At 47.2% G+C, this 288,358-nt stretch overlaps 1 protein-coding gene across 1 annotated transcript; it reads left to right on the top strand.

Annotated features, from left to right (window-relative positions):
• The first annotated feature begins 7,643 nt into the window (after positions 1-7,643).
• LOC109740739 (E3 ubiquitin-protein ligase RHA2A) lies at positions 7,644-8,861 on the top strand. Its single transcript, XM_020299791.4, has one exon. It carries the CDS (start codon positions 7,975-7,977, stop codon positions 8,437-8,439), a length of 465 nt encoding a protein of 154 aa, XP_020155380.1. The 5' UTR covers positions 7,644-7,974; the 3' UTR covers positions 8,440-8,861.
• Positions 8,862-288,358: the final 279,497 nt, after the last annotated feature.

Here is a 288,358-nt window from a genome sequence, read left to right as displayed (position 1 = left end):
GGAGGAACACTTTGTGTGCTACCAAACGTCACAACATAACTGGGTGATTATAAAGGTGCTCTACAGGTGTCTCCGAAGGTACTTGTTGAGTTGGCGTATTTTGAGATTAGGATTTGTCACTCCGATTGTCGGAGAGGTATCTCTGGGCCCACTCGGTAATGCACATCATTATAAGCCTTGCAAGCATTACAACTAATGAGTTAGTTGCGGGATGATGCATTACAGAACGAGTAAAGAGACTTGCCGGTAACGAGATTGAACTAGGTATTGAGATACTGACGATCGAATCTCGGGTAAGTAACATACCGATGACAAAGGGAACAACGTATGTTGTTATGCGGTTTGACCGATAAAGATCTTCGTAGAATATGTGGGATCCAATATGAGCATCCAGGTTCCGCTATTGGTTATTGACCAGAGACGTGTCTCGGTCATGTCTACATAGTTCTCGAACCCGTAGGGTCCGCACGCTTAAAGTTCGATGACGGTTATATTATGAGTTTATGTGTTTTGATGTACCGAAGGTAGTTCGGAGTCCCGGATGTGATCACAGACATAACGAGGAGTCTTGAAATGGTCGAGACATGAAGATTGATATATTGGACGACTATATTCAGATATCGGAATGGTTCTGGGGGTTATCGGATATATATCGGAGTACCGGGGGGTTACCGGAACCCCCCGGAGGTTATTGGGCCTCATGGGCCCAAGTGGTGGAATTGGAGAGGCGGCCAAGGGGCAGCCGCGCGCCCCTCCCCCCAAGTCCGAATTGGACAAGGAGGGGGGGCGGCGCCCCCCTTTCCTTTCCCCCTCTCTCTCCTTCCCTCTCCTCTCCTACTCCAACATGGAAGGGGGGAGTCCTACTCCCGGTGGGAGTAGGACTCCTCATGGGGCGTGCCAAGGGTGGCCGGCCCCCTCCCCCTCCTCCACTCCTTTATATACGGGGAGGGAGGCACCCCCTAGAGACACAACAATTGATCCCTTGGATCTCTTAGCCGTGTGCGGTGCCCCCCTCCACCATAATCCACCTCGGTCATATCGTAGCGGTGCTTAGGCGAAGCCCTGCGTCGGTAGAACATCATCATCGTCACCACGCCGTCATGCTGACGGAACTCTCCCTCAAAGCTCGGCTGGATCGGAGTTCAAGGGACGTCATCGAGTTGAACCTGTGCTGAACTCGGAGGTGCCGTGCATTCGGTACTTGATCGGTCGGATCGTGAAGACGTATGACTACATCAACCGCGTTGTGCTAACGCTTCCGCTTTCGGTCTACGAGGGTACGTGTACACACTCTCCCCTCTCGTTACTATGCATCACCATGATCCTGCATGTGCGTAGGAAGTTTTTTTTAAATTACTACGTTCCTCAACACTAAAAATCTGGTAGACCCTTTTACGAAAGGGCTATCACGAATTGTGATAGAAAATGCATCGAGGTAGATGGGCATGAGACCCATGTAAGTGGCCATGGGGTAACCCAACCTATATGCTTGGAGATCCCATGAATTAGGAACTGGGAAAACAATCCAGCGGTCAATTGAGGAGAGTATCCTTAATTAACCCATTCCGTTCGAGATGCATAATACTCTCGTAATCTGTAAGGTAGGCCAACTTTTGTCTCCAAAGCTTGTGTAAGCAAGATGCTAACCTACATATAACTATACTATCTTGGACATCTTCTAAGATTGTGAGCCCCATTAATTATTTTCAAACTTGAGCAAATTAGTTGAAGTTGGACAAGGAAGACAACATAATGAGTTATGCTTGGGTATATTTGTATAGAAGTTATATTGTTATAGATCCTGCAACATGTGGTACTTGATTTTTAGAATCTTTTGCTAGCCAAAATTTCTGTACTAAACGGGAATATTGCTTGTGCATCCAAAATCCTTGAACCAAGTTTCTTCCATGAGTGTCCACCATATCTACCTATATACGGTATTTACCTGCCGTTCCAAGTAAATTTGCATGTGCCAAACTCTAAACCTTCAAATAATAATCTGTTTTGTATGCCCGAATCGCTCATGTGGCGACTAGGGGCTGTCAGTATCTTCCATGCTAGGTGGGTTATTCTCACGATGAGTGGACTCCGCTCATCATTCACGGGAAAATGGCTGGTAATTGGGATGCCTAGTCCTATGATCAAAAGATCAAAAACAAAATCGCAAATAAATTAAACAAAACTCCCCTAGGATTGTTGATAGTTGGAAGGTACCCGTTGTTTTGGACCAGCCGTGGAATGTGATTGTTGGTGGAGGGGGAGTAAAATCTTTACCTTTCCGTTTGGGAACCGCCTATAATGTATCTAGTATGGAAGATATTGGGAACTCTTGGTTGTTATGTTGACAATGAAAGCATACCTCTCAAAATTATTTTCATCTCTGTTTCAAAAGCTTCGAGCTCTGGCACCTCTACAAATCCCTGCTTCCCTCTGCGAAGGGCCTATCTTTTACTTTTATGCAAAAGTCAGTAGTAATCCTTCTCATTCCAACCCACTCTTTAGTTGGCAAGCGTCATGTGATGGGGAAAGATCTAAGCATATATGGCCATTCAAATATATTTGATCATGAATTATTATAGTTGACAATTATCTATATGATAAGTAAGTTGGGAGGCGAAACATTAAGCCCCTATCTTTCTCTGTGTTCAATGAATGCTATTTGTTCTAAAAATATGGTTTGAGTGGTAGCAATCATGGAAGACTATATGATAGTTGAGTATGTGGGATTTGCTAAATCAAAGCTCTTACATAGACCCTTCCTGAAAAGTTTGATGACCGAGAACATAGTTTGTTAGTTTTCAAGAAAGTTTATGGTCTATGCTTTAACATGTGAATAGTTTGTTACTTGATCATGAGAAGCTTTATGATATGAGCTACTGTTATGATATATAATGATGCTAGAAAAAGTGATTGAAATGATCATTGATCAAACTTGTGCACTTGCTAGCATTCCACATCAAAAATTCTGTTTTTATCATTTACCTACTCGAGGACGAGCAGGAATTAAGCTTGGGATGCTTGATACGTCTCCAACGTATCTATAATTTTTGATTGTTCCATGCTATTATATTATCTACCTTGGATGTTTTATATGCATTTATGCTATTTTATATGAATTTTGGAACTAACCTATTAACCTAGAGCCCAGTGACAGTTTCTGTTTTTTCCTTGTTTTTGAGTTTCGCAGAAAAGGAATATCAAACGGAGTCCAAATGAGCTGAAAATTTACGGTGACTTTTTATGGACCAGAAGAAGCCCCCGAAGCAAAAGAGTTGGGCCAGAAGAGCCAGGAGGCCTCCACAAGGGTGGAGGGTGCGCCCTACCCCCCTGGGCACGCCCTCCGTCCTTGTGGGCTCCTCGTGTACCCCCCTGACTTGTTCTTGACGCCAAAAATTCCTATAAATACATAAACCCCCAGAAATAAACCTAGATCAGGAGTTCCGCCGCAAGCCTCTGTAGCCACAGAAAACTAATCGGGAGCCCGTTTCGGCACTCTGCCGGAGGGGGAAACCATCACCGGTGGCCATCTTCATCATCCCGGCGCTCTCCATGATGAGAAGGGAGTAGTTCACCCTCGGGGCTGAGGGTATGTACCAGTAGCAATGTGTTTGATCTCTCTCTCTCTCTCTCGTGTTCTTGATTTGGCACGATCTTGATGTACCGCGAGCTTTGCTATTATAGTTGGATCTTATGATGTTTCTCCCCCTCTACCTTCTTGTAATGGATTGAGTTTTCACTTTGAAGTTATCTTATCGGATTGAGTCTTTAAGGATTTGAGAACACTTGATGTATGTCTTCCATGTGCTTATCTGTGGTGACAATGGGATATTCACGTGATCCACTTGATGTATATTTTGGTGATCAACTTGCGGGTTCTGTGACCTTGTGAACTTATGCATAGGGGTTGGCACACGTTTTCGTCTTGACTCTCCGGTAGAAACTTTGGGGCACTCTTTGAAGTTCTTTGTGTTGGTTTGAATAGATGAATCTGAGATTGTGTGATGCATATCGTATAATCAAACCCGCGGATACTTGTGGTGACATTGGAGTATCTAGGTGACATTAGGGTTTTGGTTGATGTGTCTTAAGGTGTTATTTTAGTACGGACTCTAGGGCTGTTTGTGACACTCACTACTGGAATCTGCTACTTTGCCATCTGCCAGCTCTTTGCCGTCTGCTAGCTGATGGCAAAGAGGCTCTTTGCCGTCTGCCTTGGGATAGCGGACGGCAAAGAGCTGGCAGATGGCAAAGAGACTGTTTGCCATCAGCTGGCTCTTTGCCGTCTGCTGGCTGACAACAAAGAGGGAAAAGGCAGACGGCAAAGAGCCTAGTGGGCCCCATGGGGCACGGCGTGGCTAGGTCAACTTCTTTGCCGTCTGCCTGCAGAAGGCAAAGAGGTTAACTTTTTTGCCGTCTGCTAGCGGATGGCAATGTCCAACTTTTGCCGTCTGCTAGCGGACGGCAAAGATCAAATAGCAGATGGCAAAGCCGGGGCGGACGGCAAAGAAGAAGCACAACACCTGGATCGATCATGCGGATCGATGACATGGCATCCCCACCCACACCCCATCGGACGCACACCCACGCACGCACCCACGACGCACACCCACGCACGCACCCACCACGTCCCACCTCACCCCACCACGTCTCTCTCTCTCTGTCCCTTATCCCCACCTCACCCCACCACATCTCTCTCTCCTTTCTCTCCCTCTCGATCCAAATCGGCACACCGGCCGGCCGGCGCCCGCCACCGCCTTGACCCCCGGCCTTGCCGGCGAACACCTCGCCCGCCGGATCCAGCCTCGCCGGCCACCACCTCTTCCGCCGACCGCGTCCACTTCCCCCTTCACCGCCGGCCCCGGCCACTTCACCCGTCGCCCCCGCCGGCCTCCATCGGCCCGCCGGCGCCCTCCACCACCTCGTTGGCCACCATCTCGCCGGCCCCGACCTCACTGGCCGCCTTCTCGTCCGCCGGCCCCGGCCCCGTCGCCCCCGCGTGCCTCCGCGTCTCATCGCTCGTCGACCGCGGCGGCCTCCGCGCCCCGTCTCCCCTGCCGGCCTCCATTGGCCCCGGCTCCGTCGGCCCTGGCTCCGTCGGCCCTGGCTCCGTCAGCCCCGCCGGCCTCCGCCGGCCTCGAACCTCGGCCCCGGCCTCGAGGAGAAGTGAGAGGGCGCGGCTGCTATTTTCTCCGGCGACCACGGGCACAGAGGAGTCCGTTCGTTCTTGGAACAAAGTGTGGATGGATAATGTCGTGTTCGTATTGTGAAATTTGTGAAATTTGTCCGTTCGTGGATGATGTATTCTTGGAACAAAGTGTGGATGATGTATTCTGTGTAAATATTGTAATTTTGTATTGTGAAATTTGTCCGTTCGTCTTCGATTCTTGGAACAAAGTGCGGATGGATAATGTTGTGTTTATTTATAGCCTCTGCACTTGGACTGTTTATTTATTTTAATAAACAGACAAACTTCTTTGCCGTCTGTGATTGTAGGAGGCTGACGGCAAAGCCTCCCGTTAGCGGCTAACGGAGCTAACCCTATCCAGTTGCTTTGCCGTCTGCTGCTGAGGGCAAAGGTCCCTTTGCCGTCAGCCGCCGAAAGCAGACGGCAAAGTAGCTCTTTACCGTAGCCTACTTTGCCGGAGCTTTTTGCCGTCCGCGGCTGACGGCAAAGGCCTTTGCCGTCCGCCGTTCATGCCTTTGCCGTCCGCCGTGGCAGACGGCAAAATAGCTGATTCCTGTAGTGACTTATAGGAATAGCCCAATAGATCGATCAGAAAGAATAACTTTGAGGTGGTTTCGTACCCTACAATAATCTCTTCGTTTGTTCTCCGCTATTAGTGACTTTGAAGTGACTCTTTGTTGCATGTTGAGGGATTGGTGTATGATCTAATTGTGTTATCATTGTTGAGAGAATTTGCATTAGCGAAAGTATGAACCCTAGGCCTTGTTTCCGAGCATTGCAATACCGTTTTCGCTCACTTTTACCACTTGCTACCTTGCTGCTTTTATAATTTCAAATTACAAAAACCTATATCTATCATCCATATTGCACTTGTAACACCATCTCTTCGCCGAATTAGTGCACCTATACAAATTACCATTGTATTGGGTGTGTTGGGGACACAAGAGACTCTTTGTTATTTGGTTGCATGGTTGTTTGAGAGAGACTATCTTCATCCTACGCCTCCCATGGATTGATAAATCTTAGGTCATCCACTTGATGGAAATTTGCTATTGTCCTACAAAGCTCTGCGCTTGGAGGCCCAACACGAGTCTACAAGAAGAAGATTGCGTAGTAGACATCAGGAGCCGTGGGGTTTAGCCTTCGACAGCCACGTCTTAGCTGACAATAGACGAAACTTCTTCACACCAAACTGACAATTCAAGGCATAGTCTATTATTCAGTTGTGAAGAAGTCTAATTCTGTTGCTCTAGGTGGAAATTCAACTTAACAATCTTCATTGAAAATTCGGGTATATCAAACATTGTTTGGAACAGTTGAGAAACTTATGTTCCTCGAGGTCTGGTGGGCGATTGTTGGATTATAGATGGGTTTAGGCCCATATAAGATAATAATCCCTGGTTAATCTCTAAGGCGTGCAGAGCAAGTGGTGGGAAGTTTAGTACCATACTGTTAGTGAAGTGAGAGTGCGACCCCTTTATAAGGACTGCTCTATCACATGCTACTGGGAGCTTGGGAAAAGGAGCCATACATGTGCGGTCCTCCTCCTCCTCCGCCGCCTCGCCTCGTCACGACGCGGGCGCGCGCCGCGGGTTTCGGGAATGAGCCGAGCCGAAGCTTATTTTTGCCGGTCAGAAATTGTTAATTAATCTCGGATTAATTGACGAGTCGCTACACCCGACGGTCTATATCAGTTCAATCACTCCCTCTTTCACAACTCTAGCCATCATCTACTGCTTTCCGCGATCCCATCCCGATGACCGCGTGCATAGTTGGTCGAGAGAGCAGATGCCTCCGGAACCCTGTCGTTCGAGATATTGCGCGGGAGAACGGCAATAAGGTTTTTGGGGAGCCTCTCGACGCGACTGCTCTCGATCCGTCCCTCTCTACGTCCGTCTCTGCTTTCACTTCTTCCTCCGCGTCGACTTGGCTGACAACGAAGCCGCCAAGAAGAAGGCCTCGGCCGATGCCAAGGCTGCCGCTGCCGATGCCCGTCGCGTTGGCCTGGCCAACCGGAGGATATGACTCGTCCATCTCTTAGCTGCTCATTCATGTGCTGGCCATATATATGTTGTTCATAGATATTTCGGTTTGTACATGCTCACATGCTCAGGTATCGGTACGAGGTGTATACCGTGTTTGTCATGTTTACTGTTTTCTCGTGGATTAGATTAGTTCTAATATTCCCAACACAAACATATACGGTGGGAAAATCTCGTTACAAGCGGCACCAATCAGCCTCCGGTCTAAAGATTAGCATATAGGCGAAGCCCGCGTCAACGTCCCAGGCTTTCCCCCTCGCCTAAATCGCTCGTGTTGTCCCATGCGTGCCAAGTCCATGCTAGTGCACTACCCAAGGATGGACCGCACGTCCCTGCCACCACGCGGGCGTTCTTACCATCGCGTCACTCGTCCCCCGCGTTTTAACGACCTGGGCACTGGGCAGCTTCCGCGCACGAGCCGAGCACGCACGCACGCACGCACGCCGGCCATTTCCCATGCCGAGAGACGTACGGCGAGCTCGTCCCGTGTCCCCTCCGTCCACCCCTCCCCAACTCTTTCCGGTCCGCGTTATCCTCCACCAAAACCACGTGAAACTCTCCAACTCTGCTTCCTTCGCCATCTCTGCCGCTCTATATAACCAGCGAGCGCCCGCGCTTTCCTCCTGACTTTAGCTTAGATCAAGTACATATATCCTCTGTTCCTCCCCCGCAAACGATAGACAGGCCTGGCCGGCGCAGCCTGCGACGTTCGAGCTCCCGCCGCGCGTCCACGCGTCGTCTCCGGCCATGGGGTTCCCCCTGGTGTGCTACTGCGTTGCCATCCCCAAGCCGGTCATCGCCTTCTGCAAGCTCGTCGCCGCCGTCAGGGACGCCTTCCTCCTGCTGCTCTCCCTCGTCGGCCTCTGCCGCTCCCCGCGCCGCTCCGTGGACGACGCCCCGCTGCCCGAGGAGGTCAAGGAGCGCCTCCCGGCCGTCGAGTTCTCCTTGCTGGCGCGTCCGGCAAAGCAGGGGTGCCACGACGGGGACGACGACGTCGCCGCCGCGGCGGCCACGTGCATCGTGTGCCTGGAGAGGCTGCGGGCGGCGGACGAGGTGCGGCGGCTGGGCAACTGCGCGCACGCCTTCCACCGCGGCTGCATCGACGGGTGGATCGACCTCGGCCGGACCACCTGCCCGCTGTGCCGCTCCCACCTACTGCCCCGCGCGCGGAGGGACGGCCCGCTCGCCAGCCTCCTCACGCGCGTTTGGTGACGACCAACCGCGCCACTCGTTAGCTCGGAGGCCACGTCTTTCGTTGTCCCAGCGCGGTGGCGGCCGACACAGAGATTCGCGATCTCGACCGGCTGCATGTATATTTAAAGATTGTGGGTTTACATCGTCTCAAAATCGGGATTTTATTTAGTTTAGGGCGCCACTTTGTATAGCCATCCAATCAAGAGGTCACCAATAGGTGCACAAGCATAGTTTTTTTTTCGTAGAGAAGGATTAGTTGGTCCAATATATGCCTGGTCGTGTTTGGCTAGTGGATCTCGAAATGTCAACAGCTCCAAAACGCATGTCGCTGTTCGACTTGTACAATCCCAGTCGTGGGACTACGACGTACAGTTGTATAACTCATACACTTATGCTTCATTAAAAAAAAACTTGATGATTGTTTGCTGACCGAGTTTTAATTTTTTGGTTCCGTCTAGTACCTCAATTTGCAGTGGCCAATAGTGCGTGGGGAAGATTCTGGACACGAACATGTGCACATTCAGTTCGGAAAAGACAGAAGTCACCTTAATTGATTGATTTTTAGCCCTATTAACGAGTTATATCCATTTCCCCTGTTTCTCTGCTCCAATAATAGTCACCACACAACAGGAACAGGACCCTATATATAGCGCGTAACCTCCAAATAATTCAATCTCATGGACTGCTGGTTTACATGGGAAGACCAACGGACGAAATCACTTCCTTTAGTGTAATATCACCAAACTTTGTTTAGTAGTTACTACTAGCACATATGCCAGTGCGTTATAACGGGACAAAAAATAACGTGCATTAAAATTTAGTGAGAATATATGTGCAAACAAAACCTTATGTGCACGCAGGAAGGAACATTTAGATTCTGGGTTTCGCCGCGTGTGAAGTAATCAATCCGCTAACTTTCCATTCATTGATCGAGGGAATTTAAGGGGGTTGATTGTTTTTTTTTTTGAGAAACACATGTAATTTTATTTATACTCATAACAATTACCGATACACTGATTTGGATCTAAGCTCAAAGAAAGTACAAAGTAACTCTTAACTAAGAATTATAATGAAATTTCTTGGGAACACCTTCTTCGTAGTATCAATCTTTGCTAGAAGAAATACTTCAAAGATTTCGGTAAAGATGTTGCAATTGGACGGAAGCAACAATGTTGTCACTCTTTCACCCGCACGAACATTACCAATAATGATTTTTGAAAGCGCCTTGAGTCGGTCATCCAAAAAGATGGGAAGTCTTGATCGATGAACGTGCTTGAGCCGGGGATGATCCCCTAGAAGTGCAGGCCGTCGGATCACGATATCTTCACCATGGTGTCGATGAAAGATTTCAACTCCACAAAGAATCAAACTAACAAAAAAAGTTTGATAGACTAACGTAAACTCACCAGACCCGAATAATCGGATCAACGAGGACAAAACACTCTCTAACCTCATGGCACCGCCAAAAGAACAAAAGTAAATTTATTCTTACAAAATATGATGATCAGTAGACGATGACGATGACGAAGAACGTAAACCTCTTGAAGATGCGAGCCCCCCCACCTCTCTGTGCCAAGATGGCAGCCGGAGGCGAGGGGACCAAAAGTTCCCTTGCGACGACGACGGCGACAGCTGCAACCCTAGGGTTTTGTTAGGTCATCGCACGCCAGAGAAGGGCCCCGAACTATTCAATCCATTTTTCCATTCATTCAAGGGGATTTAAGGTATGAAGTTTCATAATATGGAAGCGAGGCGGGTCTTCTCTTTTCCATGTACAAGCCACCAATATAGTACAAGCGGAGTTAATTTGACTCCGCAGTTTTTTCGTTAATTGATCCACGGGATTTAAGGTGTGAAGTTTCATAATATTGGAGTGAGCCGGGTCTTCTCTTTTACATGCATCTAGCTCATGTATTCGGGTCTTCTCTTCTCTTTTCTTCATAGCAATCGTCAAGAAAATCAGGGTCCTTTTGTAGCTAGTTCACATAGCAATCCATCCATCTAGCTCACCTGCTAACCCTGGAACACAAGAGAACCCTTCTTATCGAAGAGAATTGCTGGAGTTAATTCCTTTTTTAAGAAATCTAGGATCCTTTTTCAGCTAGCTCACGTATCAATCCATCCATCCTTCATCCAGCTTAATTCATCCATCCTTCATCTAGCTTACTACATGTAGTTTCACACACGTACATAAATTGGTATGACTATCTGTAAAGAAGAAATGTGGGGCTACTTAAATATTTTTGCCATATTTCCCAGGTAGTGGGGCTAGCTAAGTTGCATGGGCTGTGAAAGGCCGAGGCATCGAAACGACCTTTGTCTGTAAGGCGCGCGTAAAAGTAAAAAAGACAACGTTGAACGATCGAACTCACGACCTCAAAGACACGACCAAGTGATGCCAACCACTCGAACGAACACGCCCCGCTAACAAATAGCGAGCACGAATATTAAAGAACATACCGAAGCATCAGATTCGGAACATTTTTTTGATTTTTTTGATTTTTTGAACTTTTCAAATATAATAATAATTATGAATTACCAAATATTCTTGGAAACATGAACACTTTTTGAAATACTTAACATTTTTCAAAATTACGAAAAGTTGTATGAAAATCCATACATTTTTAAAACACATGAAGAAATTTGAACAGGAACATTTTTTGGAATTCACAAACATACTTTTGAAAACATGAACCTTTTATAAAACATGAATATTTTTTGAATTTGTGAACAATTTTTAGAAACGATGACAGTTTTGGAAATTCAGATCAAAATTTTAAAATGTATATATTTTAAACACGAGTATTATTTTGAATTTGTGAATATTTCACTAAAAAAATAATATGTTTTCAATTTGGAGAATTTTTTTAAATTTAATTTTTCAAAAATCTCAAACAATTTTGGAAAACATAAACATTTTTTTAAAAAAAGTGGGTACATTTTTTTAATTTTAAGAAATCCAGGGCCCTTTTCGAGTAAGCACACATACCAATGCATCCTTCGTCCAGCTTAATCCATCCATCCTTCATCCAACTTATTAATGCATGTAGTTTCACATAGCTATATAAATTTGTATGACTGTATCCAAAGGAGCAATGTGATACTATTTAAAATATTTTTTCCTTCAATTTGTGAACATTTCACTAAAACAAGAATATTTTTTGATTTCAAAACATTTTCTAAAATGCATTTGTTAGAAAATCTCGTATAATTTTGGACAACACAAATATATTTAAAAAAGGGAACATTTGAATTTTGAAAAAAATTCAGAACGAGAAAAAAGTTTAAAGTTCTGAACACTTTTCTAAACCGGATTTTTTTTGGAATTCTTAACATTTTTTGTGAATTTGAACAAAATTGAAATTTTGAATGTGTTTTGAAATTTTTTGATTTATGAAAAAAGTAAAAAAAGAAAATAAACTTGGAAAGAAAAATGGAAAATGAAATAGGAAAGAAACAGAAAAAGAAAAATAGAAACATAACAAATTGTTGGTGTGTGTGTGTGTGTGTGTGGAGGGGGCTCTTTAGGGCAGCCATCCGGCACTATAAATTGAGGAGGAGGGCAGCCACCACACTCACTCCAACTTGAGCCTTTGAGCTCCCACCAAATGACATGCAATGGCCCGCCTTCTCTCTCTAGCTACTGCATGAAATAGTGTCGTTGTGCCGAAAGACTGCATGGTCTTCGGTAGCGATTAGTTCTTGACCGCAGAGCGCTACTGGATAGGTGACACTGTATGTGTGCAACCCGGTAGAGAGATCGTAAGTTTGATCTTTTGTTCGAGGCATTGTTCGAGAGAGAAAATCCTCGCGGTTCGAAGGTTGTAAATTCCAAGCCACATGGATCTACAACAAGAATCTTCACCAACTCTACTTCTGCTGCGCTACGAGTTGCTAACGATCAGATCAAACCTTGTATGCATCTTCATAGTGGTCTTGAGATGGTGCGTACGACGGATTTTTGTTTGTTTTCCTAAGTTACCCTAAAAAAGTCCATACTAGTCACTACAAAAAAATACTTCCGTGATGATACGCGATTGTCATAGTAGGTCATGTTTTCTATCATGCATGTATATTCGTGACGATTTTATGATAGAATCAAGATAGTCATACCAGTGCTATCATGGAAGTGTTCCATCACAATAATCCATTTTATCATCACAAAAGTGTTCACTTCTGTGACGATAAATTACACGTCATGGAAGTGATTTCATCAAGGGTAACCGACACGTGGCATCCATCGTAATGGGTCGCCGTTAAGCTATCGGGTGCCAGTTTTGGATCTGATATCCGTTAACAGCCCCGACCAAAGGCTATTTTTCACGTGCCAGTTTCTCATTCGCCAAGGAACCACGCGCCAGTTTTGTGTTGCGACAAATGTCATCCATTCAATGGACGAGAGGCGCCTATGAAATGTTAACACGTGGCAGGGCTCAATGGGCCCATTTAGGTTAAAAAGGTCGACCCAATAACAGCCTACTTGCATATGGCCCATGTACATCCATGACCCATAAGGAGGGTATCAATTCGGCCCATCAGCGGCCCGTTGTCCATTGGACATCATTGTGGCTCATCGGGAGTTTCGATGCATTAATAGTCTGCTACGTAAATGAGACCAATTACGACCTAGTGTGTTTTCGGCCTGTTAGCAGCCCCTGCTAGAATTGGGCCATTGTCTGTGAGGTCTATCTTTCAGCCTTTTAGCAACCTGTCAAAGAGTTGGGCCATTGAGGGAGTCCTGGATTATGGGCTCCTCGGGCGTCCGGGCTATGCAACATGGGCCGGACTGATGGGACGTGAAGATGCAAGATAGAAGGCCTTCCCCCGTGTCCGGATGGGACCCTCCTTTGCGTGAATGGCAAGCTTGGCATCTAGATGTGTAGTTTCCTTTCTCTGTAAACCAATTCTGTACAACCCTAGGCCCCTCCGGTGTCTATATAAACTGGAGGGTTTAGTTCGCAGAGGCTATCACAAATCATATAGGCTAGACATCTAGGGTTTAGCCATTACAATCTCAAGGTAGATCAACTTTTGTAACCCCTATACCCATCAAAGTCAATCAAGCAGGAAGTAGGGTATTACCTCCATCAAGAGGGCCCGAACCTGGGTAAACATCGTGCCCCCTTTGTCTCCTGTTACCTTCGATCCTCAGGCGCACAGTTTGGGACCCCCTACACGAGATCGGCCGGTTTTGACACCGACATTGGTGCTTTCATTGAGAGTTCCACTGTGCCGTTGACAAAAGGTTCGATGGCTCGTTCGATCATCTACAACGATGCTGTTTCGGGGGAGGCTTTTCTCCCCGGTCAAATTTTTGTGTTTGGCGGCTTCGCGCTGCGTGGCAACTCGATTGGCCACCTTGAACAGATCGACAGCTACACCCCTGGCCATCGGATTAGTTTTGGAAATCTGAATTATGTCGTTGATATCCGAGGAGACTTGATCTTCGAAGGGTTCGCGGCCTCGACCTCCGCTCTTGTTGGAAATATGCCCTAGAGGCAATAATAAAATGGTTATTATTATATTTCCTTGTTCATGATAATTTTCTATTGTTCATGCTATAATTGTATTAACCGGAAACCATAATACATGTGTGAATACATAGATCGTAATATGTCCCTAGTAAGCCTCTAGTTGACTAGCTCGTTGATCAATAGATGGTCATGGTTTCATGACCATGGACACTGGATGTCGTTGATAACGGGATCACATCATTAGGAGAATGATGTGATGGACAAGACCCAATCCTAAGCATAGCACAAGATCGTGTAGTTCGTTTGCTAGAGCTTTTCTAATGTCAAGTATCATTTCCTTAGACCATGAGATTGTGCAACTCCTGGATACCGTAGGAGTGCTTTGGGTGTCTCAAATGTCACAATGTAACTGGGTGGCTATAAAGGTGCACTACAGGTATCTCCGAAAGTGTCTGTTGGGTTGGCACGAATCGAGACTGGGATTTGTCACTCCGTATGACGGAGAGGTATCTCTGGGCCCACTCGGTAATGCATCATCATAGTGAGCTCAATGTGACTAAGGAGTTAGCCACGGGATCATGCATTACGGAACGAGTAAAGAGAGTTGCCGGTAACGAGATTGAACGAGGTATGGGGATACCGACGATCGAATCTCGGGCAAGTAACATACCGATGGACAAAGGGGATTGTATACAGGATTGATTGCATCCCCGACATCGTGGTTCATGCGATGAGATCATCGTGGAACATGTGGGAGCCAATATGGGTATCCAGATCCCGCTATTAGTTATTGACCGGAGAGGTGTCTCGGTCATGTCTACATGGTTCCCGAACCCGTAGGGTCTACACACTTAAGGTTCGGCGACGCTAGAGTTGTAATGGGAATAGTATGTGGTTATCGAAGGTTGTTCGGAGTCCCGGATGAGATCCCGGACGTGACGAGGAACTCCGGAATGGTCCGGAGCTGAAGATCGATATATTGGACGAAGGGTATTGGAGTCCGAAATTGTTCTGGGAGTACCGGGTGACGACCAGCGTGACCGAAAGGAGTTTCGGAGGCCCCGACAAGCGTTGGGGGGCATTATGGGCCAAGGGGAGGGGGCACACCAGCCCCCTAAGGGGCTATGCGCCCCTCCCACCCCATCTCAGGTAACCTGGAGAGGTGGGGGCGCCTCCCCTAGGGCAGCCGCCCCTCCCAGCTTGGGGGGCAAGTTTCCTAGGGGTGGGGGCGCCCAAACCCATCTAGGGTTTCTCCTGTGGCCGCCGCCCTTCCCCTAGGGATACCCTAGGGCGCCTCCTCCTCCCCCTTACCCCTATATATAGTGAGGGAGAGAGAGGGCAGACGCAGCCCTTCCCCTGGCGTAGCCCATCGCTCCTCCTACACCTCCTCCTCCTCCGTAGTGCTTGGCGAAGCCCTGCAGGAGAACCGCAAGCTCCACCACCACGCTGTCATGCTGCCGGAGTTCTCCCTCAACTTCTCCTCTCCCCTTGCTGGATCAAGAAGGAGGAGACGTCCCCGGGCTGTACGTGTGTTGAACACGGTTCGGCGCTTAGATCGGATCTTCCGTGATTTGAATCGCCGCGAGTACGACTCCATCAACCGCGTTCTTGTAACGCTTCCACTTAGCGATCTTCAAGGGTATGAAGATGCACTCCCTCTCTCTCGTTGCTAGCATCTCCTAGATTGATCTTGGTGACACGTAGGAAAATTTTGAATTATTACTACGTTCCCCAACAGTGGCATCATGAGCTAGGTCTATGCGTATATTCTATGCACGAGTAGAACACAAAGTAGTTGTGGGCGATGATTTGGTCAATTTGCTTACCGTTACTAGTATTATCTTGATTCGGGCATTCTGGGATGAAGCGGCCCGGACTGACCTTACACGTACGCTTACGTGAGACTGGTTCCACTGACTGACATGCGCTTGATGCATAAGGTGGCTAGCGGGTGTTTGTCTCTCCCACTTTAGTCGGATCGGATTCGATGAAGAGGGTCCTTATGAAGGGTAAATAGCAATTGGCATATCACCGTTGTGGCTTTTGCGTAGGTAAGAAACGTTCTTGCTAGAAACCCATAGCAGCCATGTAAAACATGCAACAACAATTAGAGGACGTCTAACTTGTTTTTGCAGGGTATGCTATGTGATGTGATATGGCCAAAAGGATGTGATGAATGATATATGTGATGTATGAGATTGATCATGTTCTTGTAATAGGAATCACGACTTGCATGTCGTTGAGTATGACAACCGGCAGGAGCCATAGGAGTTGTCTTAATTTATTGTATGACCTGCGAGTCAATATAAACGCCATGTAATTACTTTACTTTGTTGCTAACCGTAAGCCATAGTAGTAGAAGTAATAGTTGGCGAGACAACTTCATGAAGACACGATGATGGAGATCATGGTGTCATGCCGGTGACGAAGGTGATCATGCCGTGCCTCGAAGATGGAGATCAAAGGCGCAAGATGATATTGGCCATATCATGTCACTTTATGATTTGCATGTGATGTTTGTCATGTTTACATCTTATTTGCTTAGAATGACGGTAGCATAAATAAGACGATCCCTCATTAAAATTTCAAGAGATGTGTCCCCCTAACTATGCACTGTTGCGAAGGTTCGTTGTTTCGAAGCACCACGTGATGATTGGGTGTGATAGATTCTAACATTTTCATACAACGGGTGTAAGCCAGATTTACACATGCGAAACACTTAGGTTGACTTGACGAGCCTAGCATGTACAGACATGGCCTCGGAACACAAGAGACCGAAAGGTCAAACATGAGTCGTATAGTAGATGCGATCAACATGGAGATGTTCACCGTCGATGACTAGTCCGTCTCACGCGATGATCGGACACGGCCTAGTCGATTCGGATCATGTATCACTTAGATGACTAGAGGGATGTCTATCTGAGTGGGAGTTCATTAAATAATTTGATTAGATGAACTTAATTATCATGAACATAGTCTAAATTGTCTTTGCAAATTATGTTGTGGATTAATAGCTCGCGCTTTAGCTCCTTGTTTTAATATGTTCCTAGAGAAAGACTAAGTTGAAAGATATTGTAAGCAATTGTGCGGACTAGGGCCGTAGTTTGAGGATTGTCCTCACTACTACACAGAAGGCTTCTGTCCTTGATGCACCGCTCGGTGTGCCAACCCCTCTGGCGTCGTCTGTGGATGTTGTGAACATCTAGAAGACACGTTCTGATGACTACCTGATAGTTTAGTGCGCCATGCTTTACGGCTTAGAGTGGGGGCTCCAAAAGCGTTTCGAACGCCATGGAACATATGAGATGTTCCAAGAGCTGAAATTGGTATTTCAGGCTCTTGCCCATGTTGAGAGGTTTGAGACCTCTGACAAGATCTTTGCCTACAAAATGGAGGAGAATAGCTCAGCCAGTGAGCATGTGCTCAGAATGTCTGGATGCTTCAATCACTTGAATCAAGTGGGAGTTAATCTTCCAGATAAGAGAGTGATTGACAAAAGTTCTCCAGTCACTATCACCAAGCTGCTAGAGTTTCGTGATGAACTATAACATGCAAGGGAAGATGATCCCGGAGTTGTTCGTCGTGCTTAAGGCCATGAAGGTAGAAATCAAGAAGGAGCATCAAGTGTTGATGGTTAACAAGACCACTAGTTTCAAGAAGGGCAAGGGCAAGAGGGGAAACTTCATGAATGGCAAGCCAGTTGCCGCTCCAGTGAAGAAGCCCAAGAACCCAAACCCGAGACGAAGTGCTTCTATTAGGGGAACGGTCACTGGTAGCGGAACTGCCTCAAATACTTGGTAGATAAGAAGGCTGGCAACTTCAACAAAAGTATATTTGATATATGTGTTATTGATGTGTACCTTACAAGTACTCCTAGTAGCACATGGGTATTAGATACCGGTTCAGTTGCTAATATTGGTAACTCAAAACAAAAGCTACGGAATAAACAGAGACTAGCTAAGGGCGAGGTGACGATGTGTGTTGGAAGTGTTTCCAAGGTTGATGTGATCATCATCGCACGCTCCCTCTACCTTCGGGATTAGTGTTGAACCAAGATAAATGTTGTTTGCATTGGTGTCTACGTTGAGCATGAACATGATTAGATCATGTTTATTGCAATACGGTTATTCATTTAAGTAAGAGAATAATGGTTATTTTGTTTACATGAATAATACCTTCTATGGTCATGCACCCAATGTGAATGGTTTATTGAATCTCGGTCGTAGTGATACACATGTTCATAACATTGATGCCAAAAGATGTAGAGTTGATAATGATAGTACCACTTTCTTGTGGCACTGTCGCTGAGGTCATATTGGTGTAAAACGCATGAAGAACCTCCATGCTAACGGACTTTTGGAGCCACTTGATTTTGAATCACCTGACACATGCGAACCATGCCTCATAGGCAAGATGACTAAAACCCCATTTTCTGGAACAATGGAACGGGCAAGTGACTTGTTGGAAATCACACATGTTGATGTGTGCGGTCCGATGAGTGTTGACGCACGCAGTGGATATCATTGTTTTCTCACCTTCACCGATGAATTGAGTAGATATGGGTATATTTACTTAATGAAGCATAAGTCGGAAATGTTCGAAAAGTTCAAGCAATTTCAGAGTGAAGTTGAGAATCATCATAACAAGAAGATCAAGTTCCTACGATCTGATCAAGGGGAGAGTATCTGAGTTATGAGTTTGGAAATCACTAAAGACAAGGTGGAATTGTTTCACAGTTGACGCCACCTGGAACACCATAGCGTAATGGTGTGTCCGAACGTCGTAATCGCACCCTATTGGATATGGTGCTATCTATGATGTCTCTTACCGATCTACCGCTATCATTTTGGGGTTATGCATTAGAGACAATTACATTCACTTTAAATAGGGCACCATCTAAGTCCGTGGAGACGACACTGTATGAACTATGGTTTGGCAAGAAACCTAAGTTGTTGTTTCTTAAGGTTTGGGGCTACGATGCTTATGTCGATAGGCTTCGGCCAGAAAAGCTTGAACCCAAAGAGGAAAATTGTGTCTTCATAGAATACCCAAACAAGATGATTGGGTGTACCTTCTATCTCAGATCTGAGGGCAAAGTATTTGTCGCTAGGAACAGGTCCTTTCTCGAGAAAGAGTTTCTCTCGAAAGAATTGAGTGGGAGGAAGATAGAACCTTATGAGGTTGTTGAACCTTTACTTCAACCAGAGAGTTGCGCAGCACAGAAAGATGTTTCTGTGGCACCTACCTCAGTTGAAGAGAAAGCTAATGATGATGATCATGGAGCTTCATATCAAGTTACTATCGAACCTCGTAGGTCGACAAGGCGGTGTACAACTTCTGAGTGGTAACCCTGTCTTAAAGGTCATGTTGTTGGACAAACGATGAACCTATGAGCTATGGAGAAGCGATGGTGGGCCCGGATTCCAACAAATGGCTGGAAGCCATGAAATCCGAGATAGGATCTATGTATGAGAACAAAGTATGGACTTTAGTGGACTTGCCCGATGATCGGCAAGCCATTGAGAATAAATGGATCTTTAAGAAGAAGACAGACGCTGATGGTAATGTCACCATTTATGAAGCTCGACTTGTCTCAAAGAAGTTTTCGACAAGTTCAAGGAGTTGACTACGATGAGACTTTCTCAATCATAGCGATGCTACAGTCTGTTAGAATTATGTTAGCAGTTGCTGCATTTTCATTTACGAAATCGGGCAGATGGATGTCAAAACAAAGTTTCCTTGACAGTTTCCGTGAGGAAAGGATGTATGTGATACAACCAGAAGGTTTTGTCGATCCTAAGGATGCTAGAAGGTATGCAAACTCCAGCGATCCTTCTATGGACTGGAGCAGCATCTTGGAGTTGGAACATACGCTTTGATGAGGTGATCAAAGCATTTGGGTTTATACAAAGTTTGCAAGAAACTTGTATTTGCAAGAAAGTGAGTGGGAGCACTACCACATTTTGATAAGTATATGTGGATGACATATTGTTAATCAGAAATGATGTAGAATTTTTGGAAAGCATAAAGGGTTGTTTGAATGGAGTTTTTTCAAAGGAAGACCTAAAGCTGCTTACATGTTGGGTATATATCAAGATCTATAGAGATAAATCAAGATGCCTGATAAGACTTTCACAGAGCACATACCTTGACATGATCTTGAAGGAGTTCAAGATGGATCAGTCAAAGAAGGAGTTCTTGCATGAGTTGTAAGGTGTGAAGTTAAGACTTGAAGCTCGACCATGGCAGAAGAAAGAGAAAGGACGAAAGTCGTCCCCTATGCCTTAGCCATAGGCTCTATACGATATGCCATGCTGTGTACCGCGATGTGCCTTGCCACGTGTCTGGCAAGGGGGTATAAGAGTGATCCAAGATTGGATCATTGGAAAACGGTCAAAATTGTCCTTAGGAATAAGGAAATGTTTCTTGATTATGGAGGTGATGAAGAGTTCGGCGTAAAAGGTTACGCCGATGCAAGCTTTAACACCTATCCGGATGACTCTGAGTAGCAAACCGGATACGTATAGTGGAGCAACCATTTGAAATAGCTCCAAGTGGAGCATAGTATCAACATCTACAATATGAAATAGAGCTTTGCGAAGAACACACAGATCTGAATGTTGCAGACCCGTTGACTAAAACCTCTCTTGTAAGCATAACATGATCAAACCCTAGAACTCATTGAGTGTTAATCACATGGTGATGTGAACTAGATTATTGACTCTAGTAAACTCTTGGGTGTTAATCACATGGCGATGTGAACTAGATTATTGACTCTAGTAAACTCTTTGGGTGTTAGTCACATGGTGATGTGAACTATGAGTGTTAATCACATGGCGATGTGAACTAGATTATTGACTCTAGTGCAAGTGGGAGACTGTTGGAAATATGCCCTAGAGGCAATAATAAAATGGTTATTATTATATTTCCTTGTTCATGATAATTGTCTATTGTTCATGCTATAATTGTATTAACCGGAAACTGTAATACATGTGTGAATACATAGATCGTAATATGTCCCTAGTAAGCCTCTAGTTGACTAGCTCGTTGATCAATAGATGGTCATGGTTTCCTGACCATGGACATTGGATGTCGTTGATAACGGTATCACATCATTAGGAGAATGATGTCATGGACAAGACCCAATCCTAAGCATAGCACAAGATCGTGTAGTTCGTTTGCTAGAGCTTTTCTAATGTCAAGTGTCATTTCCTTAGACCATGAGATTGTGCAACTCCCGGATACTGTAGGAGTGCTTTGGGTGTATCAAACGTCACAACGTAACTGGGTGGCTATAAAGGTGCACTACAGGTATCTCCGGAAGTGTCTGTTGGGTTGGCACGAATCGAGACTGGGATTTGTCACTCCGTATGACGGAGAGGTATCTTTGGGCCCACTCGGTAATGCATCATCATAATGAGCTCAATGTGACTAAGGAGTTAGCCACGAGATCATGCATTACAGAACGAGTAAAGAGAGTTGCCGGTAACGAGATTGAACGAGGTATGGGGATACCGACGATCGAATCTCGGGCAAGTAAAATACCGATGGACAAAGGGGATTGTATACGGGATTGATTGAATCCCCGACATTGTGGTTCATCCGATGAGATCATCGTGGAACATGTGGGAGCCAATATGGGTATCCAGATCCCGCTATTGGTTATTGACCGTAGAGGTGTCTCGGTCATGTCTGCATGGTTCCCGAACCCGTAGGGTCTACACTCTTAAGGTTCGGTGACGCTAGAGTTGTAATGGGAATAGTATGTGGTTACCGAAGGTTGTTCGGAGTCCCGGATGAGATCCCGGACGTGACGAGAAACTCTGGAATGGTCCGGAGGTGAAGATCGATATATTGGACGAAGGGTATTGGAGTCCGGAATTGTTTTGGGAGTACCGGGTGACGACCAACGTGACCGAAAGGAGTTTCGGAGGCCCCGACAAGCGTTGGGGGGCCTTATGGGCCAAGGGGAGGGGGCACACCAGCCCACTAAGGGGCTGTGCGCCCTTCCCACCCCATCTCACGTAACCAGGAGAGGTGGGGGCGCCTCCCCTAGGGCAGCCGCCCCTCCCGGATTGGGGGAGCATGTTTCCTAGGGGTGGGGGCGCCCAAACCCATCTAGGGTTTCCCCTGTGGCCGCCGCCCCTCCCCTAGGGATACCCTAGGGCGCCTCCTCCCCCCCTTACCCCTATATATAGTGAGGGAGAGTTAGGGCAGACGCACCCCTTCCCCTGGCGCAGCCCCTCCCTCCTCCTACACCTCCTCCTCCTCAGTAGTGCTTGGCGAAGCCCTGCAGGAGAACGGCAAGCTCCACCACCACGCCGTCGTGCTGCCGGAGTTCTCCCTCAAATTCTCCTCTCCCCTTGCTGGATCAAGAAGGAGGAGACGTCCCCGGGCTGTATGTGTGTTGAATGCGGAGGCACCGTCCGTTCGGCGCTTAGATCGGATCTTTCGCGATTTGAATCGCCGCGAGTACGACTCCATCTACCGCGTTGTTATAACGCTTCCGCTTAGCGATCTTCAAGGGTGTGAAGATGCACTCCTTCTCTCTCATTGCTAGCATCTTCTAGATTGATCTTGGTGACACGTAGGAAGATTTTGAATTATTATCACATTCCCCAACAGCTCTGGCCTTAGATCCGGAGCAAACTACCCGGTCCGAAGATGGGAATTTTGAGCCCACCGGACTCCCTACAATTACGAAGCTCGCTACCGGAGATCCGGAGGGGACGGCGTCATCGGCAAGCCCGGAGTCAAACTGGGCTCCTCCATACCTCGAGGGTCGCCTCCGAGTCGCGCTCCTCGTCTTCCTCCTCCTTGCGGGAGTCGCCAGAAGACGCGTCCACCGGCGCCATCGCCTCCGGGACTGCAAGGGGCGCCGGCGGCACCAGGCCGCGCTTGTCAAAGGTGGGCATGGCGGCCGCAACCTGCGCCCCGTCCTTGCGAGTGAACAGGGGAACGATGGTGCTCGGCGGATACTCTTGGTCGTCCCCGACCAAGAGGCGGAGAGCTACAGCCAGCTCCTCGTCAGACAAGGCTCCCGGACTCAGGCGAAGCTTGTCTTCTTCACCCCCAAGCATCCACAAGGGGCGCAAGCGCGCCTGAAGCGGAGCCACCCGTAGCATCAGGCACTCCCTCAGGAGCATGGCCCCATCAGCTTCGCCGCCTTCGCATTGCCCGGCTTCAGGTCGGCGTTCATCTTCTCCAGCACCGACGTTGCCCAGTCATCAGTGAGCTTCGCGCGAGACCACCCCTCGTCAGACTGGGGCATCTCCGTCGGCAGCCTCAAGCGTGGGTGGACGCACTTGGCGTCCATCATGACCCACTTGCTCCTGAAGCTGTCGGCCTTTTACCCAGCCTTCGAAATTGCGTTGGCCTTGCCGGCCGCGATGAAATTGGCGCACCCGGAGGTACGACCATCGTTGATGCGGAGGAAGAAGAAGTGGCGTAGCAGAGCCACGGACGACATCACGCCGACATATGCCTCACAGTAGAAAGCGAAGATCGACAAGAGAAGGATGGAGTTGGGATGGAGGTGAAGGGCCCGTAACCCATAATGGCGGAGGATGGCGTAGAAGAAGTCGAAGAAAGGGGGAACCATGCCCGCGATGATGCTGCTCATAAAGAAGGGGTAGAAGGTTCTATTCGAAGCCTCCGGCTCGGCGAATCCAGCCCGGAGCTCGGTCTCCCCCCTCTCGTTGCTCTCCCCCGCCGTCAGCAGGCGCGTGGCGGCGAGGTTCTTATCCGAGACGTTGGGCGTGTCTAGAGCCGGCTCGTACCAAGCAGGCGGCGCAGCAACCTTGGCCTTTTGGGGCGCCATTGGTCGGAAGCTCGGAAGGGGATTGAAGCAGATCTAGAGATCTCGGAGGCGAGGAGCGAGAAAGGGGATCTGGAGCAAGGCGAAGGAAAGCAATGAAGGCAAGCGTAGCCCGCGCCAGCCTTTTGTCAGGCGGGCAGTTGCCGAGGCAACGTGGGGAAGCGGAGATGCCCACATCCAATCAATCGCCACGCGTCGACCAAGGCCACAGGCTGTTGGGGCCCGCGGTGCTTGGCACTTGCCCTTTGGCTTCGCCTCGAAGCCAAGTCCGAGCACGCCTTGGGCCCGGGGGCTACTGTCGGCGTCCTGGGAACGGGGGTCCCCAGACTTGCCTGCCTGCGGCCCACGGGGTGGCTCCGCCAACGGCCCTGTACGACCCATCTTCACCAGCAAACATTCAAGACCCTCGCGAGGGGCCAAGCCTCGTGAGGCAGACAACACAAGACCTCCTCGGGAGAGGCCTCACCAGGCTGGCTCACGAGGGGCGGAGAGATCAAGGCAAGGGAACCTCGCGAGGTTCCTACGACGTCAGCCGTGACGACCAAGGCCAGGCGGGCGCCAGCGCGCATAGTGTCCCCGTTTCCTCTTTGGTGCTAAAGGGGCAAGCGCAGGCGAGGAGTCCCGAGGCATGAGGCAAATGTTTCCATATCGGTGCAACGAGACCAAGACCAGCAGGACGGCAGGACGAAGGTCACCGTGGAGCCCAAGAAGGCGTCACCACCAGAGCCTTTGGCAGGCGAAGGCCACCTTTAGTCAGGATAACTTGTACTAGTTGTCTTCCTTCGAATTTGGCCGTTGTTGGCTCCCTTCCCGCTCAATATTTGGGGAGAGGACCAGGGCCTCTATAAATATGACTAGCCACCACCATAGGGATCATCTCATCTTGGACTAAATCATCCTCACCCACACAAGTTCACCAAGCACAAGAACACCTCTCCTCAGGAGGCTGTTCTTCCCCTTGTACTGTTCATCCTCAGCCCAAGAGGCAATCCACCACACCACACTGGAGTAGGGTATTACACCACAACGGTGGCCTGAACCAGTATAAATCTCGTGTCTCTTGTGTTGTGGGTTCGTCGAGCTAGGCTTTGAGATCGCGGTGAGGCCAAGGGCGTGATTAGGTAGGGGGAGATCTTCGTGCGCACCCCAGTGTTCGAACCTCGCGGATTTTGCCGGAACCCGAAATCCGACATTTGGCGCGCCAGGTAGGGGTGCGCCGAAGCTTTCCTTCCGTCGATCCGCGTCCTATCGCTTCGTCGTCTCCATGGCGGACGCTCGTCGAGCCCGCGCTGAGCGTCGGGCCGCCCTCGCCGTCCGCGTCGCTCAGACCACTCCTGTCGGCGGGCCTCCCCGCCGTTCCCCGTCGCCTGCCGCCAATGCCGCCACCGGCCCAGTGGAAAATGAGCAGCAAGCATCCTCACTACACCCCTCGGTGCGGCGGGACGCTCGCACTGCCACTCCGTCGCTGACCCCGGCCGGCTCGTCGTCTCACGCTCATCGCGCTCCCACGAACGCGCCGGCCGCGCTGCTAATGGCACACGAGGTCCTGCGATACCGCCCCGTCGACGACCTCTACGAGGACTGGCTGGACCGCATCGCCGAGCTCATCAGCGCCGCAGGGGGCTCCCCTGCGCCATCTCTCTCACTGCCTCGCCCTCCGCCAACTTCGGGCGGCGTGGCGCACAGAGCGCCTCCACCGCCTCTGCACCAAGACGGCGTCCTGGCGCCAAGGCGTGCGGCCCCCCGGCATGACCCACCGCGCCGGGCGCCTGCGCGAGCAGAAGGAAGCTACCAAGAAGTTCCTCGTCCGCAAGAAAACGCTCCCGCGCTCCCAGCACCACTACGACAAGACCGTGCGCTGCCTGCGGTGGCGGTGCGCGGACATCAAGGGCAGGCTCCACATGAGCAAAGGGTCCCAGTGGCCACCGCAGGCTGCCGCGCCTTCACCCCTGAGCTGCGTAGCATCGCGTGGCCGGGCAAGTTCAAGCCAGACCTGCCTCCTTGCTACGACGGCACCCCCAACCCCACGGAGTTCTTGTAGCTCTACGAGCTGAGCATCGAGGCGGCCAATGGCGACGAAAAGGTCATGGCGAACTGGTTCCCCGTGGCTCTCATGGATGGCGCTCGTTCGTGGCTCCTAAACCTGCCCCCGGGTTCGATCTCCTCCTGGAACGAGATGCGCGACCGCTTTGTCGCCAACTTCCAGGGCACTCGCGACCGCCCTCCGGCCGCGGGTGACCTGCGCTGCATCAAGCAGCAGCCAGGAGAGACCCTCCAGAAGTACATGCAGCGCTTCAACAACGTTCACCTCAAGATCCCCAAGGTGACGGACGAGGCCATCATCTCCGCGTTTTCTGATGGCGTCCGCGACGTCAAGATGAAGGAGGAGCTCGCCATCCACGAGGAGCTGTGCACGACCTTGGAGCTATTCAACCTGGCGACCAAGTGCGCAAGAGATGAGGAAGGGCGCCTTTCCCTCCTCGAGCTCCCGGCTGCTGACCCTGAGGAGAAGAAGGCCAAGGCCAAGGATGTGAAGCGCAAGGGGGTGGCCGTGCTTGCAGCGGAGCCGGAGACGAAGCGCGGCCAGGACGTTCCCGAGTCGTCTAAGAGCAGCCGTCCGTTCTGCGCCTTCCACAACGTCTACAGCCACAACACTAATGACTGTCAAGAGCTCAGGGCCATTCGGGACGGACGCCTCGGTAGACGCCCCGAGCGCAACTGTCACGCCCAATATGCGACCCTATCCGAGAGGAACTCGAAGGTCCCACCAAGGATAGACCCGCATATTGAAACGCTTTTGCAAGGTGGATATCATTACATCAACATTACATAATAGATGGGGATACATACAGGCATACAAATGTCGCAAGAATACATCAATACATCATACACATGATCAACATCCGACTACGGATGAAACACCAACAGAAACTCAAACGACATCCACCCTGCTAGCCCAAGCTGCCGACCTGGAACCTATCCCCTGAACGAAGAAGAAGCAGAAGAAGAACTTCAAAACAAGTAAACATCGCTCTCGCATCATGATCATCGCAAAACGTGTACCTGCAACTGTTGTTGTAGTAATCTGTGAGCCACGAGGACTAAGCAATCCCATTACCATGGGTGTCAAGACTAGCAAAGCTTAAAGGGTAAGGAAGGGGTAAAGTGGTGAGGTTGCAGCAGCGTCTAAGCATGTATGGTGGCTAGCTTACGCAAATAAGAGCGAGAAGAGAAGCAAAGGAACGGTCGTGAAACTAGAAATGATCAAGAAGTGATCCTGAACTCCTACTTACGTCAAACATAACCCAGAAACCGTGTTCACTTCCCGGACTCCGCCGAGAAGAGACCATCACGGCTACACACGCGGTTGATGCGTTTTAATTAAGTCAAGTGTCAAGTTCTCTACAACCGGACGTTAAAATTCCCATCTGCCACATAACCGCGGGCACGGCTTTCGAAAGATAATACCCTGCAGGGGTGTCCCAACTTAGCCCATTATAAGCTCTCACGGTCAACGAAGGATAATCCTTCTCCCGGGAAGACCCGATCAGTCTCGGAATCCCGGTTACAAGACATTTCAACAATGGTAAAACAAGACCAGCAAAGCCGCCCGATGTGTCGACAATCCCGATAGGAGTCGCACGTACCTCGTTCTCAGGACACACCGGATGAACACTACGTACAACTAAAACCAGCCCTCAAGTTTCCCCGAGGTGGCGCTGCAAGTGGCTCTAGTTTGGACCAACACTCCGAGGAGCACTGGCCCGGGGGGTAAAATAAGATGACCCTCGGGAGCGCGACTCCCAAGGGAAAAAGTCTAGGTGAGGCAAATGTAAAACCAAGGTTGGGCCTTGTTGGAGGAGTTTTATTCAAAGCGAACTGTCAAGGGGGTCCCATAAATCACCCAACCGCGTAAGGGACGCAAAATCAAGGAACATAACACCGGTAAGACGGAAACTAGGGCGGCAAGAGTGGAACAAAACAGCAGGCATAAGGCCGAGCCTTTCACCCTTTACCAAGTATATAGATGTATTAATAATATAAGAGATATTGTGATATCCCAACATAAACATAATCCAACAAGGAGAAATCTTCATCTTCACCTTCAACTAGCAACGCTATAAGAGGGGCTGAGCACAAGTGATAACCTAGCCAAACAACGGTTTGCTAGGAAGGGTGACGAAGGTTAGAGGTTCATGGCAATTTGGGAGGCTTGAAGAGCAAGTGATAGGTGGCGCAGCATAGCGATAGAACGAAGCAACTAGCATAGCAATGATAGTAATGAGATCCAAGGTGACGGTCATCTTGCCTGAAATCCCTCTAGGAAGAAGAACGAGTCCGTGAAGAAGATGAAGCCACGAAAACGAACGAATCCTCACGATCGCAACGACACGGGAACTATCGAGAAGAAGCACACAACATGGTAAACACACCACACATGAACAAGGCATGATGCTCAACCAAGTATGATGCATGACAAAGCTATATGAAGCTACTCATGGCAAGAGATGAGGCATACAAGAGCAGCACATCAAAGCAAGTTTAAATGAGGCCGGAAACAAGATATAGCAAATCCGGTAAGTCCTCATATGCAAATTTCGAAATTGGTCCAGATCTGAACAAACATTAAGTTGAAGTTGTTAAACAGCAAGTTAAAGAGCACCATGATGATCTACACGAAATTCTAGTCAAGTTTCATATAAAGTTCATTATATTCGGAGCTACGGTCTAGAAGGTATGAGCAAAACAAGTTAAACATGGCATTGATGCAAAATGCATTTAAACATCAAGAAAACACCTCAACACAAGGATGCAACAAGATAATATGGAACTACATGCAATTCTAAGCAAGTTACATATAGAGCACACCCCAAACGGAGCAACGGTGCAACACATACACTCCAAACAAGATATAACAACAATATGTCCAAAACAGCAACTAGGCATCTAGCAAGCATCAAAACAATATGCTACAGCAACTCACATGAAAACAAAATGCATGGACATGATATACAGGTAAAGCATTACAAAACATGAACAATGAGATATTCCTAGAAATCACTAGAACATGCTCAAAAGGACATGGAAAGATTGCAAATAATAACAGATTCACAAACTTAGCAGAAAATCACTGGACATGGCAGAAATAACATCAGGTTGCAAAGTTTAGAGCAAGAAAACAACATACTACAGGAATATATAATAGCAAACAAAGGCATGGCATGAATCTACTAATTGCATAGAACAAAAGTCCCTTACTGATCACGAGCCAAAAAAGCACAGAAGATATGATGACACCCATGTAAACATTGCAAGTAATATGACAGATTCAGACTTGGTGAAAATAACAGGACATGGCAGAAACAACGATAAGTAGGCATGTTGGTGAGCTTGAACCACTCACCACAGAGCAATACATGGCACGACAAGGTAACCAACAGTAAGATGGCATGAATACTAAACATGGCAATAGCATAGTCATAGGGTGCATGGATCACTAGCAACAACCATGGAAAAATTGATTAACATGTAAACAATCTGCCAGGAACTTTTATAGCAAAAGTAGAGCAAGATTAAGACATGCTAGACCACCCCATAAATGCAACTATGGGCATGGATGGGTAGAGCATAACATGTGTAACAAAATATTCTTAGTGAACATCTCCAGATTATGCATAGAACTCATGGAGACAGCAGGTTTACATGGCAACAAAATATAACAGACTCAGACTTGGCAGAAATCACGAAGTCACAGAAATCAGCAACATCACGGAGGCTACTTTGCATGCTTGTGCTAGTCACCAAATAGATCACAAAAATACAAGACAAGCACCATTGTAAATATGGCATGATGTAGTTCAAAACACATGTAGAGCTCATGCTCATAGGATGCACACACAAAATGCAATGAAAAAGACAAATCACCAAGTTCTGTAAACAGACAGCAGTTAACAGCATATAGCACTCTTGAAACGATGATTAGGGCATCAACATGACCTCAAACAAGCATGGCACAATGGAACAAAATGGAGAGCATCTCATGACGAACATTTCGATATAATATATGCATGAATCGGTGCACCGAGCATGAAGTTATGGCATGATGAACAGGGCAACATAATGCAACAATTTCGGGACTTGGCAGAAATTTACCACTCCGAAAACTGGACGGAACCAAGCGGGACGGGGAGATCCGGGATCGGGGCGCCGTTTGGTTCGGGGAGTGGGTGGATCTGGTCCCACTCCCGGATCTGACCGGAGTTCTCGCCGGAGACGGCGACGGCGACCGGAGGCGACGGCGGCGGAGGCCGGCGACGAGGGGGAGGACGCGGACCCGGGGCGGGGCCGGTGAAGGGGAGGCCGGAGCGAGCTCAGGGACGAGCGGCGGCGAGCTCGCCGGAGTGGAGGCGGCGGGCGACGGCGGGATCTGGCGCGGCCGGCTGGAGGTCGACGACGGCGGGGCACGCTCCTGCGAGGAACGGCGGGGGTGCGGCGGCGACCCAGGCCGGCCCGGGCGGCGAGGCACAACGGCGGCGGGGCGACCCGTGGAGGCGGCCGGCGGCGGCGAAGGCGGGGCGGCGATCGGGCGGCGGAGCGGCGGGGCGCGAGAGCGGGGGCGCGGCCGGACGGGCCTGCGCGGGCGGCGGCGCGGACGGGATGGGCCGCGCGGGCCCGATTCGGGCCGCGCGGGCTGCGGTGGACGGGGGCGGCGCGGGGGTGAGGTGGCGGCGGTGGATTGGGCACGGGACGGCGGTGGACATGTCCGGTGGTGGGGAAAGGAGTCCGGCGGCGCGGAGGGAAGAAGGTTAGGGTTTCATCCGCAATTTCGGGGGAGAATGGCATATTTATAGGTAGAGGGAGCTAGGAGTGTCCAAAAGAGGTGCGGTTTTCGCCCACACGATCATGATCGAACACCCGAGAGCATGGAGGGGTTTTTGCTGGGTTAGTGGGCTGATTTGGAGGGGTGTTGGGCTCCACAAAAGAAGGTGTCGTGGAATTGTCACGTCAGATGTCCTCGTGCAAGGACTTAGTCGTGGAGCCATCGCAGCTAGGAAGCTTAAAGGGGTTAAACGGGACAAGGAACACGAGGGTTATACTGGTTCGGCCCCTTGCGGTGAAGGTAAAAGCCTACGTCCAGTTGAGGTGGTATTGATTAGGGTTTCGACGACCAGGAGCTAAACCGTCCTACCTGGTTATCGATTTGGTCTTGCTTGTCCCTAAACCGCCGCCGGGTCGTCCCTTTATATAGAGAGGTTGACGCCCAGCGGCTCTCAGAGTCCCGGCCGGCTCATAACAGTTTCCGGCTCGGACTCTTAACTATTCTTGCCTTACACTACAAGTTTCACCATAACGGCGGTTATCACTACGGGCCTTAAGCCATCTCCGGGTCTTAAGCCCATTATTGACCCGCCGTCTTCTAGTTTGGTATTGGGCTTCGCGTGATGACCATTATGACGTAACCCGGCCCCTCCTGGGCGGGTGACTCTAATGGTTATATCCTCAACTTTAGGCCTCAGATTGATTTGAACCGGTTCATGTCAATCTTCAATCCCTTTGAGAGAAAATCTTCCGGCTTATATTTGTGCGAAGGTTATAACCCGCCGTGGCGTCATCTTCTGGATTCCTGGTAACCTGCCATGACGTTATCTTCCATTAAGTTCATTTTTTTATTCTGTCATATTCCAACGGATCTTATCTTTAATGGCCATCCCGAAAATCGAGGCGCTTCTGTAGCGAGATAATCACGCCTTGGCCTCCTCGTTTCTCGCGCCCACTTATTAGCCGCACCTTATAAATAGGCCCGGCCCGTAAGCCTTCATTTACTTATCTCCTCCATCGTCTTCCTCCTATGACACCCGAGAGCTCGAGCTCCGCCGCCGCCGCCGCTCTCCTGGTCTTCGTCAACCTCGGCCCTGCATCACCCTGACCGGTCCAGAGAAACGGCAGCAACCTCCGCATCTCTTTCCGCACCAGTAAGTTCTTGCCACTCCATAGAGTAGATCCGCATTAGGGTTCTTGTTGTTCTCCCCTGTTCTTCGCAGTCCGTCGCCATTTCTTCACAGTTTTTTCTACACGGCCCCCTTGGATCCAGAAACCATATAGAACTCGTGCGGCTGTGGTTTTGCACCCATTTTCAATAGTAGCATGTCCCCTTTACTTGCAAAGAGATCTCCTTAGAGCTCATGAACTTCTCTGTATCAGCTTTCTAGGTCTAGAATTTTTTTCTTTCTAGTCGATCGTTTGATCCAAAATAATTACTGCGATCTGTGAAACTTGTTTGTGCCACACTTAGTCAAAAATTGCATCTGTTAGCTATGGCGGCTCATATCTCCGGCTTAAAAGAGGCCATGCGCTGTGAAATTTCCGGCTTATTTATGATAGAGTTTTAAACAACTTGAATTACTCACGATGCCCACAGCGGCTTAGATAACCCGACACAATTAGCAATATGTCATTAGGCCCCTTCATAAGCCGCCATCTTGAAAACTGAACTGTAAACTTCCTCCGGCTTATAGTTAAACCGGACATTTCCTTTTGTCATAGGCTTCGTCTTTCACAATGCCGCCCAAGGCTCCCAAGGCACCCATCACGTGCAACTGGATGAGATCCAATGTTACTGATGATACTTTAGCTGATTTCGTGAAGACGGGTTACCTGCCAAAAAAGGAGGTCATGTTCTATCGGGCCCCTGACCCGTCCGAAGAAAGACCTCAACCAAGAGATGGAGAGGTTGTGATATTTGCTGATCACATGAGCCGGGGTTTTGCTCCTCCCGGCTCAAAATTCTTCAGAGACGTTCTGAACTTTTTTGATCTGCGACCTCAAGACATTGGACCCAATTCCGTGTCGAACATTTGCAATTTTCAAGTGTTTTGTGAGGTATACCTTGGAGAGGAACCCAGCCTGCTACTCTTTAGGGAGTTATTTTACTTGAACCGCCAGAATGAATGCGCCAACGGGCCTAGCTTGGAACTTGGCGGAATTTCAATCCAACGACGGAGAGATTGCCTCTTTCCCTATGCTGAACCGCCAAGCCACCCGAAGGACTGGAACCAGACATGGTTCTACTGCCAGGATACTTCTCCGGCTGATGAGAACCCTCTGCCCGGCTTTCGCGCCCTGCGTCTGGAGCCAAATCACCCCTGCCAGACAAACTATCTCAAGCTGAGCGTCAACCACTGATCCCCACCATCAACAAGATTAAGGCTCTCCTGGGAAATGGCCTCAACGGCATTGATCTGGTCCGGGTCTGGATTTCTTGGTGGGTGATTCCCTTCAGCCGCCGCCCCGGCTTAATGTGTGATTATACGGGCCGGAAGGATGACCCTCTGCGGCACAGGCCCAACGGCTTACTTGAGGACGTCGTTGACGACATGACCAAATCCCTCCTGAACGAGAGCTTGGTAGACTGCGGGAGGACAGGCTTAAACCCCTTCTGCAAAGCTAACCCGGCTCCGACGGTAAGCCACTGTCCTGAGCACCTTGCTTTCCCTTTTAATAGTTTTCATCTGAACCTTAAGAAATCTTTGTTGTATTTTTCAGGCTAATGATAAGTTCTGGAAGGTCAAGTATGATCATGAGGCGGCTAAAAAAGCCAGAAAGGATAAGAAAGCCGCTAGGAGAGCCGCTCCCCGCAAGAAGGGGAGTAAACCTAGTGCTTCAGACCTGCTTCATCTGGAGGACACCTCCGAGTCAGAGGTAACCCTTCATTCTTATGCTCTTCTCTTGTTATTTTGTTGTTCTTAACCACCTTATCGACACTGATTATCAGCAGGAGGACACCGGAGCGAGTAACCCGGTGATTGAAGAGGTAACTATACTTTCCTCCGACTCGGAGCCCTTGCCAAGGCTGAAAGTCCGAAGAGTAACCCGGAAAGTAAGATTTTCCCATCCTTTAGCTTATCAAGATCCTCAATTTCTTTTGAAGCAGCAGATTCATGAGAGCCGGAGACAAACCCGGGCCCTCAAGGATGCAGACCTCTCCTCCGGCTTACCTGAAGCATCAAGGAAGTGCCGGACCGAGGTTCTCTCCAACTTATATCCTCTTCATCCTTTGGCGGGCATCACACGTCAACCACTCAACTCTTCTGATTCAAATTACCAGGAAACTTCACCTTCCTCCGGTGACTCCATGCAATCTAACTTGCCGGCTTTCAAGACTGCACCCGGGTAATGACGATCATCTTATTTTGTGCTTTATCTTTCTCATGTTTTTGCACTAACCTTTTGACTTTCAGCGCACAAGCAAAGCTCAGCAAGAGGGCAAAGAAGAGTCACCCGGTCGAAGAGCCGGTCTTGACTGAATCGGAGGTTTCTGCTCATGAGCCGCCGTCTGCCTCGGCCCCTGAAACCACCGCTCCAACTGACGAGCAAGTCATAGAGGGTTCTAATAACCCGGAGATCCCCAGCCCAGCTCAACCGGTCGATGACCCGGACGTTGTAATCACCCGGACAGAGTTTGTCGAGCCGGGGAGACCCACTGTGCTGGCTAGATGCTCTGCCAAGGAAGAGCTGCTAGAGCGCCGCAGGGCCAAGCTGGATATCACCAACTATGCCAACTTGAGCATTGGAAATATCGTCTCCGGCTATGTTAATCAGGTGCACAACAGCCGGGACCTGGAAATTGACATGGTAAAGCAGATACAGCAAAAATCTGAGGTACAACTCTCTTGCTTACTCCATAGTCATCCTTACCATGCTAGCCCCCAAGTCTATTACTTATGATAGAATACGTTGTAGACTTAACTTCCGGCTTACCTTCATGAACCGACAATTATAAATAGAATCTTTCAGCATACATTAGCCCCCAAGTGCCAAATGTCTTTGCTTGCAAAGTGCTTGGGACTTTAATGTTGCATGATAACTACTCAAACTGTAACCTGGAATTTATACAGGCTGCCTGCAAGACATTGGAATCTGAAATCTCTGAGCTGAAGAACCGCCTGAAGACTCAGGAAACTGAGACCCGGAAGGCCAATGCCAAATTTGAGTTCAGTGTTGCTGCATAGGAAAAGCTGAAGAAGAAATTTGAAACAGAAAGAAAAACTTGGGCCGAGGAGAGAACTGCCTTGCTCAGCCGGGCCGAACAAGCAGAGGCTGCTCTGACTGAGAGAACCGCCGAACTCTCCGGCTTAAAACGCCATCTGTCACAGATGGTCTCCACAATCTTCGGTGAGTCATTTTGCCAGCCTTTAACAAGCTTACATTTTTTATGTCTTATAAGTCCCACCATTGCCATTCAGCTCACCTAACTTTGTTAAACAGGCCCCAGAAACTCCAACCTTAATCAGAATGTTCTGACCAAGCTGAAGGCCGTATACACCTTGGTGGAGCAACTCTACACCGGGTCACAGCGTGCGTTAGCCGTTGTGGCTCTGTCCAACGAGGTTCCGACTCACCTGGCGGACGTACTCAGGCGGGTTGCCGTTCTTCCTCAGCGCTTCCAAGAGCTAAGACGGGCCTTTACAAGAGCCGGAGCTATAGCTGCGCTGAGCCGGGCCAAGGCTTTTCTCCCGGAGCTAGACCCGGCCGACATCGCTCTTGGATACCCCAGCCTGAAGGAAGACGGCACCCCCTTTGACCAGAAAGATTTCGCTGCCTGTGTAAAGAGCGTGTGCCCGGTGGCCACCCTGATTGGGAATGACACCAACCTTACCAAGTATCAGCTGGGCTATGACGCGGAAAATCAGAGTATCCCCACTCCACGCTATGAAGCAATCAGCTTGATCCCTCCGACTCGTAAGCATACCTTCGCCCCAGAAGTTGACCCGGCCGGGTTAATTGATGACGAGGCTCAATTTGAAGCTTTGAGCGGCATTGACTGGAAATCATCAACCTTCCAGGTCATGGAATCAGCCGGAGGAGCGGAGAGGGATGAGCCGGAAGCTTCGACCCAACAAGCACCTTGACTTTTAGGCGGCTCATGGTTACACCTTAAAACAATGCCTCACCTTTTGGACTCGGGGAGTCTTGTAATAGAGTAGGACAAACACTTAATTTTGTCGTGCCATCGTGCACGTGTTGAATGCTTAACTCCATTTAAGCTGCTTCTTCATATTCCTCCGGGTTATAATTGATTATTTATTTTCCTTAAGTCTGAAGAACTGTCTTTAACCATCCTGCATAGAAAACAAATCACAAGTCTCTGGGCGGCTTACCGCACTGAGAATCATAGACTTTATGTATAACCCGGAATATGAACCAGTCACCAAAGACTGGCCCTCAATGATATCCTTGATGTAACCATAATAGCGTACTTACAAGACTTCAAGTATACTTCCGGTTTATGTAACCCAAATAATGAGGTTGAGATCTCAACTCCGGTTCACCAGCATCAATAATGCTTATTATGTGCTATCAACGTTGTGAATCAAAGTTAAGTCGGCGAAGTAAGAACCGCCCTTGCACACTGTTGATACGACCGGAAGAACTTGTTGCAAATCAGAAGATCAAAACTTAGGGGCTTCCGGTTCGAATACGACCAGAGAACCGTCCCAAAGCGGTTAAGCTAAGATTCAAATGCGATCATATAGCCCCCAGTGGCTTTGGCGTTGCCGATCAAGAGGGTACCGACAGCTATGTTCTCTTTGGTTCGAATACGACCCATGTTTGAACAGGAAGCCCCCAAATGACCTTGAGAGTTGTTTAACGACGCTGATTCGAATACGATCCACGTCGGTTCCCAAAGGGGGTTGAGCTATGATTCAAATATGATCAAGAAAAACTCCCCAATGAGCTCGGCAATTTGCCAATCAAATGGGTATCGACAGCTATGTTCTCTTTGGTTCGAATACGACCTATGTTTGAACAGGAAGCCCCCAGGTGATTATATTGTTAACGGCTAGATTCTAATACGATCGTAAGCCGGATCCACCTCCTAGTGACCATGTGATGTTGTAATGGAAATAACACGTTTACCTTTGGAGGAGAAAATGACAGAGGTCCTGCTTTATTATTTATCATAATATATACATGGCTACAGAAATATGTACATTATGAGAGCCGGTGGCTCAAGTGTAATAAGGCCGAAGCTGAGCTATGTTCCACGGCCGACGGGTCTCTTCCTCCGACTTACGTGAATCTTTGTGCTCCCGAACATCGATAAGGTAGTATGACCCGTTGTGCAAGTTCTTGCTGACCACAAAGGGCCCTTCCCAACGCGGGGATAACTTGTGTGCATCTGTTTGATCTTGGATAAGCCGGAGCACCAGGTCACCTTCCTGGAAGACCCGGGACTTAACCCGGCGGCTGTGATAACGACGCAGGTCTTGTTGGTAAATCGCCGAGCGAGCTGCTGCCACATCACGCTGTTCGTCCAACAAGTCAAGAGCATCTTGGCGCGCCCGCTCATTATCCGCCTCAACATAAGCCGCCACTCGAGGCGAGTCATGACGTATGTCGCTAGGGAGGACCGCTTCCGCCCCATAAACCATGAAAAAAGGCGTGTAGCCCGTAGACCTGTTAGGAGTAGTATTGATGCTCCATAACACGGAGGGTAACTCCTCCACCCAACAACCCGGTGTCCGTTGCAAAGGAACCAAAAGCCGGGGCTTGATGCCCTTCAAAATCTCCTGATTAGCTCTCTCAGCTTGACCATTGGATTGAGGGTGAGCCACTGATGAAACATCAAGTCGAATATGCTCTCGTTGACAAAACTCCTCCATGGCGCCCTTAGACAGATTGGTACCATTGTCAGTTATAATGCTGTGTGGAAAACCAAAGCGAAATATCACCCTTTTCATGAACTGAACTGCTGTGGCCGCGTCACACTTGCTAACTGGCTCCGCCTCCACCCACTTTGTGAACTTGTCAACTGCTACCAAAAGGTGGGTCTTCTTATCCTTGGACCTTTTAAAAGGCCCAACCATATCAAGCCCCCAGACCGCAAATGGCCAAGTAATTGGAATCATCCTCAGCTCCTGAGCCGGCACATGAGCCCGTCGCGAGAACCTCTGACAACCGTCACATCTACTGACCAAGTCCTCCACATCAGCATGAGCTATCAGCCAATAAAAGCCATGACGAAAAGCCTTGGCCACAAGAGATTTTGAGCCGGCATGATGGCCATAATCCCCCTCGTGAATCTCACGCAAAATTTCTTGGCCTTCCTCAGGGGAAACACAATGCTGGAAAGTTCCAGTGACGCTGCGACGATTTAGCCCACCATTGATAATTATCATTGACTTAGACCGCCGGGTTATTTGTCTGGCCAAAGTTTCATCCTCAGGCAACTCTCCCCGGGTCATGTAAGCCAAATATGGTACTGTCCAGTCTGGGGTGATGTGGAGAGCCGCCACCAACTGTGCCTCCGGGTCAGGGATAGCCAAGTCTTCCTCTGTAGGCAACTTAACAGAAGGGTTATGCAAGATGTCCAAGAATGTATTAGGCGGCACCGGCTTTCGCTGAGAGCCCAGCCGGCTTAATGCATCAGCCGCCTCGTTCTTCCTGCGATCGATGTGCTCTACTTGGTAACCCTGAAAGTGTCCAGCAATGGCATCAACTTCACGACGATAAGCCGCCATGAGAGGGTCCTTGGAATCCCACTTGCCTGACACTTGTTGAGCCACTAAATCTGAGTCGCCAAAGCACCTTACCCGGCTCGAGCTCATCTCCTTAGCCATCCGAAGACCATGGAGCAAGGCCTCATACTCAGTCGCGTTGTTAGTACAGGGAAACATCAACCGTAGCACATAACGAAACTTGTCACCTCGAGGGGAAGTTAATACAACTCCAGGCCCTGAGCCCTCCAATTGCCTAGACCCGTCGAAGTGAATAGTCCAGTATGTATTATCCGGTTTCTCTTCAGGCACCTGCAGCTCTGTCCAATCGTTGATGAAATCCACCAATGCTTGAGATTTGACAGCAGTGCGTGGCACATATTTCAGGCCATGAGGCCCAAGCTCTATAGCCCACTTAGCCACTCTTCCTGTGGCTTCTCTGTTTTGGATGATATCTCCTAGGGGAGCAGAACTAACCACAGTGATGGGGTGACCCTGAAAATAATGCTTAAGCTTCCGACTTGCCATGAACACACCATAAACAAGCTTCTGCCAATGTGGATACCGCTGTTTGGACTCAATGAGTACCTCACTGACATAGTAAACCGGCCGCTGAACCGGATACTCCTTACCCTCTTCCTTGCGCTCCACCACCACAGCCACACTGACGGCTCGTGTGTTAGCGGCTACATACAGTAATAAGGGCTCCTTGTCAACCGGAGCAGCAAGAACTGGGGGCTCAACCAGCTGTCTCTTCAAATCCTCAAAGGCAGTATTAGCAGCATCATTCCAGATAAAGTCATCGGTTTTCTTCATCAACTGGTACAGTGGCATGGCCTTTTCGCCCAAACGGCTTATAAACCAGCTCAAAGCAGCGATGCGGCCCGCCAGACGCTGGACGTCGTTTATGCACGCCGGCTTAGCCACAGAGGTGATTGCCTTGATCTTTTCCGGGTTAGCCTCAATGCCCCTTTGAGAAACCAGGAAACCCAAGAGCTTGCCTGCGGGAACACCAAAAATACACTTGGCCGGGTTAAGCATCATCTTGTAAACCCGGAGATTATCAAAGGTTTCTCTAAGATCATCTAACAGGGTCTCCTTCTCCCTGGACTTAACCACGATATCATCCACATAGGCATGAACATTGCGCCCAATCTGGTTATGAAGACAATTCTGCACGCAACGCTGATAAGTCGCCTGTGCACTCTTGAGTCCAAAAGGCATAGACACATAACAGAAGGCTCCAAAGGGAGTGATGAACGCCGTCTTCTCCTGGTCCTTAACTGCCATTTTAATCTGATGATATCCAGAATAAGCATCCAAAAAACATAAGCGCTCACAACCCGCCGTAGCATCAATGATTTGATCAATACGGGGGAGAGCAAAAGGATCAGCCGGACAAGCCTTGTTTAAGCCGTGTAGTCCACACACATCCGCCAGGTGCCATTCTTCTTGAGCACGAGTACCGGGTTAGCTAACCATTCTGGATGAAAGACTTCAACAATAAACCCGGCCGCCAAGAGCCGGGCCACCTCCTCACCAATGGCTTTCCGCCTTTCCTCATTAAACCGCCGAAGGAATTGCCTGACCGGCTTAAATTTCGGATCAATATTGAGAGTGTGCTCAGCGAGTTCTCTAGGTACACCTGGCATGTCAGAAGGTTTCCATGCAAAAATGTCCCTGTTCTCATGGATGAACTCGATGAGCGCGCTTTCCTATTTCGGATCCAGATTGGCACTGATGCTAAACTGCTGAGATGAGTCACCTGGAACGAAGTCAACAAGTTTAGTCTCATCAGCTGACTTAAATTTCATTGCCGGCTCATGCTCCGTGGTCGGCTTTTTCAGAGATGTCATATCTGCCGGGTCAACATTGTCCTTGTAAAACTTCAACTCCTCTGTTGCACAAACAGATTCAGCGTAAGCCGCATCACCTTCCTCACACTCCAAGGCTATCTTTCGGCTGCCATGAACCGTAATGGTATGATTGTGACCCGGCATCTTGAGCTACAAATATACGTAACACGGCCGTGCCATGCACTTGGCGTAAGCCGGCCGCCCAAATAAGGCATGATACGGGCTTCTTATCTTAACCACCTCAAAGGTTAATTTTTCCGCCCTGTAGTTGTACTCATCTCCAAAAGCCACTTCCAACTCGATCTTACCAACTGGATATGCCGACTTACCGTGCTCTGTCTTGGTCTACCGCGTGAAAGGCTCCGTTATGAGCCGGGCCGTGGCCAGGAGGCAAGTCATGGCGTCGGACATTACTTGAGCCGGTCGCTGAGACCATGTGTCTACTATAACTCGGGCTCCGGCCTGGACGAGGGGTTGAATGAATCCTGTCCCGGCTATAAGAATATGCCTCTTGCTGCGCCAGAGCCGTCTGAAGGAGTTCTCTGACCCGGCGGGTTTCAACTGCCGTTGGAGAGTCACCATCAATTGGGAGAGCCGCCAGCCGCGCCGCCGCGGCGACCATGTTTTCCAACGGGTTGGCATAATGACCCGGTGGTATTGGCACGTACTGAGGCGGGGCAGGGTTCACCCGGGGAGGTCCCATCACTTGGGGCTGAATTGGCGTTCCAGCCCCGGGCACTATGATCTCTGGCGGGTTACTAGGCCCTGCCCCAGGCAATTTGAAGAGGTTTCGAGGATCGTAAACCGGAGGGAGTCGAGATTGGGCCTTTTGATGCCTCCTTCTCATGACCTCATTGGACGCGTTTTGATCCATCGTGAGCCGGAAGGACTGTGCCTGGATCAGCCGAGTCTGGGCGTCGAGAGCCGCCCTCTCTGCAGCCATCCTGATCCCTTCCGCCGCCAGATCCTCCTTGGCTTTTGCTAGATCCAACTTTAACTGTGCCACCTCCGCGTCATGCTGAACTTGATCCGCCTGGGCAACCGTAGCGGTCAACAGGACCGTCATCTTGTCTGTGAGATCCATCAGCACCTGAGCCGGCGAGGGCACAGGGCTTCCTGACCCGGCGGCGGGGTTTTGAACAGGTTGTGCGCCAGCCATGAAGATTCCAACCCGGCTCGGCGGCTCAAAGGGGTCCGGAATGCTGTCGCCATCGGAACAACCCCTGAGCCTGCCATCTTGAAGTTGATACAACGAGTTTGACTCATCCGTAGACGACTCGCCGTCAGAGCCGGCGGCCGTCTCATCACCAGATCCAGATCCTTCAGAGAGTCCTCCATGGACACATCCCACAAAAGCATGCTTCAAGGCAGGTAGAGCCCGGGCGGGTCGTAAACGCTGAGCCGTCTCGATGAGATCGGCGCAGAGATCCGGCTCACCAATCTTGCCAATGAAGACATGGATTCTGCCGAAGGGGACCCGGTACCCGTACTTGATTGAGCCGGCGTCGGGGCCCCATTTTGCATCGTCGATGTAGAGCTTGCCGCGACGACTCTTGGTCATCCGGCCCACAGCGTATCCCTTGAGCCCTTCGAAGCTGCCCTTCAAGAACTAAAATCCACCATGCGCTGGCCCTACGGTGGGCGCCAACTGTCGTCGAATTGTCACGTCAGATGTCCTCGTGCAAGGACTTAGTCATGGAGCCATCGCAGCTAGGAAGCTTAAAGGGGTTAAACGGGACAAGGAACACGAGGGTTATACTGGTTCGGCCCCTTGCGGTGAAGGTAAAAGCCTACGTCCAGTTGAGGTGGTATTGATTAGGGTTTCGACGACCAGGAGCTAAACCGTCCTACCTGGTTATCGATTTGGTCTTGCTTGTCCCTAAACCGCCGCCGGGTCGTCCCTTTATATAGAGAGGTTGACGCCCAGCGGCTCTCAGAGTCCCGGCCGGCTCATAACAGTGTCCGGCTCGGACTCTTAACTATTCTTGCCTTACACTACAAGTTTCACCATAACGGCGGTTATCACTACGGGCCTTAAGCCATCTCCGGGTCTTAAGCCCATTATTGACCCACCGTCTTCTAGTTTGGTATTGGGCTTCGCGTGATGACCATTATGACGTAACCCGGCCCCTCCTGGGCGGGTGACTCTAATGGTTATATCCTCAACAGAAGGGGTTTCGGGCTACGCGGTCAACCGTTGGGGCATCAAACGACCTCCAAATGGAACGAAATTTGACGGGCGGTCTGTCGGTGCTATACCAAGGCCACTCGGCAAATCTCGGCCCATTCCGAGAACGTTTTTCTCCCGCTCACGAAACAAGGACTGAGAGGGGCGATGGGCGCGTGCGAGAGTGTTGGATCGCGAAACGGACAACGGGGAAAAGGACCGGATGCAAGTTTTGAAAAACATGATGATGCAATGCAGATGATGACATGGCAAAATGCAACACGCAAGCAGCTGACAAGGCAAGGATGGCGAATAACTGGCAGACACCTGGCGCATCGGATCCGGGGCGTTACAGCAACGACCGGGGCTATGGCCGAGGAGGAGGACGTGGCGGAGGACGCAGGGACGATCATGGCCCTCGCCAGGAGTGGCGCGACCGGCCTCGCGAAGACGCTGGCAGGTCCAGCCTCGTGAGGGCGCATGGAGGGATCAGCCTCGCGAGGACCGCCCTCAGGGCAATGCTGGACTTCCTCCACTGCCGCCACCGCCAAGAAGGAACGATGACCACCATCAGGACGAGGGGGCTGGGGGCTTCCAGGAGCCGCGGGCTATCGCCTGCATCTTGGGCGGAGCTCAGGCCCCAGCCTCTCAGTGTATCTTCAAACAATTTGCTCGCGAGGTGAACGCAGTCCTCCCCAGGCTCGAGGCCACACGCCCACTTAGGTGGTCCAAGTGCGCCATCACCTTCAGTTCGGCAGATCAGCTCAAGTGCGCGGCCTCTGCTGGCGCCCTCCCGATGCTTTGCTCACCCGTCATCAGCAACGTGCAAGTCACCAAGACCCTCATCGACGGCGGCGCAGGGCTTAACGACCTGTCCGTCGAGACGTTCGATAGCCTCCAAGTGCCATACGATCAGCTTCAGCCTACCAAGCCTTTCTCAGGAGTAACCGACGGCTCCACCACCCCAATAGGGCAGGTCCGCCTCCCTGTCACCTTCGGACAGCGCGACAACTACCGCACCGAGCTCATCGACTTTGACGTAGCCCACATCCGTTTGCCGTACAACGCCATCCTCGGTTATCCGGCCCTGGCCAATTTCATGGCAGTGACACACCACGGCTACAACGTCCTCAAGATGCTAGGGAGCGGCGGAATCATCACAGTCCCCTGCGAAGAAAGAGATGCGGTGTGCTCCCTCGAGCGCGCCTTCCAAGCAGCATCAATCGAAGACCCGGACAGCAATGCAACACAGTACCCTCCTGAGGTCGTCCCCATGAAGAAGAAGCAGCTATTCCGCACAGGGCCTCAGGAGAGCGGCACCGCAAGTGGAGCCATGCCAGGATCGGCGCCCGCGCCTGGGGCGCCTCCCTCCCTCGCATAGGAAGGCGCGCCCGGCGCCCTCCTCGGGCAGGGCTTGGGGGCTCTCTTCTGGAGGGCCTCCGACCTTGCCAACATCATGAGGGAGGCGCTCGGGCACCACGTGAAGGCGTGCTTCGCAGCACGTTTTCCTCAGGAGGACACCAGACGAGGAGCGCCCGACGCTCAGGAGTTCATTGCCAAGACCACTCAGGAACTACAGGATGCGAGAGCCATGCGCGGCGACCGCCGCTCACCTGGCGCGGCTCCCCATCCAGGCGAGGATGGCGGGCTGCGCGTCTGCATCGACGTCCCAGGGCTCAACAGGGCCGCATCTTAGGAGCTCTTCTGGCCTTCGCGCGTGGGATGCTGCGAGGGCCCACCTCACAGCTACGCTCGCATGCCTTTTGGCCTGCCAAGCATGGCGTCCGCCTTCCAGCGCAACCTACAGAGCATCCTGGTGGCTCAGGAGGCCAAGCATCACGCAGTCCTGGCGGAGATGGAGACGGTCCTCAAGGAACCGCCTGGACCCCCAGAGCCTCACGAGGCTCAGGGTCCCGGTGTCTCATGAGGAGCAACCCCTTCACCACGCGTCTTCAGCTACCCCAACATTCCTTCAACGACAGAACCAGGTGACATTTTCCAAGTTTATTTAGCTGGGAGCGCCCCTCAGGCTGCATCATTCCCAGGCCGCGTGTGTCCGTCCCTGTGGCATGTATCCTTTTACATCTTTGGCTTACTTGGCTGGGGGCGCCCCTCGGGCTGCACCATCCCCAATCCGCTCGGGTCCGGCCCAGTGGCGTGTATCGTTCTTGTGTTTACCTAATCCCATTCACTTTCCATGCATAGTACATCTATGGTTATCACCTGCTTGATTGTCACCCACCATGGGAACCGCGCGCCGAGCATCTTTCTTCATGATCCTTCGCATAAGGAGGCTAGGCACGGCGTCTGTGCTCGGGCCCGTCCCTGCAGCGTCGATAAATCCAACGGCTGAGCTCTGTCTGGCGGCCTGGCCCCGTTCACGTCACCTCCTGGGGTCATTGGTGCTTAGCCTTCTCTTGCGATAGCCTCAGGAGATTCGTTCGGCGCAGGTTTTCTAACCATCTCGCAGGACCACCACAGCCATCAAGAGCCAAGACCAGGCGCAACCCGCCTTGAGGTAGGGCCTCGTGAGTCCCACGCTGGCTCACGAGTGCCCAGGCACACCTCGTCTAGTCCTGCCGTGCAAGCCACGTGTCAGGGCGGGGCTGTACATGCCCCGGGGGCTCTCCGCAGTAGGGAGCCCCCCATGCACCAGTGGAAGCACCATGCTCCGTGCTGGCCGTCGACACTGCCGAGGAGCGGCTATGCCCGTGCAAGTGCGGAAGCGCCATGCTCCGTGCTGGTGATAAACAACTGAGGGCGGCCTCACGGCCATATCAACCTTAGGGAGCCCTTGAGCTCAGTGTCTGGCCTCATCGCAACACCTCCCCTCGAGAGAGTCGCGCGAGGGGGCTGGGCATGGGGGCTGCGCTCGGGTCACGACCAAGCGTACGCCACCCAGCCAGGTCCCTCGGACCTGGTTGTCGCGCCCTCTCCTGAGCTGAGCCTCGGCGAGGGTAAAGGTTGGAAGGTCATTTGAGCGTCAAGGGGGACTCCTGGCGACTCAGGAGCCTAACTGGCCACGTAGCCCCTCACTCCTTGGCCTCGTCCTGGTGATCCGGACGACCCAATGGCGGTTGAGGTATGCGCGGGGTCAGGCCCTGCCGACGTAGAACACTAGACCTACCCCTGCATCTCCTTTCCGTAAGCTGTTTGCACGTCAAGGGGGACTCCTGAGCATCGCGACTCAGGAGCCTAACTGGCCACGTAGCCCCTCACTCCTTGATCTCGTCCTGGTGATCCAGACGACCCAACGGCGGCTGAGGTATGCGCGGGGTCGGGCTCTGCCGACATAGAACGTAAAGCAAATGGGAAGGAAATCGCAAAATCTCAAAGCAAATATTACAAAACATATTGTTCTCCAATACCAAACGCAAGTTTAAACGCCTCCACGAGGGACGGTACATGGTGCAGGAGTTCAAACAGGAAAAGAGCCGCAAGCAAGTCATCCCTGGACACCGCCGTTGCCCGCAAGGGATGCTCCTTCCTTGGTGGCGTCGCCTTCACTTGCACCACCTGCCGGAGTGGCGGGATCAGTAGCACCACCTGTCGAAGGCGCGGGAGCGAAGGCGCGAAACTTCTCCAGCAGGTCCTCCACCTGGCCCTTCACAGCTGCGGCGGTGGCTGCGCAGTGCTCGTCGTCCACAGGCTCCAGCAGCTCGTCAAGGCAGGCGGCGGGGTCGCGAAGATGGAGGTGGCTAAGGATGCGCGTCAACGCGGCCGAGGAAAGAACGCGGGCTTCCCCCTCTGCCATGGGACCGATACCGCTCACGACATCCTCAAGCGCATCAACCAGATAAGGAAACAGCTAGGCGGGGCCCTTGTTGCTGGTGGCCAGCGGCTCCTCCAAGCCCTTCTCGTAGAACGACTGCAGCGCCTTCCGAGCCCTCACCTCGAGGAGCTTGAAGGCCTCGCGGTCCTCAGCCAGGACCTTCGCCTTGGCGTTAAGATCAGCCTTCTCTGCCTCCACCTTCTGCTCCAGCTTCTTCAGCCAGCTGCATTCTGCGGCTTGCGCTTTCGCCAACTCCTCCAGCTCGGCGTCGCGACCCTTGATGGCGTCCTCCCGGGCCTTCATCTTCTCCTCCTCCGCCTTGCAGCTGCGGGCTTATTCTGCACGCTCGGTGCACAGGGTCTTCAGCTCGGCCTCCAGCACCTGGCAGGGATTCTGGGCGGCCTCGACATCCTTCAGGGCCGCCTCGCGAGCGGCCGCTGCCTGGGTGGTGGCCTGCTTCTCCTTCTCGGAGGTCGCCACGGCCTGGCTCACCGCCGCCCGAATGGACACGTTAGAATGAAGCCAGCCAGAGACCAGCTCCAGGCGCCCAGCTACCAGGTGGGGGTCGGCGCCCTGAAGGTCTTCTCACAACCAGGTCATCTCAGAAAGAGCGTGCTCCAAGACGTCAGGGGAGGCAGAAGGACCTGGAGCCAACGGTGCAGCAGGAGGGGGAGTAGGCGGCATCGTTACCCTAGCCTGGGAGACTGGGGGCTCCTGAGCTTTGGAGACCTCAGGAGCCGAGCCGAACATCGGTGCCTCTGGAGCCAGCGGGGCATGGGGGCTGACTCCTCCCGAGGATTCTCCCCCAGGCCTCGCGAGGACGACCGAGCCAGAGAGACATGAGCGCCAATGCTTCCCTTCTCCACGGAGGGAGACGCAGCCGCGGCAAGCAGGTTGGTCCCGAGCAGCACCACCGCTTCCTCCTTCCTCTTCTTCGCCGCATGCGTCAACCTAATCGCATAATGGAGAAGCGTCAAGGTCAAGCAGCAGAAGCAAGAACAAAACAAGGCAAGAGCACTTACAGGTCTATCGCAGCGTAATCCCTCCGCTTCGTGAGCTTGAAGCCGGAGAGCCTCGCAGCCTGAGGCGCAGACGCGCGGGCGCCAAGAGTAGGAGGAGGGGCAGCAGATGGACCAGAAGCAGCCCCAGGTAGAGTCAGAGTAGGGGCGTCATCTCGGGAGACCAACGCCGACCTGCCCCTCATCGGGATCACGGGCGGCTCCCCCTCTGGAGGATACCAGCCTCGTCGTCGTTGACGGTGTCCTGCACTAGGGGGTACTCACCACGTCATCTCCCGATCTGTTAGATTGGGCCGAGGATCCCCATGGCCATATACTCATGGGCCAGTTCGGACAGCTGCCGCCTACAAGGAAGATTCCACAAGACTTGGCTATCAAGAGAATGACTCCTCCCCACCGGTGTATTCGGCTAAGACTCTTGTTATCCTAGGCCTCTGGTGCATTATATAAACCGAGGCCAGGCTAGTCGATATACATAACAACAATCATAATCATAGGCTAGCTTCTAGGGTTTAGCCTCTACGATCTCGTGGTAGATCAACTCTTGTAATACTCATATCATCAAGATCAATCAAGCAGGAAGTAGGGTATTACCTCCATCGAGAGGGCCCGAACCTGGGTAAACATTGTGTCCCCCGCCTCCTGTTACCATCCGCCTTAGACGCATAGTTTGGGACCCCCTACCCGAGATCCGCCAGTTTTGACACCGACATTGGTGCTTTCATTGAGAGTTCCACTGTGTGATCGGCAAAAGGATCAATGGCTCGACTGTAGATCGACTGCGACGTCGGCTTTTTCGTCACCGGCTCGGCTGGTCACCTTGGCTGGACCGAGGACTGCGCCCTACCTCCGATCGTCATGTTCGGATGAGGGCCTTCATCAACATCAACTCCGATCTCTATCAAGATCATGGAGGAATGATCCAGAGGGTCCGGGGGCTCAATGTCAACATTGCCCTTGGGCGACCGTGCTGTTTTTCTGGACAGCGAACTTGTATCCGCCGCCGCCGCCTCCTAAAGTGTCGTTTTAATGATTTCTTTGGTGGAATTATGCAGAATTGAGTCTACAACAACCCTGGAAAATTTCGTCGAGTTCCGATGGAGGAATCTCTGGCAATCCGCGATATACCGGAGCCCTGTCAAATCTGGACGGGAATCTGGACGAGTTTAGGGCGTGGTGTCCAGATTCTAGCTCGGACGTCCTTTGGAAGATCCAACCGTTGGTCGGCTGCGGAATTCCTATATCTACCTCCCCTCAAAATTTCAGCTCGATCCGACCGTCCAAACTTCGGGAACCTTCCAATTAGTGCATCACTTTTCGGATCTGTTTTCTGCGCGAAAACGAATCCGACCCGAGTTCGTCTTTTTTATGAACGGGATTTCGGACATCCTTTTTGAAGGAAGTTTTGTATGGGGTATTGTGTTTTGTTCCCGAACACATCCCACTAACTTTAAAATCCTTTGAACATGATCTTCACCATCATGCTGGTGTCAAACCAGTCCGGCAATATTGCTTCAAGGCTGCCGACCTGCGCTAGACACGTCGTCGCTTTGCTGAGCCAAGCTCAACTTCTTCGGATCATCATCTCGGCAAGCCGAACAAGAGTTCGGCATCGCGAAGGATAAATCATCACCAACATCGCCACCCCATGGATTACACGGAGCGGCACACCGGCATCGCCGCATGGTCACTTCATCAAGCCGGCATTGACCACGTCGCGACCTGCATCGGCAGGGCCGCACTGTTGCTCCTTCAAGCCGGTGTCCATCACGCCGACCTACATCGACTCATCGGCTGACATCGAGGCTTCGACATCTTGGCTGGACTGGGGGCCTCGCCATCTCTTCATCAACCTACTCCGGAGACTTCGGCGTCACTAGCCGAGCAGCTCCGTCACGTTAGCTGGACCGAGGGCTTTGCCTCGGCGAGCCAACCTTTGCGAGCAACGCCATGCCGTCGCTTTATCGCCCATCAGGCAATCGGTGTGCGGATCGAGTCCCAATTTTGGGAATCACCTTTCTTCGGATTGCTATAACAAATAAACCAGGTGCTATTAATCCTAGTATTTTTTGCTTGTTTGGGTTCATTTTTCCCAAGGAATTATTACTCTGGTTTGTCCATCATATCTACGCAGGTCTATCAAATGGTGGTCGCATTAACGACGGTCGCATGGTGATTCGGTCAGTTTCCGTACATAGTCCGGCGAACGCCGCATCCGGAACTCGGACCGACCTGTGAATTCAGGCTTTGCCACGCCTGTACCGCATCACGCCGATGCCCTACATCGACATTGACTTCGGCGCTAGGCCATATTTCTTTTATTACTCACTTTGCATAAATTGTTTATTATGCAATGATTTTTTTATTATTACTATTATCTCCGGTTTGCACTATTTTTTGTCCACAGGAAAATGATCCGGGTTGGGCAGTATCGTCAACTCGGCGTACTGACATCACCTCGGCTGGACGGGGGGCTTCGTCAACACTTCATTACCCCATGCCGGGGACTTCGGCATCACTCTGCCGGCCTGCATTGACCATGCTATGTCACCACTTCGGAGTGCCGAGCTCTTCGCTCCGCCACCTCGGGACCGGCTTGGGGGATGGAACCTTGTCCCGCATCAAGCTCGGACCGCGTCATCAATACCGAACACATTAACCAGCTAAGTTGCCTTCATGCTCAAAGTTTTAAATTTTTAACTTGTGTTCGGTTCGACCAAGCATTATACTTTTTTGGAAAAAAGTTGCTTGTAAAAAATCTCCTTGTCAAAACTTTGTTTGTGACACACAAATTCAAATACCCCGTTTACTTGGGGGCTTCCTTTATGAAGCCTTTCCTCTTGCAAATGATTACACTTGTACGGCTTCGTTCCTTGTTCGTGTATTACGCCACAATATGCACCATGTTGACTTAAGCGATTTGCAAGCTGGGTTGCCTCGCTCCTGTGTTTACCCCTACGTTCCCGATTGTTCGGCTAGGGAGTAAAGGGAGCACCTCTGCGATTGTCACGATCGGGTCATCCGAGCCGGACCTCAGACTGGGTGAAGCCGAAAGCTAGCGCTCTTATTGTTTTCAGTTATGGCCGGCACACAACGGAACTCATGAGTACAAAAAATCTATTGCACAAGTCTCATAGTAGCAATGAGCAACCGAAGAAAGGTATCGGTGGGGGTACTATTTTCTTCGAAGATGCTTCTTACATTTCGTCAGTAATATAGCATAAGTTCCCTGAGCGCGCTTTGTCTGTTACAGCCTTATGGCCTGATTGCCTGGTTATCGGAAACACCGTTGATATTCTCGACAGGTGGAGTACATAACACTTTTCGGCTCTTGACCGAATAGGGAGAAGCCGACGGTCGGTTAAGACGCGTTTAAAGTTCGGGTGAACACATATATGATATAAGTACTTCGGTACATAGAATCATTATACATAAAATTCTTTTACCCAAGTCACTTGGGGGCTCTTAAATTTATATGAGCCATTTTATAATAAGTGTTCTTCTTCTTAGTCATTGCAAAGTTATTATTATTATTATTATTATTATTATTATTATTATTTATCACTCCTTTTTTCGACACGAGTGTGTGGTCACTAGCCGGGGAGCCTAATTTCCCTCTCAAAACCGATAGAGTTTAGTTTGCTAAACTGGCCTAATGAGAAGTACTCCGCCTTCGGGATAGGAGGTTGAAGTCGTAGGCTAACCCGCTTGAAGTCTTTAGATAGGATGTGTCATGTTAAAGCACGACATAAGCACTTTTTTTTTCTAAAGTCCAATTTTCAAATTGGCACCGAACACTTGATCTTGTTCGGATGTCAGGTTTTCACTGACGTTTTTTGGTTTTCCAAGCCTGTGGCACTTTTAAACTATTTGTGTGTTTCCAGCATTAGTCTCGTAGTGCAACGCCGGAAACCTTTAGAGATTCGCCAAAAACATTCTCGGATATTGCCATATATGCATCGATTTCGAATTGTGTCTTCGGTCAATAGTTGGGTTGCCCGGCTCCTATGCTTGCCTCCTACGTTCCGCTTTGTTCTGCTAGGTGTGCAAAGTGAGAACCACTGCGATTGTGCTTCCAGCTCGCATGGTTAAGCACCTCAGTGGAGAAAGCCGAAAACTGACTGTCACAATAGGCGTAAACTGGTCAGTGATCCGATGACTATGTTAAATGACGGGCCGTTCATAACATTGGCTGAAGTGTTTACGGCTTGACCTCGGCTGTCGCCGAACACTAACCGGGGGCTCATAGCTAGCTTCCCCAGTATAAAGCTCCTATGACTAAGCGAAAGTTATAAAGCCCGCATATCTGATTGCCTCGTTTCCGCTAACACAACCGCCTTCGGGCACCGTGACGTCGGCTAAGGGTTGTTTTGTTATTGCGGAAACACCCTGCGTAGTATCTACCAAGGGGTAGAAGCCGACAATGGGCCACTTTCAACTGATAAACGGCCGCAATGGAGTCAAAACAATGATGTAAAGTACTTGGATACATAGAATCATTACACATAATCTGTGATTTTACTCTGTATATCGATCCTTAATTCGGCCACCCATGCCCACATTAAGGCTCGGGGGCTACAGGGCTCTGCGCTCATTATTTACAAATATTAAAGGGGCACATCGATCCCCTGATCTGGTGTTGCCACCCGACCAGTGTCTCGGGGGCTACTACATTGCCTATTCAATGTAGAAAATTCAAAGGGCTCAGTGTTCGGCTTGATCGAACTATGGGAAAGCGCGTCTTCGGACAACAATAAGTACCATCTGGACCTATCTGGCATCAAGCTAATATATCACGGCGACTTCTCACGACCCTCTCTCAGGGGCCCATCCACTGATCATTATTGTTTCTAATATATTACACTACGTTTTTATTCCTATGTATGCTGCCGAGCTAGGAGTTGATCCTCAGGCCGATTTCGCGCATCGGCCTGAGTCTCAGGGGCTACTGGGAGCAGCGGTTTCATGTTTTCCTTCAGGTGCATCTCGGGTTTTAGACTGATACACACCTTGAGGGCTATTGGATATACATATACTGGCTATATACCTCGGCAGAGAATAAACTGCACCAGTCAAAAATATTCACAAAAAATCAGCCCGCTATCGGGTGGTGCACCACCTCGGAAGCAGTCCGGCATAAAGCTCGGGCGCCAGTGGCTGGCTCCATAGAGGGCATTTCCGACATTAAGCTCGGCTAAACTCCTTCAACTTTTTTGAACCAAGGTGATCTATGACACCTCGAATATAGTCCGACATTGGAGCTTGGACACAGTCCGGCGTTGGTGCTTGGCTGCAAAGGATATCTTGAATGCAGTCCGGTGTTGGGGCTCGGATGCAAGAGGACACCGCCGCACGGGAACAACTTCAAACCCGAGGCGTGGCATAAAAATAACAAGGCATCGATAAAGGCCGAAGACTTAAAGGGCTCCTCGGATACCTGACGTATAAACTTGTCAGATTTAGCTCGGCAATCCTCAAGCCAGTTGATGGGAAAATTTGTTGAACCAGTTTTCAAGACTAACGACCGAAGATGAAGAACAGTTCAGAAGAATCGAGGAGCGTCCCTGACTTGAAGACCGGTTCAGGGGGCTACTGACGGTGTCCTGGACTAGGGGGTACTCACCACGTCATCTCCCGATCTGTTAGATTGGGCCGAGGACCCCCATGGCCGTATACTCATGGGCCAGTTCGGACAGCTGCCGCATACAAGGAAGATTCCACAAGACTTGGCGATCAAGACAAGGACTCCTCCCCACCGGCGTATTCGGCTAGGACTCTTGTTATCCTAGGCCTCTGGTGCATTATATAAACCGAGGCTAGGCTAGTTGATAGACATAACAACAATCATAATCATGGGCTAGCTTCTAGGGTTTAGCCTCTACGATCTCGTGGTAGATCAACTCTTGTAATACTCATATCATCAAGATCAATCAAGCAGGAAGTAGGGTATTACCTCCATCGAGAGGGCCCAAACCTGGGTAAGCATTGTGTCCCCGCCTCCTATTACCATCCACCTTAGACGCACAGTTTGGGACCCCCTACCCGAGATCCGCCGGTTTTGACACCGACAGTCGTCGTCAGGCATGGTGCGGAGGAGGTCAGCCTTGCGCAAGGGGGAGGTCTCCCCCATCCCCTCGAGGGCCGCCTCTGAGTCGCGCTCCTCGTCTTCCTCCTCCTTGCGGGAGTCGCCAGAAGACACGTCCACCGGCACCGTCGCCTCCGGGACCGCAAGGGGCGCCGGCGGCACCAGGCCGCGCTCGTCGAAGGTGGGCATGGCGGCCGCAACCTGCGCCCCGTCCTCGCGACGGAACAGGGGAACGATGGCGCTCGGCGGATACTCTTGGTCGTCCCCGACCAAGAGGCGGAGAGCTACAGCCAGCTCCTCGTCAGACAAGGCTCCCGGACTCAGGCGAAGCTTGTCTTCTTCACCCCCAAGCGTCCACAAGGGGCGTGAGCGCGCCTGAAGCGGAGTCACCCGCAGCATCAGGAACTCCCTCAGGAGCATGGCCCCCGCCAGCTTCGCCGCCTTCGCGTTGCCCGGCTTCAGGTCGGTGTTCATCTTCTCCAGCACCGACGTCGCCCGGTCATCAGTGAGCTTCGCGCGAGACCACCCCTCGTAAGACTGGGGCATCTCCGTCGGTAGCCTCAAGCGTGGGTGGACACACTTGGCGTCCATCATGACCCACTTGCTCCTGAAGCTGTCGGCCTTCTTCCCAGCCTTCGAAATCGTGTTGGCCTTTCCAACCGCGATGAAGTTGGCGCACCCGGAGGTACGACCATCATTGATGCGGAGGAAGAAGAAGTGGCGTAGCAGAGCCACAGACGGCATCATGCCGACATACGCCTCATAGTAGAAAGCGAAGATCGACAAGAGAAGGATGGAGTTCGGATGGAGGTGAAGGGCCTGTAACCCGTAATGGCGGAGGATGGCGTAGAAGAAGTCGGAGAAAGGGGGAACTAGGCCCGCGACGATGCTGCTCATAAAGAAGGGGTAGAAGGTGCTATTCGAAGCCTCCGGCTCGGCGGAGCCAGCCCGGAGCTCGGTCTTCCCCCTCTCGTTGCTCTCCCTCGCCGTCAGTAGGCGCTTGGCGGCGAGGTTCTTCTCCGAGATGTTGGGCGTGTCCAGAGCCGGCTCGTACCAAGCAGGCGGCGCAACAACCTTGGCCTTTCGGGGCGCCATTGGTCGGAAGCTCGGAAGGGGATTGAAGCAGATCTGGAGATCTCGGAGGTGAGGAGCGAGAAAGGGGATCTAGAGCAAGGCGAAGGCAAGCAATGAAGGCAAGCGTAGCCCGCGCCAGCCTTTTGTCAGGCGGGCAGTTGCCGAGGCAGCATGGGGAAGCGGAGATGCCCACGTCCAATCAATCGCCATGCATCGACCAAGGCCGCAGGCTGTTGGGGCCCGCGGTGCTCCGCACTTGCCCTTTGGCTTCGCCTCGAAGCCAAGTCTGAGCGCGCCTTGGGCCCGGGGGCTACTGTCGGCGTCCTGGGAATGGGGGTCCCCAGACTTGCCTGCCTGCAGCTCACGGTGTGGCTCCGCCAGCGGCCCTGTACGACCCATCTTCACCAGCAAACATTCAAGACCCTTGCGAGGGGCGAAGCCTCGTGAGACGGACGACACAAGACCTCCTCGGGAGCGGCCTCACCAGGCTGGCTCGCGAGGGGCGGAGAGATCAAGGAAAGGGAACCTTGCGAGGTTCCTACGACGTCAGCCGTGACGACCTAGGCCAGACGGGCACCAACGCGCACAGTGTCCCCGTTTCCTCTTTGGTGATAAAGGGGCAAGTGCAGGCGAGGAGTCCCGAGGCATCTGGCAAAGGTTTCCATATCAGTGCAACGAGACCAAGACCAGCAGGACGGCAGGACGAAGGTCACCGTGGAGCCCAAGACGGCATCACCACCAGAGCCTTTGGCAGGCGAAGACCACCTTTAGTTAGGATAACTTTTACTAGTTGTCTCCCTTCGAATTTGGCCGTTGTTGGCTCCCTTCCCGCTCAATATCTGGGGAGAGGACCAGGGCCTCTATAAATAGGACTAGCCACCACCATAGGGATCATCTCATCTGGGACTAGATCCATCCTCACCCACACAAGTTCACCAAGCACAAGAACACCTCTCCACAGGAGGCTGTTCTTCCCCTTGTACTGTTCATCCTCAGCCCAAGAGGCAATCCACCACACCACACTGGAGTAGGGTATTAGACCACAACGGTGGCCCGAACCAGTATAAATCTCGTGTCTCTTGTGTTGCGGGTTCGTCGAGCTAGGCTTTGAGATCGCGGTGAGGCTAAGGGCGTGATTAGGTAGGGGGAGATCTTCGTGCGCACCGCAGTGTTCGAACCTCGAGGGTTTTGCCGGAACACGAAATCTGACATACGCCAAACACCAACCCGCACCACCTCGCCATAAAGGCAGAGAGACAGCGGCTCCAGGATACACCTATGACCTACGATAGGACCTGAACAATAGAGCAAGCCAAGCCAGATCAATCTATTGATCAAGGGGGCGTGCCCTAATGCGAGAAGATGGCCATCAGGCCTGACGCGATAGGCACAACCTCACCCGGGCCAGAAACCGCATATGGACATCATCCGAACTGCATCGTGACGTCGCCCGATACAAAGGCGCCGCACACCCCTTATGCTTCACCAATGAGGTAATGGAGCACCAATTCCCAGAAGGGTTTAAACCCGTGAAAATTGAATCGTACGATGGAACGATAGATCCCACAGTATGGATCGAAGATTTTCTTCTCCACATCCACATGGCTCACGGTGACAATCTCCATGCCATCAAGTACCTACCCCTAAAACTCACGGGACCAGCACGACACTGGTTAAATAGTCTCCCAGAAAACTCTATTGGTAGCTGGGAAGATTTGGAAGATGCCTTTAGAGACAACTTCCAAGGTACCTATGTCCGGCCTCCAGACGCCGATGACCTTAGTCACATAGTCCAGCAACCCGGAGAGTCAGCCCGGAAGCTCTGGACCAGGTTCTTAATTAAAATGAATCAAATTGTCGATTTTCTGGACACAGAAGCCCTCGCGGCCTTCAAATACAATGTCCGGGACGAGTGGCTCGCCCGACACCTCAGCCAAGAAAAACCGAAGTCCATGGCAGCTCTTACTGCACTCATGACCCGCTTTTGCGCAGGAGAAGATAGCTGGCTAGCCCGCGGAAGCAACATCACCAGCGACCCTGGCACCTCCGAAGCCAGAGATGGCAATGGTAGGCCACAACGCAACAAACACAAGCGTCGAAGCAATAATGAAGATACCGAAGACACGACTGTCAATGCCGGATTCAGTGTCTCTAAACCCGGTCAGCGAAAGAAGCCATTCAAAGGAAACAAAGATGGTCCATCCAGTTTGGATAGAATACTCGATCGACCTTGCCAGATCCATGGCACCCCTGACAAGCCTGTCAATCATACCAATAGAAATTGTTGGGTCTTTAAACAGGCCGGAAAGCTAAACACTGAATACAAGGGGAAAGGGCCGCATAGCGAGGACGACGACGAGCCTCGCCCAACGAACACAGGGGGGGCAAAAGAAATCCCCCCAAGGTAAAAATAGTAAATATGATCTACGTTACTCATATCCCTAAGCGGGAGCGCAAGAGCGCACTAAGCATAGAGCCCGTCGTCCCAAAATTCAACGCATGGTCAGCCTGTCCAATCACTTTTGATCGCAGAGACCATCCGACCAGTATCCGTCATGGAGGTTCGGCAGCATTGGTCCTCGATCCAATTATCAACGGATTTCATCTCACGCGAGTCCTTATGGACGGCGGTAGCAGTCTTAACCTGCTTTATCAGGACACCGTCCGCAAAATGGGCATTGATCCGTCAAGAATCAAGCCCACTAAAACCACCTTCAAAGGAGTGATACCCGACATAGAGGCCTGCTGCACACGGTCCATAACACTGGAAGTAGTCTTCGGCTCACCGGATAATTTCTGAAGCGAAGACTTGATCTTCGACATCATCCCTTTCCGTAGTGGCTATCATGCACTGCTCGGACGAACCTCGTTCGCCCGTTTCAATGCGGTCCCACACTATGCTTATCTAAAGCTCAAGATGCTCGGACCACGTCGCGTCCTAACAGTCAATGGAAACATGGAGCGCTGCCTCCGCACTAAGGAGCATACCGCTGCCCTCGCAGCCAAGGTATAGGGTGGCCTTATCAAGCCGAATACTCCATCGGCCAGCAAAACCCCCCAGATACTATCAAACGAGTCCGGTCTACCCTGCAGAACGATAGTTCGGTTCATCCTGAACTTGATTAGCAATTCTGCCTCCGTCAAAACCCCCACCTAATCGCGGCATATGTACCGCGCGTACCTAACTACACACTAAGAATACCATGGGCAGGGATGGAGGCACATTAAGGAGAAAGTCCACAATACGGCTCGACCCTATTCGGACCTTAGTAATCTTCCTTTTTCTTCTTTTTTTTTATTTTTTTTAGGTTCTTTAAAACCCAACTCACTTTTAGGTGGTACAAAGGGCCCTTTCCCAGGTCCCTTCTATATACTCGATCAATTGATCCTCTCAAAGGATCCCACACCAAAGGTGAAAAACGGCGCAGACGTGTGGTAGGGTGTCCAAAGGATCTTCAAGACCACCTTTTTTAGGACCTGTATACAGCTTTCCCTTGTTCTCAAATTCTTGGCATGTAAAATAGCCTTGATGATCGTGGCATTCTCTATAAGAACACATTTGACTTATCAACCAGACTATAGCAGAAACACTGGTGCCCAACCTTATTCGGTATTGGCTTATTTCATAATCTGTATTCCGTCTTCACGACAGATTGGCATATACACCTCGACACAAATTGCCAGGGGCACTATACGGCCACATATATACTTTTTTTTTCAAAAACAAAAAGTCTGAACACTTTTATAGTATACTTCGGCGTCCCGAACACCGCATTATATGCATCGGCGCCGAATCATGTCTTTGGTCAATAGTTGAGTTGCCCGGCTCCTGTGGTTACCACCTTACGTTCCGCTTGTTCGGCTAAGGTAGTAAAGGGAGAACTACTACGATTGTGTTTCTGGCTCATCCGGTCAAATACCTCAGTAGAGAAAGCCAAAAACTGACTGTCGTGATATATCGAGAGCTGGTCAGCGGTTCGGTGACTTACTAAATCTTTTGTGATTTTTCCCGTATTATACGAAGGACTGGCCTCGACCTGGTCACGCGCCTAAAGCATCCGAGTTCGAAGAGCTGCATGCGCACCATTGGCTAGATCATAGTCCCCTTGTAAAACTCCTGGGCCCAAGTGAGAGTGATAAAGCCGCATAGTCTGATTGCCTAGTTCACTGCACGATCACCTCCTTCATGGACCAAGGCACTGGGTCAAGTGTGGTCATGTGCTATTCCGAACACCCCCGTAGTACCTACGTGGGGGCTGAAGCCGACGACTGGCAAAATTTTAGAAATAAATATGGCCGCACAGGAGGAAAATATTTCAGATAAAAGCACAAGTACATTACAAAGGCCTTGTTTCATAACACAAAGTTTAGGCAACCCAGATACATTCATTCAAACATAATGTCCTTCGAGCATTGACCCTCTATCAAACGGGCACCCTCCAGGACGTCCTCGAAGTATTGCTCCAGCTTGCGATAGTCCTAGCCTTCGGGCGGACCCTCGACTGCCACGACGGCGGCCTTCATCTTCGCCCAGTGCATCTTGACACGGGCAAAGGCCATCCGCGCGCTCTCTATGCACGCCGAGTGTTCACAACCTCAACTCGGGGCAAGGCATCATCGATCCACTTGACCAGGCCGAAGTAGCTGCTAGGAATGGGTCCGGCTAGCCATAGCCGGACTATGATGTCCTTCATGGCTAACCCGGACATCCTATGAAGCTCCGCCAGCTGCATCATCTGGTTGTTTAGCAACGCTGGCCGCTCCGGCCCCAGGTACTGCGACCAGAAGAGCTTCTCCGTCGTGTTCCCGTCTTGGGCCTGGAAATACTATGCGGCGTCGGCAGTAGTCCTCGGGAGATCTGCAAAGGCGTCTAGAGCACTCCATAGTCGATTTAGCAAAGCATATCTCTGACCGCCAAATATACTCTGTAAAAGAAAAGGCCTACCAGCCGCTATCTGTTCGGCTTGCTTGATATCCTCGCGAGCCGCCCGGGACTCGGTCCGTGCCTCCTTGGCCTCTTGTAGAGCCTTGGTGAGACTGGCCGCTTGGGCCTTATTCTTCTCCTCCAAGGACTCGCACTTGCCGGCGGCATCCTTGAGCTCCTGTTCCACTTCGGTCACCCGCTCCTCATATTTGCAGCGGGTGACTTGCTCGGCCTTTAAATCCGCAGCCGCTTTGTCAGCGGCCGCTTGGCTCACCCGTGCCCGCTCCTTGGCTTCGGCGAGGGCGCTCTTTAGGGCCTCGACCTCGCCCGCGCTACCTGCAAATATGATCAGGATAACAAAGGAGATTAGACTCCACATTGGCATATTACTTCAGGTGTGTAAACACTTTTTGTTCTCAAACATACCTTGCGCCTCATCAAACCGCTTGTTAATGCGGACAAGATCCTCATCGGCCAGCTCCAGCTTCCGCTTGAGCTCGGATACTTCGGCGGCCTGGGCGGTCGCCGCTAACAGTGAAGCCTGTTTACAAAAATAGAAAAGTATGTTATCTCCGGCGAATATTTGATCCTCTATTCGGCCTTTTTTCAAAAGCCGAACAGAGTCTCAGGGGCTACTATCTATACACAGGCATATTTTTTGCACATGCAAAGCGGCTAAGAATATTACATCGCATACCTCGAAGCCTGTTAATAGTCTGGTGAAGGCTTCGTTCAGCCCGCTCTTGACGGACTAAACCTTCTCAACCACCGCACCCATCAGGGTAAGGTGCTCCTCCACGACGAAAGCACGTTAAAGTGCTTCCATCAAAGTGTCCGGCGCCTCCGAATTGATGGAGGTCGCCGGTGGAGCCGGTGCTCCCCCTCCTTCAAAGGGGGCTGCTCGCTCGATTCCGGAGCCACGAGGGTCTCTGATATGTCTCCAACGTATCTATAATTTTTGATTGTTCCATGCTATATTATATTCTGTTTTGGACGTTAATGGGCTTTATTATACACTTTTATATTATTTTTGGGACTAACCTATTAACCGGAGGCCCATCCCAGATTTGTTGTGTTTTTTGCCTATTTCAGAGTTTCGCAAAAAAAAAATCAAACAGAGTCCAAACGGAATGAAACCTTCAGTAACGTGATTTTCGGAACGAACGTGATCCAGAGGACTTGGACCCTACGTCAAGACATCAACCAAGAAGGCACGACGTAGGGGGCGCACCTACCCCCCCAGGCGCGCCCTCCACCCTCGCGGGCCCCACGTTGCTCCACCGACGTACTTCTTCCTCCTATATATACCTACGTACCCCCAAACTACCAGATACGGAGCCAAAAACCTAATTCCACCGCCGCAACCTTCTGTATCCGTGAGATCCCATCTTGGGGCCTTTTCCGGAGCTCCGTCGGAGGGGGCATCGATCACGGAGGGCTTCTACATCGACACCATAGCCTCTCCGATGATGTGTGACAAGTTTACCTCAGACCTTCGGGTCCATAGTTATTAGCTAGATGGCTTCTTCTCTCTCTTTGGATCTCAATACAAAGTTCTCCACGATTCTCGTGGAGATCTATTCGATGTAATCTTCTTTTGCGGTGTGTTTGTTGAGACCGATGAATTGTGGGTTTATGATCAAGTTTATCTATGAACAATATTTGAATCTTCTCTGAATTCTTTTATGTATGATTGGTTATCTTTGCAAGTCTCTTTGAATTATCAGTTTGGTTTGGCCTACTAGATTGATCTTTCTTGCAATGGGAGAAGTGCTTAGCTTTGGGTTCAATCTTGCGGTGTCCTTTCCCAGTGACAGTATGTGACACCCAAGTTTTTATTTGGATTTTTCAAAAGATTTTATTGACTTGAAGGGAGTGATTTAAAAAAAAAATTTCTTCAAGAGAACTCTCACTCTCAATTTTTTTTTCTTTATGGCAAAAGTTTTGTTTGGATCCACCCAAGATCTTCCTTTGGTCTTGGAGGTTCTTGCTTTTCATTGGACTCAAGACAAAATGTTTTTCATTTGAGAAAATAACCTTTGAAATATTTTTGAGAATGCACTATGGCTTTTGGAAAGTCCTTTGCCACTTTCAACTATTCCTTCTTGCCATGGCATAAGTGCAAATCCTCTCTCCTAACCTTTCCCTCACCTCTGGATCATGATTTGCATCAAATCCAGCAAGTTGAACCCCCCCCCCATGTATTTATTTTCCATTCAAATTCTATTCAAATATTTTCTGTCTTCTATTCTACCACTTGGAGATTTACAAAGGAACCCCATTGTCTGTTTTGATTTTTGGCCCCAAACTTCTTTCCCCTCCTAGTACTTTGAACCCTCAACCTAGAACCATGAAGATCCACTGGTCTCCAGTTCAAAATTTTCAAACTACATCAGCTGCAAGTTTGGACCAGATTTGGCAAATTTGGTGAAATTCATCCAAAACCTTCTCCAAAAATTCCAAGTAAATTCAGGCAGCCCCTGGGTGCTTTGAGTGATCGTCTCACCAAGTTACAGCTCCAGAAAAATTTATCTCTTTACCAAAACCTACTGTCGAACACCTGCAGTGCATGGTCATGTCAAGTTTCAGTTAAGTTCAGACAACACTGCAGTGGCTGCTGTCGTTTTCTTCAGAAACGGGCGTCGATCTCGCCAGTACCCTTGCGTCGCCTTGCTCCTCGTCCTCGCCCACTTGTTCCTGCACCGCACGAGTGCCTGGCATCTTGCGGGCGTCGGCAACGAGCAGCAGAAGGTGCGCCGCCCCGTGACCGACGCCGGCGGCGGCTTCGCGGGCGCCAGCGGGAGACACGGCGCCGCCGACTCCACCCAGCACCGCCCAAACCACCGGAGACCGCCGCGTGGCCGTCCACTCCCCCGAATGCGCTGTCGCTCTCGTCGTGAACCGCAGGGCGCGGAGCACGCTCTCTGCCGCCGTTGAGCCCGTGCGGTCACCTCACCATGGGCAGACGCCATTACGCCAGGGCCAGCTCCGTTTAGCTGCAAAACGAGTCCCGTAACATCCACTGATGCTGCCCGACCGCTCAAACCCTCTGCCAACCCACTGCTCCGCCGTAATCGCTCGCCGGAGATTCTCCGCTCACGGCCACCCCGTCGATCTGCCTATAAATAGAGGTCCCGAGCTTCAACTCGAGCACCCACCAGCCCTACACTTCCCCTAGAGCATGCCCAGCCACTGGAAGAGCCGCGAGGGGGTCTCCTTCCTCGACTCCGGCCGCCGCGACCCGCCATGGGATCCAGCCCGATTCGCCCCCGTGTGTGCTCCGCAGCCCCCATTCTCTTGCCAGTAGCTTCTCCTTGTATCACCCGTTCTGACCCGCGCCTCAATTCGTACTTTGCAGCCCTCCACCGGAGTTCCCCAACCTCACCCGAACCGCCGTCCGCCGGAGATAGTGTCGCTGTCGACGTGGTGCTCCCCGTTGGACGAGTCCACCACCCACCGACGCGGAAGAAGACACTGAAGCTCTTGGTACCCTCCGTTTCTCCTAACTCGCCGTGGTTCGACGCCGGCGTCCACCGCCGTCTTCGGGCGCCGGCGAGCTTTCAAACCTGACATGCGGGCCCCGCGTGTCAGCCTCTGTTTTAGTTCCCCGAACCGTTTTCTGTTGGCGCCTTCGGGCAAAATACGTTTTCTCCTTGCGCTTGCGCATTCCCAGCCGAAGCGTTTTCTGTTTTCTCAGTTAAAACCCTGAAACTTTTCTGTTTCATTACAGAAAGGTCCCTGGACAGAAACCTTTATAACTTTTTAATGAAAAGGTATTTTTGAGTGATTCTTTTTCTGTCAATCTCCAAATTTTGTCTAGTTTTTTATGGGATTTATTTGAAAAATATTTGGAAAAGTTTCTGTGCATGTGTTGGTTTTCACGTTAGTACCCCGTTTCGTGATTGCCGTAGGTTCCGGGAGAGGGGACGGAGCCGCGAACTTCGCCGAGCTAGACTCCGACTTCTCCGAACCAGGCAAGCATGTTTGAACATTTGATATGGCAGATGTTTTGCATGTTCATGTGAAAGTTTGTGTGTGGCATATGAGTGTCGGTAAATATCTCGTTGCTTGTAAGGCAACGACCCGGTTGTTCCGAAGTTGCGATGACCTCTGATGAGAGGTGGCCTAATCATGTAGTGACATGAAGGGCAGCAAGGTGGTACTGTTGTAGCATGCCAGCCTTGCGTCATCCGACTTTCTTCGACGTTAACGTGGTTGGAGCCACGTTATCGATCTTTTCCTGCATGTTCCAAAGTTGCGATGACCTCTGATGAGAGGTGGCCTAATCATGTGGTGACATGAAGGGCAGCAGGGTGGTACTGTTGTAGCATGCCAGCCTTGTGTCATCCGACTTTTCCGACGTTAACATGGTTGGAGCCGTGTTATCGTCCCTTCCCCTTTCCGTGCTACCACATGTCTCATTGCCAGGATACGGTTTAGTAAGTTGGTAACCTCTTTCCGTGTACACACCAAACAGAGAGGCCGGGATGATGGTACCTTGGCCCAGGATTAAAGCCAGTCATTCGGTCAGGGGGCATGGGTGTTTCCGGTTGGGACCGAGAGGGGGGGCACCCCCTTATAGCGCGCGTATAGAAATTTGATCCCATGCTACGCGAGGTTGTAGCCTCCCCGACTCAAGGTTTTTCTTGAATGTTGCCGAGGGTGATCCCTGGCTTCGGATGGTTGAATTGGGTGTGTACTGGTTAGACGTGTTCCTTCCAGAATACCGTAGACGGAACTAGTCCCCGTGACTACTGAAATCCGTTGGCTGTGGTTAAGTACAAACTCTGCAGAGTCAATTCTTTCCAAATCATCGTATCCATGATCAGTAATGTAGACTTTACATCCAAATCTACCCGTGTGAAAATCTTGCCCCCGGTGAACAAGCTCAAGCGGTAAAATCTTAGATTTATTGTTATTCCAGTTGATGGACTAACTTTATTTTGTGTCTCATGCTTGTGATAATTTATGTGTCCGAGCTATTGTATTAATGAGTTGTGATATAAGCCCTTTATGTGACGTCGCGCAGACGTCCGACTGTGGCGTGTACTCGTTTCTCACTTTCGATATAAGCCCTTTATGTGACGTCGCTCAGACGTCCGACTGCGGCATGCACTGTCTTTACTTTCTGTTATAAGCCCTTTATGTGGTGTCGCCCCGACGCCCGACTGTGGCATTATTATTCTGCATTTTCCTCTCGAGGAGTCTTTCAGACACTCGTTTGGCACCTGTATTTTTATTCCGCATTTTCCTCTCGAGGAGTCTTTCAGACACTCGTTTGGCACCTGTATTATTATTCCGCATTTTCCTCTCGAGGAGTCTTTCAGACACTCGCTTGGCACCAGTATTACTATTCTGCAGTTTCCGCTCGAGGCGTCATTCAGACCCTCGCTTGGCACCCAGTATTTATTATCTCTGTGTCTGATCGCACTGGTTAACTTATTCATGTGCTTCATGTTTGCATTTGTTATACCTTATGTCCGAACTGTCTTGCGAGTACTTTCATAGTACTCACCTGGCTTGTTGATTTGGCCAGATGTTGACGAAGGCGATCTCTTGGATGAAGAGTTTGATAGCGCGTCCGACGCCTAGAGGAGTCCCAGTCAGTCCTGCGCGATCCCGGATATTGGTCACTTGTATCGTTTACGCTTCCGCCACCCGCAATAAGTCTTCTCGAGCCTCACTCCGACGCTCGAAGAGTTGTAGTATTCTGGAATCATGTCACTCGCTTCGCGATGATATTTCCACCACCGTTTTTATCGTGAGTTAGTAGTTTGCCACCCTATCCGCCGTATTGTTTTATCGGCGTGCATGTAATAAATTGTTGGGCAGTCTCTGCTCAACCTTGTATTATATTTAGTACTCCTGGTATTTTTCTTCTGTGACAAATATATTGTCTATCAGTGAGAAGGAATTCTTCCTCGCTGGTCCGTAACAGGGATTGGTTTCTCAATAATTATTTTATTGAAAAACCGGTTGTGACACAGTAGGGGCAGCAAGGCACGTATTGTATTGTTGCTATCGAGGATAACAAGATGGGGTTTATATCATATTCCATGAGTTTATCCCTCTACATCATGTCATCTTACTTAAAGCGTTCCTCTGTTCTTATGAACTTAATACTCTAGATGCATGCTGGATAGTGGTCGATGTGTGAAGTAATAGTAGTAGATGCAGGCAGGAGTCGGTCAACTTGTCGCAGACGTGATGCCTATATACATGATCATACATAAATATTCTCATAACTATGCTCAATTCTGTCAATTGCTCAACAGTAATTTGTTCACCCACTGTAATACTTATGCTCTCGAGAGAAGCTACTAGTGAAACCTATGGCCCCCGGGTCTATCTTCCATCATATTAATCTTCCAACACTTAGATATTTTTATTGCCTTTTATTTTAGTTTGCATCTTTATCATAAAAATACCAAAAATATTATCTTATCATATCTATCAGATCTCACTCTCGTAAGTGACCGTGAAGGGATTGACAACCCCTTTATTGCATTGGTTGCAAGGATTTATTTGTTTGTGTAGGTGCGAGGGACTCGTGCGTGGCCTCCTAATAGATTGATACCTTGGTTCTCAAAAACTGAGGGAAATACTTACGCTGCTTTACTGCATCACCCTTTCCTCTTCAAGGGAAAACCAACGCAGTGCTCAAGAGGTAGCAAGAAGGATTTCTGGCGCCGTTGCCGGGAGTCTACGCAAAAGTCAACATACCAAGTACCCATCACAAACCCTTATCTCCCGCATTACATTATTTGCCATTTCCCTCTCATTTTCCTCTCCCCTACTTCACCCTTGCCGTTTTATTCGCCCTCTCTTTTCCGTTCGCCTCTTTTTCGCCTGCTTCTTGTTTGCTCGTGTGTTGGATTGCTTTTTTGTCACGATGGCTCAAGATAATACTAAATTGTGTGACTTTAGCAATACCAACAATAATGATTTTCTTAGCACTCCGATTGCTCCTCTTACCGATACTGAATCTTGTGAAATCAATACTGCTTTACTGAATCTTGTCATGAAAGATCAATTCGCCGGCCTTCCTAGTGAAGATGCCGCTACCCATCTAAATAGCTTCGTTGATTTGTGTGATATGAAAGAAGAAAGATGTGGACAACGATATTGTTAAATTGAAGCTATTTCCTTTTTGCTTAGAGATCATGCTAAAGCTTGGTTTTCGTCTTTGCCTAAAAATAGTATTGATTCTTGGAATAAGTGCAAAGTTGCTTTTATCTCTAAATATTTTCCTCCCGCTAAGATCATCTCTCTTAGAAGCGAGATTATGAATTTTAAGCAACTTGATCATGAACATGTTGCACAAGCTTGGGAGAGGATGAAATTAATGATACGTAATTGCCCTACACATGGTTTGAATTTGTGGATGATTATACAATTTTTTTATGCCGGATTGAATTTTGCTTCTAGAAATCTTTTAGATTCGGCCGCGGGAGGCACTTTTATGGAAATCACTTTAGGAGAAGCTACTAAACTCCTAGATAATATTATGGTTAATTATTCTCAATGGCACACCGAAAGATCTACTAATAAAATGGATGGAATGATGGATGAACTTATGAAATTATTTGCTACTAAAAGTGTTTCTTCTGATCCTAATGATATGCCTTTGTCTACTTTGATTGAGAATAATAATGAATCTATGGATGTGAATTTTGTTGGTAGGAATAATTTGGTAACAGCGCGTATAGAGGAAACTTTAATCCTAGGCCGTACCCTAGTAATTCCTCTAATAATTATGGTAATTCCTACAACAATTCTTATGGAAATTTTAACAAGATGCCTTCTGAATTTGAGACTAGTGTTAAAGAATTTCAATGCTTTGCTTGAAGAAAAATTGCTTAAAGTTGATGAATTGGCTAGGAACGTTGATAGAATTTCTCTTGATGTTGATTCCTTGAAACTTAGATCTATTCCACCTAAGCATGATATCAATGAGTCTCTCAAAGCCATGAGAATTTCCATTGATGAGTGCAAAGAAAGAACCGCTAGGATGCGTGCTAAGAAAGATTGCTTTGTGAAAACGTGTTCTTCTAATTTGTATGAAAATAAAGATGAAGATCTAAAAGTTATTGATGTGTCCCCTATTAAATCTTTGTTTTGCAATATTAATCTTGATAATGATGGGACTGAATATGATCCACCTTTACCTAGAAGGCGTTCCAAAAATTCGGAGTTTTTAGATCTTGATGCAAAAATTGGTAAAAGTGGGATTGAAGAGATCAAAACTCTAGATATTAATGAACCCAATATTTTGGATTTCAAGGAATTTAATTATGATAATTGCTCTTTGATAGATTGTATTTCCTTGTTGCAATCCGTGCTAAATTCTCCACATGCTTATAGTCAACATAAAGCTTTTACTAAACATATCGTTGATGCTTTGATGCAATCTTATGAAGAAAAAATTGAGTTGGAAGTTTCTATCCCTAAAAACTTTATGATGACGGGGAACCTATTATTAAAATTAAAATTAAATATCATGAATGCTATGCTTTGTGTGATTTGGGTTCTAGTGTTTCCATGATTCCAAAAACTTTGTGTGATTTGCTAGGTTTTCGTGATTTTGATGATTGCTCTCTAAACTTGCACCTTGTGGATTCCACCATTAAGAAACCTATCGGAAGAATTAATGATGTTCTTATTATTGGAAATAGGAATTATGTGCCCGTAGATTTTATTGTTCTTGATATAGATTGCAATCCTTCATGTCCTATTATTCTTGGTAGACCTTTCCTTAGAACAATTGGTGCAATTATTGATATGAAGGAAGGGAATATTATATTCCAATTTCCGTTAAGGAAAGGCATGGAACACTTCCCTATAAAGAAAATAAAATTACCTTATGAATCTATGATGAGAGCCACTTATGGATTGCCTACCAAAGATGGCAATACCTAGATATATCCTTGCTTTTATGCCTAGCTAGGGGCGTTAAACGATAGTACTTGTTGGGAGGCAACCCAATTTTATTTTTAGTTTTTTGCTTTTTACTTCTGTTTAGGAATAAATATTTGATCTAGCCTCTGGTTAGATGTGTTTTTATATTTTAATTAGTGTTTGTGCCAAGTTTAACCTATAGGATCTTCTTTGATGATAGTTATTTGATCTTGCTGAAAATTCCAGAAACTTTCTGTTCACGAAAATAATTGTTAAAAATCACCAGAACGTGATAAAATATTGATTCCAATTGCTTCTGATAAATAAACAAATTATCTAGGACTTCATATTTTTTCTGAATTTTTGGAGGTCCAGAAGTTTGCGTTAGTTACAGATTACTACAGACTGTTCTGTTTTTGACGGATTCTGTTTTTCGTGTGTTGTTTGCTTATTTTGATGAATCTATGGCTAGTAAAATAGTTTATAAACCATAGGGAAGTTGGAATATAGTAGGTTTAACACCAATAAAAATAAATAATGAGTTCATTACAGTACCTTGAAGTGGTGTTTTGTTTTCTTTCGCTAACGGAGCTCATGAGATTTTCTGCTGAGTTTTGTGTTGTGAAGTTTTCAAGTTTTGGGTAAAAGATTTGATGGATTACGGAACAAGGAGTGGCAAGAGCCTAAGCTTGGGGATGCCCATGGCACCCCAAGATAATCTAAGGACACCAAAAAGCCAAAGCTTGGGGATGCCCCGGAAGGCATCCCCACTTTTGTCTACTTCCATCGGTAACTTTACTTGGAGCTATATTTTTATTCACCACATGATATGTGTTTTGCTTGGAGCGTCTTGTATGATTTGAGTCTTTGCTTTTTAGTTTACCACAATCATCTTTGCTGTACACACCTTTTGAGAGAGACACACATGATTCGGAATTTATTAGAATACTCTATGCGCTTCACTTATATCTTTTGAGCTATATAGTTTTTGCTCTAGTGCTTCACTTATATCTTTTAGAGCACGGCGATGGTTTTGTTTTATAGAAACTATTATTCTCTCATGATTCACTTATATTATTTTGAGAGTCTTAAACATCATGGTAATTTTCTTAAATTGGGAAATTAATCCTAATATGTTAGGTATTCAAGACTAGTAAAAAACTTTCTTATGAGTGTGCTGAATGCTAAGAGAAGTTTCATGGTTGATGATTGTTTTGAGATATGGAGGTAGTGATATTAAAGTTGTGCTAGTTGAGTAGTTGTGAATTTGAGAAATACTTGTGTTGAAGTTTGCAAGTCCCGTAGCATGCACGTATGGTAAACGTTATGTAACAAATTTGAAACATGAGGTGTTCTTTGATTGTCCTCCTTATGAGTGGCAGTCGGGGACGAGTGATGGTCTTTTCCTACCAATCTACCCGCCTAGGAGCATGCATGTAATACTTCTTTGATAACTTGTAGAATTTTGCAATAAATATATGAGTTCTTTATGACTAATGTTGAGTCCATGCATTATACGCACTTTTCTTCCTTCCACCATTGCTAGCCTCTCTAATACCACGCACTTTTCGCCGGTATCATACACCCACCATATACCTTCCTCAAAACAGCCACCATACCTACCTATCATGGCATTTCCATAGCCATTCCGAGATATATTGCCATGCAACTTACCACCGTTCCGTTTACTATGACACGCTCCATCATTGTCATATTGCCTCGCATGATCATGTAGTTGACATCGTATTTGTGGCAAAGCCACCGTTCATAATTCTTTCATACATGTCACTCTTGATTCATTGCATATCCCGGTACACCGCCAGAGGCATTCACATAGAGTCATATTTTGTTCTGAGTATTGAGTTGTAATTGTTGAGTTGTAAGTAAATAAAAGTGTGATGATCATCATTTTTAGAGCATTGTCCCAAGTGAGGAAAGGATGATGGAGACTATGATTCCCCCATAAGTCGGGATGAGACTCCGGACTAAAAAAAAAGAGGCCATAAAAAAGAGAAAAGGCCCAAATTAAAAAAGAGAGAGAAAAAGAGAGAAGGGACAATGTTACTATCCTTTTACCACACTTGTGCTTCAAAGTAGCACCATGACCTTCATGATAGAGAGTCTCTTGTTTTGTCACTTTCATATAGTAGTGGGAATTTTTCATTATAGAACTTGGCTTGTATATTCCAACAATGGGCTTTCTCAAATGCCCTAGGTCTTCGTGAGCAAGCAAGTTGGATGCACACCCACTTAGTTTCTTTTGTTGAGCTTTCATGCATTTATAGCTCTAGTGCATCCGTTGCATGGCAATCCCTACTCCTTGCATTAACATCAATCTATGGGCATCTCCATAGCTCATTGATTAGCCGCGTTGATGTGAGACTTTCTCCTTTTTTGTCTTCTCCACATAACCCCCATCATTATATTCTATTCCACCCGTAGTGCTATATCCATGGCTCACGCTCATGTATTGCGTGAAGGTTTAAAAAGTTTGAGATTACTAAAGTATGAAACAATTTCTTGGCTTGTCATCGGGGTTGTGCATGATGAGAGCATTCTTGTGTGACAAAAATGGAGCATGACTGAACTATATGATTTTGTAGGGATGAACTTTCTTTGGCCATGTTATTTTGAGAGGACATAATTGCTTAGTTAGTATGCTTGAAGTATTATTACTTTTTTGTCAATATTAAACCTTTATCTTGAATCTTTCGGATCTGAATATTCATACCACAATTAAGAGAATTACATTGAAATTATGCCAAGTAGCATCCACATCAAAAATTTTGTTTTTATCATTTACCTACTCGACGACGAGCAGGAATTAAGCTTGGGGATGCTTGATACGTCTCCAACTTATCTATACTTTTTTATTGTTCCATGCTATATTATATTCTGTTTTGGACGTTAATGGGCTTTATTATACACTTTTATATTATTTTTGGGACTAACCTATTAACCGGAGGCCCAGCCCAGATTTGCTGTTTTTTTGCCTATTTCAGAGTTTCGCCGAAAAAATATCAACAGAGTCCAAACGGATTGAAACCTTCGAGAACGTGATTTTCGGAATGAACGTGATCTAGAGGACTTGGACCCTACGTCAAGACATCAATCAGGAAGGCACGAGGTAGGGGGCGCGCCTACCCCCCAGGCGCGCCCTCCACCCTCATGGGCCCCACGTTGCTCCACCGACGTACTTCTTCCTCCTATATATACCTACGTACCCACAAACTACCACATACAGAGCAAAAAACCTAATTCCACCACCGCAACCTTCTGTACCTGTGAGATCCCATCTTGGGGCCTTTTCCGGAGCTCCGCCGGAGGGGGCATCAATCACGGAGGGCTTCTACATCAACACCATAGCCTCTCCGATGATGTGTGAGTAGTTTACCTCAGACCTTCGGGTCCATAGTTATTAGCTAGATGGCTTCTTCTCTCTCTTTGGATCTCAATACAAAGTTGTCCATGATTCTCGTGGAGATCTATTCGATGTAATCTTCTTTTGCGGTGTGTTTGTTGAGACCGATGAATTGTGGGTTTATGATTAAGTTTATCTATGAACAATATTTGAATCTTCTCTGAATTCTTTTATGTATGATTGGTTATCTTTGCAAGTCTCTTCGAATTATCAGTTTGGTTTGGCCTACTAGATTGATCTTTCTTGCAATGGGAGAAGTGCTTAGCTTTGGGTTCAATCTTGTGGTGTCCTTTCCCAGTGACAGTAGGGGCAGCAATGCATGTATTGTATTGTTGCCATCGAGGATAACAAGATGGGGTTTATATCATATTCCATGAGTTTACCCTCTACATCATGTCATCTTACTTAAAGCGGTACTCTGTTCTTATGAACTTAATACTCTAGATGCATGTTGGATAGCGGTCGATGTGTGGAGTAATAGTAGTAGATGCAAGCAGGAGTTGGTCTACTTGTCGCGGACGTGATGCCTATATACATGATCATACCTAGATATTCTCATAACTATGCTCAATTCTGTCAATTGCTCAACAGTAATTTGTTCACCCACCGTAATACTTATGCTCTCGAGAGAAGCCACTAGTGAAACCTATGGCCCCCGGGTCTATCTTCCATCATATTAATCTTCCAACACTTAGCTATTTTTATTGCCTTTTATTTTAATTTGCATCTTTATCATAAAAATACCAAAAATATTATCTTATCATATCTATCAGATCTCACTCTCGTAAGTGACCATGAAGGGATTGACAACCCCTTTATTCTGTTGGTTGCGAGGATTTATTTGTTTGTGTAGGTGCGAGGGACTCGTGCGTGGCCTCCTACTGGATTGATACCTTGGTTCTCAAAAACTGAGGGAATACTTACGCTGCTTTACTGCATCACCCTTTCCTCTTCAAGGGAAAACCAACGAAGTGCTCAAGAGGTAGCAGTCTCCGGAATGGTGTTCGGCTGGGAGCCGGACTGGTCCGGACCCCCGTCATCAGTCTCCATGGGGGTTGTGCCCCCCATGTTCTCGGCAGCCGAGGCATTACCCTCTCGCGCCGTCTTGGCGGCCTTCAGCACCTCTCCATGGCCCGGAGAGTCTCTTCGGGACAACATTTTGATGTCGTCCGGGGTGGTTGGAGGAGAGGCTCGCAGAGGCGTCTCGCTGTCCACCATCTCCGGCGCTAGAGAGTTCCCCGAAGACAATGATTGTTGGGGGAGATCCCGGGCCGGACTTAAATACATAATGATATGTTATCCTACAATCTGTAAAAGATCGGATATATGCATAGAGTCTTTGAATGCTTACGATTCGGCCAGGGGCTTTGCCCTGGTGCGCCGCTGGGGGACGACTTCGGCATCCGAGTCCGATCCATCCGAGAGGGATCTCTTCCCCCTTTTGGACGCCTCCGCCTTTAGGTCTGCGTAGGCCGCCCTTTTCTTCGTCCTCCCCATGGGGGGGGGGAGAATTGCTCTCTTCCTCCTCCTCCTCCTCCTCCTCTTCGTCTTCATGTCCCTCGTGGAAGGAGGCAGCTTTGGTATCTCCGAACACAGCGTCCGAAGTACCTTTACGGCGGAGGCCACCTTTGGCCTCCTTGCCCTTCTTCTTGGCCTTCTTCTCCGGCGCCTGATATGGCGCCAGAACCAGCATCCTCGTCAGTAGAGGATCGGCTAGGTTTTCGGGTAGCGGAGCCGGACACTTGATCCGCTCTGACTTCTTCGTCCAGCCCTGGTTAAAGGAGGGAAGTCTCAGCATACCCCTTTGACTTGTGAACTAAGTTATGTTCGGAAACGAGAAAACTTACTGGGTGGCTGGATGAGTACAGTCGAGGCTGATGTCGTTGGTCGTCTCCGGCCATGACTTCTGGGCCTTGAACAACAGTTTCCAGATCTCTTCGTGCGTTGTGCCGAAGAACCAGTGCAATGTCTGCGGCCCCGCCGGATTGAACTCCCACATGTGGAGAGGCTGGCGCTGGCAGGGAAGGGTTCGGCGGAACAGCATCACCTGGATCACGTCAGTGAGGCTGGTGTTCTTTTCTATAATGTTCTTGATGCGCTTTTGCAGCATCAACACCTCGTGGGTTGACCCCCAATCCAGACCCTTGTTGGTCCATGATGCAAGCCGCATTGTGGTCCGAATCTAAACTCAGGAGTGCCCACCGAGTTGGCGCCGCGGGGTTCGGTGATGTAGAACCACTCCTGCTACCATATCTTGACAGTCTCCCTGAAGGCCCCTTTTGGCCAGGTGACATTGGGAAGCTTGCTCACCATGGCGCCTCTGCAGTCTGTGTGCTGCCCGTCAACCACCCTCGGCTTCACATTGAAGACTTTGAGCCATAAGCCGAAGTGGGGGGGGGGGATGCGGAGGAGCGCCTCGCACACGACAATGAACGCCGAGATGTGGAGGAAGGAGTTTGGGGCTAGATCGTGGAAATCTAGCCCGTAGTAGAACATGAGGCCGCAGACAAAGGGGTGAAGTGGAAATCGTAGTCCGTGGAGGAAGTGGGGGATAAATACCACCCTTTCGCCAGGCTCCGGGGTGGGGATGACCTGCTTCTTGACAGGGATCCTGTGTGCTACGTCCGCACTCAGGTACGCCGCATCCCGGAGCTCCTTGATGTCCTTGTCCGTCACGGAGGAGGCCACACACTTGCCTTGAGAGCCGGATCCGGACATGGCTGGAGTGTTTGGTGGCGACGGAAAAGATCGAAACTTGGGCGTTGGAGCTCGAGGATGGGAGGGCCGAGGAAGAAGAAGGCATGCTGTCAAAATATGGGTCCTTATCCTCTTATATAGGCAGTGAATATCAAGCGCCTCCTCACAAGCCTTAAAACTCGCCTATTCCCAAGGGGTCGTGCGAACAGCACGGCTGGATTACCCAAACCCGTATTGATGAGAATCCCGCAATAAGGAGACACGATCTCTGCTTTGACAAGATGTGCCAATAGAGGCCACACCTCGAAACGCGAAGCAGGAGGCCAAAAAATGGTTCGAAATAATAAAAAGGCTAGACATAACATTTCGCTGAAAAAGCTGTTAGTGGACATGCCTTATTTTGTTTAAGTATTTTGCCCTTGCGGTTGAGGGATGTAACCATTATACAGAGCCGGATTCAGTTCTCTTGTTCAGAAGACTATTTCGGAGTATTCGGAGGAGGAACCCGCCTTGCAATGCCGAAGATAATCTGCGTGCCTGACACATCGTCATTGAAGACTGGTTCAGGGGCTACTGAGGGAGTCCTGGATTATGGAGTCCTCGGGCGTCCGGGCTATGCGACATGGGTCGGACTAATTGGCCGTGAAGATACAAGATAGAAGGCCTTCCCCCATGTTTGGATGGGACCCTCCTTTGCATGGATGGCAAGCTTGGCGTCCAGATGTGTAATTTCCTTTCTCTGTAAACCGACTCTGTACAACCCTCGGCCCCTCCGGTGTCTATACAAACCGGAGGGTTTAGTTCATAGAGGCTATCACAAATCATATAGGCTAGACATCTAGGGTTTGGCCATTACGATCTCGAGGTAGATCAACTCTTGTAACCGCTATACCCATCAAAGTCAATCAAGCAGGAAGTAGGGTATTACCTCCATCAAGAGGGCCTGAACCTGGGTAAACATCATGCCCCCTTTGTCTCCTGTTACCTTCGATCCTCAGGCGCACAGTTCGGGACCCCCTACCCATGATCGGCCGGTTTTGACACCGACAACCATTTCTTGGCATGTGTAACTTTTGGCCTATTAATGGCTGACAATACACTTGGGCCATTTGTAGTCCGACGTGACATTTAGCCTATTAACAACCTATATTCTCCAGGTTACAATTTCAGCCCGCCCTCACTTTCGGCCTGTACGTCATGTCCAACTTTCTTTTACCGAAGAAAACACACAATTCAGTTCTATTTTTCTCTAACAACGCTATGTCCAACTTTCGTTTTCTCATCTCTACTTATATATATATGCCATTTTATAGTTTTATTAGTATATATATATATTATTATATTAAAAAGATGTAAAGTTTCCTCTATATCTTTCCTTCCTTATATATTTTTGTTGTTTTTCCTTCCCATCCTTGATTTTTGCACCACTGGTCTTCCTAAACCCAACTCAATTGTCCCACATCTTATTAATGTACGATAATAAAATAATATTTTATTTTGTAAATCAAAAAGTTCTTACAAAATAATTGTTTATCATTATAAGTTGGCAGGTAAATCATGGTGATTGCATATAAAATTCATTATAAAACGTGCTAAAGATTTTACGGACCAATGTAATAATAGACATGCAATCACGTCCCAATCTACTAAAATGTTTATGGTCCCGTCACAACTCACACACAAAATATTGACCTTTATAATAAAATGCCCAGACCAGGTTTATTTTCCAACATTGCTCTGTCCAGCCGTGTTGGGTGTTAGTTGTGAGATGCGTTGGGATTTCCTCGAGGAGGAGAGGTTAATACAGTACAATAGAGATAAGTATTTTCCTCAGTTAAGAACCAATATTTTCAATCCAGTAAGAGAAACACGCAACACTGCGTAAGCAACACCAACACACAAGATAACAAATCCTTGCACCCAACACGAACAAGGGGTTGTCAATCCCTTGGCGGTTAATTGCAAGATTAAATTGTATGACGATAGATAGATAGATAGATCGCACAAAAATATAATAAAATAAATAAAGAAAAATTAAACAAGATATTTTTGGATTTTAATATATCATAAAATTAGACCCCGGGGCTATAGTTTTCACTAGAGGCTTCTCTCGAGAAAATAGCATACGGTGGGTAGACAAATTACTATTGTGCAATGATGTCGCTTGAAGCTACGTCGGTATTTCCCCAAAGAGGAAGGGATGATGCAGCACAGCGGCGGTAGGTATTTCCCTTAGATATGAAACCAAGGTTATCAAACCAGTAGGAGAACCAAGCAACACAACGTAAACAGCCCCTGCACACAAATAAGAAATCCTCGCAACCCAACGTGTTAAAGGGGTTGTCAATCCCTTTCGGGGTATGGCACCTCAAGTGGCAAACGAACATGAGATAAATTTGTAGTAAATTGATAGATCGAATGCTAAATAAAATAAATAAAGAAAAATTGCAGCAATGTATTTTTGTATTTTTGGTTTAATAGATCTGAAAATAAATGCAAGGAAAAAGTAGATCGCAAAGGCAAATATATGAGAAAGAAGACCGGGGGCCGTAGGTTTCACTAGTGGCTTCTCTCGAGAAAAATAGCAAACAGTGGGTAAACAAATTACTGTTGGGAAATTGATAGAACTTCAAATAATTATGATGATATCCAGGCAATGATCATTATATAGGCATCACGTCCAAGATTAGTAGACCGACTCCTGCGTGCATCTACTACTATTACTCCACACATCGACCGCTATCCAGCATGCATCTAGTGTATTAAGTTCATGGAGAAATGGAGTAATGCAATAAGAACGATGACATGATGTTGACAAGATCTATCTATGTAGAGATAGACCCCATCGTTTTATCCTTAGTAGCAATGATACATACATGTCGTTTCCCTTTCTGTCACTGGGATCAAGCACCGTAAGATCGAACCCACTACAAAGCACCTCTTCCCGTTGCAAGATAAATAGATCAAGTTGGCCAAACAAAACCCAAATACCGGAGAAGAAATACGAGGCTATAAGCAATCATGCATATAAGAGATCAAAGAAACTCAAATAACTTTCATGGATATAAAAAGATATAAATGATCATAAACTCCAAGTTCATCATATCCCAACAAACACACCGCAAAAAGAGTTACATCATATGGATCTCCAAGGGACCATTGTATTGAGAACCCAACGAGAGAGAGAAATCCATCTAGCTATTAACTACGGCCCCGAAGGTCTACAAAGAACTACTCACGCATCGTCAGAGAGGCACCGATGGAGGTGGTGAACCCCATCAGAGATGGTGTCTAGATTGGATCTTGTTGAGGATATAGACCTTAGAGTCACCTGCCAGGAGGGGCCGGGTTACTCATATGGTCATTACCAGAAGCCCGGCGCCAAGCTTAAAGACGGTGGGCCAAAGATGGGCTTAAGACCCGGATATGGCTTAAGGCCCGTAGTTGCAATCATTATTATGGTAGAACTTGTAGTGTAAGGCAAGAATAGTTGAGAGTCCGAGCCGGACACTCTTATGAGCCGGCCGAGACTCTGAGAGCTGCTGGGTGTCAGCCTCCCTATATAAAGGGACGACCCGGCAGCGGTTTAGGGAAAAGAACAATCTCATCGAGAGCCGGGCATAGCAATTTAGCTCCCTGGTGATCGTAACCCTAATCAATATCACCTCAAACTGGACGTAGGCTTTTACCTTCACCGTAAGGGGCCGAACCAGTATAAACCCTCGTGTTCCTTGTCCCGCATTAACCCCTTCAAGCTTCCTAGCTGTGATGGCTCCATGACTAAGTCCTAGCTCGAGGACATCTGCCGTGACAATTCCACGACAGTTGGCGCCCACCGTGGGGCCAGCGCACGGTGGATTTGAGTTCTTGAAGGGCAGCTACGAAGGGCTCAAGGGATACGCTGTGGGCCGGATGACCAAGAGTCGTCGCGGCAAGCTCTACGTCGACGATGCAAACTGGGGCCCCGACGCCGGCTCAATTGAGTACGGGTACCGGGTCCCCTTCGGCGGAATTCATGTTTTCATTGGCAAGATTGGTGAGCCGGGCCCTGAGCCGGATCTCTGCGCCGATCTCATTGAGACGGCTCAGCGTGCACGACCCGCCCGGGCCCGGCCTGCCTTAAGGCGCGCGTTTGTGGGATGTATCCATGGAGGGCCCTCTGATCTATCTGGGGCTGGTGATGAGGCGGCCGCCGGCTCTGACGGCGAGTCGGCCACCGATGAGTCAAACTCGTTGTATCAACTTCAAGATGGCAGGCTCATGGGTTGTTCCGATGGTGACAGTATTCCAGACCCGTTTGAGCCGCCAAGTCAGGTTGGAGTCTTTATGGCTGGCGCGCAGCCTGTTCAGAACCCCGCTGCCAGAGCGGGAAACCCGGTGCCTTCTCCGGCTCAGGTACTGATGGATCTCACGGACAAGATGACGGCCCTGTTAACCGCCACGGTTGACCCGGCGGATCAAGCTCAGCATGATGCGGAGGTGGCACAGTTAAAATTGGATCTACTGAAAGCTAAGGAGGAGCTTGCAGCGGAAGGGATCAGGATGGCTGCAGAGAGGGCGGCTCTCGATGCCCAAACTCAGCTGATCCAAGCGCAGTCCTTCCAACTCACGATGGATCAGAACGCGTCCAATGAGGTCATGAGAAGGAGGCATCAAAAGACCCAATCTCGACTCCCTCCGGTTTACGATCCACGCAACCTTTTCAACACGCCAGGTGCAGGGTCTAGTAACCCGCCAGGGGTCATAGTGCCCGGGTCTGGAGCCCCTATTCAGCCACGAGTAATGGGGCCTCCCCAGGTGCCCCCTGCCCCGCCTCAGTACGTGCCAATACCCCCGGGTCATTATAATAACCCGCTGGAGAACATGGTCGCTGCGGCAGCACGGCTGGCGGCTCTCCCAGTTGACGGCGACTCTCCGACGGCTATTGAAACCCGCCGGGTCAGGGAACTCCTTCAGACAGCTCTGGCGCAGCAAGAGGCGTACTCCTACAGCCGGGACAGGATCCACTCGACCCCTCGTCCAGGCCAGAGCCCGAGTTACAGCCGGCACATGGTCTCAGCAACCGGCTCAAGTAACGTCCGACGCCATGACCCGCCCCCTGGCCACGGCCCGGCTCATAATGGAGCCTTTCACGCAGCAGACCAGGACAGAGCGCGGCAAGAGGCGGAGCAAGTGCCTCAATTGACGGCTTACCAGACCCCCCCCCCCGGCTTATCCGACGACTTCCGTCGACGTGGGCATCCCTACCAGGACCGGGGGTGTCCCTTGTTTAGTGCCAGCTATCCATAATGAACGTCTACCTAAGGACTTCAAGGGCCCTAGGAAGGTGCCTAATTACACAGCTGACTTACAACCCGCAGCCTGGATCGAGAGTTATGAGATGGCCATGGAACTACTGGAGGTCAGTGAGGCGGCAATGGCCAAGTACTTCACCATGATGTTGGATGGGACTGCCCGCACTTGGTTGAAAGGGCTACCACCGAACTCCATCGGGTCTTGGGCTGAGCTGAAAGCCCGGTTCATCCAAAACTTCAAGGATACCTGCAGGCAGTCGATGTCAATTGTGGATTTGACTAACTGTAAGCAGCAGGACGGTGAATCCACGACACATTGGGTTCGCCGGGTCAAGGAGATCATACATTCGTCAGATAAGATGGATGCCGGCTCTGCAGTCTTAATGCTGGAACAGAATTGTCGTTTCGTGCCCCTGAAGATGAAACTCGGGCGGCTTAAGCGCGACTGCAGTGATATGGGTACACTAATGGCGGCTCTTGTTAAGTATGCCGATTCTGATGGTACCAAGGATCCCCCTTCAGATGATGAAAGGGCAGGGAAGGGAAAGAAGAACGGCAATGGCAAGGGTCTTCAGCATAACCCGGGGAACCAAGGAGGAGGCAAGCGCAAGGCCGACGGCAGCCTAGAGTTTGTGGCCAACGCCAGCTCTCAAGGGAATAACCAGCGACGTAAGGGGAGGCCCCCTCCCCGAGGCGGCGGGTCAGGTCCGACACTGGAGCAGCTGTTGAATGAGCCTTGTCCAAGGCATGGCTCTAGAGAGAAGCCAGCGACTCATCTGTGGAAGGATTGTGCAAACATGAAGGCCTTTAAGAATTACAATGGCCCGGGCGGCGGCTCAGGCGCCGACGGCTTTCATGGCCCGGGCGGCGGCTCAAATTCCGGTCCTCAGAATGGTCAAGGGGGCTTTAATCAACAGTCTGGCCAGGGTCATCAACAGCAGCAGGGGGGTTATCAGACCAATCCAAAGCAGCTTAGCGGTGGACAGTATCATGTGTTTACCACTAGTTTGTGCAAGCGAGATCAGAAGCTTCACAAGAGGGCTGTGAATGCTGTTGAGCCGCCGGTTCCACGCTACTTGCGGTGGTCTGAGCAGCCTATAGTGTGGAGCAGGGAGGATCACCCTCCACGGGTGGATAATCCGGGTCACTTGGCCCTGGTGGTGGCTCCTCAGGTGGGAGGATATAAGTTCACTAAGGTGCTCATGGATGGAGGCAGCAGCATCAACATCCTCTATTATGAGACATTCCGTCGTATGGGGTTGATTGATAAGAACCTCAGCCAGTCCAACACTATTTTCCACGGGGTGGTACCTGGTAAGTCGGCTTATCCAGTCGGCAAGATTGAGTTGGAAGTGGCCTTTGGAGATGAGAACAACTACAGGGTGGAGAAATTGACCTTTGAGGTGGTCAAGATAAGAAGTCCATACCATGCTATATTTGGACGGCCGGCTTACGCCAAGTTCATGGCACGGCCGTGTTATGTATATTTACAGCTCAAGATGCCGGGTCATAATGGGACCATTACGGTTCACGGCAGCCGGAAAGTGGCTCTGGAGTGTGAGGAAGGCGATGCAGCTTATGCAGAATCTGTTTGTGCAATAGAGGAGTTGAAGTTTTACAAAGACAACGTTGACCCAACAGATATGACCTCTCTGAAGAAGCCGACTATGGAGAATGAGCCGGCGATGAAATTTAAGTTAGCTGATGAGACTAAACTTGTTGATTTTGTTCCAGGAGACTCATCTCAGCAATTTAGCATCAGTGCCAATCTGGATCCAAAATAGGAAGGCGCGCTCATCGAGTTCATCCGTGAGAATAGGGACATCTTCGCATGGAAACCTTCTGACATGCCAGGTGTACCTAGAGAGCTCGCTGAGCACACTCTCAATGTTGATCCGAAATTTAAGCCGGTCAGGCAGTTCCTTCGGCGGTTTAATGAAGAGAGGCGGAAAGCTATTGGTGAAGAGGTGTCCCGGCTCTTGGCGGCCGGGTTTATTGTTGAAGTCTTTCACCCAGAGTGGTTGGCTAACCCGGTGCTCGTACTCAAGAAGAACGGCACCTGGCGGATGTGTGTGGACTACACGGACCTAAACAAGGCGTGTCCGGCTGATCCTTTTGCCCTCCCCCGTATTGATCAAATCATTGATGCTACGGCAGGTTGTGCACGCTTAAGTTTCTTGGATGCTTATTCTGGATATCATCAGATTAAGATGGCAGTTAAGGACCAGGAGAAGACGGCGTTCATCACTCCCTTTGGAGCCTTCTGCTATGTGTCTATGCCCTTTGGACTCAAGTGTGCACAGGCGACTTACCAGCGTTGTGTACAGGACTGTCTTCATAAACAGATTGGGCGCAATGTTCACGCCTATGTGGACGATATTGTGGTTAAGTCCATAAAAGAGGAAACCCTGATAGATGATTTAAGGGAGACCTTTGATAACCTTCGGATCTACAAGATGATGCTTAACCCGGCCAAGTGTGTTTTTGGTGTTCCTGCTGGCAAACTCTTGGGTTTTTTGGTTTCTGACAGAGGCATTGAAGCTAACCCGGAGAAGATCAAGGCCATCACCTCCCTGGCTAAGCCGGCGTGTATAAATGACGTTCAACGCTTGGCGGGTCGCATCGCTGCTTTAAGCCGGTTTATAAGCCGTTTGGGTGAGAAAGCCATGCCATTATATCAGTTGATGAAGAAAACTGATAACTTTGTCTGGAAAGATGCGGCTAATACTGCCTTTGAGGATTTGAAAAAGCAGCTGGCAGAGCCCCCAGTCCTTGCTGCCCCGGTTGATAAGGAGCCCTTGTTACTGTACGTGGCGGCGAACACACGAGCCGTCAGTGTGGCTATGGTGGTGGAGCGCAAGGAGGAGGGCAAGGAGCATCCGGTTCAGCGGCCGGTTTATTATGTCAGCGAAGTGCTCATTGAGTCCAAGTAGCGATATCCGCATTGGCAGAAGCTTGTTTATGGTGTGTTCATGGCAAGCCGGAAACTCAAGCATTATTTTCAGGGTCATCCCATCACTGTGGTCAGTTCTGCCCCTCTTGGTGATATCATTCAAAACAGGGAGGCCACAGGGAGAGTAGCTAAGTGGGCTATAGAGCTCGGACCTCATGGTCTCAAGTACGTGCCACGCACTGTTGTTAAATCTCAGGCCTTAGTGGATTTCATCAATGACTGGACAGAGTCACAAGTGCCCGAGCAGAAGCCGGATAAAACATATTGGACTATCCACTTCGATGGGTCCAGGCAGTTGGAGGGCTCGGGGGCTGGAGTCGTGTTGGCTTCCCCTAAAGGTGACAAGTTCCATTATGTGCTACAGTTGCTGTTTCCTTGCACTAACAACGCGGCTGAGTACGAGGCCTTGCTCCATGGTCTTCGGATGGCTAAGGAGATGAGCTTAAGCCGGGTAAGGTGCTTCGGCGACTCAGACTTGGTGGCTCAACAAGTATCAGGAAAGTGGGATTCCAAGGACCCTCTCATGGCGGCTTATCGCCGCGAGGTTGATGCCATTGCTGGGCACTTTCAGGGTTATCAAGTGGAACACATCGATCGCAGGAAGAACGAGGCAGCGGATGCTTTAAGCCGGCTGGGCTCTCAGCGAAAACCGGTGCCGCCCAACACTTTCCTGGACGTCCTGTATAGCCCTTCTGTTAAGTTGCCTACAGAGGAAGACTTGGCTGTCCCTGACCCGGAGGCCCGACTGGTGGCGGCTCTTCATATCATACCAGACTGGACGATGCCATATCTGGCTTACATGACCTGGGGCGAGTTGCCTGAGGACGAAACTTTGGCCAGGCAAATAACCCGGCGGGCTAAGTCACCGCAGTTTTACGGGAGCGTTTCAGCGTTGTGTTTCCCCTGAGGAAGGTCAAGAAATCTTGCGTGAGATCCATGAAGGGGATTGTGGCCATCATGCCGGCTCAAAGTCTCTTGTGGCTAAGGCTTTTCGTCATGGTTTTTATTGGTTGACGGCTCATGCTGATGCGGAGGACTTGGTCAGTAAGTGTGATGGTTGCCAGAGGTTCTCACGACGGGCTCACGTGCCGGCTCAGGAGCTGAGGATGATCCCAATCACTTGGCCCTTTGCGGTCTGGGGGCTTGATATGGTTGGGCCTTTTAAGAGGTCCAAAGATAAGAAGACCCACCTCTTGGTGGCAGTTGACAAATTCACAAACTGGGTAGAAGCTGAGCCAGTTAGCAAGTGCGATGCAGCCACGGCGGTTCAATTTATGAAAAAGATGATTTTCCGCTTTGGTTTTCCGCACAGCATTATAACTGACAATGGCACCAATCTATCCAAAGGCGCCATGGAAGAGTTTTGTCAACGAGAGCATATCCGACTTGATGTTTCCTCAGTGGCTCATCCTCAATCCAATGGTCAAGCTGAGAGAGCTAATCAGGAGATTCTGAAGGGCATCAAGCCCCGGCTTTTGGTCCCTTTGCAACGGACGCCGGGTTGTTGGGTGGAGGAGTTGCCCTCCGTGTTATGGAGCATCAACACTACTCCTAACAGGTCTACAGGTTTTACGCCTTTCTTCATGGTTTATGGAGCAGAAGCAGTCCTCCCCAGTGACATCCGTCATGACTCACCTCGCGTGGCGGCTTACGTTGAGGCGGATAATGAACAGGCACGCCAAGATGCTCTGGACTTGTTGGACGAACAGCGTGATGTGGCAGCAGCCCGTTCAGCGATTTACCAACAAGACCTGCGCCGTTATCATAGCCGCCGGGTTAAATCCCGGGTCTTCCAAGAAGGCGATCTCGTGCTCCAGCTCATCCAGGATCAAACAGATGCACACAAGTTATCCCCGCCTTGGGAAGGGCCCTTTGTGGTCAGCAAGAACTTGCACAACGGGTCATATTACCTCATTGACATTCGGGAGCACAAAGATTCACGTAAGTCGGAAGAAGAGACCCCTCGGCCGTGGAACATAGCTCAACTTCGGCCTTACTACACTTGAGCCACCGGCTCTCGTGGTGTACATATTTCTCTCAGCCATGTATATATTATGATAAGCAATAAAGCAGGACCTCTGTCCTTTTTTCTCCTCCACATATGCACATATTGTTTTCATTGCAAGATTACATGATGACTTAAAGGAGGATCCGGCTTATGATCGTATTCGAATCTAGCCGTAAGCAATAAGGTCACTTGGGGGCTTCCTGTTCAAACATGGGTCGTATTCGAACCAAAGAGAACATAGCTGTCGATACCCATTTGATTGGCAAAGTGCCGAGCTCATTGGGAGGTTACCTTTGGTCATATTTGAATCATAGTTTAACCCCTCTGAGAACCGACGTGGATCGTATTCAAATCAGCGTCGTTAAACAATTCTTAAAATCACTTGGGGGCTCCTGTTCAAACATGGGTCGTATTCGAACCAAAGAGAACATAGCTGTCGGTACCCTCTTGATTGGCATCGCCACACCCACTGGGGGCTATATGATCGTATCCGAATCTTAGCTTAACCCCTTTGGGCCGGGTCTCTGGTCGTATTCGAACCGAAAGCCCCTAAGTTCTTCCGCTTTATCACAAGTTTTCTCTGATTATGTCAAGGTGTGTAAAGCTGGGTCTCACTTTGCCGGCTTAACTTTGGTTTACAGTATTGCTGAACGCAATGGGTGTTATAAGGCAGGTAAACCGGAGTTGTAGTACCAACCTTTTTATCCGGGTTATTTAAATCGGAAGTATGCTTGCAGGCCGTTAAGTATGTTCTTACGGCTGTATTCAGGATATCATTGGAGACAAGTCCTTTTTGATTCATATTCCGGGTTATCTAAAACTTATGATTCTCAGGGCGGTAAGCCGCCTCAAGATTTGTGATTTGCCTTTCTATGCAGGATAATTAAAGGCACCTCTTTTGAGGTTAAGAAAAACAAAGGATTAATTATGACCCGGAGAAACATCAAAGAGATAACTTCAAAAGACTTCAGCATTTAATATGTGCACGATGGCACGGCAGAGATAAACTGTTGCACCTACTCTATTACAAACCTCATCAAGTCTAAAAGGGTGGAGCATTGTTTGGTAAACCGGCTGCGGAAGTTAAGACGCTTGCTGGGTGGAAGTCTCCGGCTCATCTCTTCCTTCTCCTCCGGTTGATCCCAAGACCTGGAAGGTTGATGACTTCCAGTCGATGCCGCTGAGAGCTTCGAACTGGGCTTCCTCGTCAATTAACCCGGAAGGGTCGATCTCTGGGGCGAAAGTGTGCTGATGAGCCGGCGGAATCAAGTTGAGAGCTTCATAGCGAGGGGTCGGGATCCTCTGATTCTCCGCATTGTAACCCGGCTGGTACTTGGTCAGATATGTATCGTTGCCGATAAGAGTAGCCAGCGGGCGTACGGCCTTCACGCAAGCTGCGAAGTCCTTCTGATCGAAAGCGGAGCCGTATTCCTTCAGGCTTGGATAACCAAGGGCGATGTCCGCCGGGTCTAACTCCGGCAGGAATGCCTTGGCCCGGCTCAGCGCGGCGATTGCTCCGGCTCTTGCAGAGGCCCGTCGCAGCTCTTGAATCCGTTGAGGCAGTACAGCGAGCCGGCGAAGGACTTCTGCCAAGTGAGTCGGCACCTCGTTGGATAAGGCCACCACAGCTAAGGCACGCTGTGACCCGGTGTAGAGCTGCTCCACCAGGGTATACACGGCCTTCAGCTTGGTGACCACGCTCTGGTTGAGGTTGGCACTTCTGGGACCTGTTTAACAGAATCAGATAAGCCGCCGACAAGGATGAAATTATGAGATATACACATTCTAAAACTTGATGAAAGCCGGCGAGACGACTTACCGAAGATTGCGGCCACCATTTGGGACACTTGGCGCTTTAGGCCGGAGAGCTCAGCGGTCTTCTCGGAGAGAGTCTTCTCCGCCTGTTCAGCCCGGGTCACCAATGCGGCCTTTTCTTCGGCCCATGCCTTCCGCTCAGCGTCGAACTCCGTCTTCAGCTTCTCTTGCGCGGCGATGCTGGACACGAACTTGGCGTTTGCCTTCCGGGTCTCCATTTCTTGCATCTTCAGCCGGCTCGTGAGATCAGCAAGGTCAGTCTCCAGCTTCTTGCCAGCAGCCTGTATAAGTTTCCGGGTTATGGCATGAACAATTACTCTACAAATTTAAAGTCCCAAGCGTTTTCCAAGCAAAGACACTTGGCACTTGGGGGCTAATGCATATTGAACGTTTTCTATCTACATATTGCCAGTTCAAATGGAGTAAGCCGGAACCTAAGTCTACAACGTACTCAGTCATAAGTCGTCGACTTGGGGGCTAGCATGGTACATGTAACTACGCAGTAAATAAGAGGACAAAAGAGTAAATAAGAGGACAAAAGGATGTTACCTCAGACTTCTGCTGGATTTGGGTCACCATGGAAACCTCGGCGTCCCGGCTCTTGTGCACTTGGCTGATGTAGCCAGAGACGAGCTCTCCAATGCTCAAGTTGGTGTAGTCGGAGAGGTCCAGGTTCACCCGGTGGGGCTGCAGCAACTCCCCCTTAGCGGAGCACTTGGCCAGCACGGTAGGTCTCCCCGGTTCAACGAACTCCGTCCGGGTGATTACCACGTCCGGGTCATTTGTTGGTTGGGCCGAGCCGGAGGCCTCCGGGTCGGCAGAAGCTTCGGCAGGCGCCGTGTCCATTGGAGTGGTGGCTTCGGGGGCGGAGGCAGCTGGCGGGTCTTGGACTGTCACCTCCGGCTCAGGCAAATCCGGCACTCCGGCCGACTTGGTTTTCTTCACCCTCTTGGTGAGGTTTGCCTGGGCACTGAAAGAACAACAAAGGTTAGTACAAAAAATATGAGTAACGATCAGAACAACATGAGATGATTATCGTTACCCGGGCGCGGTCTTGAAAGCCGGCAGATTCGACTGCATAGAGTCGCCGAAAGAAGGGGAAGTCTCCTGATAATTTGAGTCAGAAGAATTAAGCGGTTGGCGTATAACACCCGCAAAAGGATGAAAAGGGTATAATTTTGCGATCACCTCGGTCCGGCGTTTCCTTGATGCATCAGGTAACCCGGAGGAGAGGTCAGTGTCCTTGCTGGTCCGGGTGTGCCGCCGGCTCTCATGAACCTGTCGCTTCAAAATAAATTGAGGATCTTGGTAAGCTAAAGGATGGGAAAAGCTTACTTTCCGGGTTACTCTTCGGGTTTTCAGCCTTGGCAAGGGCTCCGAGTCGGAGGAAAGTATTGTTACCTCTTCAGCCACTGGGTTACTGGCTCCGGTGTCCTCCTGTTGATAAACAGCATTGATAAGGCGGATAGAAATAAACGACAAGTATAACAAGAGCTTACAGGTTTAGGAATTACCTCAGACTCGGAGCTGTCACTTAGCTGCAATAGCTCCGAAGCAGTGGGCCTACTTCCCTTCTTACGGGGAGCGGCTTTCTTCACCTTTCTAGCCTTCTTGGCCGCCTCATGGTCATATTTGACCCGCCAGAACTTGTCGTCAGCCTGAAAAATACAATGATGATTTCTTCAAACGATTCAGATGAAAGTTATATACAGAACAAGATAGGATGATCAGATTGGCAGCTTACCGCTGGGGCTGGGTTGGTCTTGTAGAAGGGGGCTAACCCGGTCCTTCCACAGTCTGCCAGGCTCTCGTTCAAGAGAGCCTTGGTCATCTCCTCTGCAATGTCTTCAGGAAGATCATTGCGGCTGTGTCTCTGAGGGTCGTCTTTTCGGCCCGTGTACTCACACATTAAGCCGGGGCGGCGGCTCAATGGGATCACCCGCCATGAGATCCAGACCCGGACCAGATCGATTCCATTTAGACCATTGCCCAGGAGAGCCTTGATCTTTTTGATGGTGGGAAGCAGAGGCTGGCGCTCCGTTGGAGTCAGTTTGTCTGACAATGGGTGTGTTGACTCCAGACGTGATGGGCGAAAGCCGGGCAGCGGACTTTCATCAGCCGGTGACGTATCTTGGCAATAGAACCAAGTCATGTTCCAGTCCTTTGGGTGGCTCGGTGGCTCGGCATAAGGGAAAAGACAGTCTCTTCGCCGCTGAATGGAGATGCCACCTAGCTTTAGACTTGGTCCATTGGCGCACTCATTCTGACGGTTTAAGTAAAAAAGCTCTCTGAAGAGCAGCAGACTAGGTTCTTCTCCAAGATAAACCTCGCAGAAGACTTGGAAATTGCAGATGTTGGACACTGAGTTGGGTCCTATATCTTGAGGCCGCAAGTCGAAGAAGTTCAGAACGTCTCTGAGAAACTTTGAACCGGGCGGTGCGAAGCCCCGGCTCATGTGATCCGCAAAAATCACTACCTCCCCGTCCTTTGGCTGTGGTCTCTCTTCTGACGGGTCAGGGGCACGGCAGGACATGACATCCTTCTTGGGCAGATATCCGGCCTTAACAAAATCTGCTAGGGTCTCATTGGTGACATTGGACCTCATCCAGTTGCAAGTAATGGGAGCTTTGGGAGGCATGGTGAAAGTCGGCAGTCTATGATAAAAGGAAAACGTCCGGGTTAATTATGAGCCGGAAGCAATCTACAGTTCAAAATCAAGGTGGCGGCTTATAAGGGGACTAATGGTATACACTTAAGTGCATCGGGCTATTTAAGCCGCCGAGGGATTGAGAGTAATTTGATTGTCTACAGGCTTTATCACAGCTAAGCCGGAAATTTTATGGCGCACGGTTTTCTTTAAGCCGGAAGGTTCTACGGCGCGTGGTTTCTTTAAGCCGGAACTGTGAACCGCCGAGATTCAATGATTGCAATTTTTACTAAGTGCGGTAAAACAGGTTTCACACATCGCAGTAAAAATTTCGGATCAAAATGGTCGGGTAAAAGAAAAATTTTCTAGACCTAGAAACAGACGCGAGGAGGCTCTTGAACTCGAACAAGGTTCTTATGCAGTAAAACAGAGGGTTGTTTGCATGTGAATGGGTATTAAACATCTACCGCAGTGAGTTTGTACAGGGCTAAGATCACAAAGGGGCAGTAAGAAAGAAAACTACCGGAGTTTGTGGCAATGGCGACGAACACGAAGAACGCGGACGAACTCTACGGCAGATCTACTCTACAGGACAAGCAGGACTTATAGGAGCTGGAGAGTCGCGGAGGTCGTCGCGTTTCTCTGGTCAGATCAGGGTGATGCAGCGGCCTGAGCTGGTGACGACGAGAAGACCCGCGACGGTGACGGCGGCGGAGCTCGAGCAGCACGGGACAGTGAGAGGAAGGAGACGACAGAGGAAGGAGAGTGAGAAAGGGCCGTCGGGCCGGCCTATTTATAAGGCAAACTCATAAAGCGGGCGCGAGAATCAAGGAGACCATGGCGTGGTTATCTCCCCACAAAACGCCTCGATTTTCGGGATGACAGTAAATGTAAAGATCCGTTGCGAATCTGGCGGAGTAAAAAACGGGCTTAATGGAAGATGATGTCACGGCGGATTATCCGGAGTCCAGAGGATGACGTCACACCGGGTTATGGCCTTCACACAATTGTAAGCCGGAGTTTTTCTGTCGAAGGAATGGAAGATTGACATGAGCCGGCTCAAATCAATCTGGGGCCTAATGTTGAGGATATAGACCTTAGAGTCACCCTCCAGGAGGGGCCGGGTTACTCATATGGTCATTACCACAAGCCCGGCGCCAAGCTTAAAGACGGTGGGCCAAAGATGGGCTTAAGACCCGGATATGGCTTAAGGCCCGTAGTTGCAATCATTATTATGGTAGAACTTGTAGTGTAAGGCAAGAATAGTTGGGAGTCCGATCCGGACACTCTTATGAGCCGGCCGGGACTCTGTGAGCTGCTGGGCGTCAGCCTCCCTATATAAAGGGACGACCCGGTAGCGGTTTAGGGACAAGAACAATCTCATCGAGAGCCGGGCATAGCAATTTAGCTCCCTGGTGATCGTAACCCTAATCAATATCACCTCAAACTGGACGTAGGCTTTTACCTTCACCGTAAGGGGCCGAACCAGTATAAACCCTCGTGTTCCTTGTCCCGCATTAACCCCTTCAAGCTTCCTAGCTGCGATGGCTCCACGACGAAGTCCTAGCTCGAGGACATCTACCGTGACAATTCCATGACAGATCTGGTGGTTCTGGACTCTGCAGCGGCTGGATGAATATTTCGTCGACGTTCCTAGGGTTTCTGGAATATTGGGGTATTTATAGAGCAAAGAGGCGGTCCGGGGGGGCACCCGAGGTGGGCACAACCCACCAGGGCGCGCCTGGGCCTCCTGGCGCGCCCTGGTGGGTTGTGCCTCCCTCGGGGCACCCCCAGGTGCAGCCAGGGCCCGTTGTGTTCCTTCTAGCCCATAAAAATTCTTCGTAATGTTTCGGGGCATTTGGACTCCGTCTGATATTGATTTTCTGCGATGTAAAAAACATGGAAAAAACAGCAACTCGCACTTGGCACTATGTCAATAGGTTAGTACCAAAAAATGATATAAAATGACTATAAATGATTGTAAAACATCCAAGATTGTTAATATAAGAACATGGAACAATAAAAAATTATAGATACATTGGAGACGTACAGCATCCCCAAGCTTAACTCCTACTCGTCCTCGAGTAGGTAAGTGATAAAAACATAATTTTTGATGTGGAATGCTGCATAACATGTCATATCATATTTCTTTTCTTTATAGCATGGACAATTGGACTTTTAGTTGTTCAATGCAATAGTATAGTTTTGACATGATAATTTAGATACTCAAGCACATTAACAAGAAACCATGTCCTTGAAAATATCAACGCTAAAATAAGTTATGCCTAGCCCATCATGCTCAAACATTGATCCATTCATGAAACACACTCGAATATTAGCTACACCCAATACTTAAGTACGATCATATTGCCTCTGAGTTGGTGATTTTATAAGAGAAGATGGAGACTCAAAATAAAAATTGCATAAAGTAAAAGAAAGGCCCTTCGCAGAGGGAAGTAGGGATTTGTAGAGGTGCCAGAGGTCAAAGCGAAAAACTTAGAGATAAAAACATTTTGGGAGGTGTATCCATCCCACCAACGAAAACGACTTAAGAGTTCCGAACACTTTCCATGCTAGATATGTCATAGGCGGTTCCCAAACAGAAAATAAAGTTTATTCCTTTTTCGACCATACTTTCACTTCCCATGGCTAGCCGTATCCATGGTTGCCCTCCATACCAACACTTTCCAAGGAATTTATTATTTGACAACATAAAGTAAATTCATTTTTTTTGCATTTCGGGACTGGGCATCCCTAATACCTTTGCCTTACTCTCGTGCAATGACAAGTGAATAAACACTTATCATGAGAATAAGACATCTAGCATGGGAAATATGAGCCACCCTTCACCGCTCCGCGATCGAAACAAACACACAAAAGAGAAGTTTATTTTGAAAATTAGAAATGGCACATACAAATTTGCTTAGAACGGCAAAAGAATACCGCATATAGGTAGATATAGTGGACTCATGTGGCAAAACGGGTTTAAGGATTTTGGATGCACAAGTAGAGATCATACTTAGCGCAAAATGAAGGCTAGCAAAAGATTGAGAAGCAACCAACCAAGAGACAGATAATCTCATGAGCAAGCATATTAAGCATAAATAACACCGAATAATGCACCACAAGTAGGATATAATTTCATTGCATGACTATTGACTGTTGTACTTGCATAGGGAATCACAAACCTTAACACCAATATTCTTACTAAAGCATAATTACTCACCAACATAACTCACATATCACATCATCATATCTCAAAACTATTACTAAGAATCAAGTTTATTTTGTCCAATGATCTTCATGCAAGTTTTTATTATATCCTTCTTGGATATCTATCACTTTGGGACTAATTTTCATGTGTTGCTTTTGACAAGCTCAAACAAATATAAGTGAAGATCATGAGCATAATTTTTTCTTTCTCTCAAATTAATTTAAGTGAAGCAGGAGAGAATTTCTTGAAAATTTTACTAACTCTCAAATAAATCTAAGTGAAGCAACAGAGCATTTCTTCAAAAATACTAAGCACACCATGCTAAAAAGATATAAGTGAAGCACTAGAGCAAGTCCATTGCTCATAAAAATTTAAGTGAAGCATAGAGAGCAATTCTAACAAGTCATGACATAATTTTGGCTGTCCCAAATAGGTGTGTCCAACAAGGATTGATGACTTGAAACACAAAATAAAACAAGCAAAGAATCATATCATACAAGACACTCCAAGCAAAACACATATCATGTGACGAATAAAAATATAGTTTCGAGTAAAATACCGATGGTTGTTAGAAGAAAGAGGGGATGCCACTCGGGGGCATCCGCAAGCTTAGTTGGTTGCTCATTTTTGGATAATAGCTTGGGATGCCGGGGCTTCCCCAAGCTTAGTTGGTTGCTTATTTTTGGATAATAGCTTGGGATGCCGGGGCATCCCCAAGCTTAGGCTCTTCTATCCTTCCTTTATCCATCGTAAGATAACCCAAAAATTGAAAACTTCAATCACACAAAACTCAACAAAACCTCCGTGAGATCCATTAGTGTAAGAAAGCAAACCACTACTATAAGTATTGTATTAAACCAATTCATATTTTTTTTGTATTATATCTATTGTATTCCAACTTCTCTATGGCAAAAACTAATCAAAGAAAACCATAGAGCCATCAAAATAAGCACACAACACAAAGAAAACAGAATCTGTCAAAATAGAACAGTCTGAAGCAATTTGACTTAGACGAAAACTTTTGGAACTCCAAAAATTCTGAAAAAATAGGACGACCTGAGAAATTTGTATATTAATCTTCTGAAAAAAGAATCAGGGCAAAAGCACTTTCTCATAAAAAATGAGAATTATTTTCGTGAGCACAAAGTTTCTGCCTTTTTTAGCAAGATCAAACAACTATCACCCAAGAAGATCCTATCGGTTCTACTTGGCACAAACAATAATTAAAACAAAAAAGACACAATCATAACAGTAGCATAATTGTCTTAACACTCAATAACATAAAGCAAAAACCAAAAATAAAATTTATTCATTGGGTTGCCTCCCAACAAGCGCTATAGTTTTACGCCCTTAGCTAGGCATAAAGCAAGGATCTAAGTTTTGTCATCTTTGGTTCGAGATCCATAAGATGCCCTCATGATTGATTCATAAGGTGGCTTAATTATAGTTCTAGGAAAGTGTTCCATACCCTTCCTCAAAGGAAATTGGAACTTAATATTGCCTTCTTTCATATCAATCACGACACCGATAGTGCGTAAAAACGGTCTATACCAAGAATAATTGGACAAGACGGATTGTAATCAATATCAAGAACAATAAAATCTATGGGCACATAATTCCTATTTGAAAGAATAATAACATCATTAGTTGTTCCCATAGGCTTTTTAATAGTAGAATCCGCCAAGTGCAAATTCAAAGAACATTCTTCAAGGTTAGTAAGACCAAGCACATCACATAAAGATTTCGGAATTGTAGAAACACTAGCACCCAAGTCACACAAAGCAAAACACTCATAATTTTTAATCTTGACTTTGATAGTAGGTTCCCATTCATCATGCAATTTTCTAGGAATTGAAACTTCTAATTCCAATTTTTCTTCAAGAGCTTTCATCATAGCATCAGCAATATGTTTAGTAAAAGCCTTATTTTGTTCATAAGCATGGGGTGAATTTATCATGGATTGCAACAAAGAAATACAATCAATCGAAGAGTAACTATCATAATTAAAGTCTTTGTAATCCAAAAGAATGGGCACATCACTAGTTAAAGTTTTGACCTCTCCAAACCCACTTTCATCAATTTTCTCAACAAGATTTTCACCCTCCGAAATATTGGGATGCCTTCTATCTAAAGTTGACTCTTCTTCAGTCCCTTTTTCATCAATCTTAACTTTACTAAAAAAAGGAATCAATAGAAGAAACACCAATCATTTTAAGATCTTCATCACTTTTGCGAAAGAAATCACTAGAAAACGTTTTTTCTAAAAATTCTCTTTTAGCTCTAAGCATAGCGGTTCTTTTCTTACTTTCATCCATAGAGACATAAAGAGATTTAATTGATTCATCTACTTTAGGCACAAAAATTCTCATCTTGAGATTTTCCACATCATGAGCAATTCTATCAACACTTCTAGACAAATCATCAATCTTACTCAACTTTTCTTCTATGGAAGTGTTGAAAACTTTTTGTGTGTTGATAAATTCTTTAATATTATTCTGAAGATCAGAGGTGTTCCTATTATTATTATAAGATTGATTTCCATAGGAATTACCATAATTATTAGAGGAATTACTAGGAAAAGGCCTAGGATTAAAATTACCTCTATAAGCATTGTTATTGAAATTATTTCGAGAGATAAAATTCACATCTATGGCATCACTATTTTTCTCAATCAAAGTAGACAAAGGCATATCATTAAAATAAATAGGAGCACTTTTACTAGCAACCAATTTCATAAGAGCATCAACGTTTTCACTCAAAGAAGAAATTTCTTCAACCGAATTAACCTTTTTACTAGTAGGAGCCCTTTCGGTATGCCATTGTGAACAATTTGCCATAATATTATCAAGCAATTTGGTGACTTCGCCCAAAGTAATTTCTATAAATGTCCCACCCGCGGCAGAATCTAAAGGATCACGAGAAATAAAATTCAACCCCGCATATATTTTCGTATGATCATCCAATGATTTAACCCATGAGTTGGGCAATTCCTTAGCATCGTTTTCATCCTTTCCCAAGATTGTGCAACATGCTCATGTTCAAGTTTCTTGAAATTCATGATCTAGGTTCTAAGGGATATAATTTTTGTGGGAGGAAAATACTTAGTGATAAAAGCATCTTTGCACTTATTCCAAGAATTGATACTATTGCGAGGCAAAGAAGAGAACCAAATTTTGCAGAATCACGCAAAGAAAACAGAAATAATTTCATCTTCACCACATCATTGTCCACATCCTTTTTCTTTTGCATATCACATAATTCCATGAATGTATTAAGATGGGACGCGACATCCTCATTAGGAGTATCGGAAAATTGATCTTTCATAACAAGATTCAACAAAGCAGTATTAATATCACAAGACTCCGCACTAGCGGCGGGAGGAGCAATCGGAGTGCCAGTAAAATCATTGTTGTTGGTATCTGAGAAATCACATAACTTGGTGTTCTCTTGAGTCATGATGACTGCACAACAAGATTGCACTCAAAAACAGATCCGACAAGAAAACGACGAACGAAAAAGAGAGGCGAATAAAATGGCAAATTTTTGTGAAGTGGGGGAGAGGAAAACGAGAGGCAAATGGAAAATAATGTAAAATGCGAGGAGATGAGATTTGTGATTAGGAACCTGGTATATGTTGAAGATCCTCCCCGGCAACGGTGCCAAAACTTCCATTTGATGTCGCTTGCAGCTACGTCGGTATTTCCCCAAAGAGGAAGGGATGATGCAGCACAGCGGCGGTAGGTATTTCCCTCAGATATGAAACCAAGGTTATCGAACCAGTAGGAGAACCAAGCAAAACAACATAAACATCCCCTGCACACAGATAACAAATCCTCACAACCCGACGTGTTAAAGGGGTTGTCAATCCCTTTCGGGGTACGACGCCTCAAGTGGCAAATGGACGTGAGATAAATTTGTAGTAAATTGATAGATCTGAAAATAAATGCAAGGAAAAAGTAGATCCCAAAGGCAAATATATGAGAAAGAAGACCCGGGGGCCGTAGGTTTCACTAGTGGCTTCTCTCGAAAAAAATAGCAAACGGTGGGTAAACAAATTACTGTTGGGCAATTGATAGAACTTCAAATAATTATGACGATATCCAGGCAATGATCATTATATAGGCATCACGTCCAAGATTAGTAGACCGACTCCTGCCTGCATCTACTACTATTACTCCACACATCGACCGCTATCCAGCATGCATCTAGTGTATTAAGTTCATGGAGAAACGGAGTAATGCAATAAGAACGATGACATGATGTAGACAAGATCTATCTACGTAGAGATAGACCCCATAATTTTATCCTTAGTAGCAATGATACATACGTGTCATTTCCCTTTCTGTCACTGGGATCAAGCACCGTAAGATCGAACCCACTACAAAGCACCTCTTCCCATTGCAAGATAAATAGATCAAGTTGGCCAAACAAAACCCAAATATCGGAGAAGAAATACGAGGCTATAAGCAATCATGCGTATAAGAGATCAAAGAAACTCAAATAACTTTCATGGATATAAAAAGATATAACTGATCATAAACTGAAAGTTCATCAGATCCCAACAAACACACCGCAAAAAGAGTTACATCATATGGATCTCCAAGGGACCCTTGTATTGAGAATCCAACGAGAGAGAGAGATCCATCTAGCTACTAACTACGGACCTGAAGGTCTACAAAGAACTACTCACGCATCATCGGAGAGGCACCAATGGAGGTGGTGAACCCCATCCGAGATGATGTCTAGATTGGATCTGGTGGTTCTGGACTCTGTGTTGGCTGGATGAATATTCCGTCGACGTTCCTAGGGTTTCTGGAATATTGGGGTATTTATAGAGCAAAGAGGCGGTTCGGGGGGCACCCGAGGTGGGCAAAACCCACCAGGGCGCGCCTGGGCCTCCTGGCGCACCCTGTTGGGTTGTGCCTCCCTCTGGGCACCCCCAGGCGTAGCTAGGGCCCGTTGTGTTCCTTCTGGCCCATCAAAATTCTTCCTAAAGTTTCGGGGCATTTGGACTCCGTCTGATATTGATTTTCTGCGATGTAAAAAACATGGAAAAACAGCAACTGGCACTTGGCACTATGTCAATAGGTTAGTACAAAAAAATGATATAAAATGACTATAAATGATTGTAAAACATCCAAGATTGATAATATAACAGCATGGAACAATAAAAAAATTATAGATACGTTGGAGACGTATCAGGCAATTGATAGAAAAACAAATAATCATGACGATATCCAAGGTAATGATCATATATAGGCATCACACCCGAGACAAGTAGACCGACTCCTGCCTGTATCTACTACTACTATTTCACACATCGACTGCTATCCAACATGCATCTGGAGTATTAAGTTCATAAAGAACAGAGTAACGCCTTAAGCAAGATGACATGATGTAGACAAGATAAACTCACGTATGAATAAACCCCATCTTTTTACCCTTGATCGCAACGATACATATGTGTCATGTCCCCTTCTGTCATTGGGACTGAGCACCTCAAGGTCGAACTCATTACAAAGCCCCTCTCTCATTGCAAGATTAATCAATCTAGTTGACCAAACTAAATCAATAGATCAGAGAGAAATACAAAGCTATAACAATCATGCATAAAAGAGTTTAGAGAAAACTCAAAATAATATTTATAGATAATCTGATAATAAACTCACAATTCATCAGATCCCAACAAACACACCGCAAAAAGTCAATGCATTGGATAGAACTCCAAGAACATCAAGGAGAACATTCTATTGAAGAACATCAAGAGAGAAGAAGCCCTCTAGTGACTATCTATGGACCCATAGGTATGTGGTAAACTACTCACGCATCATCGGAAGGGTAGCAAGGTTGACTTGATTCCTCCTCCGGCAGAGTGTTGGCGGAGGCCTCCAGATGGGATCTCATGAGAATAGAAACTTGCCGTGATGGGAAAAATATTTCGGGTGGCTCTTTGATCTGAGGGGACTATTTGAGAATTTATAGTGGCAGAATTAGGTCAAGACGTGCCACAGGGAGTCTACAAGCCTATGGGGGCGCGCCTCACGAGTTTGTCGCTCCCTCGTGAGCCTTCTGGTCTCCACCCGAACCTTCTAGGGTCTCTTCTAGTCCAAAAAAAATCCAAAGTTTTTGCTTTGTTTGGACTCGGTTTGATATTGATTTTCTGAAAAGTAAAAAACTGGCAAAAAATAGCAACTGGCACTGGGCACTAAGTTAATAGGTTAGTACCAAAAAATAATATAAATTGCTTGTAAATGAAAATAAAACGTCCAAGATTGATACTATAATAGCATGGAACAATAAAAAATTATAGATACGTTGAAGATGTATCATTGGGCTGCAAATCTTTTTGTGACGAATTGCTGGGCTGCAAATCTTTTAAGGGAAGGAGGGATGCATTCGGCTTGCCTAGTAAATGGGTTGTAATAAGTAATAAGAAATGGGCTGTAAATATAAAAACTCACAACAAATTGGCCATTACCCCTAAAAAGAAAATTAGCAATTAGTTCCAAATTTCGGTTTTTTCTTCGGATTTTGAGATTTTAAATATCATTAGTTTTTTACCTAATTTAAATTTGTTTTCAAATTAGTTTGTTTTTGACTCAAAATTTCAGGATTAAAATAGTTTGAACTCCACGAAAATATGCAAAATATAGCTAAACTTTTTGACCGTGCTCCGGGCAGAAAATGAGGTGTAATAAATTCCTTAAGAATTAGCAAATGAGCTGTAAATTATTTTAAAAAATAGCAACTGAGTTGTATGTTGTCTGTCACAGGTTTGGAGGATGACTTGTGGGCCTACTAATTAAGTTGATGTGTACGCAAGGCTTTGTCAACTTAGTCAACAATCGGCTCTACCAGCATGACGGTTCGATGTCAATGCAACGACTGTTGTGCTTCTTCAATCTCTGATCTTCTTGCACCAGCCACCCAAATAGCGCCAGCAGGACCGTCTGCTCCCGCCTCCCGTGGCCGGCTGTGCTGCCGCACAGGCCTCACTGCCCACCCTACTCCCATCGTTGGCCAGACCATCCCTCTACTCACCAACCCCTCCTATTATTCTCTGGCGACGACAGCCTCACACCGCAGCCGAACCAGTAAACCCTCGTACTCCCCTCCGTGTGGGCGTCCACCGCCGAGTCTACTCCGGCTCTGGGTCGTTCCCTTCCTAGGCCTTGCTGTGGTCCACCGCTTTGGTGCTTCAGCACGACGTTTTCAACATGGTCAATGAACGATAGCCATCGAAAGAGGACTATACGTGGAGGGTCTGACAGCTGGGGCCCACGAGGTCCATAGTCGCACGCAAGAAAGTGCCTCCTTATTGCGCAATAAAAATGATTTCTCACCCTAAGGTAGGACCCACAAGCTACATCTTCACACGTAATGAAGTGCCTCCTTATTACGCGGAAAAAATGCTTCCACCCCCTCACAGCTGGGGCCCACTAGACATCTTGGCATGCAAGGAAGGGCCTCCTTATTATGCCAAATAAATTATTCCTCCCCTTGACAGCTGGGACCCACTAGATATATCTTCACACGCAAGGAAGTGCCTCCTTGTTCCCCATGACAGTTGGGACCCACCAGGTCGAAGCATACGTAACATTATCTGTCTAATCTAAAAATGTGTACATACATACTGGTCGATCGGTCTCTCTGCAAGGATAAACCGTGGCCGAGTAAGGAATGACATGTGTTGTAGTAGAGCTCCCAACGTAGCATGTCACGCAATCCTGTCTAAATCATGTACACATATGTACAACCATGCTGCAATACGTCCACATACGTATATACGGGCGGGGTCTCGAACATGTACTAGCGCATATGTACGGCCATGGCTCATGCACATCGAGAGACAGCGGATGACTGCACTGGACGATGGGGGCATGCAGCAACACGACGTCCTGTTTATCGACAACCAACCGGCTTGGTCAGAACAGAGGAAACAATGTCATGTTCATCGGGAGCCAAGCGACTGGGTCAGAATGCGTCATGTTCATCAGAAGCCAACCGTCTTGGACGGAACAACTAAAACATGGTCGGGTTCATCATCCTCCCACCGTTTGGGGGTATGGCATACCGCGAAACAGAGGAAACTGCTTTTGTTCAACCGCCTACGGTCGAAAAGAGGTCCTGTTCATTGGGAGGGGTCTGACATACCGCAAAACGGAGGGATCAAACTTCTCTTCAACCGCCTATGGTCAAAATGAGGCCCTGTTCATTAGGAGGGGTCTGGCGTACTGCAAACGGACTTCTGTTCAACCTCTTACGGTCGAAACGGGGTCCTGTTCATCGGAAGGGGTTTAGCATACCACATAATGGTCTCCACAAGTTACTATTCATCTACTGTCTACTTCCTAGCACGCGCCTCCATGGACTAATCTTCATCGGCAACTACCTACGGCCTCCATGGGGCCCTTTTCATCCAATCCCAACTAGCTGGGGTGTGGAGTACGGCGACATGGCCTCCTTGGGGTCCTGTTCATCCAACGCCAACTGCCAACTACCACAGGGTCCTGTTCATCCAACCCCCATCGGTTGGGGTGGGACGTACAAGTGGGCGGCAGCAATAGGAACTGTTCATCCATAGCTAACCAACCGACTAGGTCAACTCACCACGTCTCGCACAAGGGGCTCGATCGATGCAAAGTCTCGACTCATTCTATGTATCCGCGCACGGCAGCAACGAACATTGTTCATCAAGAGGCAATGCAACCAACCGCTACGTCATCAACTCACGTCTAGCGCAGGGGTTTGATGCAACACATGCATCATGTTGGAAATATGCCATAGAGGCAATAATATTGTGTTATTATATTTCCATGTTCATGCTATAACCGATATGTTCCTGGAATATGCGATTCAGTGGAAAACTCATATGCATGTGTATACTGGTAAACAATAAAATATGATTCCTAGTCTCGCCTCTGAGACTAGCTCAAGTGTTGTTCGTGATCACGTTTTCAGGATCTTAGGATATCATTAAGTGTAATGACAGTCCTGAAACCAAATTCAGAATGTGCTGTTAGAAGAACGATCATATTGAATCGATCCAAACTTGTTTGTTATAGTTTGAGATAATATCATCTGAAGTCAATTGTTATAACACGGAGTGTTAACGTGTGTTTTAGTTCCTTAGACCATGAGAGTATCGTAGTCAGTTCTTACCGTACCGTGGACTTTGGGGTTGCTCAAACGTCATTTGTAACACGATGATTATAACGACAACTTATAGGTTCATCGAAAAGTTTGGTGATACGTACCAAACGTATCTACTTTTCCAAACACTTTTGCTCTTGTTTTGGACTCTAATTTGCATGATTTGAATGGAACTAACCCGGACGACGTTGTTTTCAGCAGAATTGCCATGGTGTTATTTTTGTGCTGAAATAAAAGTTCTTGGATTGGGCTGAAACTTTACGGAAAATATCTTTAGAATATATAAAAAATACTGGCAAAGAGAATTACCAGAGGGGGCCACCTAGGTGCCACATGCCGAGGGGCGCGCCCACCCCCAGGGTGCACATGGCAGGCTTGTGGACCCTTGGCAGCTCCGGCAACCCTAACTCCAACTCCATAAGCACATATTCATCCATAAAAGAATTAGAGAGAAAGAATCATTGCGTTTCACGATATGGAGCTGCCGCCACCTCCTGTTCTTCATAAGGAGGGCTGATCTGGAGTCCGTTCGGGGCTCCGGAGAGGGGGATTCAATGTCGTCATCATCACCAACCATTCTCCATCAACAATTCCATAATGCTCACCACCGGGAGTGAGTAATTCCTTTGTAGGTTTGCTGGACGGTGATGGTTTGGATGATATTTGTCATGTAATCGAGTTAGTTTTATCAGGGCTTGATCCCTAGTATCCACTATGTTCCGAGATTGATGGTGCGATGACTTTGCTATGTTTAATGCTTTTCACTAGGGCCCGGGTGCCATGATTTCAGATCTGAACCCTTTATGTTTTCATGAATATATTTGTGTACGTATCCTACAAGTTGTACGCACCTATTACGTGTTATGATCCACATACCCCAAGGTGAAAACAATTGGGATTCTTTCTTGTGATCACCTTAATTTGAGGAGTTCATGTATTCACTATGTGCTAATGCTTTATTTTGGTTCTCTATCAAAAGGAGGCCATAATATTCCTTAGATTTCCTTATGGACCTACTGCCATGGGAGGGTAGGACAAAATAAGTCATGCAATTTCTTATAAGCACGCATGACTATATAAATACATGCCTATATTACATTGATTTATTGGAGCTATTGTATCGCTCTAGGTTGTGACTGTTACATGATGAATGTCATCCAACATAATTATCCATCACTGATCCAATGCCTATGATTCTTTCATATTGGTTCTTGCTAAGTTACTTTCGTTGTTGTTGCTATTACAATCACTATAAAACTACTACTGTTACTGTTACCGTTATTGTTGCTACTGTTACCACTACTATCAATCTATCATACTACTGTGCCACTGATCACTATGCTGCATATATTTAGTTCTCCAGGTGTGGTTGAATTGACAACTCCACTGATAATACTTGCAAATATTCTTTGGCTCCCCTTGTATCGAATCAATAAATTTGGGTTGAAAATCTACACTCAAAAACTATGGCGATCCCCTATACTTGTGGCTTATCAAGACCTTTTTCTTGCGCCTTTGCTGGGGAGCATAGCTCTATTTGTTGAGTCACTTGGGATTTATATCTGTTGATCCCTATGAAGAATCTGAAAGATGATAGAACCAAGATCGTTCCCTCTAAGATGAGGGGAGGTAAGGAACTGCCATCACACTCTACACTTGATTCACCTTCTATTTTAAATAGGCTTGTGACGCCGACACCTGCTATTAATTCTGATATGTCACAAGTAATCTATGATGCTACTTCTGCTATGAATGATGCTAGTACTCTGCTTAATGAAACAGTGCCACTAGGTGAATTTCTTGATGAACAACTTGCTAGAGCTAAAGAAATTGGAAGTGCTGAAATTGCGGAAACTGATGAAATCTATGATAACCCTATGAGACCTTTCTCTCCTAGAATTGAAATGCATAAGGTACTCGAGGGTTATGTTGTGGGTGAGGAGATAGCTAGAGAATTTCTTACTTGTAATGATAGGGAGGATGTTAAGAAACTACTCTGTAAGCTGAAAGAAAAATCTCTGAATGCAAGAATGAAATATGATTTTAAATTTGCTACTTCACCTATCTTTGTTACTGATAAGGATTATGAATTCTCTGTCGATTCTGAGTTGATAACTTGGTTGAATCTGATCCTTTCCATGGGTATGAAAATGAAACTGTTGTGGCACATCTCACTAAATTAAATGACATAGCCACCCTATTTGCTCATGAGGAAAAGATTCGCTACTACTATATCCTTAAGTTGTTTCCTTTCTCGTTAAAGCGTGATGCTAAGATATGGTTCAATACTCTTGCTCCTAATTGTGTGCGTAGCCCCCAGGATAAGATATATTACTTCTTTGAGAAATATTTTCTCACTCATAAGAAACAAGCTGCCTTACAGGAAATATTTTTAACTTTGTGCAAATTGAAGAAGAGAATCTCCCTCAAGCTTGGGGGAGGCTTCTCCAATTACTTAATGCTTTGCTTGACCATCCTCTTAAGAAAAATGAAATACTTGATATCTTTTATAATGGACTAACCGATGCTTCTAGGGGCTGCCTAGATAGTTGTGATGGCTGTGTTTTCAGGGAATGAACTGTTGAACAAGCTGAAGAACTATTGAATAATATGTTCATGAATGATAATGATTGGACACTACCTGAACCACCACCTAAGCCAACTCTGAAGAAGAGAGGTATTGTACTTGTCAGTCCTGAGGATATGCAAGAGGCAAAGAAATCTATGAAAGAAAAGGGCATTAAAGCTAAAGATGTTAAGAATTTACTTTTGGGAAACGTAGCATGTAATTTCAAAAAATTTCCTACACTCACGCAAGATCTATCTAGGAGATGCACAGCAACGAGAGGGGGAGAGTTTGTCCACGTACCCTCGTAGACCGAAAGCGGAAGCGTTTGACAATGCGGTTGATATAGTCGAACTTCTTCTCGTTCCGACCGATCAAGCACCGAACGTACGGCACCTCCGAGTTCTGCACACGTTCAGCTCGATGACGTCCCTTAAACTCTTGATCCAGCAAAGTGTCGGGGGAGAGTTTTGTCAGCACGATGGTGTGGTGACGGCAATGGTGAAGTGACCCGCGCAGGGCTTCGCCTAAGCACTACGTGAATATGACCGGAGGCGTAAACTGTGGAGGGGGGCGCCGCACATGGCTAACAACTGTTGGTGTGTGTTTCAGTGGTGCCCCCCTCATATATATAGGTTGGAGGGGAGGAGAGGCAACCAAGGGGGTGCCAAGTAGGAGGAATCCTACTTGGGCGCCTCCCAATTCGGCCTCCCCCCTTCCATATTCATCTGGAGGGGAAAGGAAGGAGGAGGGAGGAGAGAAGGAAGGGGGAGGCCAAATTGCTCCCTTTCCTTTCTCACTTCCCCTCTTTCCTTCCCCCTTATTTTGGCCTACATGGGGTGCACCAGCCCCCGTTTTTCCCCTTCTTGGCCCATTAGGCCCATGTAGTTGCCGGGGGGATGCCCGGAACCCCTTTCGGTGACCCGATATGTACCCGGTACCCCCCAGAACACTTGCGATGTCCGAATATCGTCATCCTATATATGAATCTTTACCTCTCGACCATTTCAAGACTCCTCGTCATGTCCGTGATCTCATCCGGGATTCCGAAAAACATTCGGTCACCAAATTATAGAACTCATATAATACAAAATCGTCATCGAACATTAAACGTGCGGACCCTATGTGTTCGAGAACTATGTAGACATGACCGAAACACCTCTCCGATCAATAACCAATAGAGGAACCTGGATGCTCATATTGGTTCCCACATATTCTACAAAGATCTTTATCAGTCGTACCGTATTGACAACATACGTTATTCCCTTTGTCATCGATATGTTACTTGTCCGAGATTCAATCGTCGGTACCTTCATACCTAGTTCAATCTCGTTACTGGCAAGTCTCTTTACTCGCTCCATAATATATCATCCCGTAAATAACTCATTAGTCACTTTGCTTGGAAGGCTTATTATGATGTGCATTACCAAGAGGGCCCAGAGATACCTCTCCGATATCTCGATCTATGTCAACCCAACAAACACCTTTGGAGATACCTGTAGAGCATCTTTATAATCACCAAGTTACATTGTGACGTTTGATAGGACACAAGGTATTCCTCCGGTATCCGGGGGTTGGATAATCTCATAGTCGAAGGAATATGTATTTGACATGAAGAAAGCAATAGCAATAAAATTGAATGATCAATATGCTATGCTAATGGATGGGTCTTGTCCATCACATCATTCTCCTAATGATGTGACCCCGTTCACCAAATGACAACTCATGTCTATGGTTAGAAAACTTAACCATCTTTGATTAACGAGCTAGTCTAGTAGAGGGTTACTTGGGACACTGTGTTTTGTCTATGTATCCACACATGTATCAAGTTTCCGGTTAATACAATTCTAGCATGAATACATTTATTATGATATATGGAAATATAAATAACAACTTTATTATTGCCTCTAGGGCATATTTCCTCCAGTCTCCCACTTGCACTAGAGTCAATAATCTAGATTACATTGTAATGATTCTAACACCCATGGAGTCTTGGTGCTGATCATGTTTTTCTTGTGAGAGAAGTTTAGTGAACGGCTCTACAACATTCAGATCCGTATGTATTTCGAAAATTTCTATGTATACAGTGCTTTGAATGGAGCTACTCTAGCTAATTGCTCCCACTTTCAATATGGATCCAGATCGAGACTCAGAGTCATCTGGATTAGTGTCAAAGCTTGCATCGATGTAACCCTTTGTGACAAACTCTTTATCACCTCCTTAACCGAGAAACATTTCCTTATTCCTCTAAGGATAATTTTGACCGCTATCCAGTGATTCACTCCTGGATCACTCTTGTACCTCCTTGCCAAACCCATGGAAAGGCACACAATAGGTCTGGTACGCAGCATGGCATACTTTATAGAACCTATGACTGAGGCATAGGGAATGACCTTCATTCTCTCTCTATATTTTGCCGTGGTCGGGTTTTGAGTCTAACTCAACTTCACACCTTGTAACACAGGCAAGAACCCTTTCTTTGACTGATCCATTTTGAACTTCTTCAAAACTTTTATCAAGATATGTGCTTTGTGAAAGTCCAATTAAGTGTCTTGATCTATCTCTATAGATCTTGATGCCCAATATATAAGCAGCTTCACCGAGGTCTTTCATTAAAAACTTTTATTCAAGTATCCTTTTATGCTATCCAGAAATTCTATATCATTTCCAATCAACAATATGTCATCCACATATAATATTAGAAATGCTACAGAGCTCCCACTCACTTTCTTGTAAATACAGGCTTCTCCAAAAGTCTGTATAAAACCATATGCTTTGATCACCTCATCAAAGCGTATATTCCAACTCCGAGATGCTTGCACCAGTCCATAAATGGATCGCTGGAGCTTGCACACTTTGTTAGCACCTTTAGGATCGACAAAACCTTCTGGTTGCATCATATACAACTCTTCTTTGAGAAATCCATTAAGGAATGCAGTTTTGATATCCATTTGCCAGATTTCATAATCATAAAATGCGGCAATTGCTAACATGATTCAGACAGACTTAAGCATCGCTACGGGTGAGAAAGTCTCATCGTAATCAACTCCTTGAACTTGTCGAAAACCTTTCGCGACAAGTCAAGCTTTGTAGACAGTAACATTACCATCAGCGTCAGTCTTCTTCTTGAAGATCCATTTATTCTCTATGGCTTGCCGATCATCGGGCAAGTCAACCGAAGTCCATACTTTGTTCTCATACATGGATACTATCTCAGATTTCATGGCTTCAAGCCATTTTGCGGAATCTGGGCTCATCATTGCTTCCTCATAGTTCGTAGGTTTGTCTTGGTCAAGTAACATGACTTGCAGAACAGGATTACCGTACCACTCTGGTGCGGAACGTGCTCTGGTTGACCTACGAGGTTTGGTAGTAACTTGATCTGAAGTTTCATGATCATTATCATTAGCTTCCTCTCTAGTTGGTGTAGGCATCATGGGAATGGTTTTCTGTGGTGAACTACTTTCCAATTCGAGATAAGGTACAATTACCTCATCAAGTTCTACTTTTCTCCCACTCACTTCTTTCGAGAGAAACTCCTTCCCTAGAAAGGATCCATTCTTTGCAACAAAGATCTTGCCTTCGGGTCTGTGATAGAAGGTGTACCCAACTGTTTCTTTGGGTATCCTATGAAGACGCACTTCTCCGATTTGGGTTCGAGCTTATCAGGCTGAAGCTTTTTCACATAAGCATCGCAACCCCAAACTTTAAGAAACGACAGCTTAGGTCTTGCCAAACCACAGTTCATACGGTGTCGTCTCAATGGATTTAGACGGTGCCCTATTTAACGTGAATGCAGCTCTCTCTAATGCTTAACCCCAAAATGATAGTGGTAAATCGGTAAGATACATCATAGATCGCACCATATCTAATAAAGTACGGTTACGACGTTCGGACACACCATTACGCTATGGTGTTCTAGGTGGCGTGAGTTGTGAAACTATTCCACATTGTTTTAAATGAAGGCCAAACTCGTAACTCAAATAATCGCCTCCGCGATCAGATTGTAGAAACTTTATTTTCTTGTTACGATGATTCTCCACTTCACTCTAAAATTCTTTGAACTTTTCAAATGTTTCAGACTTGTATTAAGTAGATATACCTATATCTTCTCAAATCATCTGTGGAAGTCAGAAAACGATACCTGCCGTGAACCTCAACACTCATTGGACTGCATACATCGCTATGTATTATTTCCAATAAGTCGTTGGCTCACTCCATTGCTCCGGAGAATGGAGTTTTAGTCATCTTGCCCATGAGGCATGGTTCACAAGTATCAAATGATTCATAATCAAGTGATTCCAAAAGTCCATCCGCATGGAGTTTCTTCATGCGCTTCACACGAATATGACCTAAACGGCAGTGCCACAAGTATGTTGCACTATCATTATCAACTTTGTTTCTTTTGGCATCAATATTATGAATATGTGTATCACTGCTGTGAGGCTGTTGCCTTGAAGTATATAGTCAAAAAAATAGGTGTATCACTACGATCGATATTCAATAAACCATTTATATTGAGTGTATGACCATAGAAGGTTTTATACATGTAAACAAAATAACAATTATTCTTTGACTTAAATGAATAACCGTATTGCAATAAACATGATCCAATCATATTCATGCTCAACGCAAATACCAAATAACATTTATTTAGGTCCAACACTAACCCGAAGGTAGAGGGAGTGTGCGATGGTGATCTTATCAATCTTGGAATCACTTCCAACACACATCGTCACTTTACCATCAACTAGTCTCTGTTCATTTTGTAACTCCTGTTTCGAGTTACTAATATTAGCAACTGAACCGGTATCAAATACCCAGGGGCTACTATGAACACTAGTAAAGTACACATCAATAACATGTATATCAAATATACCTTCATTCACTTTGCCATCCTTCTTATCTGCCAAGCATTTGGGGCAGTTCCGCTTCCAGTGACCATTCCCTTTGCAGTAAAAGCACTCAGTTTCAGGCTTAGGTCCAGCTATGGGCTTCTTCACGGGAGTGACAACTTGCTTGCCATTCTTCTTGAAGTTCCCTTTCTTTCCCTTGTCCCTTTTCTTGAAACTAGTGGTCATGTTAATCATCAACACTTGATGTTCTTTTCGTGATTTCTACCTTCGCCTATTTCAGCATCGCAAAGAGCTTGGGAATCATTTTTGTCATCCCTTGCATATTATAGTTCATCACGAAGTTCAAGTAACTTGGTGATAGTGACTAGAGAACTGTGTCAATCACTATCTTATCTTTAAGATTAACTCCCACTTGATTCAAGCGATTGTAGTACCCATACATTCTGAGCATATGCTCACTGGCTGAGCTATTCTCCTCCATCTTGTAGGCAAAGTACTTGTCAGAGGTCTCATACCTCTTGACACGGGCATGAGTCTGAAATACTAATTTCAACTCTTGGAACATCTCATATGCTCCGTGCGTTCAAAACGTTTTTGAAGTCCGGTTCTAAGACGTAAAGCATGGTGCACTAAACTAGCAAGTAGTCATCATACCGAGCTTGTCAAACATTCATAATGTCTGCATCTCCTCCTGCAATAGGTCTGTCACCTAGCGGTGCATCAAGGACATAATTCTTCTGTGCAGCAATGAGGATAATCGTCAGATCACGGACCCAGTCTGTCAGGACCCCGATTCTAAGTCACACCGATCTAGCATGTAACACATCATATCACTTTGTGGCCTCACGCACGGTATTCCCATGGGTGCCACCTTACCTGGCCCGGGACCGTTTGCGCCTTTTGGCTCACGTATATGATAGTGTCGCTAGCATCCATATGACAGAGAACCCGGGCCGACATGACTAGTCGAGAACCTAAAGTGGCACTAACATACAGGGACAGGCATACATGACCCAACATCGAACGTGTCGATCATCAGCGAGTGATTCCGGGCTGTAGCAACTGGGCTAGCAGGATTCCGGGAATCCAGGCTGTAGCAGGCTAACAGGACTCCGAAGACACTGCGTGACATTTCCCCGAAGGGACAGACATAGGATCGAAGAAGGACACATGCCGGCCAGTCTAAGTGTTCCGGAGCAGGTGCAACTGGGCTAACAGAACTCCGGTAAACCGAGCTGTAGCAGACTACCAAGGCTCAGTGGAAGCACTAGACTACATTTCCCCATAAGAGAGGCTACCAAGGATAGATAACTAGGTTGTCGGATCCCACACATACCAAGCATTTCAAATCATACACACAATATGCTCGATATGTGTAAACACAACATGGCATCACAACAAAACTCTATGACTCAAAAGTATTTATTCATTAGGCTCCGAAGAGCCAGATATTACAAACATGGTCTCATGACCCAACATTCAGAGCATACAAGTCAGGCACATGCGGAAGCTTAACATGTCTAAGTACAGACATCTACAAATGAAAAAGGCTGATAATCCTGACTATCTACCAGATCCTGCCGAGGCACAAGATCCTAGCTGAGGTAACAAGCTAAATGTCGAAGTCCACACTGAAGTCTCTCTGCAAAACATAAAATAGGCAAACGTGAGTACAAATGTACCCAGCAAGACTTACATCAGAACTATCTACATATGCATCGATATCAATAAAGGGGGTGGTGGAGTTTAACTGCAGCAAGCCAGCTTTGACTCAGTGGCTAACCTGAACTACGACTGCAAGTAACTCTTTTGAGGTGGCGCACACGAGTCCACATATTCACCATTCAATACACCACTATGGATCCGCTCCCGTCTACCTACGAGAACGCCATCCATAGCACTCATACTTATCTTGCGCATTTTAGAGTATCCACTTTCACTTGTTTATGAACTGTACAAGCAACCCAGAAGTCCTTTACCGTGGACACGCTATTCGAATAGATGATGTTAACCCTGCAGGGGTGTACTTCTTCACACACGCTCTCGCCACTTACCACCATGTACACGTCGTGTATCTCGGCAACCTTCAAGCGGAAGCCTGGCGAGGGAGTTGGCCACGACCTGACTAACCACACAAGCCTCTAGTCCAGGTTTATCGCCTATTCGGGTTCCATCCGCAAGGAGATCTGGCCGGGGTGTCGCTCACGGCCCCAAACGATGTGTGCAGGGTTCCCAAGCCCACCTCGACGGATGGTTCTACGCTTGGTACACCGTGCCACTGTGCCTAGTCTGTCCCAAGCCCACCTGTACCGGGTGCCACTTGGTAGACTACTAACACTACCTACTAACACCAGAAACTAGTTGCAACTCCTGGACAGAGATCGAGTTGATTAATAAGTCGAGAGAGCTTGGAGTGCCCGGAGCCCAATGTGTGGTAGTAGCTGTTCATGGATCACAGACACAGAACTCAGTTCCTGAGGACGGTTTCAATGAGACAACCCACCATGTACTCCTACATGGCATCTCACCGCTACCTTTACCGAATTGTGTTCACACACTTAGCTCTCAACAGTAGGACATGTTCACAACTTTCCAATTCATCCCTGATGAATCAGACCTGACACAACTCTAAGCAATAGCAGGCATGGCAAACAAGCATGAATGAGTAGGCACATCAGGGTTCAAACAACCCCTACTCATGCTAGTGGGTTTCATCTATTTACTGTGGCAATGACTGGTCATGCAGAGGTAAGGGGTTCAACTACCGCAGCATGTAACAGTTGAATCGTTGTTGTCCTAACGCAGTAAAAGAGAGCAGGAGCGAGAGAGTGGGATTATATCAGAATGAACAAGGGGGTTTTGCTTGCCTGGCACTTCTGAAGATAGTATAGCTCTTCATCGGTGTCATCGATCACGTCGTCGGAAACATCGTCTACTAAGAGGGAACAACCACCGGCAAACACAAAAGGAACCACAATCAATGCATTGTACATTCATATGAATGATATGTCATATTAAAGTACTGAATTGACCTAGTGCAATAGTTAGTCATATTCATTGAAGTGGAATTCAAACCTATAGCAAATTCCAACTCCAAAACTAATTACCATTTATTCCATAATCATGAATTGTCCTAATCAGTGAGGTTAACTTGTTCAAACATGCATGAAAATGCCATATTCAGATTCTTTGGATTTGTCTGATCATTTTTCATATATAAATCTTTTCAATCTGAGTTACAGATTATTTACTATGAATTTTAGAAGTTTAGGGTAATTTCTGAAATTTCCTGGTTATTTCGAATTAGAATAAATCCAGAAAAGGATTTACTGTGTCAGCCTGGCGTCAGTGTGATGTCAGCGGTCAACTGACCCGGTCCAGGTCAAACCTGACCGGTGGGTCCCGCGTGTCAGTGTCTAACAAAACTAACCAAGCTTAGTTAATACTAATCTAACTTAGTTAGCCGGGCGGGGCCCGCTGTCAGTGACCGGTGGGGTTGTTAGTGCCTAAACTAATTAGGCCACATCAGCCGGCCGGAGATTAGCTGGCGAAGACCATAGCCGACGGCGGAGACGACGCGGGAAGCGCTACAGTGGACGGTTTCGGCTGCGGTCGGCCCCGTTGGAAAGCTGGCACTCTGCCGCATCCAACGGTGCAAGAGGGGTTGCCGAGGACGGTGTGTCGCGGCAACAGTGGCTGGCAGAAGCGGTGGCCAGAGTTCGGCTCGAGCGGGTCCGGGGCTGCAGTGCTCGAGCGAGCAAACGGAGTGGCTAGGCAGCCTCCTGGGGGCGCCAGGAGCGTGTCGATGCCCTTGGAGCGAGCAGGAGAGGCTCGGGCTCGCCGGCCATGGCGGACGGCGGCCTCGGGTGACCTCGGGGCTATGGCTAGAGGGCGGAGCAAGCAGGGGGCAGAGGGGAAAGAGGGGCGAGCTCACTAGGAGTCGAACGTAGACGAAGGAGAGGCCGGGGCGTGCTGTATCCCGCGAATCGACGATGAAGTTGCCAGCGGCCAAAGGTTGAAGATGAGCTCGAGGACAATGCTGCAGGGCTCCCGCGGTCGAACGGGTTGGTGTAGACGATGCAGGAGACGATGGCGGTTCTTCTAGACGCGTCAGCAAGGCGAGGGGTGGACGGTGGCTGTGGTGGCAGTGGAGTGGCGGCGACGGGCTCCGCTTGGGTGGTCGCTGGAGAGAGAGCAGAGAAGGGGAAGGAGGTCTGGAGAGAGAGGAGAGGATCGAGGGGGCCACGGGCGTCTCCGTGGCGCGGTTAGGAGGCCGGGGAGGCTGCCACCGCGAAGCAGGAGGTGGAGGCCTCCGCGTGCGACTTCGCCTCTGCCTACTGGCAAAGGTTGAAGACATCACCGGCTGGGCTGACTGGGCCGGCTGTCTACTGGGCTGCCAGGTAAGTTACAGATACTCCCTCCCTCTCAGATTTCTATTTGGTTTACTGTTTTCTATTTATGCAAATTTGTTTTAATTTTGCTTTCAAACCAAATCACTTTTAAAAATTCTGAAAATAGTTATGGGCACTAAATGAATTACTCCAGAGTCCCTCAACTAATTCCAAAATTGTTGGTGCATTTAAACATATTTATAGTATTTAAATGCCCCAATTCAAATACAATATGAGTTAATTCAAAAATCCAGAATGGCCTAAAAATATGTGCATCATTTTTAGCAGAGGTTTTCACCTTTACCAGAAATCATGGGCATTTTCAGAGGGCATTTTGGGTTCATTTAAAATATTGTTTATTTGAACCTAGTTGAATTCATTTAGTGCTAGGGTTTCAACATCCCCATTTCAAGTTTCTTTGGGAAATAAACACGATGACATGATGAGCAAGCAAAGTTAAACAAGAGCTAATCTGGGGCTGTGACACAACTTAGTTTAAGTCCAGGTTGGATCGAGGCCGTGCGCGTTGAAGTCCGGCATCATGGCGATGATGGGGGTCTGGCATGAGTTGTTGCTCAACGGGACCACTCCCGCTGGCAACCCAAATAGAGACCCGCCGGCCTTGACGGCCTTGCCGGTCCTCTCGACCCCGCCGGCCTCAATAACCTTGAGCTGAAAAAGCCTCTGGCAAAGATGAGCGTGCTGCAGCACCGTGAAATTGTGTTTCAGGCCGGGGCGGAGCCTCATGATGTCAGTCGCGTTCCTGAAGTCCCAGGCCGGCCTCCCCTTGTATTGCAGCGGGGCAATCGGGCAGCGGATGAAGTCAGCCCCAATCATCTCGAGGGTGAGCCCGGCCGAGGTGAGGCGATGGATCCTGGTGGTGGCGACCGTGAGTTTCTTGTCGTTGGCGTCGACATCGCTCTAGTCCTTTCCGCGGACCGGTGGCTTCCACGAACCCGGCAGAACTCCTGCGGATCTGCCTCCTCGATCCAGCACCACCGGCCCCGCCACTCATCCCACCTCTCCTTTTGGGCACCCTCCGGGTACGTGCCCTGGATCTGAGTCCTTGGGATCCAGGTGATGCAGCCGGAGATAGCGCCCCCTGGCTGGATGCGGGGGGTGAACTAATGCCGGAAGAGCACCGTGCTAGGGTGCACTCCGGCGAAGCCCTCGCAAAGATGGATGAAGAAGGCCATGCATGCCATGGCGTTCAGCGTCAAATCCAGAAGATGGAAGCCGTAGGTGTGTGTGACGCCCTCGATTCAATCGTACACTAATCATACACGCAAATGTGTACGATCAAGATCAAGGACTCACGGGAAGATATCACAACACAACTATATACACAAATTAAAATAATACAAGCTTTATATTACAAGCCAGGGGCCTCGAGGGCTCGAATACATAAGCTCGAAAACACAAGAGTCAGCGGAAGCAACAATATCTGAGCACAGACATAAGTTAGACAAGTTTGCCTTAAGAAGGCTAGCACAAAAGCAACATCGATCGAAAAGGCAAGGCCTCCTGCTTGGGAGCCTCCTAACTACTCTTGGTCGTCGACGGTCTCCACGTAGGAGTAGGCATCAACAGTGGCATATGGCTTCTGGGCTCCGACATCTGGTTGCATCAACCGGAAAGTAGAAGAAAGGGGGAAAAGGGGGAGCAAAGCAACTGTGAGTACTCATCCAAAGTACTCACAAGCAAGGATCTACACTACATATGCATCGGTATCAATGAAATGGGCTGTATCTGTGGACTGGACTGCAGAATGCCAGAAGAGAAGGGGAAAGCCTAGCCTATCGAAGGCTAGCATCTTCAAGCAGTTCCAAGCATCTTGCAGCATTCAGAAGAGTACAGAAAAAGCATAAAATAAAGTAGTAGTAGTGTTATCAACCTCGCCCAGAGATCCTTTCTCGACTCCCTGCGAGAAAGCAATCCCAGAGCCATACTATCCAGTTATCACCTCAAGTATCCAGTTCTAGTTGTATCGATCGGGATACAACTCCAAGTATCCGTTACTGTAGGACAGGCTATCGATAGATGTTTTCTTCCCTGCAGGGGTGCACCAACTTACCCACCACGCTCGATTAACTCCGGCCGGACACACTTTCCTGGGTCATGCCCGGCCTCGGCCAAATAATACGCCGCAACCCGACCTAGGCTTAATAGAGAGGCCAACACGCCGGACTAAACCTATGCCCCCAGGGGTCATGGGCCATCGCCCCAGGAACTCCTGCACGTTGCGAACGTGGCCGGTGAGCAGACCTAGCTACCTCCTTAAAAAGGCAGGTGCTTATGAGTCCAACCCGGCGCGCGCCGCTCAGTCGCTGACGTCTATTAAGCTCCGGCTGATGCATACGACGCAGAACGCCCATACTATGCCCACGTGATGGTTAGTGCTATCAGGCTAGAGGCCCCTCGGATCAAATATCCAAATCGTAGTGGATTAGGAACGCGCGGTAACAAGCAGAGACTCACGAAATATGTGACCCCGTTGCCCCGTCTCGAGTACTTGCGGCAAGGGCTAGGAATGCCCGGCCATGCCACGTAATTATCTCGCGGGCACCCTCCAGGTCAACCCGTCTCCACATCACTCGCGGGTACCCCTCAAGGTCGACCCACCTTTCCAAGTAACAGTTGTAAAGTCCAAGTATCCATGTTTCCAATCATCAAGGGGAAAACCCGAGGAATCACCCCCGGTGAATTCCACTCGATGTAATCATCAAGGTGAACGTAAGAGGATCCACCCTCGAGGTTCACACTTGAGGAGTTGCTCGACAGAGCCGTATCAGAAGTGGTTAAGGAGGAAATCACCCTCGATGACCATGACCGGATAGCTACACTACAGAGATCTCATCAAGAGTGATGTATGAGGTTCCACCCTCGGCACTCGATGGTAACTCTGCAGAGTCGAGCAACAAAGGGGCGTGATGTGATGTGAGGTGTCGGGCTCTGGTCATTGATCACGTTGATCAAGTCGTCGATGATGAAGCAGGGGCAACAAGGACCAGGTGGGGGTCACTGATGGAACACTAACCAACCTATACTAAGCAGTTTAGGATAAGCAGGTAGGTAACAATAAGCAGGTTACAAAAGCAAGCTATGCATCAGAATAGGAGCAATCAATTACAGTAGCAAAATCTAATGCAAGCATGAGAGAATGGAATGGGCGATATCGGGATGATCAAAGGGGAGGCTTGCCTGGAAGCTCCGTTGAAAGGGAAGAAGGGTCATCGTCGACGTAGTCGATCACAGGGACATCAACAGCGGTCTTGGGGTCTATCGGAGAGAAGAAGAGGGGGAAGAAACAGTAAATATAGAGCAAACAAGGCATCACAACGTATAACATGGCAATAAGCGATGCTAGGGGTAACCTAACGCAGTACTAGGTGATACCGGCAAAGGGGGAAAACATCCGGGAAAGTATTCCCGGTGTTTTGCATTTTCGAACAAACGGATCAGAGGTGGATTGTTGCATGTTCTCTATGCTCGGGACGCGTGGCGGACAAACGAGCTGCGTAATCGGGTTCATCTCGTCGTTCTGAGCAACTTTCATGTATAAAGCTTTTTCATCTGAGTTACGGTTTATTTTCTATTGATTTTCAAAGTTTTAAAAATATTCCAGAATTCCGGATTTAATTTAATTCAAAAATTAGATTAAATATTAAAAGCTACGGGTACACAGAAAGTGTACCCAGAGATGTGCGTGTGTGGCTGCCAGTGGGGCCCCACTGCTGAGTCAGCAGCTGACCTAGTCAACCTTATCTAAAAGAATAGTGTATTGTGGGTCCCAGCTGTCATTGACTCAGTTATATGCTAGAGTTAATTTAACAGTTTAGTTAACAGAGGGGCTCACACGTCATAGACTGATAGTGATGGTGTGGGGGGGGGGGTTTAGTACTAACTAATTAGGCAGGGGATTAGCACTAATTATGTCAGCTACTCCTAATTAAGCGAGCGGGGCCCGCTGGCCAGGGACACATGCTAGCTTCACAAGGCGTGCACGCGCGCACGGCCTCTGGCTCGGCCGTGGCTGGCCGGCCAGGTAGCGGCGGGACCAGCGGCGGTTGCGGGTGCGAGAGCGGGGCCCGGGCGCAGCAGTAGCCGCCGGCGGCGGCTCGCAGGCGAGCAGCCAGGGGCGCGCTGCAGGAGGCGCAGGGGGGCGAAACGCGTGGGCGCGGCGAGCGCTACGAGCAGTGGGCTAGGTCGCGCAGGTGCACGGTGAGAGCGAGCGGCCAGTGAGCACGGCGAGCGCGAGCCGTAGCGCTCGTAGCCGCATGCAGCGGGCAGAGCAGGGGTCGCGGGGAGCACGGCCTCGCGCAGCAGGCGTGCCCGAGGCACGCGCGCGGTCGACGGTGGTCGCAGCCAGGCAGGCAGTGCACGCGCGGGAGGAGATAGTTCGGGCCAGGTGGGCAGCAACGTCTACGGCGACGGAATTAAGAGAAGGACAGAGGGGGTGGAGGCGGCAGCTCACAGGGTCCCTGTAGAGGTGCATAGCGAGCTCGGGGGAGGCCCGGTGACGACGAATTCGACGGAGGTCTTTGGTGGGTGCAAGGTCGAGGACGACGCGGATCCGGCGAGGCAGTGGGGCTCCGGCTCGAGTTCCTTGCCGTGGGTGAAGCAGCGGCCCCAGCGGAGCTGACTGACGACCTCGTAGGCGGCAGGAAAGGCGGAGAGCGCACCGGCGTCGGTGGTCATGGCGACGACGGCGTCGGGCGCCCTCAGGCAGAAGGCGGCGATGGCAAACGAGGCCGAGGGGGCAGATCTGAGGAGGGGGGAAAGAGTAGCTAGGGTTCGCGCCGGGGGAGAGATGTCGGCTAAATAGGGGGCGGCACCGGCCGATGATCGACACGGCGCCGGTCGGTGTCCAGATGGGCGCCACGATCCCCCTCGCTCCTGTAGCGAGGAGGGGGGCGACGAGGTGGGGTGGCTGGGCCGGCCAGGTTCGGCCAAGGGGGGTTAAATGGGCCATTTTGGCCTAGGGAGAGGGGGGTTTATTTCCTTTTTCACATTTTTATTTATTTTCTATTAAAAGGATAGCTACTGTTTTGGAGGAAAACATAGCATCGAATGATTTTTTTGTTGAAAGCGAAACTTAGCAAACAATTCAGGCACAACATTGTGGTGTTGCCTAAAAAGTTTCAGGGCCAAAGGAATTGATCAAGCATTTTTATAAATTGAAAAGGGTCAATGTAATAATTGTTGGACCACAAAATAAAATCCCAGGGGCATTTTGGGAAGTCAAATGAGGTAGGTTTCAACATGACAAATAACCAGAGATTATTTGCCACACATTGAACATTTTAGCTTTCATGTTTGAAAACTTTGAGTTTTGGACTTTAATTTGAATTTTGAAATTTGAACCTGTTTCGAACCAACGCGAGTTTATCAACAGTAATCATGGTGATGTGGCATCATTAGCAGAGGATTACTATAGATTAATTATCCGGGCATCATAGTGTGTATGATGCCGTTGAAGAAATCTGAGAAAGGGGGGCAGAGCCCGCGGGAGAAATAATCGACGAAGAAGGGATACCGGTTCGTACCGGCCTCGGCGAAGGAGGCAGGGACGATGCATGTGGCAGGGTGCCCCGACATCTCCCTTTTCCACAGGGGCCTGAACATGTCCCTGAGGGTGAGCGCATCGACCGTCGAGGTGAAGAGGGCGCGCTGTGTCTGAAGCTCCACCAACTCGCTCTCCGGCGCCTCCTTCCCTCCATCATCCTTGGCCGCTCCCTTACCCTTGCTCGTCTTTGGCGCCATGGCGGCTGAGGGGGAGTGAGGGATCAAGCGCAATGGGGGCACGGCGGCGGTGAGCAGAGGCGAAAGCTTTGATTTTGCTTGAGGAAGAAGAGGGGAACGACGGTTTTCGAGATTGGAAAAGGCACAGAGGGCAAATGAGTAGCGCCCCTGCGGTTTTTTCTTTTATGGGGAAAATTCGGGCCGCCTCTTTACTATTCATCGCGAGATGACGCAAGCGTGCTGCAACCGCTCCATGCACGAGCCCCACGTCACGCACTCACTGCGGATCATGGGGAAGCGCAACTGGCGAAGGGATTACTGCAGTTAAAACTCTGCCACGCATGCCCGCGCACCGTTCTGGGCCTGGCCTAGCAACGCCTTGTGCTTATGTGTGGCCCAGGCCCGGGGGCTTCTGTCGGTGTATAAAAGTAGGGGCCTTTCTGTACTCCCTTTACTTGTGCACAGGCAGTCATAGCCACACCCGCGGCCACGCTTGGCGGAGCAGAGGAAGCAAAGACACAAGGCTGCCAAGGCTGCACTCGAGCCAGAAGCGTGAGGAGCGAAGGGACAAGGTGAGCCTACCCTGGCAAGAGCCTTGCCGGGGCGGCCTACGTGGCCCCGACAAGATCCTTGCCGGGGCAATTTTCCCAACACCAGCAAGGCCACCACCCTTGAGCCTGAGAGTTCTGACACCATCAACAAGGTCAGGACCAAGGCTCGGGAGTGCCTGCGTGGTAGCATGCAGATCTTTGTAAAGACCAAAGGCCTGCAAGCCTAGATGAGGACCAGAATACCCCTGACAAGATCTTGCCGGGGAGGACCGTAGACTCCCAGCAAGACCCTTGTCGGGGACGCCCACGAGACCCCGGCAAGGCCCTTGACATATAGACTCGTACACTGTACATACTTTCCACCTCCTGTGTGCCACTGTGACAACCCCTTGACATATAAAAGGAGGCGCGAGGCGTAGTGAGGAAGGATTCAGACTTTTTGGACTGGGCATGCACCGCAGCTAGTTCAAGAGCTCAAGAACACTAAATACACACAAAGCAGGACTAGGGTTTTACGCATCATTTGCGGCCCGAACCTGGGTAAAAATCCCCCCATGTTGATCTTCTCGACCCGCTCTTTGCGCAGCCCCACGCTCTGCCAACCGTAGTAGGGATTCCCTGTGATCCCATAGGTGTCGTTCCTGAGCCCTGATACGTTCCCTGGTGGGCACAAGACACCAGGGCGCGCCAGGCTTGCCTAGCGCGCCCAGGTGGGTTGTGCCCACCTGGGACATCTCCCGTACTTCGTTTTTCTTCCATATGCTTGTCCTCCAAGATAAAAAAATCTATATATACTTCCCGAACCTGTTAACCACCGTATCGTGGAGAAAATCCTCTATTCTCTTTTCTTGCTATTTCTGGTCAGATTTGTCAAGCTAGGCATCATGTCTTCCTGGTCCTCCAACCACATGGAAGAAGATGCTTGGCTGATGAAGATCGAGACGAAGAGGGAGGAGCCCACGGACGCTATCAAGGGAGACAAGGGCAAGTAAACTACCATGGATCCATCCCGATGGCAACACATGCACTGTTGGCCGAGGAGGAGGAGGAAGATATCCTTAAACCCTATCTTACTCACCTTACTCCTGCTGAGATTAAAGCTTTTCGTGCCTTTGAAATGGTTCGCATACAAAATAAGTGTCTCACTCACGAAAATATTCTACATCAAGAGCATATCATCTATCTTCGGAGCGTCATCCGCCGGCTGCAGGATCTCTTGGCCCTTAAAGACAAGATCACTTCATCACCACCATCACCTTCTCCACCACTAAAGGAGAACTGAGTATCAGGTATGGGCACTCCCCTTGGCTTCCGTCAAGCTTGGGAGAGGTGCCCCGGTAACGTATCATCCCACTATCTTTTTTACTTTTACTTATCTGAGTTAAATGTTTTGCTTAGAAGAATAAAGTTTAGTTCGATCTTTTCTTGTTTTAGAGTTTGCTTAGTGATCGATCATTGTTATCGTGTGCAAGTTATATAATAAAGTTAGTTTGAGTTTTTGCTTTCTTTACTTTCATGTTGCAAATAAAAAACAAAAAAGGGGGAAATAAGAAGGAAAGAAAAAGAGAAAGGAAATAAATCAATAAGATTATATACTAATCCTATGGTAGGTGATAGCACCACATAAGGAAAAGTGCAGGTAAGAATTTTTTTTGGAGATTGACAAAAATAGCATTAGTTAATGATACAACTCATGAAAGAATTAATAAGGGAAGAGAGATTCATATATAAATATACCATCCTAGAAATCTTTTGTGATTGTGAGCCCTCATCAAAATATTAGATGCCGAAATTGTTGACGTTGGACAAGGAAGACAACTTAATGATTTATGTTTGTTTATATTCACATAGAAGTCATATTGTCATAGATCCTTCAACATGTGGTGTTTGCCTCTATCTTTGCTAGCCAAAAATTCCGCACTAAGTAGAGATACTACTTGTGCATCAAAAATATCTAAACCCAAATATTTTTCAAGTGTCCACCATACCTACCTATGGATTGAACAAGATCCTTCAATTAAGTTCTCATCGGTGCAAAAAGGCAATAAAAATTGCTTCTAAATATGTAAGATCACTTAGTGTAACAGAAAATTGAGCGTTGTACGAACTTGGATGACAAATAAATAAAAGCGACAGACTGCATAATAAAGGTTGTCATCTTAAGGGGAAATACAACGTGACATTCTCTTGCACTAAGGGATTGTGCATGCAAACAAATAAGCGCATGGCAACCTCTGCTTCCCTCTGCGAAGGGCCTATCTTTTACTTTTATGTATTTACTTTTATGCAAAGAGTCAAAGTTTTCCCTCTATTCCTTTTTATTTTCCCTTCGGCATGCATCATGTGGTGAGGAAAGATCTAGGCACATATGCCCAGTTGAATATAGATAGCATGAGTTATTATTGTTGACATCACCCTTGAGGTGAATATGTTGGGAGGCAAAACTATAAGCCCCTATCTTTCTATGTGTCCGGTTGAAACGTTTTGCTCACGGGTACGAGGTGAGTGTTAGCAATCATAGAAGACTATATGGTGGTTGAGTACGTGGACTTGCCTTAAAGGCTCCGACACATGAACCTTCCTGAAAAGATGATGATTCTAATTGCAAAGTTGACCAAGAACATAGTTTGTTGGTTTCTAATAGAGTTTTTGCTTTATACTTCGACTGTGTGATGGACTGTTACTTATTCATAGGAGGTATATGATGCAAGTTTTATGATAAAAGTCCTATGTTTAATTTTGTTGCTGTTATAATAATCAACATGATGCTTCTATGTCCGTATTTTGTCTTTATCGACACCTCTCTCTCAAAGCATGTGGCCATGTTTTTCGATTTCGGTTTTTGCTTGAGGACAAGCGAGGTCTAAGCTTGGGGGAGTTGATACGTCCTTTTTGCATCATGTTTTCTTAATGTTATTTATATTGTTTTTATCCATAATAATGCTTTTTGGAGTAATTCTAATGCCTTTTCTCTCATAATTTGCAAGGAACACACTAAGAGGGAGAATTCCGGCAGCTGAAAATCTGGACCTGGAAAAGTTACGTCAGGCACCTATTCTGCACAACTCCAAATGAGTTGAAACTTCACAGAGAATTTTTATGGATTATTTAAGAAATATTGGAGCCAATAAACACCAGAGGGGGGGCCACCAGGTGGGCACAACCCACCTGGGCGCGCCAGCCCCCCAGGCGCGCTCTGGTGGGTTGTGGCCTCCTCGGACCACCTCCGGTGCCCATCTTTTGGTATATAAGTCATTTTGACCTAGAAAAATTAAGGAGGAGGCTTTTGGGACGAAGCGCCGCCGTCTCGAGGCGGAACTTGGGCAGGAGCACTTTTGCCCTCCGGCGAAGCGATTCTGCCGGGGGAAATCATCGTCATCGTCATCACCAACAACTCTCCCATCTTGGGGAGGGCAATCCCCATCAACATCTTCACCAGCACCATCTCATCTCAAACCCTAGTTCATCTCTTGTATTCAATATTGTTACCGAAACTATAGATTGGTGCTAGGGGGTGACTAGTAGTGTTGATTACATCTTGTAGTTGATTACTATATGGTTTATTTGGTGGAAGATTATATGTTCAGATCCATTATGAATATTAATACCCCTCTGATCATGAGCATGTTTATTGTTTGTGAGTAGTTACTTTTGTTCTTGAGGTCACGGGAGAAATCATGTTGCAAGTAATCATGTGACTTCGATATGTGTTCGATATTTTGATGGTATGTATGTTGTGATTCCCATAGTGGTGTCATGTGAACGTCGACTACATGAAACTTCACCATATTTGGGCCTAAGGGAATGCATTGTGGAGTACTAAATAGATGGTGGGTTGCGAGAGTGACAGAAACTTAGACCCCAGTTTATGCACTATTCCGTAAGGGACCGATTGGATCCTAGAGTTTAATGCTATGGTTAGAATTTATTCTTAATACTTTTCTCGTAGTTGCAGAAGCTTGCGGGAGGGTTAATCATAAGTAGGAGGTTTGTTCAAGTAAGAATAGCACCTAAGCACCGATCGACCCACATATCAAACTATCAAAGTAGCGAACTCAAATCAAACCAACATGATGAAAGTGACTAGATGAAATTCCCGTGTACCCTCAAGAACGCTTTGCTTATTATAAGAGAACGTTTTGGCCTATCCTTTGACTAAAAAGGATTGGGCTAACTTGCTGTATACTTGTTACTGTTATCGTTACTTGCTCGTTACAAATTATCTTGCTATCAAACTACTCGCTACTTACAATTTCAGCACTTGCAGACATTACCTTACTGAAAACCACTTGTCATTTCCTTCTGCTCCTCGTTGGGTTCGACACTCTCACTTATCGAAAGAGCTACAATTGATCCCTATACTTTTGGGTCATCAGGCTTCGCCTAAGCACTACGTGAATATGAGCGGAGGCGTAAATTGTTGAGGGGTGCGCCGCACACGGCTAACAACTGTTGATGTGTGTTCTAGCGGTGCCCCCCTTATATATATAGGTTGGAGGGGTGGAGAGGCAGCTAAGGGGGCACCCCAAGTAGGAGGAATCCTACTTGGGCGCCTCCCAATTCGGCCTCCCCCCTTCCATATTCATCCAGAGGGGAAAGGAAGGAGGAGGGAGGAGAGAAGGAAGGGGGAGGCCGAATTGCTCCCCTTCCTTTCTCTCTTCCCCTCTTTCCTTCCCCCTTATTTTGGCCTACATGGGGCACACCATCCCCCTAGGGGCTGGTTGTCGGTGTCAAAACTGGCGGATCTCGGGTAGGGGGTCTCGAACTGTGCGTCTAAGGTCGATGGTAAAAGGAGACGGGGGACACAATGTTTACCCAGGTTCGGGCCCTCTCTATGGAGGTAATACCCTACTTCCTGCTTGATTGATCTTGATGAATATGAGTATTACAAGAGTTGATCTAGCACGAGATCGTAATGGCTAAAACCCTAGAAGTCTAGCCTGTATGACTACTGTTATCTGTCTTGTCCTCTATGGACCTATCCCCCAGGTTTACATAGACACCGCAGGGATCTAGGGTTACATAAGGTCGGTTACAGAGAAAGGAATCTTCATATTCGATCGCCGAGCTTGCCTTCCACGCCAAGGAGAGTCCCATGCGGACACGGGTAGAGTCTTCGGCCTTTGTATCTTCACAGCCCATCAGTCCGGCCCATGGCTAATTGGCCGTACGCCCGAGGACCCCTTAGTCCAGGACTCCCTCAGCAGCCCCCGAACCAGACTTCAATGACGAGGTGTTCGGCACGCAGATTGTCTTCGGCATTGCAAGGCGGGTTCTTCCTCCAATGACTTCAAGGTGATGTATCCGGCCTTCCATTTAATGTCGTACCCCTCGGCTTGTGTGCATCAACGACTTCAGCTTCCACGTGTCAAGCGCATGCGAGAGGTCAGGGCATTTTTGCACATAACACCCCGGCCATGAGAAAGAGTGTCTATAAAGAGATTGGATCTAAGATCCATTCGGCACCATGCGGAAAAAAAATCCTCAGAGACTGCTGGGAAAGACCACTCCAACATGGCTAGCGCTCCCAGCTCCTCCTCCTGTCCCTGTGGCCCAGAAAAAGGCGATTGGGAGAGGTGCTCTGTTCCCCATAGTCAGCTGGAGAAGCTGCAAACGCAGGGATTTCTTCCCCCTGCGGATCTGGTCCCTGTTCGAGCGGGGTTGACCTCCTCCAATGGTGAGGTCCAGGCGGAGAACTTCCCCAATCTGTCTGAGGGGGAACGAATGTGCTTTGTCCCCTACCTGCTAAGATGCGTCGGGTTCCCAATTCATCCGTTCCTCAGAGGGCTTTTGGAATACTATGGCCTCCAACTACACAACTTCACGCCGGCCTGTGTTCTGCACATCGCGGGTTATGTCACTCTTTGCAAGCTATTCCTGGGTTGTGAGCCCCACTTTGAACTGTGGAGAAGGCTGTTTTGCGTCGTCCCGCGTAATCATGAGGGATCAATATTTGAAGTGGGCGGAGTCGAAATATGGCGCATCGCCGAGACCGGATACCTATCCGGTACACCAAAGAAGGCGTCCGAAGAGTGGCCTTCCGAATGGTTCTATATTGAGGATGTCGCACTTATAGACCTAGTTCGGAGGGGCCTCCCCGAGTTCACCAGCGTTCCTTTGAAGAAATGGCACAGCTGGCGCCCTCGGAGCCGCGAGGAGGAAGATAGTGCGGAAGTTCGTCAGATCTTGAGCAAGGTAAGGACGCTCGCTCAGTCCGGGTTATCTATAGTCGAAGTGATGGCAATCTCCATAGTACGGGGGTTCAGCCACTCCAATATAGAGGGCTTCCCATGTGGCACTATAACGGGGAGGACAACGCCTCCCGCTGCGGTAGGAAGGGTCCGGACACCCCCGCCGCTTTGGCCAAAATATTGGCCGAACTGTTCAAAGGGGAGGAAGAGGAGTTCTTGCATATCAAGCGTAGAGATGGATATTCCATGTATAGTGCTCCTAGCTGGGTAAGCCCCAACTCCTCTGCTCTACTCATTCCAGTCCCTGAACTACTGTTAACGAATATTAACTCGTCCTTTTTATAATAGCACTGGCGAAAGATTTCCGAAGGGCTTCACAGCCCCGCCCCACAGCCCGAGGGCCACAATCGGGACCTCGACCCCGGATTCGAAGAGGATCCGGATATATTCATGGTGCTCGAGGATGGGGTGTTTTACCAGGCGAGCTATGACGGCACAGAAGTGGCCATCATCGCCGACTATCCTGGCCTTCTCCCGCTTCACACGTAAGTAATCAGGAGACACTTTGTCCAAAAGAGTTCTCTCATTCTACCTCACCCACTCCACCGTCCTGTGCTCAAAAGGGGAGGCGTTCAGCGCGCCATGCTACCCCAGGGGTATCTCCAAAGAAAGCGGTCCCTACGCCGGGGAAGCCTTCAAAGAGGAAGGCCAACAAAGATACGTCCGACCTTCATCAAAGAGGTATAGATTCGAAAATATGTTTTGTAGCAGTCGCATCCAACTGTGACTTTTATGTTTGCCCTGTACTAGGAAAAGGGTCTGCCGGACTATGTCCGGGGATCCGGCCAGTCATACTCCCAACACCCAGGATTCGGTCCCAGCCAAGGAGACGAGGGTTGATATGGGAGCGACGCCGGACTGTCCTTCGGCTGAGGGCTCGGGAGATATGTCCGTCACCAACTCGCAAGTGGAGAGCGCCATGAATCATCGGCGCCGGAAGGCCATTTTCCAAGATCCTCGCTTCTCAAAAGAGGCGTTCAGTGCCTTCAGCTCGGCTGATGCATACATCCGGGCTGCTCGAGATGGTCTTAACAGGGCCACGGAGCAGCATTTAAAAGATGTACAGGTAAGTTTAATTTGTCCGAATATGCTAACCATATGGCAGTAGCCCCGAGACTTGAAGCAGTTGGTACAAGTGATTTAAGGATCATTGTATAACCAGGTTCTTACGGAGAAGAACGACCTGCTGGCCCACGAGCTGGAAAAATGTCGGACACGGCTAACTGCTGCAACTGCCGAACTGGAAGAGTCCAAGAAGGCATCGTGTGTTAATATTTCCCTCCATCGAGAAGAAATAATTAAATACCAGCTTGTGCTAATATTGTTGCTTATCATAACAGGATCGTCCGATCAATTGGAGGAGAAATGGAAAGCCGCTCAAGCGGGCGAGAAAGAGGCGAAAAGACTACACGCCGCAGGCGAGCGTGTTCTGACCCGAGTTAGAGATGAGAAGAACAAGCTGCAGGATGCCCAGACCCAGCCGGGCGAAGAACTGAAATATGTACGTGCCCAACTGGCTGATTCCGTGAAGGAAAATAAGAGGTTGCGAGGTGGCATATTCAGTACGTGGTCGAACTTACCTTCGAGTAATTCGGAGATAACAGGGACTGACAGAGTTATGTCTACAGGTATGCTGACCGGTCGTCCCGAAGAGGAGATGTCCGGATTCTCGGGCGATCTGCTACAAGAGCTGTCGCACATGCATGAGCAGGCTCGGCAGGCGATGTGAAGCGTTGCCAAGGCCTTGTGGCCATCTGCCTCCCCTCCAGGAAAGATGGAGGAGCTCCTAGAGCTATTCAAGGGAGCGCGGCGGCGCTTTCGATTGTGGAAGATATCGGCCTGCCGGGAAGGTGCACGAGAAGCCTGGGCCATGGTGAAAACACGGTACACCAAGCTTGATCCAAATCATATGGCTCGGGTCGGACCTCTAGGGTCAGATGGGAAAGAAGTTCCCCTTAATTTGGTATATGACCAAGTAAAAGTAGCCGCCAAGTATTCCCAACAGGATTGTAAGTTAGATAGCCTGCTGGACGGTATAGAGGAGGAAATTTTTGAGTCCAAGTGACTATGTATTTTCCTTCTAGCTGAATTGTAAAACGATTGTCATGGCAGACCTTTTCGCTTCGACCTCTGGACCTAAAGGTGCAGAGTGTTTCCGAATACCTGAGCGGTAAAATAGACCGGGGTATGCGTGGCAACCAGGCATAGGGGTCATAGTTGCTTGAACAGACAAGTTGTATCCGGCTAGTTATGTTATATTACATTATGATTGTAAGAAACATCTTCCAGAGAGAATAGTTCCGCTAAGGGTTCCTTTCCCTAGGTGTGCACGCGTAAAAATGCATGTCTGAACTGTGATTCGAACAATCGCAGTATGAGTAACATCTGGGGGTTCACGATGGGGTGAAAGCAAAAACATCTTTAATCCACCGACCGAATATTCCCTTAAGAACGCTAGCTTTTGGCTTCACCCAGTCTGAGGTACACGTCCGGATGACCCGGTAGTAACAATCGCAGAGGTGCTCCCTTTATGCCCTAGCCGAACTAACAGGAACGTAGGGCATAAGCACAAGAGCCACGCAACCTAGCTTGGCCAAAACATAAGTCATATCGATGCATATAATGGTGAAGAAAAGTACATATGGGGAAGACGCGCATGTGTGATGAGCTTGATGCTCAAAAAATAACTTTAACAAGCTTCTGTCAAAGAAGCCCCCAGGCATAATGAAGGTACATATTTGAGTATGTGTATGTCACAGGTGCACGGTGAGCCGCACGAAAAGCTTTAAAGCTAATAAGAAAGGAAAAAGCGAAAAGAGAGCAAAAAGCAATGGGAACAACAAGGAGAAGGAAACAAACAAAGAGTTCGGCGCTAGGCATAGAATCTTCGGAGTCTGGTAGCGTTCCAAGGGTTCGGATCTAGGCTATTGTCTGACGCATCACGCAGGCAGTACACTCCTCCAGTGAGAACTTCGTCAATGATGAAGGGACCCTCCCATTTGGGCTTGAGTTTGTCCTTTTTCTTCTCCGGCAAGCGTAGAACGAGTTCACCAACATTATAAGTCTTGGCCCGTACTTCTCTACTTTGATATTTGCGGGCCTGTTGTTGATAAAATGTGGAACGGGATTTTGCAACGTCGCGCTCCTCCTCCAGGGCGTCTAGGCTGTCCTGCCGATCGAGCTCGGCCTCTCTCTTTTCGTACATGCGCACTTGAGGTGAGTCATGAATAATGTCGCAGGGTAGCACAGCCTCTGCGCCGTACACCATGAAAAAAGGTGTGTATCCGGTAGTGCGATTGGGCGTGGTCCGCAGCCCCCAGAGTACGGGGTCGAGCTCCTCAACCCAGTGCTTGTCTGATTCCTTCAAAGACCGCACCAGCCTGGGTTTGATGCCGCTCATAATAAGACCATTGGCCCATTCTACTTGACCATTTGTTTGCGGGTGATAGACGGAGGCGTAATCGAGCTTAATGCCCAGATTGGCGCACCAATTTTTCACCTCATAGGCTGTGAAGTTGGAGCCGTTATCGGTGATGATGCTGTGTGGAACACCATAACGGTGTACAACGCCGGATATAAAGTCTATCACTAGTCCGGCTTCGGCCGTTTTAACTGGTTTGGCCTCTATCCACTTCGTGAATTTATCCACCATGACCAGCAGTTATTTTTTCTTATGGCTTCCTCCTTTAAGGGGTCCGACCATATCAAGCCCCCAGACATCCGACACAATGTTGGACAAGGTCCTGCGTGTCTGGTCGGGCCGTCAGCCAATAAAAACCTGTACGGAAGGCCTTGCTAACAAGGGCCCGAGCTGCGGCGTGGTGGCCAGCGAGACCGGCATGGATTTCAGCCAGGAGCTGCCGCCCCTCCTCGGAGATACATCTTTGAAGGACTCCGGTAGCGCTTTTCTTGTATAGCTCTCCGACGTGAACCTTGTAGGCCTTCGAACGCCGGACAATGCGGCGGGCCTTGTTCTGATCCTCAGGGAGTTCTTTCCTATTAAGGTAGGCCAAGAAGTGTTCGGTCCATGGGGCAATGACTGTGATACGTCTCCAATGTATCAATAATTTTGCTTGTTCCATGCTATATTATATTCTGTTTTGGACATTAATGGGCTTTATTATACACTTTTATATTATTTTTGGGACTAACCTATTAATCGGAGGCCCAGCCCAGAAATGCTGTTTTTTGCCTATTTCAGAGTTTCGCAGAAAAAGAATATCAAACGGAGTCCAAACGGAATGAAACCTTCGGGAACGTGATTTTCGGAACGAACATGATCCAGAGGACTTGGACCCTACGTCAAGACATCAACCAGGAAGGCACGAGCTAGGGGGCGCGCCTACCCCCCTGGGTGCGCCCTCCAGCCTCATGGGGCCCACGTTGCTCCACCGACGTACTTCTTCCTCCTATATATACCTACGTACCACCAAACTACCAGATATGGAGCCAAAAACCTAATTCCACCGCCGCAATCTTCTGTACCCGTGAGATCCCATCTTGGGGCCTTTTCCAGAGCTCCGCCGGAGGGGGCATCGATCACGGAGGGCTTCTACATCAACACCATAGCCTCTCCGATGATGTGTGAGTAGTTTACCTCAGACCTTCGGGTCCATAGTTATTAGCTAGATGGCTTCTTCTCTCTTTTTGGATCTCAATACAATGTTCTCCCCCTCTCTTGTGGAGATATATTCGATGTAATCTTCTTTTACGGTGTGTTTGTTGAGACCGATGAATTGTGGGTTTATGATCAAGTTTATCTATGAACAATATTTGAATCTTCTCTGAATTCTTTTATGTATGATTGGTTATCTTTGCAAGTCTCTTCGAATTATCAGTTTGGTTTGGCCTACTAGATTGATCTTTCTTGCAATGGGAGAAGTGCTTAGCTTTGGGTTCAATCTTGCGGTGTCCTTTCCCAGTGACAGTAGGGGCAGCAACACACGTATTGTATTTTTGCCATCGAGGATACCAAGATGGGGTTTATATCATATTGCATGAGTTTATCCCTCTACATCATGTCATCTTACTTAAAGTGTTACTCTGTTCTTTTGAACTTAATACTCTAGATGCATGCTGGATAGAGGTCGATGTGTGGAGTAATAGTAGTAGATGCAGGCAAGAGTCGGTCTACTTGTCGCGGACGTGATGCCTACATACATGATCATACCTAGATATTCTCATAACTATGCTCAATTCTGTCAATTGCTCAACAGTAATTTGTTTACCCACCGTAATACTTATGCTCTCGAGAGAAGCCACTAGTGAAACCTATGGCCCTCGGGTCTATTTTCCATCATATTTAATCTCCCGACAACAAGCTATTTCTGGCGCCGTTTTTATTTTGCTTTCTTTACTTTGCATCTTTATCATAAAAATACCAAAAATATTATCTTATCATATCTATTAGATCTCACTTTCGTAAGCAACCATGAAGGGATTGACAACCCCTTTATTGCGTTGGTTGCGAGGATTTTATTTGTTTGTGTAGGTGCGAGGGACTCGTGCGTGGCCTCCTACTGGATTGATACCTTGGTTCTCAAAAACTGAGGGAAATACTTACGCTGCTTTACCACATCACCCTTTCCTCTTAAGGGGAAAACCAACGCAGTGCTCAAGAGGTAGCAAGAAGGATTTCTGGCGCCGTTGCCGGGGAGTCTACGCAAAAGTCAACATACCAAGTACCCATCACAAACCCTTATCTCCCACATTACATTATTTGCCATTTGCCTCTCGTTTTCCTCTCCCCTACTTCTAAAACGATTTTCAAAAACCTTTGCCTTTTCTTCGCCCTCCTTCCGTTCGATCGTGTGTTACCATGTGCCTTCTTTTTGCTTGCATCTTCGCTTGCTAAAAGTTTACGGATCCTCATCCCCTTGTTAATCTTTTTAAGAGATCCAATTATGATGAACCAGTTTCTAGTGATTTGAGTGCACTAGATTATCTTTATGAGGTTTTGCTTGAAATTCGTGAATCTGAAAATTGTGATGAAGAAATTTATGAAGAGATTTACGATAGCTCCTTGAATAAAAAGCATGATTGCAATGATTTTACTATAAATTTTCTCGATGTCAATTGTGCTAATAATATGCAAAACCCTAAGCTTGGGGATGCTAGTTTTGCTATGTCTACTACTTGTTGCAATGATCATGATTGGGGTGATTCTTCTTATGATCTTGAAAATTTATTTAAGCCACATGATGAATATGAGATTGATATCAGTGTTTGCAATATTATTGAAAGTGGGTTTGGAAGAGTGTCCACTTTAGATCCCACATATTTGGTGAATGTTCAATCTTATGAAATTTTTGATAAAAGTGGGTTTGGAGAGGTCATGACTTTAGTTAATGTTAATCCCACTATTTTGGAAGAGCGTCAACTTTGCATACATGTGGATCGTGTTAAGAATATGTTTTGTGATAGCTATATTGTTGAATTTGATTATGATCCTACATGTAATTATTATGAAAGAGGAAAATATGGTTGTAGAAATTTTCATGTCAGTAAATTTCCTCTCGTTATGTTGAGATTGCTATTGTTTCTTTCTTCTTCCTTGCATATGCCAGATCTTGCTTGTCTTGCTAATTTGTTTTCCTATAAAATGCCTATGCATACGAAGTATGTTAGACTTATATGTGATTTTCACATGTTTTATGATGCTCTCTTTGCGCTTCAACTCTTGTCTTTCATGTGAGCATCATTAAAATTATCAATGCCTAACTAAAAGGCTTTAAAGAAAAGCGCTTGTTGGGAGACAATCCAATATTTTTCCTTGCTGTTTAGGAATAAATATTTGATCTAGCCTCTGGTTAGATGTGGTTTTATGTTTTAATTAGTGTTTGTGCCAAGTTTAACCTATAGGATCTTCTTGGATGATAGTTATTTGATCTTGCTGAAAATTACAGAAACTTTCTGTTCACAAAAATAATTGTTAAAAATCACCAGAACGTGATAAAATATTTATTCCAATTGCTGCTGATCAATAAACAAATTTTCTAGGTCTTCTTATTTTGGCTGAAATTTTTGAGTTGCAGAAGTTTGCGTTAGTTACAGATTACTACAGACTGTTCTGTTTTTGACAGATTCTGTTTTTCGTGTGTTTTTTGCTTATTTTGATGAATCTATGGCTAGTAAAATAGTTTATAAACCATAGAGAAGTTGGAATACAGTAGGTTTAACACCAATATAAATAAAGAATGATTTCATTACAGTACCTTGAAGTGGTGTTTTGTTTTCTTTCGCGAACGGAGCTCACGAGATTTTCTGCTGAGTTTTGTGTTGTGAAGTTTTCAAGTTTTGGGTAAAAGATTTGATGGATTATGGAACAAGGAGTGGCAAGAGCCTAAGCTTGTGGATGCCCATGGCACCCCAAGATAATCTAAGGACACCTAAAAGCCAAAGCTTGGGGATGCCCCGGAAGGCATCCCCTCTTTCGTCTACTTCCATCGGTAACTTTACTTGGAGCTATATTTTTATTCACCACATGATATGTGTTTTGCTTGGAGCGTCTTGTATTATTTGAGTCTTTGTTTGTTAGTTTGCCACAATCATCCTTGCTGTACACACCTTTTGAGAGAGACACACATGATTCGTAAATTGTTAGAATACTCTATGTGCTTCACTTATATCTTTTGAGTTATATAGTTTTTGCTGTAGTGCTTCACTTATATCTTTTAGAGCACGGTGGTGGTTTTGTTTTATAGAAACTATTGTTCTCTCATGCTTCAATTAGATTATTTTGAGAGTCCTACAAAACAGCATGGTAATTTTCTTTAACTATGATAGGCATTCAAGATTAGTAAAAAAATTCTTATGAGTGTGTTGAATACTATGAGAAGTTAGATGCTTGATAATTGTTTTGAGATATGGAGATGATGATATTAGAGTCATGCTAGTTGAGTAGTTGTGAATTTGAGAAATACTTGTGTTAAAGTTTGTGATTCCTGTAGCATGCACCTATGGTGAACCGTTATGTGATGAAGTCGGAGCATGATTTATTTATTGATTGTCTTCCTTATGAGTGACGGTCGGGGACGAACGATGGTCTTTTCCTACCAATCTATCCCCCTAGGAGCATGCGCGTAATACTTTGCTTTGATAACTTGTAGATTTTTGCAATAAGTATATAAGTTCTTTATGACTAATATTGAGTCCATGGATTATACGCACTTTTGTTCCTTCCAGCATTGCTAGCCTCTCTAATACCGCACACTTTTCGACGGTATCATACACCCACCATATACCTTTCTCAAAACAGCCACCATACCTACCTACCATAGCATTTCCATAGCCATTCCGAGATATATTGCCATGCAACTTACCACCGTTTCGTTTACTATGACACGCTCCATCATTGTCATATTGCCTCGCATGATCATGTAGTTGACATCGTATTTGTGGCCAAGCCACCGTTCATAATTATTTCATACATGTCACTCTTGATTCATTGCATATCCCAGTACGCCGCCAGAGGCATTCACATAGAGTCATAGTTTGTTCTAAGTATTGAGTTGTAATTGTTGAGTTGTAAGTAAATAAAAGTATGATGATCATCATTTTTTAGAGCATTGTCCCAAGTGAGGAAAGGATGATGGAGACTATGATGCCCCCACAAGTCGGGACGAGACTCCGGACTAAATAAAAAAAGGGAAGGACATAAAAAAGGCCCAAAAATGATGAGAGAAAAAGAGAGAAGGGACAATGTTACTATCCTTTTACCACACTTGTGCTTCAAAGTAGCACCATGATCTTCATGATAGAGAGTCTCCTATGATATCACTTTCATATACTAGTGGGAAATTTTCATTATAGAACTTGGCTTGTATATTCCAATGATGGGCTTCCTCAAAATGCCCTAGGTCTTCGTGAGCAAGCGAGTTGGATGCGCACCCACTTAGTTCCTTTTGTTGAGCTTTTATATACTTATAGCTCTAGTGCATCCGTTGCATGGCAATCCCTATTCACTCACATTGATATCTATTAATGGGCATCTCCATAGCCCGTTGATATGCCTAGTTGATGTGAGACTATCTTCTCGTTTTTTGTCTTCTCCACAACCACCATTCTATTCCACATATAGTGCTATGTCCATGGCTCACACTCATGTATAGCGTGAAGATTGAAAAAGTTTGAGAACATCAAAAGTTTGAAACAATTGCTTGGCTTGTCATCGGGGTTGTGCATGATTTAAATACTTTGTGTGGTGAAGATAGAGCATAGACAGACTATATGATTTTGTAGGGATAACTTTCTTTGGCCATGTTATTTTGAGAAGACATAATTGCTTAGTTAGTATGCTTGAAGTATTATTATTTTTTATGTCAATATTAAACTTTTGTATTGAATCTTTCGGATCTGAATATTCATACCATAATTAAGAGAATTACATTGAAATTATGCCAAGTAACATTCCACATCAAAAATTCTGTTTTTATCATTTACCTACTCGAGGACGAGCAGGAATTAAGCTTGGGGATGCTTGATACGTCTCCAACGTATCTATAATTTTTTATTGTTCCATGCTATATTATATTCTGTTTTGGACATTAATGGGCTTTATTATACACTTTTATATTATTTTTGGGACTAACCTATTAACCGGAGGCCCAGCCCAGAATTGCTATTTTTGCCTATTTCAGAGTTTCGCAGAAAAAGAATATCAAACGGAGTCCAAACGGAAGGAAACATTCGGGAACGTGATTTTCGGAATGAACGTGATCCAGAGGACTTGGACCCTACGTCAAGACATCAACCGGGAAGGCACGAGGTAGGGGGCGCGCCTAGCCCCCCTGGGCGCGCCCTCCAGCCTCGTGGGGCCCACGTTGCTCCACCGACGTACTTCTTCCTCCTATATATACCTACATACCCCCAAACTACCAGATACGGAGCCAAAAACCTAATTCCACCGCCGCAACCTTCTGTACCAGTGAGATCCCATCTTGGGGCCTTTTCCGAAGCTCCGCCGGAGGGGGCATTGATCACGGAGGGCTTCTACATCAACACCATAGCCTCTCCGATGATGTGTGAGTACTTTACCTCAGACCTTCGGGTCCATAGTTATTAGCTAGATGGCTTCTTCTCTCTTTTTGGATCTCAATACAATGTTCTCCCCCTCTCTTGTGGAGATCTATTCGATGTAATCTTCTTTTGTGGTGTGTTTGTTGAGACCGATGAATTGTGGGTTTATGATCAAGTTTATCTATGAACAATATTTGAATCTTCTCTGAATTCTTTTATGTATGATTGGTTATCTTTGCAAGTCTCTTCGAATTATCAGTTTGGTTTGGCCTACTAGATTGATCTTTCTTGCAATGGGAGAAGTGCTTAGCTTTGGGTTCAATCTTGCGGTGTCCTTTCCCAGTGATAGTAGGGGCAGAAGGCACGTATTGTATTGTTGCCATCGAGGATAACAAGATGGGGTTTATATCATATTGCATGAGTTTATCCCTCTACATCATGTCATCTTACTTAAAGCGTTACTCTGTTCTTTTGAACTTAATACTCTAGATGCATGCTGGATAGCGGTCGATGTGTGGAGTAATACTAGTAGATGCAGGTAGGAGTCGGTCTACTTGTCGTGGACGTGATGCCTATATACCTGATCATACCTAGATATTCTCATAACTATGCTCAATTCTGTCGATTGCTCAACAGTAATTTGTTTACCCATCGTAATACTTATGCTCTCGAGAGAAGCCACTAGTGAAACCTATGGCCCCCGGGTCTATTTTTATCATATTTAATCTCCCGACAACAAGCTATTTCTGGCGCCGTTTTTATTTTGCTTTCTTTACTTTGCATCTTTATCATAAAAATACCAAAAATATTATCTTATCATATCTATTAGATCTCACTTTCATAAGTGACCGTGAAGGGATTGACAACCCCTTTATTGCGTTGGTTGCGAGGATTTTATTTGTTCGTGTAGGTGCGAGGGACTCGTGCGTGGCCTCCTACTGGATTGATACCGTGGTTCTCAAAAACTGAGGGAAATACTTACGCTGCTTTACTGCATCAACCTTTCCTCTTCAAGGGAAAACCAACGCAGTGCTCAGGAGGTAGCAGACTGCCATGATGAGATGGGCCGTCGATGTTATTTCGGTGGCTGAGCCCCCGATGATATCGGTGTGTTCGAAATCTGGGGCTGTGTTCGGATCCAAACTAGTGTTGCCGCTCTCCCCTTGTCACACCACGGATGGCTTAAAAATCCTTTCCAGAAAGATGTTAGGTGGGACGGGGTCGCGCTTGGCGCCGCTGTGGGCGAGAACATCCGCCGCTTGATTACTTTCTCGGCCACGTGACGAAACTCGAGGCCCTCGAACCGGGCCGACATTTTTAGGATGACATTATGATAAGCCGCCATCTTCGGGTCTTTGTCGTTGAAGTCTCCGTTTATTTGAGATATTGCGAGGTTTGAGTACCCGCGCACTTCCAGGCGTTGTATGCCCATGGAGACAGCCATCCGAAGGCCATGCGATAAGGCTTTGTATTTGGCTGCATTATTAGAGTCTGTATATAATATTTGGAGTACGTACTAGACGATGTCTCTAGTGGGGGACGTTAAAACGATGCCCGCTCCTAGTCCTGCCAGCATTTTGGAACCATCAAAATACATAACCCAGTTGGAATATGTGCCGTACTCTTTAGGGAGTTCGGCCTAGGTCATTCAGCGATGAAGTCAGCCAGTACTTGGGATTTAATGGCTCGACGCGGTTTGTATGTTATGTCAAATGGAAGGAGCTCAATGGCCCATTTGGCAATCTGGCCCGTAGCGTCGCGGTTATTTATTATGTTATTGAGTGGTACTTCAGAAGCCACCGTGATCGAACACTCCCGGGATGCCATGAAGACCACGTATGCTATCTTTTGATAATGGGGGTACCGGGATTTGCATGGTGTGAGGACCGTGGATACGTAGTATACTGGCTTCTGAAGCGGGAATTTGTGTCCGTCCTGTTCTCGTTCAACGATGAGCACGGCGCTCACCACCTGGTGTGTTGCCGATATGTATAATAACATGGGTTCGCCGACATTCGGCGTGGCCAGGATTGGGTTGCTCGCCAGAAAGGTTTTTATTTCTTCCAGTCTGGCCGTTGCCGCATCCGTCCACTCGAAGTGATCGGTGCGCCATAGAAGACGATAGAGTGGCAATGCCTTTTCTCCCAATTTGGATATAAAGCGGCTTAGAGCTGCCACGCAACCGGCGAGTTTTTGGACCTGTTTAAGGTCCGTTGGCGTAGCCAATTGTGATAGAGCTCGGATTTTGGCTGGATTTGCTTCAATTCCTCTATTGGAAACGATAAATCCCAGCAATTTTCCAGCGGGGACGCCGAAAACACACTTTTCTAGATTGAGCTTGATGTCATATGCACGGAGGTTGTCGAATGTGAGGCGTAAATCATCTATGAGTGTTTTGACGTGTCTAGTTTTGATGACGACGTCGTCCACATATGCTTCAACTATTTTGCCGATCTGTTTCTCCAGGCATGTTTGGATCATGCGCTTGTAGGTGGCGCCGGCGTTTTTGAGCCCGAAGGGCATGGTGTTGAAGCAGAAAGGCCCATACGGGGTAATGAATGCCGTTGCGGCTTGATCTGACTCCTTCATCTTGATTTGATGGTATCCGAAGTATGCATCGAGGAAGCACAGTAAATTGTGTCTTGCGGTTGCATCAATAATATGATCGATGCGAGGGAGAGGGAAGGGATCCTTAGGGCAGGCCTTGTTGAGGTCTTTGAAATCGACACACAGGCGCCAGGATTTGTCCTTCTTTGGTACCCTCACCAGGTTTGCTAGCCAGTCCGGGTGTTTTATTTCTCTAATGAATCCGACACTACTAGGAAAATGGCTATAGGTGATATGGACATTAATGGCGCACCATGTATGTGGTGCGCCACTGCTATATAGCAGTGGCGCACCACATACAGGTGCGCCATTATTGACATATTACTAATGGCGTACCTGGTGTGTGGTGCGCCATTAGTAGTTGTATGTTGTTGGGAACCCCGTTCAACATCTTCAAAATCCCCAAAAACCTAACAGAACGAAAGATACGGGGCTTTTAAGATCTAGAGGGGGGAAAATGAAAACAAAATTCAAACTACTAATGGCGCACCACACACCAGGTGCGCCATTAGTAACCCTGGTGCTAGGGTTGGATAGAACTGCGAAGTTAAGTGTGCTCGGGCTGGAGTAGTGTGAGGATGGGTGACCTTCCGGGAAGTTTGACCACGGAGTGCGATTTGACTTGAGATTAAGCATATTGACCTGAGATTAAGCCATAGTGACCCGAGATTAAGAAAAAAAGCGAAAAAAATTGAAAAAAAAATTCTGATTTTTTTTGAAAAAAAATTGTTAGTAATGGCGCACTTCTATGTGGTGCGCCATTACTAAGTCAGATAGTAATGGCGCACCAGATAGGCATAATAATGGCGCACTATAGGTGCGCCATTACTATTTTGTTACTAATGGCGTGATAATAGTGGCGCACCTGTAGTGCGCCATTAATGGCAAAAATAGGTGCGCCACTAATTAGGCTTTTCCTAGTAGTGCGGCCTCGATTAGCTTGGCTAGCTCCTCCCCCATGGCTTGGTGTTTGGGTTCGGAAAAGCGCCGTAGTGTTTGTTTGATCGGTTTATATCCCGTCAATATATTGAGGCTGTGTTCGGCCAATATGCGTGGGATTCCTGGCATATCAGAAGGGTGCCAGGCGAACAGGTCCCAGTTCTCGCACAGGAACTGTCGTAGCGCGGCATCAACCGTTGGGTCTAGTTGTGCTCCAATAGATGCTGTCTTCTTAGGGTCCGTTAGATGGACTTGGAATTTGACTATTTCTTCTGCCGGCTTGAATGAGGTGGATTTGGGTCGTTTTTCTAGGATCACATCATCCCTGTCCACCGTAGAGCGTAGCACGGTTAATTCTTCGGCCACGAGGGCTTCGGATAGTGCCTCAAGGGCCAAGGATGCAGTTTTGTTTTCGGCCCGGAGTGCTATGTCTGGATCACTGGCGAGAGTGATTGTACCGTTAGGCCCGGGCATCTTAAGCTTCATGTATCCGTAGTGGGGTATGGCTTGGAAGCGTGTAAATGCCTCTCGCCCCAAGAGGGCGTGATATCCACTGTTGAATGGGGCCACTTGGAAGGTTATCTCTTCAGACCGATAATTCTCCGGCGTGCCGAATACCACGTCAAGTGTGATTTTTCCCGCACACCGCGCCTCCCGACTGGGAATGATTCCTCGGAAGGTTGTGCTGCTTTGCTCGATGTGGCTCCTGTCTATTTCCATTTTGTGGAGCGTATCCTCATAGATGAGTTTAATCCGCTGCAGCCGTCCATGAGAACCTTGGCGAGCCAAAATCCGTCCACCATTGGACTGAGGACCAAGGCGGTGGTGCCCGGACTGTCCTATATTTGGGTTCGTCATCGGCATTAAAGGTTATAGCCGTGTCATTCCAAGGGTTTATTGCCGCAATTTGGCAGACTTCGGCGAGTTCGCGGAGTGCCCTTTTGCGCCTATTGTTTGAAGCGAATGTCTCGAAGACCGTCAGTACTCTGGAGTCGTCGTCTTTTGGGGGTGTTGTTCTGGGGTATTCTTGGTGAGGATATCCTCGCCGCTCTTGGCCACTTGTCGGAGTATCCAACATGCTCTAAGGCTGTGGGTTGGTATGTTATCCGGTGTTGTGTGTATTTTGCATGTCCCATCGAGCCATCCTTCCAGAACGGTTCCGCGCCCCCTAATGGGTTTATATTTCTTTATTATTGGACCGGGCGTGCCACGAGGGTGCGCCCTTTTTGCCTGAACGAGGGGTTGAGTGGGGACCGATGGTTCCCAACGGGCTGACTGAGTTTTCCAGGCGCTTTCCATTACGATGTACTTCTGTACGATAGTTGCCAAGTCAGGGAAGTGTAATATGCGACGACGGTTGATGGTGTTGAGAATTCCTTCGTCCATGCAATTGTTGCGGAACGCTGAGATTGCTTCCTCGTCACGGCAATCTTTAATCCTGTCCTTGACAAGAAGGAATCTGGCCCAGAAGTGGTGGACTGTTTCCTGAGACTACTGTTGTATGCTCATGAGAGTGCTTATGTTTGGGTAGGTGGGTGGTTTTAAATCCGAACCCTGACCCAATTTTGGATCCGGAGTCTGAAGGTCCTCCAAACTTAACGGATCGAGCTCCATGATATCCACTGATTTCTTGGGCCCGTCGTCCGATTCTATGTTCGGAGGGCAGGATGCATCTCTTCGCAGGTGGGTGTTCGGCTCTTCGAGGTAGGAGATCCGGACACAGCCCCTCCTCAGTATGGAGGAAGAGTTGTCGTCTCGCTCCTCGACTACCGCTATCTAGTGGGTGATCGGTGGAGATTTGATTTCTCTCTGATCGGGTTTAAGCCCGATTCGATCATAGTCTGTAGCGACCCCCAGGGCGGCGATGCGATCTAGGAGCTCGTTTAAAGACGAAAGCTCTGCCGGATCCATCTGCTTGGAGTGTTCGGAATCGATACGAAGGGGATTTTTGATGACCCGAGAGGTCATCGTCGGCTTAACGGCCGAACGGGCGGTCATGGTAAAGCCGCCCAGCCGGAGGGTTTGTCCTGAGGCCAGTGCTCCTCCAGAGGTGATATTGTCCTTGAGAACAAGGTGAGCCATCGATCCTATCTTCGACGTCATAGTGGAACTCTCAATGAAAGCACCAATGTCGGTTTCAAAACCGACGGATCTCGGGTAGGGGGTCCCGAACTGTGCGTCTAAGGTCGATGGTAACAGGAGACGGGGGACACAATGTTTACCCAGGTTTGGGCCCTCTCTATGGAGGTAATACCCTACTTCCTACTTGATTGATCTTGATGAATATGTGTATTACAAGAGTTGATCTACCACGAGATCGTAATGGCTAAAACCCTACAAGTCTAGCCTGTATGACTATTGTTATCTGCCTTGTCCTCTACGGACCTATCCCCCCGGTTTATATAGACACCGGAGGGATCTAGGGTTACATAAGGTAAGTTACATAGAAAGGAATCTTCATATTCGACCGCCGATCTTGCCTTCCACGCCAAGGAGAGTCCCATCCGGACACGGGTAGAGTCTTCGGCCTTTGTATCTTCACAGCCCATCAGTCCGGCCCATGGCTAATAGGCCGGACGCCCGAGGACCCCTTAGTCCAGGACTCCCTCACTGGTCTATCCCCTTCTTGGCCCATTAGGCCCATGTAGTTGCCGGGGGATGCCCGGAACCCCTTCCGGTGACCCGATATGTACCCGGTACCCCCAGAACACTTCCGGTGTTCGAATATCATCGTCCTATATATGAATCTTTACCTCTCGACCATTTTGAGACTCCTCGTCATGTCCTTGATCTCATCTAGGAGTCCAAACAACATTCGGTCACCAAATCACATAACTCATATAATACAAAATCATCATCAAACGTTAAGCATGCGGACCTTACGGGTTTGAGAACTATGTAGACATGACCGAGACACCTCTCCGGTCAATAACCAATAGCAGAAACTGGATTCTCATATTGGTTCCCACATATTCTATGAAGGTCTTTATCGGTCGTACCATAATGACAACATACGTTATTCCCTTTGTCATCGGTATGTTACTTTCCCGAGATTCGATCGTCGGTATCTTCATACCTAGTTCAATCTAGTTACCGACAAGTATCTTTACTCGTTCCATAATACATCATCCCGTAACTAACTCACTAGTCACTTTGCTTGCAAGGCTTATTATGATGTGCATTACCGAGAGGGCCCAGAGATAACTCTCCGATACTCGGAGTGACAAATCCTAATCTCGATCTATGTCAACCCAACAAACACCTTCGGAGATACCTGTAGAGCATCTTTATAATCACCCAGTTACGTTGTGACGTTTGATAGCACACAAGGTATTCCTCCGGTATCCGGGATTTGCATAATCTCATAGTCGAAGGAATATGTATTTGACTTGAAGAAAGCAATAGCAATAAAACTGAACGATCAATATGCTATGCTAACGGATGGGTCTTGTCCATCACATCATTCTCCTAATGATGTGATCCCATTCACCAAATGACAACTCATGTCTATGGTTAGGAAACTTAACCATCTTTGATTAACGAGCTAGTCTAGTAGAGGCATATTAGGGACACTGTGTTTTGTCTATGTATCCACACATGTATCAAGTTTCTGGTTAATACAATTCTAGCATGAATAATAAACATTTATCATGACATAAGGAAATATAAATAGCAACTTTCTTAGTGCCTCTAGGGCATATTTCCTTCATTTACCACCTATTGAAGAAATACCATCGGATTCACGGCTCCACAGACCCAAGAAAGGTTTGAACTCTGGGGTGTGTGCGAAGGACTCAACCTATCCTGCCTACCAACTCGTCACCCCATGGCCTAGCTCGATTCAAATGGGCGAGGAAGCAGATGAACATGGCAGTTTACCTAGGTTCGGGCCACCTTGCGGTGTAAGACCCTACTCCTACTTTGTGGTGGATTGGCCTCACGAGGGGATGAGGATGAACTAGTACAAGGGATGAACAACCTTGCGAGGTTTAGGGGTGAGCGAATGAGTCAACCTCAGGGCTCAGGATCGATCCCCCTCTAAGGTGGAGACTAGCCTATATTTATAGTGGCCTCGGTCCTCTTCCCCCAAAACATAGGCGGGAAAGGATCCCACAGTGGCCAATTTGAAAGGGGACAAATAGTACATCTTATCCTGATGAAAGGTGGTCTTTGCCTGCAAAGCTTCTGGTTGTGACGCAGCGGCGGGCTCGGCAATGACATCCGTCCTACCGTCCTGGCGGTCTTGGTCTCGTTCCACCTGAATAGAAACCTTTGCCAGATTCCTCGGGAACCCATGCCTGTCCTTGCCTACTTAGCACCAAAGAGGAAACTACCTCCTCTGCGCCCGCTGGCGCCCGCCTGCCTTGGTCGTCATAGCTTGCGTCATGGTAGCCTCATGAGGCTGGGTACCTGCATAGAAAGCTCTGCTCCTCGGGAGGCAGCCTGCGGAGGCCGCGCCTTTGGGAGGTCTTGGTGTCGTCCGCCTCGCGAGGATTGGCCCCTCGTGAGGGTCTTGTCTTCGCGATCTTGTAGATGGGCCGTACCAGGTCGTCGAGTGAGCCATGCCATGGGCCACAGGCAGGCAAGTCTGGGTACCCTGGTTCCTAGAATAACGATAGTAGCCCCAGGGCCCAAGGCATGCTCGGACTTGGCTTCGAGGCGAAGCCAAAGGGCAAAGCGCTGCAGGCCCCAATCGCCTGTGGGCCAAGCTGACGCATGGCGCTTGATGGGACATGGGCGCTCCGCTTCCCCACGTCGCCTCGGTAACTGCCCGACTTCACAACTGCCTGGTGCATGCACCGGGCCATTGGAGCGCAAGAGGCCACCAGTCAGCCTTCTCCTGCCTATAAATGGGGAATGGGGCGGAGCCCCCAGCCCATCTTCATCTTCCTGCTGCTCGATCCTCCTTCCTCTTCACCGTGCCGCCATCTTGCCAGGGCATCCATGGTGCTAGTGAGGAGGTTTTGGCCGCCGAGAAGGGGAAGGCCCCCAAGGAGGGACCAGTCACGCCACCGCCCAAAAGGGGAAGCGGCCGTCCCCATAAGTATGTCGCGACGTCGGCGGTGGCTCCCCGAGGGCATGGGCGCACCCCCTCGAAGGTTGGCACCACCTCTGGCAGTCGTGGGAAGGCTCCCTCCCGCGCTGGAAGCTGTCGCGGCCGTGGCCAAGGGGGGAGGCATGTGGCAGCCACTCGGCCAACGCGCCCGCGATCCCATTCGAACGACGCGTCCTCGGAGTTCGTGGTGTGGGCGGAGAGGCCGGCATGCGTCTGGTTCCAGCTCCCGTGCTTCTTCGCGGGTGTGCTGCTGGTCGGGGGGCCTGGCTGATGGTTGCTGCAGCAAGGCCTCGTGGGTGGAGGTCGAGGTCACCCCTGCCGGTAACATGTTCCTGAACCGCGGGTGGCAGCCATTCGCCCGCGTGCGCGGCCTGCAGGGGAGGTGCACTACAAGGGGTATGTCTTGATGTATGTCTTGCATATGGATACCCGTGGTGACAATGGGGTATTATATTGATTCACTTGAGGTATGTTTTGGCACTCAACTCGCGGATTCCCGAGGTGACATTGGGGTAATCTATGCATAGGGGTTGATGCACATTTTCGTCCTACGTTCTCCAATAGAAACTTTGGAGTGATTCTTTGTTGCACGTTGAGGGATTGTTATATGATCCAATTATTTTTTTCATTGTTGAGAGATTTTGCACTAGTGAAAGTATGACACTACAAAAAAAAGACACATCCGTGACATTTTGGGCCAAACAATTTTTTTCTGTCATGTTTATGACACTTCTATGACGATAATTGTGAGAAAACCCGGTATCATTATAGATGTGTTGGGCTCCTACTTCTATGACAAAAAATATGACAGAAAATGGGCTTTTCGTCCTGGGCGGGCCAGAGACGCAGGCGCATGACATTCTTTGGGCCGTCCATGACAAAAAAACCGTGGTAGAAGCGAGGGCGAGGAAAATATTAGGGAGTTCCCGGTTACGGTTGGTGGTCGGGGCCGAGCGATGCGCATTTCTCTCATACACGTACGCGCGTGGGTGCAAGGCGTTGGGCTCTAACTAAACCCGAGCAAGGCATTCGCCTACTGAACTCGAGCGATTTGCACTGGAGGCTATGCGTTACTGAACCCGATCGATCGATCGACCTGGCTGTTAACTGAACCCGATCGAGCGATTCCTTCGCTACTGCTGCTAACTGAAGCCGATCGAACCTGCTGCCTCTTGATGAATAGTGAGCGTTGTTGGGGGGTTGGATGAACAGGACCCCGTGGTAGTAGAGGTCGTTGCTGCTGGATTAACATGACCCTGATCGATCGAGCCGATTGGGGGTGGATGAACAGGACCCCGTAGAGAGGGCTGGTTGAACAGTAGCCGGTGGAGGGCTGGTTGAACAGTAGCTGGTGGAGGGCTGGATGAACAGTAGACCATGGAGGGGTGATTGAACATGACCCCGTGGAGAGGGATGGTTGAACAGTAGCCGGTGGAGGAGTGTTGGAGGCTGGATGAATAGGAGCCCGTGGATGAACATTAGCTGGTGGAGGCAGGAGGGAGACGCCGTGGATGAACTATCACAAGTGGAGGCTGGAGGAGGTCGACGGTGTATGAACAGTAGCCCGTGGAGGAAGTTGACGGTGGTGATGAACAATAGCCCGTGGAGTCCCGTTTTGCGGTACGCCACACCCCTCTCAATGAACAGGACTCCTGTTTCGACCGTAGAGGTCCAACACAAGTCTGTTTCCTACGTTTTGCGGTACGCCACACCCCTCCCGATCAACAGGACCCCGTTTCGACCGTAGGAGTTCTAAGAGAAGTCCATTTCCTACGTTTTGCGGTACGCCACACCCCTCCCGGTGAACAAGATCTCGTTTCAACCGTAGGCGGTCGAACACCAGGCCATTTCCTCCATTCTGCGGTATGCCAGGCCTCGTTTCGATCGGCTGTTCTGTCCAAGCCGGTTGGCTCCCGATGAACACGACACATTCCATTGCCTCCCGATGAACACGACGATGCAGTTTCTCCGTTCCGACCCAGCCATGTACACGAGCCCTGGCCGTACGTATGCGCGAGTAGGCATTCGAGACCCCGCTCGTATGTACGTACGTGGCCGTATTTACTTTCTTGCACCCTGGCTGTACATACGTGTACATGCTACGTGCGCACCTCTACTATGACATGTGCCCTTCCTTACTCTCGGCCATAGTTCATCACTGCAGCCTGCAGATAGACCGATCGACCAGTATGTACGTACACATTCGTGACAAGACAGACAACGGTGCGTATGCTTCGACCGGGTGGGTCCCAGCTGTCAGGGAGGATAAGACGCACTTCCTTGCGTGCGAAGATATAGCTGCTGGGTCCTAGCTGTCAAGGGGGAATCACTTTTTTTGCCCGTAATAAGGACGCACTTCCTTGCGTGCGAAGATGTAGGTGGTGGGTCCCAGCTGTCAGGGGGAGAAAACATTATTTTTCAGGGTAAAAAGGATGAAGTAGCATGCATGCTTCCATGGGCGTGGTGCGTCCCCACTGTCGGCCTCTCACGTACAGCCATCTTCCAATGACTCTCGTTTGTTAACCACATTGACCACACCGTGTCGAGCGCACCAAGGCCGGTGGACGACGGCGAGGCCCCAGACTGGAACGACCCGGAGATGGGGAAGGCGCGGCAGTGGAGTCACATATGGAGAGGAGTGGGAAACTTGACTGGTTCGGATGCGTGGCAGCACTGCCGCCCACGGGAGACACGAGCAAGAACAGAGGTTGAAGAAGGAGCACGGCTGTTGGATTAACATCCAATGGTCCAGGTGCTAGAATCTTTTCTTGATTAAGTTGACAAAGCCCTGCGTACACATCAACTTAGTAGGCCCACAAGTCAGCCACCAAATCTGCCGGCTCCCAGCTGTCATCGGGAGGAATAGTTTTTTTTCACATAACAAGGAGGCACTTCCATCCGTGCGAAGATACAACCGGTGGGTCCCAGCTGTCAGGGGGAGGAAACATTTTTTCAGCTTAATAAGGAGGAACTTTCCTTGTGTGCGACCATGGACCTCGTGGGTCCTAGCCGTCAGGCTCTCCACGTACAGTCCTCTTCCGATGACTCTCGTTTGTTGACCACGCTGTGCCGAGCACAGCGAGGCGGTGGACGAGGCAAGGCCCCGGTCGGGAACGACCCGGAGATGGGAAGATGTGGCACCGGAGTCGCAGATTGAGAGGAGTACAAGGGTTATAACTGGTTCTGGTGCGGCGTGGGGCTGCAGTCGGTGGAGAATAACAGGAGGTATGGAGGGGTGGATGGATAGCCTGGCCGGCAGTGGGGTAGCGCTTCACAGCGATGCGTGCTAAGCAGAGCCGCTAGCCGCCGGATGCCGGAGCAGGCGGTCCCGGCGATGCTGGAGGAAGAAGACGAGAGATTGAAGGTGCATGCCGGCCGTTGGATATAAATCCAATGGCTCTGGATGTCATAATAATTTGGTGACCAAGTTGACAACGCCTTGTGTAGGCTTCGACCTATTGGCCGACATGTCAGCCTGCAAAAATGTGGCATATATTTCACCCACGTTTTCTAGAATTTACAGTCCATTTGCAGGGCTGGGTGAACAAATAATTTCACGTCAATGCGGCCCATTTAATATTTTCTAAGAAATCCCATCCCATTTGCACTTTCTTGAAATACACAAATTAGCTGGGCTTGTTCTATATATAATGTTAGGTTAGAAGGAGCAATTAATATCAAAAAATAAACCGGAGCGACACATTATATATATATAATTAACAAATTAGCGAGTTATTGCTCAAAACAAAAATGAGCGCGTTATTATTACATTGGTCCCTAAAATCTTTGCAAGCTTTTGTATGCAATCACCAGGATTTTCCTTGCCCATGAATCAAAAACAACCAGGATTTTCCTTGCCAACTTCTGTTAAACATTTACTTTTATAAGTTAATAAGACGTGGGATGTTTTTATAATGTATATATAAGTCTCTATTAAATATACAATAATAGTAATAATATAAATATATATAATGTGGTTACTAGGGAAAACATAAAGTGGACACAACATTATTATTCTTATATATAGATAAATAGAACAGAGATCTGCGTTTATTAAAAAAATACATTGGGCTGCCGATCTTTAAGAAAAAGTAAAACATACGCTCGGAGGCCCATAGGCCGGTACATACATGATGGACCTCAAAAACTAAGTTGAAACCACTGTCTCGGTATGTCATGGGCTACGCATGTTAAAAAACAAAACCTAGGCCTAGCTGATACTTGTTCGCCCTCTGAAAAAAAATTATACCAGCTAGATCCCCGATACCCGTTTCCCGCAACAACAACAACAAAAAAAGATCCCCGATGACAGTCATCGTTGGATTGTTTTTCGTTTATTGACTAAGGTTGATAAACCCGTGGGCCCCAACGTGAGTATACAATTAGGGGGAAGCTTTTTTCCAATGGGTCACTTGCTTGCGTACGGCTCGGACCTGGTGGGTCCCCACTGTCAGTCTCTCGGCGTACAGTCCTCTCCGGATTCCTCTCGTTGGTTGAGCATGTTGACCCATTTTAGTAACAATCTTTATCAGTTTCCTCACTTGATGCTGGTTCATGAATATCTCATTGCCCCATACGCAGAAAGGGTCGAAGTGTGGATCCTTGGCAATGATATATGTACCTAAAAGAACCAAGTTAATATTAGAAGCTAAACAACAATTAAAAAATGATGTAGTACAACACTCCATCCATCCCATTATATAAGATGTTATTACGTGTATATCTAGACATCATCAAAACATTAAGGTAACACTCTTCCTTGTTGCTATGTAGCCTGGGATTGCATATTTAGTCATTCAGTACAATGCATGTTGCTAAACAACAATTGAAAAACGAAAAGGCATGTTAACTGCAATATCCTTAACAGCAACCAAATATCGTAATTCATAGTGGTATTGTTGAAACTGTTATTGATGAAATTGAACTGCACAGCAAATAGTTGCACATATAGAGCATCACACTGTGAAGAACTGAAATAAACAAGTCATAAGGACATCTCTAGGCGATCCTTAAAAAGTTAAAGGACTAAAACCCTTAGTTGATATATATATACTCCAGCATTTTTGGCCCTTTCTAGTCGATCCCCTAAACTTAAGGTTGTAAACTTCATTTTGATCAAGTTCAAAGCAGGTTCAATCGAAAGTAGCATGCATTCAAACATAAACATAGATAGTTTTGCCTAACCGAACATAAAACATAAATTTAAACTAAGCTAAACTACTTTCGATCGAAGTAGAGGTCGAACCAATCCTTCCTCGTCATGTACGGTGTGCCGCGAGCCGGGTTCGGGCCAGTACCGTCGTCGGGGTCGTTGGGGAAGGCACTCCTCCGCTCGTAGATGTCGATCTCCTCGTCCTTGGGGCCCACCTGGACGCCCTCAGCGTCGCCGCCTTCGACCTCGTCATCAGAGGAGAGCGCGATAACCTCGGCGCCCTCGGTGCCACCGTCTTCACCGCCTTCGACCTCGTCATCGGAGGAGAGAGTGATAACCTCGCCGCCCTCCGCGCCGGCAAAGATCGCCAGGTCCGCCTCCACGAGCTCCGGGTGCTGCCAGCGAAGCTCTTGCATGTAGGCCTCGTCGGCGGCCTCGGCCTCGAGGCGCTCCCACGCCTCGTGGTCCTCCCGCGCCATAGCCGAGCTCACCACCCTGGCTCTGGTGGAACGAGGTGCACCGGACGTGTGCCCGAACGGGATATTGAGCCTAGCCGCCGCACCATGGTAGCGGACCTGCCAGCGGTCGTACTCCATGGCCGCGAGCTCGGCCGTGTGGAAGCTACCGAGCCATCGGCGGGTGTGGGTCTCTCGATTTGTAATCTCGGCGACCCACGTCCCCCACCACCGCTGCCGGACCCCCAGGTAGGACTTCATCGGCTGCCGGGTCTGAGGGAGGACGGGGAAGTCCTCGAACCGGCGTAGGAAGCCAACAACGGCCAATTTGAAAGGGGACAGCTAGTACAGCTTATCCTAACAAAAGCGGTCTTCGCCTGCAAAAGGCTCTGGTGGTGACGCTGCCTTGGGCTCCATGGTGACCTCCGTCTTGCCATCCTGCTGGTCTTGGTGTCGTTGCACTAATATGGAAACCTTTGCTTGATGCCTCGGTACTCTGTGTCTGCGCTTGCTCCCTTAGCACCAAAGGGGAAACAAGGACACTGCACGCGCTGGCGCCCGCCTGGCACCCGCCTGGTCTCGATCGTCATGGCTTACGTCACGAGAACCTCGCGAGGTTGGCCCTGCCTTGATCTCTCCGCTCCTCGCGAGGCAACCTGGTGAGGCCGCTCCTGAGGAGGTCTTGTGTCGTCCGCCTCGCGAGGCTTGGCCCCTCGCGCGGGTCTTGAACGCCTTGTTGATGAAGATGGGCCGTACAGGCCTGCTAGCACAGCCACGCCATGGGCCGCAGGCAGGCAAGTCTGGGGACCCCCGTTCCCAGAACGCCGACAGTAGCCCCCGGGCCCAAGGCGCGCTTGGGCTTGGCTTCGAGGCGACGCCAAAGGTCAAGTGTGGAGTGCCACGGGCCCCAAAAGCCTGCAGCCTCGGTCGACGCGTGGCGGTTGATTGGACGTGGGCATCTCTGCTTCCCCACGCCGCCTCGGCAACTGCCCGACTTGACAAGTCCCTGTGACATGCAAGGAAAACCATCATTACCTGTGATTGTGGGAGGCGCCGGTTGGCCTTCTTCCGCTATAAATGGGGAGGGGGCAGAGCCCCCGTCGCCCATCTCTTCCTAGTTCGCTTGCTTCTTCCTCCTTGCCCTTCTGCTAGTAGAAACGGCGCCCATCCGAAGGTTTTTGGCTGCGGAGAAGGGAAAGCCTCCCCGTGACGAGCGGGGGATGCTTCCGCCAAAGAAGAGGTTGGCTCACCGTCGCGACGCAGCGGCGATGCAGGTTTTGATGAGGTCTTGGTGTGGGCGGCCTCCTCCTGGGTATCCGCTACCCCTGTACGCCCAGGCCGGGGGCTCAGGAGGAAGGAGTGACGAGCGGCGCCACCCACGGCGCGACCGCGGTCCCCGCGCAATGGCGATCCGCGCCGTCGCCCCTGTAACCCACGCAGCGGACTCCTCCCGCGAGCTCGTGCTGTGGGCGGCGATGTCCCCAAGCACCTAGATCCGCTTCCCACAGTTCTCCTCTGACGTGATGCCGCCGAGGGGACCCCTCGAGCTCTGGTTGCAGCATGCTGACTGTGACGCCCCAGCGACCGGAGCAGAGGTTGAAGTGGTCTCCTCCGGCAAGATCTTCATGACCCGCGGCTGGGGTGAGGTTGCGCGGGTTTGCCGTGCTGAGGGCGCCCTTGCGATCCACTTCGAGTATGACGGTGCCTCCACGCTGTTCTTCAAGGTCTTCGACGCGGTGGGCCACCGCCTGGAGTGCTGCCCTGGAGGGGAGCACCAGGACGACGGCCTGCGACACCTCTAGCAGCAGCGACCCTTGGGCATCCAGCGGTTCTCCCGAGCTCTTCGAGACTCCGGAGACGAGCGACGACAGCTACGTGCCCCCGAGCTCTCGCCGAGCCCGGAGCAGGACTGCGGCGTCCAGCCGCCGCTGTCGTTGATCTGGATGGGGTTGGCACCGGCCTCCCGTGGCCCACTGTTGATGATGGCGTCGGCCATGGGAGGGTGTAGATAGGATTCCCTTATGTTCTCTTCTTTTGTTCCCTGCGAGGAATCGAGAAGTACCCCGCGGGGGTGTGTAAAGGGTCTGTAATGTCTTTTGTTGATACTATCCTGGTTATGGAGAATTGCGAATGCATGTCCTGTTCAGGCTCGGTCTCCCCTTTCAAACCTCGCGACGGCTTGTTGCTCAACGCTGACAGGTCCCGGTCCCCAGGCAAGCTGCGGCCGTCGCTGGTATGCTAGGTCACGTGCCGTGGTCAAGGCCAGGAGGTGAGCGGCCCGAGGTCCAGCAAGAGCCCCTGAGGTGCGATGCTCAGGAGGTCCCCTTTAGCGCCCAAGCAACCGTGGTAAGGCAGGAAAGGGAGGAGACGTTGCCGCAACAGGGCTGCGACGAGCGTGACCCTTAGGCTCCAACAATTTAGCCAATCTGAGTGCGCGACTTATATTGGTGGTTTGGGGTCGGTTCCTTGTGATGCGTCCTGCTAATGCGTAGCTAGGCCAGGCCCATGCGAGCCTTCCCCTCTTCTCCACGCTCTCCTTTGGGCACTATGTCCTCAGGTCCCGGCCCTCGAGCGAGCTCAGCCGCCGCTGGTATGCCAGGTCGCGTGCCGTGGTTAAGGTCAGGGGGTGAGGGCTGGAGAGCCAGTAGGAGATCCTGACTCGCAGTGCTCAGGACCCCCCTTTTAACGCGCAAGCGGATTGCATGGGAGAAGAGGGAGCTCACGGTGTCGCCCGCTGTCATTCTCATGAGATTCCTGCGAAGCAGCACAAGGAGAAACATAGTTTGCCATTATGGTTGTCAGTCTGCCCGGTCGCCTTGCGAGGAGGTGAGGGCGTTGAGGGCCTGGTGAGGTGACGTGCGTGTTGCGTGCCGCGTGCCAGAGCTCGGCCACTCAGATTTGTCGATGTTGCAGGGACGGACCCGTGCACAAGCGCCATGCCTGCATGAGCAGCCCCCGTGGGAGGCGAGAGTCAAGCAGGTGATAGTCATGGATAGGTTAAGCATGGAAGGCATACTAGCTCAAATAAATGCCGGGAAGATACACGCCACTTGGTCAGGCCCGAGCGGCTTAGGGATGATGCAACCCGAGGGGCGCCCCCAGCATGGTAAGCTAAAGACATAAGAAAAAAATGGATGCAAGCCACAGGGACGGACCCACGTGGCTTGGGAATGATGCAGCCCGAGGGGCGCTCCTAGCTAAATAAACTTGGAAAATGTCACCTGGTTCTGTCGATGAAGGGGCGTCGGGGCAGCTGAAGGTACGCGGCGAAGGAATTGCTCCTCACGAGCCACCGGGGCCCTGAACCTCGGGAGGCTCCGGGGGTCCAGGTTGTTCCCTGAGGACCATCTCCATCTCCGTCAGCACAGCATGGTGCCTGGCCTTCTGAGCCGCCACGACGCGCCGCAAGTTGCGCTGATAGGCGGTCGACACGCTCGGCAGGCCGAAAGGCATGCGAACATAGCTGTGCGGTGGACCCTCGCAGCAGCCCACGCGCGAAGGCCAGAAAGGCTCCTGAGATGCGGCCCTGTTGAGCCCTGGGACATTGATGCAGACGCACAACCCAACATCCTTGCCTGGATGGGGGCCGCGCTTCGTGAGCGACGGTCGCCGCGCATGGCCCTGGCATCTTGCAGCTCCTGAGTGGTCCTGGTGATGAACTCCTGAGCGGTAGGCACTCCTTGCCCTGTGTTCTCCTGAGCGAAATGTGCCGTGAAGCACGCCTCCAAGTGGTGCCTGAGCACCTCCCTCGTGATGTTGGCAAGGTCTGAGGCCCTCCAGAAGAGAGCCCCCGAGCCCTGCCCGAGAAGGGCGCCGGGCGTGCCTTCCTATGTGACGGAGGGAGGCGCCCCTGGAGCGGGCGCTGATCCTGACGAGGTTCCGGCTGTAACACCACCTTCCTGAGGTCTTGCACGGCGCAGCTGCTTCTTCTTCTTGGGGGTGGCCTCAGGAGGGCACTCGCCCTTTCTATCGGGGTCGTCGATTGCTGCAGCTTGGAAGGCACGCTCAAGGGAGCACACCGCATCTCTTTCTTCGCACGGGACTGTGATGATCCCGCCGCTTCCTAGCATCTTGAGGACATTGTAGCCGTGATGCGTTAGTGCCATGAACTTGGCTAGGGCTGGGTACCCGAGGATGGCATTGTACGGCAGGCGGATGTGCGCGACGTCGAAGTCGATGAGCTCGGTGCGGTAGTTCTTGCGTTCTCCGAAGGTGACACGGAGGCGGACCTGCCCTATCGGTGTGGTGGAGCCGTCGGTCACCCCTGAGAAAGGCTTGGTAGGCTGAAGCTGGTCATATGCCACTTGGAGGTTGTCGAACGTGTAGACGGATAGGACATTGAGCCCTGCGCCACCGTCGATGAGGGTCTTGGTGACTTGCACGTTGCTAATGAATGGGGAGTAAAGCATCGGGAGGGCGCCTGCGGTGGCCGCGCACTTGAGCTGATCTGCAGAACTGAAGGTGATGGCGCACTTGGACCACCTGAGCGGGCGTGTGGCCTCAAGCTTGGGGAGGACTGCATTCACTTCACGAGCAAACTGTTTGAAGATACGCTGCGAGGCCGGGGCCTGAGCTCCGCCCAAGATGCAGGTGATAGCGCGCGGCTCCTGGAAGCCCCCAGCCCCCTCGTCTTGATGGTGGTCGTCGTTCCTTCTTGGTGGTGGCGGCAGTTGAAGGAGGCCTGCGTTGCCACGAGGGCGATCCTCACGAAGCTGGTCCCTCCAGGCGCCCTCGCGAGGCTGATCTTGCCAGCGGTCCTCGCGAGGCCGGTCGTGCCACTCCTGGTGCGGGCCACGGTCGTCCCAGCGTCCGCCACCACGTCCTCCTCCTCGGCCGTAGCCCCGATCGTTGCGCTCGGGGCATCAACCAAAGCGCCCTTCTCGAATGGCTCGAAGCTCTTGGCAGTCGCTGGTGTTGTGGGTATGCAGGTTATGGAAGGCGCAGAACGGTCGGCTGCTCTTGGTTGACTCGGGCTGATCTCTGTCGGGCTTGGTGTCCGGCTCCGCCGTGAGCACGACTGCTCCCTTGCGCTTCACGTCCTTGGCCTTGGCTTTCTTCTCCTCCGAGTCCACAGCCGGTAGCTCAAGGAGGGAGAGGCGCCCTTCCTCAGCTCTTGCGCACTTGGTCGCCATGTTGAACAACTCCTGAGATGTGCACAACTCCTCGTGGATAGCGAGCTCCTCCTTCATCTTGACGTCGCGGACGCCATCAGAGAACGCGGAGATGATGGCCTCGTCCGTCACCTTGGGGATCTTGAGACGAGCGTTGTTGAAGCGCTGGATGTACTTCTGGAGGGTCTCTCCTGGTTGTTGCTTGACGCGACGCATGTCTCCCGCGGTCGGTGGGCATTCGCGAGTGCCCTGGAAGTTGGCGACGAAGCGGTCGCGCATCTCGTCCCAGGAGGAGATCGAGCCTGGAGGCAGATCCAGGAGCCATGAACGGGCGCCGTCTTTAAGCGCCATCGGGAACCAGTTAGCCATGACTTTCTTGTCGCCGTTGGCCGCCTCGATGCTCAGCTCGTAGAGCTGCAGGAACACCGTGGGGTCAGGGGTGCCATCGTAGCAAGGAGGCAGATCCGGCTTGAACTTGCCCGGCCAGGCGACGCTACGCAGCTCGGGTGTGAAGGCGCGGCAGCCGGCCGTGGTCGCCGGGGCCCGTCTTGGAGGCAGAGCTTGGTCTTGACGCCCACGCGCCGCTTCGGCAAGCTGCGCGGGGCCCGGCCACGGCAGACGATCCTGGCGTGAGGGTGGAAGGAGCGGCGGAGCGTTCGCTTGCGGTCGAGGAACTTCTTGACAGCTTCTTTCTTCACGCGCGGGCGCCGGATGTGATGGGCCGCGTCGTGGAGGCGCGCGCCTTGGCGCCAAGGCGCCGTCTTGGGGCAGAGGTGGCGGAGGTGCTCCATGAGCTACGTCGCCTGTAGCTGGCGGAGGGCGAGGCGGAGAGATGGACGGCGCAGGGGAGCCCCATACGGCGCGGACAAGCTCGGAGATGCGGTCGAGCCAGTCTTCGTAGAGGTCGTCGACCGGGCGGTAGCGCATGAGCTCGTGCGCCTTGAGGAGCGCGGCCCGTGCGTCCATGGGAGCGCGACGAGCGTGGGACGATGAACCAGTGGGAGTCGGCAATGGAGTGGCGGTGCGGCCATCCCGCCGCACCGAGGGGTGCAGCGAGGATGCTTGCTGCTCGTTCCCCGCCGGGCCGGTAGCGGCATTGGCGGCAGGCGACGGGGAACGACGAGGTGGCCCGCCGACAGGGGCCGTCTGAGTGACGCGGGTGGCGAGGGCAGCCCGGCGGTCAGCACGAGCACGGCGAGCGTCCGCCATGGAGACGACGGAGCAACTAGACGCGGAGCGACGGAAAGGAAGCTTCAGCGCACCCCTGCCTGGCGCACCAAATGTCGGATCACGGGTTCCGGCAAAACCCTTAAGGTTCGAACTCTGGGGTGCGCGCGAAGTTCTTTCCCTCCTACCGATCCACGCCCTAGGTTTGCTAAGATCTCGTGGACGAACTCGACGAATTCACAACACAAAAGACACAAGATTTATACTGGTTTGGGCCACCGTTGTGGTGTAATACCCTACTCCAGTGTGGTGGTGGTGGATTGCCTCTTGGGCTAATGATGAATAGTACAAGGGGAAGACCAGCCTCCTGAGGTTGAGGTGTTCTTGTGCTCAGTGAACTTGTGGGTGTGAGGATGGAAGATGGAATCGATCCCCCTACTACGGTGGCTAGTTCTACTTATATAGGCCCTGGTCCTCTCCCCAAATATTGAGCGGGAAGGGAGCCAACAACGGCCAATTTGAAAGGGGACGGCTAGTACAACTTATCCTGATAAAAGAATAGGAATAATTCAGGGTTCGTTTGGCGCCAGTGCGCGCAGTGTCCTTGTTTCCCCTTTGGTGTCATAAAAGAATAGGAATTATATCCGCAGTGAACATGCAACTATATGTGAGTCATAAAAGAATAGGAATTATTCATGGTTCGTTTGGACATTTTATACAATAAACTGGTTTTCTAGCCATTTCACGTGCACAATTCAAAATTAAACTACATGCACATGCTCTGGTGCATACAAATTTGTTGAAAAATCAAATATGTGTCCTTTAGTGCATGCTTAGGTCCCATGGAAGAAATGGGAATGAATTTTTCGGGGTTCGTTTGGCCTTTTTTATACATTAACTTGGTTTTCTAGGCATTTTATGTGCATAATTCAAATTTGAACTACAAGCACATGCTCCAATGCACCAAAGTTGGTTGAAAAATCACATGTGTGTCCCTGGGTGAATTTCTAGGTCCCATGCAAGAGATGGGAGTGAATTTCAAACACTAGGGCACTATTGATTGCCGGCAAAATGTTGAGATACCTAGTTTTTAAATTCTAGTAAATCCATAACTCGTCTGAAATTCATGAAACTTGGCATGCTATGATGGAGCGGCATCAACATGCCGTGGTGAAAATTTTGTCCCATTTGGGGCAGGTTTCGGTATAAGCTTCTCACAAACCAGAGCTTCTTAGAACAAGCATGATGGTTCGATAGGGAACATACCACCTTTGGGGAAGGGACGATATCCGTTGCCTCTTATTGCTTTCATAAAATTTCTAGTGTCAACATAGAACAACAGGAGTGTTGTGTTTAATCTTTGAATTTTTCGGGGTTCGTTTGGCCTTTTTTATACATTAACTGGGTTTTGTAGGCATTTTATGTGCATAATTGAAATTTGAACTACAAGCACATGTTCAAATGCACTAAAGTTGGTTGAAAATTCACATGTGTGTCCTTGGGTGAATTTCTAGGTCCCATGCAAGAGATTGGAATGAAATTCAAACACCAGGGCCCTGTTGATTACCGGCAAAACATTGAGATGCCTAGTTTTTAAATTCTAGTAAATCCAAAACTCATATGAAATTCATGAAACTTGGCATGCTATCGTGGAGCGGCATCAACATGCCGTGGAAAAAATTTGTCCCATTTGGGGCAGGTTCGGGTATATGCTTCTCACAAACCAGAGCTTCTCACAACAAGCATGATGGTTTCCATAGGGAACGACCCACCTTTGGGGACGAAACGATATCCATTGCCTCTTATTGCTGTCAAATTTTTTCTTGTGTCAACATAGAACAACAGGAATGTTGTGTCAATTTTTGGGATTTTTTGGGGTTCGTTTGGACATTTTTATGCATTAACTGAGTTTTCAATGCTTTTATGTGCATAATTTAAATTTGAACTACATGCACATGCTCCAGTGCATATAAATTGGTTGAAAAATAAAATATGTGTCCTTGGGTGCATGCTTAGTGTCGAATTCGGGTTCCGGCAAAACCCTTGAGGTTCGAACACCGGGTGCGCATGAAGATCTCTCCCTACCAAATCATGCCCTCAGCCTCACCGCGATCTCAAGGCCTAGCTCAACGAACCATCAACACAAGAGACACGAGATTAACACTGGTTCGGGCCACCGTTGTGGTGTAATACCCTACTCCAGTGTGGTGTGGTGGATTGCCTCTTGGGCTGTGATGAACAGTACAAGGGAAGAACAACCTCTTGAGGAGAGGTGTTCTTGTGCTTTGTGGGCTTGTGTGGGTGAGGATGATATGAATCAGTCCGTCTTCCTACTGTGGTGGCTAGTCCTATTTATAGAGGCCCTGGTCCTCTCCCCAAATATTGAGCGGGAAGGGAGACAACAACACCCAGATTCGAAGGGAGACAAATAGTACAAGTTATCCTGACTAAAGGTGGTCTTCGCCTGCCAAAGGCTCCGGTGGTGACGCCGTCTTGGGCTCCACGGTGAGCTTTGTCCTGTCGTCCTGCTGGTCTTGGTCTCGTTGCACCGATATCAAAACCTTTGCCTGAGGCCTCGGGACTCCTCGCCTGCGCTTGCCCCTTTAGCACCAAAGAGGAAACGAGGACACTGCACGCGCTCGTGCCCGCCTGGCTCCAGTCGTCATGGCTTGCGTTACAGGAACCTCGCGAGGTGTCCCTTGCCTTGATCTCTCCGCCCCTCGCGATCCATCCTGGTGAGGCCGCTCCCGGGGAGGTCTTATGTCGCTCGCCTCGCGAGGCTTGGCCCCTCGTGAGGGTCTTGAGTGTTTGTTGGTGAAGATAGGCCGTACGGGGCCGCTGGTGGAGCCACGCCGTGGGCCACAGGCAGGCATGTTTGGGGACCCCCATTCCCAGGACGGCGACACTTAGGTCCCATGCAAGAATTGGGAATTAATTTCAAACACCAGGGCACCATTGATTGCCGGCAAAACATTGAGATGCCTTGTTTTTAAATTCTAGTAAATCCAAAACTCGTCTGAAATTCATGAAACTTGGCATGCTATCATGGAGAGGCATAAACATGCCGTGGTGAAAATTTTGTCCCATTTGGGACAGGTTTGGGTATATGCTTCTCACAAATCAGAGCTTCTCACAACAAGCATGATGGTTTCGATAGGGAACGTCCCACCTTTGGGGACGAAACAATATCCATTGCCTCTTATTGCTTTCAAATTGTTTCTCGTGTCAACATAGAACAACAGGAGTGTTGTGTCAATTTTTGGGATTTTTCAGGGTTCGTTTGGACATTTTTATGCATTGACTGAGTTTTCAATGCATTTATGTGCGTAATTCAAATTTGAACTACATGCACATGCTCTAGTGCGTATAAATTGGGTGAAAAATCAAATATGTGTCCTTGGGTGCATGCTTAGGTCCCATGCAAGAAATGAGAATGAATTTCAAACACGAGGGCACCGTTGATTGCCGGCAAAACATTGAGATGCCTGGTTTTTAAATTCTACTAAATCCAAAACTCGTCTCAAATTCATGAAACTTGGCATGCTATCATGGAGCGGCATAAACATGCCATGGTGAAAATTTTGTCCCATTTGGGACAGGTTTGGGTATATGCTTCTGACAAACCAGAGCTTCTCACAACCAGCATGATGGTTTCGATAGGGAACGTCCCACCTTTGGGGACGAAACGATATCCATTGCCTCTTATTGCTTTCAAATTTTTTCTCGTGTCAACATAGAACAACAGGAGTGTTGTGTCAATTTTTGGGATTTTTCGGGGTTTGTTTGGAAATTTTTATGCATTAACTGAGTTTTCAATGCATTTATGTGCATAATTCAAATTTGAACTACATGCACATGCTCCATTGCATATAAATTGGTTGAAAAATCAAATATGTGTCCTTGGGTGCATGCGTAGGTCCCATGCAAGAAATATGAATGAATTTCAAATACTAGGGCACCGTTGATTGCCGGCAAAACATTGAGATGCCTGGTTTTTGAATTCTAGTAAATCCAAAACTCGTCTGAAATTCATGAAACATGGCATGCTATCATGGAGCGGCATAAACATGTCGTGGTAAAAAATTGTCCCATTTGGGGTAGGTTTGGGTATATGCTTCTCACAAACCAGAGCTTCTCACAACAAGCCTGATGTTTTCGGTAGGGAATGTACGTCTCACCTTTGGTTACGAAACGACATCCATTGCCTCTTATTGCTTTCAAAAAAATTCTCGTGTCAACATAGAACAAGAAGAGGGTTGTGTCAATTTTTGGATTTTTCGGGGTTCGTTTGGACATTTTTTTGCATTAACTGAGTTTTCTAGGCATTTTATGTGCATAATTAAAAATTGAACTACATGCACATGCTCCAATGCATGAAAGTTGGTTGAAACATCACATGTGTGTCATAGGGTGAATTTCTAGGTCCCATGCAAGAGATTGGAATGAAATTCAAACACTAGGGCACTCTTTATTGCCGGCAAAACATTGAGATGCCTGGTTTTTAAATTCTAGTAAATCGAAAACTCGTCTGAAATTCATGAAACTTGGCATCTATCATTGAATGGCACCCGACATGCTGTGGCATTTTTTGTGTCCATTTTGAGAGAAGGCGCACTCGAATAATGACAGCCAACAAAGGCTTTTTGAAAAAATAGCTACCACTTTAATATCTCAAACGTTTGTAGAATTCAAACCGTGTGCGTTCTTTTAACCATTCACGTGACGCCATGTGTCTTGGTTTTAATGGCTGTAGGAGGTGTCGTGCGGACAGCTGCTTGACCTTGACTAAACGGGAGGCGTGCGAGCACAGTCCGGTGCTCAGGCTGACCGAGAGGCGTGCAAGCTATCATCCAATGTGAAGGCTCATCGGGAAACGTGCAAGCTGCGCAGGCTCACTGGGAAGCGAGCCCTTTGACTTCCATGGCCTTCTGCCTTCCTCTCCATTAATGGCACCGGAGCCGCTGTTTAATCCGGGCGGCCTTACTATTCGCCTCCCATTCCCCACCCTCCCGCAGCCGCAGACCTCCACCAACGCCATGTCGCAGAACGATCATCTGCCACTAGCCTTCAAGTTTGGTGAAGTCGACTCCGAGCAGGAGGAGATAGAAAATAAGGAGGAATGGGGCCTCATGGACATGGCCCAGAACAAGCTGCCGCGGCGGTTGCTGCCCCCGCTCCCGTCCCCGCTCCTATCCCCGCGCCCGCGCCAGCGACCATCCCCGTAGCATTGACGTCTGGTCGCCGAGCACTATCGTAGAGCTGGAAGCCGCGGGCATTGGCGAGGTCTCCGCGGACCCGCGCAAGCTCGTGTACATGCCAGCGCCAGCGCCCGTGCCCGTGTGCGCCCCTCCACCCACCGTGGCGCCGGCCCCCGTGCGTTTGGCTGCACCCGCCGCGCCCGTGCCCGTGCGCGTGCCCCCCTCAGCGGCATGGGAACCTGCCGTCGACCGCTACCTCTCAGCGGCGCCAGTTGCCGTCCTGCCGCGCCCCGCCCGTCGATCGCGTGATGACATGATGTTTGATTTACAAGTAAAGAACATTTTGTGCTGCCTTGAAGACTTCAACAACGGCGTCCCCGGAGGACGACAACGACAACGACGGCGCGGCATGCCGCCTCCGCCGCCGCCGGAAATAGTTTTTTTGGGGTTTAATACTATATCTCGAATTCTCGATCATATGAATACAAATTCGCAGTGTGACTGAATGAAAGATATGCTTTGAACGAACCTGCATTTTTCTCTCTTAATGTACAGGCTTATGAAACGATTTCCTTTTGAAAAAATGACAAGTGTTTTGAAATATAAAACACTCATCGCAAACGTTTTAGTTAGAACACCCGGATGGAAACCGACAGCTTCCCCAGGAAGCCAAGGGAAAATGTGCCGAGCAGGATTTCTGCATCCCTTCAACGCAAACAGTTCTTTTGCATGACCAATGTGCAAACACATACAAACAATTGGGTAAGATTTGAATATCTGTCATTATGGGTATGTTGCCATTTTTCAAACTAGAAAGATTGAAATTTGTTTATCTAGTAACATTGCCATTTGTCAACCTTGTAACACTGCGATTTGTCAAAATATGCAGCTAAAAATCGCTTGCACTATCTAATTGTTGCAACAAAAATCACTAGCACTGTTCATATGGACACCACTAGCAGGCGTGAGTTGATGGACGCATATGCAAATGTACCATTGATTACATACAACAAGTCATCAACCCACAACGACAACGAGGATACACGTTGGATTATAGATCATTTCCAACAAAAGATTCTAGTAAAGTTTTTCTCACACAACAAATAACAAAGCGATGAAATGAACTTCAGCTCAACCACTAGATAGTCGGCGTTGGAAACGCTTGCTTTGGACCAGAAGTGATTCTCTGGGAAGGGCCAGCTACTGTCAATCTCGAGACCAACGCAGGACTGATCATCCAGGCTGAAGCGGCCTATGTCAGGACCCATATTGGGACAGTGAGGGAAGCATAGCAATGTCCGAGGTATAGATACAGTTGCTTCTCATAAATGGTAGTAACGTTGTGTCAACAGCAGCTAGATCGCCTTCCACCATCATTGGATAGTTTTGTCCAAGGAAGAGCAAGTTTCCTCCAAGACTTTCAATACTGAACCAGGGAGAAGGAGTTGGCACTAGTACACTAGTATCCATCCCGAATACCCTGCAACGGATGTTGGAATAGGTCCGGAGAGTGCGACCATGCGAGACAACACCTGCTACCTTAGTAACATCAGCCGTGCCCTGTATACAGACAAGAAGAAGAGGTGATCCATCGGAATAAGTTGCCAGGCGCCACTGAGTATATGGGTCCAGCTCGTCCTCATGCTCATGATCATCAGCATCATCATCTCCCCCTTGGTTAGAAAAATTTAAAATTATAGGTGGTGGAATGTTCACAGGACCTTGGAAACACAAGAAGGTTAATTAATTAGTAAAGGGAAACTAGCTAACCCGCATGCATGTGGATGAAACAATTATAATTACGGTGGAAGACAAATGTACCGAAAGCATGATGATTCCATGCAAAAACAGTGCCACGAGTGGTGGAAGCAAACACAAGACCCTCGTATTGAATTGCATCACAGTACTCATCCGTGTACATAAATTGATTTTTGAGCAATATCCATCGAGGCGTGGAAGTAAGGAAGGCAACAAGCTTGTCGAAGATAGCAATAACTTCATAGTTCGAGTAATCCCAATAGCCGTTGGGAACTCGACAAATTGCTATCTTCGGTAGACGACAGTCACCATGATCATATTTGAACTCACGTAGAATATCGGTGTACTCAACCTCTGGGCAGTCGTTTGAGATTTTCGGAAGTGGAACCCGGTGACGAGTGTACACATTCACAAGTTCCCACTCGCACTTGTACCCAATGTAAACAACCCAATCTCCATTTGCGCCTGCCCAAGCCTTGCCCTCAAGCGATGGCATCTTAACATCATACGTATCATTATCAAGGGGCATCAACTTGCACAAGGCGAGGTTTCCCTCGTCCCCGCGCCAGTCAGCAGGGTCACGGCGAAGAAGATAGGGGAGATCAAACCGCTCCTGGACCCTTGGGTTCCTTGTAATGATGTTATTAGTTGAGTCGAGAATGGTCTTGAACGAACCTGCCATGCTAGCCGAGGTGATGACGTCGCACCGATCAATGAGTTCCTCCACCGCGTCATCATTCAGATCGGGGCAAGAATAACGGGGTCGTTTCCGGCCTGTTCCCTCCATGGAGAAGATGATCGAACAATGGTAGAAGGAAGGGTGAAGGCGAATGGAGGAGGGAGGAAGGCGTGCGACAGTAGTTCCAAATCGAGAGGGAAAGGCGAGGAGGCGATGGACGGTTGCCACGGTACACGAAGAGGTGCTTGGGGAGCGAATGGTTGTTACATAGGTCACACACAGATGACAAGGGCTGAGTGAACCGCATGCGTATATCGCACACACCTTGATCCGGTTGACCGTGTCTTTTGTGTTGCCTAATCACAAACATTTCATCCGAGTGAACCGTATGCTGTCTATCGCACACACCTTCATCTGGCTGACCATTTCTTTTGTGTTGCCTAATCACAAACAGTTCATCTGAGTGAACCGTATGATGTGTATCGCACACGCCTTCATCTGGTTGCCCGATTCTTTAGTTCCTCCTGATCGCAAATAGTTAATTGGACTGAATTGTATGCCCTTCATCGCACACGCAACTAAAACCTGAACCGTGCTTGATGCATCCGTCATCTCAAACGTTTTATACATTTCTGACGGTTTTCATACATCACCATTTGCGATTATTGCATCGCACACAGTTTCTCGAAGGGTCTCTGATCGTAGTGTCGCGTTAGCAGCATACTATAGTAGTGAAGCACAATAATCAGGATAAACCCCGGTACCAACCTGTGTGAGGTAGCATATCAATTACTATTTCCTTTGACTGGAAGCCGAGATAAGCGAAGCGACTGACAAGAAAGGAAGGAATCAAGCTGAGATAAGCGACCGACAGAAAAGGAAGGAAGCAGTCGAGGCAATGAAGCACCCAAAGTTTTTGTGCAGTTCCACCAAAATCGAGCATCCCTATTGGCACATATATTGAGAGAGTGAGATTACTGTAATAGTGGGACTAGTTGATGAAACATACACTAACAAATAGAAGCACCCTCATTATCTGAATGGGTAAAGTTAGCAACATAGTAGTCATGCTTAAAGAGAGGTATTAGTTTATTTAATTAGTGCCAATTAGCTCAACACTCAAAGCATAGCCATATATCATAGGTTGCAAAACTTTAACATGCAAAGATTAAGGAGTTTCTCATGAAAGTAGCAACACAGTAGCACGATACAAATAGAGATGACGGCAAACTAATATGGATGAAGGCCTGAGGCCGGTACCAACCTGAGAAAAAAAGCTTATTCATGTAGTCCCAGAAGAAATGATAAAGCAATCACTGGAATTACTCAATAGTTTATATTTTTGTGCACTTCAAATGTATGGTTGAAATCACAACAATAAAATACCACTAGCAAGATGTCAGGATAACATAGGACGGTACCATCGTGTGATCTCCATATTTATTCTTCTTCTTCCTCCTCTTCATGTTGTGTTTGTCTTTCTCCTCACCAGTTGGTGAAACCAAGTACATGATTGGCCTTCTATTTCGGAATTGGTTTTGTTAGTGAGGGAGTACAAGTGTACTAGTAAACACTAGCATTATTTTCTCATGGCAGTCGCAAAATAGAGATGAACACATGCATTAAATATCATTCTTACCGAAAGGAAGGTTATGGTACCAATATGGATGATGAGGATTGGAACATAGATCTCCCTTTGTGTAGTTCCACCGAAATGAACCAACGGTTCCATTCTGACATTCCAGTTAAACAGCACAAAAGTCACTTCTTTTAAGAAGTGTTTCGTGCAGTGCACCAAAAGGTCACAATAGCAAGAGGTGAAATGGATATCCCTGTTTGCACAAAAAGCTACAGAGGAAACCGTCAGAGTCTCAAACAATTACTGGCAAAAACAATTGGCTAAACTTGTCATGGCTTATAACAGTGGCATGGCTTCATTTTACCAGGGGCATTAGATTAAGAACAACTAAATATTTGGTATAAGGGCATGAGACAGTGGGTGCACCAGTAGTCCAGCACCATGTACCTAAACCGGGGCATAAAGTGGTGATTCAGAGTTTGTTGCCCCGAGAAACAAACATCCAAGAAACATATCTGGGTTGGTCCCATTTTTGTTCGCTCTAGCCACCTACTCCTATGTGTGTATAGCAAATATAGTCCTGGTCATACCACTATGTACATCGTTTCCCCTATATTTCCCTTTTCGACCAAGAGACCAGTTGCATGACCAGTCTGTACTACTTTCACCCCCTTTCCTTCCTGTTTGTACCAAGTCCGATGTACATACTAAATTTCCCCCTTTATTTCTTGTTTGAACCAAGTACAAGATTTGACTCCATGAAATAGCTTTACCTCTAACAATAGAAAAAATAGGTGACGTTGGACCATCCTATCGAGAGGAGCCGAGAGGTAGAAAATGATGCACATGCAGCGACATAGCGAGCCGGGGAAGTAGAGCTAGGCCGGTTTCGAAGGAAGATATACTTGAAGGTCGTCGGGATGTGGATAGGTGGGCGGCGGGAGGCCGGATCCGCCCACACTAGGGCAACTACGAAGGGATCGGAGGACCTCCCGCGCCAGCGCTCGGCCAGAGATAACGGTGCCGCCGGCAGTGGGTCTCCTCCCTAGCTGTCGACGACGGCCTAAACGCTACCCCTCCTCCCCTTCACCGGCGGAGGGGATACGTCCGGATCTGTAACCAGTGGTGAGGATAGAAAGATAGTGTTACCACCGCTATCTTGTTTAGATTTGGAGAGGATGAGAGTGTGTGAATAGAGCAACCCTAGCAAGCAAGCGCGGAGGCTCCAGCCTATATATATACGTATAGTGGGGTAGTTTTCTTTTTTCAGTCCATCAAATCAATCGTTTAAAATTGTGTACGCGCCAGGTCGCCGTTATTTTTTTGAGTTGTTGATTGTTTTTTGAGATAGCTACCCGCTTATTCCAAGTGGTGTTATGGTGTGCCAGGTCACACTTTATATCGTTCAAGTCCGGTAGACCCTCCATTAAATGAACAACCACCGCCTCATAAAATTTGTGAACAAGCCCACGGCTAAAATTATCGGAACCGTGGGCTGCCCCAACATGCATTATTATTTATATTTTCTATGTGGGAGTATCCTCAAAACAAAATGTGAGAGTACAATATTTATTGGGCCCCTTTTTAATTTGTGCTAAATATTGACCAAAGATTTAACTGACAAAATGTTAGTGCATGTTAACAAAAATTATATCCTTTGATTCATATTTGAACATAGATTTCAATGATGTAATTTTTTATGACATGCATGAACATTTGGTTAGTTAAATGTATAGTCAAAATTTGGCACAGATTATCATAGGGACCAATAAACCAGGATGGAGCTCCTCGTCTGTCGTCCAAACTACTACCGTACAGTACTATATATGACTAGCCGCTCTATCTACATGCGGGACATCGAAGCATCCGGGCCCGCGTGCCATCCACCAAATCACAGCGAGGTGCTATAGTCGAGATTCACTGGTCACCCCGGTGTGGCCGTCATGACCCGTCATATCAGAAAACCCACACCTTTACCAGCAGTGGTAAAGTGGCCTCGAAGTTGGACTAGACGAAGCAACCATCATTTCACTAGAACGCTCGTTGAACCCTTTCTCCCCTTTCTTGAAGAAAACCTCACTCCAAGCTACTCACTTCTGCCATTTTTCTTCTGTACCGACGAAGGAAATGTGGGCGAATCAGTGATGCTACTATATTTTCATTCCAAGAATCTTCTTTTTGTGAACCACCGACCGATTCTCACAGCCTATTCTTTTCCCGTTTCCATTGCGATTGTGGTTTCCTTTTGGTTGCTTTTTGTTTGTCAGTTCATTGATGGATCCTGGAGAACTAGGCAGAGTTGTCAGCGGACAACCCACTCGAGACAAAGATCTCCAGGAAGCGAGTACCAACCAATGAGTTGACCATGTTGGCGGGCCAACCCATGGAGACGAAGAACTCCAAGAAACAAGCACTTGCCAAAGAGTTGACGACATTAGCAGATGAACTCCTCAAAGAAAGCTGGAAGAATAGCAGGGGCCCAACCGTGCCTACCCCAGAAACTCTAATGGCCAGCTATGAGAGGCTCAAGGCTGAGTTTGAGGAGATAGTCGCCGTTGAGAAGAATTATTTCCCTGGCAATGTGATGGCCCCCATCAAGGACAAGGAGATGGCCCCCGGAGGGATGGGATCCCCCGGTGAGCTGCACAAGGTAAAAATAATGGCTTACCATAGTTGTGGTTTTTGATTATTTGCAATGTCCTTGCTAATATGTTAGTTTTTTGCAGGTGCCGGTGGACGTCCATGATGATTACGATGTCGCGGTGCGTCCAGTGGATAACGCCCCAGAGATCGTTTTCCATGTTGCGGTCCGTCCTGTGGACATCGCTCTGGAGATCGATTCCGACGCCGATGTCCATCCAGTGGACATCGCCCCAGAGATCGATTCCGATGTCGCAGTCCATCCTGTGGACATCGCCTCAGAGATCGATTCCCATGCTGCTCTTCGTGGTGTGGTCATTGCCCGAGAGATCGATGACAAGAAATAGTTGGTCGCGCTAATCCTTCAGGGTAGTTTGCATTGTGTTTAATTACCTGAATGATGCGTGTTATCAAACCATCTTATGGCTAGTGCACTGTCTTGTGTGGGAGGTACTTGCTACTTTTGTTTGATAGTGAATCATGCGAACCCTCTCCGAGTTATGGAAACAGATGTATGATCACCAGCTTTTGATGTAATATATGGCATGCTTAGATGTATGTTTGAACTATTTATCATATCAGCAGGGCTTGTTTGATGATTCTTGGTGTTAGTAGGCTAGGTACTATGTGAGCTATAGTACTTGAAAAACACTCACCGAAGAGAAACGTTGGGGCTGATGAGCTCGTGGTACACTTATAGGTCCGAGCCGTCGTTGATCGGCCAATAGCCCAAGCTCCTAAAATTGTAGGCTTAGCGATCGATCAGACAATAGTCCACACAGATACATTCAGGCATCATTTGGTTCATAGGGTAGGAAAATCATAGCAATAGGAAAGTCATAGGAAATAAGATGACATGTATCTTAAATCCTATGAGTAGGAATAGGAAAGGAGATGCCCTTTCATTCACATCATTAGATTTTTTCCATTGAGTCTAGGCTAATGTTTATTTTCCTACGAATGTGGAGGATAGGAAGAATTCCTCCATAGGAATATGATTCCATTCCTATAAACCAAAGGGCTCTACAGAAATTTTTCCTATAGAAATCCTATCCTATGAAATTCCTACAAGATTCCTCTAAACCAAAGGAGGCCTCACATTAATAGCCAGCAAAATTGGCACGTACTTGTAACATGCGTGAATGTGTAATTTTTTTGTTGGCAGCATGAATGTGTAGTGACGTCATACTTTCGGAGTGGCTATAGAGAGTGTGTACGTGTGCTAGAGGGGTTGTGGGATGGAGAGAGATCTAGAGAGAGAGAAAGACACTCTTTCTACTCCTAATCGTTAGATTGACAAAGTATATTTTTTGAGACACAAAATCATAGTAGTACAGAGACGTACTTGCTCCGTTCCAAAAGAGATGACTCAACTTTGTACTAACTTTGAAATGGAGGGAGTACAAATGGGTTTCAGTGATATGACGTGCTACAGTGCCGTCCAGTCTTTGCGTGTGGTAGCAGTATTGCGGGTACAATAAGTTTTCTTGAAGAAGTGGAATTCAACGAAGTCATGATGGTTCCTTCGTCCGACCAACTTACAATGGGAAAGGTTGGGCCTGCGCTATGAACAGGGTGGACCAGGATAATTTTGTGCATAGCAGGTGGACCAAGATTGTCGACGTCCCACATGTTGGGAAATGAAAGTACTCTTTTTGATATTGAGGACGAGCAAAGAGTATTCATTGTTTATTTTTTATGAAAGCTATTGGCTCCACTGTTACGACGAAGGACTGTGAAACACGGCAGCCCAGTGAACTTGGCTTCTGCAAACTCCCTCCTTCCTCATGTACTACCATAGTGTTGACTATAAGGTTGGCTATAAGGTTACAACTTTTTCTCACTTTCTCTCTATTTATTTCCTCTCAAATATTTTTTACCTTTCTTTTTTAGACACAATTTTTTTTCATGCCTCTTTTTTTTATAATTAGTTTTTTTATACCTAGGAGAACGTGTAGAGACAGGCTCTTGCCGAGCCCACTCCTTGACTTTGTAAATGCCTCTCTCTCCTCCACATAAGCGGGCTTATAGCCCAGTATTGTACTAGTACTACTTGGTATGAATGCGGCCAGCTGGCTCTTGAGGGGAGAGTGTGCGTGGGAGGGGGGACGGGTTTTCTAGTGGGCCAGGGCGGTCAGAAGCGGGCTTGGAAGTGGTACGGACTCCCGCATGGCCCACCTCACATTATCACCATATATTTCTTAGAGTCCGTGCGCAGCGGGCGGGCGATCTCTTCTCCCTCCCCTATCTCTCTCTTCTCAGCCGACGCCCGCCGAGCGATTAGATTTCGGCTATCGACGGTTTATTAAATTGCAGTCCCACATGTCGGTGAAAATGCAAGACAACGCGTGTCCCCTCTGGTGAGCGGCGTGCGAGCCGGACTGTCGGGGGTGCGATGCGAACGCGACGCGTACGAGTCGTAAGTGTGCGCCGTTTCCTTTTGAATTTGCAAAGCGTAACATTTTCATGCGATCGATCAATAGAACTCTAGAACAAAATGACGAGGGCGGGGCTTTCCCGCGTGTTAGGTGGGGTAGTTTGAGTGATATGACGTGCTACAGTGCCATCCACTTGCTCCATTTTTATGTAAGCAAGAGTCTACACTCTTATGTGGGAGAAGTGTGAAACACGGCGGATCTGATTTTGATCGAGGGATAACTGTTCCCTGCGAAATAATGGAGCACTGTTAGTGATTATAGCATGATAGTTAGGGCATCTCCAGCACTGGCCCACAAATTTACACCGGCATCTGTCCGAGGACATTGATGCCAGAGGATGCCATCCAATGCTGCCCGCATACCTTTCGGCAACTATATGAACTAACCGGACGAAATTCGTGCAATTAAAGCAAATTTTAAATTAACCGGATGAAATTCATTACATTTTGAAAACTTTTCCTATAAACTGGACATAATTCACTACATATTTCGCACAAACCTTACTAAAACCTACTGTAAACCTAATCTAAAGGATTGCCAGTGCCCGACCACTATGTTCGGCCATGAGCCCCGAGAACGCCGGCCATTGCCTTTGCCTCCTCCTCATCCGCCTCGGCTTTGTCCAGCTCCACCTCGATAACCTCCTCCTCCGGAGCACAAGTTTCTCAAGATTTCCTCCTCCACGTCGCTGTCAAGCGGCTAATTGGCTGCCGATGTTTACCCTACCAAGCTTGGCGTCGACTAAGTGGAGGAGTGGTGGCCTTCCTGGGACCAGAGCGGCAGTGACCTACCATGTACAACTCTTCCTTGCTGTCAGCTACACTTGCGCACGCGCGCCGGCTTCGTGGTCGTGGCGGTGGAGGGCGGCCGGGGGGGAGCCAACGATCTCCTTCGTCTACTCCTGCGACAGTACGTCCAAGAGAGCTTTAGAGCGCGCCCGGAGCGGAATCGCTGATGTCCTTCATCTGCTCCTGTGATAGTACGTCCAAGAGAGCTTTGGAGCGCCAGGTGGCCATGGTTGCAGTGGTGCCGACAGAAGGAAGGGACCGGAGGAGAATGATTGTGGGTCTTTGGCTATGGCTGGGAGCTGGGGCTCAAGTTAATATAGCGGGCGAACGACAATGAGCTGCAGCAGACGGATGGACGGCTGGCATCGGAGTAGGTTCGTCGGCAGCCGCGTGTCATTAATGTGGGTGGCGGACGGAAGGATGGCCGTGGTGTCGTTAACGTGGAGCAGTCGCTTGCACTGGGATGCCGCGCGGGTAGCGCTCTCTCGGCCATCGCGCTGCTGCAATCCTGGTGCCAGTGAGAGGTCGCGTCGGGCGTGAATGCGGACGCTGCTTCAGTGTCTTAACTGCAGGTGCAGTTGGGTCACTGACATGTGGGCCCAACAGGCATCTGGCCCGCATGTCAGTGACACACCAACTGCACCTACAATTAAGTCCCGTGAATGCGGCATTGACGTTCTGGAGAGACGGTGACTGTTTCAGGCGGGAAGCGCACGCTAGCGATGGAAGGGGTTTCGGTAGGCCAGGGCGGTCATACGCTGGCGTGGTGGTAAACTGTGAACTCATGGATGACGAGCCTTTGAAGCGTATGCGGCACGTATAGACAACCAGGTGTCCATGCAACCGCTCTTGTCACTAGCTAGCCTTCGACGACCACCATTAGACACCACACAACCATGCTTAACTTACGAATAATGGACGAATCGACCAAACACACACTCGTTTGCAGTGGCACTATGATCGGCCGCTCATGATACATATATAGGTACCATAGTACCCTCTCTAGCTAGGCTGTTTTATAGATTGTCATTGTGATGGATGATATACATGAGTAAGGCGCCGAGTCACATCGCCGCGTCATGTGCAGAGCCATGGCTAATGTCGAGCAGCTCGGCGCCCAAGCACGAGTATGACCGTTGGTGTTGAGCCAGGTGAATACATGCTTGGTGTTCGCCGAGGCTGCCAGCAAATGTCTAAATAGTAATGTCAGGCCCCGCCTGGGCGCGCAGTTGACGGGCTCGCCGTTTGCGTTGCGCCATGAGCAGGACTTTGATTGAGATGGCGGCGTGCATGCACTAGCATGGTTTGAAAGCGCGAGGGTGAGCGTCTGCACCAATGTTTTAAACAGCGGGCTATGGAAAATAGGGGCGGGCCTCCATGTCAGCTATAGCGGGCTAAAGCGGGATATAGCGGGCTATTTGTGAAGGCGACCATTTAGTGGCACCCTGCTGAAAAGGCTATATATAGCGGGCTATAGAGGAGCTATAGCTGGCTATTTAAAACTATGGTCTGCACGCGTACATGCTACTTGCCTCTATGGATTGAAGGGGAATCCAAATTTCCTTCGTCTTCTGTCCTTGAGCTCTTCACAAACCAATGCACTATACGGTTGTCCGACCACTCCACCCCATAGCTCTCACCAAGCGTAGTTCATGCCACCGCGCTACACACTAACCGGTAAGGAAGCGATGGCATCCCGCCACGCCGAGTTCCTCGCCGCCCACGACCGCACACAAAATTGTAGGGAAGCAATGGCATCCCGTCGTGCCATTTTCATCGCCGCTCACGACCTCACACCTACGTGGGCGGAATTTGAAGCTGGCAAGGCCAAATGGGCGGTAGAGCAAGAGACGGCCAAAGCCACACAGAGGGAGCAGAAAAGGCAGAAAGGACTCAAGAAAAGAGAGGCCCGCCGCCGAAAGAAGAGGACGCACGCGCTGCTGCGGAGAGGTCGGCGGAGATCCAAGCACGGTGCGGTGTCGCCGACGAAGCCGGGAAGGAGAACGATGACGTGTGGCCAGCATGTGAGAAGTAGTAGTACTAGTAGTTAGTGTGTGTGTGTGTGTATGTGTCGCCCGTATGTTTGTTTAATTAATTACGAGCATGTATCCGTACTAATTACTACTATAGTTTTTAGAGCAAATTTCCGGTACATTAGCCTAGACTCAATGGAAAAATTCCTATCCTATGGATCAATGGCATCTCTTTCTCTATAGGAATTGAGATGCATGTCATCTCACTTCCTATGATTTTCATATTCCTATAAAATTCCTATCCTATGAACTAAAGGAGTCCTTTGCTGGAGTACAGTACCACTGTAGCTAGCAGTACTACTGGTACAGTAGTTTTCTTCAAGAAGAGGAATTCAACGAACTCATGATGGTTCCTTCGTCCGAGCAACTTCAAAGTGGGAAAGGTTGGTCCTGTGATTTGACGGCTCATTTGTCATTCTTACTGCGGCGGGACGACCGGGGTGACTCTCCCTTGGTGTTCTACGTGCATGGCAAGTGGACCAGGATGGTCGACGTCCCACATGTCAGCGAACGGAAGTATTCTTTCCGATATCGAAAAGCAAGGAAACCGCATGGTATAGTATCACTGCTGATTTACATTTATTTTTTATTTTTGATGAAAGCTAGCATTTCAACTTTTACGACGAAGGAGTTCCAAACACGGGACGTGCTGGATGTCCCACACGCCAGCGAAAGGAGTGGGACATGAAGAACGTGGTAGAGCGTCTCCACTTCTTCCACTTCTAGGTCGGAGACCACACGTAGTAGTACTAGTGGTATGAACGATACAAAGTGCGACACGGAGAGAAAGACATGTCTAGTTGGAAGGTCTCGGGGCATACACGTAAACAAATATAAAACCTAATATGTGCCTCCAATTAATATAGTAGTAGTACAGTACTTAGGCACATACATCATAACATCACTATGCATTGCACATACAACATTTAGTGGTAGCAAGAGACAAATGCCTATATGCCACGCATGTTCATACTATTTGTGCCATTCTACTTCACTTACTGCGCTACACTACTCAGGTTCGTACGTCCACTCCTGGGTACATGTCTGTCTCATAGTTCCAGTCCCACGTGTTCTTCATAGATGGAACGATCCATAATTGTGGGCACCGGGAGTCCATATCATCACAGCTAGTGTGGCTCCCCACGATGGATACTCATCCAAACTATGGCTAGCCTCGACACAGATCAGTCGCGTGCACTGGGAAACGACGCTCTCTAGGCCGCCGCGCTACTTCTAAGCTGGCGCGAGTGAGAGGTTGCCTCCGCTCTGGCCGGGCATTAATGCGGTACTGATGCTCCGAGGCGACGCTGACCGTTTCACGCGGGAAGCGTGCGCCGGCAAGGGAGGGGGTTTGTGTTGGCCAGGGCGGTCAGAAGCGGGCGTGGTGGTGGTATTGATTTTGAACCGTTTCAGGTGTAGTACTGGTAGTTTGCAAAACTACTCAATTATTGCACTCAGTTTCCTAAGAAATTGTGGTAAAAACGCGTCACCAATAAAAAACTAGTACATGCACACAACGATTTAATGGGCATTGTAATATCAACATGTGATGGGGAGCTCTAAATTTGAATTTGAAACTTATAAAATGAAAAAATATGGAAAACAAATATACTGTTAGAGAGGGAGTGTACCGCAGGATGTGTCCCATACGAAACAAGTCCCCTGGTTTGTCACCGCGAAGATGCGGTTAGAAAGGAGCACATCGTCTTCGTACTCGTACGGCAACAAATCGGCCGCAGACAGCATGGTCCACCTTTGACCGCCATGTGCAGGGTTCATGAAAGCAATCGCGATGTCGAACACTGCGATGAGAGTGTAGTTTTGGTTGGCGGACGACCTTATCGGGGCTTCCGGGATTGCTATCTTCTTCAATCTCACCGTGGTTCCATCGTACCAATTCAGGCAGTGGCCCATTGCATATGGCTGATCCCAATGTTGGACAAAGGTTCTACGGGAACGGTGTCCCGTTTGGACTCCATTTGATATGGATTTTTTGTGAAACAACAAAATATGCAACAAACAGGAACTGGCACTAGGCACTGGATCAATATGTTAGTCCCAAAAATAGTATAAAAAGTAGCCAAAAGTATGTAAAAGTTGTAGAATATTTGCATGGAACAATAAAAAATTATAGGTACGACGGAGGCCTATCACTGAGTTGTCAATCAACCACACCTGGAGATTAATTATCTGCCACAAAGTGATCAGTAGCAAAGTAGTTTGATAGTAGTGACAGCAGCAACGGTAACAGTAACAGTGATAGCAGTAATTTGTAGCAAGTGTAACAATGATGATAGCAATAGTAACGCAGCAAGATCAATAAGGATATATTCGTAGGCATTGGATCGGTGACTTGTTGGATGATATTCATCATGTGACAGTTACAACCTAGGGTGATACGGCACTAGCTCCAGTTCATCGATATAATGTAGGCATGTATTCCGTAAATAGTCATACGTGCTTTATTAAAAGAACTTGCATGACATCTTTTGTCCTACCCTCCCGTGGCAGCGGGGTCCATATTGGAAACTAAGGGATATTAAGGCCTCCTTTTAATAGAGAACCGGAACAAAGCATTAACACATAGTGAATACATGAACTCCTCAAACTACTGTAATCATCGAGAGTGGTCCCGGTTGTTGTCACTCCGGGGTTGTCAGATCATAACAGTAATAGGGGACTATAACATGCAAGATCGGATCTAAAACATGGATATAATGATGAATTCATAAACGGTTCAGATCTGAGTTCATGGCACCCGGGCCCAAAGTGACAAGCATTAAGCATAGCAAAGTTATAGCAACATCAATCTAAGAACATGGTGGATACTAGAGATCAGGCCCTAACAAAACTAACTCGATTACATGATGAATCTCTCCCAACTCCTCACCGACCAGCGAGCCTACAAAGGAATTACTCACTCCCGGTGGGGAGGATCATGGAATTGGCGATGGAGAAGGGTTGGTGATGACGAAGAACGAATATCCCCCTCTCCAGAGCCCCAAACGGACTCCAGATCTGCCCTCTCGACGAAGAACAAGGCTTGGCGGCGGCTCCATCTCGTGGATCGCAAAAATTCTTTCTCGCATTATTTTCTGGAAATATGTGATTTTATAGTATCAGGGGGGTCGTCAGCGGGGCCACCAGGTGGGTACAACCCACCTGGGCGCGCCAGGAGAGGGGGCGTGCCCTGGTGAGTTGTGCCCACCCAGGGGCCCCTCTCTGGTGGGTCTTGGCTCCAATAATTCTCTTTTGTTCCATAAAAAATCCTCGCAAAGTTTCGTTCCATTCCGAGAACTTTTATTTCTGCACAAAAACAACACCATGGTAGTTCTGCTGAAAACGACGTCAGTCCGGGGTTAGTTTCATTCAAATCATGCAAATTAAAGTCCAAAACAAGAGGAAAAGCATGAGAAAAAGTAGATACGTTGGAGACGTATCAACTCCCCCAAGCTTAAACCTTTGCTTGTCCTCAAGCAATTCAGTTGATAAACTGAAAGTGAGAAAGAAAAACTTTTACGAACTCTTTTTCTCTTGTTTGCATAAATAAGCTTAAATAGCACCCAGGTTTTCAGCCAACATTATAACTAACCATGTCAGCAATAACTCTTAAAGATTATAATGATTCATGTCAATGACATAATCAGCTAGGGAGCAATAAGAAAATATCTCAGACAACAACGCGTTGTCAAAACAATCATGATATAATATGACAATAGTGGTATCTCGCTAGCCCTTTCTAAGACCATCCCTTTCTAAGACCTCAAAACATAAAGGCAGAGCACCTCCAAAGTTCAAGCAGTGACTAAACATTGTAATTCATGGTAGAAAAGATCCAGACATGATGCACCCAACATTAGCTACACACAATGTATAAATCATGACAGTTGTGCTCTACTCAGTTTCTGGCGCTTGTTTTTAGAAGGTGATGACACAACATAAAACTAAATAGATAGTCCCTTTGCAGAGGGAAGCAGTGATTTGCAGAGGTGCCAGAGCACAATTTTTAAAACAGAGATAAATGATATTTTGAGACATGCACCCTTCTTATTCACTTCATGACTATTAGTTGTCAACATCTTCCATGCTAAGCACGCTAGTGGCGGTTCCCAAGCGATAAAAGTAAAGGTTTGACTCCATTGGGAGTTTTTGTTTGATTAATTCAGAGATGAACTCTTTTTCATGTTTGCGGTTTGGGACTGGGCATCCCTATTACCGCCCATTTCCTCGTGCGATGGCGAGTGAATAAACACTCAACCTGAGGATAACCCGCTTAGCACGGAAGATATCGACCACCTCCTGTCGTTCCATGAACGATGCAGGCACACAAAACGGATAATTTTTTAGAAGTATTTTAGAGGTGGCACATGCAAATTTACTTAGGACGGCAGGGTAATACCGCATATAGGTAGGTATGGTGGACTCATCTGAAATAACTTCGGGTTCAAGGTTTTAGATGTACAAGCAGAATTCCCACTTAGTACAGGCGAAGGCTAGCAATTAAGATTGAGAAGCGGCCAGCTAGAGAGAAACAACAATCATAACCATGCATTATGCATAAGTAACATTGGACACTAGCATGAGTAGGATATGAACACCATGAACATAAATATTATAGATGCTATGTTGGTTTTGATTCACCTACATGCATGAACATGTACCAAGTCAAGCCACTCGAACATTCAGAGGAGGATACCATATCATCATACTACATCACAATCATTTTAACGCTATGTTGATATCCAAGATAAATCATTATTAACTCTCAGCTACTTATGCATGGCATGAGAAACTATAATCTCTAATTGTCATTGCAAACATGAATCAAAGTGGGCCGAAGCCTGGATACTAGGTTAAACATATTTACACAAACAGAACAAGTCGAGTTCATACCAGTTTCTCTTTGCCACGGCCAGTTCATCGAATGTCGTCATTATTGCCTTTCACTCGCACGACCAAACGATGTGAAAATAACAATAATAGTGCAAGAGTGCCATGGACTAAGCTGGAATCTGCAAACATTTTATTCAATAGGATAAGACAAGGTAAAATGGGCTCTTTATTAGATCAACAATTATTCATATGAGAGCCACTCAACATTTTCGTCGTGGTCTTCTCCTTGGTACGACTCGAATAAAAAGAAAAGAAATTCAGAGAAACACACTGAAATATTTTTGGAGTTTTTGATTTTCTTCAACAAACAAATAAAAAGCAAAAACGAGAAAAACTATTTACACGAGAAAGCTCCCAACAAGCAAAAGAAGAACAACACTGGTGCGCATCGGTCCTAAACAAACGGTTTTTAACCCCTTTCCGCGACGGCATTCGGAACCGTCGCCAAGTGAGTGTTGGAGATAGGGGGGTCCTTCCCACACGACCCAGACACCGTTGGGGATATGCCCTCCTGGCACACACCCTCGGCAAAATGAGGTCGTGTGCGACCAGCGAGCACTCAAATACAAAAATACGTACAGTAGTGCTAAAAAATACAATTATACAGGCGAAATCATTTCCGGTCGTAAGTACATCCCACACAGTCAGTCACCACTAAAAGTTTCCGTTCATATATACATTCCACACAGTCACTACAAGGAAAACGTTTGCGCAAGGTGGCGTAACGCAAACAATTTTGAAGAGAATGTCGTGTGTGATTGTTCATTGATCCAACACGGTTTATTCCTAGAAACTGTGCGTCGCCTGAGGTCATCGCCCACAGTGGTTTCTCATTAACCGTTTGCAATAGGAAAAGCCAATTAGCGGGCTAATTGCCCTATTATTAATAATCCATTTACTAATCTAATTGACATTCATATTAAGCACATAATATATTCCATTTCCATATTAAGGAAGCAGGATTTCATAATTGAAATACATCAGAGTACAACATGATATAGCTTCAGCACTCAGCTACCCCATTACACAACTGCACCAGCAGCAAGTTTCACATGCAACATATAGAACCTTTCAAAACTAGCATCATAGACGGTACATAGAGAGAGGCATCTCATCTGGAAAACTGCTGAAGCGAAAGGCAAATATTGAGCCTTCATTCATGTTGAAGGTCTTTGCAACTTTAGGCCAGTGCCTGTGGATGATTGACCGTCCATCCTTCGACCTCTTCAGGAACACTTCAATATTGAACCGTGGGTGTTGTATGAAAACCTTCATCGCCTCCTGACCAAAGAGGTGGTTTGAGAGGTAACCATCAGTGAAGCCTAAAAACAAGGATGTGCATAAATATCTTCTCTATATTGGAAATGGGGCAAAGGAATACAAAAAGGAAAGGTATAATAGTTAGTACCATCTTGTAAACCTCAGTGCTTCCCATTGTTTCCCTGCAACACATATAAGGTAGTTAGTCATCAGGTTAAGTAAGGGTTCGCATGATATCAGTAAAATATGTTGATGATAAATAAGCACATTGCAGATTCATCAGATTAATTCAAGCCACATGGAAAATCCGTTTATCCAAACCAAGCATGATTATGAACTAGGAAATATAGCACTTGTATATGTTTCTCATGTATTAAGTGCAGCCAAATTCGATTTATTCCTCACATGGTATACAATAACAGAATGCAGCCACAACAATTGAACATCGCATTGCAGAATTGAACCAAGTAGTTAACTAAACACCACAACAAATGAACCAAACGTTAACTCAGCACCACATTACACAATATTACATACTCCTAATAGAAGATAGATAGTTAACCAAACCAAGCATGCTTAACAACTTGGAAATATAGCAATTGTATTTGTTTCTCATGTATTTAGTACATCCAAATTGTATTTATGCCTCACATGGTATACAATAAGAGAATGTAGCCACAACAATTGAACATCCCATTGCAGAATTGAACCAAGAAGTTAAGTAAACACCACAACAAATGAACCAAACGTTAACTGAGCACCACATTGCACAATATAACATACTCCTAATAGAAGATCAGACGGTTAACCAAACCAAGCATGCTTAACAACTTGGAAATATAGCAATTGTATTTATTTCGCATGTATTTAGTACAACCAAATTCGATTTATTCCTCACTTGGTATAAAATAACAGAATGCAGCCACAACAATTGAACATCGCATTGCATAATTGAACCAAGCAGTTAACTAAACACCACAACAAGTGAACCAAGCCACAACAAATGAACCAAGCAGTTAACTAAACACCAATTAAACAATATAACATACTCCTAATAGAAGATCAGACAGTTAACCAAACCAAGCATGCCTAACAACTTGGAAATATTGCACCCTAAAGAATTGAACATCACATTTGCATAATTGAACCAAGCAGTTAATTGAACACCACATTGCACGACATATAGAACATATACACTATAGCAGAAGATTGCATGGTGAAAGTAGATAGCACAATTCACTAGAATTTGTTAAGGAAAGGCAGTAGCTAGCAAACTGAACATGGGTCATTATAGTGAGCTAATAAGACAAGCTACTCCGCATTGTCGGAGATATCGATGACGATTAACTCCATGGACATGGAAGAGGGCGAGGCCTCCGCATCGTGGGTGCCCTCGTTGTATTGGGGAGTTTCCTGAGCAGCTCCGGGCACCAACCTTCTGGCTCTCGAGATGAGGTAAGCACGTGCACACTGAGAAAACACCTCGTAGTCTTCGTCGAAGGCCCCGACGGTGGCCTCGAGAAAACACCACGAACTATCGTTTACGGCAGCCAACCGCGTCGCGGCGTCGGCGCGTGAGGCGTCAACGGTGGCCTCGACGGCGAGGTGCTCCTCCAAGATCTGGGGGTCGGCACGAATGGCAGCCATCACGACCTCATCCGCGCGTGCGGCCGCGATTTGCTTCTCCGCTGCCAAATGCTCCTTGAGGTCCTGGCTATACTGCGTGCACCATGGCTTAGGCCGGCGCTTATTTGGTGGAGGGGTCGGTGATTTGGGTGGAAGGTGTCGCGCTCGCGCAGGCGGTCGGGGCATGTGGGATGTGTAAGGAGGAGGAGGATGGGGGTCGGGTGTGGATTACCTGTCTAGATAGGCGAGGCCGAGCAGCGTGAAGCAGGGTCGCCGGCGAGGAGGCGGCGGCGCTGCAAGCCAGGAGTGAAGGTTTCAACTTGGAAAGGAAGGCGGAAAGAGGGGAAATGTGGCTTTTGTTAAGGGGGAGGAGGCGGGGAGGTAGATATTTCCGCGGAAGCCGAAAATTTGGATTCGCTTCAGCCAAAAAACTAGCGCGCAAAGTGTCATCAGACACGGTCCGAAGATATTTTGTTCCGCATCTCACACGGTTGGTTATAATAAACTGTGTAGGATCTACTTGATTTTTGGTCTTGATTTGAATTACATAATGGGGTCACAGCAGCCATGGACGGTGTTTGAATTGCTAGACCTTTTATCTGCAGTGATCATAAAAGAATTGGAATTATTTAGAGTTCGGTTGGACATTTTTATGCATTAAGTGAGTTTTCAATGTATTTATGTGCATCATTCAAATTTGAACTACATGCACATGCTCCAGTGCATATAAATTGGTTGAAAAATCAAATCTGTGTCCTTGGGTGCATGCTTAGGTCCCATGCAAGAAATGGGAACGAATTTCAAACACCATGGCACCATTGATTGCCGGCAAAACATTGAGATGCCTGGTTTTTAAATTCCATTAAATCCAAAACTCGTCTAAAATTGATGAAACTTGGCATGCTATCATGGAGCAGCATCAACATGCCGTGGTACAAATTTTGTCCTATTTGGGGCAGGTTTGGGTATATGCTTCTCAAAAACCGGAGCTTCTCACAACAAGCATGATAGTTTTCGGTAGGGAACGTCCCACCTTTGGGGACGAAACGATATCCATTTCCTCTTATTTCTTTAAAAAAAATTCTCGTGTCAACATAGAACAACAGGAGTGTTGTGTGATTTTTTGGGGTTCGTTTGGACATTTTTATGCATTAACTTAGTTTTCAATGCATTTATGTGCATAATTCAAATTTGAACTACATGCACATGCTCCAGTGCATATAAATTGGTTGTAAAATCAAATTTGTGTCTTGGGTTCATGCTAAGGTCCCATGCAAGAAATGGGAATGAATTTCAAACACCAGGGCACCGTTGATTGCCGGCAAAACACTGAGATACCTGGTTTTTAAATTCTTTTTAATCCAAAACTCGTCTGAAATTCATGAAACTTGGTATGCTATCATGGAGCGGCATCAACATGCCGTGGTAAAAAATTTGTCCCATTTGGGGCAGGTTTGGGTATATGCTTGTCACAAACCGGAGCTTCTCACAACAAGCATGATGGTTTTCGGTAGGGAACGTCCCACCTTTGGGGACGAAACGATATCCATTGCCTCTTATTGCTTTCAAATTTATTTCTCGTGTCAACATAGAAAAACATGAGTGTTGTGTGAATTTTTGTGATTTGTTGGGGTTCGTTTGGACATTTGTATGCATTAACTGAGTTTTCAATGCATTTATGTGCATAATTCAAATTTGAACTACATGTGCATGCTCCAATGCATATATATTGGTTGAAAAATCAAATCTGTGTCCTTGGGTGCATGCTTAGGTCCCATGCAAGAAATAGGAATGAATTTCAAACACCAGGGCACCGTTGATTGCCAGCAAAACATTGAGATGCCTGGTCTTTAAATTCTATTAAATCCAAAACTCGTGTGAAATTTATGAAACTTGGCATGCTATCATGGAGCGGCATCAACATGCCGTGGTACAAATTTTGTCCCATTTGGGGCTGGTGTGGGTATATGCTTCTCACAAACCGGAGCTTCTCACCACAAGCATGATGGTTTCGGTAGGGAACGTCCCACCTTTGGGGACGAAACGATATCTATTGCCTCTTATTGCTTACAATTTTTTTTCTCGTGTCAACATAGAACAACATGAGTGTTGTGTGAATTTTTGTGATTTCTCGGGGTTCGTTTGGACATTTTTATGCATTAACTGAGTTTTCAATGCATTTATGTGCATAATTCAAATTTGAATACATGCGCATGCTCCAGTGCATTTAAATTGGTTGAAAAATCAAAGCTGTGTCCTTGGGTTCATGCTTAGGTCCCATGCAAGAAATGGGAATGAATTTCAAACACCAGGGCGCCGTTGATTGCTGGCAAAACACTAAGACGCCTGGTTTTAAAATTCTATTAAAGCCAAAACTCTTCTGAAATTCATGAAACTTGGCATGCTATCATGGAGCGGTATCAACATGCCGTGGTACAAATTTTGTCCCATTTGGGGCAGGTTTGGGTAGATGCTCCTCACAAACCAGAGCTTCTCACAACAGGCATGACGGTTCTCGGTAGGGAACGTCCCACCTTTGGGGACGAAACAATATCCATTGCCTCTTATTGCTTTCAATTTTTTTTCTCATGTCAACATAGAACAACAGGAGTGTTGTGTGAATTTTTGTGATTTTTCGGGGTTCGTTTGGACATTTTTATGCATTAACTTAGTTTTTAATGCATTTATGTGCATAATTCTAATTTGAACTACATGCGCATGCTCCAGTGCATATAAATTGGTTGAAAAACCAAATCTGTGTCCTTGGGTGCATGCTTAGGTCCCATGCAAGAAATGGGAATGAATTTCAAAAACCAGGGCACCGTTGATTGCCAGCAAAACATTGAGATGCCTGGTTTTTAAATTCTAGTAAATCCAAAACTCGTCTGAAATTCATGAAACTTGGCATGCTATCATGGAGCGGCATCAACATGCCGTGGTACAAATTTTGACCCATTTGGGGCAGGTTTGGGTATATGCTTCTCACAAACCGGAGCTTCTCACTACAAGCATGATGGTTTTCGGTAGGGAACGTCCCACCTTTGGGGACGAAACGATATCCATTGCCTCTTATTGCTTTCAAATTTTTTTCTCGTGTGAACATAAAACAACAGGAGTGTTGTGTGAATTTTTGTGATTTTTCGGGGTTCGTTTGGACATTTTTATGCATTAACTGAGTTTTCAATGCATTTATGTGCATAATTCAAATTTCAACTACATGCGCATGCTCCAGTGCATATAAATTGGTTGAAAAATCATATCTGTGTCCTTGGGTCCATGCTTAGGTACCATGCAAGAAATGGGAATGAATTTGAAACACCAGGGCACCGTTGATTTCCGGCAAAACTTTGAGATGCCTGTTTTTTAAATTCTAGTAAATCCAAAACTCGTCTGAAATTCATGAAACTTGGCATGCTATCATGGAGCGGCATCGACGTGCCTTGGTACAAATTTTGTCCCTTTTGGGGCATGTTTGGGTATATGCTTGTCACAAACCAGATCTTCTCACAACAAGCATGATGGTTTTCGGTAGGGAACGTCCCACCTTTGGGGACGAAACGATAGCCATTGCCTCTTATTGCTTTCAATTGTTTTTCTCGGGTCAACATAGAACAACAGGAGTGCTGGGTGAGTTTTTATGATTTTTCGGGGTTCGTTTGGACATTTTTATGCATTAACTGAGGTTTAATGCATTTATGTGCATAATTCAAATATGAACTACATGCGCATGCTCCAGTGCATATAAATTGGTTGAAAAATTAAATCTGTGTCCTTGGGTGCATGCTTAGGTCCCATGCAAGAAATGGGAATGAATTTCAAACACCAGGGCACCCTTGATTGCCGGCAAAACACTGAGATGCCTGGTTTTTAAATTCTAGTAAATCCAAAACTCGTCTGAAATTCATGAAACTTGGCATGCTATCTTGGAGCGCCATCAACATGCCGTGGTACAAATTTTGTCCCATTTGGGGCAGGTTTGGGTATATGCTTCTCACAAACCGGATCTTCTCACCACAAGCATGATGGTTTCGGTAGGGAACGTCCCACCTTTGGGGACGAAACGATATCTATTGCCTCTTATTGCTTACAATTTTTGTTCTTGTGTCAACATAGAACAACAGGAGTGTTGTGTGAATTTTTGTGATTTTTTGGGGTTCGTTTGGAAATTTTTATGCATTAACTGAGTTTTCAATGCATTTATGTGCATAATTCAAATTTGAATACATGCGCATGCTCCAGTGCATTTAAATTGGTTGAAAAATCAAAGCTGTGTCCTTGGGTTCATGCTTAGGTCCCATGCAAGAAATGGGAATGAATTTCAAACACCAGGGCGCCGTTGATTGCTGGCAAAACACTAAGATGCCTGGTTTTCAAATTCTATTAAATCCAAAACTCGTCTGAAATTCATGAAACTTGGCATGCTATCATGGAGCGGCATCAACATGCCGTGGTACAAATTTTGTCCCATTTGGGGCAGGTTTGGGTATATGCTTCTCACAAACCGGAGCTTCTCACAACAAGCATGATGGTTTTCGGTAGGGAACGTCCCACCTTTGGGGACGAAACAATATCCATTGCCTCTTATTGCTTTCAAATTTTTTTCTCGTGTGAACATAGAACAATAGGAGTGTTGTGTGAATTTTTGTGATTTTTCGGGGTTCGTTTGGACATTTTTATGCATTAACTTAGTTTTCAATGCATTTATGTGCATAATTCAAATTTGAACTACATGCGCATGCTCCAGTGCATATAAATTGGTTGAAAAATCATATCTGTGTCCTTGGGTCCATGCTTAGGTACCATGCAAGAAATGGGAATGAATTTGAAACACCAGGGCACCGTTGATTGCCGGCAAAACATTGAGATGCCTGTTTTTTAAATTGTAGTAAATCCAAAACTTGTCTCAAATTCATGAAACTTGGCATGCTATCATGGAGCGGCATCGACGTGCCTTGGTACAAATTTTGTCCCTTTTGGGCCATGTTTGGGTATATGTTTGTCACAAACCGGAGCTTCTCACAACAAGCATGATGGTTTTCGGTAGGGAACGTCCCACCTTTGGGGACGAAACGATAGCCATTGTCTCTTATTGCTTTCAATTTTTTTTTCTCGTGTCAACATAGAACAACAGGAGTGTTGGGTGAGTTTTTTTTTGATTTTTCGGGGTTCGTTTGGACATTTTTATGCATTAACTGAGGTTTCAATGCATTTATGTGCATAATTCAAATATGAATTACATGCGCATGCTCCAGTGCATATAAATTGGTTGAAAAATCAAATTTGTGTCCTTGGGTGCATGCTTAGGTCCCATGCAAGAAATGGGAATGAATTTCAAACACCAGGGCACCTTTGATTGCCGGCAAAACATTGAGATGCCTGGTTTTTAAATTCTAGTAAATCCAAAACTCGTCTGAAATTCATGAAACTTGGCATGCTATCTTGGAGCGCCATCAACATGCCGTGGTACAAATTTTGTCCCATTTGGGGCAGGTTTGGGTATATGCTTCTCACAAACCGGAGCTTCTCACCACAAGCATGATGATTTCGGTAGGGAACGTCCCACCTTTGGGGACGAAACGATATCTATTGCCTCTTATTGCTTACAAATTTTTTCTCGTGTCAACATAGAACAACAGGAGTGTTGTGTGAATTTTTGTGATTTTTCGGGGTTCGTTTGGACATTTTTATGCATTAACTTAGTTTTCAATGCATTTATGTGCATAATTCAAATTTGAACTACATGCGCATGCTCCAGCGCATATAAATTGGCTGAAAAATCATATCTGTGTCCTTGGGTCCATGCTTAGGTACCATGCAAGAAATGGGAATGAATTTGAAACACCAGGGCACCGTTGATTGCCGGCAAAACATTGAGATGCCTGTTTTTTAAATTCTAGTAAATCCAAAACTCGTCTGAAATTCATGAAACTTGGCATGCTATCATGGAGCGGCATCGACGTGCCTTGGTACAAATTTTGTCCCTTTTGGGGCATGTTTGGGTATATGCTTGTCACAAACCGGAGCTTCTCACAACAAGCATGATGGTTTTCGGTAGGCAACGTCCCACCTTTGGGGACGAAACGATAGCCATTGCCTCTTATTGCTTTCAATTTTTTTTCTCGTGTCAACATAGAACAACAGGAGTGTTGGGTGAGTTTTTTTGATTTTTCGGGGTTCGTTTGGACATTTTTATGCATTAACTGAGGTTTAATGCATTTATGTGCATAATTCAAATATGAACTACATGCGCATGCTCCAGTGCATATAAATTGGTTGAAAAATCAAATCTGTTTCCTTGGGTGCATGCTTAGGTCCCATGCAAGAAATGGGAATGAATTTCATACACCAGGGCACCTTTGATTGCCGGCAAAACATTGAGATGCCTGGTTTTTAAATTCTAGTAAATCCAAAACTCGTCTGAAATTCATGAAAGTTGGCATGCTATCTTAGAGAGCCATCAACATGCCGTGGTACAAATTTTGTCCCATTTGGGGCAGGTTTGGGTATATGCTTCTCACAAACCGGAGCTTCTCACCACAAGCATGATGGTTTCGATTGGGAACGTCCCACCTTTGGGGACGAAACGATATCTATTGCCTCTTATTGCTTACAAATTTTTTTCTCGTGTCAACATAGAACAACAGGAGTGTTGTGTGAATTTTTGTGATTTTTCGGGGTTCGTTTGGACATTTTTATGCATTAACTGAGTTTTCAATGCATTTATGTGCATAATTCAAATTTGAATACATGCGCATGCTCCAGTGCATTTAAATTGGTTGAAAAATCAAAGCTGTGTCCTTGGGTTCATGCTTAGGTCCCATGCAAGAAATGGGAATGAATTTCAAACACCAGGGCGCCGTTGATTGCTGGCAAAACACTAAGATGCCTGGTTTTCAAATTCTATTAAAGCCAAAACTCTTCTGAAATTCATGAAACTTGGCATGCTATCATGGAGCGGTATCAACATGCCGTGGTACAAATTTTGTCCCATTTGGGGCAGGTTTGGGTATATGCTTCTCACAAACCGGAGCTTCTCACAACAGGCATGACGGTTCTCGGTAGGGAACGTCCCACCTTTGGGGACGAAACAATATCCATTGCCTCTTACTGCTTTCAAATTTTTTTCTCATGTCAACATAGAACAACAGGAGTGTTGTGTGAATTTTTTTGATTTTTCGGGGTTCGTTCGGACATTTTTATGCATTAACTTAGTTTTTAATGCATTTATGTGCATAATTCTAATTTGAACTACATGCGCATGCTCCAGTGCATATAAATTGGTTGAAAAACCAAATCTGTGTCCTTGGGTGCATGCTTAGGTCCCATGCAAGAAATGGGAATGAATTTCAAACACCAGGGCACCGTTGATTGCCAGCAAAACATTGAGATGCCTGGTTTTTAAATTCTAGTAAATCCAAAACTCGTCTGAAATTCATGAAACTTGGCATGCTATCATGGGGCGGCATCAACATGCCGTGGTACAAATTTTGACCCATTTGGGGCAGGTTTGGGTATATGCTTCACACAAAGCGGAGCTTCTCACAACAAGCATGATGGTTTTCGGTAGGGAACGTCCCACCTTTGGGGACGAAACGATATCCATTGCCTCTTATTGCTTTCAATTTTTTTCTCGTGTGAACATAGAACAACAGGAGTGTTGTGTGAATTTTTGTGATTTTTCGGGGTTCGTTTGGACATTTTTATGCATTAACTGAGTTTTCAATGCATTTATGTGCATAATTCAAATTTGAACTACATGCGGATGCTCCAGTGCATATAAATTGGTTGAAAAATCATATCTGTGTCCTTGGGTCCATGCTTAGGTACCATGCAAGAAATGGGAATGAATTTGAAACACCAGGGCACCGTTGATTTCCGGCAAAACTTTGAGATGCCTGTTTTTTAAATTCTAGTAAATCCATAACTCGTCAGAAATTCATGAAACTTGGCATGCTATCATGGAGCGGCATCGACGTGCCTTGGTATAAATTTTGTCCCTTTTGGGCCATGTTTGGGTATATGCTTGTCACAAACCGGAGCTTCTCACAACAAGCATGATGGTTTTCGGTAGGGAACGTCCCACCTTTGGGGACGAAATGATAGCCATTGCCTCTTATTGCTTTCAATTTTTTTCTCGTGTCAACATAGAACAACAGGAGTGTTGGGTGAGTTTTTTTGATTTTTCGGGGTTCGTTTGGACATTTTTATGCATTAACTGAGGTTTCAATGCATTTATGTGCATAATTCAAATATGAATTACATGCGCATGCTCCAGTGCATATAAATTGGTTGAAAAATCAAATCTGTGTCCTTGGGTGCATGCTTAGGTCCCATGCAAGAAATGGGAATGAATTTCAAACACCAGGGCACCTTTGATTGCCGGCAAAACATTGAGATGCCTGGTTTTTAAATTCTAGTAAATCCAAAACTCGTCTGAAATTCATGAAACTTGGCATGCTATCATGGAGCGGCATCAACATGCCGTGGTACAAATTTTGTCCCATTTGGGGCAGGTTTGGGTATATGCTTCTCACAAACCGGAGCTTCTCACAACAAGCATGATGGTTTTCGGTAGGGAACGTCCCACCTTTGGGGACTAAACAATATCCTTTGCCTCTTATTGCTTTCAAATTTTTTTCTCGTGTGAACATAGAACAACAGGAGTGTTGTGTGAATTTTTGTTATTTTTCGGGGTTCGTTTGGACATTTTTATGCATTAACTTAGTTTTCAATGCATTTATGTGCATAATTCAAATTTGAACTACATGCGCATGCTCCAGTGCATATAAATTGGTTGAAAAATCATATCTGTGTCCTTGGGTCCATGCTTAGGTACCATGCAAGAAATGGGAATGAATTTCAAACACCAGGGCACCGTTGATTGCCGGTAAAACATTGAGATTCCTGCTTTTTAAATTCAAGTAAATCCAAAACTCGTCCGAAATTCATGAAACTTGGCATGCTATCATGGAGCGGCATCGACGTGCCTTGGTACAAATTTTGTCCCTTTTGGGGCATGTTTGGGTATATGCTTGTCACAAACCGGAGCTTCTCACAACAAGCATGATGGTTTTCGGTAGGGAACGTCCCACCTTTGGGGACGAAATGATAGCCATTGCCTCTTATTGCTTTCAATTTTTTTCTCGTGTCAACATAGAACAACAAGAGTGTTGGGTGAGTTTTTTTGATTTTTCAGGGTTCGTTTGGACATTTTTATGCATTAACTGAGGTTTCAATGCATTTATGTGCATAATTCAAATATGAACTACATGCGCATGCTCGAGTGCATATAAATTGGTTGAAAAATCAAATATGTGTCCTTGGGTGCATGCTTAGGTCCCATGCAAGAAATGGGAATGAATTTCAAACACCAGGGCACCTTTGATTGCCGGCAAAACATTGAGATGCCTGTTTTTTAAATTCTAGTAAATCCAAAACTCGTCTGAAATTCATGAAACTTGGCATGCTATCTTGGAGCGCCATCAACATGCCGTGGTACAAATTTTGTCCCATTTGGGGCAGGTTTGGGTATATGCTTCTCTCAAACCAGAGCTTCTCACCACAAGCATGATGGTTTCGGTAGGGAACGTCCCACCTTTGGGGACGAAACGATATCTATTGCCTCTTATTGCTTACAAATTTTTTTCTCGTGTCAACATAGAACAACAGGAGTGTTGTGTGAATTTTTGTGATTTTTCGGGGTTCGTTTGGACATTTTTATGCATTAACTGAGTTTTCATTGCATTTATGTGCATAATTCAAATTTGAATACATGCGCATGCTCCAGTGCATTTAAATTGGTTGAAAAATCAAAGCTGTGTCCTTGGGTTCATGCTTAGGTCCCATGCAAGAAATGGGAATGAATTTCAAACACCAGGGCGCCGTTGATTGTTGGCAAAACACTAAGATGCCTGGTTTTCAAATTCTATTAAAGCCAAAACTCTTCTGAAATTCATGAAACTTGGCATGCTATCATGGAGCGGTATCACACATGCCGTGGTACTAATTTTGTCCCATTTGGGGCAGGTTTGGGTATATGCTTCTCACAAACCGAAGCTTCTCACAACAAGCATGATGGTTTTCGGTAGGGAGCGTCCCACCTTTGGGGACGAAACAATTTCCATTGCCTCTTATTGCTTTCAAATTTTTTTCTCATGTCAACATAGAACAACAGGAGTGTTGTGTGAATTTTTGTGATTTTTCGGGGTTCGTTTGGACATTTTTATGCATTAACTTAGTTTTCAATGCATTTATGTGCGTAATTCTAATTTGAACTACATGCGCATGCTCCAGTGCATATAAATTTGTTGAAAAACCAAATCTGTGTCCTTGGGTGCATGCTTAGGTCCCATGCAAGAAATGGGAATGAATTTCGAACACCAGGGCACCGTTGATTGCCAGCAAAACATTGAGATGCCTGGTTTTTAAATTCGAGTAAATCCAAAACTCATCTGAAATTCAAGAAACTTGGCATGCTATCATGGAGCGGCATCAACATGCCGTGGTACAAATTTTGTCCCATTTGGGGCAGGTTTGGGTATACGCTTCTCACAAACCGGAGCTTCTCACAACAAGCATGATGGTTTTTGGTAGGGAACGTCCCACCTTTGGGGACGAAACGATATCCATTGCCTCTTATTGCTTTCAATTTTTTTTCTCGTGTGAACATAGAACAACAGGAGTGTTGTGTGAATTTTCGTGATTTTTCAGGGTTCGTTTGGACATTTTTATGCATTAACTGAGTTTTCAATGCATTTATGTGCATAATTCAAATTTGAACTACATGCGCATGCTCCAGTGCATATAAATAGGTTGAAAAATCATATCTGTGTCCTTGGGTCGATGGTTAGGTACCATGCAAGAAATGGGAATGAATTTGAAACACCAGGGCACCGTTGATTGCCGGCAAAACATTGAGATGCCTGTTTTTTAAATTCAAGTAAATCCAAAACTCGTCTGAAATTCATGAAACTTGGCATGCTATCATGGAGCGGCATCGACGTGCCTTGGTACAAATTTTGTCCCTTTTGGGCCATGTTTGGGTATATGCTTGTCACAAACCGGAGCTTCTCACAACAAGCATGATGGTTTTCGGTAGGGAACGTCCCACCTTTGGGGACGAAACGATAGCCATTGCCTCTTATTGCTTTCAATTTTTTTTCTCGTGTCAACATAGAACAACAGGAGTGTTGTGTGAGTTTTTGTGATTTTTCGGGGTTCATTTGGACATTTTTATGCATTAACTGAGTTTTCAATGCATTTATGTGCATAGTTCAAACTTGAACTACATGCGCATGCTCTAGTGCATATAAATTGGTTGAAAAATCAAATATGTGTCCTTGGGTGCATGCTTAGGTCCCATGCAAGAAATGGGAATGAATTTCAAACACCATGGCACCGTTGATTGCCGGCAAAAAGTTGAGATGCCTGGTTTTAAAATTTTATTATATCCAAAACTAGTCTGAAATTCATGAAACTTGGCATGCTATCGTGGAGCGGCATTAACGTGCCGTGGTACAAATTTTGTCCCATTTGGGGCTGGTTTGGGTATATGCTTGTCACAAACCGGAGCTTCTCACAACAAGCATGATGGTTTTCGGTAGGGAACGTCCCACCTTTGGGGACGAAACGATATCCATTGCCTCTTATTGCTTTCAAATTTTTTCTCGTTTCAACATAGAACAACAGGAGTGTTGTGTGAGTTTTTGTGATTTTTTGGGGTTCGTTTGGACATTTTTATGCATTAACTGAGTTTTCAATGCATTTATGTGCATAATTCAAATTTGAACTACATGCGCATGCTCCAGTGCAAATAAATTGGTTGAAAAATCAAATCTGTGTCCTTGGGTGCATGCTTAGGTCCCATGCAAGAAATGGGAATGAACTTCAAACACCAGGGCACCGTTGATTGCCACCAAAACATTGAGATGCCTGGTTTTTAAATTCTAGTAAATCCAAAACTCGTCTGAAATTGATGAAACTTGGCATGCTATCATGGAAGGGCACCTGCATGCCGTGGTACAAATTTTGTCCCATTTGGGGCAGGTTTGGGTATATGCTTCTCACAAACCGGAGCTTCTCACAACAAGCATGATGATTTTCGGTAGGGAACTTCCCACCTTTGGGGACGAAATGATATCCATTGCCTCTTATTGCTTTCAATTTTTTTTCTCGTGTCAACATAGAACAACAGGAGTGTTGTGTCAATTTTTGTGATTTTTCAGGGTTCGTTTGGACATTTTTATGCATTAACTGAGTTTTCAATGCATTTATGTGCATAATTCAAATTTGAACTACATGCGCATGCTCTAGTGCATATAAATTGGTTGAAAAATGAAATCTGTGTCCTTATGTGCATGCGTAGGTCCCATGCAAGAAATGGGAATGAATTTCAAACACCAGGGCACTGTTGATTGCCGGCAAAACATTGAGATGCCTGGTTTTTAAAATCTAGTAAATCCAAAACTCGCCCGGTGCGCAGGTTCATCGGGAAGCGTGCGAGATGTTCAACGCAGGATTTTTGCAGCTCTTTAATGCAAACGGTTCAGTGAAGCAGTAAAGCGGCAGAAAATAAACCAAAAAATATACGTGCTGCCACACGCCCCGTGTGTCGTGCGAGCAGGCGTGAGTTGACGGGACGCATGCGAGGAGTCCGCCGCGCAGGCATACTGAGAGGCATGCGTGCAGGTGTGTGTATTGACAGGGAGGCGTGCGAGTAGCTGTGTGAAATGAGGGTAGGAATGGCAGACGTCCGCCGCGCAGGCTCACCGGGAGGCGAGACAACTTTTGACCGCAGCATGCCTCGCTCCCACTGGTCCATATTAATTGCGCGCCCAAGCCACCGGCCATAATAGGCGACCACACCCCCGGTCCACAGTGGTCACCGAAGTCTAGACTCCGAAGTGTATGACGATGTCGTTGAAGCACACCATCGGAGGGAGTGGCGACGCCGGGGCTGGTGAAGCACCCGCACAACGCGTCAAGCTGGCCACAGAGGTTTCCGTCGCCGCCGACGAGGTCTCGCACGGGCAGCATCACGACATTGAATTCGTCGGCACCGTCGTGCCCCCCTAGCTGGAGCCGGAGGTCAACAGCAACTCCGGTAACAACTGCGACTCCGACGGAAAACCGGTTAGTCACCTACATATATGTTTGTGCCTTTTTTCTTCCTGATCTTGGGAATTGATTTCAAATGTCCTACATGTTATGCCATTTTTTCTTTCATATTGGTAAGAACACAGATGAGGCTCCGACCAACGCCGCCGCCGGATGTAGACCTTGGACCCGGCTGTGCGGCCAGAAGCGCCCCGTGGACCCGAGGAACCAGTAGAATCTCCGGCGGACCGCATCAGCGATCTCCCGGACGAATCCTTGGGGAGATCATATCCCTTCTCCCCACCAAGGATGACTGCCGCACACAAGTCCTCGCATCTCAGTGGCGCACTCTGGGGCGCACCGCGCCTCTTGATCTCGACTGTCGTCAGCTATCTGTCGATGATGATTCTGAACTCCCCGGAGCCATCATCTCCTCCCACGGGGGCTCTATTCAACACATCTGCATCCCGACATGCTACCTGCTATACATACCCTGCACGGTGGCCGCCTGGCTGACATCCCGTCAAATCGATAAACTCCGGCAGCTTGAGTTCTTCCATGACTATGTATGTAACATACCACGAACCGATGTATCTGTGCCCTCACCACCGATGTCCATCACGTGGTTTTACTCCTCTCTCCACACCGCCACCTTTGCCCGGTGCCATCTAGCAGACAATCTGGTACAAATGCTTCGACTCCCACTGCTAAAAAAACTTGCGCTTGTGGTGGTTGATCTTTTGGAGGCCGCACTGCACAGCATCATCCACTCCAGCTGCCCTGCCCTGGAGCGCTTGCTGCTTGTTTTTGCAATGGAAATTCATATACGTTGTCTCAAAATAAAGTCGCCCCACCTTGTAAGCATGGGAATTTGTTTGTTTGGACATGATCTCATCATCGAAGATGCCCCTTCACTTCAAAGGTTGCTCCTTGTTTCTCGTACAGTACCTTCGCAAATAACTAGTCTCTGCCCCTAAACTGGAGACCTTGGGTGCAATTCGTGATCCTTTTCGATGGTTCAAAATGGTGTTTGGCTCCACACCTATTGAGGTACTGTATATTATTCACGTAAACTTTTGTAATCTTCCTTTTTCATTTGTGCGCATAAGTTAAGTATCATCTTGGAGTACACTTTTGGTACTAATATTATGTTCTATGCTCAATGAAGAGCTTGTCTGTCCTATCAGTGGTGGTGGATTCTGTCAAGACCTTACATATCAGTATGTGGTGTTTTGATCTGAACACGATTATTGGCTTGCTGCAATGCTTTCCATGTCTGGAGAATTTGTATATAAAGGTGATGATTTCACGCACATTGAAAGCCCATATATAATGTACTATAATTAAGCATTGAGCTATCACTCTTTCAACATAATCTTTTTAGACATTAACTGTTTTCAATCTTCATCTCTATTTAAGCACTAACACGTGGAGAAAAAGGTATAACCAATTGATGGTTCAAGAAGCACCGGGATTTTCTCAGATCTCATGACATTTGTTTGAAGACAGTAACACTGGAAGGATATACATCCAACAATGCAAACACTAGATTTGTCACAATCTTCATGTTGAATGTGAGGGCACTATTGTCCGTGAGGACTAAGTTTTTCGACAAGAAGTTTCTTATAGCTGCAAATGTTGAACAACATAAAAAGAAGTTTCAGGTGGACCTAAGGGCTTCTGATCGTGCTCGGCTTCTATTTACAACAGCTTGTCATCATGTACCAGTAGAATTTCTGGGTGGGGATCTTGATTTTATGGATCAGACCGATCCATTTGATTGTGACTGCCGAAAACTTTGGTTGAGTAAGATGTCATTGTCCTGTTCAATCTGGATTTTGTCTAAACCTGATGAGCAGTTAATCCTTCTTTTGTACTGTTTGTAAGCTGGAGTTAGATATTGTTTCCCTTTTCAACTCGGTTTTAACCCATATTTTCTTTCATACTGGGCCAATGGCTTGCCATTTCTTTCATTAAGACATAAATATTATAAGCATTCACAACATAGGGAAAGAACATCACTGTTACTGTTAGTCCAATTTGTGAAAAGTTTTGGGACAAACTTCTTACAAACAGGAGCTTCTCTCAAAAAGCCTCATGGTTCCGAGAGGGACCTTGTCACCTATGTGTGCGAAACGACATACGATATCTCTTCCCACCTTGATTTATTTTACAGAGGCAACATGCAACTATATACAGTAGTGTCGTCCTAAAAATATGAAATTATTCACGGTTCGTTTTGCCTTTTTATACATTATTTGAGTTTCCTAGGCATTTTGGAACATACTTTCGTGTGTGCAAAGGTCATGCGTGTACTAGCCACATATGTAATTCGATGTTCAATCTGTTTATGGAATCAAGTCCTTATAAGGTATAAGTACATATGCTGTTGTTCTGTGTGCAATGACATCACACACGGACCCTCCTGGGGAACCCGTCAGTGATGATTTAATCAACCGCTGACAATTGTATACCACCAAGCGTTTGCCACAACACACATGGCTTATTAGCAGCAATCGTCTGTGTTATTATGGATCTTCGCACACATTTTTGATTACAGACCTGTTTGCCGCGTATCACACACATCTTGTTATATTGAACCGTTTCCGTTCTCTTGGCTCAAAGCAAACAGTTCATCCGAGTGAACTGCATGCCGTATATCGCACACATCTTCATCTGGCTGACCATTTCTTTTGAGTTGCCTAATCACAAACAGTTCATCCGAGTGAACCGTATGCTTTATATAGCACACACCTTCATCTGGTTGCCCGTTTATTTTGTTCCTCATCATCACAAACAGTTCATTGAACTGAACCGTATGCCCTGCATCGCACACGCAACTAAAATCTGAACCGTGTTTGATGCATCCTCCATCGCAAACGTTTTGCACATTTTTTGACAGTTTTTTACATCCCCGTTTGCGATTAGTGCATCGCACACAGTTTCGTGAAAGGGTCTATGATCGCAGTGTCGCGTTAGCAGCATCCTGCAGTAGTGCATGGAAATCTTTTTGGATTTCTTTTTAGTGCTACTACTAAGCATGCATAGAAAGTAAATTACAAAAACTAAATTTTTTTGGTTTTTCTAAAGTTCTTCAAATACACAAGAAGAAAGCAAGAAAATAAATCTAAGCATGGATGATACAATGAAAAAGTGTGAACACTGACAAATAGAATGATATGAACATGAATGTATTGTCGGTGAGAACACGTACTCCCCCAAGCTTAGGCTTTTGGCCTAACTTGGTAGTCAATCAGTAGCCTGGATGGTAGTAGAGATCTTGAGGAGCAGGCATCCACTCATCCCATTGCTGAGGTACCTGTGCAGCCTCTACAGCAGCGTGAGCGTTCCAGTAGGCGATGATGTCTGCAGGCATAATCCTATATCCGCCCCTGGCAGCAGAATCAAACAAAGCAGGTGAAGGCAAGGGGATAACATCACGAGTTGTAACGCTATATACCAGGTTATAAGGAATGGCAATATCAGGACGATCATGTGTAATAAAGTGATGGTGATCCATGGCTGCTCGGTAAAGGTAGACCTTGGTCAGAGGGTAATCAAGAGGGTGTATCTCAACCTCGAAGTGAGCCGCCAAATGAGTAGCAAGGAAGGCGACGAGCCACGATAGCTCCCAAGCTATACGTGTTGTCGCCCTCAAGTGCACAACGTAAAACAACAAGGTCTGGTGAACTAAGTGCACCCACCTTCTCCCTAGCAAGCAAGCATTTGGTAATAAAATATGCAAAGTAACGAACAACAGGAAAATGTAAGCCAGCAGCAGTGATGGCTGACACTCCTCTCTCATCACCCACAGTCAAAATGTGATAAAAATCCTCAAACGCAGCCGACCTAGGCTCAGCCAGACTCCCATCAGAAGGGATCAAGCATATGTCACAAAATTCAGTAAGTTGTATCTGATGGTTTTCAGCATATAAATCAAAGCTCACTTCAGGAGGATTATTTCTAGGCAAGAAAGTGAAGCTTTGAGCAAAGATGTTCGTGAGGATTTGGTGCTGGTCACACTCATCTGCGATGAAGTCGGTGAGGCCGACAGTGGCGATATATTGCGTGAACTCCTCAAAAATTCCAGCCTCCTGCAGGAATGGGGTGTGCGGCCATTCGCACGGCCATACTTCCGCCAACCTCCGAGGGTAGAGATCATTGTCAGAAGACTCCCCAATGACACCCTTGGAGTTCTTCTTAGAACCAAACTTTCTGAAGATATTCATGTCCGCGTACAATTTTCTGAAAATAAAAATTTCCGGGTGACAAAAAATTGTCAACAAAATTTTATAAGATTGACAGCAACTACTCATGGGGATGCATAGAAGCCATCACTACTAGGAAAAGGCCTACTAGTGGCGCACCAGTTTTGCCTACTAACAGCGCACTACTGGTGCGCCACTAGTACCACGCCACTAGTAATTAATACTAATGGCGCACCACTGGTGCGCCATTAGTATACCAGATACTAATGGCGCACCAGGCAGTGCGCCATTAGTATAGGCCACGGTGCGCCATTAGTATTTTTGAACTTTGAAGGCGGGAAAATAGTAGTGGCGCACCGTCTAAATTTGGATCTGGATCGCGATTTTTTGCCCATTTTTTGCTCGTTTTTTTGCTCATTTTTTTGCATGATATTTTTTCAAATTTTGTTCTCGTTTTTGTATCTTGTACGTTCTTTTGCCGTGTTCTTTTGCCGAAGAGGAGTTCGCCGGAGAGGAGGGCCGAGGTCACCGGAGAGGAGGAGGAGGAGGTCACCGGAGAGGCGCTCGCCTACATCGCCGGAGAGGAGGAGGAGGTCGCCCGAGAGGAGGAAGGAGAAACTGTGAGGGGAGGGGAGGAGAGGAGGGAGGAGGAGCTCACCGGAGAGGAGGGAGGAGGAGATCACTGGAGAGGAGGGAGGAGCAGATCATCGGAGAGGAGGGAGGAGAAACCGTGAGGGGAGGGGAGGGGAGGAGAGGAGGGAGGAGGAGGTCGCCGGAGAGGAGGAGGAGGAGGTCGCCGGAGAGGAGGAGGGTAGTATGGTGGAGGAGAGAAGGGGAGATGGAGTGGAGGAGAGGAGGAGATGGAGTGGAGGAGAGGTGGAGTGGAGGAGAAGAATGAAGAGGTAAGGAGGAGAGGACCATGCCCAGCCATATATACGTCATAGTAATGGCGCACCGTGGGCAGGTGCGCCATTACTAACTTTTTTTTATTTTTTTATTTATTTTGAATTTTGAAGGCGGGAAGATAGTAATGGCGCACCATGGGCAGGTGCGCCATTAGTAAGTTTGAATTTTTTTTGAATTTTTTTGCCTCTCCAGATCTTAAAAGCCCCGTATCTTTTTTTCTGTTAGGTTTTTGAGGATTTTGAAAATGTTTAACGGGGTTCCCCCGATTAAATTCGGAGGTAACTTTTCGAGTAGATGATTTTTCATATAAAAAACTTTTTCATCCGAGTTCGTATGCAAAAGTTATGCCCATTTTACAAATTCTCGAGAGATTTTGCAAAAAAGTCAAAAATTCATGTTTGTAAATTTTGCTGACAACTAGACCACATATCACATGGGAATCTTATTTTCTTTTATTTTTTTGACATTTCTATCATTTTCTTTTATTTTTTTGAAACTGAAAAGGCGGTCCATGGGGGGGGGGGTGTGCATTCGGGGGAATGTTTGGGCCAAATTACTAATGGCGCACCGTGGAGTGGTACGCCATTACTAGTAACTAGTAATGGCGCACCACACCCACGGTGCGGCATTAGTAGTTTAAAAAATAAAATAAAAAAAATTTGATTTTTTTTTGAAACACAATTACTAATGGCGCACCGTGGGAGTGGTGCGCCATTACTAGTTTAACTAGTAATGGCACACTATCCCCTGGTGCGCCATTACTAGTTTTGAAAAAAAAATACTAATGGCGCACCGTGGATGTGGTGCGCCATTAGTATTTGCACACTAATGGCGCACCAACACATGGTGCGCCATTACTATTTAGTAATGGCGCACCACATGCACAGTGCGCCATTAGTGTCCATATTGGCTATAGCTGTTTTTGTAGTAGTGCATAGCAAGCATTCAAACTACTTAAAACACTAAGAATTCAACATGCAAGCACATCTACAGCAGCACCAAGAGCAGCTAATTATTCAAAGTATAAACCACTAAAACAAAAACTAATTGGACAAATGGTGGTGGAGTCACATACCAAGCAACAATCCCCCGAAACAATTTCGGAAACGGAGTTTCGAGCAAAGATATCGAAATCCGCGGGTTTGAGCTCAAGAACACGGGAGAGAGAGCAATGGGGTTTTTTTCTGGAGGTAAGTGATGATGTGGGCTAAAGAGATAAGTGAGGGGGCCCACGTGGGGACCACAACCCACCAGGGCGCGCCTGGGGGTCCTGGTGCGCCCAGGTGGGTTGTGCCCACCTAGTGCACCTCCCTCTGGTATTATTTGCACCAAAAATGCTTAAATATTCAGGAAAAAATCATATAAAATTTTCAGGGCATTCTGAGAACTTTTATTTTTGGGTCATTTTTTATTGCACTGGAAATTCAGAAAACAGACAAAACATGGCATTTTATTTTATTTAACTAATAAAAACATAAAACAAAAGGTAAGGACAGAAGGTAGTGCTTACTAAATTCATCAACTTCATACCGTTCAAAAATGATCCATCAATAAGGTTGATCAGGTCTTATTCACAACCACTTTCTATTAGCATGAAATCGAAGAACTTCCGTAAATCACTAAGTTACCTCAATTGGGCTATGCATTTCCCCAACAATAAGCATTTCATATTTCTTTTCGACAGTAGGTAGAGGTATTTGAAAACTTCCAATAGTGATTGTCGTAGATTTTTCAATAACATTAATACCATTCACATGGAATTGTTTCTTCAGAAAATGCACCGTATGCTCATTGCCATTAATATGAAAAGTGACCTTGCTTTTATTGCAATCAATAACAGCCCCGGCAGTATTCAAGAAGGGTCTACCAAGGATAATCGACATGTTTCATCCTCGGGCATCTCAAGTATAACAAAGTCAGTCAAAATAGTAACATTGGCAACAACAACAACGGGCACATCCTCACAGATACCGATAGGTATGGTAGTTGATTTGTCAGCCATTTGCAAAGGTATTTCAGTAGGTGTGAGTTTATTCAAGTCAAGTCTTTTATATAAAGAGAAAGGCATAACACTAACACCAGTTCCTAAGACACACAAAGCAGTATTCACATAATTCTTTTTGATAGAGCAAGGTATAGTTGGTGTACCCGGATCTCCAAATTTTTTAGGCACTCCATCTTTAAAAGTGTAATTAGCAAGCATAGTGGAGATTTCAGCTTCCGGTATATTTTCTCTTATTTGTGATGATGTCTATCATGTACTTTGCATAAGGAGGCATTTTCAAGATATCAGTCAAGCGACTACGCAAAAAGACTGGCCTCGGCATTTCAGCAAAGCGTTCAAATTCTTCATCATCTTTCTTTTTAGTTGACTTGGATGGAAAAGGCATAGGTTTTTGAACCCACGGTTCTCTTTCTTTACCGTGTTTTCTAGCAACAATGTCTCTTTTGTCATATCTTTTATTCTTAGGTTGTGGGTTATCAAGATCAACAGGTGGTTCTATCTCAACATCATTATCTAGTTCTTTATCATTGGTTGCTTGAGAGTCTTCATGAACCTCATCAATCTTTTTCATTATCACTAGGTGAGTGTTCATTACTAGATTGAGTTTCAGCATTAGAGATAGAAGTTTCATTTTCATTATCAGGAGGTTTCTCTATTTCAGGTTCACTAGAGGTATGCAAAGTCCTATCATTTTTCTTTTTCTTTTTCTTTTTAGAAGGACTAGGTGCACTAGCATTAGCTCTTTGTGAATCTTGTTCTATTCTTTTTGGGTGTCCCTCGGGATAAAGTGGTTCCTGAGTCATTTTACCTCCTCTAGTTGCAACTCTAACATCAAAGTCATGCATATTATGATTCATTTCATTAAGTAATTCTCTTTGTGATTTAGCAACTTCTTCTAACGAAGTTTGAACCATAGAAGCATGTTTTCCCACACCTCTAACATCATTTGAGATTCTAAATAACAAGTCACTCAAGCGAGCAATCATATCAGAATTATATTTCAATTGTTTCGTAACATTGGCATTGAAGTGATCTTGTTTTCTAATATAGTTTTCAAACTCATACAGGCATTGACTAGGATGCATATTGTGAGGATTATCATTTCATTGAACTTCATAAGGGAATTTACCTCTACCACCTTAGGCATGGGTGGTGTATTAAGCCCATGTATTTCTTCAACAGGAGGTAAATTTTTAATATCCTTAGCTTTAATACCTTTTTCTTTCATAGATTTCTTTGCCTCTTGCATATCTTCAGGACTGAGATATAATATACCTCTGTTCTTTGTAGTGGGTTTTGGCGGTGGTTCAGGAAGGGTCCAATCATCATAATTTTTTAATATGTTATTCAATAATTCTTCAGCTTGTCCAACAGTTCGTTCCAGAAAGCATCGGTTATTCCATTATAGAAGATATCAAATATTTCATTTTTCTTAAGAGGATGATCAGGCAAAGCATTAAGTAACTGGCAAAGCCTCCCCCAAGCTTGTGGGAGACTCTCTTCTTTAATTTGCACAAAGTTAAATATTTCCTGTAAGGCAGCTTGTTTCTTATGAGCAGGAAAATATTTTTCAGAGAAGTAATAAACCATATCCTGGGGACTATGCACACAACCAGGAGCAAGAGTATTGTACCAAGCTTTAGCATCACCATTTAATGAGAAAGGAAATAATTTGAGAATAAAGTAGTAGCGAGTTTTCTCATCATGAGTAAAGATAGTGGCTATATCATTCAACTTAGTAAGATGTGCCACAACAGTTTCAGTTTCATAACCATGGAAAGGATCATATTCAACCAAAGTGATTAACTCTGGGTCGACAGAGAATTCATAATCCTTGTCATCAATAAAGATAGGTGAAGTAGCAAACTTAGGATCACATTTCATTCTAGCATTCAGAGATTTTTCTTTATACTTGCGTAATAATTTCTCTAGATCATCTCTATCATTGCAAGCAAGAATATTTCTAGTTCTTTCTTCACTCATAATATAACCTTCCGATACCTTAGGCAATTCATATCAAGGAAGCCTAGTTCTAGCAGGTGTTTCAGGAGATTCAATTTCAAGCTCATCATCAGATTCAACAACATCATGTTGTATAACTCTAGCAATTTGTTTATCAAGAAAATCACCAAGTGGCACATCATCATTATCAAGCAAGGTACTAGCATCATCATAAGCATCATTCATAGTAGAAGTAGCATCATCAATAACTTGCGATATATCAGAATTGATAGCATGTGGTGGTCTTGCAAGTTTACTCATAACAAAAGGTGAATCTAAAGCAGAACTGGATGGAAGTTTCTTACCTCCCCTCGTACTTAAGGGAAATATCTTAGGCTTAGGATCCTTCAGATTCTTCATAGTGATAATATGATAATAATCCCAAGTGACTCAACAAATATAGCTATTCTCCCCGGCAACGGAGCCAGTAAAAGGTCTTGATAACCCACAAGTATAGGGGATCGCAATAATTTTCGAGGGTAAAGTATTTAACCCAAATTTATAGATTCAACACAAGGGGAGCCAAAGAATATTTGAAGGTATTAGCAGCTGAGTTGTCAATTCAACCACACCTGGAGATTAATTATCTATAGCAAAGTGATCAGTAGCAAAGTAGTTTGATAGTTTTGATAGTAGTGACAGCAGCAACGGTAACAATAACAGTGATAGCAGTAATTTGTAGCAAGTGTAACAGTGATGATAGCAATAGTAATGCAGTAAGATCAATAAGGATAAATTCGTAGGCATTGGATCGGTGATTTGTTGGATGATATTCATCATGTGACAGTTACAACCTAGGACGATACGACACTAGCTCCAGTTCATCGATATAATGTAGGCATGTATTCCATAAATAGTCATACGTGCTTTATTAAAAGAACTTGCATGACATCTTTTTTCCTACCCTCCCATGGCAGCGGGGTCCATATTGGAAACTAAGGGATATTAAGGCATCCTTTTAATAGAGAACCGGAACAAAGCATTAACACATAGTGAATACATGAAGTCCTCAAACTACGGTCATCACCGAGAGTGGGCCCGGTAGTTGTCACTCCGGGGTTGTCGGATCATAACCGTAATAGGTGACTATAACTTGCAAGATCGGATCTAAAACATGGATATAATGATGAATTCATAAATGGTTCAGATCTGCGTTCATGGCACCCGGGCCCAAAGTGACAAGCATTAAGCATAACAAAGTCATAGCAACATCAATCTAAGAACACAGTGGATACTAGGGATTAGGCCCTAACAAAACTAACTCGATTACATGATGAATCTCATCCAACTCCTCATCGACCAATGAGCCTACGAAGGAATTACTCACTCCCGGTGGGGAGCATCATGGAATTGGTGATGGAGAAGGGTTGGTGATGACGAAGAATGAAGATCCCCTCTCGGGAGCCCAAAACGGACTCAAGATCTGCCCTCCCAAGGAAGAACAGGACTTGGCGGCGGCTCCGTCTTGTGGATCGCGATAATTCTTTCTCGCTATTTTTTTGGAAATATGTGATTTTATAGTATCAGGGGGTCATCAGCGGGGCCACCAGGTGGGTACAACCCACCTGGGCGCGCTAGTAGTGGGGACGCGCCCTGGTGGGTTGTGCCCACCCAGGGGCTCCTCTCTGGTGGGTCTTGGCTCCAATAATTCTCTTTTATTCCATAAAAAATCCTCGCAAAGTTTCATTCCATTCCGAGAACTTTTATTTCTGCACAAAAACAACACCATGGTAGTTCTGCTGAAAACAGCGTCAGTCCGGGGTTAGTTTCATTCAAATCATGCAAATTAGAGTCCAAAACAGGAGGAAAAGCATGAGAAAAAGTAGATACGTTGGGGACGTATCAGCGGCTGGACTGCTCATAGATCTCCTGATTCCTCGCCTCTGCGTCGGCGTCTGTTGCGGCCACGGCTGCGGTAAGACTCTTTGCATGCTTGACAAGGCACTCCTCCTCCTCCGCAGGAACTCGATGTAGCTCACAAGGTCGCTGACGCATGTGCGGGCCTCCACCTACACCTCCTTCCTTCGGGCGGTGGTGGCGGAGCGGGTGATGATCCTGGCGGTCGACGGTGGGCTGGCGGCCACGGTGGCCGACGATCGGGTGGCGGCCACGACGGCCACCTCCCGCCTTCGGGCTGCTGTGGCGGAGCGGGTGATGGCCGGGAGTGGGGTGGCAGCTATCGGTGTCAAAAGCGCCCGATCTCTGGTAGGGGGTCCCGAACTGTGCATCTGATGATCGAAGGTAACAGGAGACAAAGGGGACATGATGTTTACCCAGGTTCGGGCCCTCTTGACGGAGGTAAAACCCTACTTCCTGCTTGATTGAATTTTATGAGTATAGGGGTTACAAGAGTTGATGTACCTTGAGATCGTAACGACTAAACCCTAGATGTGTAGCCTATACGAATTATGATGATCTCTACGGACAAAACCCCCGGTTTATATAGACACAGGAGGGGCCCGGGGTTGTACAAAGTTGGTTTACAGAAGAAGGAAACTATACATCCGAATGCCAACCTTGCCATCCACGCAAAGGAGAGTCCTATCCAGACACGGGGGAATGTCTTTTGCCTTGTATCTTCATGGCCCAATAGTCCGGCCTATATCATACAGCCCGGACACCCGAGGACCCCCTAATCCAGGACTCCCTCAATAGCCCCCAAACTTGCCTTCAATGACAATGTAGTATCCGGCTTATGTCTTCGGCTTTGCAAGGCGGGTTCTTCATTATACCTCGGATTTGATGACAGTCCGATCTTGACTTCTGGGTTCTGTCTTTATGATTTCATCCCATTGTCGTTTCGATTTTCGCGCGCCGGGCGAATACGAACGGTCCACGCCTTTTGCAAATAAGACCCTCACCATGCTTGCAGGGCGTCTATATACGGAGATGTAGATCCCCAAACGCCATCTCACATCGCGCAAAAGAAAAACCGTCAAGTTTAGCTACGAACAAAGCTTCCCACCTTGGCCAGTGCCTCAGGCTCCTCTTCGCCCCCCACGGCCCTCAAGAGGGCGATTGGCAGAGTTGCTCCGTGCCTCACATTCAGCTGAGTCGATTCCAGACGCAGGGCTATCTCCCCCTCGTGGATCTAGTCTCCATTCGAGTGGGATTGGCGTCAATCGGCAATGACGTGATGGCTGAGAACTTCCCCAACCCCAATAAGGAGGAGAGGGTGTGCTTCGTCCCATTCCTATTGTGGGGCCTAGGATTCCCAATCTATCCCTTTCTTAGGGGGCTATTGGAATTTTACGGCATCCAACTGCACAACCTTACCCCAGGTTCGATTCTGCACATCTCAGGTTTCGTTGCCCTTTGCGAGTTATTCTTAGGCATCGAGTCCCATTCTGAACTATGGAGGAAGTTCTTTTGCCTTGTTGCCCGCCATCGAGGAGGCTCCATATTTGAAGTGGGCGGCGCCGAAGTATGGCGTATAGTCGGATCCGGATACCTCATGGGAACTCCCAAATAGGTATATCCACAGTGGTCTTCGGAATGGTTTTACATGGATGACGTCCCACTGCCGGACCCAGTTCGGTGCGACCTCCCTGAATTTTCTAGCGCTCCCTTAAAGAAGCGTTTCAACTGGCGTCCCCGAAGCCCCAAGGAGGAAGATATTGCAGAAGTAAAAATGCTGGTCAGCAAGGTCAAATTGCTAGCCCATACTCAGCTCTCAATAGTTGAGGTTATGGCTATTGCGATAAAGAGGTGCGTTCAGCCTCTCCAGTCAAGAGTAACTCCCTTATGGTGTTACAATGGAGAGGATGATGTGTCCCGTTACAGACGCAAGGGTCCGTACACCCCTGCCGAACTGGCCACGATCTTGGCCGATATGTATAAGGGTGAAAAAGAATATTTCCTCCGCTTAAACTGCCGGGAAGCCTATTCCATGTACAGCCCCATCGAATGGGTAAGACTTCGATTATCTGTACAGCTATGCCGTCACAGTATACTAACCGAATTTGCTTCTGACTGCCATAACATAGTCATGGAGGACGATGACCGAGGACGTCCACTGTCCTGCTCCACAGCTGGAGGATCATGACCGCGATGGAGATCCTGGCTTTCGCGAGGATTTGGACATATACATAGCATTCGATGACGGGGTATTTTATCAAGCGAGCCTTGACGGCTCGAAAGTGGCTATCACCGCCGACTACCCCTGCCTCTATCCCTCTTGTATCATAAGTATTCAGAGGGCTCTTAAAAGGAAATCCCTACTTACATTTTTATCAGTTACACTGACCCAGATTATAATAGGATCGGCGCTTGGCGGACCGTACCTCCTCGAGGGTGGCCCCCACGCAAGGTTGTCGTTCAAAACGAAAAGAGACCGGGAGTACTACAGAAACCTCACAGTCTTGCAAGATGTACGTTTGTTTAATACATGCCTAGGCATGGGTCCGGATTGTTGAAAGTCTCCTTTTGTCCATGATATCAGGAGGAGGTGGGAACACGCCCAGTTAGCCGAATGTCCGCCAATCCGGTATCAGACTTGCCAACTAGGACGAGAGCCGATGCAATGCCAGTTCCGCCTCCTCAAGAGGATTCGGACGACGTGTCAGTCATGAATTCCAAAGTGGAGAGCGTGATGAATCACCGTCGATTGAAAGAGGCTATGCGCACTCCGGCCTTTTCTGAACAAGAGTTTACCACACTTAGTTCGGTGGATGCATATACCCATGCCGCTCGAGACGGACTCACCGGAGTCACTTAGCTGTTTTCAAAGGATATACAAGTAAAAGTTTATGCAATTTGAATAGACATACACCAGTAGCCCCCGAGACTTAAAGCGGTGATCCCAACCGATTTAAGGATCTATATTGCATGCAGGTTCTCAAAGAGAAGAACACTGTGCTAGCCCAGGAGCTGAAGACGAATCAAACGCAGCTGAATGCCGTCACCGCCGAACTAGAGGAAATGAAAAAGGCCGCAACGAACACATCCAAAGGTAAAAACATGAGGAGGAAAAGGACAGACAATCCGAACAGATAGAGAGCTTAAAAGCTCAGTTATCGGCCGTTCAGAAATAGAATGAGAAGTTGAAGGGCGGTATGTTCGGTATGTCTTCCTGCCTCTTTTTTGTATTTAAAACCATCATAGGGGCTCATGTTTAAACCATAATTCGAAATTTCATGACTTTGTTGCTGCAGGCCTATTGACTGGTCGACTGGAGGAAGAAGTATCCGGATCTCAAGGTGACGTGCTGAAGGAGCTGTCCGTGGTACATGCCCGGGCCCGGAAAGACACAAATAGTATGGTAAAGGCATTATGGCCATCTGATAGGCCTCCAGAAAGTATGGAGGATTTGGCAAACCTATTCAATGGTGCCCGACGCCGGTGCGAGCTATGGAAGACATCCGCCTGTCGTGAAGGCGCACGAGAAGCCCGTGCCATGGTGAAAACATGCTTCACCAAGCTTGATCCAAATCATATGGCCCGAGTGGGACCACAGGGACCATACGGGAAAGAAATTCCCTTGAATTTGGTGTATGACCAAGTAATGATAGCGGCGAAGTATTCGCAAGAAGACTGTAAGCTAGATAGTCTTGTAGATGGAATAGATAAGGAATAGGTAGTTGATTCGATGCATTGATGTAATTTATGATCAACTTGTACCTTTATCCGAACAATTGGAAAGTTTGTCAATCCAGGCTTTAGGCTTTGACCTTCGAACCAAAATGGTGGAGTGATTCCGGATACAATCTGGAATGAAAAGAGGCATTCAGCTATGTCCAGAAACCAGGCAACCCAGTCATTGTGCTCGAACAGACAAAATATTCTAGTTCAGGATGTATGTTATATTACATATGTAAGAAACATCTTCCAAGGAGAATAGTTCTGTTAAGGGTTCCTTTCCTTGGGTAGGTATGTTTGAAGTATGTGTGTCGGGGCCTTGGCCCGTAATACGGAAAGACTGCCCCGCAGTGTTTAGAGCGATTACAGTAATGTAACAAACTGTCATTTGATTGCTGACTCCTTATTCTCTTTAGAATGCTAGCTTTCGGCTTCACCCGTCTGAGGTACATGTCCGGATGACCCGGTTGTAACAATCACAGAGGTGCTCTTTTTACGCCCTAGCCGAACAATCTGGAACGTAGGACATAAACACAGGAGCAAGGCAACCCAGCTTGGCAAAAACTTAAGTAATAGAGGTGCATATAATGGCTAAAAAGGAGTGTATATGAACAAACGACGTATGCACTGTGAGCTCTAGGCTCTTTAATAACAATATGCTTCTGTTAACAAAGCCCCCAAGTGTCCTGGGTATATACATTTTAGGATGTGCACCCCGTAAGTGTTCGGTTTATCCGAACATACCTTGGGGATCGTACAAAAACAAAAATATAGAAAAGAAATGAAGGGGAGAAAAAACAAAAAAAGAGGGACATGACCGGACTTATGCGTAGAATCTTCGGAGGCGACCAGCGTTCCATGGGTTTGGCTCTAAGCGATTATCCGATGCATTATGAAGGCGATAGGTCCCTCCTGTGAGAACTTCATCTATGATAAAGGGGCCCTCCCACTTTGGTTTGATCTTTTCCTTCTTCTTCTCCGGGAGGCGTAGAACGAGCTGGCCGACATTATAACTCTTGGCCCGCACTTCTCTGCTTTGGTATCGTCCAGCCTGCTGTTGATAGAATGCGGAACGAGCTTTTGAAACATCGCGCTCCTCCTTTAGGCCGTCCAGGTCGTCCTGATGATCAAGCTCGGCTTCTCTCTCTTCATACATGCGCAGTCGAGGTGAGTCATGAATAATGTCGCAGGGAAATATAGCCTTTGCGCCGTACACCATAAAAAAGGGGGTGTATCCAGTCGTGCAATTGTGTGTGGTCCGTAGCCCCCAGAGTACGGAATCGAGTTCCTCGACCCAGTGTTTATCCGATTCCCGAAGGGATCGCACTAGTTTGGGTTTGATGCTGCTCATTATCAGGCCATTGGCCCGTTCGATCTGACCGTTTGTTTGAGGATGATATACGGAGGCGTAATCGAGCTTAACGCCCACATTGGTACACCACGTTTTCACCTCATCGGCTGTAAAATTAGAGCCATTGTCAGTAATAATGCTATGTGGGACACCATAACGGTGTACCTCGCCGGATATGAAGTAGATCACCGGCCCAACTTCGGCCGTTTTGACTGGTTTGGCCTCTATCCACTTAGTGAATTTATCCACCATCACTAGCAAATATTTCTTCTCATGGCTTCCCCCTTTAAGTGGTCCGGCCATATCCAGCCCCCAGACCGCAAAAGGCCAAGTAATGGGGATTGTTTTTAAGGCAGTAGGCGGCATATGACTTTGATTGGCAAAAAGCTGGCATCCTCCACAGCGCTGTATGAGAGTCTGAGCATCTGCTCGGGCCGTTGGCCAGAAGAAACCTGTACGGAAGGCCTTGCTTGCGAGGGCCCGTGCTGCAGGGTGATGACCACCAAGGCCAGCATGTATTTTAGCCAAGAGTTGTCGTCCCTCCTCTTCGGAGATGCATCTTTGAAGAACTCCAGTAGTACTTTTCTTATAGAGCTCACCTTCGTGAACCTTGTAGGCTTTAGAGCGTCGAACGATGCGACGGGCCTCATTTTGGTCATTAGGGAGCTCCTGCCTTATAAGACAGACCAGGAAGGGTTCAGTCCATGGAGCAATGATGGCCATGATTACATGGGCGGAAGGTGTCCTTTCGGTTCCCGAGCCCCCGATGATATCCGAAGTGTGTTCGACATCTGAGGGTATGATCGGCTCCGGAATAGTATTTCCACTTTCATCCTGCCATACCACGGATGGCTTGAAGAGCCTTTCTAGAAAGGTGTTGGGCGGGACGGGGTCACATTTAGCGCGCATTCGAGCAAGGATATCCGCTGCCTGATTACTGTCTCGAGCAATGTGATGGAACTCAAGCCCCTCAAACCGAGCTGATATTGTGAGTATGGCATTGCGATATGCCGTCATCTTTGGATCTTTTGCACTGAATTCTCCAATTATTTGGGGTATTGCGAGGTTCGAATCCCCACGCACCTCTAGGCATTGTATGCCCGTAGAGACAACCATTCGGAGGCCATGTAGTAGGGCCTCGTATTCGGCCGCGTTGTTGGTGTCCGTATACATTATTTGTAGCACGTAGCGGACTGTGTCCCCTGTAGGGGATGTTAAGATCACGCCGGCCCCTAACCCGGCTAGCATTTTAGAGCCGTCGAAGTACATTATCGAGTTGGAGTATGTGTTGTACTCTTTAGGGAGCTCGGTTTCCATCCACTCGGCGATAAAGTCGGCCAGCAGCTGAGATTTAATAGCTCAGCGTGGTTTGTATGTTATTTCAAATGGTAGGAGCTCCATGGCCCATTTGGCTATGCGGCCGGTGGCATCCCGATTGTTTATGATATCATTGGGTGGTACTTCGGATGCCACAGTAATTGAACACTCTTGAAAGTAGTGTCGAAGCTTCCGGGAGGCCATGAAGACCGCATACGCTATCTTCTGATAGTGTGGGTATCAAGATTTGCATGGTGTAAGGACTGCCGATACATAGTATACTGGTTTTTGGAGTGGGAATTTATGCCCCTCATCCTCTCATACGACGATGAGTACGGCGCTCACCACCTGGTGAGTCGCAGATATGTAGAGCAACATAGGCTCACCCGCGCTTGGTGCGGCAAGGATTGGGTTACTTGCTAACAATGTTTTTATTTCTTCCAATCCGGCTATAGCCGCATCCGTCCATTCGAAATGGTCAGTGCGTCGGAGCAGTTGATAGAGAGGCAGTGCTTTTTCTCCCAATCTGGAGATAAAGCCGCACAAGGCTGCCACACACCCTGCTAGTTTTTGCACCTACTTTAAGTCTATTGGCAGTGCCAATTGTGACAGGGCTTGGATTTTGGCTGGGTTCGCTTCGATTCCTCTATTGGAAACAATGAAGCCGAGTAGTTTTCTAGCTGGGACTCCGAAGACACATTTTTCCGGATTGAGCCGTATGTCATGTGTTTGGAGGTTTTCGAATTGAGGTGTAGCTCGTCCACCAATGATTCGACATGTTTGGCCTTGATGATAACATCGTCCACGTATGCCTCCACTGTTTTGCCAATTTGCTTTTCCAGGCATGTTTGAATCATGCGTTGGTAAGTGGCGCCAGCGTTTTTAAGCCCGAAGGGCATAGTGTTGAAGCAGAAAGGCCCATACGGGGTAATGAATGCCATTGCGGCCTGGTCGGACTCCTTCATCTTAATTTGATGGTATCCAGAGTATGCGTCGATGAAACACAATGAGTCGTGTCCTGCAGTCGCATCGATGATTTGGTCAATGCGGGGCAGTGGGAAGGGATCCTTAGGGCAAGCCTTATTAAGGTCTTTGAAATCGATGCAAAGGCGCCAGGATTTATCCTTCTTCGGCACCATGACCAGGTTGGCCAGCCAGCCCGGGTGCTTGATTTCTCTAATGAATCCGGCCTCAAGTAGTTTGGTTAGCTTCTCCCCCATAGCTTGTCGCTTAGGTTGGAGAATCGCCGCAGCGTCTGCTTGACTGGTTTGAACCCCTTTATGATATTGAGGCTGTGTTCAGCCAGTCTGCGCGGGATCCCTGGCATGTCCGAAGGGTGCCAGGCGAAGATATCCCAATTCTCGCGCAGGAACGCTCGTATGGTGGCGTCGCTCGTCGGATCCAGCTGTGCCCCAATGGCTGCTATTTTGTTAGGATCCATCGGGTGCACTTGAAATTTGACTATTTCATCAGCTGGTTTGAAAGATGTGGATTTGGGCCTCTTGTAGAGGATTACATCATCTTTATCCACTATGGAACGTAGAGTGGTTAGCTCTTCGGCCGCGAAGGCCTCGGATAGTGCCTCGAGGGCTAGAGATGCAGTTTTGTTTTCGGCGCTGAGTGATATATTTGGGTCACTTGTGATAGTGATAACTCCGTTGGGCCCTGACATTTTGAGCTTCATGTACCCGTAATGGGGTATGGCTTGAAAGCGTGTGAAGGCGTCTCGCCCTAACAGGGCATGATATCCGTTGTTGAAGGGTGCCACATGGAAGAGTAACTCTTCGGACCTGTAGTTCTCCATTGTGCCGAATACTACATCGAGTTTATTTTTCCCCGAGCATCGTGCTTCTCAACTGGGGATAATGCCGTGAAAGGTGGTGCTGCTTTGCTCAATGTGACTCCTGTCCATTTGCATTTTGTTGAGTGTATCTTCGTATTTGAGGTTTAGTCCGCTGCCATTAGTGAGTCGAAAGCCGTCCACAATTGGATTTAAGACGAAGGCGGCTGGAGCTCGGACTAATCGGGCCCTTGGTTTGTCATCCGCAGTGAAAGTTATTGCCGTACCATTCCAAGGATTTATTGCGGCTAGTTGGTTAACTTCGGCGAGGTCGCGTAGCGCCCTTTTGCGCCGATTGTTTGAAGAAAAGGTCTCGAAGACCGTAAAGACATTGATATCGTCATCTTCTGAAGAGTGCTTCTTTGGAGTATTGTTGGTAAGGATTGCCTCGCCGATCTTAGCCACCTGCCGAAGTACCCAACATGCTCGAAGGCTATGCGTTGGCTCGATATTCGGCGTTGTGTGTATCTGACAAGGCTTGTTGAGCAGTTCATCGAGGATGGTTCCATGTCCTGTCAAGGGCTTGGTTTTCTTGTCAATGGGGAGATGAGTGGGTGCCCCGTAAGGGTGCATCCTTTTTGCCCGTCCGGTGGGCTACTTAAAGGCAGGAGGTTCCCACCGAGCTGTTGATACGTCTCCAACGTATCTATAATTTATGAAGTATTCATGCTATTATATTATCCATCTAGGATGTTTTATATGCATTTATATGCTATTTTATATGATTTTTGGGACTAACCTATTAACCTAGAGCCCAGTGCCAGTTTCTGTTTTTTCCTTGTTTTTGTTTTACAGAAAAGGAATACCAAACGGAGTCCAATTGACGTGCAAATTTTTGATGCTTTTTTATGGACCAAAAGAAGCCCCCGGAGTAAAATAGTTGGGCCAGAAGAGTCTCGAGCCGTCCACGAGATAAGAGGGCTAGCCCAGGGGGTAGGGCACGCCCTCCACCCTCGTGGATGACTCGGAGACCCCCCTGGCGTGAGACCATCGCCAAAAATTCATATCAATACAGAAACCCCCGAAAAGAAACCTAGATCGGGAGTTCCGCCGCCGCAAGCCTCTGTAGCTACCAAGAACCAATCGGGACCCTGTTCTGGCACCCTGCCGGAGGGTGGGATCCATCACCGGTGGCCATCTTCATCATCCCGGCGCTCTCCATGACGAGGAGGGAGTAGTTCACCCTCGGGGCTGAGGGTATGTACCAGTAGCTATGTGTTAGATCTCTCTCTCTCTCTCTCTCTCTCTCTCTCGTGTTCTTCATATGGCATGATCTTGATGTATCATGAGCTTTGCTATTATAGTTGGATCTTATGATGTTTCTCTCCCTCTATCTCCTTGTGATGAATTGAGTTTTCCCTTTGAAGTTATCTTATCGGGTTAAGTCTTTCTGGATTTGAGAACACTTGATGCATGTCTTGCATGTGCTTATCTATGGTGACAATGGGATATCACGTGATTCACTTGATGTATGTTTTGGTGATCAACTTGCGGGTTCAGTGACCTTGTGAACTTATGCATAGGGGTTGTCACACGTTTTCGTCTTGACTCTCCGGTAGAAACTTTGGGGCCCTCTTTGAAGTACTTTGTGTTGTTTTGAATAGATGAATCTGAGATTGTGTGATGCATATCGTATAATCATACCCATAGATACTTGAGGTGACATTGGAGTATCTAGGTGACATTAGGGTTTTGGTTGATTTGTGTCTTAAGGTGTTATTCTAGTACGAACTCTAGGATAGATCGAACGGAAAGAATAGCTTCGTGTTATTTTACTACGGACTCTTGAATAGATCGATCAGAAAGAATAACTTTGAGGTGGTTTCGTACCCTACAATAATCTCTTCATTTGTTCTCCGCTATTAGTGAATTTGGAGTGACTCTTTGTTGCATGTTGAGGGATAGTTATATGATCCAATTATGTTATTATTGTTGAGAGAACTTGCACTAGTGAAAGTATGAACCCTAGGCCTTGTTTCCTCACATTGCAATACCGTTTACGCTCACTTTTATCGCTTGTTACCTTGCTTTTTTTATATTTTCAGATTACAAAAACCAATATCTACCATCCATATTGCACATGTATCACCATCTCTTCGCCGAACTAGTGCACCTATACAATTTACCATTGTATTGGATGTGTTGTGGACGCAAGAGACTCTTTGTTATTTGGTTGCAGGGTTGTTTGATAGAGACCATCTTCATCCTATGCCTCCCATGGATTGATAAACCTTAGGTCATCCACTTGAGGGAAATTTGCTACTGTCCTACAAACCTCTGCACTTGGAGGCCCAACAATGTCTACAAGAAGAAGGTTGCGTAGTAGACATCAAGCAGTTTCTGGTGTCGTTGCCGGGGAGTTGAGTGCTTGAAGGTATATCTTTAGATCTTGCAATCGAATCTTTTAGTTTCTTGTTTTATCACTAGTTTAGTTTAAAATAAAACTACAAAAAATGGAATTGAGGGTGCCCCATATGCTTCATCTTTTTAATGTCTTTCGTGAAAATGATGGAAAGGAAAATTGTGCTCAAGTGTTAGAAGAAGAATTACATAGAATGCTTGGCATAAAATATTTGAATGATGAGCATGATTGCAATGTTGTTAGTATGAATTCTTTGAATACCCATGATGCTAATGATATGCAAAGCCACAAGCTTGGGGATGCTATGTTTGATGAAGATGATATGTTTAGTCCCCCAAGTTTTTATGAGAATATTGATTATGATGAAAGCATGCCTCCTATTTATGATGATTATATTGATGAAAGCAGGTTTGGAAGAGTGTCAACTTTAGGAAGTAATGATCCCACTATTTTGGAGGGTGTTGAATCTTATTGTGATAATTATGAATGTGGGTTTCGAGAGCTCATGACTTTATTTAGTGATGAATCCACTATTTCGGAAGAGGTTCCAATTGATTATGAGAACAAAGTTGCTATCTATGATGATTATTGTGATGACATGTATGCTACAAATAACAATGATAACCATGAAACTTGTCATCTTGATTTTAATTTTCAAGTAGATTATGCCTCACATGATAGTTATTTTGTTGAGTTTGCTCCCACTACTATTCATGAGAAGAAATTTGCTTATGTGGAGAGTAATAAAAGTTCTATGCTTGTAGATCATGAAAAGAATGCTTTAGGTGATGGTTATATTGTTCAATTCATTCATGATGCTACTGAAAATTATTATGAGGGAGGAACATATGCTTGTAGGAATTTCAACAATATCAAGTTTCCCCTCTATGTGCTTAAAATCTTGAAGTTATGCTTGTTTTACCTTCCTATGCAAGTTGATTCATGTTCCCGTAAGTTGTTTGCTCAGAAAATCCCTATGCATAGGAAGTGGGTTAGACTTAAATGTGCTAGTCATATTCTTCATGATGCTCCCATTATGTTTCAATTCTTATCTTTTATGTGAGCATCATTGAAATCATCAAGCCTAGCTAGGGGCGTTAAACGTTAGCGCTTGTTGGGAGGCAACCCAATTTTATTTTTGTTCTTTTATTTTTGCTACCGTTAGGTAATTAATAATCCATCTAGATCCTATTTAGATGTGGTTTTATGTTTTATTTAGTGTTTGTGCCAAGTAGAACCTTTGGGAAGACTTGGGTGAAGTCTTTGAGATCTTGCTGTAGAAAACATAAACTTTTGCGCTCACGAGATTAGCTGTCATTTTTTACAGAAGAGTGCTCTTAGCTTGATTCTTTTTGCAGAAGATTAATAGACAAATTTCTCAGGTCTTCCTAATGTTTCAGAATTTTTGAAGTTACAGAAGTATTCGAGAGTTATAGATTACTACAGACTGTTCTGTTTTTTTACAGATTCTGTTTTCTATGTGTTGTTTGCTTATTTTGATGAATCTATGAGTAGTATCGGAGGGTATGAACCATAGAGAAGTTGGAATACAGTATATATTACACCAATATAAATAAGAATGAGTTCACAACAGTACCAAAAGTTGTGATTTATTTTCTTATACTAACGGAGCTTACGAGTTGTCACGACCGGTTTTTCAATAAAATAATTATTGAGAGACCAATCCCTTTTACGGACCAGTAAGGAAGAATCCCTTCCCACTGGTAGACAATATCTTGGTCACAGAAGAAAAATACCAGGAGTACTGAATATAATACAAGGTTGAGCGGAGACTGCCCAACAATTTATTACAAGCACGCCGATAAAACAAGACGGCGGATAGGGTGGCATAACTACTAACTCACGATAATAACGGTGGTGGAAATATCACCGCGAAGCAAGTGATATGACTCCTGAAGACTACAGCTCTTCGAGCGTCGAAGCGAGGCTCGAGGAGACTTATTGCGGGTGGCGGAAGCGTATATAATACAAGTGACCAATATCCGGGATCGCACAGGACTGACTGGGACTCCTCTAGGCGTCGGACGCACTATCAAACTCTTCATCCAAGAGATCGCCTTCGTCAACATCTGGCCAAATCAACAAGCCAGGTGAGTACTATGAAAGTACTCGCAAGACAGTTCGGACATAAGATATAACAAATGTAAACATGAAGCATATAAACAAGTTAACCAATGCGTTCAGACATAGAGATAATAAGTACTGGGTGCCAAACGAGGGTCCGAAAGACTCCTCGAGAGGAAACTGCAAGAATAGTAATACTGGTGCCAAACGAGTGTCTGAATGACTCCTCGAGAGGAAACTGCAGAATAATAATGATGGTGCCAAACGAGTGTCTGAATGACTCCTCGAGAGGAAACTACAGAATAATAATGCTGGTGCCAAACGAGTGTCTGAATGACTCCTCAAGAGGAAACTGCAGAATAATAATAATGCCACAGTCGGGCGTCGGGGCGACACCGCATAAAGGGCTTATAACAGAAAATAAAGGCAGTGCATGCCACAGTCGGACGTCTGAGCGACATCACATAAAGGGCTTATATATTAAAGCAAGAAGCAAAAACACGCCACAGTCGGACGTCTGAGGGACGTCACATAAAGGGCTTATATTGTAGCTCAATAATTCAGAAGCTCGAAAGTATAAATTATTACAAGTATGAGACAAATATAAGGTTAGTCCATCCACAGTAATAATAATCAAACTGGGTTTACCACTTGAGTTTGTTCACTGGGGACGAGTTTTCCACGCGGATAGATATGGATATACTGATTTCACTACTTGATCATGGATACGATGACTTGGAAGGATTTGACTCTGCAGAGTTTGTTCTTAACCACAACCAACGGATTTCAGTAGTCACGGGGACTAGTTCCGTTTACGGTGTTTTGGAAGAAACACGTCTAACCAGTACACACCCATTCAACATTCCGAAGCCAGGGATCACCCTCGGCAACGTCCAAGAAAAACCTTGAGACGGGGATGCTACAACCTCGCGTAGCATGGGATCAAATTTCTATACACGCGCTCGAAGGGGGTGCCCCCCCCCTCTCGGCCCCAACCGGAAACACCCATGCCCCCTGACCGGATGACTGGCTTCAATCCTCGGCCAAGGTACCATCATCCCGGCCCCTCTGTTTGGTGTCTACACGGAAAGAGGTTACCAACTTACTAAACCGCATCCTGGCAAAAGAAACATTTGGTAGCACGGAAGGGAAAAGAATGATAACGTGGCTCCGTCCACGTTAACGTCGGAAGTAGTCGGATGACGCAAGGCTGGTATGCTACAACAGTACCACCTTGCTGCCCTTCATGTCACCACATGATTAGGCCATCTCTCACCAGAGATCATCGCAACTTTGGAACACGCGGGTAGTTGCCTCGCAAGCAACGGGGAACTCACCGATACTCATATGCCACGCACAAACTTTCACGCAAACATGCAAAACACCTATCATATCAAAGGTTCAAACATGCTTGCCTGGTTCGCAGAAGTCGGAGTCTAGCTCGGCGAAGTTCGTGGCTCCGTCACCTCTTCCGGAACCTACGGCAACACGAAAACGGGTACTAACGTGAAAACCAACGCGCGCACAGAAACTTCTCCAAAAAATTTCCAAATAAGTCCGATAAAAAACTAGACAAAATTTTAAGACTATCAGAAAAAGAATCACTCAAAAATCCCTTTTTATTAAAAAGTTATAAAGGTTTCTGTCCAGGGACCCATCTGTAATGAAACAGAAAAGTTCCAGGGTTTAAACTGAGAAACCAGGAAATGGTTCAATTGGAAAAGCGCAAGCTCAAGAGGGAAAGCGTATTTGCCCGAAGGCGCCAACAGAAAACGTTTCGCATGGGGAAACAGAAGAGAGGCTGACAGGGGGGTCCCACATGTCAGGTTTAAAAAGCTCGCCGGCGCCCGAAGACTGTGGTGGACGCCGGCATCGAACCACGGCGAGTCAGGAAAATCAGAGGGTACCAAGAGCTTCAGTGTGTTCTTCCACGTCGGTGGGTGGTGGACTCGACCGTCGGAGAGCACCACGTCGACGGCGACACTTTCTCCGGCGGACGGCGGCTCGGGTGATGGTGGAGAACTCCGGTGGAGGGTTGCAAACTTCGAATTGAAGCGCGGGTCAGAAGGAGGGATGCATAGTGAAGCTACTGGCAAGAGATGGGAGGCAGAGGCGCACGCACGGGAGCGAATCGAGCTGGATCCTGTGGCGGGTCGCGGCGGTCGGAGTCGAGGAAGGAGACCTCCTCGGGGCTCTTCCAGTGGCTAGGCGTGCTCTAGGTGGAGTGCAGGGATGGTGTGGGTTCGAGTTGAAGCTCGGGGCCTCTATTTATAGGCGGATCGACGGGGTGGCCGTGAACGGAGAATCTCCGGCGAGCAATTACGGCGATGCAGTGGATTGGCAGGAGGTTTGAGTGGCCAGGCAGCATCAGTGGAGGTTACTGGTGCCGTTCCCCCGCAAATCTCGGTTGGTCTTGGCGTAATGGCGCCGGTCCACGGTGGGGTGGCCGCACGGGCACGACGGCGGCAGAGAGCGCGCTCCGTGCCCTGCGGTTCACGACGAGAGTGGCAGCGCGTTCTGGGGAGTGGAAGGCCACGCGGCGAGCTCCGGTGGCTTGGGCGGCGCTGGGTGGCGCCGTCAGCGCCGCGCCTCTCTCTGGCGGCCGCAAAGCCGCCGCTGGCGTCGGTCACGGGGCGGCGCACCTTCTGCTGCTCGTCGCCGACGTTCGCAAGGTGCCAGACGCTCGTGCGGTGCAGAGGACAAGGGGGAGGGGACAGGGCACACGGCGACACAGCGGCACTGGCGAGATCGACGTCGGGTTATGAAGAAAACGACAGTGCACTGAAATGTTCTGTGAACTTAACTGAACTTGATATTGACAATGCACTGCAGGTGTTCGACAGAATGATTTGGCAAAGAGAAAAAAATTCCTGGGGCTGGGACTTGGTGAGGTGACCACTCAATGCACCCAGAGGCTGCCTGATTTTACTTGGAATTTTTGGAGGAAGATTTGAATGAATTTCACCAAATTTGACAAATCTGGTCCAAACTTGCAGCAAGTGTAGTTTGAAAATCTTGAACTGAAGACCAGTGGATCTTCATGGATCTTGGTTGAGGGTTCAAAGGACTAGGAAGGGGAGTTGGTTTGGGGGCAAAAATCAAAGCAGAGATGGTAGCTCCTTTGTAAATCACCAATGGCTAGAATAGAAGACAGAAATTTGTTTGAATATGATTTGAATGGAAAAATAATCATATGGGGAGGTTCAACTTGCTGGATTTGATGCAAATCATGATCCAAAGGTGAGGGAAGGTTTAGGAGAGTGGATTTGCACTAAGGCCATGGCAAGAGAGAAAAGTTGAAAGTGGTAAAGGATCATTCCAAAAGCCATAGTGCATTTTTCAAAGAGATTTTCAAAAGGCATTTTTCTCAAGTGAAAAGTATTTTTGTCTTTAGTTCAAATAAAAAGGCAAGGACTTCCAAGACCAAAAGCAAGTCTTGGGTGAATCCAAATAAAACTCTGGTCATGAGAAAAATATTTGAAAGGGAGGGTCCCTTGAAGAAATTTTTTTAATTCACCTCCCTCAAGTCAAATAAAATCTTTTGAAAAATCCAAATAAAATTTGGGTGTGACAACACCTACCCCCTTAGGAAAAATCTCGTCCTCGAGATTTCTGCTGATCCTCAAATAGATAAGGATATTCTGCCCGAAGAAAATCTTCCCTTTCCCATGTGGCTTCATCCTCAGTGTGGTTGCTCCACTAAACTCTGAAAAACTTTGTCGTTTTCTGACGGGTCCTCCGTTCAGACTCTTCTAAAATCTTTACCGGCCTCTCTCTGTAGGTGAGGTCTGGTTGCACATCAATGTTTTCATGGGGTACATGCTTCTCCGGGTTACTCACACATTTTCTTAGTTGAGAGACGTGAAATACGTCATGGACGTCTGATAGCTCCTTGGGTAGGTCTAGTTGGTAGGCTACCGTGCCTCTTCGTGCCTTTACACAAAATGGTCCAATAAATCTTGGGGCTAGCTTCCCCTTAATTTTGAACCGTTGTAGACCCCTCATAGGAGATACTCGGAGGTATACGGAATCACCGGGTTCAAAGCTGACTTCACGATGCTTTTGATCATAGTAGCTCTTTTGTCGGCTCTGCGCTGTCTTCAGTCTGTCCCTGATCTGCTTAACTTTCTCCTCGGCCTCTTTAAGCATGTCTGGGCCGAAGATACGGCTGTCACCTGTTTCTGACCAATTCAGTGGGGTACGACACCTCCGTCCGTACAATGCTTCGAAGGGTGCCATTTGCAAGCTGGCTTGGTAACTGTTGTTGTAAGCAAATTCGGCATACAGCAAACTCTCTTCCCAACTGGATCCATAGGTAAGCACACAGGTTCTTAGCATATCCTCTAGGATTTGGTTTACACGTTCCGTTTGTCCATCTGTCTGAGGGTGGTACGCTGTACTGAAAGCTAGTTGCGTACCCAGAGCTTGTTGTAGGTGATCCCAAAATTTGGAGACAAATTGTGTGCCTCGGTCGGATATTATAGTCTTTGGGACTCCATGCAAACAAACTATACGGGAGAGATAAAGTTTGGCCAGCCTTTGTGTGGAGTAGGTAGTCTTCACAGGAATGAAATGAGCAACCTTGGTTAGTCGGTCTGTGATGACCCATATGGCGTCATTTCCACGTTGTGATCGGGGCAATCTGACAATGAAGTCCATTCCTATTTCATCCCATTTCCACTCCGGTATCCTGTTTGGCTGGAGTAGCCCTGCTGGCTTTTGATGCTCGGCCTTGATGCGCTGACATGAATCGCAACAAGCAATAAATGTGGCTATATCTCTTTTCATACCGTGCCACCAAATTTTTTCCTGAATGTCCTTGTACATTTTGGTTCCTCCAGGGTGGATCGAGTATGGAGCAGTGTGGCTTTCGGTTAAGATTTGTTGCTTGAGTTCCTCAATGTTAGGTACGCAAAGTCTGTCTCCGTACCATAATGTTCCTTCACTGTCTGTGACGAACTCTGAAGCCTTACCAAGGTCCATTTTCTTCTTTATACCTTCGATGCTGGGATGTCCCTGTTGAGCCTTCTTAATTTGTTCCACCAGGGTGGGTTGTATCTCCAGATTTGATACGGTGCCCTCAGAGACTAACATCATGTTGAGCCTAGCGAACTCTTGCTGAAACTCAGGCCTTAAGTTTTGCGGACCGTCATTGTCCGGGCTGGGGTTTCGACTAAGGGCATCGGCCACTACATTTGCTTTCCCTGGATGGTAGTGAATACCGACATCATAGTCCTTGACCAGTTCTAACCAGTGTCGTTGGCGTAAATTTAGCTCCGGCTGTGTGAAAATATACTTGAGGCTCTTATGGTCTGTATATATTTCACAGCGATTCCCCAACAGGAAGTGCCTCCACTCCTTGAGTGCATGTATAACTGCTGCTAGTTCCAAGTCATGTGTTGGGTAATTTTCCTCATGTTTTCGCAGCTGCCTGGAGGCATATGCGACAACTTTGCCATCCTGCATTAGTACACATCCAAGACCTTTTCGGGACGCGTCACAATATACTTCAAAACTCTTGTGTATGTCTGGCACAGTTAAGACCGGTGCGGTTGTCAGCTTCTTCTTGACTTCTTGGAAGCTTTTCTCGCATGCTTCCGTCCATACAAATTTCTTGTCTTTCTTGAGCAACTGTGTTATAGGTTTTGCCACAGTGGAGAATCCTTCAATAAATCTTCTGTAATATCCGGCCATTCCTAGGAAACTCCGCACATCTGTAACGTTGGCGGGTGGCTTCCAGTCAAGTATGGCTTTGACTTTTTCTGGGTCTACGGCCACGCCTCTTGGTTCAATATATGGCCTAAGAAACCAACTTGTCTTAGCCAAAATTCGCACTTGCTAAATTTGGCGTACAACTGATGTTTCCTTAATTCTCCCAAAACAATTCTGAGGTGCTCAGCATGCTCTTCGGGTGTCCTTGAGTATACCAGAATATCGTCGATGAATACCACAACAAATTTGTCCATGAATTTCATGAACACCTTGTTCATGAGGTGGACGAAATATGCGGGGGCGTTTGTTAGACCAAAAGGCATCACTGTGAACTCATATAATCCGTATCTGGAAGTGAATGCTGTCTTGGGGATATCTTCTGTCCGTACTTTTAGTTGATGATATCCCGATCTCAAATCAATTTTTGAGAATACCTTGGCTTGTGCGAGCTGGTCAAACAAATCATTTATCCGTGGCATCGGATATTTGTTTTTGATGGTGACCATATTGAGGGCTCGATAGTCTATACACAGTCTCAGTGTCCCATCCTTTTTCTTGGCGAACAACACTGGCGAACCCCAAGATGAGGAGCTGGCTCGAATAAATCCTTTGTCCAATAATTCCTTTATTTGCTTCTTCAACTCCACCAATTCTGAGGGTGCCATTCTATAAGGCTTCTTATAGATGGGAGTGGTGCCAGGTGCTAGTTCGATGCTAAACTCTATCTCTCGGTCTGGCGGCATGCCTGGCAGTTCTTCAGGGAACACATCAGGAAACTCGCATACTACTGGAACTTTTCTCAGTTCAGAAATGTCCACTTTGTTCAGTTTTGTTTGCTGTGTTCGTGGCCTTTCTTGAGCTGTGACTTCTATGGTCTTGCCATGATGGTGGGTGAGAATCACGGTCCGATTGAAACTGTCAATGAATCCTTTGTTGGTGGTCAACCAGTCCATTCCTAAAATGACATCCAGTCCTTTACTCTCCAACACGATGAGATTTGCTTGGAATTGTAGTCCTTCGAACTCAGTGACCACTCCTTGGCAGTAACCCTGAGCGATTTGCTTATTTCCGGGGGACTTGATGATCATAGATTTTTCCAAGGGAAGTATCAGAAAATCATGTTGTAAAACAAAACTCTTCGAAACGAACGAATGGGAAGCACCAGAATCAAACAAAACCGTGGCAGGTACTGTGTTGACAGGGAACGTACCGAGCACGATGTCTGGGGCATTCTGCGCCTCTTCCCTGGTCACATGGTTCAGGTGACCCTTCTTGTGGTTTTGTTGGGATTGAAATTGTTGCGCTTGGTGGCTGGATTGTTTCCACCATTGTTTGGCTTGGGGGCCGCGTTCCTCGGCTTTGGGCATTGTTTAGCATAGTGCCCTTCTTGCCCACAAGCATAGCATGTGACCCCTGGACGGTACGTGAACTCTTTGTCCCTGGCATGAAACTGTCCAACGGGCCTTGGATCGGTAGTCGTGGATCTCCTTGCTTCTGTCCTCGGAACCTCAGTCTTGCTTCGGTTGTTGCGAGCAAGAGCCGTCTTGTCCCTCTTTCGCTTACGGATATCTTCCAGACTACGGCGCTCATTCTCCAAGGTAATGGCCTTGTCAACCAGAGTTTTAAAATCCGGAAAGGTGTGTACAATCAGTTGGCATCTTAGTGCTGGTGCCAGGCCGTCCAGGAATTTTTCCATCTTCTTGTTTTCTGTCATGTGCTCGTCGTAGGCATAACGAGATAGCTGAGTAAACTGACCATTGTATTCTGTCACTGACATGCCTCTCTGCTTCAGGTCATCAAACTCTCTCTTCTTGATTTTTATGATGCTCCTGGGGATGTGTGCCCCACGGAAGCCTTCCTTGAACTCTTCCCAGGTGATGTTGTGTTCACTGGGATGCATGTGTAGGAAGTTCTCCCACCATGCTGCAGCTGCTCTAGTAAGGTAGTGTGGTGCATAAAGTACCTTCTCATGATCTGAACACTGAGCAATAATTAGTTTCCTTTCAATGTCACGAAGCCAATCATCGGCCTCCAGTGGCCTATCGGTGTGAGCAAAAGTTGAGGGGCGAGTCTTCTGTAGCTCAGATAACTTGGAATGTGGTTGATAGGGTTCACGGTGGTTTCCCATATTGATGACATGATTCATCATCTCTTGGTGCTGTTGCTGGCTTTGCTCGAAGAGTCGGCATACTTGAGACAGGGCTGCTTCGCTGTCCTGTTGACTGGACTGACCCTGAGTGAAATTGTTGCTAGTCTGTGTCCCATAAACTTCCTCTGGTTGATTGGGCATGGAGCGAGTCCACGGACGAGACATTTTTCCAGTCTGGGGTATTATTTTGTAAAGCCCATGAGAAAAACTGTGCAGCATAAGGAAAAACTTGCAAAGGCAACAATTTAAAAGACCTCAAGGTTTTCAAGCAAAACATAAGCGGTTTTGCATGTAGAAAAGACTGCTTAACACAAATCTTACACGCGAAAAACAAACACATGATACAGCACTCAGGATGCGCGTACACATTCCTGACATGTTATTTAGACTAGCGCACTCCTCCGGAAAGCAGCAAACACACCAATACAAACTAGCGTACAGAGGAAACACATGATACAAGCAGACATAACGCGCGGCTACTCGGCGCTCTCAGTCGGAGATGGTGAAGATTTCCTTCCCTTTGCCGATGGCAAGACTCAGCGGTCCAGGAGAATCAACCTCCACCTCCTCTCTAGCTGGCTCCTGGCGCGTAACACTGCGCTGCGGTGATGGTGCGGGAGCGACAGGTGGTAGAGCGGGTGCGGCAGGCGGTGCAGCTCTGACTGGAGTAGGAGCGATGACTCGGTCGAACTCCTCAGTGGTAGGCAGACGGCGAGCAGTGGCCAAAACGGCCGGTGCATAAGAGGCTGAAGACGAGACGAAAGTCAGAGGTGGTGCCGTGTGGAGAAGCTCCTTCCTGCTGGAAGGACCGCCCCGGACTAAGTCCATGCGGGCAGCCACGAGATCGTCTACGAGGTTGTCGAAAGACTCCTCCAGAGCCTTGAGATACTCCACAACCATCTTGATGGCTTCAATCTCGCTCTCCCTGATGGCAGGCGAATGCATAGTGACTGGTGTAAGGCACATGGCATGGGAGGTAGCGGTAGCGACGAGTCTTCATCGTAGGAAGGATGTCCCGAAGACGAGCTATCGCCTCACGGGCAGCCATCTGCATGGCATGCCTCTCCGTAGGCATGGCCCTTCCCACAAAACGGAAGTGGCGAGCTGCAGAACGTCCTCCCTTGAATTGCACCACAGCTTGGTACATAGACACGTCGTCGCTGAGCTTTTGCTGATAGAGCGTGAACTCCGAGCGGGCTGCTGGCCCGATCGCGAGCTTGGTGATGGGGACGAGGAGCTTGACAAACCCCTCGGGCACGTTCGTGAACACTCGATTCTCACAGCTACTGCCAGCCATCTACAAAAGTAGGCAAAAATTCTGAGTAGTCATGTCATAAATTTATGATGACCAACAGAAAATAGCTACAATTTGCAAAATGCTGAAAAAGCACAAAAGACGCTAATAACCGATTAGCGATCGCACCTAGTGGCTTCCTACAGTCAGCCTGGCTCTGGTACCAAGCTTGTCACGACCGGTTTTTCAATAAAATAATTATTGAGAGACCAATCCCTTTTACGGACCAGTAAGGAAGAATCCCTTCCCACTGGTAGACAATATCTTGGTCACAGAAGAAAAATACCAGGAGTACTGAATATAATACAAGGTTGAGCGGAGACTGCCCAACAATTTATTACAAGCACGCCGATAAAACAAGACGGCGGATAGGGTGGCATAACTACTAACTCACGATAATAACGGTGGTGGAAATATCACCGCGAAGCGAGTGATATGACTCCTGAAGACTACAGCTCTTCGAGCGTCGAAGCGAGGCTCGAGGAGACTTATTGCGGGTGGCGGAAGCGTATATAATACAAGTGACCAATATCCGGGATCGCACAGGACTGACTGGGACTCCTCTAGGCGTCGGACGCACTATCAAACTCTTCATCCAAGAGATCGCCTTCGTCAACATCTGGCCAAATCAACAAGCCAGGTGAGTACTATGAAAGTACTCGCAAGACAGTTCGGACATAAGATATAACAAATGTAAACATGAAGCATATAAACAAGTTAACCAATGCGTTCAGACATAGAGATAATAAGTACTGGGTGCCAAACGAGGGTCTGAAAGACTCCTCGAGAGGAAACTGCAAGAATAGTAATACTGGTGCCAAACGAGTGTCTGAATGACTCCTCGAGAGGAAACTGCAGAATAATAATGCTGCTGCCAAACGAGTGTCTGAATGACTCTTCGAGAGGAAACTGCAGAATAATAATAATGCCACAGTCGGGCGTCGGGGCGACACCGCATAAAGGGCTTATAACAGAAAATAAAGGCAGTGCATGCCACAGTCGGACGTCTGAGCGACATCACATAAAGGGCATATATATTATAGCAAGAAGCAAAAACACGCCATAGTCGGACGTCTGAGCGACGTCACATAAAGGGCTTATATTGTAGCTCAATAATTCAGAAGCTCGAAAGTATAAATTATTACAAGTACGAGACAAATATAAGGTTAGTCCATCCACAGTAATAATAATCAAACTGGGTTTACCACTTGAGTTTGTTCACCGGGGACGAGTTTTCCACGCGGATAGATATGGATATACTAACTTCACTACTTGATCATGGATACGATGACTTGGAAGGATTTGACTCTGCAGAGTTTGTACTTAACCACAGCCAACGGATTTCAGTAGTCACGGGGACTAGTTCCGTTTACGGTGTTTTGGAAGAAACACGCCTAACCAGTACACACCCATTCAACATTCCGAAGCCAGGGATCACCCTCGGCAACATCCAAGAAAAACCTTGAGACGGGGATGCTACAACCTCACGTAGCATGGGATCAAATTTCTATACACGCGCTCTAAGGGGGTGCCCCCCCCTCTCAGCCCCAACCGGAAACACCCATGCCCCCTGACCGGATGACTGGCTTCAATCCTGGGCCAAGGTACCATCATCCCGGCCCCTCTGTTTGGTGTGTACACGGAAAGAGGTTACCAACTTACTAAACCGCATCCTGGCAAAAGAAACATGTGGTAGCACGGAAGGGAAAAGAATGATAACGTGGCTCCGTCCACGTTAACGTCGGAAGTAGTCGGATGACGCAAGGCTGGTATGCTACAACAGTACCACCTTGCTGCCCTTCATGTCACCACATGATTAGGCCATCTCTCACCAGAGATCATCGCAACTTTGGAACACGCGGGTAGTTGCCTCGCAAGCAACGGGGAACTCACCGATACTCATATGCCACTCACAAACTTTCACGCAAACATGCAAAACACCTATCATATCAAAGGTTCAAACATGCTTGCCTGGTTCGGAGAAGTTGGAGTCTAGCTCGGCAAAGTTCGCGGCTCCGTCACCTCTTCCGGAACCTACGGCAATACGAAAACGGGTACTAACGTGAATACCAACGCGCACAGAAACTTCTCCAAAAAATTTCCAAATAAATCCCATAAAAAAGTAGACAAAATTTTAAGACTGTCAGAAAAAGAATCACTCAAAAATCCCTTTTTATTAAAAAGTTATAAAGGTTTCTGTCCAGGGACCCATCTGTAATGAAACAGAAAAGTTCCAGGGTTTAAACTGAGAAACCAGGAAACGGTTCGATTGGAAAAGCGCAAGCTCAAGAGGGAAAGCGTATTTGCCCGAAGGCGCCAACAGAAAACGTTTCGCGTGGGGAAACAGAAGAGAGGCTGACAGGGGGTCCCACATGTCAGGTTTAAAAAGCTCGCCGGCGCCCGAAGACTGCGGTGGACACCGGCGTCGAACCACGGCGAGTCAGGAAGATCGGAGGGTACCAAGAGCTTCAGTGTGTTCTTCCGCGTCGGTGGGTGGTGGACTCGACCGTCGGAGAGCACCACGTTGACGGCGACACTTTCTCCGGCGGACGACGGCTCGGGTGATGGTGGAGAACTCCGGTGGAGGGTTGCAAACTTCGAATTGAAGCGCGGATCAGAAGGAGGGATGCATAGTGAAGCTACTGGCAAGAGATGGGAGGCAGAGGCGCACGCACGGGAGCGAATCGAGCTGGATCCCGTGGCGGGTCGCGGCGGCCGGAGTCGAGGAAGGAGACCTCCTCGGGGCTCTTCCAGTGGCTAGGCGTGCTCTAGGTGGAGTGCAGGGATGGTGTGGGTTCGAGTTGAAGCTCGGGGCCTCTATTTATAGGCGGATCGACGGGGTGGCCGTGAACGGAGAATCTCCGGCGAGCAATTACGGCGATGCAGTGGATTGGCAGGAGGTTTGAGTGGCCAGGCAGCATCAGTGGAGGTTAGTGGTGCCGTTCCCCCGCAAATCTCGGTTGGTCTTGGCGTAATGGCGCCGGTCCACGGTGGGGTGGCCGCACAGGCACGACGGCGGCAGAGAGCGCGCTCCACGCCCTGCGGTTCACGACGAGAGTGGCAGCGCGTTCTGGGAAGTGGAAGGTCACGCGGCGAGCTCCGGTGGCTTGGGCGGCGCTGGGTGGCCCCGTCAGCGCCGCGCCTCTCTCTGGCGGCCGCAAAGCCGCCGCTGGCGTCGGTCACGGGGCGGCGCACCTTCTGCTGCTCGTCGCCGACGTTCGCAAGGTGCCAGACGCTCGTGCGGTGCAGAGGACAAGGGGGAGGGGACAGGGCACACGGCGACACAGCGGCACTGGCGAGATCGACGTCGGGTTCTGAAGAAAACGAAAGTGCACTGAAATGTTCTCTGAACTTAACTGAACTTGATATTGACAATGCACTGCAGGTGTTCGATAGAATGATTTGGCAAAGATTAAAAATTTCCTGGGGCTGGGACTTGGTGAGGTGACCACTCAATGCACCCAGAGGCTGCCTGATTTTACTTGAAATTTTTGGAGGAAGATTTGAATGAATTTCACCAAATTTGACAAATCTGGTCCAAACTTGCAGCAAGTGTAGTTTGAAAATCTTGAACTGAAGACCAGTGGATCTTCATGGATCTTGGTTGAGGGTTCAAAGGACTAGGAAGGGGAGTTGGTTTGGGGGCAAAAATCAAAGCAGAGATGGTAGCTCCTTTGTAAATCACCAATGGCTAGAATAGAAGACAGAAATTTGTTTGAATATGATTTGAATGGAAAAATAATCATATGGGGAGGTTCAACTTGCTGGATTTGATGCAAATCATGATCCAAAGGTGAGGGAAGGTTTAGGAGAGTGGATTTGCACTAAGGCCATGGCAAGAGAGAAAAGTTGAAAGTGGTAAAGGATCATTCCAAAAGCCATAGTGCATTTTTCAAAGAGATTTTCAAAAGGCATTTTTCTCAAGTGAAAAGTATTTTTGTCTTTAGTTCAAATAAAAAGGCAAGGACTTCCAAGACCAAAAGCAAGTCTTGGGTGAATCCAAATAAAACTCTGGTCATGAGAAAAATATTTGAAAGGGAGGGTCCCTTGAAGAAAAAATTTTAATTCACCTCCCTCAAGTCAAATAAAATCTTTTGAAAAATCCAAATAAAATTTGGGTGTCACACGAGTTTTCTGTTGAGTTTTGTGTTGTGAAGTTTTCAAGTTTTGGGTAAAGATTCGATGGACTATGGAACAAGGAGTGGCAAGAGCCTAAGCTTGGGGATGCCCAAGGCACCCCAAGGTAATATTCAAGGACAACCAAAAGTCTAAGCTTGGGGATGCCCCAGATGGTATCCCCTCTTTCGTCTTCGTTCATCGGTAACTTTACTTGGAGCTATATTTTTATTCACCACATGATATGTGTTTTGCTTGGAGCGTCATTTTCTTTTGTTAGTATTTGCTTGCTGTTTATATAATATCCCAAGATCTGAAATTCTTAAATGAGAGAGAGTCCTCACATAGCTAAATAATTATTTGACTACTCATTGATCTTCACTTATATCTTTTTAGAGTAGTTTGTCATTTACTCGCGTGCTTCACTTATATCCTATGCTTATCCCATGGGGAGTAATGACTTCGCATATAAGAAGTAGAGGTGGTAAATTTATTGAAGGATAGCAAACATTGTATTGTTCACTTGAACAATTCATGAAAGAATATTGAAGGAAGAGATATTTCACATATAAATATACTATCTTGGACATCTTCTATGATTGTGAGCCCCATTAATTGTTTTCAAACTCGTTCAAATTAGTTGAAGTTGGACAAGGAGGACAACTTAATGAGTTATATTTGGGTATATTTGTATAAGTTATATTGTTAAAGATCCTCCAACATGTGGTGCTTGCTATTTAGAATCCTTTGCTAGCCAAAATATCTGTACTAAGCGGGAATACTGCTTGTGCATCCAAATTCCTTGAACCAAGTTTCTTCCATGAGTGTCCACATATCTACCTATATGCGGTATTTACATGCCGTTCCAAGTAAATTTGCGTGTGCCAAACTCTAAACCTTCAAATAATAATCTGTTTTGTATGCCCGAATCGCTCATGTAGTGACTAGGGGCTGTTAGTATCTTCCATGCTAGGTGGGTTATTCTCACGATGAGTGGACTCCGCTCATCATTCACGAGAAAATGGCTAGTAACTGGGATGCCCAGTCCTATGATCAAAAGATCAAAAACAAAATCGCAAATAATTTAAACAAACTCCCCCAGGATTGTTGATAGTTGGACGGCACCCGTTGTTTCGGACAAGCCGTGGAGTGTGATTGTTGGTGGAGGGAGAGTAAAATCTTTACCTTACAGTTTGGGAATCGCCTATAATGTATCTAGTATGGAAGATATTGGGAACTCTTGGACGTTATGTTCACAATGAAAGCATACCTCTCAAAATTATTTTCATCTCTGTTTTAGCTTCGAGCTCTGGCACCTCTGCAAATCCCTGCTTCCCTCTGCAAAGGGCCTATCTTTTACTTTTATGGAAGAGTCAGTAGTGTTCCTTCTCATTCGAACCTACTTTTTAGTTGGCAAGTATCATGTGGTGGAGAAAGATCTAAGCATATATGGCCATTCAAATATATTTGATCATGAATTATTATTGTTGACAATTATCTTTATGATAAATAAGTTGGGAGGCGAAACATTAAGCCCCTATCTTTCTCTATGTTCGATGGATGCTATTTGTTCTAAAAATATGCTTTGAGTGGTAGCAATCATGGAAGACTATATGATAGTTGAGTATGTCGGATTTGCTAAATCAAAACTCTTACATAGACCCTTCCTGAAAATAAGATGAATTGCAATTGTTTGGTGACTGAGAGCACAGTTTGTTAGTTTTCAAGAAAGTTTATGATCTGTACTTTAACATGTGAATAGCTTGTTACTTGATCATGAGAAGTTTCATGAGTTGAGCTACTGTTATGATATATAATGATGCTAGAAAAAGTGATTGGAACTACCATTGATCAAACTTATGCACTTGCTAGCATTCACACTTCATAAATTATTTCTTTTAACATTTACCTACTCGAGGACGAGCAGGAATTAAGCTTGGGGATGCTGATACATCTCCAACGTATCTATAATTTATGAAGTATTCATGCTATTATATTATCCATCTAGGATGTTTTATATGCATTTATATGCTATTTTATATGATTTTGGGACTAACCTATTAACCTAGAGCCCAGTGCCAGTTTCTGTTTTTTCCTTGTTTTTGAGTTTTACAGAAAAGGAATACCAAACGGAGTCCAATTGACGTGCCAATTTTTTATGATTTTTTATGGACCAAAAGAAGCCCCAGAGTAAAATAGTTGGGCCAGAAGAGTCTCGAGCCGTCCACGAGATAGGAGGGCGAGCCCAGGGGGGTAGGGCGTGCCCTCCACCCTCGTGGATGACTCGGAGACCCCCCTGGCGTGAGACCGACGCCAAAAATTCATATAAATACAGAAACCCCTGAAAAGAAACCTAGATCGGGAGTTCCGCCGCCGCAAGCCTCTGTAGCCACCAAAAAACAATCGGGACCCTATTCCGGCACCCTGCCAGAGGGGGGGATCCATCACCGGTGGCCATCTTCATCATCTCGGCGCTCTCCATGACGAGGAGGGAGTAGTTCACCCTCGGGGCTGAGGGTATGTACCAGTAGCTATGTGTTTGATCTCTCTCTCTCTCTCGTGTTCTTCATATGGCACGATCTTGATGTATCGTGAGCTTTGCTATTATAGTTGGATCTTATGATGTTTCTCCCCCTCTATCTCATTGTGATAAATTGAGTTTTCCCTTTGAAGTTATCTTATCGGATTGAGTCTTTAAGGATTTGAGAACACTTGATGTATGCCTTGCATGTGCTTATCTGTGGTGACAATGGGATATCACGTGATTCACTTGATGTATGTTTTGGTGATTAATTTGCGGGTTCAGTGACCTTGTGAACTTATGCATAGGGGTTGTCACACGTTTTCGTCTTGACTCTCCTTTAGAAACTTTGGGGCACTCTTTGAAGTACTTTGTGTTGATTTGAATAGATGAATATGAGATTGTGTGATGCATATCGTATAATCATACCCACAGATACTTGAGGTGACATTGGAGTATCTAGGTGACATTATGGTTTTGGTTGATTTGTGTCTTAAGGTCTTATTCTAGTACGAACTAGGATAGATCGAACGGAAAGAATAGCTTCGTGTTATTTTAGTAAGGACTCTTGAATAGATCGATCAGAAAGAATAACTTTGAGGTGGTTTCGTACCCTACAATAGTCTCTTCGTTTGTTCTCCATTATTAGTGACTTTGGAGTGACTCTTTGTTGCATGTTGAGGGATAGTTATATGATCCAATTATGTTATTATTGTTGAGAGAACTTGCACTAGTGAAAGTATGAACCCTAGGCCTTGTTTCCTAGCATTGCAATACCATTTACGCTCACTTTTATCGCTTGTTACCTTGCTGTTTTTTTATATTTTCAGATTACAAAAACCAATATCTACCATCCATATTGCACATGTATCACCATCTCTTCGCCGAACTAGTGCACCTATACAATTTACCATTGTATTGGGTGTGTTGGGGACACAAGAGACTCTTTGTTATTTGGTTGCAGGGTTGTTTGAGAGAGACCATCTTCATCCTACGCCTCCCATGGATTGATAAACCTTAGGTCATCCACTTGAGGGAAATTTTCTACTGTCCTACAAACCTCTGCACTTGGAGGCCCAACAACGTCTACAAGAAGAAGGTTGCATAGTAGACATCAGCTTTCTGGGCTTTCCAGGCGCTCTCGATTGCACAGTACTTCTGTACTATGTGCGCTAGATCTGCAAAGTGCAGTATGCGGCGGTGGTTGAGGGCATTGAGAATTCCATCATCCGTACAGTTGCGACAAAAAACTAGAACCGCATCGTTGTCACAACAATCTTTAATCTTGTTTTTAACAAGGAGGAATCTGGCCCAGAAGTGATGGACCGTTTCTTGAGGTTGCTAGTGTATGTACATGAGGTCACATATGTCTGGAGGACCTGAATCGCTTGCGGAATATTGGTTGTGGTCGGTGGGCGGGCTAAAATCCGAACCCTGACCCACTATTATGTCCGGAGTTTGAGGAATCTCTAAATTTACCGGCTCAAGATCAGGAAGGTCGTTAGGACCTCCGGGCTCAATGCCTTACCCTGTGTTCGGCGGACGTACAGTATCTTCCCAGGGATGGGTATCCGGCTCGCAGGGCTCGGAGATCCGAACATAGCTGGTTTTTAACATGGGGGAAGAATTGTTTTCGGCTCGTTCCTCAACTACCGCCACGAGGTGGGTGACCGGTGGAGATTTGATCTCCCTCTGGTCGGGTTTAAGCCCAATCCGATCAAAGTCGGTTGCGACCCCCAGAGCGGCAATGTGATCTAGCAGCTCGTTTAAGGACGAGACATCCGCCGGATCCATAATCTCAGAGTTTTCGAGGCTGATGTGGAGATGATGTTTGGCGGTTGTGGGGGTCGCCATTGGCTTGATGGCCTGGCGGGCGCCCATGGTAAAACCGCCAAGATGGAGGATCTGCCCCAGACATAGTGCTCCTTTGGAAGTAATATCGTCGTTAAAGACAAGGCGAGCCATCAATCCTTCTATCGACAACACAGAGGAACTCTCAACGAAAGCACCAATGTCGGTGTCAAATCCGGCTGATCTCGTGTATGGGGTCCTTAACTGTGTCTGACGATCAAAGGTAACAGGAGACAAAGGGGAGACGATGTTTACCCAGGTTCGGACCCTCTTGATGGAGGTAAAACCCTACTTCCTGTTTATTGACTTTTATGAGTATAGGGGTTACAAGAGTTGATCAACCTCAAGATTGTAATGGCTAAACCCTAGATGTCTAGCCTATACGAATTATGATGATCTCTACGGACTAAACCCTCTAGTTTACATAGAGACCAGAGAGGCCCGGGGTTGTACAAAGTCGGTTTACAGAAGAAGGAAACTATACATCCGAACGCCAACCTTGCCATCCATGCAAAGGAGAGTCCTATACGGACATGGGGGAAGGTCTTATGCCTTGTATCTTCACGGCCCATCAGTCCGGCCCATATCGAACAGCCCGGACACCCGAGGACGCCCTAATCCAGGACTCCCTCAGCGGCCACGACAGCCACCTCCTGCCTACAGGCCGCCGCGGCAGAGCGGGCGTTGGCCGGCCGTGGGGTGGCAGCCACGACGACCACCTCCCGCCTACGGGCCGCGGCGGCAGAGCGGGTGAAGGCCCTGGCTTTCGACGGTGGTGTGGCGGCAACGGCAACCGGCAACACCTGCCGACGGGCAGTGGCGGCGGAGCGTGTGGTGGGTGTTCCAGGCACACCCAACAGGGATGCCACGCACACTACACTACGCCGGGGACTGAGTTACCGCTGCGATATAGCCTCCTAGCTGGAGCTGTCCTCTGATGACGGCGGAGTGGCTGAGCGACGACGACGGACCGGTGCCGTTGGCGATTGTGGGAGAAGCAGATGAGATAAGCTACAGGGAGGGAGGGAACAATGCGACGCAGGACTCGCTGGCCGTGAGGGTTTATATAGCAGGTCAGTAAGGATTGAGATTTTGGGGGATTTCACCGAGTCGGGCGGGAAGCTTGCGTGGGAACCTGCGAGGTTGCCCGGGAACGGGCTCACCAATCATTCATTGGTGCCACTTCGAGCCACCGTTTGGCCAAAAGAACGCCCCCGCGCGCTGCGTAAGCTTGCGCTGTAAGCCGTCTGCTGCAGCGGGGTGACAAGACGTGCGAGAGGAGGATGAAAGGACATGTACCCATACGGTTAATACAAACAAAACATTTGCAATTTAATTACCTACTATACCACCCTCCTAGTTTATAAGTAGGATTTAACTAATAAAATACGAATGCATGTCACCAAAGATTATATCGTTGGATTCGTATTTGAACATAGTTTCCAGTTATACAATTTTTGTAACATGCATTAACACTTTTTTGTTAAATTTAAGGTTATATACCAGCAAGCGTTTGCCCACAACACACATGGCTTATTCCATCACAAACAGCTCGGATGGATCAACTGTATGCCACGTATCGCACAAGCAACTCTAATCTGATTCGTGCTTGATGTCTCCGACATCGCTCGCACAATTCATCTTATTTGCCACGTATCACTGTGTCGGCCTCTGCTCGCCGTTAGGCGCCGCAGCACGCTGTGCTCACCATTAGGCACCGTGACGCAACTCTGCTCGTGTCTGTTGGCGCACTCGGCTTGTGGACAGCTTTTCCTTGCGTGTTCAACTGCTATATGCATATATATATATGGTTGCTCGCCGTTGAGGCGACCGCGGAGTGCTCTGCTTGCGTCCCTCCGCGCGTGGTCTGCCAGCGGTTGGGCATGCGCACGATCACGTCGGGGGCCCCATATGCATGCGGTTGCGGCACGCGCGTTGCCACGCGATGCAGTTACGTGCGACACGATGGACTTACGCGCTGCAAATTAGAACTGCCATCGGGGCCTGCCGATATGCTGGCCGTCCGGCTTCCCCTTTTATTCCCGCGGCCATTATAACCTTAGTCTCTTCAACCTTTTGATCGCGCCCCATAACAGAACAAGCACACCCATGATGACACATAGAGAGGGGATGTCTAGCGGCGCTCCAATGCAGTTCGGCGAGCATAGAGTAGAGACCCACGCGAGGGAGACGGATCTCTCGGTGGTGTACACCATCGATCCGGCCGTGGTGGACGACTACATGAACAACGTTGAGCAGTGGCTTGCTCGAGACAAGTACAAGGTGGTCGACATCGACCTCGAGTACACCACCGGTCGTCCCGGCATAGATCAGAAGGTTGCCGTTGCCCAGTTGTGCGTGCGCCATCATGTCCTCATCTACCACTACTTCATGGCCACAGAGCCTTGCGACCCTTTCAACAGGTTTGTCAACAGCACCGACTACAAGTTCACCATGGTGGAAACCACCGACGATGTAAAAGAGCTCACTGTTACGGGCTTGGCCTGCAAGAACCTTGTCCAAATCCGTGACCACTACAGTGTCTGGGGCAGCACGAAGAAGGACTCCCTGGTCGAACTCACCTAGGCCATCATCGACCCCTACTACGAAAAGATGAAGCAGGATGCCCAGAGAACAAGTACCGTATCCTGGCACATGGCCTGGATGCGGCAACTGGATGAACCTCACCTCAGGTTCGCGGCCAAGAGCGTGTACACATGCTACGAGATGCACATGCAGATCGTTGACATGAGGAAGTGCCTCGTTACCCAAATCGACAAGCCTGGATCGAGCCACAAGCAGAGCAAGCGTCACAAGAAGTAGATGATGATCAGATGATCGTTTATGCTAGTTAATAATGCATGTAATATATAGTTTACTTTATTGGTGTGTGGAAATGTCATGTGTGTAGTAGCCACCTATGTAATTATGCATGTAAAGTTTACTTTGGTGTGTGCAAATGCCATGGTTGTAGTAGCGACCTATGTAAGTGGATGTTTAATTTGGTTATGCAACCATGTCCTTATAAGTGTGTATATATATGTTGTTGTTCTGTATGCAATCCCATCACACAACACACACGTCTTATTAGCAGCAACTGTCTGTGTTATTATTGGTCTTAGCACACATTTTTTATTACAGACCTGTTTGCCGCGTATCACACACATCTTCTTATATTGAACCATTTCTGTTCTCTTGTCTCAACACAAACAGTTCATCCGAGTGAACCGCATGCCGTATAACACACACACCTTGATCTGGCTGACCGTTTCTTTTGTGTTGCCTAATCACAAACAGTTCATCCGAGTGAACCGTATGCTGTATATCGCACACACCTCCATCTGGCTGCCCGTTTCTTTTGTTCCTCCTCATCGCAAACAGTTAATTGAACTGAACCGTATGCCCTGCATTGCACACGCAACTAAAATCTGAACCGTGTTTGATGCATCCTCCATCGCAAACGTTTTGCACCTTTTTTGCCAATTTTTTTACAGCACCGTTTGCGATTGCATCTCACACAGTTTCGTCGAAGGGTCTCTGATCGTATTGTCGCGTTAGCAGCATCCTGCAGTAGTGGTGGGTGGGTGGGTGTGTGCATGCATGTGTGTGTGAAGCGGAGTCTTCGGTGGTGAAAGTAATTTAAGTGTGTGTGGCTTCGTCGTAGAGAGGTGATGTGTATGGCAGAGGCCACCAACGAGGGGGCGCGAGAGAGAAAAGGCCCATAGAGAGGGACGAGAAGGCGTGTGCGCGTGAGAGGAGTCGACATTGAGACAACATGTTTGTTCGAGAGACACCGAGGAAGACTACTATATATCAATGGTGCATACAGGTGGAAATTAAATGAAGGGATGGTCTTATTGGTTTCAGGGATATAAGGGAAGAGTGAGAGAGAGGGGGGGTAGATAGAAGGAGATTGTTAAGTGTGATTGTGTGTTTTACCCATCCAGGCGGAAGTTATGTGATGATGACATGTACCTAGGGTAGGGTCATAGGCCTGACCTAGATGCCCTACCCAAGGATACTGCCCTAGAGACAAAGACATTCAAAGTACAACAGAAGATACCGACTGAAATCATCTTGGAGTGCAACCCAGTCGACCAGCTATTTCACTCGGATACCCCAATTCCACTCGACCAAGATATAGTCACTCGACCGAATGAAGAATCACTCGGAGTACAGAAGGTCTAAAGCCACCCCAGGATTGCAACGGTCACGCGTTCACTCCGTAGTCTTAAAGGTCATTAATAGTCATTATAGCAGGCGTTACCAGTAACGGCCCTGTCTTAACTTACATTGGACCCTTTGTAACTAAGGGCTGGAGGGGTCTGGCACACTCTATATAAGCCACCCCTCCTCTGGCACAAGGGTTCGCACCCCCTATAACTCACACGCATATTCTAGTTGACAAGCCTCCGGGCACCGAGACGTAGGGCTGTTACCTCCTCCGAGAGGGGCCTGAACTCGTAAACTCGTGTGTACAACCTTGCCGTAGCTAGGGCCTTGCCTCCTCCTACGTACCCCCTATTCTTACTGTCAGACTTACTCCCACGACAGTTGGCGCCCAAAGTGGGGCAGGCGTCTTAGCGACTTTCGGCGAGGTTGCGATTTTTCCGATCTTCATCAACATGTTTTCCGACGGTGGTTTGGCTTTGGGCCAAGAGATCCGTCTCGGTGCGCTCGTTTTCATCACTAACGACACCGCCTAGCTCCAACAAGCCCCCCTCGACGTCAAGACGCTCCCCATCCATGGGGCGACGCACTTCCGCGCATGCCCTCGCGGCGTCCTCCTGCGGCAGGCGTCGACCCAATATCGGTCGGTTCCCGCGGCATCCCCTCTCCCCGCTGTACGCCATCGCAAGCGATCCGGTCGGTCGCGACTTCAGCGGTGGGTGAAGCATGCGGTGGCTCGCCAGTCGGCCACCCCGCAAGTTGCGGTTATCGAGCCCGACGAATCTCTCTACGGGCCATTCGACCTGTCGACTAGTTCCGCCGACACTCCTTCCGAGTGCGGAAGCAGCGACCCTGCGGCGGAAGTCCTCATGGTCGACTCGCCTCGCAGTCCGCCTGGGTTCCGTCGCGGGGTGGTGATGGCAGCGGCGGTCCATCGCATGGTCATGATGAATATCATCCGCAAGCCCTCACTTCGGAGTAGAGGGAAGAACTGCATCATCGCAACATGGAGGCGCTCCATACCCCCATCATAGGGGAAACTTCTGAGGCCCGGGCCTTGGAAGTTGCGCTCCTGGCTACCTTAGCTGAGCGCGCACGTCTGGAAAATCTCCAACATTCACTCGATGAACGCGCCTGTCGGCAAATTCCTTAATCCAGTCGACGGCCTCGACAACTGTTTCTTCCTGAACCTCAGGTATATCGCACTCCAGTCCAAAATCTTGCAGCTGCAGCCCGTATAGCAGAGTCAATTCAGCCGTCCCGATCAGAAGCTGGTAGAGGTTTGCTGCAGATCCGAGCACTGCTCCGAGCAGCGGGTGAACAAAACTCGGCTGTTTGTCAGTCACGCAACAGAACCCATAACAGATCTGTGGTTGCATACACATTCCAGTTGGCACATAGTCCAAGATCGCCTCCACGGCATGAAGATCGTGGTCACCGCCAGGACCAGTACCCGGGGAGAGGCCACGAGCAGTATGATCATTGATATGCCCATGATGACCGTCGTCGAGTGCCTTTGCCCCCTCCGAGGGGCGGGTCGTACACGCCCCGGCGGTATGATGACAGGCGTCCGTATGGTGATGAGCGGAGGGCTCCAGTCGACCCAAGAGAGCCTAGGTTCAATGCGAGATTGCTCCGTGTACAAGGTTTGCTCGACAGGGGCCGGGCACACAGAGGAGGACAAGACAGAGATCGTCCGACTGGAAGCAAAGCATTTGTTTCTGGTCCGAAATATTTCAGTAGAGCCATCTGAGCTGCTGAGATCCCTCCTAACTTCCAGTTGGCGACAGGTGTGAGTAAGTTCAACGGTGAGTCAAAGCCCGAGACATGGCTGGAAGATTACCGAGTGGCAGTGCAGATTGGTGGAGGCAATGATGATGTAGCCATGAAGCACCTCCCCCTAATGCTTGAGGGATCCGCTAGAGCCTGGCTGAATCAGTTGGCCCCTGGAAGTATCTTCTGTTGGGAGGAGTTGGCCTAAGTGTTTATCAAAACATTCAAGGGCACCTGCAAGCGACCTGCTAGGCTGATTGAGTTGCGGCACTGTGTTCAGAAGCAGAATGAGACTTTGAGAGACTTCATCCAAAGATGGACTACCCTTCATCATACTGTAGAAAATGTGTCAGAGCACGAGGCAGTTTGTGCCTTCAAAGAGGGCGTCCGATACAGAGAGCTCAACCTCAAATTCGGTCGATCCGGAGACATGTCTCTGGACCGAATGATGGAAATAGCCACTCGGTGCTCCAATGGCGAATAGGAGGACCGACTCCGCAGTGATAAGGGAAAGCCAGTCGCCCAGGACACCGGAGGTGGAAATTCAGGTCGGAAGCAAAAATGCAAAGCTGAAGTTCCAGGCCCTGCCGAGGTCGCAGTTTTGAATCAAGGGAAGTTCAAAGGAAAATCTAAGGGGCCGTGGGTGCCCAAAAAGGAGAAGGATCAGGCCGGTAACAACGTCCTTGATTTGCCATGTCACATACACACGAAAAAAAGATGAAGAGGGTAACTTGATTCTACCCAAGCATACCACTAGACAGTGTCGGCTCCTGATTCAGTAGTTCAGAGAGGGCAGCCCCCAGAGAAGGACTCTGATAAGGAAGAAGAGAAACAAGAAGATGATGGTTACCCCAATGTCAATGCTACTTTGGTGATTTTTGCTGACATCGAGAGCAAAAGTCGACTGAAAGTTATCAACAGAGAAGTGAACATGGTTGCTCCGGCAACTACAACGTATTTGAAGTGGTCAAAAACTCCCATTACATTCGACCAGTCCGATCACCCAGCGCACGTTGCTACCCCCGGGCGGCAAGCGTTGGTGGTCGACCCAGTCGTTTGGGGCACCCGACTGACCAAGGTTCTAATGGATGGGGGCAGTGGTTTGCACATTCTGTATGCTGAGACCCTTCGAGGGAAGGGCATTCCGATGTCCACGTTCAGCGAGAGCAACATGCGATTCCATGGAGTCATCCTAGGAAGATTCACTCGGTCAGATTACTCTTGATGTGGTTTTCGGTGATTCAAAGAATTACCGCAGGGAAAAGTTAACGTTTGAGGTGGTGGATTTTCATAGTGCCTACCATGCTATTTTGGCCAAGCCCGCATATGCTCGTTTCATGGCTCGGCCATGCTACGTATACCTCAAGTTGAAGATGCATGGACCCAGAGGTGTGATCATAGTCACAGGGAATCGACAGAAGGCAGAGGAATGCCTCCAGAAGGGCTCCAAGATTGCTGATGAACAGATGGCAGTGGTGGAGTTCGAAGAGTACCAGAAAAATGCCCACCCAAGTGATTTGTTGCAAGCTAAGAAGCCCGCTTCAGAATCAGTATTCCAGTCGGCCAGAGAAACAAAGCCCGTAAAAATTCACCCAAAGGATCCCTTTGCTGCTCCGACTCACATTTCAACAACACTCGACAGCAAATAGGAAGAAGCACTCATCCAGTTCCTCCGTGAGAACTGGGACATCTTTTCATGGAAGCCATCTGACATGCCAGGTGTACCCATGGGACTGGCTAAGCACCATTTGCGTGCTGAACCAAAAGCAAAACCTGTTAAGGAATATCTCCGTTGGTCCCCCATGGAGAAGAGGAAGGCAATTGGCGAAGATGTGGCTCGGCTTCTGGCAGCTGAGTTCATCCGCGAGATATACCACTCTGAGTGGCTCGCCAATGTCGTCATGGTCCCTATGAAAGATGATTCACTCTGTATGTGTATCGACTTCAAGCACATCAATCTGGCCTGCCCGAAAGATCACTTCCCTCTCCCCCGTATCAACCAGATTGTCGACTCAACTGCGGGGTGTGCGCATTTGTCCTTTCTGGACGCATATTCTGGGTATCATCAGATCCGACTGTATGGACCCGATGAGATAAAAATGGCCTTCATCACCCCATTTGGGTGCTTTTGTTACATCACCATGCCTTTCGGCCTCAAGAATGTTGGAGCCACGTTCATGCGCATGATTCAGAAGTGCCCGCTCACTCAAATCAGTCTGAACGTGGAAGCTTACATGGATGATATCATTATCAAGTCACGTAAAGGTTCCGACCTGCTGACTGACCTTGCTGAGACATTTGCCAATATAAGGAGATACGATATCAAGCTCAATCCGTCAAAGTGCACATTCGGAGTCCCAGGAGGAAAGTTACTTGGTTTTCTCGTTTCCGAACGAGGGATCGATGCAAACCCGAAAAATATTGGAGCAATTCTCCGAATGAAACGCCCGGTGCATGCGGATGATGTTTAGAAGCTTACTGGTTGTTTGGCTGCATTGAGTCGATTCATCTCCCGTCTCGGTGAAAAGGCATTGCCTCTTTACCGACTGATGAAAAAGTCTGATAAGTTCAGGTGGACTGCTGAAGCTGAAGCAGCATTTGTAGAGCTCAAAGCCCTGCTTTCCACCCAGCCGGTGCTAGCTGCTCCAATCAGCAAAGAGCCTCTATTGTTGTATATCGCAGCCACTGGACAAGTTGTCAGCACAGTGCTCACAGTCGAGCGGGAAGAATAAGGAAAAGCCTACAAAGTTCAACGCCCATTGTACTATATTTTGAAGTGTTGACTCCGTCCAAGCAAAGGTATCCGCATTACCAGAAGCTTGTTTACGGGATTTATTTGACCACGAAGAAAGTTGCACACTACTTCGCAGACCACTCGGTTTCAGTCATTAGCGACACTCCACTATCAGAAATTCTGAACAATCGAGATGCAACCGGTCGAGTGGCCAAGTGGGCGATTGAACTCCTTCCTTTGGATTTCAAGTTCGAAGCAAAGAAAGCAATCAAGTCTCATGCAATAGCAGATTTCCTGGCCAAGTGGATTGAACAGCAGCAACCGACTCAGGTTCACTCAGAATATTGGACTACGTTTTTTGATGGGTCAAAGATGTTGAATGGTTCTGGTGCTGGAGTGGTCCTGGTATCCCCGATTGGTGACAAGCTCAGTTATGTCCTCTAAATTCACTTCGACTCCTCAAACAATGAAGCTGAGTATGAAGCACTTCTATATGGGTTGCATATGGCCATCTCACTCGGCGTCCGTCGCCTGATGGTCTACAACGACTCAGATTTGGTGGTCAATCAGGTAATGAAGGAACGGTATATTAGGAGCCCTGCCATGACTGGTTACTACAATGCAGTGAGAAAATTGGAGAAGAAGTTTGAAGGGTTGGAACTCCATCACATACCTCGACTCAAGAATGAAGCAGCTGATGATCTGGAGAATATAGGTTCCAGTCGGAAGCCTATTCCTAGTAATGAGTTCTTGGAACATCTCCATACCCCATCAGTTCAAGAAGATCCTTTCACAGAGGAGCCCCCGCAACTGATAAGTTCAACCAATCCGACTGAGATTGAAGTTCCAGCAGTAGTTGACTTGATCATGGAGGTTTTAGTGATCATTTTCGACTAGACAGTGCCATATATTGCATATCTGCTAAGGCAGGAGCTGCCAGAGGATGAAGATGAGGCCCGCCAGATCATCTGCAGATCCAAAGCCTTCACGGTGATAAGTGGACAGCTTTACAGAGAAAGTGTTACCGGAGTCGCTCAGCGTTGCATCTCTCCAGAAGAAGGTGGACTGATCTTGAATGAGATCCACTCGGGCACCTGTGGTCCCCACGCGTCATCTCGGACCATCGTGACCAAAGCATACCGAGCAGGATTCTACTGGCCACGAGCGAATGAGATGGCTAAAGATATAGTCAACAAGTGCGAAGGCTGCCAGTTTTACTAAAACATGTCTCACAAGCCTGCGTCGGCCTTGAAGACTATTCCACTCGTCTGGCCATGTGCGGTTTGGGGGTTGGACATGTGGTTGGACCTTTCAAGACTGGCAGAAGCGGCTTCACTCATTTGCTCATAGCAGTCGACAAGCTCACCAAGTGGATCGAGGCCAAGCCTATCAAGAATCTTGATTCAAGCACTGCCATTAGTTTCATCAAAGAGCTGATATTCTGATATGGAGTCCCTCACAGCATTATCACAAATAATGGCTCCAACTTTGATTCTGATGAGTTTAGAGCATTCTACGCTTCCCAAGGCACTCGGGCCGATTATGCATCCGTTGCGCACCCGTAGTCAAATGAACAGGCTGAGAGAGGAAATGGCTTGATCCTACAAGGGTTGAAACCTCGATTGATGCGCGACCTCAAGCATGCATCTGGAGCTTGGGTGACTAAGTTGCCATCTGTCTTGTGGGGATTGAGAACGACTCCTAATCGGTCGACTGATCTGTAGCGACCCGACCTCAGACGGTCAAGTCTCTGTGTTTCTGTGCCATCCCTGGATCAGTATGCTGGCACACACAGTACATCAATGTATATATCAAAGTGCAATCACATGTATAAATAACGTAAAACTGATATATACCTCATAAGTCACAGCGGAAACAAATAGTCGGGTGTGGAGTCCCATCAACGCCATCGGCAGGTTGAGTGTAGACCGTAACCCTGTACCGTACTCTTACTCGTTGGAAGAAAGTATCTGCAACATGATACGTTGCAGCCGTGTAGGTCAGTACATTGAATGTACCGGCAAGATCACAACATGAGAAAATAGATGATAAAACTATACTATATGCAATATGGCTTTGTGGCTCTGTATCTAAGTTTTGTTTTGCATAAAAGCTGGTTTTATTTTCCCTACATCAAAGAAATTCAGGAGTCTATACTACGGAGTTTCCTATCATGACATGGTTCCGCCAACCGATGTCTCATGGCCCAAATCATCATAAGTTGCCCACAATTATGTTATCAGTCCGGTGTTGAGAGTTCCGAGATAAATCCAAGTCCAGAGGCTCAAATTGTCCGTAACCGGGGACACGGCTAATCGATTAGGTTTAAACCCTCTGCAGAGGTTTGTACACTTTACCCGCAAGATTCGATCCCTCTTTTTACGTTCTCGCACTTCAGGGTGTTTGAGAACAAGATGACCGAAACATGGTCTTCCAAAGAGTTCCTCTGATCACTGTCCGGAGCTCATCCAATCCTACCGTAGTTCTACATCTGCTAGCACCGTCCCAGCCAGAGTCACAACTAAGGTCAACCAAGCCAGAGCCCATAGTGACTTGCGGTTGCACAGGTAAGCTTCCGGGCATGAAGTATTCTTCTGTCTCTTTGAGTTTGGGTGAAGCTTTCCGCAAGATGTCATGGCGCTTCTCCATGCATCCCGGCCATCCACTGTTTTCTCCAGGGTGCCCGTCAACCGTCCTTCACCCAGTAGTGTGTATTGAATTCTTGTCTCGAGTCTTGAAGTCTTGAGGCCTTGAAGATGCAGTCCTCGCATATGCCATCATGGAGTTGTTGTCATTGACGTAGAGTCCTCCTTCTTCACACCACTCTCGTGCACTCATACCAAACCCCGTCTACCATAGCGTAGCATTAAAATAAATAACATCCCGGGCTTGGTAATAGGGTGATGGGTTCCTACCTCATGCATACTACTCAACTACAAGAATTCAATATCACTACTGGAGGGTTGTTGCAAAGATGCCACTAAATGCAGTAAAAACATAGGTATGAAAGCATGGTCAAAGTGAACTTGCCTGGTATTACTTGATGAAGATAATAACGCTCTCAGAATCTTTGATAAACTATTCGTCACTCCGAGAAAATCTATATAGTCAAACATTATACTCACATAAGGAATAATTCTAGCAAACAATACTAGCAATCAAAATAACAATCAAAAAGTCATAGATAAAACAATAATGAAGTCAAAGAAAACCAAATAGAATTACAAAGAAGACTTCACGAAAACAAGGGAGAAACCAATAATAACAGACAATACTCTCGTAGCAACACCAAATTACTCTAATAATTTTTTCTACAACAAAGAAAATATAATTCTAATGAAACAACAGAAAACAATTTACTAAAGCATTTACTAGCAAAAAGAACTAGTATAATAAAAACTATTATAACTATCTAGTTAACACTAGAACAACTATAACAACTAGAAAACACTAAGACAATAGTAAACAATACCAAAATAATTTATGAAAACTTATTTACTCCTAATAACAGAACCAATAACAACATATATTGAAGCGGCAAAAAGAGATACATTAAAACTAGTAAAACTATTTTTATCAACTATCACTATGAACTAAACAAACAAATACTAAAACAGTAGCTAAACACTAATAAATAACTACAAAAATTTATCTACTATAGTCTAACAGAAACATATGACAACATGTAAAAATCTACAAAAATAATTAACTAAAAATAATTAAAAACACTAATTATATGACTAAAACAACTACATAAGCAAAACAGTACTGTTTTTGCAACAAACCTAACTTAAAATAAACTAAAAATAAATAACTATATCCTACTGGATAGACAAAACCATAATAAAACAGTAGCAAAAAGAATCAATCAAAAATATTTTATAAAACTCAAACTAGAGCCAAAACAGTGTTTGAAACATATTTCAAATAATTCAAATTTAAACTACTCAAATTTGCAAACTAAGTACGTAAACAAAAACTTCAACAAATTTGTGACACAATGCAAAAAGAATCACTCAAATCGAATCTAAAACATAAAAGTTATAAGCAATCTAAAATTGAAACTATTTCTGTTTTTAAAACAGACACGAAAATAAACTAAAAAAAACAAACGGGCAGGTACTACGCGTCGGGCTGCTATTGGGCCTAAGCAATGGGCGATCTGAACTAAACAACGCTCGATCGTAACTTAACGAAACCGTGACTGTGCGGCTAAAGCAGAAAACCGGAGGAGGCCCGGTTCGATCTGAACCAATCTAAACCGTAAATAAAACCGCATAAAAACCGATCTAATACATAAAACCTAACTATTTGTTTGCATCTAATCTAGGCCGTATAATGAAGATCTAACGGCGGGGAGAGTCGTCGGAGCTTACAGCGGTGGTGGTCGCCGGCGATGCGGCTCGGACGTCGTCGGTGGCGGCGCTCTGGTCGTCGGAGAGCTCCGGCGAGGGCATGGGCGGACGAGGCGTTCGACGGCGAGTCCAGCGGTGGTTGAGGCGGCGTCGTAGGTTGACGGAGGAGGTCGGCGGCGAGGTCGAGGTGGCGGTGGCGTTCGGGCGTCGGCGGTGGCGGCGCTCCAGTGGGTTTCGGGCGAGGGCGAGGGCACGGGGAGGTGCGGGCGAGCGAGGGGGTTCGGTGGTGGGTTCGGACGACGATGAGGTGGTCGTAGTGGAGAGCTAGCAGCAGCAATGGCGGGCGGCGGAGCTCGGGCTCCGGCGAGAAATGGCGGCGAGCGGAGAGGGGTTCGGGGGTCGGGAAGGGGCGGAACGGGGTGAGGGGAGGGGTATTTATAGGGGCGGGGTCGACTTGGAGGAGGGGGAAGATCGGGGAGAGGATCCCGAGGATCGTGGGATTCGGCGGTGGCAGCGGCGCGGTTTGGCGTGGAGAGGAAGAAGAAGCAGCGGGCGAGGGCGATCGGGCAGTGGGGCCCAGCGGTCAGTGGCACTAGGGCGAGAGAGAGAGGAGCGGGCGACCGAAGGAGAGGGGCTTCGGGCGACGGTGCTGGCTGGGCCGCGGCTCGAGTGGCTGGCTGGCTGGGGCGGCTGGCTCCTGGGCCGCCTGGCCTGGCTAGCGCTAGTTTTTTTTAACACACAAACAAAAGTAAAAAGAACCAAAATAATAAAAACTATATATAGGCATAATATATATAAAAATGTTCAGAAAAACATTTCCTAAAACATGAACTATTTATATAGTTCAAATAAAATCCACAAAAAATCAAATAAAGCAAACAGTGCTACTGTTGCATTAAAATCCAACAAAAATCATTTTTAAAATACCAAAATTATTTCAAAATTATTTTCTCCTAATTTTCCATTCAAGGGAATCATTTTACCCTTATTTCCATTTATTTATTTTTAGGAGGAAAATAATTTGAATAAAATCCAAATAATTCCAAATTTGAAAGGGAGTTTCAAAATACTTTCAAATGACTTTCAATTTGATTCTTTTTAACTTCCAACTCATATTTCATATAATTGAAGAAGTCATTTTATCTTCTCTCCTGAAAATCATTGAGTTGCATAAAGTTTCCGAATTTGAAATATTTCCAAATGGAATTCAAATCTTTTCAAAACTTTTTTTCATTTATTTAAATGGAAGAAATCATATCATCTTCACTCTAGGGTTTTGTGATGAAATAATTTGAATTCATGGAGATCATAAATGCAAGGGTGAAAGTTTGGGAAAGTCATTTCATTCCCTCTCATTGAACTTTCAAAATTTTCAAATTTCACTCAATTTCACACAATCAGTCACACAACAATCAAACAAACAAGCATAAATATTTATTTAATATAACATTCCAAAATTTAGAATTTTGGGATGTTACAAACCTACCACACTTAAAATGAATCTCGTCCTCGAGATTCGAAGAGGCTAGCAAGAAAGGTTAGGGTTTGGGGGTCTTCTAGCAAATCCTTCGACCAGAGAGGTCTGGGGTGCTACCACACTTAAAAGCAAGGCTATGGTTCTGACAAAATTCATGTACTCCATCCTTTGGGTTGATGGTGTCGGTCTTCTCATATTCTTCGGGATAACTCTTTCAGTGGTGCTCTTCCGGTCGGGGCATGATTTTCTCAAAATCTCGTGTCCTCTCAATCCTGATGAGGTTCTTCCGAAGAGTGGATCTTCATATCTGACATGTCTGTCGTCAATACTAAGAAACTATCGGAACCTCCTGGCGGTCAACAATTTATGGCTTCTCCTGCAGGAAAATGGCCGGGGTTGAATCTCACCGTATATCCTACGATTGGCAACGGTTGCCTGTAAAGGGTTCCATCGTCCTACCATTCTATGGTTTTATGGCTTATCGCGCCGACACTCTTCTAAGGTTTTCAAGTCTCTCTGATTTTCCATCAACATATGATAGTTCATGATAGAGATCTCTGGTATGGGGGCCAATCCATCCCGTACTTGAACCATTACTACATACGCAGACAGTGAATCACGTAGTCTAACACTTGGGCATCCTCACAAGCATTGCAGAATTTCTCTTGTCAACGAACTTAGTTCGATAATTCCATTGATTCTGCAAGCTGAATGAAACATCTATCGTTCTTCACAACTCTTGGGTTTTCGTAACCTCCTAAGGAAATGTCTGCTGATGGAATCATAGCTTCTTCCAATTTTCTTCCTTCATCAAAGTTATGTCTGTTCCTTTTCAAACCCTGGGCCTGTGGGTTATGGCCCACTTCAACACTTGTACAACTCATCCTTGGAGTTACAATTGTTCCATATTCCAACATTACACCTCCTTAAATTCCAATATTGCTTCATTCCTTCATATTCTTGGGGTAACCAACATATCGAAACAAAACTCATATCTATTTTGTCCAAACTTCACTCCCTGAAATATCATTATCCTTTCCATGGGTCAAGTGTTCTTCACAGGGTACTACCACCCTTAAATGAAATTCACAAATCCATCCATAGACCATATTTCTCATATCCTCGAAACTGGTCCAAAATCTTTGTTCATAGGGTAAAAACTCACATAATACAACATATGAAATCATAACACATTAACTTTATTGATTTCATGAATTCATTACAATCTCTGAGCACCCATTACATAACTCAACTCATCGAACTTATGAAAATAGGATTGCTTTCTACCACTCTTATTATCCATATCAAAATCTCAACTACTCAGCTCCAGCTTTCTTCTGATTTGAACATTCCCTAGCAAAATGTCCTGCTTCCTTGCAGCGAAAACAAATGACTTCCGACATGTCTCGGGGCTTCTTTGTGATAATGTAGGCTCCTTGGATTCTTGGCTTCTTTTCTGGACATTGACTAGCGTAATGACCTAAATCCTTGCACCTGTAACAAATGATATGACCCAGGTCCTTCTTTGCAGAAGTTGGGTTGTTCTGGGGTTGCCTTCGTTTTCTCTTCCTGGATTTCTCTGTAATGATCAGAGCTTCTATTTCCTGAGGCTCAAACTTCATTTCTGCTGTCGGGATGTCTCCCAGATACCCTTGGCTTTGCTTCGTGCAATACAGTGAAAAATGTCCTTCTTTCCCACATGAATAGCAGGCATTGGAGTAAAATCTGTTTAGGCCTTCTCCATTAGGGTCGTCAACATCTTCCTTCATCACAGGTTCTTTCAAACTTTCCCTGAGGGCTTCTTTCATTGCTTTCTTCTGCTGCTTGGTAATTTCTTGTACCTTGGGGTAAATATGACACTGACCAGGGTAGTGTGTAGTTCCTTCACACAGGAAACAAATAACTTGCCCAGTCGGGCACTCTTCGGTTGGGTGATTCTCCTCACAATGAGGGCATCCATCCTTGTGTTCCTCCTGGGTGTGTCCTATTTCTCCGCAAATCTTGCAAGCACAAGGTTTCTTCTTCGGGTTATCATCGTTCTTCCGAATGAGACGGGATCTTAACAGAGTCTTCTTGAATTCCTCCCAAATTCTTGCTCCATTACATCCCTGTATGGCATGATGCATTTTCCACCAGGTTGCAGCACTTTCTATAAAGTACCGAAGAGCATATTGAACCTCATACTTCCTTGCAATCAAATTTTTTCCTGAAGTGATCCTCCATGTTTTGAATCCATAGCTCTGCCTCCAACTGAATCATCGGTCCAGAGAATACCAGTCCATCTTCCTTCCTCATCTATTGGGTCCAAGGGCTTTGGGGTGAGATAAGAGAGATAGAGATAGATACACACAACACAAACAATAATTTTGAAAATGGATTTTATTTGTGGTTGTCGAGAAACATCACACAACTGACAGCTCACAAATCGTTGCATCTAACGTAAGTATATAACAGGGATTTGGTCTTCTAAAGGTCAAATAATTCTTCAGATTCTCCAAATTCTTCAAGTCTTCGCAGTCTTCAACTGGTGTAGCTTCTTTCTTCGAAATGTATCATGAAATCTTCTTTACTCTGAAGAGGTCATCGGTTGTCCGATATCTTGTCCTTCTTGGAGCGGCTTCAGTTGATCCTCCGTGTGGTCAAAAGGGAAAGGGTATATTCTAACTATTTGAGGTAAGTGAAGATATTTGTTAAAATCAGAAAAGATGAGAAGTAATGGATTCTTTTGAAAATAAAGTTTTAGAGATTTCCTATCCTAGGGGCTTTCCGATTTCTAGGGTCACGTCCTACAGTCAACATGTGCTCTGATACCATATCTGTAGCGACCCGACCTCAGACGGTCAAGTCTCTGTGTTTCTGTGCCATCCCTGGATCAGTATGCTGGCACACACAGTACATCAATGTATATATCAAAGTGCAATCACATGTATAAATAACGTAAAACTGATATATACCTCATAAGTCACAGCGGAAACAAATAGTCGGGTGTGGAGTCCCATCAACGCCATCGGCAGGTTGAGTGTAGACCGTAACCCTGTACCGTACTCTTACTCGTTGGAAGAAAGTATCTGCAACATGATACGTTGCAGCCGTGTAGGTCAGTACATTGAATGTACCGGCAAGATCACAACATGAGAAAACAGATGATAAAACTATACTATATGCAATATGGCTTTGTGGCTCTGTATCTAAGTTTTGTTTTGCATAAAAGCTGGTTTTATTTTCCCTACATCAAAGAAATTCAGGAGTCTATACTACGGAGTTTCCTATCATGACATGGTTCCGCCAACCGATGTCTCATGGCCCAAATCATCATAAGTTGCCCACAATTATGTTATCAGTCCGGTGTTGAGAGTTCCGAGATAAATCCAAGTCCAGAGGCTCAAATTGTCCGTAACCGGGGACACGGCTAATCGATTAGGTTTAAACCCTCTGCAGAGGTTTGTACACTTTACCCGCAAGATTCGATCCCTCTTTTTACGTTCTCGCACTTCAGGGTGTTTGAGAACAAGATGACCGAAACATGGTCTTCCAAAGAGTTCCTCTGACCACTGTCCGATGCTCATCCAATCCTACCGTAGTTCTACATCTGCTAGCACCGTCCCAGCCAGAGTCACAACTAAGGTCAACCAAGCCAGAGCCCATAGTGACTTGCGGTTGCACAGGTAAGCTTCCGGGCATGAAGTATTCTTCTGTCTCTTTGAGTTTGGGTGAAGCTTTCCGCAAGATGTCATGGCGCTTCTCCATGCATCCCGGCCATCCACTGTTTTCTCCAGGGTGCCCGTCAACCGTCCTTCACCCAGTAGTGTGTATTGAATTCTTGTCTCGAGTCTTGAAGTCTTGAGGCCTTGAAGATGCAGTCCTCGCATATGCCATCATGGAGTTGTTGTCATTGACGTAGAGTCCTCCTTCTTCACACCACTCTCGTGCACTCATACCAAACCCCGTCTACCATAGCGTAGCATTAAAATAAATAACGTCCCGGGCTTGGTAATAGGGTGATGGGTTCCTACCTCATGCATACTACTCAACTACAAGAATTCAATATCACTACTGGAGGGTTGTTGCAAAGATGCCACTAAATGCAGTAAAAACATAGGTATGAAAGCATGGTCAAAGTGAACTTGCCTGGTATTACTTGATGAAGATAATAACGCTCTCAGAATCTTTGATAAACTATTCGTCACTCCGAGAAAATCTATATAGTCAAACATTATACTCACATAAGGAATAATTCTAGCAAACAATACTAGCAATCAAAATAACAATCAAAAAGTCATAAATAAAACAATAATGAAGTCAAAGAAAACCAAATAGAATTACAAAGAAGACTTCACGAAAACAAGGGAGAAACCAATAATAACAGACAATACTCTCATAGCAACACCAAATTACTCTAATAATTTTTTCTACAACAAAGAAAATATAATTCTAATGAAACAACAGAAAACAATTTACTAAAGCATTTACTAGCAAAAAGAACTAGTATAATAAAAACTATTATAACTATCTAGTTAACACTAGAACAACTATAACAACTAGAAAACACTAAGACAATAGTAAACAATACCAAAATAATTTATGAAAACTTATTTACTCCTAATAACAGAACCAATAACAACATATATTGAAGCGGCAAAAAGAGATACATTAAAACTAGTAAAACTATTTTTATCAACTATCACTATGAACTAAACAAACAAATACTAAAACAGTAGCTAAACACTAATAAATAACTACAAAAATTTATCTACTATAGTCTAACAGAAACATATGACAACATGTAAAAATCTACAAAAATAATTAACTAAAAATAATTAAAAACACTAATTATATGACTAAAACAACTACATAAGCAAAACAGTACTGTTTTTGCAACAAACCTAACTTAAAATAAACTAAAAATAAATAACTATATCCTACTGGATAGACAAAACCATAATAAAACAGTAGCAAAAAGAATCAATCAAAAATATTTTATAAAACTCAAACTAGAGCCAAAACAGTGTTTGAAACATATTTCAAATAATTCAAATTTAAACTACTCAAATTTGAAAACTAAGTACGTAAACAAAAACTTCAACAAATTTGTGACACAATGCAAAAAGAATCACTCAAATCGAATCTAAAACATAAAAGTTATAAGCAATCTAAAATTGAAACTATTTCTGTTTTTAAAACAGACACGAAAATAAACTAAAAAAACAAACGGGCAGGTACTACGCGTCGGGCTGCTATTGGGCCTAAGCAATGGGCGATCTGAACTAAACAACGCTCGATCGTAACTTAACGAAACCGTGACTGTGCGGCTAAAGCAGAAAACCGGAGGAGGCCCGGTTCGATCTGAACCAATCTAAACCGTAAATAAAACCGCATAAAAACCGATCTAATACATAAAACCTAACTATTTGTTTGCATCTAATCTAGGCCGTATAATGAAGATCTAACGGCGGGGAGAGTCGTCGGAGCTTACAGCGGTGGTGGTCGCCGGCGATGCGGCTTGGACGTCGTCGGTGGCGGCGCTCTGGTCGTCGGAGAGCTCCGGCGAGGGCACGGGCGGACGGGGCGTTCGACGGCGAGTCCAGCGGTGGTTGAGGCGGCGTCGTAGGTTGACGGAGGAGGTCGGCGGCGAGGTCGAGGTGGCGGTGGCGTTCGGGCGTCGGCGGTGGCGGCGCTCCAGTGGGTTTCGGGCGAGGGCGAGGGCACGGGGAGGTGCGGGCGAGCGAGGGGGTTCGGTGGTGGGTTCGGACGACGATGAGGTGGTCGTAGTGGAGAGCTAGCAGCAGCAATGGCGGGCGTCGGAGCTCGGGCTCCGGCAAGAAATGGCGGCGAGCGGAGAGGGGTTCGGGGGTCGGGAAGGGGCGGAACGGGGTGAGGGGAGGGGTATTTATAGGGGCGGGGTCGACTTGGAGGAGGGGGAAGATCGGGGAGAGGATCCCGAGGATCGCGGGATTCGGCGGTGGCGGCGGCGCGGTTTGGCGTGGAGAGGAAGAAGAAGAAGCGGGCGAGGGCGATCGGGCAGTGGGGCCCAGCGGTCAGTGGCACAAGGGCGAGAGAGAGAGGAGCGGGCGACCGAAGGAGAGGGGCTTCGGGCGACGGTGCTGGCTGGGCCGCGGCTCGAGTGGCTGGCTGGCTGGGGCGGCTGGCTCCTGGGCCGCCTGGCCTGGCTAGCGCTAGTTTTTTTTAACACACAAACAAAAGTAAAAAGAACCAAAATAATAAAAACTATATATAGGCATAATATATATAAAAATGTTCAGAAAAACATTTCCTAAAACATGAACTATTTATATAGTTCAAATAAAATCCACAAAAAATCAAATAAAGCAAACAGTGCTACTGTTGCATTAAAATCCAACAAAAATCATTTTTAAAATACCAAAATTATTTCAAAATTATTTTCTCCTAATTTTCCATTGAAGGGAATCATTTTACCCTTATTTCCATTTATTTATTTTTAGGAGGAAAATAATTTGAATAAAATCCAAATAATTCCAAATTTGAAAGGGAGTTTCAAAATACTTTCAAATGACTTTCAATTTGATTCTTTTTAACTTCCAACTCATATTTCATATAATTGAAGAAGTCATTTTATCTTCTCTCCTGAAAATCATTGAGTTGCATAAAGTTTCCGAATTTGAAATATTTCCAAATGGAATTCAAATCTTTTCAAAACTTTTTTTTCATTTATTTAAATGGAAGAAATCATATCATCTTCACTCTAGGGTTTTGTGATGAAATAATTTGAATTCATGGAGATCATAAATGCAAGGGTGAAAGTTTGGGAAAGTCATTTCATTCCCTCTCATTGAACTTTCAAAATTTTCAAATTTCACTCAATTTCACACAATCAGTCACACAACAATCAAACAAACAAGCATAAATATTTATTTAATATAACATTCCAAAATTTAGAATTTTGGGATGTTACATGATCGAACCCCTTTCTTCATGGTATATGGCGCTGAAGCTGTGCTTCCGAGTGATTTCCTGCACAATGCCCCTCGAGTGGAACTCTTCTCAGAAGCTGAAGCAAAGCAGGCATGCCAGGACGCAGTTGATCTCCTAGAGGAAGAGCGAGAGATGGCCTCGATCCGGTCAACCATCTATCAACAAGACCTGCGTCGATTCCATGCCCAAAATGTCAGGGGTCGAGCATTTTAGGAAGGAGATCTTGTGCTCCAAGTGCACCAAAAATGGCCTCACAAGCTCGCTCCAGCATGGGAAGGGCCCTTCATCATCACCAAGGTGCTCCACAATGGGGCGTATCACCTTTACAACGTAGCCAAGAAAGAAGACGAGCCACACTCATGGAACGCGGATCTGCTCCGCCGTTTTTATACCTAAACACCCGGATCGACGAGTTGTAGTAAGAATTCTTCAGTTTGTTTATCAAAGACATGATTTTCGCAGTATCCCAACGATTGTACTCGCACCAACATGTGTGTCCAAATCCCCTAGTGGGTGGCTTAGCTGCGAACCCGATACGCCTAAGTTTCAAAATATACTCCGAGTGAGAGCAATCCTCTCACTCAGGGGCTTAGCCGCGATCCCATACTCGCCTAAGTTTCAAAACATACTCCGAGTGAAGAGAAACCCTCTCACTCGGGGGCTTAGCTGCAATCCCGTACTCGCCTAAGTTTCAAAACATACTCCGAGTGAAGAGCAACCCTCTCACTCGGGGGCTTAGCTGCGAACCTGATTCACCTAAGTTTCAAAACATACTCCGAGTGAAGAGAAACCCTCTCACTCGGGGGGCTTAGCTGCGAACCCGATTCGCCTAAGTTACAAAACATATTTCGAGTGAAGAGGAACCCTCTCACTCGGGGGCTTAGCTGCGATCCTGTACTCACCTAAGTTTCAAAACATACTCCCAGTGAAGAGCAACCCTCTCACTCGGGGTCTTAGCTGCGATCCCGTACTCGCCTAAGTTTCAAAACATGTTCTGAGTGAAGAGCAACCCTCTCACTCGTGGGCTTAGCTGCGAACCCGAATCATTTAAGTTTCAAAACATGCTCCGAGTGAAGAGCAACCCTCTCACTCGGAGGCTTGGCCACGCAATCTGAGCTGCGCCACAAGTACAACCACTACAAAAAAAGACACATCTGTGACATTTTGGGCCGAACGAAAAAAAATTCTGTCATACTTATGACACTTCTATGACGATAATTGTGACAAAACCCGGTATCCTCATAGATGTGGTGGGCTCCTACTTCTATGACAAAAAATCATGACAGAAAATGGGCTTTTCGTCCTGGGCGGGCCGGAGACACAGCTGCATGACATTCTTTGGGCCGTCCATGATGGAAAAAACCGTGGTAGAAGCGAGGGCGAGGAAAATATCGGGGTGTTCCCGGTTACGGGGGGTGGTCAGGGCCGAGCGACGCGCATTTCTCTCGTACACGCACGCGCGTGGGTGCGAGGCGTTGGGCTCTAACTGAACCTGAGCGAGGCGTTGGGCTCTAACTGAACCCGAGCGGTTGCACTGCAGGCTACGCGTTACTGAACCCGAGCGATCGATCGATGGCTATTAACTGAAGCCGATTGAGCGATTCCTTCGCTACTACTGCTAACTGAAGCCAATCGATGCTGCCTCTGGATGAACAGGGAGCGTTGCTAGGGTGTTTGGATGAACAGTTCCCAGTGGGGGTGGATGAACAGGACCTCGTGTTGCCTCTGGATGAATAGGACCCCGATCGATCGAGCCGGTTGGGGCTGGATGAAAAGGACCCCATGGAGGGCTTGATGAATAGGACCACCCCATGGAGGAGTGGATGAATAGTAGATGGTGGAGGGGTGGATGAACAGTAGCCCGTGGAGGGGTCGTTGAACAGGAGCCCGAGGAGAGGGCTGGTTGAACAGTAGCCGGTGGAGTAGCGCGTGGTGGAGGCTGGATGAACAGGAGCCCGTGGATGAACAGTCACAGGTGGAGGCTGGAGGAGGTCGACGGTGGCTGAACAGTAGCCCGTGGAGGCTGGAGGGGGTCGACAGTGGAGATGAACACTATCCCGTGGAGTCACATTTTGCGGTACGCCACACCCCTCCCGATGAACAGGACCCCCGTTTCGACCGTAGCGCTCCAACACAAGTCCGTTTCCTCCGTTTTGCAGTACGCCACACCCCTCCCGATCAACAGGACCCCCGTTTCGACCGTAGGAGGTCCGTTTCCTCCGTTTTGCGGTACGCCAGACCCCTCCCGATGAACAGGATCCCATTTCGACCGTGGCCGGTCGAACACAAGGCCGTTTCGTCTGTTCTGCGGTACGCCAGGCCTCGTTTCCATCGGCTGTTCCGTCCAAGCCCTCCCGATGAACACGACGACGCATTCCGTTCCGACCCAGCCGGTTGTCTCCCCATGAACATGACGACGACATTGTTTCTCCGTTCCGACCCAGCCATGTACACGAGCCCTGGCCGTACGTACACGCGAGTAGGCGTTCGAGACCCCGCCCGTATGTACGTACGCGGCTGTATTTACTTTCTTGCACCCTGGCCGTTGTACGTACGTGTACAGGCTATGTGCGCGCCTCTACTACGACATGTGCGCGCCTCTACATCGACCAGTATGTACGTACACGTTCGCGACCAGAATGACAACGCTACGTACGCTTCGACCAGGTGGGTCCTGACTGTCAGACACTTCCTTGCGTGCGAAGATGTAGCTGGTGGGTCCCAGCAGTCAGGGGGGCGGATCGTTTTTTTTTGCCCGGACGCACTTCCTTGGATGCGGAGATGTAGCTGGTGGGTCCCACAGTCAGGGGGAAACGTTTTTTTCACGAAATACGGTGGCTCGTCCGGTGGGCCCCGCTATCAGGTGGAGGACTAAATATTTTGCGCGTAATAAGGAGGCACTTCCTTGCTGCGGCTGTGGAGCCAGCTGTCAGCCTCTCCACGTACAGTACTCTTCCGATGGAAGTCGGTCGTTGACCACCACGCCGCGCCGAGAGCACGACGGCGGTGGACAATGGCGAGGCCTAGAAAGGGGACGACGCGGAGCCGGGGAAGACACGGAGCTGGGGAAGACGCGGCAGTGGATACCCACGCGGAGAGGAGTACGAGGGTTCACTGGTTCGGCTGCGATGTGAGGTTGCCGTCGCCGCAGAATAACAGGTGGTGTGGGTGAGTGGAGGGATGGCCTGGCCAGCGGTGGGAGTAGTAGGGGCGGTGAGGCCTCCGCGGCAGCACAGCCAGCCATGGGAGGCAGGAGCAGGCGGCACGACTGGCGCTACTTCGTGCAGCTGGAGCAAGAAGACCAGAGGTTGAAGAAGCACGACGGTCGTTGGATGGACATCGTATGGTCACTGCAGCTAGAATCGTTTATATTGACTAAGTTGACAAAGCCCTTGGTACGCGTCAACTTAGCAGGCCCACAGGTCAGCTTCCGAAATGGTGCGCCGTAGATGTCAGGGGGAGGAATCATTTTTTGGGCGGGTGAAGCTAGAATATCCGAGATTGAAGAAGAAGCACGGCATCCGTTGGATGGACATCCAATGGCCACTGCTGCTAGAACCGTGTGTTGACTATAAGTTGACAAAGCCTTGAATACGCGTCAACTCTCTTTTTTTGAGGGGACGCGTCAACTTAGTAAGGCCACAAGTGTGTGGCAGAGAACTTGTAGCCCATTTGAGATTTGTAAGAATGTGCAGCCAATTTTTGAATTCTAATGGAATTTACTACAGCCCATTTACAGTTTGTTAAAAGTACAGCCCATTTCAACCAACCGTTCAAAACAGAATTCAATAAAAATTTCCACATTTTGATGTGATCCGAAATATTTTTATCCCGAAATTTCTAGTCAGATTAAATACAATTTCAATATAAATTTATATTAGGTAAAAATCCAACGAAACATTGCGGTCGCAAGAATTAATGAAAAAAAATCAATATCCAAAAATAATATTTTATAAAGTAATTACGTGTTTGGTGCATTTTTTATAGTTACTTCCCATTTTTTATAATTACATCCCATTTATTATTTCTTAAAGCCCATTTTCTTGTTAAGCCTAATGCATCCCTCCTAGGAAAGATTTGCAGCCCAGCAGGGCGGAGAATAACAACTTGACCTTGCCTGGGTATTCCTAAAAAAAGTATAGCTGGGCTAGCCCTTTTCAGCTTGAAAAAAATTAATCTCTGGGCTGGATATCTGGCCTGAGCTAGACGGGCCACAGCCCGCCTCGTTAATAGCTACAACGATGTTTTCGTTGTTGTTCAGAGGAGAAAAATTAATATATGGGCTAAACATCGCTCAAGAAAAACTCTGAAGTGCTCACACCTCAAAAGCACAAACACTGCTCGAGCTGCTTGGTCCCAGCTGTCGTCCGCTTCTTGTGCAATTCTCTCATTTATTGACTACATAGGTTGACAATGGTGTGGGACCGTGATGTCAGGAAACCAGGAAGCAAAAAAAATTATAGTTTTATATACTAATAAGGAGGCACTTGCATACGTGCGGCTATGGCCCTGGTGGGTCCCCACTGTCATCCTCTCCAAGTAAAGTCATCTCCTCATCCTCATGTCCGTTGACCATGTTGGCAACGCGAGACGGCGACGCCATGGCGAGCGCAACAACTCGAAGGACGACGGAGAGGGCCTCGCGGGCCCTACGGATGGTCTGATACATCGCCCGTTGCTCATTCGGGAAGCCAGGATCATAGGGCCACATGTCCGCAACGGCATTATCGTTCGCTTGTTCACCGGTGCTCGTTGAGGAGACGGAGGTTGCAGCACAGGTCCTCCTGTGCGTGTAGCTCTTCCGCCATTAGGGCGTCGAAGTGTGGCCGCACCTGCTCTATGGTAAACACGACATGAACCGACTTGGACAGTGGCGCCGGCTCCTGGTCGGAAGCTACGTCCATTGTCTGATTGTCGTCGCTCAGCTCGGCGAGGTAGCTGGTGAGCCAGCATGTCCGGCTGCTGGACCGACCCGCTGCCAAGCACGAGTTTGGCTGCCCTGGCCCACCCAGACCGCCTCCCTCGCCCGCGCGCGCTTTCCGCCCGAAACGGTCAGCGCCGCCCGCCCCGCTTCCCAGTGCATGCGATTGCTCTGCCTTCAAACGACACAAGTGCCGTCTGTCCGTCCTTCTGCCGCCCACATTAATGATACGCGGTTGCCGAGGCGGCTACTTCGGAGCCACATGTCCGTCCCTCCGCTGCCCACCATTGCTATATAAACTGCTGCGCCGGCCATAGCCGCAATCATCCGCATCCGTTCCTATTCTCCTGTCCACACCACTAATGCCCACCATGGCTTCCTCGCGCTCCAGCGCTCTTCGGGACGGGCGGAGGACGGACCACAAGGAGATGGCAGCCATTGCTGCCGACTGGCTGGTCGGCAGGCAGCCGGAGGACGACGACGTCCCAATGGAGAACATGGTAGTCGACGATCCGGCGCCAACCCCCTCCTCCGCGCCATCCTCGCCGGTGCATTGCACCATGACCATCGGCGAGGCCCGTGCCCAATATATGGACACGGTGAGGCAGAAGTGTGAGGAGCAGTTCCGGGAGGCGCAGGCCGACTCCGCCTACAACATTCATCTCCTCCAGGAGCACCTGCAGGCGGAGGAGCAGATCGCCGTGGAGCGGGCGGAGCAGGAGGCGCTACTCGACTCATACCGCTCCGCCCGCGAGGGCCGCCTCGAGCGCTGGCGGTACCGCATGCGGGTGGCGGAGGCTGCGGCCGCCTACGAAGAGGGCGATGAAGCGAGCGAGGCGCTATTTGGCAAGACCGAGGATGAGGCAGAGGACAATGCCGGCTCCAACGAGTCCCCGCTCCGCTGGCGTCGACGAGGCCCTGCTTCGCCGAGGCCCCGCGTCGTCAACAACGAGGCAGAGGACACCGCCGGCTCCGCCGAGGCCCCACCCTGCCGGAAACGAGCGGGAGGATTTCCTCTGTTCCGCCGAGGCGGCGCCCGTCGGCAGTGAGACAGAGGACATCGCCGGCTCCGCCGAGGCCCCGCCCCGCTGCCAACGAGGCCGCGCCACACAGAAAACGAGGAAGAGTAGAACACGAGAGGTCGCCGCCGCTCGGGTCCAAGTAAGGCCACCACTGCTACCCTTCGGTTGCTGGCACTGAGCTGTACATCATGGAGCAATTCTATGATTACAGGATGATTGAAGAGCGCTCCGTGGTTGAGCAAGCTCAAGAGATACAGTCATTTCTAGAGAACTTGAGCACTTCAGTTGTATGCTACCGGACAAGTTTGTTGCCGGAGGTATCATCACTATGCTTCCTCCTTCGTGGATCTCATTGGCACTCTTAATGCGGAAGAAAAGGCGAGAGCAAAGGACACACGTGCTCGAGGAATTGAGGGAGGATCTAGTGCCAATCTGGTACAGAAGAAGGACTTCCAGCCCCACAAGTTCAAGAACAAGGGCAAGTTTGATGGGAAGAACAAGGTTGTGCAACACACGAACTTCAAGAAGAAGAATGACAAGAAGAAAGGTGTTTGTCATGTGGGGATCCTGATCATTGGGCTCCTAGTTTCCCTAATCGCTATGACAAGCTAGGCGGGTTGACCACTAACGGCTGGTTAGCTTCTTGGCGGCGACGTGGAGTCGGAGAGCTATGTTGGAGAAGGACGCTGCTTCTACTTAACTGCTGGTGCAGTTGGCTGACTGACACGGGGCCCAACAGGCATCTGGGCCACATGTCGGTTACGCAACTGCACCTGCAGTTAACTCACTGAAGCTTCTGTTCGGATCAGCCGGACATAGGTGGGTAGCTTTGGTTAATTAATTATACCTCCAGCGCACCCCTTTTTAGTTGAAGAATGTATGAAATGTAATGAAATCCGGCATGTTTTATGAAATCCAACCGTGTATGAATGAATTTATTTCGATTAGTTCGAATTCTTGTATCACTGGCACTGGATGAACATGCAAAACAATACGTACTAGCATTATTCCCAGGGTGATCACCTCGTTTGCAGCAGTTTCACATGTACTCCCTCCGGTCCTTTCTAGTATGCATACAAGTTTTGTCTGCAGTCAAAGTATCTCTACTTTGACCAATCTTATAGAAAAAAGGATGCACTTTCACAATGTGCAAAGTAAAAAGGAACAGAAGGAGTACAAAGAGTTTGAGCAGCTTTTTAGCGTTCCTGTACATTGCAATCAAACACACAGGCCTGGCAATTCATAGAGAACATTCAAAACAATTCATGATTATGCATCTCAGCTATTCACATGTCAGAGCCAATATTTACTTCACAACTAAAGAATAAAGAAAAAAAGGATCGACGCTGCTGACAGCAAAGGGCGTCCCATTCGAAAATATCAAACGCATGTCTTCTTGCTAAAATCAATGAGCAAAATTTGACAAGGTTTTCCCATTCCAAAATATCAAATGCCTACGATTGTGGAATGGGCAGGGTTTGCCATCAGTTCGAACATTGACATGGCACCTCCTGCTAAATAAACCAGCTGTTCTTTTTGTGCAGTTCCACCAAAATCCACCAAATTCGCGCGTAGCTTGTATGATTTCGCCCTTATATGTTGCAACTCTATGAACTTATCGGCACCTCCTTTCTTGTCGTGGAAATGAATGATTCGATGTATTCATGAACATTTTGTGCAGTTCCCATTGAAATCAAGCTGAGCACCCCTGTTTGCACAAATACAAAAAAAGTGATTAGCATAAAGCAAATTGTACTATGAATTGACAGTTTAAACAGGCACCTACATGGTCCATGTAGAGCACACTTTTAGAAAAATGGAACTCACCGGAAAGAATCCTAGAACAACATTGTACTCGCGCATCACAGCAAGAAAATGGAGATTTGTCAGTCCATCTGACCTGAAGTTAGTTTGGCCTTGTGGGGGGTAATGTAACCATCCTTCAACTGCTCCTTCTGATGAGAAGATAGACAGGGCTTCTTCATCCTAGCATAATCGGAACTAGTCACTTCACGTACTCCATATTCTTCTTCAGAGGAGGATGATCCTGTTGTGCAAAGACAAGAGGATAACTAAATGCTAGCATCCCTGTTTTCTCGAAAAAAGGAAAGGAAATATTTAAAACAGCAGAGATGAAGCACTTCTCAAGGACAATACCACTTTTTGATGACAGTATCTAAACAGTAGCACAACACCAATAGAGATGACAAAGCTCAATCATATGGATGAAATCAGTGGGCGAGTACCAACCTTTGTTAGGAGGCTTATTGTGTAGAGCATACAGATGAAGCACTTCTCCGGAACCATCTGTTGCTATCTACTGTGGTGGCCATGCTTACTATATACTCCTCGATTGGATTAATGTTTCCAACATCTTCTTGTGCAGTTCCACTAAAATATATGGTATCTTCAAAGAAGATCCCTATTTGCACAACTAGAGATAATTACATATTACATTAAGAGTGGCATCAAATCAGTGGCAAAACAATTTCTTGTTCCAGCCATAGCAATAAATTAAGATGCAAAACTATATCATTACTTGTGTCATCACAGTTCCAGTGCTTCATTACAGCACCAGGAGTTGATTTTTGTTTTTCTTCCGCTTGTTCTTCCCCTTCATCACTTGGTTCAATAACAGACAAGCTTCGCCTTCAATGTAAGATTTGGCATGCCAATTAGGTTGCAGAAGTATAGCACTAAACAATGACATTAATTTTCCAATGAAAGTGGCAAAATACAGGCCAACAGTTGTGAAATATCCTTATCTTACCTCAATGGGATATTGCGGTACACATACAGATTGGAAGTCTTGTCTCCATTTGTGCAGTTCACTAAAATCAAGCAACATTACCGTACAAATAGCACAACATATGAAAGCACACTGCAGAATCATGTGAAAGAAGGCTAGTACTGACCTCTCATGACGCAGAATTCAAACAACTCACAAGAAGAAGATCTGAACCAAATTTGCCAACACGGATATGCAGTTCCACTAAGATCAAGCAATCAAGCAACGTTGTCGGTGTGACATTTTGGTTGAACTTCACAAAACACTCTTAAAACAAAAATGTTTTGTGCATTGCAACAAAAGGTCACAATGGCAACGAGGTGAAGTAGATAACCCTGTTTACACAGAGGTGCAAAGGAAACAACTAGTGGTCAATAATGGTGGATGACACATAAGCAAACAAAAAGAAGCATCTACCTTATCTAAATGGGAAAGAAAGCAAGACAGTAGCATTTCTCAAATGGTGGCATTGATTAATATTAACAGAGAGAATATATTAACAATAAAATTTGTTAAACATGTAATTTGCTTTTAACTGTGGCATTGCATCAATTTTCCAGCGGCATTATTAGAGGATGTTTGTTTACAGGGACATTTTGGTGGAGGGACTAAAAAAACTCCGTCTCAGTCCCATGTAAACCAAACAGGAGGGACTTTTAGGGACTAAAAGTGGGCATTTGGGACTAAAGAAAGAAGACCCCGAGGGAGAGTCTTTTTGGGACTTTTTCCAACAGTTGCCCCTGCCACACATCGCACCTTGTCTCTATTAGTTCATTACTAGGGGTAACATGGTCTTTTAGTATGTCATTTAGTAACCTCTAGTCCATGTTTAGTCCCTGGAACCAAGCAGGTAGGGACTAGGGAGTTTTTAACGAAATAGGGCCTTAGATTAACAACAACTAAAGAGTTGCACGGGACAGTGGACGCACCAGCACCCTGTGCATCTACCGATGGACTGGGGTGATGCACAGTCTGTTGCAACAAAGAACAAACAACCAAGGAGCATATTTGTGTTGGTCCCAGTTTTGTTATCTTTGGACACCTTTCCCTATGTGAGCGCAGCAAATCTAGTCCTGCTCAAACTCTACAGCCTTGTCCCCCAAAATAAAAGACCAGTTCGTTACAGATGTGCGTACTGCGTTTGCCATTGTTTTCCCTTTTCAACCAATGTAGGTGCTGGATAGCCAGTCTGTACTAGCACTTTCCCCACTTTCTTTCCTCTGTGAACCACATCCTAGATTTATGCTATACAACTTTCCCCACTACTTTCCCCCATTCCTGTCCTCTTTGAACCACGTCTTAGATTCATGCGATACAACTTTCCCCACTACTTCCCCCTTCCTTTCCTTTTTGAACCACGTCCTAGATTCATGGTATACAACTTTTCCCACTACTTTCCCCCATTCCTTTCCACTTTGAACCACCTTCTAGATTCATGGTATACAACTTTCCCCACTACTTTCCTGTTTGATCCAACACCTAGATTCGAGTGCAGAAGCGGAAAAAGCCCAGATGCAGCTAGAGCAATGCAAGTGGAATAAGTAAATTATACCTTAAGGTTCTTGGGGTGTGGTTCGGTGGGCGACCGGAGGCCGTTCGACCCACACTATGTATGGCGGCGAAGAAGAAGGGGTCGGAGGCCCACCCGCGCCGCCGCTGGATGAAACTGAAGAGCTGCGCCGGTAGTGGATTCCCTCCCTCGCCGACGGCGACAACATTAAGCCTCCTTCCCTTCCCGGCGAACGGATCCTGCCGGCTCTTTGACCAGAAGTGAGGGGAGAGAGAGAGGCCAACGAAGTCTTTTTTAGATCTGGAGAGGGTGAGAGAGTGTGAAGAGAGCAACTACAAGCAGACCAGCAGTGAGGGGAGAGAGAGAGGCCAACGAAGTCTTGTTTAGATCTGGAGAGGGTGAAAGAGTGTGAAGAGAGCAACTACAAGCGCTGAGGCTCCAGCGTGTATATATATACTGGAGAGAGTGTGAAGAGTGCAAACCCTAGAAAACAAGCGCCGAGGCTGCAGCTTATACGTGATGAGGTGATTATACGGTCACTACGAGATTGTATAGCTCCGTACCCATCCATTTTGACTAGTCAAAGAATCCTCCTGGCACGAATTATGCTCAAGTGTAGTTATCGAACCCGAGACCTCAAGTTTGATGAGCGAACAGGCTAACCAGCTACACAACCCTCCCGTTATGTTCAACGAGAGGAAAATAACCTTTTATACATTCCTGCATTCGTGTGACAAGCATGCCGTGTTTTTTGTGTGTGTGGGATTCATTGGGATTTAAATCATAATCGTGTCATGTGGCTTCGGTGGTAAGACTATCCACAGTGGTGCAGAAATAATGCAGCCTTAGTCACCTTACCTCTCTCCACGTAGTACGTCGGGTCCCACCAGTCAAAGGGTGAAACAAACAAATTAATAAGAAAAATTAAAAGCGTCAGCGGTGTATCTTACCTCACACATCTCGCTACTGCTCGGGAACACTGTCCAATTGATCCCTCTGTTCGCTCACGTACTATTTTAAGTGAATCCTTATTATAACATGCACACAATTTTGGGCACTTGTATTCGACCCAAGTCAGTGTGCCACCGTATCTCGTACGACTCCCTCCGTCTAGGTGTAATAAGTCTCGTTAGAAGGTGCAGCGGGACCAAGGTGCAAGCAGATTGGAGGAGAAGGAGAAACTTGACCGGTCATTCCTCCAATCAAAGCCCTGATTTCTGTCTCTAAACGCAACAATTAATCAAAACAACTAAGAGATGCCATTTTAGCTACCATGCAGGGCCACGTATTAACTCGCATGCAAGCCGACTTTGATTTCTTGACTGATCAACGCGTAGTTGCTCTCCATGCATTGGGTTTCTTGGGGAGATAACAAGGCAAAGTAAGGAGTGTTTGATTACATTGCTTAGGCTGGTAATAGTGGTGAGTAACTTGGACTAGTAACATGCATATGTTACTAGTCTATGTTACTACTACGCAAAGTTTGCCGTCGGAAGCGAGCCGATCTGGCTCTCCTGAGCTAGCAAGGTTTTTCTAGCACACCCAAGCTAGCTGGCCCACAAAAGCTAACATATTTTAACAGTTCCAAATGCCTAACCTTGCCCGGCTATGCTATAAGCTGTTATTGCTAAGGATCCAAACGCTCCCTCAGTAACAACGCTTGCTAGCAATGAGGCCAGGAGGGGATTGAGATGCGAAGTTAATGGACGACGCCTAAAATTTTTGGGAATATCTGATTTCCGTAGGATGACTTAACACCTATACGGAGGGAGTACTACTCCTCAGTCCAGGTTTGATGGAATATTCGTCACCTCTTCTCTTCTTGTGCGTACTCCATTTGTATCTCACTTCCTGTGGCTTCGCACTCGCACGATTTTCCAATTCTATGAACCTGTGTGTGCGTGTCGTGTGCGTGTGTGTGTTTAACAGCATGTGTATGTTAGAGAGAGCGACAGATCGACGTACTCCTACAGAGAGATGGTGTGTAGTGTATGATTTTAGCCGCGAGAGTTGGTGCATCCTCTCGTTTTCGGGCGTCTGGTAGGGACAGGCGGACAGCTGCCACGCCCGCTCCTGACCAGCCTGGTCCACCCAAAGCCCCTCCATCGCCCGCGCGCGCTTCCCGCCTGAAACGGTCAGCGCCGCTCCAAAGAATCGGTGCCGCATTCATGCCCGGGCAGAGCGGACGCGACCGCTCACTGGCGCCTGCGTTCAAGGGAGAAGCGGATTCAAGAGTGATGGTTGCTTCGTCCGTCCAACTAACTGCTGGGTCTATGTGATTTGACGGCTCATTGGTCATTATTACTAAGGTGGTAGGACTGCTGGATGTCCCACGCTTTCGGCGAAAGGAGGTGCTACTAGATTACAATTTTCTCCATTCTTACGGCGGAGGAGTGCAAGAGCAGTGAAAACACGCAGGCTCAGTGATTACATGGCCCACCTCACACTATCACCATATTTTCTAGACACCATGCGACACCTAACTCTTTACATAGTACTCCCTCCGTTCCTAAATACAAGTCTTTGTAGAGATTCCACTAGGTGGACTACATACGGAACAAAATGAGTGAATCTACACTTAAAATGCATCTATATACATCCGTATGTGGTTCATGGTGAAATCTCTACAAAGACTTATATTTAGGAACGGAGGAAGTACTTGTATAGTACGTACTATAATTTAATAGCGAGATAGTACAATGCTATGAAGCTTCCAGCTTCTATTACATGTATCTTGCTTCCAAGGTTGCCCGTTGCAACATTTCATCAAATACAAAGGAGACTAAGATGCATGCTATTGCATCTCAATGATTGACAGATCATAGCAAGCATGTACTCCGTCCGTTCCAAAATAAGTGTCTCAACTTTATGCTACATACGGAGCAAAATGAGTGAATCTACTCTCTAAAATAAGTCTATATACATCAGTGTTTCGAGTATGTACTAGTAGAGTAGTAAAATTTTCTCCTCGTCCTGCGAGCCACCGCGCGCGTGGGCGAGGGAGCGGGCGTAAGGCGTACAGTACTACTACTAGTAAGCAAGCTTCACCTCATCTGCGAGCCACCGCGCCCGTGGGCGGTGGAGACGGCATACTAAGCAAGCTTCTCCTCGTTCTGCGAGTTGACGGGACACATCAAAAGTACTCGAGTGTATAGAGCCTTGCCTCTAAGGTAGGCCCCACATGGTTTGCCTCTTTTTTAACATAACGCGTCAAGTCGAAATTTGTTTATTCACCCGTGGTAGACAATCCTCCCTCCATCTAGTGGACAACCAGTACACGTGTCAAATTACCACGTGGGCTGCCTTTTCGTACAGAAGTGAGCTCCACCGTGTACCCGCGCGGGTGTGGTTGGGAAAGAGATGGGAGTACGTGCTCCGTGCGTGCACCTCTTCTCTTCGTGCACGTCCCCCACCTACGTGGGTGTGTGAGAGAGATACAAACCTAGACAAATGGCTTGTGCATTCGCGAATGTTTTTTGTTTTGGGGGGAGGTTGATTTCGTGAATGTATTTGTGGGAATATGTGTCGATGACATCTCAAACAAAATTTTGCATGCAAAGTGTGTGAAATGGAGGTCTATCCATATCATATATAGAGGGTCGGGCGATCCACGACAAGAGAGGGAGGGGTCATAGATATCGATAGAGTTGAAGAGAGGATCAAGTGGGTGGGTGCGAGATCGATGAAGAGAGCCATCGAAATTGTGTGTGTGTGCAAGTCAAAGATATAGGGTGACTGACCTAGCTACCGGTACGTCAGAGGGCACAGGTCAAGTTTGTGTGTGGTAGGGAGACATGACTAGAGCGCTCGATGTATCGGTGTGTGTGTGTGGGAGGGGGTGGGGGAGGGGTAGGCAGAGGCCTAACTATAGAGGTAGAACGACTCGTATATGTGTTGAGAAGGACAGACCCAGCTATGTCTTGAGGGAGACCGGTCGACTTCCATACATAACAGAAGGACGGGAAATAGGATGGGACAGAGAGAGAGAGAGAGAGGAGAGAGAGAGGGAGGGAGAGGGGTAGAGTGCTAGATGGGTGATGGAGTTGCTTCTCGAAGATGGTGGGAGAGGCCTACTAGACAAACTAAGGGTGGAACTGCAATATTATCAATAAGAGTGGGGATGTGTTTCTGTGTGTGCCTGTGCGTGATAGATCTGTCAGGACACATCCATGGATGATGAAGGGGAACCATGTGTTTGGTAAGCAAACCTAACTAGATCGGTAGATCAACTGTTGTTTGTCGGAGGAAGGGAGAGACATAACTAATGAGGTAGATCGATCGACGCGTGGGAAAAAACGAGTTATAAGGACCTAGCTAGCTATATGTATAGCGGGAGATCGGTCAGTGTACTTCCATTTGTTAGAGGCAAATAAGGCCCGGCGAGACGGATAGACAGAGAGAATGGAGCTAGGAGGTGGTGCGAGAGGCCCAACTACTAGCTAGATAGGGGGAGGAGTGTGCGGTTGTGAGATCGATGAAAAGAGGGGCGAGAGTTTACACGTGTGTGGGACCGTATGAGAGACACGAGGCAAGGACACATAAAGGAGGAGATTGAAGGTGCGTGTGTATGTTGTAGGCAGACATCGCTGGAGAGGTTTATCGATCGGTGTGTGTCAGAAAGGAGTTGTGGAGACTGTGGGAGAACGACCTAAAGAAAAAAATGAATGTGCGCGATGGATAGAATGCTGAGGGAGGGGGAGGGCGAGGAGGGCGTGTGCATGCACGAGTGAAAGTTAGTGGTAGGTACAAAGGTTAGAGGATTGTGTGGGTGTAAGAGACTAACAACGATCATAATTTGATATGAAAGTGGATTCATATATTTGAATAGGAGATCATAGTGTTTTAAACATATGCATGCATGAATATAGCGGTGATACACGTGTTGTGGTTTTGCACATGTTATACCATAATGTGATAATGCATGGCGTTTGCAACTCACAGCTAAATGTCGAACAATCTAAACCATACTATACATCGAACAATCACACATTTTATTTGAATTTGTGATAATGTGTGGCGTTTGCAGCTTACAACTAAATATCGAACAATCTAAACAATACTATATATTGAACATTCTCACATTTTGTTTGAATTTGTGGTAATGTGTGGTGTTTGCAACTCACATCTAAATACTTGTAGGCGTAGGGGGCGGGGCACCATACATAATGTGATAAACATATTATACATATGAGACATGGTTTAGTTTGTGAAGATCTAGCTAGAGCTTGAAATGTACTATGATTTGAAATAAACATAAAGTGGATTCAAAAAATCGAGTTCGAGTTCATATAGTACAGATAGTTCATATGTAGCTCGAGACTAATCATGTGGTGTGCTGTGAAGATAATACACAAACGATGGTTTAACTTGAGAATAATGATGATTGTAGATCTTATTAAAATAGAGAAACGAATTCAAATGCTTTGACTTCACAACAATCATTATTGTAGATCTTATTCAAATAGAGAAATGAATTCAAATTTAGTTCATATTGAAGCGGTAGTATATACGTTTGGAATGCACTAAAACGTTCATTTGAGTACTTGGTTGCATGCATTATACACGTAGCGAAATATTTTAATTGAACATAACATGAATTCAAAGTTTTGAATGACATTTGTAGTGCGAATTGATTTGGTACACTACATGTTAGGCTTGTCCGGAAATTTCAACCCGCGCCTTGTTAGCCTGAAATATTTAAGATATATCTTTGTCTCGTTGTGCTCCGACAACTCCCTCCATCTCAACCAGCGCCTTGCTATTCCAAAATTACAACGCGCGTGAAAACTTCCACCTCCTGTGAAATCCCGACACGCAAAATGCCCGTGATACCCCTAAACCGAAAGAACCGCCTCAAATCGGTGGGGGTACTTTCGTAACTTACCCCACATTTCGGACAAGCACGTCCCTAAGCCATGGTTCCCACTCCCATCCCATCCGCCCACCCATTCGTACACCGAGGCCGGGAAAACCCGCGAAGTCCCACATCCTCCTCCGTTCACCACCCAGCAGGAGCCTCTTCCCCGACGACGTCGTCCACAGCAACACCTCGACGTCCCTCATCCATCATACCAGATGAGGATCCGTCGTCGATCTGGTCGTCCCGCCGGTTCAGCTACCCCGTCCTCCACCTCCGAGGAGCTGCCCCGATGTTCCCCTCGTCTTTCGCGCCACCTCCATTCCCACACAGCCGTCTTCAACTGCACCATCGGAAGAGCATCATCATCACCGTTTCCTGGATGAAGCTGCGGCCTAATCGGCGCCACCAAAGAGGTTGTACACTAATCGCCGCATTTTCTTCTTGATTCGATCTCACGGTGCTGCCGACGCTCGGTCCCGAGCCAACACGGCGCGGCTCCATCCACGGCGGCGTCGCCGGCCACTTCCTCCATGGCGTCGCTCCCTCGGCGGCAACGTCCACATCAATAGGACCTGCTGATGCTTTAGCTCTCGCTCGCGCTGCTACTCTGCTCTTGCTCTCGGTCCCCTGCCTCGTCTGCTCTTGCTCGCGCTGCTGCTCTCGCTCTTGCTCTTGCTTGCGATGCTGCTCCGATTTAGCTACACTTCAGTCGACTGAATCGACTTTTGGGTCAGTCGATTTTCAGGGGGTGGGGGGCTCGCCGGAGTTAAAGAAGAACCAGCCGCAGCGGGGAGGGGGGCTCGCCGGAGAGGTACTCCACTATCTATCTTAGGGTTCAGGGTGGGGGCGGTGGTCACCGGCGGTGGTGGGGCGGTGGCGTGGGGATCGCCGGAGAAAAAGCTCGGCACGGGGGGCCTAGAGGGATGGCCGGGGCGGCGGCGGACCGGCGGTGGGTAGTGTTTTCGAGGCGGGCGGGGCGGCGCACCGCCGGCCACGGGCGGCGGGGGCGGCTGTTTGGCCGGTGGTGGCTGGCGGCTCAGGGGGGTGGAGGTTGAAGATGAACTGCAGGCCCTTGATTTCGTATACAACGGCTGCAAAATCGACTGACCAGAGATGAAAAAGTCAGTCGACTGATGTGTAGCCTCACCTCTATTGCGTTTAGTTTCGACAGTAAAATTCAGTTTCGACAGCAATATTCAGTTTCGACAGTTAAGTTTAGTTTCGTCAGTTAAATTCAGTTTCGACAGTTCAGTTCAAAGATGAGCGGCTGATGTATACATCTAGCACTTTGTGGTTTTGTATTTTACGTCATCTATTCGAGATGCTATTAGAATTCCACTCAGGTTAACGTTGTCTCTCTTGTCCAGCTTCAGCCTCGGCGTCGTACAACTCACCGGAGCTGCTCCAACAACGAAACCCTCCATCACAGTGGAGCAGTACCTCGGGCTCCATCTCCAGACGCCTAAGATCTTCTTCCCCTCCTCCGACAGCCAAGTCAGCCGGAGCATCCTCACCAGCCAACCCAATCACGCTGAGATCGACATGGCTTCGCCAAAGAGGTTGTACACTTGTGGTTTGACTTAATCTCACCATGCTTCTTTGCATCCTGTGATCTTCCAATTCTTGTGAACCAAACACCCAGATTGGCAGAAATCTTGTGTTTTTAAATTCTCTGTTTTGCACGTGCATTCCTATCCTATTCCTGTCTATTTCGTATCCCTACATTGTTAGAATCCTCAAATTCAAACAAGCCCTTACACAATTACTTCTGTTACAGATATGTCTCAAAGAAAACCGTGTGTGGTTTGTCGTGCTCCTGTGGTGCTGTGTTCCACCCCAGCTCAGCTGCTTCAACAACGGAAGGGTTCACCACAGCAGGGATCCGCTCTCCAAACTGTCTTTCGCCGCCTCAGATCTTCTTCCCCGCCGCCGGCAGCCACGACAACTACATTACCATCATCAACTGAGCAGATGACCTTGAGGACTACACGGGTCCGCAAGATAGGTCGCACTCTTCCGTGTTTGCTTACGTTATGCATCGCTTAATATGATGACATGCTACTTTATCGTCGTGTTCACCTATTAGACTCCGACTCAGGTCCAAACTTATCCTGAAACTTGAGTTTTTAAATGGTTGGGGTACATATTGGGGCAGCAATCAGTACTATCTGGTTAATCTCGGGTGTCTACTACGAGTTTCATGTTGGGTGCAAACAAACATAAAAGGAGCCATTATCTGTATTTTTTAACTAAAGCTATTATCTGCCTGCTATCATTGGTTTTGGGTCTATCCACAGTTTGCTACCTTCACTCTGGATTTGTGCATGCACTCCTTACATAATCTCACTATGTTTTATACCTATCCATGTTAGTTATTGTACACAATGGAACTGAACATGTAGAGCAAAAGAGACGAGCCTTGCGTGGCAATAAAATTTCATGTAGACCTCACTCCATGGTGGGCGCAAAGGCAGCCCCCCTCCACCCATTTCGGATCGTAATCAAGAGGAAGATAACTGTTCTGAGGGGGATTCAGAAGCAGAAGACCACTCCTATTTACCCCATGAGGTCTTCGCTCTAACTTGGCATGCTGGTGTTGGTAATATCATGCATATGTGCCTTGCATTGCTTACTGTATACATCAAAGATGTTATCTGCTTAGTTTAGACATGCTTTGTGTCAATGCCATCTGTTTAGTTTCTTTATCGTATATGTGAATCATGCAATGCCATCTTGTTTAGCCAGGCATCATATATGTGAATTTTGCAATGCCACCCTGGTTAGCCAGTCATCTTATATGTGAATTATGTCATGACATCATTTTTTAATATGTGTTAAATTTGTCAACAATTTTAGTACATTCAATTACTCTTCCTGTGCATCAGCCATTCGGCACGGTCATGGAAAAATCTGGAGTGGAAACAAGTTCTTCAGAGCAGACAATGCTATCTAACGAAGCGCATGTCTTGCTGGTTACAGATAGCTCCTCAGAGGAGGATTCAGAGACAGATGACCAGTCCTATTGCCCCCCGAGGTGCATGCTCTAACTTGGCAGGGTTATGTTGCTCATATCATGCGTATTGTATCTTGCATTGCTATGTCATTTTGCTTAGTTTAGACATGATTTGTGTGAATGCCACCTGTTTAGTGACTAATTACCATATATGTGAATTATGCAATGCCATCTTGTTGCAAGACATTATATATGTGAATTATGCAATGCTATCTTGTTGCAAGGCATTATATATGTGAATTATGCAATGCCATGCTGCTTAGCCAAGCGTCATATATGTGAATTATATCATGCCGTCCTTTTTTTGTATTTCTCATTGCTTTTGTCGACAATGTTTGTATATTCAACTGCTCTTCCTGTGCATCAACCATTTGAATTGGTGATGGAGAAATCTGGAGCGAAAACAAGGTCTTCAGAGCAGACAATGCTACCTGCTGAAGCAGATATCTTGCTGGTTACAGATAGCTCTTCAGAGGAGGATTCAGAGGCAGATGACCAGTCCTATTATCCCCCTGAGGTGTATGCTCAAACTTGGCAGGGTTATATTACTCATATCATGCATATGTTGTATTGCAATGCTTAGTTTTTACATCACATACACGATATTGAATGCCATCTCCTTAGTTGACACATCATATATGCGATTGCCCTCTACTCACTTCCTTAGTATATAAATCATATATTTGAATTATATCATGCCATGATGTTTACATAGACAGCATGTATCTGAATTATGGCATGCCAACCCATTTTCTAAAGAAATAATATAGTTATATCATCTCATCCTGTTTACATAGTCATCATATTTTGAATTATGTCATTCTATCTGTGAATTATATCATGCCATCATGTTTCTATCAACGGCATGTTTGTGATTTATGGCATGCCAACCACTTTAATAGGCACATCGTATAGTTATATCATGTCATCTTGTTTACATAGTCATCATATTTTGAAGTATGTCATTCTATCCTATTTAGTTAGCCATCATACATGTGAAATTGTGTCATGCTATCCAGTTTAATTAGCCATCATATATTTGAAATTATTTCCTGCTATTTAGTTTGGTTAGACAACATAAATGTGAATTATTGCATGCCCTGTTTTCTTCCCTACTATCCATTGCACTTGTCTATCTTACAATGTATGTACATTCAATTACTTTTCTTGTTTATTAGCCATTTCGATTGGAGGGGGTGATGGCAGTATCTGTGGGAGTAAAAACACGGTCTTCAGAAAAGATCGTGCTACCTGTCGATGGAGATAGAACCACGGTTGTACTTGCCCAAGAACCAGCCCCACCACACATAACCCAGACTCACGCAGATTGTACCCCTACCCAGATGGACAGAAAACCAACTACACCCCTTCTAACCCCAACCCCAGCAGATAGTAACCCAGTTCCCGTTGACACATCACCGGTTCCACCACAGAGCACCCAAACACGATCAGTTAGTAAGGAAACTGCAGTGCGCAAAGCACGAGGACCACCACTCTGAACCCCAAGTCAACGCTTAAAGCAGAAGAAGAATTGTTCTCAGGTCAGGTTCCGTAGCTATGGTTCATACTACTTTGCTCTTGCATCATTGTATTTTCTCATACCAACTAATTTCAAATTTGAAGGATGCATGAAACTCCAATGGTGCAACAGGTATGTTTTTAACCTGTTTCTTTAACGTGTTTGCTGTTGTAACTTTCTCTATGTTGATTTCAGTTTCAATTGAATAAACAGTTATGTTCTCATGCCATGCACATTACAACTGTTGTTATTGCTGTGTAGTTTCCCACACTTATATTCTGTCTATGCTGCTTTGTCTTAAATAGATATGATTCGAACTGTATCTATCTTGATTTGGCAACATAAACTAGAATGATATAGACCATATAGTGACCATACTACATAGATATATGTTTGTTTCATGCTGTTATCATGTCCACCTTACTACTGAACTGGTTTACCAAAATGAGTTTCATATACTACATTGTAAACCTGTGATGTGTTTGTTTGTTTCTCTTTTAGAACGCGGATAAAATATTGGAGAAGAGTACCCCGTTATGCAATGTTAAAGGAAGTAATGCAGATAAGGTTCAAGATAGTGAGACATCCCTGTTGTTCTCCAAGAAAGCTGATAAAAACTATATTGAAGACACTGAGACAACCCCAAAGTCCTGTCTTGATGTAGTGTTCGAGTTACTGGCTACTACTGCTGGCACCAGCTCTTCGAACTCACTGCCTGAATCAGTTCGGCTTCTTGAGTCTCAACTTCAAGTTGAAAGACATCGATCAGATGTTATGCAACAGGAAGCCGAAGGACTGAGGAATCCCTGCAGAATTCAGATGCATACTTTCTGGTGCAACGGCAAGTGCTGGAGGATTTAAGCACCAAACAAGAGAAATTTAATAAGCTTGCTAAGCTTCTTGCCAGCATTATGGGTACCCAGGATATTGTTTCTTGAGCTCTTCTGAAGTGGTTTCAGTTCTGGACATGTTTTGATGCGGCGTTTATATGCTGCTTTGTTCCCTATATTTGCACTTGTGGCGAAATTTGATGCCCAGTGGATGTAATAAGTTGCTTGCTTATTTATTTCCTTATTGTCTTGTTTATTTGTTTTCTTGTAGTCAGTGCAGTTCTTTTTCCGTGGTTTGCTAGTGGCCGCAATAACCTATTTTTTAAAACTAGGCCACATTAACAATGGGCTACATATTTACCGTAGTTAATATGGGCCTCCTACGGGCCGTAGAAATAATGGGCCTTCTAAGGGCCATAGTAACAATGGGCCTTCTACGGGGCGTAGACACAATGGGCCTTCTACGGGTCGTATCATCAATGGGCCTTCTACGGGCCGTATGATCGGTTGGCCAAACATGGGCCAATAACAGACCACATTATGGTCGTAAATGGGCTAGAGTTGAAATCGCCCGTTCATGGGCCGACCATAACGGGCCGTCGTTAATCGGCCGTATTTGATGACCCTATGAAAATGGCCCAACGTATTAACGGGCCAGAAACGGGCCGACTGTAACCACGGGCTGTATTTGGCCCACAAGCAGAAAATGACAGTAACGGGCCGAAAGTAAATGAATGTTGGAAATGAGCCCAAGAATAAATGGGCCTTGAGAAGGCTGAAAGATAATATGGGCTGGAAACGACCCAATGGAATAATGGGCCGTTAATGGGTATAAAGTGATACACTGTTCATTACGGGCCATTTTTACCACGGGCCGTTAATGGGCCGAGGGTTACTAAGGGCCTCATATGGGCCAGAAGACGTCATGGGCCATACATGGGCCGGAAGTTAAAACGGGCTGGAATTATATTAGACGGCCCAGATGACGCTACTAGGCCTAATTCGGATAGGCCGTAAACGGGCCCTGGGTTAGCGGGCTGTAAATGGGCTATATGCGAACAGGCCATTAACAGGCTTGCCGTGGGCCAGCCCGCCACCTTTTGACCAAGTCAAACGGGCTGGCCTTTTCACAGGAATGGGCCTCTGTTTGGTCGTGCCACGTGTCGACGTATCATAGGCGCTTTGGGTCCAATGCGTGGATGACATCTGTCCCAACGGTGAGCCGACACGTGTTTCCTCCAGCCAATGATGATTTTACACATGGAAAATCCCCATTGGTCGGGCCGTTAACGGGTTATCGGATCCAAAACCGGACCCGATAGCTTAACGGCGTTCCGTTATGGTGGATGCCACGTGTCGGTCACCCTTGACGAAAGCACTTCTGTGACGTGCGATTTGTCGTCATGGAAGTGGATACTTCCGTGATGATAATTTCGGTAATGTCATGGAACACTTCTACGACAGCACAGGTATGACTATCTTGATTATGTCATAAATTTGTCATGGATGTACATTCATGACAGAAAACGTGACTTACTGTGACAAACATGTATCATCACGGAAGTGTATTTTTTTGTAGTGAACGTTTGGTTACAGTCTGAGCTACGCCGCAAGTACAACATCTGGTTGCACTCTGAGCTGCGCCACAAGTACAACGTATGGTTGCACTCTGAGCTGCGCCACAAGTACAACGTATGGTTGCACTCTGAGCCGCGCCACAAGTACAATGGCTGGTTGCACTCTGAGCTCCGCCACAAGTACAATGTATGGTTGCACTCAAAGCTGCGCCACAAGTACAACGTCTATTTCGAATGAAGAGCGATCTTCTCACTCGGAGATTCAGCTGCGATTCTAAATTCGCCCGAGTCAAGAAATCTGAAGATGATAAAGCCAAAGCACCTGCATTCAAAAGAAATAGCCAAGTTCAGATAAATTCGGCAAGGTTCAGAATCACGAGCAGAAGTACTCATGCACCAAGCCCGAAAGATTTTAATGATTACGCGAGCAAACACACCCCCTACACACACCTAGGAGCCCCATGGTTCGTTACTCGGGAACTTGGAGAGGTCAGATGAGATAGATGGGTATGTTCAAAATGGAATGATACCCTTTTATCATTCCGAGGCAATTAAGTCAAGTTATCAAGTTTTTCACTCGGCAGGATGAGGACTTGCTGACTCGACGAAACTGTCCAAGTCGATGCCATCTGCGATGCGAGTGGCAGCGTCGATGAAGGTCTCCATGAAAGATTGGAATTGAAGCTTCTGAGTGTTGGCAACCTTAAGAGCCGCTAGCTTCTCTTCTTTTACTTCCTTGCAATGAACGCGGACGAGTGATAAAGCCACGTCAGCACCGCAGTGGGCAGCTGACTTCTTCCATGCATGCACTCGTTCCGGGATGCTATTGAGTTGAGTCATCAGTTACTCGGGGTTGTTCAGAAGCACATCCTCTGGCCATAACTCCTTGTTGATTCGGGATAGCGTGACCTTCAGTCGAGCGATGTAATCCAAGACACTGGGAAGGCGAGATTCCAGTTGCAGCACATTCATTGGAGCTTCATCCTTGACGGGAGAGTTGATAGGGTCAAGACCTGTCTCGATCCGCCCAGTTTCTTCATCAAAGTTCTGACAAAATTCTGCACACACAGAATGGTGTTGAATTGATAGTAACGGAATGGAAAATTTCTCTGCAATCAGTCGGATAAAGAAAAGTACCTTCAAGCATGAGGAACATCTTCTTGGCAAGACCTCCCAGATAAGTTTCTAGTTCATCTCTCTTCCGAGTGAAAACATCAACTCTGTCTGCCAAGGCCACCTTCTCCTCCTTCAGCTGCATGACTTCTTTCTTCGCTTCATCAACAGCAGTTTTCAACTTGGCGTTCTCTTCTTCCAACTTACCGACTGAAGCCAGCTTCTTGTCGGCAAGTTCAGTGTTCTCCCGCGCCGTCTTTTGCACCACTTCAAGGTCAAGATCCTTCTGCTCCAGAGCCTGCTTCATTTTGTCTAAAGAAATAACATTCTTCAGACGAGCTTGGAGTTGACGATTTTCACTACGCACATCTGTCCGAGTTAAATCACTCTGTTCAAAAGATGAAAGGAAAAGATGAAAAGGCGAGCAGTCGATAGATTGTTACCTCCCTTTACAGCTGCTTCATCACGGGCATTCTTGAGGTTGTCCTTAGCCAACTGCAGGTTGAGATTGAGTTAGATTTGCTTCTTCTCAAAATCAGCAAACTTGGTTCCAAGCTCACAAGATTTCTGTAATAAACAATAAGACATGTGAATCGACAGAGACAAAGATCAGTCACTCCCGAGTGATAAAGCGCAAGCTCAGATTATTATGACAAAAAGAGTTCTAAGACTACTGTCGAATCAAACATTCAACAGCAGTCTCGGGGACTACACCCAGTGGGTGCACTTAGCGTACCCCCACTGGTTCGATTTCCACTCGACAGGGTCCGCCCAGCAGGAGTGGAAGGAGTAAAAAAGGAGAGATTAGACAGTTCTAAGACCACCGTCGACTACCAGCAGTCCACAGCGGTCTCGGGGACTACACCCAATGGGTGCACTGAGCGTGCCCCCACTGGACCAAAACTTCACTCGACACGACCTGTCTAATTCGAGTGAAAAGAGCTACACACAACTACATGACACACCCAGTGGGTGTAAGGATGCAAGAAACAGATTGCCATCTTACGAATAATAAAGTAGCAGTGTTCAAGTAGCATATCCTAACAGAGCAAAGTTCAAGCTGGAAACCAATCGGAAAGCAACTTACAATCGCACTTACTCGGACATTGGCTTGGAGGGCGGAGCTGGCGTCATAAGTAGCCTTGCTGGTGTCATACACCACTTTCATCCGGTCCATCATTAGACCTGCTTGAATCATGGCCTACTTGGCAGCTCCTACTTGGTCCTCCGGGATGTGATGCAGAGCAAATGGAGATGGCCGAACGGACGACATGGCCGGTGGGGCTGAAGCTTGAACTTGCGCAATCGGAGCAGGAGCCTGAGCAGTCGACGCTGAGGGTTGGTCAATCGACAGAGGGTGAGCAAAAGAGACCAAAGTCCGTACTGGATCATCAGGTTGCTGGGCCACAGGTTCTGATGCTGAGCGAGACGTTCTCTTGTTCAAAGTTCTGCCTCTCCTCCAGGTGTTCCTTGGGGGAACGTCCTCATCGTCATCATCAGGAAGCTGGATAACATTTGTTGGTGCTGCAAACACTCGACAGTAAAAATGCAGTCGACCAAAGAAACAGTTGACGGAAAATGAATACGGCCATGGAATCATACCTTCCCGAGAGGTAGCCACATCCGCAGTTTCCACATCACCACGCTCCTTGTCGACGTCCATGGATGTTGCTGAAGTCACAGCACTGAAAGCTCCAGAATTCACTCGGTCAAACATGTAAACGAGTCGACGGTAACATAGAAGACAAAAAGAAGAAACAAAACACTTACGCAGAAGCAACAGGATCATCCACCTTGATCTTGGACAGGACCTTCCGAGGCTTCGGTGAGACAACCTTGGGCTGCTTCGCGGCCTTCTCCGACGGATCTGGAGTCGAGGTCCGAGTGCACTTCAGAGCTTGTGTTCTTGGCGGAAATGCTTTGCCACGCCCACCCGCAGGATCCTGCGGCTACTTGAAACACCACTCAGAGCGGGGCGGCGAGTTGACTTCCTCACTGCTACCGGAATCCTCAGTGCCTTCTTCACTATCATCTTCAGATTGCCAGTCGACACTTCCGCCTTCGCTCTCTGCTCCCTCCTGGAGCTCCTTCCTGTTTGGCATCGAGTACATCTTGGTATAAATCTGCAAGGCGCAAGTTAAACAAGTATTAGTTGGATTCAAGAGCAATTGCAGATCGAAAGAAGAAAACACTTGGTATATTGAGTCTGACCTCTTTCGGCTCATGGTCTGCGTCGAATGGCAGAATCCTCCTGGACCCCCTGGGGTTATCCTTGTTCCCGGTGATGCTCCGCAGCCACTGAGCCACCGTCTCCTCGGCGACCTCCTCTGGGTGGACCCAAGCGGTATTTTCAGGGCCCGAGTACATCCACATCGGCTGATCACGGGCTTGGAGAGGCTGGATGCGTCGACTCAGGAACACCTCCAACGGGTCCATGCCAATCACACCCTCCCGGACTAAGTTAACGACTTGGTTGACTAAAAGGGACACCTTGCCTTTCTCCTCTGGGGTCACAATCAGTGAAGAAGGTTGGCGGAGTCGCTCCATAGTAAAAGGGGGGAGACCGGTCGACTGACCAGGAGTCAGGATGTCATTGCAGTAGTACCAAGTCGACTGCCATCCTCTAACTAACTCGGGAAGGGTCATGTAAGGAAAAGTGCTTCTAACCCTAGTTTGAATCCCTAAACCCCCGCATATTTGGATCACATGCGCCTTTTCATCAGTCGTATTTGCTTTCTTCACCTTTGAGAACGGCAAGTGAAGATGTGTTTGTAGAGACCCTAGTGTGGTTGGCAGCCCAGGAAGTTTTCGCACAATGAGATGTACGCAGCAAGATACATGATTGTGTTGGGGGGGGATGGTGAATCTGAGCACCGAAAAAGTTCAAGAAACCCCAAAAGAATGGATGCGGGGGAAGGGAAAAACCTCGATCGACGTGGGTGGTGAGGAGGACACGCTCACCCTCACGTGGCTGGGGCTCAGATTCCCCCTCCGGCAACCTCCAACATCCATCAATTATCATGCCGTCCGCGGCGACCCTCTCCAAATCCTCCTGCTCGACGGTGGAGCAGATCCAGTCCCCCTGGATCCAACCAGGTGGCAGACCGGACCGCGACGACGACCCTCGAGCCGTCTTCTTGCCCTTCACTGCCGCCTTCTTCGCATGCTCCATAGCCGCGGTCTTCTCCTTCCCCATGGCGGCGGAGTGCGAGCGGGGCAGGCGGAGGCGTCGAGAGCAGAGAGATGCGCGGTGGAGAAGCAGAGGAGAAGAGGACCGAATGAGGAGCACTGTGCATCGCATCGGCCCGAGCACACTTTATGGGGCCGCTTCCGAATGGCTGACCTGTGGGCCTGAGCAATCTTATCACATCCCGCAACAGACACTTGCCTAATACGTGGCAAAAACGGTGGCACGGAGATCGAGGCGCCCCTGTCTTTTCGCTCCGTTTACTGCGGCACGCTCCGTCCCGCGCGCTTCTCCAAATTGTCGAATCCCGTGAGATCTGGGAACCGCAGAGCAACCAATCTCACAGAAGATTTCACACTCTAATTCACTCGAAGATTAACGACGTAATTCACTCGACGACCTCAGAATCGATCAAGGCGACTAATGCAAGGTTGAAGTTCCAGTATGATTTCTAGACTCCGATGAAATGCCTCCGGAGCATGGAATCGAGTCGGAACCTACTTCAACCCTTCTTCACTCGGACCTCAATCCATTCGGGGGCTAATGATGATGACTCGTACCTAGGGTAGGGTTATAGGCCTGACCTAGATGCCCTACCCAAGGACACTGCCCTAGATTCAAAGACATTCAAAGTACAACAGAAGATACTGACTGAAATCATCTTGGAGTGCAACCCACTCGACCAACTATTCCACTCGGATACCCCAATTCCACTCGACCAAGATAGAGTCACTCGACCGAACGAAGAACACTCGGAGTACAGAAGGTCTAAAGCCACCCCAGGATGGCAACGGTTATGCGTTCACTCTGTAGTATTAAAGGTCATTAATAGTCATTATAGCAGGCGTTACCAGTAACGCCCCTGTCTTAACTTACATTGGACCATGTGTAACTGAGGGCAGGAGGGGTCTGGCACACTCTATATAAGCCACCCGCCTCCTCTGGCACAAGGTTTCGCACCCCCTGTAACTCACACGCATATTCCAGTTGACAAGCCTCCAGGCACCGAGACATAGGGCTATTACCTCCTCCGAGAGGGGTCTGAACTCGTAAACTCGCATGTACAACCTTGCCGTAGCTAGGGCCTTGCCTCCTCCTATGTACCCCCTATTCTTACTGTCAGACTTACTCGCACAACATTATGTGCACACAAGAAGTGAATGATTTGATGTGGGGTTAGGGCTGCGGGTAATTAACTACGTATGGAGACATATAGGAGACCTTGAACGTGCATGTGCGAGAGGTATACATGTATACGTAGGTGTGTTTGTGCGCGCGCGCATGATTGAGATAAAATAAAGAAGACATAAGTGGTAAGATCAACGACATGGGAGAGACGGATCGGTATGACAATATGCATGCATGTGAGAGTGTAGGGAAGAAGGCTCGATAATTGAGTATGTGTTTTTGTCTTTAAGAGATAGTGGCGTGGGTTGGAGCATGCATCTATGGCGAGCAGATGGACCGAGACACAATGATTGTGCAAAAGAGATCAACCTATAGATGCATGTATGGAGAGACAGATATAGTGTGCGTGGTAGGAAGCAAGAGTGCGTGCGAGAAAGAAATGTTGACGGAGAAACTACAGATAGATAGAGAGATAGAGATGCTAGCTAGAGGGACATCAGCTAGTTTGAGTGTTGGAGATGACCGCCGAGTGGTTCAGAGGGTGAAGTTATGTGTGTGTGAGAGAAAGATAAAAAGAGGGCACATGACTGCATGTAGAGAGAAACATATATAGTGTGCATGATAGGAAGCAAGAGTGAGGGCGAGAAAGAAGGTTGATGGAGAAACATATAAATAGAAAGATAAAGATGCTAGCAAGTGTGTGTTAGAGATAAGAGTCGAGTGGATCAGTAGGCTGAGTTATGTTTGTGGGCGTGATAGAGATAGAGAGAGGGTGCATGTGAGTCACATAAAAACAAATATCAGAGAGAAATGAGATCCCGAGAGACGGAGTTTTATGTCTGCGAGAGGGAAAGATATTTCACAATGAGAGTGATAGCTAGAGAGACATATTAGGGAACGCGAGATATCTCTAGGGTGAGAGAGTATGTGTGAGCGACATACAAGGGAATGGTGGAGAGATATGAGACCCTGGGAGACAGAGTTTGTGTTTTTGTGTGAGAAAGAGATATTAAAGAGGAAGAGTTGTAGCTTCTCATACCTAAGGAGCGCAAGACATCTCTGTGTGAGAGGGGGTGTGTGAGTGGCACACAGGGGAATAGTAAAGATAAATGAGACCCCGAGAGACAAAGTTTGTGTTCGTGTGAGAGAAAGAGATTGCACATGGAGAATCATAGTAGAGACACATAGCAGGGAGCGAGATATACTTAGAGAGAGATAGAGTGAAGGTCGAGGGAGAGAGTACCGCCAGTGTGTGATGAAGATAAATGATCATTGTCGACATACAAGTAGCACGAGAGATACCCGAGAGATGATGAATGCGTATAGGTCTAGAGAGATACTCCTATATAAGCATGAGTGATAGCTATATGAAACGAATATCTGGATTAAAGGGGATTCAAATATTTAAACTAGAGATCACGACATCAATAATATCATAACGAAAATTGGTGTATCAAACATGCATATTCATTTGAATTTGGGGACACGTGTAATGTTATATAGTTTATCAGTATTAGTGATCCATAGATTCTTTAATTAGAGACAATGCAAGGTTTATATGCAATTAGTGTCTAAACGGGATTACACTATGTGTTGCATGTGTGAAACACATTATACATGTTTGAGAAGTAAAAAACCGCATGAAACACACATTAATTGTAGACAGTTAGCGAAGAATGCACACATTGGATTTCAACATAAAGTGTGTTCAAATATTTGAAAATCCAAATTAAGATGGATCCAGCCTTATGAATCTGACATCATGCCATTTGTAAACCATATTTATGTATAAAGGATGTTGTGCTTTTGAAAGTATATATAAAAATGATGTATATATAATTTTATTCCAATTGAAAATGGATCCTGCCCGAACAAAAATAGAATACAAATTGATTCGAATTCAGTTGGCACGGTAAATGTGCAATCTTTCTCTGCAAAAATTTGAATGAAGCGGGGAGAGTCGCAGTAACCGCCCGAAACCAAAATCTGCGAGATGGAAATTACTGCCTATCCCTGACACGCAAAGCCTATCGGCTCGATTTCTATAGGTTTCGATAGGGGTAGGTTTGTAATTTCACTCAAATGTGACATAACCGCCTCTCACCCGGGTTCATACACGATGGGCGCCAAAACACAGTGTCTCCTCGGCCGAAATCGCCTCCCTCCCCGTTTCATACACGGTGGGCGCCAATACAAACTCTCATCGGCCGAAATCTCCGTCGGCAAATATTCGGTGTATGCGAGATTACCGTCCTATCCCCAACTGACTAATATTGTTGTGATGTAGGAAATTTTAAACGAGGGCTAAGTTTGTAAATTTCCTCGCATATGAGACAAGCGCGCCCTGAAGACATGGTTCCCCCCTTCCTCTCTCCCTCCATTCCCCCATTCGTACTCCATGGGCACCAAAACACCCTCTCCACCCCAGCCTCCTCCCACTACTGCAGGTTGCTGCTAACGCGACACTACGATCAGTGACCCTTCGACGAAACTGTATGCGATGTAATAATCGCAAACGATGGTACAAAAGAACCGTCAAAAAGGTGCAAAACGTTTGCGATGCCGGATGCTTCAAACACGGTTCTGATTTTAATTGCGTGTGCGATGCAGGGCATACGTTTCAGTTCAATGAACTATTTGCGATGAGGCGGAAGAAAAGAAACGGGCACCCAGATGAAGGCGTGTGCGATATACAACATACGGTTCACTCAGATGAAACTGTTTGTGATGAGGAGGAACAATAGAAACGGACAGCTAGATAAAGGTGTGTGCGATTGTGGGCATGCACTTCAGAAGGATTAACTGTTTGCGATTAGGCAACAGAACAGAAATGGGTCAGCCAGATCAAAGTGTCTGCGATTGATGGCATACACTTCACACAGATGAACTGTTTGCGATTACCCACAACAAATAGAAACATTTAGATAGATCAACGTGTGTGCGCTAGACGGGCTAACACATTCTAATTAGAAGAAGCATGCACGATGGTAATAACGAGCGTGCACGGTTGTTGGAACAAGATGTGTGCTGACATTGCCTATTGCGGTGCACCCTATGGTGCAAACACCATGTACGCGGCC

Source organism: Aegilops tauschii, chromosome 6 (genome assembly GCF_002575655.3).
Source record: "Aegilops tauschii subsp. strangulata cultivar AL8/78 chromosome 6, Aet v6.0, whole genome shotgun sequence".
Lineage (NCBI taxonomy): Eukaryota > Viridiplantae > Streptophyta > Magnoliopsida > Poales > Poaceae > Aegilops > Aegilops tauschii.
The sequence above is the reverse complement of the archived record's forward strand: the minus strand, read 5'-3'. Positions and strand labels throughout refer to the sequence as shown.

What these genes read in the sequence shown, in the direction of transcription:
- LOC109740739 (XM_020299791.4), top strand. Translation starts at nt 7,975, where the DNA reads ATGGGGTTCCCCCTGGTGTGCTACTGCGTTGCCATCCCCAAGCCGGTC.